General features: G+C 36.0%; 7 protein-coding genes and 2 long non-coding RNA genes across 12 annotated transcripts in view; 7 read left to right on the top strand and 2 right to left on the bottom strand.

Moving 5' to 3' along the window:
* Positions 1-6,139, top strand: part of LOC123566275 (ubiquilin-1-like) — a 55,717-nt gene extending 49,578 nt beyond the window's left edge. For both annotated transcript variants that reach the window (XM_045360221.2, XM_045360220.2), the window contains 2 exons: positions 1,193-1,277; positions 5,073-6,139. In XM_045360221.2, coding sequence (XP_045216156.1) covers positions 1,193-1,277; positions 5,073-5,134 — 147 coding nt within the window. In that variant the 3' untranslated portion in view covers positions 5,135-6,139. The remainder of the gene's footprint in view (positions 1-1,192; positions 1,278-5,072) is intronic.
* A 5,825-nt stretch (positions 6,140-11,964) lies between these two features.
* LOC123566276 (uncharacterized) lies at positions 11,965-26,807 on the bottom strand. Its single transcript, XM_045360222.2, has 3 exons — positions 26,648-26,807; positions 14,148-14,378; positions 11,965-13,177 (listed from the first exon to the last, which is right to left on the bottom strand). The coding sequence occupies exons 2-3, from the start codon at positions 14,363-14,365 to the stop codon at positions 12,988-12,990; spliced, it is 408 nt and encodes a 135-aa protein (XP_045216157.1). The 5' UTR covers positions 14,366-14,378; positions 26,648-26,807; the 3' UTR covers positions 11,965-12,987.
* On the top strand, positions 20,598-24,446 carry LOC123562107 (uncharacterized protein K02A2.6-like). The gene has a single exon (XM_045354758.1). The coding sequence runs from the start codon at positions 20,598-20,600 to the stop codon at positions 24,444-24,446; it is 3,849 nt and encodes a 1,282-aa protein (XP_045210693.1).
* Positions 26,808-60,500: 33,693 nt separating the features above from the next.
* LOC128559054 (uncharacterized) lies at positions 60,501-75,391 on the top strand. Its single transcript, XR_008372074.1, has 2 exons — positions 60,501-60,865; positions 74,116-75,391. It is a non-coding gene; the product is annotated as an uncharacterized LOC128559054 (long non-coding RNA).
* Positions 75,392-78,791: 3,400 nt separating this feature from the next.
* Positions 78,792-102,292, top strand: LOC123566277 (uncharacterized). 2 transcript variants are annotated; one of them, XM_045360225.2, is made up of 8 exons: positions 78,792-78,924; positions 79,793-79,878; positions 94,021-94,250; positions 95,586-95,880; positions 96,136-96,353; positions 99,227-101,376; positions 101,829-101,990; positions 102,209-102,292. In XM_045360225.2, the coding sequence occupies exons 3-6, from the start codon at positions 94,078-94,080 to the stop codon at positions 99,579-99,581; spliced, it is 1,041 nt and encodes a 346-aa protein (XP_045216160.2). In that variant the 5' UTR covers positions 78,792-78,924; positions 79,793-79,878; positions 94,021-94,077; the 3' UTR covers positions 99,582-101,376; positions 101,829-101,990; positions 102,209-102,292. The 2 variants fall into 2 exon arrangements, with proteins under 2 accessions (XP_045216160.2, XP_053406037.1); XM_053550062.1 differs by lacking the exons at positions 78,792-78,924; positions 79,793-79,878 and adding an exon at positions 88,802-93,843.
* Positions 102,293-103,212: 920 nt separating this feature from the next.
* Positions 103,213-183,813, bottom strand: LOC128559053 (uncharacterized). Its single transcript, XR_008372073.1, has 3 exons — positions 183,683-183,813; positions 180,528-180,670; positions 103,213-104,939 (listed from the first exon to the last, which is right to left on the bottom strand). It is a non-coding gene; the product is annotated as an uncharacterized LOC128559053 (long non-coding RNA).
* Positions 183,814-195,001: 11,188 nt separating this feature from the next.
* Positions 195,002-213,915, top strand: LOC123566278 (probable oligoribonuclease). Of its 2 annotated transcripts, none has more exons than XM_045360227.2 (6): positions 195,002-195,233; positions 198,208-198,291; positions 200,679-200,756; positions 201,229-201,449; positions 206,778-206,831; positions 208,539-213,915. In XM_045360227.2, exons 1-6 carry the CDS (start codon positions 195,204-195,206, stop codon positions 208,666-208,668), a joined length of 597 nt encoding a protein of 198 aa, XP_045216162.2. In that variant the 5' UTR covers positions 195,002-195,203; the 3' UTR covers positions 208,669-213,915. The 2 variants fall into 2 exon arrangements, with proteins under 2 accessions (XP_045216162.2, XP_045216161.2); XM_045360226.2 differs by having other exon boundaries at positions 195,007-195,219.
* Positions 213,916-221,989: 8,074 nt separating this feature from the next.
* LOC123566279 (lachesin-like) lies at positions 221,990-244,525 on the top strand. Its single transcript, XM_045360228.2, has 9 exons — positions 221,990-222,446; positions 228,295-228,437; positions 231,031-231,235; positions 232,224-232,343; positions 237,808-237,939; positions 238,294-238,448; positions 239,000-239,132; positions 240,044-240,211; positions 241,991-244,525. Exons 1-9 carry the CDS (start codon positions 222,401-222,403, stop codon positions 242,095-242,097), a joined length of 1,209 nt encoding a protein of 402 aa, XP_045216163.2. The 5' UTR covers positions 221,990-222,400; the 3' UTR covers positions 242,098-244,525.
* Positions 244,526-247,632: 3,107 nt separating this feature from the next.
* LOC123566280 (cyclic GMP-AMP synthase-like) lies at positions 247,633-251,440 on the top strand. Its single transcript, XM_045360229.2, has 2 exons — positions 247,633-247,858; positions 249,310-251,440. Exon 2 carries the CDS (start codon positions 249,323-249,325, stop codon positions 250,775-250,777), a length of 1,455 nt encoding a protein of 484 aa, XP_045216164.2. The 5' UTR covers positions 247,633-247,858; positions 249,310-249,322; the 3' UTR covers positions 250,778-251,440.
* The last annotated feature ends 36,918 nt before the right edge of the window (positions 251,441-288,358 follow it).

The raw sequence follows: 288,358 nt of genomic DNA, 5'->3' as shown, positions 1-288,358 counted from the left end.
TTCATATCAACGGGCAAACCAGACTGCAATGTTGGCAAAGCTTATAAACCAGCCTGCCATTTCAACTCGGCTCGTAAAATAGATGGCCTACAATCAGGAGTGTGAAGTTTGGGTTTTGTTTCTGGTAATGAGTAACTGAAAATGTACCAGGGTTATATATCTTTGCTAGTCAAGTCTATTGAAAAGAACAGGTCCATACTGGAAAGGAATCTAAGAAAACTGGTCACATTAACATTTTTATCTTTACCCCAAAACAGGGGCCTCCGTAACCGAGTGGTTAAGGCCGCTGACTTAGAATCACTTGCCCCTCACCGATGTGGTTTCGTGCCTCACCCGGGGCGTTGTATATTTTTCAAGTGAGCTGGCTTATGGAAGGTTGGTGGCTCTACCCAGGTACCCGCTCGTGATGAAATAATGCACGGAGGGGCACCAGGGGTCTTCCTCCACCATCAAAGTTGAAAAGTCACCATATGACCAATACTTGTGTCTGTGCGACGTTAAACCAAACAAAAACAAATTTGCCTTAAAACTATTGAAAAAAAGTATTATACCAAGCAAAACAAATAATCATTAAGGTTTGCATAGTCAAAACTTACCACTGCAATTTAAATCAAATTCAGAATTAAACTTTTAAACCAATTTTGCATTTCAGAACCATGTATGTTTACATGTAGCAGACTACTTCGTAAATTTATTGGACACATTTAACATTTAGCCTGCTAAATTTTTAAAATTGACTGGCTTATCATTCAATTTGGACAATACCATTTATTATTTGAAGGGGTGTTCCCTGAAAATTTACTGACTTAATAGCAAACTTGGTCTGCACTGGTCGCAAAGGCAGAATCACCTGCCACCAGCAGGCTAAGCAAACACTATAGTAATTAGAGATGTACATAATTAAATCTCAAGCCTTTCCTATGCTGAGGAACTCTTGAAAAGCAATACAAACAATAAGAAAAAAATAAAAGATTTACCTTTCAAGGAAAGTATTTGCTGTTTAAACATTTATTAATGCATGTTATATAGTACTATTATTTTCATGGGTTGGCAGAATTTGTGGCCCGGCCCTATTGCTATAATTTCATTTATTGTTAATATATACCTGTGATGTAGTTATATAATTACATGTTTTATATGCAATAAGATATGTTTAAACTAAGTGTAAAGAAATGTTTGCTGTATGTTTCAGAACCAACCACCAGAACAGAGATTTGCCACACAATTAGACCAGCTTGCTATGATGGGTTTTGTAGATAGGGAAGCAAATATTAGAGGTAATAGTGTAAAATATCTCACATATTTTCGTATAATCTTTATATCTTACACATTTCAGTAATTACACTTAGAAATTAAATTTAATTGACTTTATCTTACAAACTTTCTTTAATATTAAAAATGACACTAATTTTGAATGAATATTAAGGAAAAATTTAATGTTCTGGTCGAATACTTAATGAAAAAATAAAAAAAAATAAGATTTTCCCCGTGCTATTGATATGGATAATGATGGGGAATGAAATATTTTATTTATTAGATGATATGTCACAATTTGCTGTGATCTTCATGTGCATATTCAACGTTTGGTTGCCTGAAATTGCTGTTGAACATCATATACAAAAATTTCCTCAGAATTATTCTAATTTATACCACTGGCTAAACCAGATAATTATGTCTCCCCCAGGAGACATATTGTTTTTGCCCTGTCCGTCCGTCCGTCCTTCCGTCCGTATGTCACACTTCATTTCCGAGCAATAACTGGAGAACCATTTGACCTAGAACCTTCAAACTTCATAGGGTTGTAGGGCTGCTGGAGTAGACGACCCCTATTGTTTTTGGGGTCACTCCGTCAAAGGTCAAGGTCACAGGGGCCTGAACATTGAAAACCATTTCCGATCAATAACTAGAGAACCACTTGACCCAGAATGTTGAAACTTCATAGGATGATTGGTCATGAAAAGTAGATGACCCCTATTGATTTTGGGGTCACTCCGTCAAAGGTCAAGGTCACAGGGGCCTGAACATTGAAAACCATTTCCGATCAATAACTAGAGAACCACTTGACCCAGAATGTTGAAACTTCATAGGATGATTGGTCATGAAGAGTAGACGACCCCTATTGATTTTGGGGTCACTCCGTCAGAGGTCAAGGTCACAGGGGCCTGAACATTGAAAACCATTTCCCATCAATAACTAGAGAACCACTTGACCCAGAATGTTGAAACTTCATAGGATGATTGGTCATGAAGAGTAGATGACCCCTATTGATTTTGGGGTCACTCCGTCAAAGGTCAAGGTCACAGGGGCCTGAACATTGAAAACCATTTCCGATCAATAACTAGAGAACCACTTGACCCAGAATGTTGAAACTTCATAGGATGATTGGTCATGAAGAGTATATGACCCCTATTGATTTTGGGGTCACTCCGTCAAAGGTCAAGGTCACAGGGGCCTGAACATTGAAAACCATTTCCGATCAATAACTAGAGAACCACTTGACCCAGAATGTTGAAACTTCATAGGATGATTGGTCTTAAAGAGTAATTGACCCCTATTGATTTTGGGGTCACTCCATCAAAGGTCAAGGTCACAGGGGCCTGAACATGGAAAACCATTTCCGATCAATAACTAGAGAACCACTTGACCCAGAATGTAGAAACTTCATAGGATGATTGTACATGCAAAGTAGATGACCCCTATCTATTTTGGGGTCACTCCATTAAAGGTCAAGACCACAGGGGCCTGAACGTTGAAAACCTTGTCCGGTCAATAACTTGAGAACCACTTGACCCAGAATGTTGAAACTTAATATGATGATTGGTCATGCAGAGTAGATGACCCCTAACGATTTTGGGGTCACTCCGTCAAAGGTCAAGGTCACAGGGGCCCGAACATTGAAAACCATTTCCGGTCAGTAACTTGAGAACCACTTGACCCAGAATGATGAAACTTCATAGGATGATTGGTCATGCAGAGTAGATGACCCCTAATGATTTTAGGGTCACTCTGTTACAGGTCAAGGCCACAGGGGCCTGAACATGGAAAACCATTTCCAATCAATAACTTGAGAACCTCTCGACCCAAAATGTTGAAACTTCATAGGATGATTGTTCATGCAGAGTAAATGACCCCTATTGTTTTTGGGGCCACTCCGTTAAAGGTCAAGGTCACAGGGGCCTGAACATTGATAACCAGTTCTGATCAATAACTTGACAACCACTTGACCCAGAATGTTGAAACTTCATAGGATGATTGAACATGCAGAGTAGATGACCCCTATTGATTTTGTGGTCAGTCTGTTAATGGTCAAGGTCACAGTGGCCTGTTCATGTAAAATCATTTTTTGGAAATAACTTGAGAACCGCTTCACCTACAATGTTGAAACTTAATAGGATGATTGGACATGCAGAGTAGATGACCCCTATTTATTTTGAGGTCACTTGATCAAAGGTCAAGGTCACAGGAGCCTGAACAGTGACTTGAGAACCACTAAGCCAAGAGTGTTGAAATTTAGCGGGATGACTGGACATGCCAAGTAGATGATCCCTATTGCAGCCAACCATCAGTGTCGCTTTGATTTTTGCTCCTGACCCCTATTGACTTCTTGCCTATAGGACTTTGCATTGGGGGAGACATGCGCTTTTTTTACAAAAGCATTTTCTAGTTAGATTTTGGTTATAACTTTCTTGATGGGATAAATTGTTACCTATATCCAACACTTTATATATTTTCCTCTTCAGGAACTTACTGTACAAAATGACTTCTTTCTATTTCTTATAATTTACATAGTAAAACAGCACAAATAAGTGGAGGATATTTGGTTGTTTCAATGTAAGATCAAAATATGTTTTACTGGCAAGTGAACACCAGATGTGATATTTTCACGATCTAAGGCTCATTTGTTAGTGAAAGATATTTTGATCTACACATAAACAGATTTTAATTATTTTACACTTTCTTACTAGTGAAAAATGAATTTGATATTTTTGACTTTGAAAATACCAGATACACTTCACTCTTTATTTTCCAATAATTCACTGATAAACATGGAATACATATATGAGCGGCACCATGAGAAAACCAACATAGCGTTTGCGAGCAGCATGAATCCAGACCAGCCTGCGCATCCGCGCAGTCTGGTCAGGATCCATGCTGTTCGCTTACAAAGCCTATTGCAATTAGAGAAACCATTAGTGAGCAGCATGGATCCTGACAAGACTGTGCGTTAGCGCAGGCTGGTCTGGGTCCATGCTGCTCGCAAACGTACTATGTTGGTTTTCTCATGGTGAGGCTCATTTATATTTGACATTGTAGGAGTGAAATAAACCCATTACATAATTTTGATATTATACTTGTAAAATAAAGCTTTGATGTTGATCTTATTTTAAGTCTAGGAGATGTTGATCGAATTGACCTAATCTATTAATGATAGAAAAAAAAGAAGTAATTTTGATGTTTCAGCAGGAAATGTTAACATGTGATAAAAAGAATGTTACATTTGTGTCTTCCCACATTAAATTAATTGAACTCGTTGAATAAAATTGATAAAATGCTCAGCAGAGCCTCGAACAGTTCCCATTTGATCTTCACCAAACTTGAACAAAATGTGTTTGCCAATATGTCCTAGGCCAAGTTCAATTACTAGCCAAATCGCCTAAGGCACTTCAGAATAATGGCCCTTGAATTACCGAAAATCGACCCTTTAACTCTTGTCCGTACTCCAAGTCAAACAGTTTTCATCCGATCTTTACCAAACTTGAACCAAATATTTTTGACCATACCTCCTCGGCCAAGTCCATTAACTAGCCAAATCGCCCCAGGTACTTCAGCATTATGGCCCTTGAATTACCCAAAATCAACCTTTTTAAATTTTACTCTTCAAAGGTATATTTGTAGTGAGTAAACCGTATATAAAGACAAACTATTTAGATGATTAGGCAGTTGTGGGCGACATGCGCTTTTCTCAAAAGCAGCTCTAGTTTATATATCTTTTGTTTATTTATTTATCTTTTGTTTATTGATTTATTTATCTTTTGTTTATTTATATATCTTTTGTTTATTTTATATTTCAGCATTACTTGCAACATTCGGAGATGTGAATCAAGCCATAGAAAGATTATTACAACAAAGATGATGTAAATTATGAGCAAAGAACAAAAAAAAAATTTATTCAGAATTTTCTAATGTCAAATTATTGGACTTGTTGTAAAGAATGTTTTTTTTTTTTAGAGCTTCATACCTCTTTCTAATCATTGGTACTATTGTGAAATTAATAGTATGTCCCGGGTCAATGCTTCAGCTTATATCTTGCAACTGGTATGTTTTATTTCTGGAGAATGTGATAAAAAGAGTCTGCCGAGTCTGTAAGGCACACTGGATGTGTCTTAACATTATTTCATTCTGGAGACAATTTCGAGGGGTGAATGTGAAAGAGGTCCAAGTGCATATAAATAAAGAGATGCATTCACCTCTCGATGTGATGTACCTCGGTATATCTGGTTGATAAAATGATGTCACTACAATGACATGTAAGATACTGAAAATTATTTCTAAAACCCGTGTTTTAATTGGTATATAAATGATTCATGTTAACTACAGTACATAGGAATGGCATTTCTGAAGTACAGAAGTTGAGAAATTAGTGATGTTAGAAAGACTGCGATGTCATACGTATATGTAACCATCTACATCTAGGATTATCTTTATTTCAGAAAGCATTGAAAATGTGAAAATATTGAAAAACAAAGCATTACAAGTAATGCGCACAATATAGCTATACACGTTCAAGTGTACTTGTTAAATTAATCTCAGATTTAAAAGTACAGATAAAACTTGATATGAGCCATGCCATGAGAAAACCAACATAGTGGCTTTGCGACCAGCATGGATCCAGACCAGCCTGGTCAGGATCCATGCTGTTCGCTTTTAAAGCCTATTGGAATTGGAGAAACTGTTAGCGAACAGCATGGATCCTGACCAGACTGCGCGGATGCGCAGGCTGGTCTGGATCCATGCTGGTCGCAAAGCCACTATGTTGGTTTTCCCATGGCGCGGCTCATATCTCAAACTCACTTATCTCAAAATTCTGGCTGTTTCGTAGACATTTTCCGTCTGGAAAACACATTAAAAAAATACCATTTTTAGTCGAATTTCAATAATCTCTAAGGAAAAAGCTCAATCACTTGGAATACGAGATAGCAAATTTCAGCTGTATATTTATCCATAGCAAGTGATAGGATTAGATTAATGAACAGTTTTAGCAGTCCTTCAGGATTTATTGCATGTATGTATACATTTACACATACTAACTTTTACAAACATGGTAGCTGTAATTGTTCTGTGATGATCAAAAATAACTTTATGAAAATGAAACAGCATTTTTTATCTTTCACCAAACAGAAACAGGGTAATTCAAAAACATATTAAGCATCAGCTGTTTGGGGAATGTATCTTGCACACAATCATTTTGATGTTTGTACGTAAAATGTCTGAAATGGATACTTTGACCATGTTACTGAAGAAATCTACTGAATAAGTTATTGTTTAGCTTTGTTGTACAATAATATTATTTTTGGCCTTTCTATCCTGCTACATGTTAAATTTTCTGTCTTGAGTTGTATGATTGCATTCAGGCCAGTAATTCACTTCAGTGAACTGTGAAGGTCAGTACACAAAGCAAGAAATTTAAATTTTAAGATTTGCTTAGCTAATGCCTTCTCCCAAATTTCACTTCTAAGGATGATGTTAGGTGTACCTGTTTCAGTACTGGTAATTTAATGTACCATTTTCAGGTTTGTGGAGATGTAGCTACCAACTTTTTTGAACTGCTTAGTGCAATTTATTTGTTAAGCAATTAAGTTTTGCCTGTATAAAGATGTTTCAATATTACCCAGCAGCTATGTACATGTCCACAATATTTCAAGTGTTAATAAGGTTTTAACTTCTGTTTAAAATCTGTATGTTGTTAAGAACATGTTTATATATTTAAAGTATTGAAAAAAAAGTCTGTACTTGGCAATGAATAAAAATCTGTGTTTAAATATCAACCAAATTTTGGTGTTCTATTTTATTTTGCCCCCAAAAAGGTACCTGAATTTACCCTTGCGTGTTCGTTCAGATTTGTGTTCTGCATATCTCGGCGCCCATATTTCAAAAAGTATTTTACCTAGAGTCATCAAACATAATAGGATTATTATTCAGCAGGATTGTGAAGTTACGCACCTTGGGTTTTGTTTGGGATTTCATTCAGTAAGACCAGATTTGTGGCCCTTGATGTCAAAATTGTGCATAAAGGGCTTTAACATTTCTTTTGCATGTTTTTCAAAAAAGTATTTGATCTATAATTATGAGGATATACAGAAATATTATTAAGCATGTGAATCTGTACACATCTGGTTTTGTTTTGGGATTTCATTCATCTGGACAAGAGTTATGCATAAAGTTCCTAAACGTTTGTGTCAAATGTATCGTACAAAGTATTTGACCTAGTCATAAGACATGAGAGGATTGTTATATAGCATGCAAAGAACCTTTGGTTTGTTTTTGGAGTTTACTTGGCAATGCCAGATTTGTGGACATTGACTTGCTCAAAATATGCACGAATGGCAAAAAAAGTTTGTTGCACAGGTATTTTAAAATGTTCTTAACATAGAATCGGGAAACATTGGAAATATAATTATATATCACGCAGTCATAAATATGCATAAAGTGCCTAAAGTTTGTATCAAATGTATCTCGAAAAGTATTTGACCTATAGTCGTAAAACATGGGAGGATTGTTATATAGTACGAGGAGCATTTGAAAAGTAGTGGCATCACCATTTGCACATGCACACGCGTGTGGCATATCAATGGATAGAGTATTGATTTTCTTGTCCAACTGACCGGAAATGGCACTAAAAACACATTTTATTAGGGCATGTTCTAATCTCTGGCCTGGCCCGGCCTGGCCTGGCCTGGCCCGATGAGCTCTATTTTGTACTGGGCCGGGCCAGGCCAGGCCAGATTTTATTATACATAGACAAATGAATGGCATAAAATCTAAATATACAATTACAATAGCAGGCAGTATTAACCTGCATTGTTTACTTGCTGCATGTCAGCCAGTCCTCTGGAGAATCATTAATTAGTCGTCATTCATCTTATTTGAAATACAGATTTGCACTGAAGAAAATGGTGTAACTAAATGATAACTACCCATTTTTTCTGTAATTAAATTATTTATAGTCAACTTTAACACTTGGTTTTAAAACTAATGGCTAATTTCATTGATAAGTTTACCTGCTGCAATATAACTGAATATTTACATGCACTGAGAACACACATCTCTATGGGAATTGTAATTACAGGTTGTGTCCCTACTATCCTTAGCTGACCTTTTCACTGTTCAGTTGAACTTTTAAAGGCGGTCAATCACATTTAATCAACATTTAATGACATTTTTTACTTTTTGTATGTTCTGGTAGAGAATTATTTAAGGAACAAAAAGACCGATTACATAGAGTTAGATTCCTATTTGAAATGTATATTTTATTATTTTTATAAAATTTTGTAATTACTCCCCTTTAATATGAAAGTATATAAAAAGCTGGGTATTTCTTTTTATTTCGATACAATGTCTAGTTTTACATTTGCATTTGATAGACATATCAACTATTGAACAATCTGAACCAAAATGCAAGTTTTAAAGCTGTGTGTAGCTTCTGAATTCATTTATTTCCAACCTATCTTGGTTGCGCAACCAAGATAGGCAAAGGGAGGTAATAATAATTTTTCAAACTTGCGTTTCTAATGAATTCCATCTAAATACATAATTTTTAATGCAAATATTTTACAAATATATTACAAAATGTCTAATATTTATACATTTCCTTAGGCAAAGTATGTTTATCAAATTTATACTTATGATAAAATAACTCTATCTTGGTTGGGCAACCAGGATAGGAAAATGAAATTTTAAAATACCTCCAGTGAAAATCTAATTTGTATTAAGTGTTAAGTGAACATAAATGAGTGTAAATGATCAGATGCTAAAGTTTCGAACAAATCCGTTACATGGCCAAAATCTGATTATCCACCTTTAATGTGTTTGATGTTCAATCTATGGAAAAGTAATGAAAATAATATTCATTAATTATGGGACCTCTAACTCATTGTCAGGGTGTTGGCATTTTAGATTATTGATATTTTTCTTGCACAAAAAAATAATGGTGCATTGTGTTTATGTTATTTCTAAGTGATATATTTCATGCTAAAAGATGTTCTTGAGCCTGTTTCACAAGACTTTGTATGATTTTTTTCCACATACTTAGATCAATATAAAAACAATCTTACAAAAATATTCAGTATGTGTATAACCTAAACTACAAAATTTATATATCGCTTCCCCGCACCATACTATCCCAGGTTCTAGAACGGAGGTAGCATTATTTTAGAAATTGAAAGTTGTTGTCCGTTAGTATTGACAGGTGCCACTCTTTATTTTACATCATTTTTGTAACCGAAATTGACCAAAATAACATGCAAAGTTTACCAATGGCACAGTGGCGTAGTGATAAGTTCTCCGACTTTCACACATGTTACCGTGGGTTCGATTTCAATTCAGATTGTTTTCATTAAATCAATATAATGTCATTTTATTGATACTGGTTTTATTCTTACAACATTTTATGGTAATAACTTGTATGTAGAATAATGTCAAATACTTGTGTATTTCTTTCAATAAATGAACAATAAATCACGATAAGTGGTAATTTTCCTGCATTCTAAGTTTAGAGAGGAAATTTAAAAAAAATGATAATGAAAATGATCAAACAGGTGTTTCGAACTTACAGTCCCGAGATTGGTAGCTGAACGTTTATCAGCACAACTTTATCTGCATGTACGACCTGGCAGTAAAGAAATGTTTATATTTTATTTGATTTTCAATATTTATATTTTTATTTATGTTTGGGCACAATTTTTTTACAGAAGCTTACAAAATATATTCTTGAGTGCTAGTTCAATAATTTCAGACAGTACTAAATAATCCTCAATAGACAAAATAATAAAATTAGTTAGGTTATTCAATTTGGGGAAAACCAAACCACCAGTCAAGGGTCAATTGAGGTGGAGATCCCCTGATAATAGTCATAACAATTAATCAGGCATCACCTTTAGATTAGACATAATAGTTTTGTTAGCTACAGGCTTATTCCCAGGTGTATAATTTTACAGAGTGGGAGTTCAAAATGTATTTATACAATGTCTGAAATATCCAAATTTATTCCAAAAGTCAGATTTTAAAGTTGCTATAGAAATCACTTTCACGAAATTGAAATCTATGGCCTGACCTGGCCTGGCCTGGCCTGGCCCGGCTCAGTCGGAAATTGGGCTCATCGGGCCAGGCCAGGCCAGGCCAGGCCGGGCCAGGCCAGGCCAGAGATTAGAACATGCCTTTTATTAATATATCAATTTTTGCAAAGAGCAGAGGGCATATTATAAGATGCGCGGACTGCTTGGCATCAGCGCAACAGAAATTAAAGCCGACTTGGACAATGTGTACTGGGACAGTGCGCTGCCATACGAACTATTGCCCGATGGGTATCTCTTTAAAGAGTGGGAAACTAGCACCAAAGATGAGGCCCGTCACGGGCGCCCTCTGACTGCTGAGTCTGACAAAGACATTGATGTTGTGAAAGTAATAATCGAGAAAGATGCAAGATGCACAATGGAGCAGATAGGGGAAATGTCGGGCCTTAATTCGTCAGCGGCTTTTGATTTTAAAAGGAAGGCTAAACCCGCGTAAGGTTTGTGCACGCTGGATAAAGCATTTATTGACCAATGAGCAAAAGAGGGAGAAGGTAGAAAAAGCTTCCGCCCTACTCGTCAAATATAAAAACAAGGAATCTAAGCACATCAAAGAAATTGTTACAGGTGATGAGACGTGGCTGACTTTTTTGAGCCTGACAATAAAGAAAATAATAAAATGCGGATAGGTGAAAATAACGCTAGGCCCGTTATTGCTCGGCGAAGCAGAAGCGTCAGGCTGGTTATGTATGCCCTGTTCTTTGACTCCGATGGAATTGTGGCTCGAGTCCCTGTCCCTGAACACAGTAGTGCTACTGGTACACTTTACAAAGAAAATGTCCTCTCTGCTGTTCTCGACCACTTCACAGCAAAGCGCTCAAGGACAGAGGCGCGTGGTATCAAGCTGCTACATGACTACGCCCCGGTCCATCGTTCAGCCGTAGTTCAGAAATACCTCAAGGAGAATTATATTGAGGTTTTACCAAATCCACCGTATAGCCCCGACTTCTCCCCTTGCGATTTTTGGCTGAACCCATAATTAAATCATGCTTAAGGGGGTGCCGCTTTGAAACGCTCAGCGCAGTTGGAAGTGTTCTATACCAGTGTATAAACATTATACTAGTACCTAAAGAGCGCTTCCAAAATGCATTTTCCGGGTGGCTTTTGCGCCTGGAAGTGTATACAGTCGGGCGGAGAGTACTTTGAAGGTCTCACATAGTCACTTCTTGGAAAATGACTGAGGTATGGATAGCCTGCCACTGTTGCCACTACTTTATTAAATAATATATAGCAGAATCATGTAGCCGGACGTAAAGATTGTTCCAAACGTCAAACACAATTCCGTTGATTATTGTGTATCGTAACACAAGCAATTCTTTTAATGTCACAATGACACAGAAATATGTCGGAAATTAAGAAAATTAATCAGTTGAAAACTAGAAAACACATTTGTTTTGACAACAAAAAACTTGGTATAAAATCACTACACATACAAATTTACTCCGGTTTACTGTGACAGACGATAAAATTTGTTTTAAAGGGCCCATCTTCATTTCATCTCATTTTTGAGTAAAATAACTTTTGCATAAGCAACATACTGATTTCTTGTAAGACCACCAGCTGTCATATTTAAGCAGATAAATTATAAACACATTGACATAATAAGACGAACTGTGTCCATAATTATGATTTTTATTAAAATACAAATAACGAAGCGAATGTGTACAAGTACAAATAGCATCATAACTAAACTCTTCTAGGCATACATTAACTAAAAGCTACAGGGCGGTACGAATGTTCATTAAAATAAGCCCTATCCCGGCGTTCTCCTGTCCGGCATTTTTTTCATAGCAACATGGCAACGTACAACATACATAAAGTGGAGGTAAAATACACAGAATTTTGATTTATTTACACTTGTATACGGATTACATGAACATACTAACCCAGGAGACACTCCATTGGAAAGGAATGCCTTTATGCAAAACACGTATCTCATATTAATACAAGCTTCTAAAAGCTGCATCATGCATTAATTGAACATGTTTGTACCTCACTAAACTAATTACACAAATAACTTGAATACATACATCATACTTCTTTGGTATACAAATACAAAAATGAAACTCACAGTATACCTTTACAAAAATCAGAAAGGCGAACAACATACATAACATTGGTATGGAATATTCAGTTCAGGCAGTGCATGGAGAAACGTTATCGCGTTTGAAACGAAAACCACCAAAAAGCGACTGTAACCTACGAAATGCTGACATTAAAGGAACACACGGCGGACAAGCGTTTTAAAGATGAAAAAAGTATATCTTGTTCTTGCGAAACCTTGTACTTAACTTCATTGCTAAATATTGTTGAGTTACAATGTAAATTTACTGGTTTTGTCCGACATAAAACAAACATGCACTTAGCTCTTTTCACAAATTTTGAACTGTCAAGCCAGTCATTCTCAATGTAGAATACACTCCACCTGAAGTCCGATAACTAACTGTTTAGCCAAGGAACCTACCAATCCCTTTTCTTTACAATATAAAGGCATCTGATTACACGAACATCAATTAAAACTAGTCATACGAAACACCGTTTGTTGCAATCGACAAAGCTAAGTCACGTCTGTTTCGTTCGACCGTACCGTGCAATGGATACAAAATTCATTGACTGCACTCCACAAGAACACGAGAGTCTTTCATTTAAAGTAGACAAATGACAGGCAGGCGACAACAAATACAAGCGTGTTGTAAAGGTGATCTATGATAAATCCTGCCACGGGTCGTCTGCTGAATGCACAGTGTGGCACGTCAATAAGAGCCGCCAGGAGGGCCATGCCGAGGCCTACTTTCACAGCCAGTGTTAATGTCTTCACACCAAGATAAGGTCTACAAAAATAAAAACAAAATGTTTAGTATACCTGCACTTTTTCAGCAGACGACAACGTCTAGTCTGCAGTTTCCGGAGCTCTTCCTGAAGCATGCACTGAGCATATCGTAAAGGACTATACGTCAAGAAATTTCCAAAAGGTTTTGCCGGGACAGAAAAATACGCATTATGACTCTTAGTAATAAGCAGGTGACCGACGAAGTCTTATTTATAGTTTTATTAATGATTTTGTTGGGTTAATGTGACACCGAAAAAAATGTACGTCATGATGGTGTTTTCCACGCTTTCGTAGTGAAGGAAGACACCAGTCTGACCAGATGCCCATCCAAGCATTGTTTTTCAGACCAGTGCGGGCGCTTGGGTAGAGCCACCGACCTTCCGTTAGCCCACTGAATGGCTTTCCTCACAAAAAATCTACTCCCCAAGCGAGGTTTCGGACCTGCAGCGGTGAGAGTGATTCTAAATCAGCCACCATAACAACTCGGTCCATTAGTGTTTTAAATAAGGCCATTCTTTCTTTTTATAGCGTTTTAACAATGTAATTTTTGGCCTTTACAAAGTATATACCTTATCCTGCAATGTGCACGGCAAATGGCCTTACATTGCCTTATTTGCTACATCTCTTTCGCCTGGTCGATGCTCGTACCAGCATGAAGTCGGCCGCGCAGAGCTAAGCAGATTGGATTACAGTGCACGCTGGGCTACAGTGCCAGCTAACCGGATTCCATTCCTGTTTTGCTCAGCGCTCGGTTATTACCTGCTGAATATTTCCAGCAGTATCAAGGTGGGAATTTTTTATGTATTCCCATGTCAAGCAAATCAGAGACCGCTATATACATCTGAACAGAATCTGCTGGTTCGAACCCAGCCAGGACAGTTGAAATGAAGCGGGAATCATCAAGTTTTGTAATTCAAACCTATTCTGAATATTTCTTTCAATTTTCATAACAAAAACTACGTTTCACGTACCCAATGACGTAGTTGATTGCCATGATGAGCGCCACCTGTGACACGAGGCAGACGATAATTTCTGAGTGCAGGGATTCTTTCTGCATCTGAGCTATTTGTTCGTAAGTCTTCCCTGGGAATGAGGCTTTCATCCATGGTTTACCGAGGACCACCTTAGAGTACAGAATCATGCCAATAAGCTGCGCGGCAGCCATCCCTACAACTGCTCCCCAAACCATGACTGTGTTTATTCTATAAAATAACAAAAACAAACATGATCTTCAAAAAAAATAACGTTCACGCTATACTGATCATTAAATCCATGTTATTTTCAAAAGCTGCAGCCCCCCTCCTGTGTAGACAAGATACTGGAAAACTCCAGTGCCCGTTTGTACCAGAGTTTTATCTCTGTCTAAGCTTGAAACAAAACAAGAAGAGCATAAAGGCCCTATATCGTCACAAGAAAGGTAACAAATAAAATTTAGTATAATAATAATAATAACTGTAACTGAATTGGATGCATAGTCGGGACAAACCTAGTCTTTTCCGTGGTAATCAACATTCTATGGTACCAATGCGTGCAATTTTGAGACACGAAATACATTTTAACAACAAGAAGTACTATGACTGAAGCTTTAACAAACGCTAAGAATTATACCATTTAGTCATTCAAATATACGATAATGACACTAGCTAAGAATTTTCCAAATGACATGGCTATTTACCCCATATGACCAAGTTTCGAACGTGGCTTAGGTTTCATGCTGTTCAATAAGAAACTGTATCATTTAATAGTAGATTTACTCTGGTGATCTCGTTTTTTTTATCCCAGATGACTGAATTTCAAACAATGAAGCAATACACTGATAAGGTGTCATATAAATCAGATAGAAAATGACGTGTTCCCTCTAGAGTGTTGAGAAGGTATTCTACGATTGGATCTTGTAACCTAGTTTTTGACCCAAGATGACCCAGTTTCGTGCCCGACAGGCAAATACTATGACCAAATAAGAATCTACGCCTGGAACGTTAAGCAATGGTTTGATAGGATTATACCTACTGGCCTAGTTTTTCATATTTCATTCAGACAAATATTCTAAAAATGTGGACAGGATATATATGTATGTCAATTTTGAATAATACAAGGGTCATAACATTGCTGTTATGAAAGCATTTAGTAATAGTTAAGTGGCAGGGGCCAGTTTCGCATTTGGCCCGGGTACGTTTTTTAAAATAAAATAGACATATGTACTTTACAGGCATATATATTCAACTGGTTATTTATGATGTTTATAGAACTAAGGATTCCTGCGTACGAGTGGTTATTGTGTAAAATAAATATGTGCATGTATCGATTTTCCTAGCTCCATGTAGACGGCCGGGTCTAAAACTTTCTCAGCTGTGTAGAAAAAGCATTTGAAAAAGTTTTATTTAAACATATTTACAATCACCTTCATGACACAAATTTTCTAACCCCGGTGCAGTCTGGTTTCTTACCTGGCCACTCCACTGTCAGTCAGCTGACCCTTCTCTACAATACATTTTGCAAAGCTCTAGATAAAGGGCTTGAGGTTAGGGCTGTTTTTTTTTGACATCAGCAAAGCTTTTGACAAGGTTTGGCACAAAGGTCTTCTTGTAAAACTACAAAATGCAGGTATTACTGGATCTTTACTTGAATGGCTTTCTAACTATCTTTTCAATAGACGCCAACGGGTTATCCTTCCTGGAACCTCTTCTACTTGGAAAGATATCGGTGCTGGTGTCCCCCAAGGATCTATTCATGGGCCTCTTCTGTTCTTGATTTTTATTAATGACATTGTAGTTGACATTGGCAGTGAAATCAGCTTGTTTGCTGATGATACTAGCCTTTATATTATTGTTGACCAACCTGAACAGGCAACTCAGTTACTACAGACGGACATCCAGAAAATATCCAGATGGGCCGATACATTGTTAGTACAGTTCAACCCTGCAAAATCTGAATCTTTATTGTTTTCTCGCAAAGCAAATCAACATTTACATCTACCCCTCTTTATGGCAGGACTCCAGATTCCTGAGGTTTCCTATCATCAACATCTTGGTGTCACTCTGTCAAACGATTGTATATGGCATCATCATATCAACTACATAACAAGCAAGGCTTGGAAAAGGGTTCATGTTATGCGCAAGCTGAAAATTGTCTTAGATCGAAGATCTCTTGAAACGATATACCTTTCCTTTATACGACCGATTTTGGAATATGCAGATGTAATCTGGAACAACTGCACAGCATATGAAAAGGAACAACTTGACAAAATTGAAAATGAGTGTGCCAGAATCGTAACTGGAGCCACCAAGCTAGTATCACTGCATGACTTAAGACTAGAGGTGAATTGGAGGACGCTTGAAGATAGAAGGCGCGATCACAGAATTATCATGTTTTTTTCAAATGTGCAGAGGCACTTCTCCTTCGTATCTGATCAGTCTCGTCCCGCCAGTCGTTAATTCAGTTTCCAACTACAGCCTTCGCAATTCCGGTGATCTCCGCTCGGTGGCTTCTCGCACTTCACAATACTTCAATTCCTTTCTTCCTTTGACTGTGCGCGAATGGAACGATCTTTCGGATGACATCAAAAATGCACCGTCGCTTAGTGTGTTAAAGAGGCGTCTTAAGGCCGACCAGCGTCAAACTCCCTCTTATTATTACTGTGGAAGTAGAAAAGCACACATTCTTCATGCTAGACTTCGTATGAAATGCAGTGGTCTTAATTATCATTTGTTCTTACGTAATATTGTTAACTCTCCGCTTTGTCATTGCGGACAACCCGAGACCAGCTCACATTTTTTGCTTGAATGTAGACTGTATTACCTTCCTCGGCATGTAATGTTAATTTCTGTTGGTAATTTCACCCAGTCTATCACGGTTAACACCTTACTTTATGGTGATACTTCTCTGTCTGATACTGACAACAGACAAATCTTCACAGCTGTCCAACAATTTATCCTTGGAAGCCATAGGTTCGCTTGACTTGTGATCTGACCCCTATACTGTTTCACACTGTCATTATCTCCAGACAACAAGACTGTTAAGTATATAAAGCTAGGAGTGGTTTGGGGCAGCTGAACATTTTCTCTACATATTTTCTTCCTTCCCTTTTCATTCTAGAGAATATAGTTCTTCTATGTATTATTTCATACTTTAACCATTATGGTTACCTAATTTTGCTAAAATATTCTAAATACTAAAAAGGCGATGTACTAATACTTTTATTTCATCTTTACCTTCCATTTCTGAGCATTTTGTTGTTTTTCCTTTTTCTTTTTGGTTTTTCATTTTGCTTTTTTTCCTTTTCATGAATAACTAAGAATGTGTTACACATTAGTTTAACAGCCATCCATAGTATTGTAAATATTATCTTTCCGGAGGTTGACTCGATAAGTATTTCAATACTTCCGTCAATATCCTATTGCTTGTGTTGTTATGTCTGTCTGTATGTGTATGAATGTATCTTGTGTAACATTTGCAATAAAATATTCTTAAACTAAAACTTTACCGGACGTAACGGAAGTCAGACGAATTGGAAACGGTCGTCCATCCATCCAGCTTCGGCTCAAATTTGCGGAAAAAGTAAACGGTTATGCGATACTTTTCTTCCCATCATTATTTTCGTCTGGCCACATGCTTTAAAAATATGCATGTGTTTTAGGTCAGTCATTTGCAGATAATACGGTACAGGTCGCGCAAGGTGTGCATTTTGGGCCATTTTTGTCTCAAAATTTAGTGTCCTGAAACCTGCGTTTTACTCGTTTTTATCACAGAAGCAACAGAATCGACAGACTGAAAATGTCACATAATGAAGTGCTATGTCTATGCAAGACATTCGCTCAAAAATTGCCTTGATTTGTCGAAATTGGATTTTTTATGATTTTTTTTTTCGCACTGGTATCAGCGCACAGTTGTGGAGTTTTCAAATTTACTGTCCCTTGCTCCCATAATAGTATGTGTGAGAGTGTGTTACCAGGATATATCAGAGCTAGGGGTACATCGAGGGTATTTTTTTCTGGACTTACCGTCGAGGCCGGTAGGCCGAGACAGATATGTGCAGAGAAAAATACCGAGATGTACCCTAGCTCTGATATATCCTCGCAACACACGAGCATTACATATAATAACTGTTTTATCGCATAGTTTTATCATTAAAATTATATATTATTTTCATTTAAATTTGTTTATTATTATTTTTGGGCCATTATTTCAACTCTTTTGATACCCTTTCTGCGCCTCGCTGACTGAAACACTAAAACTTCTGTTTTAGAAAATGTGTTCCCCAGATAAAAGTATCCAACAGATTCCTGCATTGGTTTTAAATCTTTGCATTTCACTGGCCAAACATATTGTAAAACTTGTTGTTTTGTTTGTAAAAAAAATCAAATTGAGAAATCTCAGAATTTCATATATTTCATGTATTTCTGATTTTTTTTCGAGTTTTTGATATATTCTAGTTTATTTATTCTTTTACTTTATAAATGTAGGTGTTTGTGATAATTCTTTCTCTGTGAACTGTAAATTGGAGCTAAAATCATCTTTTCTTTGAAAGGAAAAAATTATACTCCCTCGATAGGACCCCGATAGAGAAAAAGTGTTGCGATATATATCGGAACAGTTTTACTGTGCTGATATATATCGCAACAGTTTTTTTCTAATGAAACTCTATAGAGATTTCTGTGTTGCTATATATCGTAACAGTTTTGTAAACTATCAGCACAGATTTTGTAGTATTAATGTGTGTTACCATGTTTAACATACTGCAAAGACCAAAGGAAATGCGATAATATATAATATTGTCCGTTATAGAACTTTTGTTACAGCTTATGACTTTGTGTACAAGTCTCATAATTATTGCTCAAGAAACTAGAGCCATCACTGAATGTGATTATACGCCGCTTTGATACAGGGAAGGGGGCTGTGTCCTAGTGACTCGGGTTTTACACTCTGCATGCCAGAATGATATGGTATAAAATCCAGCATGAAATAAAGCTAACTGACCTTTGACCTCCAATCGCGACCTTGACCTTGAACATGGTGACCTGTGTCGTGTGCTCTGCACGTGGTCTTGAAGAATACTAGTTTTAAACGTTTCGAAAATATGGAGCTGAAAAGAAATAAAGCTATGCTATTTGACCATTGGTCACCATGTGTGACACTGACCTTGGACCTAGTTATCTGCTGCGGACACGGAAAAAAGAATTTTAACCTTTAACCTCAAAGTGTGACATTGACCATAGACCTAATGACCTAAGTCGTGCGCTCTGCATAGCATCTTGATACGGTTGCTACTTTGATGATTGAGGAAAATGATCGTGCACGAAATAAAGTATTTCCCATTGACCTTGGATCTACCGTATATCTCGTCATATTATGATGGTATTGATTTGAAATTTCATTGAACGGTTTCGGAGATATGACTCCGGACGGACAAACATAGCCCCCGCCACACACCATATATTTCGCATCTTGGTACAAAATAAAGCAAATAAGACCTATGGCCATTCTGACTAATTTCATATATATATATATTCTTTATTATATAGTCTCATCTGTGTACAAACAATACATGCACATAAAATAATCAGAACATTAAAAACAACAGTACACAGTCATTCAAAACATTAGAATTATAAGAGACTTTGTTATATAACACTATGTCTAACATTTACATGTACATATAATTACGATAACGATAAAACCAAGATGTTGTTGCTAATCATAAGAATAAACCTGGTGTTACGTAAAATTATAACAATAGCTCACTGGTTGCTCCGCTAATCCGACTGACCCTGTGTTTCTTATTGCTGATCTTTAAAGAAATACGAGCATATACTGGTACATAACATCTCAGTTTTGATACAGGAAAAGCTTATTATAACTTTTGGTATACCATAGATAAGTGTAACGTACCTAGGATACAGTATGGGTCCATGAGCCATGTACACTTAAATATACTACAATTGTAATGTTTTCTCAGAATAAAAAATGCCAAAAAGTCATTTTGAAATTTTTTTTTGCTCCTGTGACAATGAGCCATTAATATAATGTAGTATCGCGTTATCATCATCGTAGTATCATGATTTCGCGTTTTCATCATCGTACTATCGAGTATCGCGTTTCAGATCAACACTATTGTAATGTATTAAGACTATTGGTCAGCAAGCTGCCCACTGCTATGATAAGCCCCGCCTACTGTACTGCCTCTCTGATACCAATATAATTATTATGTTGTTGAATTTTAGAATTAGAATAGATTTAGTAACTATCAAAGTGACTTGTGTCTTTCTAGTCTAATGACTATACAAGATTATATCCTATTAAGAACCCACAGAAACATTACATTTTTTTGCGACGAGCATGGAAATTAAAAATAGTGCCATAAAGGATTATAAATATTTATAATACAATTTCTTCAAGAATCAAGACTGATCTATTCTCTCGAGATGGCTACCAGAAGATTGGACTTGCCAACGCCAAAACCATTTAAAGTTTTGGGACAAAACACTAATTTATCAAGCACGTGGGACAACTACATGAAAAGATTTGAATATTATTTATCAGCAAGTGGAATTACAAAGGATGAACAAAAGAAAGCTTTGTTATTACACCTGGGAGGAGAAGAAATACAGGATATTTACGAAACTATGACTTGTGACAGGACAACATATCAAAACACTGTGGATGCTTTAACCCGATACTTCAATCCTAAGAAAAACATTGCGTATGAACGCCATATTTTCAGACAAGCATCACAAGAACAGCACGAAACAATAGACAATTTCATCATCAGATTGAAAAAGCTAGCAGTAACATGTGATTATCCAGACGGATCAGCCAATGATATGATCCGAGATCAAGTTGTTGAAAAGTGCCGATCGACAGAACTTAAGAAAAAATTCTTACGTGAGACAGATCTCACACTGGATAAAATACAATCAATTTCCCGTGCATTAGAATTGGCGGACTTACACGCGACCAAAATGGAAGAAATTAACAACGGTCACAGGAAAACCGAGAATTCCCAAGCAGCTTCTTACATGCCCGCGCAGGACGAATCAACATACAAAATCAGCAAAGCGCCGTATCATCATTATCAACATCAGCATCAACAGCAACAAAAGAAAACACGGAAACAGTACCAACCAAGGGCACGACCAACACAGCAACCTTCTAAATTCAAAACCTGTTATCGTTGTGGAGGCACAGGGCACAGTGGCCATGAGTGTATGAAATCGCGAAATATTGTGTGCCATAAATGCAAAAAGTTAGGTCATTACGCAAATATGTGTAAATCAAAGAAAGTAGAAGTGCGTTTAGTGGATGATGAATTCTCAGAGGATTACACATTTCAATTAAACACACAAAATAAGTCTCCTCATGTGAACGTAGAAATCGAAGGAATTGAATGTTCATTATTAATCGATTCTGGATCTAGTGTTAATTGTTTGGATCGCGCTACATATGAGAAAATAAGATCAGGTGATACAAAAATTTCAAGTGCTCAGTCAAAAATCTATCCTTATGCGCAATCAAAGCCAATCAAAACGATTGGAGTAGCAGAATTCAATGTGAAAATAGGTGGAAAAGTTGTAAAATTGAAATTCCACATAATTGATCGCGTATGCACACCATTACTTGGATTTAAAAGTGCAGTTGAGCTTGGATTATTAGAATTCAATGTCAGTAGTGTTATCGTAGAAGAAAATAGTGTGAAAGAAATAATTTCGGAATATGAAGATAGATTTCAAGGGCTAGGGAAACTGAAAGATTTCCAGCTTAAATTAAATATCAACAAGGATATTAAACCAGTAGCGCAACCTGCCAGACGTATTCCATTCAAAATGCGTGAACAAGTGAAACAACAAATAAAACAACTTCTGGATCAGGACGTCATAGAAAAAGTCGAAGGTGCCACACCATGGACATCACCATTACTTTGCGTGCCAAAACAAAATGGTCAGATTCGTCTTTGCGTAGATATGAGGGTCGCGAATACAGCTATCCAGCGAGAACGTTTCCCACTACCAAACATAGAAGAAACACTGGAAGAACTTAACGGAGCACGATACTACACAAAACTTGACTTAAATATGGGCTATCATCAAATAGAACTGGATGAAGAGTCGAGAGAAATTACAACGTTCGTTACAAACGAGGGACTATATAGATATCGTAGACTCATGTTCGGGATATCGTGCGCACCGGAAATATATCAACGCATTCTTCAGCAGACAATACAAGACATACCGAACTGTAAAAATATATCTGACGACATCCTAATATGGGGCGACACAAAGGCAGCACATGACAAAACATTGCGAGATGTTTTGCAACGTCTTAGAGACAAAACTTTGACTCTAAACAAAGATAAATGTGACTTTTGTAAGACAAGCATTGAATTCATGGGACATACACTGACATCAGAAGGTCTCAAGCCACAACAATCCAAGATCCAGGCTGTTTTGGACACAGAACCACCACAGAATGTGAAAGAAGTGAAATCCTTCTTAGGACTAGTGACATATTGTGCGAAATTTCTGCCAAATTACGCAACTGTATCTGAACCAATCAGAAAATTGACAAGGAAAAACATTAAATTCGAATGGGGACGCGAGCAGATGGAAAGTTTCCAAGAACTTAAGGACTTACTCACAAGTGCTAGTGTCATGGCATATTATAATCCAAACGCTGAAACGACAATCACGGTCGATGGATCACCTGTTGGATTAGGTGCTATACTTGCCCAAAAACAAAGTGATGGACACTTTAGACCTGTGGCATATGCTAGTAGAACATTGAATCAAACAGAAAGACGATATTCCCAGATAGAAATCGAAATGTTAGCATGTGTATGGGGTGTGGAAAGGTTTCGAACCTATGTCTATGGACAACCATTCAAACTACTTACAGATCACCGCCCATTGTTGAACATCTTTAAACCTACACACAAACCGCCAGCACGTCTAGAACGTCTACTAATGAGGCTACAATGCTACAATTTCACAGTAGAACATCAGCCAGGAATCTCCAATCCAGCCGACATTCTCTCAAGGTCAACATTCAATAAAGAAAATTGTGAAATCTCAAACATTACCGAGAAATACCTAGACTATGTATGTGAAAATTCAGTGCCAAAAGCCATGACCTTAGATCAAATTGATAAAGAATCATCTCAGGACAAATTCACACAGCAATTAATCAAGTGCATAAATCATGACAAATGGCCGAAAGCTGAAGAATTCAAAACATTCTTTAAAATTCGCAGAGAACTGTCTACTCATAACAATATCATATTACGTGGAAATAGGATAGTTATTCCACAAGCTATGAGAGGTCAAGTGTTAAAAATAGCACATGAAAGTCACCAGGGAATTGTAAAGACTAAACAAATGTTGAGAGAGAAAGTGTACTGGCCAGGAATTGACTCAGAAATAGAGGAATTAATTAGGACTTGCGAACAATGCCAGCTAAACTCCTTTCCTCCAAAACAACCAACAATCACACCTACGGAATTACCAGACCGCCCGTGGCAAACTGTAGGGATGGACCTTACAGGACCGTTCCCCGGGGGAGAACATATTCTTGTAGTCATTGACTACTACTCCAGATTTCCAGAAGCAGAAATCATCAAAAATACATCATCAAGAACAATAATAAATAAACTGATGCGTATTTTCGCAACACATGGACTACCGGAAACTATAAAAACTGACAATGCGCCAAATATGGTATCAGCTGAAATCACAGAATTTTTCAGACGAAATGGAATAAAACACCATCGCGTTACACCATACCATCCACAAGCTGCAGGACTTGTGGAAAACTTCAATAAAACTTTAGGAAAAAGCTTAAAAGCTGCAGTTTCAAGTAAGAAAAACTGGAGAATTGAAATTTACAAATTCCTGATGGATTATAGGACGACACCGCACGTAGCAACAGGAGCAGCTCCAGCTACACTGTTATTCAACAGAACAGTCAAAAATAAACTTCCTCACATTGAAAAACATAAAAATGACATAACAGTTAGACAAAGGGACAATAGACAAAAACAAAAAATGAAAAAGTATGCAGATAGGAGATGTAGCAAACAGAATGTAATATACAAGCTAGGACAGAAAGTGCTAGTTCGTAACAGAAAATTCGGAAAACTTTGTCAAAACTGGGAAAACAATAAATACACTGTTGTTGGTCAGAAGGGAAATACTTTGATTTTGAAATCTGTGTACAATGAATTGTTTAGAAGACACATTTCACAAGTCAGACCATTGTATGAGAGGAATAATTACAAATAAACTTGCAGTGAACTTTCTGGTATTTATGTTTCCACAGGTGTCACATGTGCAAAATAAACTGTATCAATATTCTGAGACTGTGTTTAACTTTAACAGCCATTAAGGTATCATTCAAATTGCAGGCATAAACATTAATCTCATTATTTCAGGACAGTTCCGTGAAACTTGTATCTAAATAAAATTTATTGCTTTTGAAATGTTCACAGTATCTGAATTAATGATTGTTTTATAACTTGCCTAAACATTAAGCATGATTTGAAATAATTACCTTGTTTTTATTTCAGCCAGATTCAACTTTCTGTGAACTTGATTAATTGATAACAGACATTTATTTCTTAGGAAAAGGCGGATGTAATGTATTAAGACTATTGGTCAGCAAGCTGCCCACTGCTATGATAAGCCCCGCCTACTGTACTGCCTCTCTGATACCAATATAATTATTATGTTGTTGAATTTTAGAATTAGAATAGATTTAGTAACTATCAAAGTGACTTGTGTCTTTCTAGTCTAATGACTATACAAGATTATATCCTATTAAGAACCCACAGAAACATTACAACTATAAAAGGCGATGACCCTAACAGAATTCCGTAATTTTGCCAGGGATTATCTCGTTCTGTCGCACTTAGTAGCTAAGACGACAGAACGATAAGAAACGACATTTTTGCACAGCAGTAAAAGCTGTCGTCTTTTCCTATTGTCCTATTGTCGTTTTTGCATAGATGACAGAACGAGACAACGATATAACAACAAAATATCGTTATTTCACTCCAACCCTGAAGAACCGATAAATAAAAAGGGTTTAGCCGTGGCGAAAATAACGCTTTTTGATGTTATTTTGCTGTTCGCCACAAAGACAGAACGAAGATGGCAGTCTTTAGGCTCCGTTTCGGTGCATACATAAGTGTCGTCCTTTCATTTTGTTAAAAAAAGCAAAGTATCGTTCCTTTTTATTGCAGGCCCGAAACAACGACAAAAAGAAAAAACATCAAATGATCGTTCTGTCGGTCTGGAGGTGTGACAGGAGACAATGAAATTGGCAGAAATTAGCCACCATACATTACTGCTTGTATTCACTTTGAAACATTTCCACATTTTCCCCCTTCTATCCTAACTTTTCAAGGGCAATCAAACAAAAAACTCAAAATAAACAACGTTTTAGAAATAGCAAAATAAAAATAGAAGTAAGTTTTAGATAAGTCAGCCACGGCAGTAACTAAAGTAGTAGTACAGGTTTTTCTCCCCATTAATCAGGCTTGCTGTAATTACTAGGTACAATCTACTTGTCAAATCTGTCTACAAGGAAATAACATATGTATTTACGCATGTTTCACCTAGTTTTTCATTAATCAGTCTTAAAATTACTCGGTACATTCTACATGTCTAGGATTTATATACCTGATCCTAAAGATATTCCAAAGAAAATGTTACTAATAGAGTCAGCAAACAATGGTACTGAGTATCAAAACGGTCGTCAGTAATTTGCTGATATTTAGCCATCAAAGCAAGGTACTGCAGTCCTTAATTGCTTTGAAAATACAAGATATCAATGGCGTAGTTGTGCAGAAGCTGTTTGTACAAGGACATAAGCCAAAAACTGAAATTGCTAAAATGTTCGAAGTGCCAAAAAAAAAAAAAAAAAAAAAACAACAAAAAACATTATCTGGATGGTTGAAAAAGGCAGACATAATTGAAGAGAGGTTTGCCAAATTCGACCCAAAACGTCTAAATATGAGACTAGTAACTAAACGTTTTATTCTGGAGCCTCGGTTAGCTCGAACTGCCGATGCCTCGAACAAATCTTCACGGGCCCTTGGAGTCCGAGCGAACGAAGTTTGACTGTATAATGCTCAACATTCATAGTGGGTTTCGCTTCATCATACCAATGCTCAAGATTTTAAATTTTGCTATCTTTTTATGAACGTGCACGTAAATATTTTGTAAAAACTGCAATATTGTAAATCGCTTATTTGATACACTTAATCAATCCCTCATATTATATCAGTCCGAATAGACGGACAGGTAAAAAAAAAAAACGCATGATTTGGTGTGTTTACGTTTAACATGATTGTGCGTTAAACTTCAACATCTTAATTTATAATGTAAACCGTTGCTAGGATAAACCATAAAATATACATAGATCTAAAGTATCAAACAGGCGTGAGAATTTGGTAAGAAAGCGAGCAAATTTCAAGTCTTACCTGATTAATAATTCCAAACTGATATTCAAAAATTAGAGCAAACTGAGGAAACTAGGTCACTGTTTAGGTACTTCTGCGTGTTGAAAAGTAATATTTGGTTTCACACACAAATATTTATCAATGAAATTTACCGCTCCGCCTGAGTATTTGCACTGATAGTGGCGCGTGGATGGGAAGTAACAATAAAAGGCCAAACAAACGTGTCCATTCGTTTCTTGAGCTCTCTATAAACCATTCAATATCATGTGATGCTAATATCGTTTTCTTAATTTTACGGCCTCAGCTCATTCAGTAAAAGTCGCAAGAATAGACATAAATGACTACAATTTACAAACGAGAGAATTTCGTTATAAGAAAAAATACAGCAAAACAAAACACTTATTTATCTGACAAATTGTACGGTGTTCCGTTTGGACAATCGTGACTTTTTATTTAATACTTAACCGCGATGCATGATGGTGAAAACGCGATGGCACGATGATGAAATCGCGATGGTACGATGGTGAAATGTCGATGTAATATCGCGTTTTCATCATCGTACCATCGTATCATCGTGCCACCGCGTTTTCATCATCGTACCATCGCGTTTTCACCATCGTGTCATCGCGTTTTCATCATCGTATACCATCGCATTTTCACCATCGTACCATCGCGTTATCACCATCGTACCATCGCATTTACACCATCGTACCATCGCCTTCCGGTGGTCATGCGCAGTGGTACAGTATATGTGTCAGTATAATACAGGCTTGATACAATTTCATTTTCACATCGCACTATGTACCTTCTACATCCTAACAAAAATAAGCTGAGTTTGAATAATACCTTGTGACTTACACCAAGCTCTTTATTTACTTTCATGTATACATAAAATACAAAGGACGTGGCCTTGAAGATTTTACAGTTTTAATGAACTGAGCACTGAACATTTTGTAAAACATTTTGCAAAACAGCAGAATCTAAATGGTAAATTTCTTCTCACAAAATACATTGAGATACATTCATCTATTGTTGACAAAAATACAAGTGTACGGGACTACGAATTTCTAACCGAAAGGCGATGGTACGATGGTGAAAACGCGATGGTACGATGGTGAAACCACGATGGTACGATGATGATAACGCGATGGCACGATGGTGAAAACGCGATGGTACGATGATGAAAACGCGATGGTACGATGGTGAAACCACGATGGTACGATGATGATAACGCGATGGCACGATGGTGAAAACGCGATGGTACGATGTTGAAACCACGATGGTACGATGATGATAACGCGATGGCACGATGGTGAAGACGCGATGGTACGATGGTGAAAACGCGATGGCACGATGGTAAGATGATGAAAACGCTTGTGCGATGGTGAAAACGCGATGGTACGATGATGATAACGCGATATTACATCGACATTTCACCATCGTACCATCGCACCATCGCGATTTCATCATCGTGCCATCGCGTTTTCACCATCGTACCATCGTTGTTTCATCATCGTGCCATCGCGCCATCGCGTTTTCGTCATCGTACCATCGTGCATCGCGGTATTTAAGTATTAAATAAAAAGTCACGATTGTCCAAACGGAACACCGTAAAATTTAAACCTAGTTTGTTATTTGTCTAAATAAAAAGAGTCAATATTCGCTCGTTTTATAAAACGCTGCTCACACGTCATTTTGTGACTTTTTAAGAATAGGTAGAGGTTGTATAAATGCACAATTCCATTCGTTGAAATTTTAGCATGTTACTAACAACCTATTCATCATATATGCGTAAGGAATTCTACAAATGAGCCGCGCCATGAGAAAACCAACATAGTGCGTTTGCGACCAGCATGGATCCAGACCAGCCTGCGCACCAGCGCAGTCTGGTCAGGATGCATGCTGTTCGCAAAAGGCACTATGTTGGTTTTCTCATGGCGCGGCTCAAATATACTTTTTAGATTTTGAATGATATTAGAAGTCTCAATTAGTATATAAAAGGAACCATTGATCAATGCCTTTGCAGAAGGCATGGTAACACCACTATAGGCCCAAAAGACAAAGTTCAAAGCTGATAGGAGAACTACTCAGTATCATAGAGTTGTCCACCTGTTCCGTCAGACATAAAGATGCAACTATAGCGTCAATCTGTAAAAGGACTGAACGTGGACCACGCTTGCCATTTATTATTAAAACCTTTAGCAATTTAGCAAACATGTGAGTAAATAGCATCCTCATAAATGTCATGTTTTGATATACCTAATCGCTGAGGCGTCTTATTTCAAAACTAATCCTGAAATAATAATGCATTTTCACAGTTTATGATGACGGAAGCAGTAAAGTTTCTTTAAACTCTTATTATAATCTCATAAGGGTTGCATGGGGTCAATCCCATCAAATGGGTGAGGGGAGTTTGCAATACTAAAATTAAAGTCACCTTTCTTATCTTTCTTATCATGTTTTGTGTGTATAACAAAAAGTCATTATTACATACATAGAGAGAGAGGGAGAGAGAGAGAAAGAGAGAGGGAGAGGGAGAGAGAGAGAGAGAGGGAGAGGGAGAGGGAGAGGGAGAGAGAGGGGGGAGGGGAGGGAGAGGGAGAGAGTTCATGAACAGTTGTAAGTTTGCAGTACATCTTCAATTTAGAATGTGCATTTATTTAAATAAAATCCAAACAAATCCAAACTTTTTACTGCATTTGAAAGCAATATTGTATCAAGCTAACTGAGATCATTATATACATTCGGGTACTTCAGTTGCGCACGAGCCTTTGAAGACTGTAACATAGGGAAGAGGAAAGATTGGAAACACCTGCTCTAACAGGATAATCATATATCAACATCAACAGGTATACTACAGCCTTTCATTACATCTTTCTCCACTGCAGCAGACAGGTAACACAAATCAAACGTACCACGAAAACAGCATGATGCTCGTAATGATAAAATAACAATTCTAATTAATTCTGTAAAAGCACACACAGCAATTAAATTGCGAAGATGATTATTGTATTGTAATTATCCACCAAAAAACAATACGCACCCAGTTTTACATATACATGTATGAATCTGTAGTAATTAGCAGCGTTTAGCTGGAAATTGTTATTAATTAAAATGCATCCTCCAACACACTTGAATGCATAGGCCTCCAGATCATTAGACAACAGAAAAAAGAGAAATGTTTAGGCATCAGGAGATTAATGCTATACATGTATATTTCTTAAATAAGCTTTGAAACTTAATTACTGGCGGACTATAATGTTATGGAAACACATTAGAATTTGTTGTGTTTACTATTTTTTACATTCAATATTGAAAAGCATTTGTAATGCTTTCTCAAGTTATAAATATCCATATTTTACTGTTCTTCCGTGGGTTAAAATTATTGGTAAAGACCGCGGAAAAGTTTTTATTGCCGCGGCGGCCCGGGTTCGATTCCAGACTCCGGGACATCTTTATTTATCTTTATTTGGCGTTTTTAAGATAGTTTAGGGAAAAACTCATATTCGGATGTTTGTAATTATGACCAAACTTCAAGTTTAAAGAAAGATCATTTTCAGCCAAAATCTGGAGGTCAGTGCCTTTAACAATACTCAACTTGAGTGCATTCGACAAGAAGTTTAAATACCTTGAATGTTTCATAACATTGGGATATTCGCAGCTGTTGTTTATGTGTACAAGTAATATATCAAAATAAGATGTTAACTCAATCATAAGTCACTGCTGCAGAACTTGACAAAGATTAGCATTATGACTGAGGTGCCAGAGCATGTAAATACTTCTTACGAACTTTGGGCCATGTATCCACGAGCATTAAAACCCCAACCCATGGACCTTATGCTAAAAAAGGCAAATAAAATTTATTTGCATTGCTGTACAACTTACGCAAAATTTAAACTAAAGCGATATTTACTGAAGTTACCAAATGGAGTATCTGTCCGCAGAACACACAAGTCTTTTCCCGCCGGGTGGATATAATTTTGTCCTACATTCGCTCCATCCACAAATTCCACATTAATTTGTGTCATACCACCTAATCTAAACCGTTTTCACATTCTTTCTTGTCCACGATCATAGAAAATTCATATAATAAAACTGTTACCTTTTTGATATCCAGAGTTTAAGCAGCAAGGTAGCGTGCACTTTTACTGAAATGATCATTTATTTGTGTTGTTCCGCAACATCAGTATAGCGTTACGAAAACAGAAGTCTCAGTCACACTACACCGTATAGCGTTAACGGACGTACAACGTATAACAAAATTTTCAATCCGTTCGTTTCCGTTCGTATGCGTTTCTTTTCCGTTTCTCATTCGGCGCCTGCGCTCCTTGTCCGGCGATGTTCGTTCCATCCGGCGGAAGGTTTTGAGCATGTTCAAAATTTAGAACGTACACCGCCGGACAAAGTTGTCCGTTAGATGTACGTTAGCAATGCGCTGAAATGCGTTTTGTTCATTACTCGTGCGTTCCCTATTCTGTACCTGTCCGGATCGCATCCGTTCTTGTCCGGTGGACCTGATTCACGGCCGGACTACTACCGGACATGCAACGGATGTAACATATGTTCAACGGACGATATTTGTCCGTTTCTCATGCGTTGCGTTTACGTTTTACACGGTACATGTCCGTTTCTAGTACGGTGATATCCGCTAATTGAACGTTGTTCGTCCTTTATATATGCGTTAATCTTGCGGTCATTGTGCGTTTAAAGCGCCCCATACACTGATCACGAGAGCAGCATGGGATGCCTTTCATCACCGGATAATTCAGTTTCTGCCGAAATTTTTCTATAAGTTTGCCATCCGTTAACGCTATACGGTGTAGTGTGACTGACACATTAGAGATTTTGATTTATTAATATTGCAAGTTTTTTTTTTAGTTTGAAACGAAAATTATTTAATGAATTAATAGCAACCCGTGAGTAAATTTATTAAAACGGCAAGGTTACTATCTTTCTTAAGATAAATATATGATATTGAAATGCTTGCAACGTTTAGTAATTCCAAATGAAGTCTTAAAATCAGCGTGTAATGTGTGGATTTCTTAGATCACGGGCAAATACCTAAAAGACTAGACTACTCAAAAACAAGCACACGGACATATACATTTCATTTTATCATACTGTAGCCCATTTATTTATTATACGACTGTGAGAAGTTTCATGAAAATCTACATTGCAGAACCATATCTGTTTGCGAAAATGTTTCCAAATTTGTGTTTTCCCATAGAAGCCAATTATCACGGAAAGCTTGTGTGCGGTCCAATATTTTTTTTTACTCAGTCTAGCAAAATAATCAAGAACATGACCATATCTTTTTTATTTGCCGAATGTTTTAAGTATATTCTGAAGTTTTGAAAAATCACTGTTTAATTTATTTCTACCATGGCAAGAACGTGCAGAACTACCTTAAAATGGTTTCGGATCAGTAATCAGAGGAGGTTAGGATACGGAGCCGTCAATGGAATCCGCAGTTCTATAACACAGTGCCTAAAAAACTGAGAATGCTATCAAAAATATATGAAACAACCAAGGTCCTAGAAGTAGGATGGGTGACTGGGGCAGTAGATACGATGGTGATTCAATAAATTCTGTCACTAATGATCCTCCGCTGCCATGGAAACCATATTGTATATAACGGCACGGACGTTTTATGTACTTGATAAAAGATGTTTACTAAACATATCTGTGAAATATCGATGAAATCCAGTTACAGTCGGTCAAGTTATTAATTGTTGAATTATACACATATACAGTAGACTAGTTGTATTTTAATGCTGAATAAAACGTGAAGAAAATAATGAAATCAGTGCGATATTTCATGAACTGTGTCGTATGCATGGTAGTTCTGTAGTGATCGCTTTCCTTTGGGTTTAAAAAATTCAAAATAGTTTTCAAGACATTAACCGTCCCGATATAGGTACGACATTGCAGTATCAAAATCTGTACTGCTGACTCCAAACCAGGCCAAAACAGTTTATTTATTCGTTTTGTTAAATCAAATAGGACAAAAACGTGTGGTGTTGCTCCTCTCAAAAATGAAAGTCAAACATTTGTAGATCCTATAGGTATAGCCAATATACACATGCGGTAATTTTAGTCAGTTTTCTCCCCGCTTCAGCCACTTAGTCTCGCCCAGTCATGCAAACAGCTGCTGACTCCTGCAAATTAGGCAGTCATGCCTAAGGTCAACATATCACAGGCCGGGGTGGAAAAGCTCCTTAAAAACCTAAATCATGGCAAAGCGTCTGGCCCAGATGAACTGTCACCTAGGTTATTAAAAGAATTGCACTTAGAAATATCCCCTGTCCTTACTCACATATTCCAAATCTCCCTCAATACTGGTATTGTCCCCAATGACTGGACCCAATGACTGGAAGCATGCAGTCATTGCCCCTGAATATAAAAAAGGTCAAAAGTGTAAACCCTCCAATTATCGCCCCATATCCCTCACAGGTATCGCCCCAAATCTAATGGAACACATTCTGGTCTCCAACACTATGTCCTTCTTAGATCAGTTTAATATCCTTAGCCCTTATCAACATGGTTTCAGGTCAAAGCACAGCTGCGAAACCCAGCTAGTTTCTCCCAAGAAGTCAATGACAACTTAGAACTAGGTCAACAAACAGATATCATAGTCATGGATTTCAGAAAAGCTTTCAATAAGGTAGATCATCATAAACTAGTCTATAAGTTACAAAGATTAGGTGTCAACCCACAGGTCCTATTCTGGGTCAAGTCCTTCCTTCAGGGTCGCACCCAGCAGGTTGTCGTTGAAGGTCCCAAGAAGTCAATGACAACTTAGAACTAGGTCAACAAACAGATATCATAGTCATGGATTTCAGAAAAGCTTTCAATAAGGTAGATCATCATAAACTAGTCTATAAGTTACAAAGATTAGGTGTCAACCCACAGGTCCTATTCTGGGTCAAGTCCTTCCTTCAGGGTCGCACCCAGCAGGTTGTCGTTGAAGGTCACAATTCAGACAATTTCTCCGTCCTCTCTGGTGTCCCTCAAGGCTCGGTCCTTGGGCCTTGCCCTTTCCTTCCCTACATAAATGATCTGCCTGAAAGTGTTAATGGCAAAGTGAGGCTGTTCGCAAATGATACGATAGTCTGTGTTACAGTCAAATCCAACAGTGATGCCCAAGCTCTACAGGAATACCTTTTAAGCCTCGAAACCTCTGATTGGTCCATGGAATTCAATCCAGACAAGTGTGAAGTCCTCAGAATCAATCGCAAAATAAACCCTGTAATCGCCCCCTATAAGCTGTATGACATCGATTTAAAATCGGCTGATTCTGCCAAAATATCTAGGTGTAACCATCAGCAAAGACCTATCATGGACCAATCATATCAACAACATAACATCCAAAGCAAGAAAATCCCTAAGATTCCTCAAACGAAATGTTAAAACCCCAAATAAAAGAGTCAAAGAGGTCGCATATAAAACTTAAGTTAAACCCCAGTTAGAGTACTGTTCCATCATATGGCATCCATGGCAAAAATATCTAACCCTCAATATAGAGCAAGTCCAAAGAGCAAGATATGTTTATAATAACTACAGTTACACCAGTAGTGTTTCCAAAATGTTAAATGAACTAAACTGGCAAACCCTAGAACAATGCCGTAAGATCAGTGCAGTAACAATGTTGTATAAGATCCAACAACACCTTGTTTTTGTTGACCATAGTCACCTTAGAAGAACTAGAAACCTGAACATAAAACTAGCATAACAAAAGGATGTACATAACACCAAGCCAGGTTTCTAGGTCCAAGGTCAAGGTCACAAGAGATCAAATATCTCAAATTTGTGTCAGCTCAAATAGTTCAAATTTATGCCAACTCCATTTCTTCTAAGCCACTTCAATGAATTGTATAAATGAATATCAACTATTAACCCCATCCAGACAGTATAGTGCATAAACCAGGTCACTAGGTACAAGGGTCAAGGTTACACTTAGAGGTCAAAGGTCACGATCACAACATTCTACTTTCCGTGTATCAAAGTTGCGTCTAGGGGTATCAATCACAGTTAGTGATAGCTCTAGTCACGGACCAAGTTTGATGAACCTACCAGACAATCGTTGTGTTGTAGCTACTGTGTTCAGTAAATGTTGCAGGTACTGAATAAATTTCTGTATTCAGGCATTGGTGCAGGTACTGAATAAATTGCTGTATTCAGGCATTGGTGCAGCTGCTGAATAAATTGCTGTATTCAGGGATTGGTGTAGCTGCTGAATAAATAAATTGCTGTATTCAGGCATTGGTGCAGCTGCTGAATAAATTGCTGAATTTAGGCAATGGTGCAGCTGCTGAATAAATTGATGTATTCAGGAATTGGTGCAGCTGCTGAATAAATTGCTGAATTTAGGCATTGGTGCAGCTGCTGAATAAATTGCTGAATTCAGGCATTGGTGCAGCTGCTGAATTAATTGTTGTATTTAGGCATTGGTGCAGCTGCTGAATAAATTGTTGTATTTAGGCATTGGTGCAGCTGCTGAATAAATTGATGTATTCAGGCAGTTGTAGGTACTGAATCAGAGTGATAGCCAAAAAGTGAGATGACGACGAAGCATGGGCAACCACAAAGTTACTTTAATTCACCGTAGCGAGTGACCTGAGTTCATCAACAGAAGTTACTCGTTTAATATAATGTAGACTGAGAGAAACAAGATTTACAGGAATGAAGAGATGCGGGATTATTCCAGAGAGTATTTATGTAAATTCCAAAATAAACAAACAAATTATTACCAAAACCTTTTCAAACCTTGAAACAAAAGCGAAACTCAAGATTTGCAGGTCATAGGAAACTTGCAAAAGGGATACACATATCAAGACAGTAGAATAAATAACAAAAGAATAACGTTTCTCTTTAACAAAATATTATAAAAGCCGAGTTAGCAGCTGCCAATGTTCTTTTGTATTCTTTCGATTCCAAGAAATCTTTCAAAAGGAATAGAACACGCACAAGCTCTTAAATTTTGAATTAAAGAAATAAAACAAAACAATAAAGAAAAATAATTAAACATGTTCATAATCAAAGTCAAAACAGACATTTAACGACAACAAGGCTAAGCCGGTATGTGCGACATTCCACATATAACATATCTAAGTAAATATCAATCAATCATGTTACAGATACATCTTAGCAAGGGAACATGAGTGAATATTGCTTCATCATTTGTCTCGATAGCTAGAAGCACCACTGTATAGATGATTGTTCTTTAACCATGTTAACTGACAAAGTTTGAAATTGAATAAATTCGACTAAACCCATAATATCATAAAGCATAGATATCAGTCAGTGCCTCTTATTTTCATTGCCGCTTACAAAACCAAAGTGCATGGTCAATTTCACTTTCAATGTATAAATAACGTGTTTTACATTTGTGAAATCATACCATTCAGTATCTGAAACGCCGTACAACACAAGGGAGACAACTCCGGAAGTGTTCTTGCAGTTTTCCACAGAAAACATGGTTTATCTATCGTTACTTGTTAGGGTTTCAGCCCGCGCTCGTTTGTTTTTAAGAAACGCTAGTCATTTTCCAATTATACTGTCCAGAAAATAGTCCGCTCGCGATATAATCATGCAGGACATAAAGCATATTATACTTTTGGAGAATTCTATTAACATCCGGAATAAATCCAGTATACTGTTCATCACAGTGGTTCATAAAGGACATTAAACCACTGACAAAAACCTTCTCCGCTAAGCAGGTCGGTGGCAGTCGACACAGCTGGCCCAGAAATTGTAGTTTCTTTAACTCAACGATATTTTCAATGGATCCCATGTTTAACATACAGAATGTTTACAAGTCTGGTGTCTGTGTTAACTTTTAAAAATTGTACATGTTTTATACAAAATCTGTGAGCTACTTCCAAATGATCTAAATCCGTTTTAGAATAGTTGTTCCGCACGTACCTGAGTAAAACTTACTTAGTGAATGGGGCACAACCCGTCTGTAATATTTTTCCATTACAGCTTCTTTTTGTTGTGGGCCTACTTTGCAAATGCGTGGCTCTTAGGCTGTGTTTTTGGTGCTCTATGCTTCTGAGAAATCTACCCTTACCTATTATCTTTTGTCCGGACACCAGCGGAAAGAATTCGCTCCGCGCGGCAAAATCAAACGGCCTCCAGTCGCTCTGACAGACATAATCCTATACATTTACGACCTTTCTTCATCTGACGGTCCCCTGTTAGAGTTCCTGCATATGCCCGGATGGTGCCAGTACGGCCACCGGATGATTTTGAAGGTTTCACCTGCCGCTGGACGGGCGCCGGAAGACGTTGCCCTATTATTCCTCCAATATCCGTCGTCCGACGGCTGTCCGCCATTTGCGACTGGGGCTTTACATAGCTTTATAACATAATAAGTCACTATATGGACAAGATTACTTGCAGAGCGGACACAGTGGTCAAATCGTAACACTGTCTGACTACGAAACCAGGGCTCTAGAGTTCGAGTCCCCGCTCCTCCAACTAAAAATTACTAGCATTGGGATACGCTAAAGAACCAGTGAAGCTTCTGGAATTGGAGCGTCTACTGTATCTTGCACTATCCTCCTGCTAACATTTACTAACGGTCTTCTGGAGGAGTTACTGGTGGCGACTGTAAATAAGCTCACATGCGAAAAAACAAACACGGACATATGACTGGCAACTGCGGCGTTCGACAGTGTGAAATTAATTGCAAATATAACGACATTGTCCATTATCTTGCCATAACTATGAAGATATAATTGACAAGTAAATATTTTCAACCCATGTAATCGTAAACTGTGTTCAACATCTGTATTTTGTGACCTTATGTAAAAGATTTTTATGACACACATCGTTCTAAATACATTTCAGTAATTTTAAAGCGGTGTATGTTAAATTAGGTGCAAGGTGTGTAACAATAACCGGTTTGGCCACCCTATTTTGACATATGCAATGAAAGGATTAGCGGCTATTGTTGCAATGTATACATTCTTACAACACCCGTAAATTGCGTGCAAAAATTGTATTCACCTACATGTATCTGTTCCGCGAATTTTGTTTGATCCGCGTGTCTTCACTCTGTGAACATCTGCATTCCCTTGCTTCTTCTTTCACTATTTTTGCATTTAAATAAGATTTAGAACATTTTTGCTCTAATCAGTTCATTTTCCATTACTTACCAACATAGTTACGCAAGCTCTTCTATGCAAAGTTCTACAGACATCATATCTTCCCTACATCATATTATATCCAATCTGTTCGTGAGCAAACAATTTTGATTATTAACCGGCACGTTAATATAATGTGTTTGTTTATCTAATCGTTTTTTTTTTTTGCTAACTTTCTATTTTAATAATCTTCTGTGTACTTTCTGGGAAGAAGATACAATTTATATCATTGCTCCATGTACTTTGATCTATGGAAATAATCTACATGCAACTGTAAAGATCCTCATTTTTTTTAAAAAACAAAAATGAAATTCCATGACGCGAAAAAAAAATATTGGCGGATTCAAATAGTGACGGTCCTCTGCGTTTTTTTGCTCTGTAGAGTTATTTTTTTCCCCTTATTTTCTTTGCAATGTTCTACTGAAATCACATGACGGATCTATGCATGACTTGTAGGTAGCATTTTCATAATGAAATAATAACATGACAGAATTTGTCATGGAAACTTAGACCATACAACAACACTACAATTTGGGTCTCATTTTTAGCTGATTCTGCAGTTTGTGTGTTTTGACTGAAAATATTTATCTTGCATCAAACATGACCCCCACTTTCTTTTTGATTTTTATTCAGCACTGACAATATTCTTCAAGAAAATATAAGTTACAGACATTTAAAATGGGTCCTTCTGTGTGCTGCAGCTGTTGGAACTGAAGGATGTGATCTGCGCTGCGCTGCGAGCCAGGAGAATCAAAATCCATGACATCAACCACAGAGGACAAGATACATATAATACGTCAGTTAAGGTGTCTCTATAAAATTGAAACTTGCCACTGCATAGGAAGAGTGATTGCTTTTTATGGATGCAACAAAGAGACCCGTGGTCAAACACTGGTCAGCACCCAGGGTGCAGCCTGTAGATGTTATTTTTACTATGCGTTTTTTTTTCTAATTCAACACTAAGACTGTTATTTTTTAGATGTTACCGACAGGCAAACCATAACTGAGACCATATATGTTTATTAAAACATTCAGAGGCAGACTTAAAACTTTAGCAAATAATGTCAAGGGCTAAACTGATGAAATCTGTATTAGCGGCATACATAACTCACCTTAAAGTCTTAACAAATAGTTGGGTCTGAACTGGTACAAGTGAGAAAATCAACAGTTTTCAATAAAACAAACAAAACGACAACCACCTCACTAGGGGAAAAACGATCTAAAACAAACTTAAGAACTGAATAAAACAAATGGCATGGATATAAAAATGACATGGACACGTCATATCTGGTTCCAACAATAATATAATAATATTACGGTTAAAGTGTTATCCTTGCGTAGCATGTGATGTCTAGTGAATTCATATGATATATGCAGTTTAGTTTAGAGCGAGGTGTTGATCACGTGACATTTCTATTGGTGAACTCGTGTTCATTCAGTAAGTAGCTGAAGAAGGACGAAGGTGTGTCAGTAGCAGGTACAAGGACGAAGACAAAACGAAGAAAAGGAAAGGTAAATAAATGAAATATGGTTAGGTCAATTAAGCAAAGCTTCAGTTTAACAGCGTTTAATGTTTAGAGTGTCTACTTTGTAAATTTGATGAGGTTTTTCAGGTAAATTTCATTTGCTCTTCTCTTCGTGACAAAATTCCCGCCTATTTTGTTGTCAACCTAAGAAGTCTTATTGGTTTGCTAGGCTTAGAACCAGTTTCCTGTATAATCCATTGTCATTTGCTAGGTCTGAATCAGGTAGTGCCAGACATAGTCCCAAGTTCCCAGCCCTTGACCAATCCACCCCAGTGTGGTATGGTTACCAATGTTTGCTACTTTGGGTTCAAAGGTCCATGTGGAGCTTGTCCCAGTCGTTTTGATATGCATGGAATTATGTCTTTTTAACTGAATTTTTATGCCCTCGAAGGGAGGCATATAGTTTTTGAACCGTCTGTCAGTCTGTCCGCAATTTTCGTGTCCGGTCCATATCTTTGTCATCGATGGATGGATTTTCAAATAACTTGGCATGAATGTGTACCACAGTAAAACGACGTGTCGCGCGCAAGACCCAGGTCCGTAGCTCAAAGGTCAAGGTCACACTTAGACGTTAAAGGATAGTGCATTGATGGGCGTGTCCGGTCCATATCTTTGTCATCCATGGATGGATTTTCAAATAACTTGGCATGAATGTGTACCACAGTAAGACGACGTGTCGCGCGCAAAACCCAGGTCCGTAGCTCAAAGGTCAAGGTCACACTTAGACGTTAAAGGATAGTGCATTGATGGGCGTGTCCGGTCCATATCTTTGTCATCCATGGATGGATTTTCAAATAACTTGGCATGAATGTGTACCACAGTAAGACGACGTGTCGCGCGCAATACCCAGGTCCATAGCTCAAAGGTCCTAAACTCTAACATCGGCCATAACTATTCATTCAAAGTGCCATCGGGGGCATGTGTCATCCTATGGAGACAGCTCTTGTTCAATGAAGAATTAGTGCTATTGTCCAAAGCCTTTTTCGTGTAAGCTGGTATCTCAGTTCCTACTGTCCAAAGCCTTTTTCGTGTAAGCTGGTATCTCAGTTCCTACTAATTGGAATGGATTGAAACTTCACACACTTCCCCTCTGTGATGATCTGACATGCTATGTTAAATTTCCATAACTCTACTCTGCATTTTTATAAAATTATTCCCCTTGTTCAACTTTGCAAGTTTTGGTCAAGCTAGGTTTAAGGTTTTGTATTTCATAAACCCAAGAATGGGAGTTGATTGAAATTTCTTATATCCTTTGCACAGGTTCCATAACTTTTCCATTGCATTTTTACAAATTATGCCTCTTGTTTGACAAGGCAATATTTGACTATGTTTTTGAATGAAAGCTAATATATTGGTACCAACGGGTGATGTGAATGAAGTGAAACTTCACACAGTTGTCAACTATGATGATCTGACAGGCTTTGCACAGGTTTCTGTTGACTACTTTCCATTTCTAAAAGATTTGCACCTTTTTAGAGTTAGTAATTTGAGGTTAAGTTTTTGTATGTACCCGGTAAACTGTTATCTCAATACCAAGTAATGGGAATCACTGTCTCCTGTCTCCTGTAATGATCTGACATGCTTCGCACAGGTTCCATATAACTCTACTTTGCATTTTTACAAAATTTGTACCTTTTTAGAGTTAGCAATTTGAGGTCAAGATTTTGTATGTACTCTGTAAACTGTTATCTCACTGTCTCCTGTCCATTGAAATGAACTGGCATGCTTTGCACAGTTTCCATAACTCTACTTAGCATTTTTACAAAATTTACAACATTTTTGAGTTAGTTAGCAATTTGAGGTTAAGTTTTTGTATTACCTACCTGGTAAACTGTTATCTCAATACCAAATTATTGTAATCATTGTCTCTTAATTGTCCACTGTAATGATCTGACAAGCTTTGCACAGGTTCCATAACTCTACTTTGCATTTTTACAAAATTTGCACCTTTTTAGAGTTAGAAATTTGAGGTCAAGATTTTGTATGTACTCGGTAAACTGTTATCTCTATACCAAGTAACGGGAATTACTGTCTCCTGTCCATTGAAATGAAGTGACATGCTTCGCACAGTTTCCATAACTCTGCATTTTTACAAAATTTACAACATTTTGGAGTTAGTTAGCAATTTGAGGTTAAGTTTTTGTATTACCTACCTGGTAAACTATTGATACCAAATTATGGTAATCACTGTCTCTTAATTGTCCACTGTAATGATCTGACATGCTTCACACAGGTTCTATAACTCTATTTTGCATTTTTACAAAATTTGCACCTTTCTAGAGTTAGCAATTTGAGGTCAAGACTTTGTGTGTACTCGGTAAACTGTTATCTCTATACCAAGTATTGGGAATCACTGTCTCCTGTCCATTGAAATGAACTGACATGCTTCGCACAGTTTCCATAGCTCTACTTTGCATTTTTACAAAATTTACAACTTTTTGGAGTTAGTTAGCAATTTGAGGTTAAGTTTTTGTATTACCTGCTTGGTAAACTGTTATCTCAATACCAAATTATGGTAATCACTGTCTCTTAATTGTCCACTGTAATGATCTGACATGCTTCGCACAGGTTCCATAACTCTGCTTTGAATTTTTACAAAATTTGCACCTCTTTAGAGTTAGCAATTTGAGGTTCAGTTTTTGTATGTACCCAGTAAACTGTTATCTCAATACCAAGTTATAGGAATCACTGTCATTTAATTGTCCACTGTGATGATCTGACATGCTTCGCACAGGTTCCATAACTCTACTTTGCAATTTTACAAAAGAATGTCCCTTTTCCAACTCAGTAGTTTTAGGTTAAGTTTTTATATGTATACAGTAAACACACTTGTACATGCATCTCTGTCTCTTTATTGTCCATTGCTCTGACATGCTTCGCACAGGTTCCATAACTCTACTTTGCATTTTTACAAAGTTTGCACCACTTTAGAGTAAATAATTTGAGATTAAGTTTTTGTATGTACCAGGTAAACCGTTATCTCAATAACAAATAATGGAATCACCGTCTCTCTTAATTGTCCACTGTAATGATCTGACATGCTTTGCACAGGTTCCATAACTCTACTTTGCATTTTTACAAAATTTGCACCTCTTTTAGAGTTAGCAATTTGGGGTTAAGTTTTTGTATGTACCTGGTAAACTGTTATCTCAATACCAAGTAATGGGAATCACTGTCTCTTCATTGTCCACTGTGATGATCTGACATGCTTCGCACAGGTTCCATAACTCTACTTTGCATTTTTTACAAAATTTGCAACTTTTTGGAGTTAGCAATTCGAGGTTAAGTTTTTGTATGTACCCAGTAAACTGTTACCTCAATACCAAATAATGGTAATCACTGTCTCTTTATTGTCCATTGCTCTGACATGCTTGACACAAGTTCCATAACTCTACTTTGCATTTTTAAAAAATTTGCACCTCATGGAGTTAGTTAGCAATTTGAGATTAAGTTTTCGTATGTACCCAGTAAATTGTTATTTCAATACCAAATAATGGTAATCACTGTCTCTTAATTGTCCAGGTAATGATATGACATGCTTCGCACAGGTTCCATAACTCTGCTTTGCATTTTTACAAATTTTACAAAAGTTAGTTAGCAATTTGAAGTTTACGTATGTACCAGGTAAACTGTTATCTCATGTACCCACTAATGTGAATGGATAGAAACTTCAGTCACTTGCCCACTATGCACAGGAGCCATAACTCTTATTTTGCATTTTTACAAAATCATGCTCCTTGCAACTTAGCACTTCTTGGTTACGTTTTGCATATGGTATGTGAGCTAAAACTCAGGACCAACTGTTGGTAATGGATAGAAACTTCACAAACTTGTCCACATTCAAATGATTTGACATTATACTTTGCACTAGTTTCAGTATTAAACTCTACTTTGCATTTTTACAAAATTGTGCCTCTTTTTTGACTTAGCAACTTAAAGTTTTTGTATGCGAGCTTGTAAAAATAAAGTGTTACTGTCCTTCAACAGCTCTTCTTTATATAGTATTTTAAAGGTCATTTAAGATCTGGCTTGTATTGGCCATAACTTTAACAAGTATCTAGTAATTTCTAAGATTTCAAAGGATTAAAACTTCTTGGATACATTACATACAATCTCAACTTAGTATTATAGTGATAGAGTTCAGTCAGTTTTTGCTGGATCTTTATAAAACTATATTACAGGCAAGTTATCAAGACAATATTCCTAGCTGAATATTTCAGCCATGGACATGTAATGGAAAATAGATTTACATTCTAAACAATTAACAGCTGAAATTTGAAGTTAACTTGAACCATTGTCTGCAAAAATGTTAAAAAAGTTTGTTTGGCACTAAAAAGCTTGTTCGGCTCTGAAACAATATCCCCTTAAATTTACATAGGAAAACAATTTGTTCTAAACCATTAGCATATAAAATTTACAATTAATTTGAACCAGTATTCTCTAAAATGTTCAGAAAAGCTTGTTTGGCTATGAACCAGTATCCTCTGAAAGTGACATGGGAAAATCAGTTTACATTCTGAACCATCAGCATCTAACATTTGCTAGCTATTTATTTGGACCAGTATTTTATAAAGTATTCACAAAATCTCGTTTGGCTGTAAACAGTATTATTCTCTGGAAGTTGCACAAGAAAAAAATATTCATTCTTATAAAAATCATCTTAAATTTGCAGTTAATTTGTACCAATGTTTTCAAAAATGTTCTGAAAAGCTTGTTTGGCTCTAAACCAGTATTGTTTGAAAGTTACATGTGAAAAAAACATTTTACATTCTGAACTATCAGCATTGTTTGCAGTTGATTTGGACCAGTGTTCTCTAAGCTTGTTTGGCTGTAAACCATATTTAATATTCTCAACAATTTACATGGGAAAATCATTTTACATTCTGAACAATCATCATCTAATTTGAAATGAATTTGAGAACTAGTATTCTCTAAATTTAAACTTTCACAATAGCTTGTTTGGCTCTAAACCAGTATCCTCGAAAAGCTATATGACAAGAAAAACAAAACATTTTACATTCAGAACTTAATCATCATAAAAAATGCAGTTAATTTTGACCAGTATTTTAAAAACAAATTCAGAAAAGCTTGTTTGGCTCTTAACCAGTATTGTCTGGAAATTTCATGTGAAAGAAACATTTTTACCAATGAACCACATCATCTAAAATTTGCAGTTGATTTGGACCAGTATTCTTAAAAATGTTCAGAAAATTTGTCTGGCTCTAAACCAGTATTCTCTGAAAGTTACATATGAAAAACATTTTACATTCTGAACCATCAGCATCGAAAATTTGCAGTGATTTGAACCAATATTCTCTTAAATGTTCAGAAAAGTTTACTTGGCTCTAAACCAGAATCCTCTGAAAATTTGCGTAGCTCCATTACCTGAACCAGTTTTGTCTAAAAAGCATTTGAGTTAATTGGGAACAGTACTATCTAAAATTGTGAGCTGATTGTTTGGCTCTACAGTAAATATCCAATAAAACAGTCATTGTCTTAATTGGGGAAATATTGTTAGGCTCTGAGCCAGTTAGGATCCCATAAAAAGTCAGGTTAGATGTGTAAGGTCATAGGTCAATAGAAATTATAAGCACTTACAAAGTTATTTTTTAAAAGCCATTGTATTAACTAGAACACATATTTTAGGCTTTTTATCAGTATGTATCTTGTAAAAAGCAAATTTTCTTAATTTGGGAGCAGATCATTATGCTCACTGCAACCATATACATTAAAAAGCAATTGATTTGGTATTAATACCTAATAAAATTAATAAAATTTTGCTCATAAGATGTACTTTGTAGACAAAACCACAACAAATTGAATGCCCTTGTTTTTTTTTGTTTTTGTTTTTGTTTTTAATAATATTTTCTAAAATATTCAAATGTAATCTCTAGGTAGGGGGCAGGCAGGCTTTTTGCATGATGTACACTTTCCAGTAACATTTTCTATTTTCTTAGGTTCTGGTGGAATTATAACATCTAGAATCTGCTAAGCCCAATCTACTTAAATCTGACTTGGAACTTCATGTTGAGTAAGTGACATCCTCCCCTTGCATCCTTCCCTTGCACTGCACTGTTCCCCAGCACGCATCCTACACTTTGCTTGTCTGTCTCTTCCTCATTCATAAAGGTCCAAGTCAAATTAAGTATAGTGTGCAGTCCAAATTGTATTCAAATAATCACACTGTTGGTATGTAAATAGTTTGTCTGCTCAAAGTATTTTAATTGTGTATCAACTATGTAAAAGATTCCGTAAATGTTAGGCATGTCATGTAAATTATTCAGGTCAGTAGCTTGTATGCCAAGGTCACACACAAGGGTACTTCTATATTACTTGACTTATTAAATTTTTGAACATTTCAGTGGATTACAATGAAACTTTACACAAATGTTAAGCATAATGAAAAGGTATATGGAGTGTTTGGTCTGTTCCTCAAGATGGGTGATTATGTGCGATAGCGAAAAGACTAGCTACAGTAACTGGTTCATTACATTGTATATTAAAGGACATTTCCAGGGCATTTATAATGGTGTGTGTAAGACATTACAGATCTGTCTTTCAGCTAATTTTACAGCTAGTACAGAGTAAAAGGAACACATGTCTTTTAGATTATATTATGCTGTTATTAATTTTAGGTGGTAAAATAAAAATTCATTACTTAAAATGTGACAAAAAATTTCCAGTTCCCAGGATGACTGGTTCAGTTTTTCTGAAAGTACTGTAAAACTGAATAAGGGATGTGTGAAGACTGGTTAGACTGGTTCATGTTTCTGCAACAGCAAAATTATCCATTTTAAAAGCAAGATGAAATTTGTTAGTTTGTAAGATGATACTGGTCCTATTTTAGGTGGTTATCTTTGTAGGGTCATATTAAGCAACTGTTGAAAAAAAGTATGGGTCATCTTTAAAAAATACTGAAAAAAGCTAAGGGTACACTGGCGTCTGGTTCCTGTATTGTATTAAAAGGTATTTTAATGGACAGTGTCATCATAGGATAAAGGCAACAGAAATACTGTTACTTATTACTATAGTGGTAACATTCCATGTGTTACACTTTCAGAGGATAGTTTCAGTCATTTCGAATACAAAGACTGGCTACTGTTTTATGAACCTTTCCAGGATATTTGCAATTTTGTAAAACAACTTAGGTAAATATTCTAGTTCAAATGTTTAGGCTATAATTGACTGTAAAGGGTGGATTGGGGAGGGTGGCAGGGGTGGGGGGGGGCAACAATGGCCTCAACCAAACTTACCTGCCATTGCATGACTGAAATACTGTTGAAAAACGGCGTTAAACCCAAAACAAACAAATCAACCAAACTTACAGAGATGTATCACTATAAACTAAACCTTGTAGATAGTATTTCTAAGGTTATATCCCTAAGATTAGGCTGAATTCAGAAAGATGACAGAAAAAAGTCTTTAATTTATGAAGTATCATTTTCATAAATAAGTTTAAAACTGGTAAATGGTCTTTGCATACATTTAATTAATGTGTTAAAATACATTGGTTTAATGTCTCAGACCCAGTGAAAAGGTCTTTAAGTTGATTGAAGTTTCTACTATATAACCAGTCAGTTTGGACCTCAGTATCTACGGAGTTATGGATCTTAAATAAATAAAAACTTCAGTTTTTTTTTTTCAGTCATCTTGCCAAGCAATTTACAGGAGAATATGTCATACTGTATTCACCATACCTTTCACTTAATCCAAACTTTATAAAAGATATCCCTATTATTGTCTTGGTAGAATTCGAAGCCAGTTAAGAATAGTATTTCTAGAGTTACTGCCTTTGAATTAGTCAAAATCAAGTTTTCTGTTAAATTAGTACTGTCTAATTTGCAAATATTAATTCTGCCAATTCACATAGTATCAGCTTTAGGATTCTTGTGGATTTAGCTCTTTATGTACTTGCTATAGATTAACATATTTGCTTATTTGCTGAATGTTTTAGGATTTCTTTTACAGACATTGCAAGATTTTTGATTTGTAGGACAAGAAATTTTTATTTTGGGAACTACAACCATCATTAGAAGTAAAATTAACAAACAATACAATATTACCTTTGTTTTGCAATTCTAAATTTAAACAACCCAAGTATATAAGATAGATTTAGCATGGCGGATTACAACCAATCAACAATGGATATATTTGTGATAAGCAGTACATGTATAGTGTTTGTAATAATACATTGTATCTTGACATTGGGGAGGGGCGGGGCACAAAAAGGGTGTAATGTAGGATAAGTTCCATGCTATATAATAAAGTTATTTCATGAACCACAATATCTTTCATGGTATTTCTGGAATGAATTTCATTACATAATGAGTAAAGCTGCTGTTAATTTGGTTTAGAAGAGTACAGTTATATTCTAGGATGTCCACTTTAAAGGTGTCGGCCACTGTAAAGGTGTCTCAGTATAAAAGTGTCAGCCACTGTAATAATTTAAGGAATCAGTTATTGTTGTTACACCATTATAAACATTTTTATTGGCAATATATTTCATCCAGTAGTATATACTACGTAGGGTAGATAACCCTACTTAAAGCATACAGCTTTTCTCCTAAGTGAAGACACTGAATTTATTGTAAGGTGTATGTAATACATGTATTTATGTTGAATGAAAGATGTCTGTCAATGTTCTTTAAAAACACAATATACTGTTCAGATACTACCTTATCATTTACTTTGTCAATGCTTGCAGCCAGGCTGGTTTATAAAAACCAAAACAAAGACTCTGGTTAAATAGAAAACTATTACTTTGCTTTTAGAAATAATTTCAATTTTTGGGGGATAGGTAGGGATGAGGAAAAAAACAAAAATGGCTTTTGGGTTTCAGAAAACTACCATACACCCTTTTTAAGGGGAATTTTTGGGCCGATTTTTTTTTTGGGACAAAATTTCAGAGAAGGGTGAAATAGCAAAAGGGGTTGTAAACGCCACTGTTTGATGTTTGTTTAGTCCTTTGATTTAAAAATTTTGTGATCATCACCCACGCTGACGAATACTGCTGAAAATATACGCCAAAAATTTCGGTTTTGGTTTTATAGAGACGGGCAGCTTCAGGGACGTGTGTATACTTTTTTTTCTAGCCACTGCAACTTACAGTCTGGGGATTTAACTACCATGCTTTAAACTTGCACTAAAAATGTAAAATTTAACCATTTAAGTTTATAAAAAACCCTTAACTTGTAAGTTAACGGCATGTCAAAGAATGACGAGGTTTTAATTTGAATGTTAGGGACCGTTTCAACCATTTTTTTTTTTTTTTTTGTATTGATTTTTCATCAATTAGTATTAGGTTTTGGACTGTGAAGTGGGTCTTTTCATTTCATAGGATAAAACTGCTACGGTCTTGGAATTTAAACTACCACTTTTAAAATTTATAATAATCTATTTTGTGTTTGGGAGGATAAGCAAAGAAATGCGGGGAAAGGGGTTTCAGAAAAACTACCATATCGAGACTTTAAGGGCTTTTGGCCGGACGGGTTTTGAGCAGTATTTTTTTCTGTCTCCACCACCCCATCAAAATATCCCTACTAACTTTTTTTTACCTTGAAAAGAAAGTGAAAAATTTTTATTTTTTTTGTTTTTTGTGCTTTTGGGGTTAAATCTCAGTCATTATCACTGTAATCTACAGTAGGTTTGGGATTGCAAAAAAAAAAAAAAAGAAAAAAAAAAAATTCTAATTTGAGTACGAAATTTTTTTTATAGTTCACTGCCTTTTTTTTTTAAAAAATTTTTTATCTAAATTTCAAAAAAGGGGGATACAGGGGAATAAAGGTTAAAATCAAACGAATTTTTTTAAAATGGCAACATGTAGGTAAAATTTTCTGACTTTTAGGTTTAAAATATAATATAAAATAAATTTTAAAACCGATTTTTTTCATTTGAATAACCGAAAAGTGTACTAAAAAATTTTAATTTTCCTGTAAAACAAGTAAATGAATGTTCAATGAATTTTCAATGAACTTTTTTATGAAAAACATGAATGAATTTTGTTTAAAAGACTTGTGAATGTTCAAATAATTTATGTTGTAAAATACATGATGAAGTTGAATGTTTTGTTTTGTTCGTACAAAGTACGTAAATAAATATAAAATTAAAAAATTGTTTTTTTAAAACAATGGAGGGACTATTAAATTTAAAAAAGTTGTAAAACAGTGGCAGGATTAGATTTTTTGTCAAAAAACAATTACTTCTAAAATTTTTTTTTAAATTTTTGTGTTACACACAGGGAAGGGGTTATTTTAACCTAAAATGGCAATTTGAATTTATTTGTAACATAAAGCACAAGGTTTTTAAGTGTTTATTTGTAACAAAAGCACAAGGTTTTTAAGTAAATTAAGGTCTTTAAGTGAATTTTTTTTGTAACAAAAAGCAGAAAGGGTCTTTAAGTGAATTAAGTCATTAAGTAATTTATTTTGAAACATAAAGCAAAAGGTCTTAAGTAATTGGTCTTAAGTAAATTTATTTTGTAAAAATGTGGCAAGGTTTTTAAGTAAATTTTAATTTTGTAACAAAAAAGCACAAGGTCTTTAAAGTGAATTAAGGTCTTTAAGTGAATTTTTTTGTAACATAATGGGGAAAGGGTCTTTACTTTGTGAATTTTTTCTGTAACAAAAAGCACAAGGTCTTAAATGTAAAGGTCTTTAAGGAATTTTATTTGAAACATAATTGGCAAGGTCTTTATTTTTTAAGTGAATTTATTTTGTAACATAAAGCAGAAAGGTTTTTTAAAGTGTTTTTAAATTTGTAACAAAAAAGCAGCAAGGTCTTTAAAGGGGAATTTTTTTGTAACAAAAAGACAAGGTCTTTCAAGTGAATTTATTTTGTAACAAAAAGCGCAAGGTTTTAAAGTAAATTTTTTGAAACATAAAGCAGCAAGCTTCAATGTTTTAGCATTGTTAAATCTTTGAAAGGGGGGTATAACTGTGTTGGGTTTTCATTTTTTGCCTAGCAAAAATTTACTAGCAAATCAGAAACAGTTAATCATTTTAAGTGTGGATTTTGCAAACTTGTTTTTTCAAAAATGGCTTAATAACTTTTTCCTTCATGAGTAGCTTTTAAATTAACGAAAAACTTAAAGATTAAATAATCCTCATAATAAAAAAAAACTTGCACTCAAAGGTCAAGGCATATTTAAAGTCAATTTTTTGTTTTTTTTTTTCTTGCATAAAATTAAATTTTTTTCAAGAAATACTGATTTAAAAGGAAAATTTTACACACATTAAATTGCGGTTATGGATTTTAGGGGACATGTACCCGGAAACGATTTCCTTTGCATCAGTTTTACCCATTCCTTTGAAAAAGGTTTTGGCCACTGATTTTCATTGAACTAATATGCCCGCATACTTTAAAAATTACTTTACTTTAAATGGTGAATATTAAATGAGGTAATGTTAAATTTACAAAGTATTTTTTAAAATCAAAAAATTTGAAAAAAAAGTTTATGAAAGATAATTTTAGAATTTGTTTTGGGTTTTTTTTGTTTGCATAAAATACTGAAAAAAAAGAATGACTTATCATTTGGGTTGATTTTGAAACAACTTAATTACCACGACATTTTATAAAAAGCACATTAAAAGATAGAGAAACAGGGCATTTACGAAAAATTTAAACATGCAAAAAGTTTTAAAAACAGAAATTTGTTCTTGGGCAATAGGGGTTAACATTTGAATTAAAAAAAATAAAAAACATAAAAATTAAATTAATTCTAAAGCAACCTTTAGCAAATTTAAAAGAAAAAAGTATTTGAAGAAACTTTGAAAATGTCGCTCATTATTTAATTTTGGGGAATAAGCTGCTGGCAGGGGTTTTTTTTTATGTTTGGGACTTTCTCTAATTGGGAAAAAACTACTGACATGTTATAAAAACCTCATTTCACTCCTTCCAATGCAAACAAACATAAAGATATTTAAACTCTCAAATTTTAGAATACTTTGCAAAAATGTTTTCCATACCTCAAATTTAGCTGTTCAAGTTAAAAGGAAAAGGCCCCTTTTTGGGGATCTAAGGACTCTTTTTAGTTAATAACAGCACAAATGCTTCCTATTAAATGTTTTTTTTCAATAAAAAATTTTTTGGGTTTAAAAGAATGCAAGCTATGGCCAACTTTGAATTGTTTTTTAAATTTCTTTAACCAAAAAAAACTATTTATTTGAATTCATATCACTTTTTGCTGGCAAAAGAGCTAAAATCACAAAGAACAGTAGGGGGATTAGCTTTTGCACTGTTGGATAAAAATTTATAACTAAAAAGCTCCAAAGGGTTATTTTTTCAGAAAAAATAGTTTAACAAATTGAGTCTGCTTTGATGAAAACATTAAGGACTGAGGCAGGGTTATTTTACTTTTGCGTCCCCACCCACTTTTTATTTACCCCTTACTAGCACCCATGGCGCCCCAAAAAGGGTTTTTCCAAAATTTGCTAGCCAAGGGTTTATTTTTCACTACACTTCCTACGTTGCTAAAGGGGTCGCATTCACCCACCAAGTTTTCAAACATCGTCTACTATCCCATGGCCACAAAGTGGGTTTTCCCCCAAACTACCCAAAGGGTGTTTAATAGCTATTTTTCCTTGTTGCTAAAGTGTCGCATTACACATGCCAAACTTTTAAAAAATATTAACCTAGCTAGCTTCCCATGGCCTATAATAAGGTTTTCCCTGTTTTTACCAAGTTTTTTTCTTTACCTATCAGCTTTTTTCCCTATGTTGCTAAGTGTTGCTATACACCCCCAAATTTTCATAACATCATCTAGTTTTCCCATGGCGCTACTAAAGTTTTTTCCCATATGCTAGCCAAGGGGGTTTTAGCTATCTTTACTTTGTTGCTAAGGTGTCGCATTACCCCCCACCAAGCTTTTATAATATACATCTAGCACTATCCCCGGCACACAAATAGTAGGTTTTCCCGTGAGCAAGCCAAGGGGTTTTCGTTACCATCAAATCTTTTCTATGTTCAAAACGTGTCCTATTACACCCAAAGCTTTTCTAATACATCAGCTACTACCCTGGCGAAACAATATAGGTCTTCCATGAGTTAACAGGGTTTTTCTTTACCTTCTGCTATCTTTCCACTTTTTGCTAAAGGTTCATTAAAACCCCACCAACTTTCATAACATTATCTACTTCCCAGGGCCTACTAATAGTGGTTTTCCATGATCTACCCATTGTTTTTTTTACCAACTACACATTCCTAGTTGCTAAAGTTCGCTTTTACCCCCCAAGCTTTCAGATACTCATCTAGCTACCCATGGCACTCTAAATAGGTTTCCCATGATGCTACCAAAGGTTTTTTTTACTATCTAGCATTTTTCCTTCTGTTCACGGGCATATTATAACCAGTAATCTCTTTCTTTAATCCAAGTTTTTCAGTCCTTTAAATAGTTTTCAAAAATTTCTACTATATTTGACAAATATTTTCAAACGTAATAGTTATTTGGTCATTAAAAATTTAAAGGGTATTAGTAAAAATTGAATTTTGAGGTTTGAATAATACAAAATCAATGGGGCAGTTTTACACTATGCAAAGGGGGGGGGGGAGATTTTTAAAAGCAAAGAGGGAAAATTTTTAGTTCTTAAAAAAAATGTCAGTAAAAATTTTTTTAAAAGTGAAAAATTAAAAAATTCTAGTCCAGAAAGCAATATACCATTTTTAAATTGAAAAGCCTGTCTTCATGAGTGTGCTATTGGTCAACTCAGGAGGGGATGTGGGGTGAGGAGGCAGTATCCATAATATTTGTGCACCTCTATTTTTTATTAAATTTTTATAAAAATTTTGTCAGATTTTTAAATATCAAAAACCAAGAAATAACGAGATAAACAAGAGTTAGCCCTTAATTGTTGAATAGAGTGAAGTGTAGGTTGCGGGGGGGGGGGTTCTTAGAATTTATACATCTTGTATTTTAATTAATGCTAAAATTCTATCCCGTCGGAAGGGAATAAAGTTTTGGGGTAGAAACACTTTTATTGTACTGAAGGCCACAATTTGTAAATTTTAAACGGAAATTGCTTTTAAAAATTTTGTGCAGGGCAGTACCACTCGGGTCCTTGGGATTTTTTAGGGTTTTGCAGAAAGAGTACTTTTAATTACTAAAAATTTGGGCAAGAATTAAACTAGTGAAATAAAATTTAGTTAAAATGTTTTTTTTTTTTTTTTTTCCAATTTTGGCACATTTTGTTTTTTACATAAATATAAGTTGCATTGTCTGTTTAAAAATATTTTGTTTGAAACACATTGACAAGATTTTATCCGGAAAAGTTTGTAGAAAAATTATAATAAGGTGGTAAAAAATTGTATGAGGGGCTTTGGGGTTTTAAGGGAAAAAAAACACATGGCACAGCCTTTAGCTTGCATTAATAAAAAGAAAAAAATTCAAGCTTAAGGTTACTTAAAGTCTTTATTTTGAATTAATTTTCTTAAGACACTTTTAAAGGGCCCAAAATTTACTTAATAAAAGAGGTACATGTATCATTGTAAAAAAATTGAGTACAGTTCAAAATTAGAACTGTGGCCATTTTTTTAACATCAAATTTTTTTTGTAACATATTTTTCCGGGAGCATACATACCTTCTTATTCACTGTAAACCAGCTTTTTAACTTGAATCTTCAGATAACTGCTGGAATTACAAATTTGAAAATTCTTTCCTCAGAGCAAATTTTTTTTTGCTGTTACATTTACCCTACTCAGAAATTATAACTTGTTTCCCACGCAATTTCCATCCTTTTAAAAAAGAAACACCTAAAAAAAACAAAGATCAACAACAATTGGGTATACATCATTGTCTATAAAAAAGTAAAATCTTTAAACTTTTTAAATGAAATTTTTTTTTTTTTTTTAAAAAATATTGGATTTAAAAACAGGAAAAAAAACCCTTGCAAACTGTTTAAGGAATCATTTTTATGAAGACAAAAAAATGGCAAAAAGGGAAGGGAATTGCTAAATTGAAAAATTGTTAAAAACTTGGGATTTTCTGTGACATCTGTTTATTAAAAAACATTGATAAATATCAAATAGGTAAAGCCACATGTATACAGCCTCGTGGAACTGCACCAGTTTTGATATATCATGATTTTCTTTTAAATCTTTTTATACCTAAAATTTTTTTCCCTAAACTCCCCGAGCAGTCTAGTTTTTCCTGTAAAAAATAGTCAAGGGAAAATTTGTAATCTGAGTCATAGACCTGGGGACAAGGTAAATCATAGAAAAACCCTTTTTAACCCTATGGGATCTTTTTTGCCTAACCTACTTGAAGCATTCAGAAACCTGAAAGAAATTAAATTTAGGAATACTAGGAAATGGTTTTTTTGGGTCCAATTGACCCTTAAAAATTATCTAAACCGCAATTGGACCATTTAGGTCCGGTGCTTATAAAACCTAAAATGGAACGTTTTTACAATCCGCGCCAAAGGGTTTTTGAAAAGGTTGTAATTGGGGTTAAAAAGATGGAATCAGGGGTAACTAGGTTAAAATCCGTTTTTACAGAACTGGGGGGGAAAAAGTTCTTTCTCCTAACCTCTAGGTCTTTTAAAATGTAATTCAAATATAAATTGGCTCAACCAAAAGTTTGTTACAATTCAATTTGAAAGCCCCTTAATTGAACACTATGAAAGTATTCTTTTCCCATTACCTATTGAAGCTGCGAAGGTTTTGGTTTTAAGAGATAAAATAGGAACTTGGTTATTTTTGGTTCAAAAAAACCCTTCGGGGCATGCCTGCAATCATCCATTGAAATTCCCTGTTATATACCTAAAAAGGGCCCTTTTGAGCAACGGTCTACAACCTGCACCAGAAGGGTTTTGAAAAAGGGTTTTTCCGTGGTTAAGAAAATGGGAATCAGGGTGGAAGCTGTCATAAATCCCTTTTTACAAAAATGGAGGGAGAAACTAGTTACTTTCCCTAACGTACTGAGATTTTTTAAAATGTAAAATTTCCCGTAGTAAGGCGTAACCGAAAATTTTTTTAAACCTGTCAATGAAAAAAGCCCTGTTAACCCAAAAGGGGGTTCTATGCCTTACCTACTTTAAGCATTCAAAGGTTTGGTTTTAATAATTAAATAGGAACTTGGTTATCTGGGGTTTAAAACAGATCCCTTAAATGGATCTAGCCGCAATTGGCCATTTTAGGGTTTCGGTGCTTTATATCTGCAAAAAGGGGCCCTGTTAGGCAAATGGCAACAATCCTTTCCGAAGGTTTAGATAAAGGGTTTTCCTGTGGGGAAGAAAAAGGGAACAGGGAGTAACAGGTCATAAGGCAAATTAATTTCAGAACTGGAAACCAGTTTTCTTTTTTTTCCCAACCTACATTAGGGCTTTTAAAAAAATTAAATTTAAAAATATAACTGGCATTTTAAGTCCCAAACCCGTTACAAAGTCGATTGGAAAGCCCTTTTATAACTCATAGGAAGGTATTCTATGCCTTACTACTTTAAACATGTGAAGTCTTGTTTTTAAGAGATTAAGTAGGAACTTGGTTATTTTTGGGGAAAAAAAATCCATTAAAAATGTTATCTGGCCCGCAATTTTTACCAAAGGTTTCCCGGGCTTTTATACCCAAAATGGAGCCGTGAAGCAAAGGTCTACAAAACCCATGCCGGGAAAGGGTTTAGATAAAGGTTGTTCCTGTGGTTTTAAAAAAAGAGGGAACAGGGGGTAAGCTGGGCAAAGGGCTAGTTATTTCGAACGAGCAAGAAACCAGTTTCTTTCTCCAACCCATGAGGTCTTTTTAAAAAATGTAATTTAAAGTAGTAACTGGCATCTGTTAGAAGTCCTTTACAACATTGGGGAAAGCCCTGTTATTAAATCTATAGGGAAAGGGATTTTATGCCTACCTACTTTAACGTCAGAAGGTCTGGTTTAAGAGATTAAGATTGGGAATTGGTTATCTTGGGTTTCAAACAGATCCCCTTAAATGTTGATCTAGCCTGCAATTGGACCATTGAGGATTCCGGTGCTTATTACGCAAAATGGAGCCTGGAAAACAACTGGTCTAAATCCATCCGGGAAGGGGGTTTAGATAAAAAGGTTTTTCCTGTGGTTACAAAGATGGGAATCGGGGGTAAGCAAAGGCATAAGTCTATTTTACAAACTGGGGCGGAAAACCAGTTACTTTCTCCTAACCGAAATGAGTCTTTTAAAAAAATTTAAATTTAAATAGTAACTGGGCACAAGTCCCAAAACGTTAAATTTTTGGGAAAAAACCCTTTTTAAAAAAAAATCTATAGGGGAGGTTTTTATGCCTTACCTACTTAAGCTGTCAGAAGGTCTGGTTTTAAGAGATTAAATAGGAAATTGGTTACTTGGTTCAAAACAATCCCTTAAAAGTTTATCTAGCCTCCTTGGTACCATGAGGATTCCCGGTGCTTATAATCCCAAAATGGACCGTGTTTGAGCAAATGGGTTAAAAAATCCATCGGAAGGGTTTAAAAAGGTTTTCCTGGGTTTTAAAAAAGATGGGGGAAACAGGGAGTAAGCTAGGAAAGGTCTAGTTTTTACAGAACGGGCGAGAAAACCCGTTACTTTCTCCTAACCTACATGGGTCTTTTAAAAAAGTAAATTTAAAAATAGTAACGGTCATTTAATTGAGAAAACTGTTAAAATGTCAATTGAAAACCCTTTTTATTAACCTGTAAAAAGGTATTCTAGCCTTACCTACTGAACATGCAAAGGTTTTTTTTTAAAATATAAAGATAGGAAATTGGTTATCTTGGGGTTTAAAACAATCCCCTTAACTGTTTATCACCGCAATAGGTACCAATTTAGGATTTCCGGTGCTTTTATATCCGCAAAATGGACCGTTTAAGCAAATGGCTACAATCCAAAGCCGAAGGGGTTTTGATAAGGTTTTTTCCCGTGGGGTTTGAAGAGGGAAACAGGGAGTAAGCTAGGGCATAAGTCTAGTTATACAAACTGGAGCGAGAACCATTCTTTCCCTAACCTCATAGTTTTTAAAAAAAAGTAATTCAAAGTATCGGTTTACTAAGCCAAAGCTTTTACAATGTCGTTTAGAAAGCCCTTGTTATTAACTCTATAGGAGAGGATTCTATCCTTACCTACTTAAGCATTTTAGAAGGGCTGGTTTAAAGATAAAAAAGGAAAGGTTACTTACTTTAAAACAGATCCCTTTAAAGTTGACTAGCCGCAATCGTGCCACAAGGATTCCGGGGCTTATATTATGCTAGAAGTTGTGTTGAGTAACCAGTCAAAAAATTTTGCAGTGACACTTTTTTAATAAAGGGGTTTTTCTGTAGGTTAGAGAATGGGAATTGGGGGATTAACAGGTCACAGCTCCAAACTAGCTATATAAGTAAGACGAGACATTCTTCCTTAACCAACCGAGGCCTTAATTTTTTTTTCTTTCAGGGGGAAAAATTTTCAAGGGAGAAAAAGGGTCATCTTGATCATAAAATTGGTCCAAGGAGAATTAAGCAAACCCTTTTTACACTATAGAGAAGCATTATCTGCAAACCTTAGTCGTCAGAAATTATTTTTAAGAAATTTTTAAAATTCCTTGGGGCCGGGTCTGGGGCATTGGCTGGCTTAAAAAAACAAAACCAAATTTTTTAAAATAATCAGTTAAAACTTTTATCAATCTTTGAACATCTACAAAATTTCAAATCAAAAAATGGGACACTTGGTCAAAAATAGAGATCTGACTTTGGTTTAAACAATTTTTCACCAAATTTTTTTTTTGATTTTTGTAAAAAACAAAAGCTTGATTTTTAAGTAATTTTATGTAGTAAAAGGGAAACTGCCTTCTAAAAAATTTGGGCAAGTGAGTAAAGGGACATTAAGGTTATAACCCGTGTCCCCGTCTTCCATCTTTTTCCCGTCCATTTTACAATTTCGGTCCATTCTGAAAATCTTGAAACCCCCGAAAATTTTGAAGAAAATTTATGGGCAGAGCGAATTTTGTATTGCCTGCTTCAAGTCAAAGTCACACTTTGGGTCAAAGGTCATTACTTTTTTATTGTGTCTGCTCTGTAATCTTGAAATGATTTAGAGATTATAAAAAAATTGGCACAAAAGTTCACCCCCATCAAGATTATGTGCAGAGCACGTTTTGGAAAGGTCCTTTAAAGGAAAGGGCACACTTTGGGGGCAAAGGTCATACTTTTGGGGTATTTGCTCCGCATTGCGGGGACACTTGTTTTTTTGCCGCTTCCAACTGTTTGGGGGATGTTGCTCAAAAAAATTGGGAAGGTTTCATTTTGTTACAGCGCCCAAAGGGCCCAACAACCCTAAACTTTTATCGAACCGCAAACGGGACCCGAGGAATCCGGATAAGGGTTTTTTTCCTGGGTATATTTAGATGGAATCAGGAATTTAGGGTTTTTTCTTTCAGGTCCATACCTTGCCCATGACAACTGACTGTTTGTTTCCTCCAACTTAACATCCAGGGTTTTTCTTTTTACGTCAAACCTGCCTAGGGGGAACGTAGAGGCAGGGGTTTTTATTTTTTCAGTTTCCAAAATCTACCAAAAAAGCAACTGTATTTCACTGAACATATAAAAGGGGGAATATTTCTTGCAGATTCCAAAGGCCCGACAGATCCCTTAACTTGACCAAGCTGCAAGTGAACCCCTCGAGGATTCCTGCCAATAACCGCAAGGTGGGGGCGGTGGGGGGAAATCTCTACAAATTTTGCGCCGGGGGGTTGCTAGATTTAAGTTGTTCCTTGTTGATGAGATGGGGAAACAGGGATTTTGAGGATTTTTTCTTTTTTTCAGGTACATGCCGCTAGGCAAATAATGTGTGTTAAACTTGGGCGAAAAACTTGGGGGAGGATTTTTATTATTTCAGATTTGAGACCTGTCGGAGGGGCGTTTTTTCTTTTTTCAGACTTTACCCGACAAGCTTAGCAGACTTTTTTTTTGTATATAGTCGCTTAGCTCACTTCTGCACTTATTTTTATTAAAGCAAGCTTTTTTTAGTAAACCCCTTTTGTTGCAGTTTTCCCGTTTGGTTATTTCTAAATTTTTGTCTGAGAGGGAGAGACATTCCTACGGCATCGTGATGTTCCCGCCCCCTCATAGTAATCGCCTGTCTGTTTACATTCACTTCATTTTGTAAGTATTTTTATACAGTATAACTTTAAGGGGTTATGCTTTGCCACAAATATCCCATTTAAAGGATTATCATATTTGCACTATAATTTTTTGCATTTTAACATGTACGTGAGGTGTTAAAATCCCTTAAAACAGCTGAAAATTTTTTTTTCTGTCCGTTTTTGATGAATTTTTTAAAATGTATATATTTAAACAACGAATGTAAACACTTAAATAACGGTCGAACCGAACATTATTGTACCCCCCGACAACCAAAATTTAAAGGGGGGGGGTAAACTGGTTTTAGGGTTTCTGTCGTCCGTCCTGTCTGTCCTCCGCTGTCCGAACGCTTCTTTTGGGGCTCCATCTCTCCTTAACCCCTTGACAGAATTTAATGAAACTTTTACACAAAATCATACCCAGTAGTTGTGCATGGGGCTGTTGGGTTTTTTTAAAAAAAATTTGCAGAGTTTTTGGGGCTTTGTTTTTTGTTTTTTAAAAATTATACAAGACACAATCTTGTGCGCACCCCTCTCCTATCCCCCTTTAACAATTTAATGAAAATTACACAATGATCATAACAACATTTGTGTGGGGTTTAGGGTTTTTTTCAGAAAAAAAAAATTTCAGGTTATGGACTTTGTTTTTTTGCACTGTACTATATACAAAGACACAAACTGTGCGCACCTCCCCTCATCCCTTGACACAATTCAATGAAACTTCACAAAAGTGATCATTATCAACAGTAGTTGTGCATGGGGCATGTTAGGTTCTTTCAGCGACAAAAATTGCAGAGTTATGGGACTTTGTTTCTTGTTAACATACTATGTCTGCATATGCAATCTTGTGCATGCCTAATCTACCAAACCCTTACACACAATTTAATGAAACTTCACACAAGTGATCAGTACCAACCCTAGTTGTGCATGGTGCATGTTACATTCTTTTAGATAAATATTCAGCATAACTTTGTTTTTTGTTACTTTACTGTATACATGCAGTCTATATACATACAGTCCACGTAATTATGCAATCTTGTGTGCGTCAAATTACAATGTACTGTGTCAGTGCATGTGGGGGGTACATTCATCACCTTTAGTGATAGCTCTAGTTTATACTGTTAAAAATATCTCTCTTTATACAGCATGATGACATGGCTTAAATAGAAATTATTGCACTGGAAAAGTCGTGAGTCATGCAGCAAGCAATGAGTCCAGTACCATCTCCTGCAGTAGTTGGACCTTCAAGCAAGTTCAGTACGACATCTGTTTTATCTATTCCATCTCATTGGTTATTGAAAACCTCTAGAACTGCATGGTCAAAGAGGTAAACATGAAGAGAAAAAGGATTATATGACTATCTATGGACTCCATGATAGATACCTATGGAGGCAGGCCAACTGACACAGAAACCTGCAACTGACTGGGACACTGATGGCATTGTATCCGATATTGAGGGATAATACAAACAATGGAATCTGGGAGAAATATGTAATTGGGCACTTAGATCCGATAGGTACATGCATGAACATTCTTTTGTCATTTTAACATTCTGTTGAGCAAATGATAGTCATAGTATCTTTCAGTTTTCACATGCAAATCAAATCTGTAAGAATCTTTTTTAAAGCAGAGGATGCAATCAAGCAAATATCAGACAAGGTATTTTTTTAGCTCATCTGTCACATAGTGACAGAGTGAGCTTTTATGATAGCCCTTCGTCCGCCATTCGTCCATCATTATCTGTCCACAATTTCTTTTGAACACGTTAGAGACCACATTTTGCAGTCAGCTTTAATCAAACTTGAACATAACTTGTATTGGCATAATATCTCAGTTCCTTTTTGAAAACTGGCCAGATTCTATCATGGGTTCCAGAGTTATGGCCCCTTAAAATTTGATATTTTTTTTTTGTGAACACGATAGAGACCACATTTTGCTATCTACTTTAATCAAACTGGCACATAACTTGTACTGGCATAATATCTTGGTTCCATTTGAAAACTGGCCAGATCCCATCATGGGTTCCAGAGTTATGGCTCCTTGAAGGGCCAAAATTTACAGATGTTCACCACACTCAGGCGACGTGCAGAGCGCATGTTTTGGATGACTGGCTTCAAGGTCAAGGTCACACTTAGGGGTCAAAGGTCATATATGACTATGCTTTGTGTATATTACTCTGCATTGCAGTGGTCTTGTTTCTATTTGGCATATCCCTTTTTGTTCTCTTACAATATCTTTTTTTGAATTACTTCCCTTTTTTTTTTACTAAAAAAGCTTATTTTGAAACTTTTTTATTATTGGCCGTAGGGAAAACCTGAGACCACTTTTCTGTGGTACAACATGGATGGTACATCCAATTTTTAGATGTATTTTGACATAACTTTACCTGGTAAGAATTTTTTTGTGGACTTAAAAAAAATTTTTTTGGTGGGGGGGAGGGATTTCTTTTTTGTTGTTCCTGTCCTTTGGGCTTCAACGGTCAAGTTTTTAGCTCACCTGAACAAGAAGTGCTCAAGGTGAGCTTTAGTGGTCACCCTGTGTTCGTCGTCAGTCGTCCGTCCGTCTGTCTTCAGCAATGACTATTAACACTCTAGAGGTCAGAATTTTGGCCCAATCTTAATGAAACTTAGATAGAATGTTACCCTCAATAAAACCTTGGACAAGCTTGATACTGTGTCATCTGGGGTCAAAAACTAGGTCACCAGGTCAAATCAAAGGAAAAGCTTGTTAACATTGTAGAGGCAATATTTATGATTATATCTTCATGAAACTTGGTCAGAATGTTAATCACGATGATTTTAAAGTCCAGTTTGAATTTGGGTCATGTAGGGTGAAAAACTAGGTCACCAGATCAAATCAAAGGAAAAGCTAGTTAACACTCTAGAGGCCACATTTATGACCATATCTTAATGAAACTTAGTCAGAATATTAATCTTGATGAGTTATAGCTCAAGTTCAATTCTGGGTCAGGTGGGATCAAAAACTAGGTCATTGGGTCAAATCAAAGGAAAAGCTAGTTAACACTCTAGAGGCCTCATTTTTAACTGTATCTTCATGAAACTTAGTCAGAATGTTAATCTTGATGATCTTTAGGTCCAGTTTGAATCTTGGTCATGTGGGATCAAAAACTAGGTCACCGGGTCAGATCAAGGGAAAAGCTAGTTAACACTTCAGAGGCCACATTTATGACCATATCATAATGAAACTATCTTGATGATCTTTAGATCAGTAGGTCAGGTGAGTGATACAGGGCCTTCATGGCCCTCTTGTTTAAGTTTTGCTCCCATCCTCTTATGTAACCCTTCAGGCGTATATTGCCCTGCTTGGCGGCGCTCTTGTTCATGAAATTTAGAACAAAGAAAACAAAAAAGAGTAATTTTGAGTATAATAATTGCCTTTGTTTGATGCTATATCGAAAATGTAGAAATTGGCCATGGCTTCATTATGCAGTCAAATCTCATCAACTTCCTTCAGAGTGTCTGAAATATTTGATTGAAATGTATCTTTCATTGTATAATTACATTATTTCTGGCAGCAAAGGTTTTTCTCAAGAAAGAAAAATATTTTAATTTCGTAATATTCTCACTTCAGATTAGATTTTATGTACATTGTAACCCCAAGTCATAATGCATAGATATGATTTTTTCGTAAGGAACGCCCCCACCTCCCTTTGATATTCATAGTCTCACAAGCTCTCTCCAAAATGGTGGATACTGCTATAACTGATATCTCTTACACATTTTTGCCAAAATTAAGTTCAAGAACTTGTCAGATCTTTTGTTCTTTATAAAGGTTTAAACTATTTCACACAATGTTATATTCACAATATTAAGATTTATGAGGAAGCAGCTTTGGGGTCTGTAAAATGTCAGTGCTGAACAACAATGTGAAAGTGAGAGGAGCAACCTGAAGTGCAGATAGAATATGCACATCATATGAAAAAATCACAAAGCGATGTGTTCCTGCAAAATGGGATAATATGTACATTTATAAAATGAATCTATATCTAAATCATTTTTCAACAGTCAGCATCTCAGATGATTGCAATTAATACACGTATGCATCGTACACATTTTAATAGATGTGCAATAAAAATTCATGTTCGTTAAAAGGTGCAAAATCATAATTTTGCAAGTTTTTGTTTCTTAGCAAGAGGGTCATATATCCTATATCGCTCACCTGTTAAAACTTGGTCTTGGAATCAAGATAAATATTCTTACCAAGTTTTATGAAGACAGGGTCATAAATATGGCCTATTGACAAGCATTTCATTTGATTAAAGTGGATGACCTAGTTTTTGATCCCACATGACCCAGTTTTGAACAGCATAGAAATCATCAAGATGAACATTCTGACCAAGTTTCATGAAGATAGGGTCATGAATATGGCGTCTAGTGTTTACTAGCTTTTCCTTTCATTTGACCAAGTGCCATAGTTTTTGACCCCATATGACCCAGTGTTGAACTTAGCATAGGAATCAAGATATACAAGTTTCATAAAGATAGGGTCTTAATTAAATGTGGCCGCTTAAGAGTGTTAACAGGTTTTTCCTTTCATTGGACCAGGTGACCTAGTTTTTGAATCCACATGACCCAGTTTCAAACTTGGCCTAGAAATCATCAAGATGAACATTCAAGATGGAGAAATCGTATATTCCTCATCAGTTGTCATTTGGCTTATCTTTGATAAAGGCATCCTGAAATAATATAAGAATACAGACCCTATCTTGTTAATTTGTTAAATTAAATAATGATGTAGTGATTTTACACAACAGAATTTTATAGGTTTTAACTTTAGCAATAACATGTTCAGTGTGAACTCTTAGTGGCTATTTTTTGAGTTGGCGATGTGTCCAGGACCGATATCGATGATGGTAAATAGCTCTTATATAAAAATTACAGAACCTCTAACTGACTGTATAATCTTAAAGCACAAGGAGTCTGAGTTTTCAACTCTGTTCCATCTATGATTATTAGCATAGTCGGGAATTCCTCTCTGAAATCCGTTGGCATGTTAGAAATTATGGTATCTCTATGTGGCCAAAGCTCTATCTGAGCCAACCTATAATACATGTGATCTATCCATGTGCTAAATATAACACTGACAAACTGCATGCTCAAAGAAAACCCACATTGCTAAATCTTTTAAGACCAAATCCATGCCTTTAAATGACTTAGTGTCAACAAAAGCACATTTTCATTTGTTAAACTAAGTAGGCTTCTTCTACTGGACTCGTACTTACCTGTACACTTTTCATCATACCAGGGAGAAGAAAAGTAAATGTGGAAATCTAATATATGTTATTCCAGTGTAATATTTAATCAGATTTTTCACATGTTCCTGTGTTTTGACAATTTCTGCAATGGAGAACTGATTTCGTTTTGCCATCTCCTCGTCCAATACTTAATCATTGCATCTTTTGTAGCAACTGATTTCTGGTCAAGTAATGTAGAGTGGGCAGAACAAGGCTTGGCATAAATACTACATATTTTAAATCTAAAAAATGATTTAACATTAACTTACCATATTTCTTTATCCTCAGTTTGTAGAACAATCTTTGAGTATTAAAGTGATGAAAATCTGGATCGATCCCTCTATGGTAACATGCAATATATACCAAATGAGATATACTGTCGAATTAAAAAATATATGTGGTCTTCTGGCAAGTGCACAGAACATCTGACTTCAGATATTTTAGAAGAATACGCTTTTTCCTTGTATGTAATAAGTGACCACATAACTTGTCCCAACTGCAACATCTTGCACATCAGTACAAATATGGGCAGTATCGTTTTTTTATTCCAAAATCTACCTTTATATTGATAGAAACGCATATTTTCTGGGCAAGCTGAATTGGACTGTTAACGATTTCCAGATTGAGGCATTGCCTTAATGTTTCATATTATTTCAATGCTTTTTAGCTCGACTATTTGAAGAATAAGTAGTGCTGTCCTACTCACCACGGCATCTGCGTCACACCTTGGTTAAGTTTTTCGTACCAGTCTACATTGTGACAGTCTTTTGAGATAAAGCTTTGTAACTTTCAACACTTGTTTACCATCACCATATCCAGTTATAGGCAAGAGTACATAACTCCATCAAGGATTTTGGCTGAATTATGGCCCCTTTTGGCTTAGAAATCTTGGTTAAGTTTTTCGTACCACTTCATATTTTGTGTAAAGTGTTTGACATATGTCTTTGAAATTTTATCACTTGTTCAGTATAATAGTCTATAGTCCAACTCCGTGACGTAATTACCACTTTCATTTCAGTCTGATATTACGTCCAACCCAGCCACGTCAGAACACAAGCGTAATCAGAGTGTTTAAAATATGAACATAAATTATAAGCTTCACAGAATAAAAAACGAAAGCAGTATTTCTATTTGCTTTAGGTAATACATTTATCTCATTAACAGAAATGTTATTTGACATGTTCTGCATAAAAAGCTATGGAAAAACAGCTATCAAATATACATGTATGAACGTACAGCATTTAGCACTAGGTAAAGTCGTACCCAATTTGTTCACCTATGTTTATTCCGGATGTTCGTGAAGGAATAAGCACATGAGAATATATATGAATAGATCTCTCCCAATATCTGTTCTGTTTTCAAATCTTGTAATTTAACTTAGATCGTAGTAAATGTACAAAATAATATTGCACTAATACATTTAGAATTAGCCTGAGACGTTATGCTTATCCGGTACCGGTACCTGACTATGAACGAAATGCGCCAATAGTGACTTAATAAAGCTGTGACGTCACCAATGGCAAAAAACAAATCGATAATGTAGGTCAGTGGGTGACTTTATTCAGCTGGCATGACATATCGTGTATTTCACAAGACAAGCACAAAAATAAATTTGCTATTCCAAATATTTTTCTTTTCGCGATTAAATCATCATTATGCTTGTAATCATGTCTGAAAGACTGAAGTACCTCGATTACACCAATTTTAAATAGTCGTTGCTTGAGACTCTGTAGACAGACCGTCAGGGGAGGGCACTAGGGTCACGGATTGGGACTAAATAGTCTATATCTGTAGGCAAGAGTACATAACTCTGTCAACTATTTTGGCTGAATGATTGCCCTTTTTGGACTTGGAAATTGGTTCTGTTTTCGTATAAGTCCAATTTTGTCAAAGCTATTTGACATTATGGCTTTTAAACTTCAAACACTTGCTTATCATCATGATTTCCATTTGTAGGCAAGAGTACATAACTAAGACAACACTATTTTGGCTGAATTATGGCCCTTTTTGGACTTTGAAATCAGTTTAGTTTTTCAAGTCAGCGTTTTGTCAAAACTACTTGACATTTGGCTATGAAACTTTGAACACCTGTTTATCAATATGATTTCCATTTGTAGGCAAGAGTACATAACTCTGTCAACTATTTTGGCAGAATTATGGCCCATTTTGGACTTGGAAATCAGTTAAAGTTTTCATACCAGTCCATATTTGTATAAACTGTTTGATATATGACTTTGAAACTTTGAACACTTCATTACCATTATGGTCACACATTGCCATTTAGTGCAAGACTTATCCAAATCCACAAATACAGGAACAACATTGTCTGTCTTATCTATTTTTTTTTCTTTTGTCTGAAAATCTATGGTAATATTTTGACCCCATTCTTTCATCATTTCCTCAAATAATCGAATGGGCTGTCATCCAACAGCTCTTGTTATATTGTGAAATCATTATTTGTGGGGGACTAAATTTTCATGGATTTTGTGGTCGAATCAATCCACGAAATTTTAAATCTCAACGAGGGGGGCCTCCGTGGCCGAGTGGTTAAGGTCGCTGACTTCAAATCACTTGCCCCTCATCGATGTGGGTTCGAGCCTCACTCGGGGCGTTGAATTCTTCATGTGAGGAAGCCATCCAGCTGGCTTACAGAAGGCCGGTGGTTCTACCCAGGTTCCCGCTCGTGATGAAATAATGCACGGAGGGGCACCTAGGGTCTTCCCCCACCGTTAAAGCTGGAAAGTCACCATATGACCTATCATGTGTCGGTGCGACGTTAAATCCAAAAAAAAAAAAAAAAAAAAAAAAAAATCCTAACAAACAGAAGTAATATTCCCATCAATTTTATGTTCAAAAATTGAAATCCACAAATTCATATCCCCACGAAATTGCCATTTTAACCAAACCCACGAAATTTCAGTCCCATGAATATTCGTGATTTCACAGTACTCTTTCTGGCAAGGGACAATGATTTGTAGGCAGGGGTCTTGGCCAATTTAACTTGTTTTCTAAAGATATAGGTCAACATGAATTGACAAAAATCACTGGTATGAATCAAAAGTTCTTTATTTCAGAGATCAGTTGTTGGATTTCATAGAAGAAGAATGTATCCTGATATAACACCTGTCTGTCAACTTGAAGACAATACAAATATAGGTAACGAAGGTAAGTTCAGTATCATTTAACAAGGATTTGGTTATTTAAAGTAGAAGTGCAACTGTATGATATTTATTTTAGTGTGATTGAAATACGCGCACTATTTTCAGTGGTGGTTTATTTAATGATGACTTTGCGTTCTTGGATTAAGTGTTGTTATATTTTCTGGTCCATTGAGATCATGGCGTCCATTCAGTATCTTTGTAATAGAATTATGCTTAGGCTGGTGCTAGGGGGCATAAGTGGTGTTGCACTTTCCATTACTTTTCCTGAACTGACTGACAGAGTCTATTATTTTGCTTGGTTCCAAGCTTCCAAAGGATTTTTTTTACAGATTTTAATTATTAACTATCACAGCAGCAAGTGGCGGTAGTAAAACGTCTCCACATAGTTTGATTCAGTATTGTTATATTTTCTGGTCCTTTGGGATCAGGGAGTCCATTTAATATCTTTGTGATAGAATTCTGCTGAAGCCGGTGCTATGGGGCGTGAGAGTGTGCACTTCCCCTTATGTCAGTGTGATCCGACCTTGCAAAATATATGATAGCCGAATACAAAATCCCAGGTCTAGCTACAGTTATGACCCTTTTATTATATACCTACACCTTTTTGATCTTTGTTTAATTGTTATTTAACAAAATTTTCAATGTTTATTGATGATAAAATGGAACTTAGTGCAGTTTTTAGCTCTCACCCTGGCGTCGGCCTCGGCATCGACGTCACACCTTGGTTAAAGTTTTGCATGCAAGTACATATGGCTATCATTTAAAGGTGCTGTAACTTTGAAACTTATTTTATCTTTTTCTAGGTCAATTACCAACCTCACTGGATCAAGTCCCATAACCTTGTCATGTATTTTGGGCAAATTGTGTCCCCTTTTGGACTTAGAAAATCCTGATTAAAGTTTTGTGTGCAGGTACATAATTATTACTATTATTTAAAAGCATATAGCTTGAAACTTGTTTTTCTTTTTCTGGGTCAATTACCAACCTCGATCACTAGGACAAGTCCCATAAATTTGACATGTATTTTGGGCAAATTGTGCCCCCTTTTGGACTTAGTAAATTCTGGTTAAAGTTTTGCATGCAAGTTACTATCACCAAAACTAATGCAGATATTGAAATGAAACTTCACATGTGTCTTCGGGGTTATAAAACTAGTTGATAGCATCAAGTCCCATAACTCCGACATGAATTTTGGCCAAATAATATGCCCCCTTTTGACATTGGAAGTCCCCGTTAAAGTTTTGAATTCAATTACATATAGGTTTTCTGTCTTAAAGGCATATAGATTTGAAACTTGCTTTTTCTTTTTCTAGATCAATAACCAACCTCACTGGGTCAAATCCCATAACTCTGACATATATTTTGGGCAAATTATGCCCCCTGTTGGACTAAGAAAATTCTGGTTAAAGTTTTGCGTGCAAGTTACCATCTGCAAAACAAAATGCAGATATTAAATTGAAACTTCACATGTGTCTTCGGGTTTATGAAACTAGATCTAGTTGATTGCATCAAGTCCCCTAACTCTGACATATATTTTAGGCAAATTATGCCCCCTTTTGGACTTGGAAAACTTCCGGTTAAAGTTTTGGTTGAAACTCTATTAATTTTTTAACATTAGATTAATATTCCTGCTTCTGTGACAACAATTTGAATAGTAGAGCACTGGCTGTCTTACGAACAGCTCTTGTTATATGTGCTATTTATAGAACTGTGTCAGGTCATATATATTAACGCTTATAGCCTGCTGGCGGCTTTGAAGTGATTCTGCCTTTGCGACTTGTGCAGACCAAGATCAACCTGCACATCTGGTCTGCACTGTTCACCATTTAGTAACTGTTTGGTAAGCACCCCTTTTAACATTTAATGGTGCTGTCCAAATTGAAAGAAAGATCTGTTCATTATAGAAATCTAGCAGGGTGAGGTTTGCGAGTTTGATCCTCAGGCTGGGCGCATGTTCTCCGTGACTGTTTGATAAACGACATTGTGTCTGAAATCATTAGTCCTCCACCTCTGATTCATATGGGGAAGTTGGCAGTTACTTGCAGAGAACAGGTTTGTACTGGTACAGAATCCAGGAACACTGCCCGCCATTACATGACTGAAATACTGTTGAAAAATGGCGTTAAACCCAAAACAACAAACTTTATTAATGATTTAAGGTATACAAGTTTACCAATTTCAAATATTTATTTATTACATTTTACAATATTTTTGAAGTGTACTTAAAACACGGGCCTAAAACACGGGCCTTAAACCATGTATCAATAATTATTGAAATTATTTCAGAAAATAATGATCAAGAAAAATAAGCAGAGGAAGTGGGGACAGATGATGGTGTGGAAAATAGAAATATCACTCAGTTAAGACCAGTAATTCGGCATCTGTTAGGCAGTTGCTGAGGCTCACCTTGGAGGAATGAGTCCTGAACTTACCAGATATGTCAGAGAAAAGCAGATCTCAGAAGCTGCAGAAGATGTACCCATTATTCATAAAACCAGAATTTGTGAGTATCTTAATTATTCATTTAAGTTAATCCATAGTGAATTTTGTCGAGCCAACTTGTGGAAGTGAAGACATAGTCTGGTGTATTTGCAGGTTGCGTGCATCCATCTGTGTGTGCGTCCGTCCTGATTTGTTTGTTGTGACCATAACCTTGACATGCATGGAGCAATTTGTTTATATCAATGGCATGAATGTTAACCCTCAGTGAGCCTAAGTGTTATGCACAAACCCCTGGTTCCTATCTCAAAGGTAAAGGTCACGGAGGTTAAAAGTCATGTCTGATCTTGACCGCTTGTCCGGAATTTAACTTTGACATACATGGAGCAATCTGAATTAAATTTGGCATGAATGTTAACCTCAGTGAGACGGAGAGTTGTGCACAAACCCCAGGTTAATTCCTATCTCAAAATTCAGGGTCACAGTTGGCAGGGTCAAAGGTCATTTCAGATCTTGACAGCTGGTGGGCTCAACATGTTGCCCATGAACATCTAGTTTTATTGTCGAACCTGATTGTGGTGAGCTAGACTTGTCCGTGTGTCCGTCTGTCCGATTTTGTTCGGACCATAACTTTGACATGCATAGACCAGTCTTGTTTGTATTTGGCATTAATGTTTACCTCAATGAGAAGGTATGTCGTGCGAAACCCCATGGTCCTAACTTAAAGGTCAAGGTCACAGTTGGAATTGAAGTTTGTCTGAAGCATTTTTTCTTCATGCACAGTGGGATTTGGAGTAACTTGGCATGAATGTTCACCATTATGAGACAGAGTGTAATGCGCAAGGACCAGCTCCCTAGGTATAAGGTCAAGGTAACAGACAGCTGGCAAGCTTGACATTCTGTCTGTGGACATACATTAATTTTTCATTTTATTAGCTCATCTGATTTTTTGAAAAAAAATGATGAGTTATTGTCATCACTTGAGCGGTTGTCGGCGTCGGCGTCGGCGTCGGCGTCAGCGTCTGCGTCGGCGTTGCCTGGTTAAGTTTTATGTTTAGGTCAGCTTTTCTCCTAAACTATCAAAGCTATTGCTTTGAAACTTGGAGTACTTGTTCACCATCATAAGCTGACCCTGTATAGCAAGAAACATAACTCCATCTTGCTTTTTGCAAGATTTATTGCCCCTTTTGGACTTAGAAAATCAGTTTTCTTGGTTAAGTTTTATGTTTAGGTCAGCTTTTATCCTAAACTATCAAAGCTATTGCTTTAAAACTTGCAACACTTGTTCACCATCATAAGTTGACCCTGTACAGCAAGAAACATAACTCCGTCCTGCTTTTTGCAAGATTTATGGCCCCTTTTGGACTTAGAAAATATCAGATTTCTTGGTAAAGTTTTATGTTTAGGTCAACCTTTTCTCTTAAACTATCAAAGCTATTGCTTTGAAACTTGCAACACTTGTTCACCATCATAAGCTGACCCCGACAGCAAGCAACATAACTCCATCCTGCTTTTTGCAATAATTATTGCCCCTTTTGGACTTAGAAAATCATTTTCTTGGTTGAGTATTATGTTTAAGTCAACTTTTCTCATAAACTATCAAAGCTATTGCTTTAAAACTTGCAACAGTTTTTCACCATCATAAGTGGACACTGTACATCAAGAAACATAACTCTATCCTGCTTTTTGCAAGAATGATGGCCCTTTTTAGACTTAGAAAATCATGGGTAGGACAATATTTCTATTAAAAAAAATCAGATGAGCGTCAGCACCCGCAAGGCGGTGCTCTTGTTAGTTTGACTATTCAAAGAATAGTCTAGCTATTCTACTCACCCTGGCATTGGCGTCACACCTTGGTTAAAGTTTTGCATGCCAGTACATTTGGCTATCATTTAAAGCTATATAGCTTTGAAACTTATTTTTAGCTTGACTATACAAAGTATAGAGAGCTATCCTACTCGACCCGGCGTCTTCGTCCTTCCGCGTCCGCACTTTGGTTAAAGTTTTGATGCACCTTCTCTTTATCTTTATTACTTGATTGATTTACTTCAAACTTAAAATAGTTGTTCTTCATCATCACCCACATCATTTGGCCCAAGGATTATAACTTGCATCAATATTTTATGAATTATCCCCCCTTTTTACTTAGAATTTCAGGTTAATGTTTTGGTGCACTTTCACTTTATCTCAGTTATTATTAAATGGATTTGATTCAGACTTAAAGTAGTTTTTCAACATCATCACTCACATCATATGACACATGGGCTATATCTCTTGTACCAGTATTTCATGAATTATCCCCCTTTTTACTTAGAATTTCAGGTTAAAGTTTTGATGCACTTTCTTTTTATCTTAATTTCTTACTAAATGGGCTTGATTCAAACTGAAAGTAGTTGTTCCACATCATCTCCAACTTCATATGTCACAAGGTCCATAACTCTGGTACCAGTATTTGATGAATTATCCTCCCTTTTACTTGTAATTTCAGGTTAAAGTTTTGATGCACTTTCACTCTATCTCAGTTATTACTAATTGGATTTGTTTCAAACTAAAAGTAGTTTTTCAACATCATCACTCACATCATATGACACAAGGGCCATAACTCTTGCACCAGTATTTCATGAATTATCCCCTCTTTTACTTACAATTTCAGGTTAATTTGATGCAATTTTGTTCTATCTCGGTTGTTACTGAATAGATTTGATTCAAACTTAAAATAGTTGTTCCACCTTATCACCCACATATGACACAAGGTCCATAACTCTGGCACCAATATTTAATGAATTAAACCTCCTTTTACTTGGAACTAAAAGTTAATTTTGATGCATTTTCACTATATCTAAGTTATTACAAAATGGATTTGATTAAAACTTGTAGCAGTTGTTCCACTTCATCAACCTTATCACATGACACAAGGTGCATCACTCTTGCACCAATATTTCATGAATTATGCCCCCTTTTTGCTTAGAATTATACTTATGTTTTGATACACTTGATCTTTATCCCTCTTATTACTTAATACTTTTGACTCAGATTCAAGCTATTATGCAATATCTTCATCCACATTGGAGTCATTTAACTCTTCAGTGACAACTCCAGCTTCATCAGATGTGCCAAGTTCCACTATCCAGCATCGAAATCGTTGTGCGCACTGTCTCCTGTGAAAGCTCTTGTTTCTTTTTCTAGGTCAATAACCAACCTCATTGGGTCAAGTCCTATAACTCTGACATGTATTTTGGGCAAATTATGCCCCCTTATGGACTTATAAAATTCTGGTTAAAGTTTTACATAATTCTGGTTAAAGTTTTACATGCAAGTTACTGTCTCCAAAACTAATACAGATATTGAATTGAAACTTCACATGTGTCTTCATAGACTAGTTATAAAACTAGTTGATTGCATCAAGTCCCATAACTCTGACATGTATTTTGGGTAAATTATGCCCCCTTTTGGACTTAGAAAACTTCTGGTTAAAGTTTTGGTTGAAACTCTATTAATACTTGATCAGATTAATATTCCTGCTTCTGTGACAATGATTCAAATAGTTGTGCACTGGCTGTCTTACAGACAACTCCTGTTAATTTAGAAAATCGGTATTGGTTGTTTTTTGTTTAAGTTCATTTGAAACATCATACATATCAGTTAAGACAAAGGACCATAAATCTTTTCTAACATATTGTCAAGCATCTGCAGACGAGCGATGGTGCTCTTGTTCTTTGATGTCAACCATACTTAATAAAAGAAAAAAATGCATATCTATAAAAGCCAAGACTCTTTCAGTAACCAGCCCTTTGAGAGCAGTATTATCTCCAAAATTATGATTTGAGAATTACATGCCTCTGAATAAATTTAATCTGTGATTATTACTGCAAGATTTGTATTTTTTGTGATAGTTTGCCACTCTTGTTACAGATTGATGACACTGGGCGGAATGTAGCTCAGGAGCATAAAGGCCTAGCAGATGAGACATTCTAGACACTGACTAGGAAAATAAGAGACAAAATGGCATTCCTTTTGTTCATCAAGGACAAAGTGTTGCTGAAGTGCTCCCCAGCTGGCTGAGCTGAGGTCATACTGTCATGGAGTCGTACTGTTTGGTGGATGAGGCATATCTAAGTAACCTAAATCGATCTTTGCTGTTTAACATAAGTTACAAGAACTTATCCATGACAACACTAAACAAAGCAATGAAGTCATACCAGTCATTCATAGATGCTGTGCCTGAGGAAAATATATTGTAGAACCAGAAATTTTTGCTATCTTCCCAGTAAGAGTCACAGAAATAAACATGTTGTGACAGGACTTTAGTGGTTCAATATTGAAATGAAAATGACAAAAGAATATTAAAAAAAATGAGGAAATCATTTTATGCTACTACATATAGAGAATAGAAAACGAAAAGGCCAACTTTCTTAGCTCACCTGTCACAGTGACAGGGCGAGCTTTTGTGATTGCCCGTCGTCCGTCCATCCGTCCAGTTAACTCTGTTCAGTTTTATTTCCGAGAGTATACCTATATAGCTCTGTTCAGTTTTATTTCCAGGAGTAAACATATAGCTCTGTTCAATTTTATTTTTGAGAGTATGCATTAATTTATTACATATAGCTCTGTTCAGTTTTATTTCCGAGAGTGTACATATAGCTCTGTTCAGTTTTATTTTTGAGTGTGTAAATATAGCTCTGTTCAATTTTATTTCCAAGAGTGTAAATAAACCTCTGTTCAGTTTTATTTCCGAGTGTGTAAATGTAGCTCTGTTCAGTTACATTTCAGAGAGTGTAAATATATCTCTGTTCATAGTTTTATATTTCTGAGAGTGTATACAGTTTTATGATGTGTGTGTGTTCAGTTGCAAGAAAGAAAATGTTCAGCATTTACTATTTTTCATGTGTGGCCGAGTTGTAATGGTCCATGACATTGGAACACTCGAGTACCCTTTCCTTCAGATGGATGCAGAATTCTTTCATGTGAGGAAGACAAAAGTTTGGTAGTTGTACCCAGGTCTTCTTTAAGCACCCATGTAAATTTGAAATGCCACTACTTTGTTGTTTTGCAGGTTGAAACTTTTAACATGTCAAATCAGTTGTACTTCATACTTGGTATACATACTTTATGCAGCTGTGATGAAAATATTGCATTGTTTTTGTGTGTTTTGTCTATTATGATTGCAGTAAGTAAACTTTAAACATTATTTGATAGTTTGTCTTATTTATTACTGTACTGTGAAATTTCGTGGTTTTGGTCCAAACGGCAATTTCGTGGGGATATGAATTCATGGATTACAACTTTTGAACATAAAGTGAATTGGAATTTTATATGTTCATTGGGATTAAATTTCATGGATTGGCTCAACCACGAAATCCATGAAAATTAGTCCCCCACGAATGTTAATGATTTCACAGTATTTGTATATCATATTTAAGTAACAAAGTCTTCGGATGTGAGCTTCATGTGCACCAGTCCATCTGTGTTACAACTTTGAATTCAGTCAAACCCCCCAGCTGTCCAACACAGTATCAGTATTGTTTTCCCCAAATCAAAACTTGAAAACTAGCCTTAACATTGGTCCTTTGCTACTTTTTATCCCACGACAAAAGGCGGAGAGGTATAGTTCTGGCATTCGTACGCCCGTCCGGAGCCATATCTAGGAAGTAGTTGTGAATATTTAAATAAAACTTCATATACATGTTCACCACTGAGGTTATGCGGTCCATCAAGTTTCAGACAGATTGCCCAAGTAACACCAGAGTTACGGCCCATAGAAGTTTCCAGTGTTAACTATAAAGGGTACTATAAATATCGCAATTTCTGTATCATAACTTCTGATATATTTAACCTAGAACTATCAAACTTGAACAGAATTTAGATCACCATAATGTGGTTGTGCACACACAATTTCGTTCGGATTTCTTTAGTGAGTTATTGCCCTTTAGTTTTATAAAAATTCACATATTTGTACATAACAAACTTACCATTTGGTAGAATTTCATTAAATTTCTTTCATTCTTTTCCATGAATATTTATTATAAACGTGAAGTTGTGTACCCACACCTGATCACCCCCTTGCCTTGGTCACACACCCTCCGGCACCCAACCCCCACCCAGCCCAAAAAAAAATTTTTTTTTTTTCAATTTAAGATTTTTTTCAAACAAATCCATATTTTAGTCACCTTTATGAGGTTATGCGGCCCACTGGAACCAGACCAGAAAGAAAATGCCTACTAACATGTTAAACTTGAACTGATTTTTTCTTAAAGCATGCAAAATGAAGATAGTCCTGTTTTGTTGTTGTTTTTTTCGATTTATGTCGCGGTTTATAGTAACCCTGAAAATGAGAATTTCTAAATTTATAAAAATCAGGGCTCTGGAAAATACCAGAAAGTGTCCTTCACTTTTGTACTTGCAAACTTTAAAGGCAAAAGAACAAGGTTTTATTCCAATCTAGTATTTCAAAATATTCATTTGATGTGTCTATAACCTAGACTTGCAAATGTGAGAAAATGATATTTATGGAGTAAAAAATGTGTTTATATTGTGCTGTACATCTTGAAAAGTGTACACCTCTAAGTTGTAAGGCACATTAGTTTGTATAAAAGGAAGACTGCATCTTTTTTAAAACAAACCACAGGTAGTCTGCAACTGGACAATTCTAGCCAACATGTTGACTACCTGCCATGATTTGATCAGTAGATCTATTTCTCCTATTTGAAATTATTAATACAGTCAGCTTTCAATTTAAATGATTCATTTAAATATTCAATAAATGAAAAAGACAAGGTAGCTAGTCCTCACAGAACTGGTACATCACATAAAGGGTTTAGGGTGGTCTGAGATGTAGCTCTTTCTATAGACTGTCCTTTAAGAAAGTGGTTACTATGTTATGTGCTGTAGCAGCTCGGTGGTTCATCTTGGGATCAAAGTTCATGATTTGGGGTATTTTTATTGCCTATACCTTAATGCTCTTCATTTTAAAGGAAAGTTCAAAGAGTTTTTAAAACTCATTTTCCTGAAATCAACTGCTGTCTGTTTTTGACTTTGCAAGAAAATTCAGTATCTAATCACAATGACAGTAAGAATGTTAAAAACTTTATGCTAAATGGAAATGAGATACTTCAAAATGTCTCTTCAAATTAAATGCACTTAGAAATTTGCTGTTTGGCAGAAACTAAAGTGAAAACTGGTCCCAAAAATTTAACTATTCTGTATAGCTAAATCTAGGTATGTATACTATAGCTACAATTAGTTATAAAACTGCAAAATATGTCAAAATCAAATGCAAAATGGTCATTATCGCATCAAAATGGTTTTAAAATGAAAGAAAATTACACGAGACCAAAATCTTTGCTATCGCAACAAATTCAGCAATTTTTTATGATAATTAAATCATTGAAGAATGTATCACTTGTGAAATCTTAATCACTGTTACTTATGACTAACTTAGTAATGATTTATCACACAAATTGGCAACATGTATTGGCTTAAACTGACCCTGTTTCAAATAATGTTTGTCACCTATCCATGGATGCTAAATAAGAAAACTTTACCTTCTATATTTTATATTGGATCATGAATGGACCCAATGATCTCAGAGAACCTGAAAATATAGTCTTAATTCAAAGTACAAAAATGTATGTCCAGTAGAACATTGCTACATGTGCCCTTTGTAATATAAGAGGTTTGAATCCATGTTACCAGAATAGGTTTGAATCAATGTTACCATAATAGGTTTGAATCCAGTGGAAAGCAGCATAATTATATCTAAACAGCATTGAAACCAGAACACTTCCTTTTGGAGACCCTCACTTGGTTTTCAGATGCCTTTCCACAAATTAAAATGCAAGAAGTCTGTTAAAAGCTATTTGAGTGATTTGGCCACAGTCATATAATCCTAGATTTATTGAAGGTAACTTACTGGATCTAAGTATATATGTCAAAAGTGCTTATTATCAGTCTCTTACCATAAAAAAATTATGACTGGCAGTCTGTCAAGCTGAAAGGTGATTTTCATTAATTTGTGCAATAACTGCTTAACCTTCTCCGGCTTTTCAAATACTGTGAAAAATGTCCCTTCTTTTGTAGTGAAATGTGTGAACTTACTGTAGAGCAGAATAGCTGCAGACAATGAAGTTTAGATGTAAAGAGATGCTGGGTTTGGTGTATGAGGGAAACATTGCATAAGGGAGTCTTGGAAAATGTTTCATAAGTAAGTATATTTTAAAGTTTTGTATTTAGAATCATTTTTCACTGATCCAGCTGCACTTGGAGAAAAAAGATTTTAAAAAAATCAAAGTTTTATATGAAATAAATTTTACAGTTGAAGGGAGGTAACTCAATTAAAAAAAAAGCACTAAAATTGCCTTACTCTGTTTTTTTTTTTTGTAAACCAGTTTGTAGCTTGTTTATTAGTGTCCATGTCAGCATTTGTGCCTACTTGTTATATGTAAGCTTGTGTCATGGGAAAGGATTAAACTTCATAATCTGACATGCACTACCGGTACTCCGGTTAAGTAACTGTTTTGAGTTTTAAGGTTGTATACCAATAAAAGAAATTGTTCTTTTCTTTATATAAAATTCAGCCACTTCAGATCCATGTTGACACTTTCTGGATTCTTACTCCATTAAAGACCTATTTTCCAGAAGACATTCATTCATTTGCTTCAAGAAAATGAAATCAGATAGGGATGTTGAATACTATGCAGTGAAATGCAAGTCATCTGAAATTGGGTAAGTGCTCTGCAGAATAAACACCCTACTTCTGTTTTCATGTAAACAACTACAAACATGAGAATATCAACATGAAAAGTGTCTTATTTATGTAAAATAGTCATTCCATGAGTTCAATATTGTCCATTTGGCCCCCGTTTATGCACAAATGGGCTAAAAATGGAACAATTAGGATCTGTTTATAAGGAACTTTTTTCGACTACACCATGGAAGCATCTTTTTGACCGAATTACTGCTATTTAGAGAAATGTTTACTTGAACATTAATTTCAATAACAAGTTATAGTTACACCAGTAAACAGTCAAACTAATTATTCATAACATATATTGATAGGCTTTGGTCTTTTCTATGAATTATTAGTCTTCTATAGCCTTTCACAGTTTTTTTCTGGTGAACAAATTTGCAGTACATGTGTGGAATTTTAAATTACCAAAATATTTTCAGTTGCAAGAAACATCAAGTCAGATTTGAAGGTCAGAGGCCACAAGTAATTTTCCATGTTTGGTCTAATATATTTTTGCAAGATTGGCTTCTAAATATTTCGTCATAGTAAGAAAACTTGTTGAATCTAATTCTAACCCTTATCCTGCTGGTGGCAAATGATTCTGCCTTTGCGTCCGTGCAGGCTGATTATGGTCTGCACTGTTTGCTATTCTGTCAGTAAAAATTAAGAACACACCTTTGGATAATAAGTGATACCGCTCAAATTGAATGATGGACCGGTCCATTTTAGGAATATAGCAAGGTTAAGGTTAGGATACGGTAAAAGATTTTAGGTGATTATAATGAAATTGTTTGGTAACTTTTCATATGAGCATTATTTCTATATATTTTCTGAACAGAATGAAAACAGCCTTTTCTTTTGTAGTGTGAAGTAACTGTGAAGCAGAATGGCTACAAACTATAGATATATAGACTTCAGAAATAAAGAGATGCAGGTCTTTATGCTACAAGGTATGTGAGGGAAGCTATTAGTGGATTATGGGTTTCATGGCAGTCATAGAAAACATTTATTAAGTAAATAGGTCATTTGTATCTAGAAACATACCACTAATCAAGCTGTATACAAGAGTTACAAATTTTACAGTCCAAGGGAGGTAACTCAATTAAAAAAGACCACCCAAATGCCCTTGGTCATTTGTATTTTGGTAAATGTACAGTTTTCTTACAGAAAAGTTTAAATAGACATTTAATTTCTGATTCAAATCACAGTTCTATATCTTTCTCAGTAACTTTTACTAAACATGAATATATAATGTGTCTAGAGAGCTGTCCTACTCTCACTGGCTTCTGTGTCCGCACCTTGGTTAAAGTTAAGATGCTATATTACCTTATCTCTGTTACTGCTAGATTGATTTGCTTCGAACTAAGAATAGACATTCCTCATCATCACCCACATCATGTGACTCAAGGTCCATAAGACTGGCACCATTTTTCATGAATTATGCCCCCGCTTTACTTAGAATTCAACTTTCACTATATCTTTGTTGTAACTTAATTGATTTGCTTCAAACCTGAAATAGTTTCTTTCACATCATCACTCACATCATGAGTAATAATAAAAATACAGGACACCAATACAGTCACATATCAAGAAAGGTAGCACATATTACAAAGTAAACGTAAAGTTCAGTCGACAAATGATATTTTTAATAAAAAGGCAGATTAAAAGATTTCATAAATCTTGACCTTTTCGACTTCATCCAAAATTGATTTGGGATAAATTTCTTACGTTGGACTGGCAACAGCATATCCAAAACGTTTGCCAACAGCATGCGCTCACAACAATCTTCTTGTTTGTACATTTTTTTTCCCCTATTTGTGCAAGTCCAAAATCGGAAAAAAAACTAAGGTTTTATGCAAGAATCACTATTTACATAAATGTGACATCTAGGCCAAAAATTAAAAATGGCGTCGAGTATTGAGTTTTAGATGTAATATTGACATCTTTATTGTCTGTCAATTGCATGAATAAACTTACTGGGGTTATCAAATATATTTTTATTGCAATATTACATTATGTTAACCCAGCCCTGAATTACAAGATTGGACATGGTGTAATGCCAGTATTATTCTCATTTTGTTCATGATAATTAAGTCCAAGACAAACTACTTGATAGCTTTTCCCATTTCCAACCCTACTGACCTCCCAGTGGCAATTGGTCAAAGGCATTTACTAGGTGATGTAATGCTGACCAATGTGTTGATTTAAAAATAGCATAAATGTGACTTCAGTGTGAAACTGTGAACTTCAAATTTTAGATCACGAAGTCATTGTTTCAAATCACATAAATTTACCTAAAGATATCAAGAATAAAATCAGTATATCCTATAATAATTACATTGAATATATTTTAATGTATCCGATCCACAAATAGGTATCATGATGATTTTGATACCTTGTGAGTGGTGGCCCGCATTTTTTGGTTTCATTTGAAAGAGTTGTGTCTACTGAACAAGAAATAATAAAATTAATAAAGACAACTATAATAAGATGCATGAATCTGACACTACAAAGGTATGTTATTTGAGTGTGAAATGATAAATCTTACGCTGTAATAAATGGGTTTCTGTTGAAGTATCTTTGAATACTATAAAGTGAGTTACCTTGATATCGGTTAGCTCGATAATTCGGCTAGCACGATGTGTTTTAGTCGGTCCCGACTTTTCTCTATATATCTTAGTGGTATTATTTATTATTACCTCGATATTATTAGCTCGATATTTTGTTTAGCTTGATGAGATTTTTAAGTCCCGTCAACTTACCTGTACTGTTCTTACACCTGGTTTCATCGATATCACAGCTTGTCAAAAATATCGATGTAATTTGCAAGGTGTGAATATCAATCTTTTGTTGTTTGGCGATGTATTAATTATAATCCGGTTAGTTTGTTTGTTTTTTGTGTGTGTGTGTTTTTTTTGTCATTTAATCTTTAATCAAATTTAAATGTAACCGTTTGCATTAAATTCACAATAATTAGTCTAAAACAGCGGGCCTTTTCCAATATAACAATATTTTGATTGAGTAACAATATGCGTATCTAACTGGCAAATTTTCAGATTATATTATTTCTTTTCCCTTTCAAACCCTTTAACGATACCATTACGTTGAACTTGGGATCCGTCGATGCAATATTATAAAAAAAATTGCAGTCCCTTGAATATCGAGGTAACGGTTTTTGACTGCATTTTTGTCATATAATTTATATATTCTTTTTCAGTAGACATTACATTTTCAAGTGATACCAAAAGTAAATGAGCTTAATAACCAGGTATCAATATTTGATATATATTAATAGCATTGTTATATTGAACTTGCTTTTTTATGGACTGGATACCTTACGTTTGAACAATCCTGATTATCTAGGTACTGTAACTGCACCAGACACATCCAGAAATCTTTGCTTGACATAACCATTCACCACGTGAGGATATTAAAACTGTTATTCTTACATGATCCAATTCATTTTCCTGTTACACAAAGAAGGCAGAAAACAGTGAATTATTATACAACAAATCACTGTTCTGACGTCATAATTATTACGTCATGGCGTCAAACGGCATAGCAACACGCTGGAAAAGAAACCAATTGAAAAGGGACAAATATTTAATGAATGTCATCAAGGATGTACTTAAAATCCTTGGTAAGGTGTTAGAATCGAAATAATATATCTCATTTAGTGATTTGCTCTTGAATAAATCCTTGTTTGTCGTTCAGATGCTTATTATTATATCACTCGGGCTGCGCCCTTTTGATACAATTCCTTTGCATCTGAACTCCAAACAATGATTTATTCAACGACAAATCACTGGATGAGGTATATTATTTCTTAAGCAAAGTTGAAAACTGACAAAGCTGCAGGACCAGATAACAAACCACTTGTTCTTAAAGAACTTCGAAATCAGTTGGATCCAGTTACAGAAGTTATTTTTCAAAAATCCTTAATTTGAAACATACTTTAAAATTGCCCAAAGAATTGAAATCCATGCAGAATTTTGGTTGCCATGGCAGCTGAAAGGAAACTCTTCAAAAATCTTCCTGTCAGAAACTGTTAGTGGATTTCAAAAGTATTTTATAGAAATGATCTCTAGGTGACCCTCTACCAAAATTGCCTAAACCATTCTGTTTGGGTAAAAAACATGGCCACCAGGGGGCGGGGCTTACTTTCCCTATATGGCTATATTATAAATTTCAAAAATCTTCTTCACTGGGCAGATTTACACTAAACTTCACAGAAATGATCCAATGGGTGGCCTCTGTCAGAATTGCCCAAAGAATTGAAATCCATGCAGAACGCTGGTTGCAATGGCAACTGAAAGGAAAAACCTTAAAAATCTTCTTGTCCAAAACCACAGTAGCTAGGGCTTCAATATTTGGTATGTGGCATTATCTAATGGTCCTCTAATAAATTAATTCAAATTATCCCCATAGGGTCAAATATGGGCCCGCCCTGGGGGTCATATGGTTTGCATAGACTTATATAGGAAAAACTTTGAAAATCTTCTTGTCCAAAACCACAGTGCTTAGGGCTTTGATGATGTGTATGTAACATCACCTAGTGGTCCTCTGCTTACATTATTCAAATTATCCCCCTAGGGTTAAATATGGCCCCGCCCTGGGGGTCACATGGTTTATATAGACTTATATAGGAAAAAACTTTGAAAATCTTCTTGTCCAAAACCACAGGGCCTAGGGGTTTGATATTTGGTATGTAGCGTCATCAAATAGTCCTCTACCAAGTTTGTTCAAATTATTTCCCTAGGGTCAAATATTGGACCGCCCAGGCCCGGGTCACATGGTTTATATAGACTTGCATAGGAAAAAAACTTTAAAAATCTTCTTGTCTGAAACCACAAGACCTAAGCCTTTGATATTTTTTATGTAGCATTGCTTTATGGTCCTCTACCAAGATTTTTCAAATCATATCCCCGGGTTGAAAAGAGACCCCACCCAGAGTGTCCAAAGTTTTACATAGACTTATTTAGGAAAAAAAAATAAAAAATCTTCTTGTCTGAAAGTTCAAGGCTAGGCCTTTGATATCTGGTATGTATCATTGTCTAGTTGATTTCTAATAAGATTTGCCCCTGGGGTGAAAAGAGGCCCTGCCCCGGGGGTCACTTGTTGTATGAGTTATATAGGAAAAAATACTTTGAAAATCATCAGATCATATTTCCTAGACTGTTAAATTATAATTGCCTGATGATCCCAAGTGATTAGGGGTCACCTGACTGTGACCTTGACCTACTGACCTACTTTCTGTTTTTTAAGATACAGCCTTGAAATTTAGATGACATGTACAGTTTTGCACACCAATCTTAAAACTGACTTTTAGTGACCATGAATGTGACCTATTGTCCTACTTCCTTGTTTTTAAGATACAGCATTGAAATTTGGATGACATGTACAGTTTTGCACACTGATCTTAAAACTGACTTACATTACAGTGACCATTAATGTGACCTACTGACCTACTTTCTTGTTTTTAGCTCACCTGAGCACAAAGTGCTCAAAGGTGAGCTTTTGTGATCGCCCTGTGTCCGTTGTCTGTCGTCCATCCGTCCGTCGTCAACAATTTTACTGTTAACACTCTAGAGGTCACATTTTTGGCCCAATCTTAATGAAACTTGGTCAGAATGTTACCCTCAATAAAATATTGAAAGAGTTTGAAATTGGATCATCTGGGGTCAAAAACTAGGTCACCAGGTCAAATCAAAGGAAAAGCTTGTTAACACTCTAGAGGTCACATTTTTAGGCCCAATCTTAATGAAACTTGGTCAGAATGTTACCCTTAATAAAATCTTGAACGAGTTCGATATTGGGTCATTTGGGGTCAAAAACTAGGTCACTAGGTCAAATCAAAGGAAAAGCTTGTTAACACTCTAGAGGTCATAATTTTGGCCCAATCTTAATGAAACTTGATCAGAGTGTTATCCTCAATAAAGTCTTGGATGAGTTCAATAGTGGGTCATCTGGGGTCAAAAACTAGGTCACCAGGTTAAATCAAAGGAAAAGCTTGTTAACACTGTTGAGGCCGTATTTATGACTGTATCTTCATGAAACTTGGTCAGAATGTTAATATTGATGATCTTTCAGACAAGTTTGAATGTGGGTCATGTCAGGTCAAAAACTAGGTCACCCGGTCAAATGAAAGGAAAAGCTAGTTAACACTTTAGAGGCCACATTTATGACCATATCTTAATGAAACTTGGTCAAAATGTTTATCTTGATGATCTTTAGGTCAAGTTTAAATCTGGGTAAGGTGGAATGAAAAACTAGGTCACTAGGTCAAATCAAAGGAAAGGCTTGTTAACACTCTAGAGGCCACATTTATGATTGTGTCTTCATGAAACTTAGTCAGAATGTTAAACTTGATGATCTTTAGGTCAAGTTCGAATCTGGGTCATGTCGGGTCAAAAACTAGGTCACCGGGTCAAATCAAAGGAATAGCTAGTTAACATTTTAGAGGCCACATTTATGACCATATCTTAATAAAACTTGGTCAGAATGTTAATCTTGATGATCCTTAGGTCAATAGGTCAGGTGAGCGATACAGGGCCTTCATGGCCCTCTTGTTAAGATACAGCCTTGAAATTTGGGTGACGTACAGTTTTGCACACTGATCTTAAAACTGACTTTAAATGACCATGAATTTGACCTTCTGACCTACTTTCTTAATATTTTAGCATCAGTTTCACATTTGATACATGTAGCTAATATTACTCAGGTGAGCGATCCAGATTTATTATGACCCTCTTGTTCACTAATCCTACTTACTGCACTTAAAGAAAAAGGAGGTTTCATTTAAAAAATCAAAATTTTATATAAAAATATTTTACAGTTGAAGAGAGGTAACTCAGTTTTAAAAAAGAACACAAAAATCCTCCATCTTTATTTTTGTAAACTAGTTTTTAGCTTGGGTAGCAGGGTACACTTAGATTCGAAAATTTTAGGCACGGACAGTCTTACATGTAGCGAGTCGCAATATTGCACTTCCCTCCCCGTACGAAAAACTAAGGCAGAATCCGCTCAGAATTAAAGCCTATTAAGGGCGTAATCCTGCTAAAATTGATATTCAAAGGCGGACTATAGGCGGACACGGATTATTCTAAAAATTACGCCTAACAGGAAGGCGGAATTTTTCTTAAATTCTGGTTAATGCTTTTCAAAAAAAAAGGTGCATTCTCATTAGGCAGAATTCTCAGATAAAATAAGGGGAAATTTTGAAATTAGAAAAAATGGCTTTACTGAGATAAGGCGGAATTTCGGAAGATGGTAATTGTATATCAATTGATTTGAAATAGGATCACCGTAAGGGTCCAGTGAGTTTATTACATCCAGATGTTGTCACTTCTGTTTAGAGAGAAAACACTTTCTGTAGGCATTTATACATGGGATGTTGTTAGTTAAGTAGACTAGACTAAGGAGTACATTATATATTTGTGGTAAGTTAGAATTTAAATAATTTACTTCTGTAATCCTTAAGAAATAGCAAATTAAAGTATAGAGAATTTAATGAACATCTTCCTGTTTTAACCAAATCACTATCTGTTAACTACTTACATTTTAAATGTACATGTATAATGTATAGCATTTACAAAGTAGCAAACATTTTAACCTTTAGCATGCTAGATAAATTGTCGTCTGCTGGAAATGTCGTCTGCTAAAATTGTAAAGTTCATTCAATTTGCTCCAAAATTGGAAGAAATATTATCAGAGTAGCAAACAGCTTGGAACCTGATCAGACGCCGATTTAATCGGCGTCTGATCTGGTTCCAAGCTGTTTGCAAAGGCTGTTAAATTCGCCTGCAGCAGGCTAAGGGTTAAATAAGATTTCAATTCTAAGTTAGTATTTAATTGTTATTATCTTAGTATCATAACAATTGCCATAATTATAGACATTTATCACAAAAGTATGGCACTGGCAACACACATTAATGATAATTTCAGTATAATAATCAGTAGTTCATGACATGTCCATGCTTATTTAGTGGAGGTTTAATTCTTTTTAAATCTTTCAAAAAATGTCTGTATTGTTGTGCATTTTCTTCAATAATTCTATCATTAAGCCACAGCTGATATATTTGTAAAATCGAAGCTCACAGTCTTATTAATTAATTGTATTTGGCAAAGCAAAATGAATCTAGTGAAATGTGAAAAGCTTTCAAAATTGCTCAAGATAAATACTAAGGGTACTTTTTTATGTTTTACATAAGGTGGATTTTATTCCGGTTAAGCTTTTCTGGGTATTTTTTTTCCGCCTAAGCAGAGAATATCCCTAGATGGAATTTTTTCTTGCTTAAACATTTTTACGCCAAATTAGGAGGTTTCCGCCTTACTAACAGGAAAAAATTTGCATATTTCGAGCCCTATTCTCCCTAAGGTCTCCCTAAGGCTGATATTACGCTTAATAGCAACATAAGATGGAAACCGCCTTATTTTTCTGGGCAGTTTCCGCCTAAAGTATGGGCGTACTTTTTCGTACGGGTTATGAGCAGAATCAGGGTGGCCATTTTATAAATTGCATGCATGTTTTGTGCTTTTAATTAGGCCTAAAAAAAAATTTTTTTTTGTTTCCGGTAACATGCTAAAAAAAATTAGGGTAGGTAGGTTGGAAAATTTTTTTTTTTGGAATTTTTTTTTTTATTAAGGGAGACTTTTCGGAAATTATTTTTGTGTCAAAAAATGAATACAAATAAGGGGGTTATGCCTTTAGAGCATCAGTAAGTTGGTTTCTAACATCACTGGCCATGTTTAAAGCATAACAAGTGCAGTTTGAAAAAATTATTCTCCAAGGCCATAAAAACATTCAGGGTCGGGCCAAAAATTTAGGGTAGGTCGGGATACCGGAAACAAACATTTTTTTTATGCCTTAATGGCAAGATCAGGATTCTCATACAAGAATAAAGAGTTATCAAAACGAAAGTTTTACACCATCCATGAAAAATAGCATGCCAAGATCATCAATTTTGCACTTTTTGAACAGCCTGCAATGATCCCGCTGCAAGAAAAATGCCCAATTTTATTGCATTTCGCAATTTAATAGTCCTTACTGAACTTCAGGATATAAACGGAATGGGGGCCCATCCAGCTTGTTTTTTCACAAAATAGCGAAAATGTTCCTGAGTATCAATCAACATGCACAGAACCCTTCCGTGATTTGAATTTTCCGCAAAAAGGTGTCTCATTGATTCATACAAAGCTACCAGCAGTTAGTTTTACAACTGACATCGGAATTTTACATTGTGTCAGCTGTATAAATTTTCTAAAGAATTAACAATCATTATCTCTCACCTTAATTTACAGACATCCAAAATCACGAAGTTCTAATTATAACAAATATTGACGGGGGTCAAAATTCAGCGTGTACCCTGCTACCTTAAGATTTTTCAGATAATGAACAAAACGGGGTTTTACTAGTTCTGAACTTTTATATGTCTTTCGCAAATTAAACCAAATAAAAATGTTTTCAATAGCATGAAAAGAAGTCTGTATGAGAGAGTCTAAACTTGCCAACCCCTAATGCGCAAATTTAGCCAAAATTTACAAATAGTCGCCACGAGACAAAGAACGTTAAATACATCCGTTTTTACCATTTTCTGGTATGATTTAACGTATTTTGTCATTAGGAATGATATAAGGGCAATTTTGCATCATTTTGCAAAAATAAAATGTCCCCACCCCCTACTTTATTTCATGGGGTCCCCACCGTCCGAACATCCCCCTGATTGACAAAATGCATAGCCGGTGGGCCAAATATGCGCTGTGGGTTAATAATGATAAAAATGCTGTTTTTACTGTACCAGAAACCTGTTACTTGAGCTAGAATCTAAATCTAAATCTAGAATCGTCACCGTAACATTTTTGAGCTGCTGTGCCGTCAGGTAGCGTTTTAAGTCCCCAGAAAGTTTAGAATATCGAAGAAGAGGTCTAAACTATATGAAACCGCACAAATTTAAGAGTTCTTTCGAGATTTAATTTTGGCAGATTTCCCTCAAGGTAGCAGGGTACACTTAGATTCCGGCTTGTAGATTAGGTCTGTCTGGGTGGGCAGGAGGGCATATGGATGGAATAATGAGTCTCATGTGAACCTTTTTGTCATTAATTTTTCTCAGCAACTACTTATCCAAACTGCAAGAAACTTGTACATGACCCCTATTGATTTTGGGGTCACTTGGTCAAAGATCAAGGTCACAGGGACCTGAACATTGAAAATGGTTTCCGCTCAATATCTGGACAAGTATTTCACTTAGCACCTTTACTCTTCATAGGTTTGTTGGTCTTTGATGTATACATGACCCCTATTGATTTCAGGGTCACTGGGTCAAAAATCAAGGTCACAGGGATCTAAATATTGAAAATTGTTTCTGCTCAGTATCTGGACAATTATTTTACCTAGGACCTTGAAACTTCATATGTATGTTGGTCTTGATATGTACATGAACCCTAATGATTTCAGGATCAAAGGTCAAGGTCACAGGGATATAAACATTGAAAATGTTGTTTTTCTTTCTTTGATTTATTTACGCCAATTTATGTCTTTAATTTTATTTTCTACCTGTCCATTTCTTTTTTGCCCTTTTTCCTTTAATAGTGCTTATCAATTTGGGGGTTTATTGTATGCATTTATTAGAACTTTAATCATTATGTCTCCCCCAGGAGACATATTGTTTTTGCCCTGTCTGTCCGTCCGTCTTTCCATCCTTCCGTCCGTCCGTCACACATCATTTCCGAGCAATAACTGGAGAACCATTTGACCTAGAACCTTCAAACTTCATAGGGTTGTAGGGCTGCTGGAGTAGACGACCCCTATTGTTTTTGGGGTCACTCCATCAAAGGTCAAGGTCACAGGGGCCTGAACATTGAAAACCATTTCCGATCAATAACTAGAGAACCACTTGACCCAGAATGTTGAAACTTCATAGGATGATTGGTCATGAAGAGTAGATGACCCCTATTGATTTTGGGGTCACTCCGTCAAAGGTTAAGGTCACAGGGGCCTGAACATTGAAAACCATTTCCAATCAATAACTAGAGAACCACTTAACCCAGAATGTTGAAACTTGATAGGATGATTGGTCATGAAGAGTAGATGACCCCTATTGATTTTGGGGTCACTTTGTCAAAGGTCAAGGTCACAGGGGCCTGAACATTGAAAACCATTTCTGATCAATAACTAGAGAACCACCTGACCCAGAATGTTGAAACTTGATAGGATGATTGGTCATAAAGAGTAGATGACCCTTATTGATTATGGGATTACTCCGTCAAAGGTCAAGGTCACAGGGACCTGAACATTGAAAACCATTTCTGATCAATAACTAGAGAACCACTTGACCCAGAATGTTGAAACTTCATAGGATGATTGTACATGCAAAGTAGATGACCGCTGTCGATTTTGGGGTCACTCCATTAAAGGTCAAGGTCACAGGGGCCTGAACATTGAAAACCATTTCCAGTCAGTAGCTTGAGAACCACTTGACCCAGAATGTTGAAACTTAATAGGATGATTGGTCATGCAGAGTAGATGACCCCTAACGATTTTGGGGTCACTCTGTGAAAGGTCAAAAGGTCACAGGGGCCCGGACATTGAAAACCATTTCTGGTCAGTAACTTGAGAACCACTTGACCTAGAATGATGAAACTTCATAGGATGATTGTTCTTGCAGAGTAAATGACCCTTATTGTTTTTGGGGTCATTCCGTTAATGGTCAAGGTCACAGGGGCCTGAACATTGATAACCAGTTCCGATCAATAACTTGAGAACCACTTGACCCAGAATGTTGAAACTTCATAGGATGATTGAACATGCAGAGTAGATGACCCCTATTGATTTTGGGGTCAGTCTATTAAAGGTCAAGGTCACAGTGACCTGTTCATGTAAAATCATTTTTTGGAAATAACTTGAGAACCACTTGACCTACAATGTTGAAACTTAATAGGATGATTGGACATGCAGAGTAGATGACCCCTATTTATTTTGAGGTCACTTGATCAAAGGTCAGGGTCACAGGAGCCTGAACAGTGACTTGAGAACCACTAGGCCACGAGTGTTGAAATTTAGCGGGATGACTGGACATGCCAAGTAGATGATCCCTATTGCAGCCAACCATCAGTGTCTCTTTGACTTTCGCTCCTGACCCCTATTGACTTCTTGCCTATAGCACTTTGCATTGGGGGAGACATGCGCTTTTTTGCAAAAGCATTTTCTAGTTATCCCCTTATTCAGAAAACCTGGTCAAAACACCATCAGGCGTTACCTGCTAATGTTACATAATAAATTTTATTGAAACCTAAAACAGTTCTGAAACAATGGCATTAATTCTTTTTGAATTATGACAAAATTTTAATGTTTTTTACTATATCTCTGTTGTGACTAAATAGACTCAAACCTTAAATGATTGTGCCACATCAACATCACACGACACAAGGACAAATATTTCATGAACTGTGCCCCTTTTTACTTTGAATTTCATGTAGAATTTTTTATGCACTTACACTCTTTTGTTATTAGCTCACCTGTCACATAGTGACAAGGTGAGCTTTTGTGATCACCCTTCGTCCGTCGTCCATCCGTGCGTGCATATGTCAACAATTTCTTGTCTGCACGATAGAGATTTCATTTATAATTTTATTTTAACCAAACTTGCACAAAACTTGTATCACCATAAGATCTCAGTTCCTTTCTTAAACTGGCCAGATCCCACTATGGGTACAAGAGTTATGGCCCCTGAAAGGGCCAAAATCAGCTATTTTGACATTGTCTGCACAATATCAGCTTCATTTATGATTTTAATTTAATCAAACCTGCACAAAACTTGTGTCACCATATGATCTCAGTTCCTTTCTTGAACTGGCCAGATCCCATAATGGGTTCCAGAGTTATGGCCCCTGAAAGGGCCAAAATTAGCTATTTTGACCTTGTCTGCACAATAGCAGCTTTATTTTTGATTTGATTTTAGCCCAACATGCACACAACTTGTATCACCACAAGATCTCAGTTTCTTTGTTGAGATTCCATCTTGGGTTGCAGAGTTATGGCCCCTTAAAGGTCCAAAATTTACTATTTTGGCTTTTGCAGCCATAATTATAGAGACTTCATTTATAGTTTGATTTGATACAAACTTCCGAAATATTTTCAACAAGAATAAATCTTGGATTCCATGACGAATCTGTCAGATCCAGTTGTAGGTTCCAGAGTTATTTTATATCTGATTACCTCCCCTGATTGTAATAAAAATTGATTTATATCAGTAAGTACTTATAGGACTTATTTGAACTTTCATTATTGTCATTAGTTGGACTCAGACAATTAGGGTAGATACATATGGACTGATTTTATGTCAAATTACCTCCCTTTATTTTAAATTAAAGTGGGTATATCTCCATAACTAATGAATATACTGATTTGAAATTTCATTTATGTCAACAGATGGACTTGGACAATCCGTGAAGATACATATTGACTGAATTTATGACAAATTACCTCCCGTTATTTTTTATCTAAATGAATATGCCTTAGCAGCTTCTAATGAGATTGGTTTGAAACGTTATTTATGTCTTCCATGGTAAGAAATAGTCATATTAGATAACTCTTGATTTAAACATTTATCAGTATGAATACTTTACTTGCATATTGTTGTATAGGCTTGCACTCCGTATCTTCTACATGCATATACCAATGCATGATTACCTCCCCTGATTTTAATAAAAATGGATTTATCTCGGTAAATATTTATAGAACTCATTTGAAATTTCTTTACTGTCTATAGTTGGACTGAGGCAATCAGGGTAGATAGCTATGGACTGATTTTATGTCAAATTACCTCCCTTCATTTCAAATTAAAATGAGTGTATCTCAGTAACCAATGAAGATACTGATTTGAAATGTCATTTGTGCCATCAAATAGACTCGGACAATGAGGGTAGATAACTTTTGTCTGAATTTATGACAAATTACCTCCCTTTATTTTATGTAAACAAATATATATTGGCAGCATCTAATGAGATTGGTTTTAAATGTTATGTTATTGAAGTCTTCCAGGGTAAGGAATAGACATGTTAGTACAAAAATGCAGCATTTGAGCCTAGGACCCTCAAACTTGGTATGGAAATTGGCCCTGACTAGGTCAAAAGGGACTGTTACATTAGAAAATGTTTATCCTGATGATATTTAATGTGTATGCCTATGTGCTCTATGTCAAAATTTGATCATATCATTTTGAGCAATGGTACTCAGGTGAGCGATACGGGGCCATCATGGCTCTCTTGTTACTAAACAGATTCAATCAAACTTAAAAATAGTTGTTGCACATCATCAGCCTCATCACAGACATATGGTGCTTTACTCAGTGGTGATCAGTATGCTTACTGTAAGGTATGCCAGTCCAATTTTGGAATCTGCAATGGGGGAAAGAATGATGTTGAGCGTCATTTAATGACTCCAGTGCATGTCTATAGTATGAAGTCATCTAAATCTACACCGTCAATTTCCTCTATGTTTACTGCTGTCCAAGACCTGCTGACAAAGAAAGTGACTAATGCAGAGGTTTTGTTCACTACATTTGTGGCCGAGCACGAGCTGTCATTTAATATTGCAGACCATTTCACTCGCTTAGTACCACTGATGTTCCCCGATTCCAGCATTGCCAAGAAATTCGTTTGTGGAAGACAGAAAACCGTAATATTATCAACCATTCTGTTGCTCCAGAAATGTGTAATAATGTGATTGATTTGTGTAAACATGAAAAGTTCAGTGTTCTCATTGATGAGAGTAATGACAAGGGAGATAAATGTGTCGCCATTCTGGTTAGAGTTCATGATTCGGTAGTGAAGCGTGTTGTCACCAGATTCTTAGCCATGCCGATCTGCAACATTGGTATGGGATCTAACGTCTTTGGCTGTCTGCAGACCGTGCTAGTGTAAGTATACTACAAGCATGCAATTGTTTTGGTGGAGACAGAAATTTTTAAACATCTTTGTTTGTTTTATTTTTAAGAATGTTTATTAACTATATAATTTTATTAATGCATTTCTCGTAATAATGTAAACTGGTAATAATGTAATTGTATCTATATGTTTTGCTTGTCTATTTTCAGAGACCGGGACATTCCGTGGCAGAATCTAAAAGGATATATGAGCACAACGCCAATGTTATGGTTGGGCAGCATAACTCTGTCCTGTCAAGGGTTCGTGAACAGCAACCAAACGTGTACGATCTGGGCTGTGTCTGTCACATAGCAAATACATGTGTTCAACATGCTCTGAAGAAGCTGACAACTGGGGTTGTAGACCTACTCATTGACACCTTTTACTACTTCCTCCACAGGTATGGTATAACAAGAGCTGTCCGTAAGACAGCCAAGCTCGAATATTCGAAATATTGTCCCAGAAGCAGGAAAATATTACCCAAAAAGGTTAAATATCAAAAGAGTTTTCAGTTCAGAAGGGGACATAATTTGACCAAAATGCATATCAGAGTTATGGGACTTGCTGCTATTAACTAGTTTTATAACCCTGAAGACACATGTGAAGTTTCAACTCAATATCTGCATTAGTTTTGGAGATAGTAACTTGCATGTAAAACTTTAACCAGAATTTTCTAAGTCCAAAAGGGGGCATAATTCACCCAAAATACATGCCAGAGTTATGGGACTTGACCCAGTGAGGTTGGTAATTGATTTAGAAAAAGAAAAAATTAGTTTCAAATCTGTATGCCTTTTAGTAATAGCTGTATGTACTTGCACGCAAAACTTTAACCAGGTTTTTCTAAGTCCAAAAGGGGGCATTATTTGCCCAAAATACATGTCAGAGTTATGGGACTTGACCCAGTGAGGTTGGTAATTGATTTAGAAAAAGAAAAAATAAGTTTCAAAACTATATGCCTTCAAATATTAGCTGTATGTACTTGCATGCAAAACTTTAACCAGAATTTTCTAAGTTCAAAAGGGGGCATAATTTGGCCAAAATGAAGGTCAGAGTTATGGGATATGTTGCTATCAACTAGTTTTATAACCCTGGAGACACATGGGAAGTTTTAATTCAATATCTGCATTAGTTTTGGAGATAGTAACTTGCATGTAAAACTTTAACCAGAATTTTCTAAGTCCAAAAGCGGGCATAATTTGCTCAAAATACATGTCAGAGTTATGGGACTTGACCAAGTGAGGTTGGTAATTGACCTAGAAAAAGAAAAAATAAGTTTCAAAGCTATATGCCTTTAAATGATAGCTGTATGTACTTGCATGCAAAAACTTAACCAAGGTGTGACGCCGACACCGACTTCGACGCAGACGCCAGGGTGAGTAGAATAACCAGTCTATTCTTTGAATAGTTGAGCTAAAAAGGAGTAACATAATGTTTTTAAAAACACAACTTTACATTACCGTAATTTTACATTACTGTCCCTGATCAAGATAAGATAACATGAGATTTATTTTGAGTCGGCAAGACGGCAACATATAAACGTAAGCTCTTATGAGCTTTTACAACTGACTATGAATAACAAAGGTAAACATAAGCAACATAAAAAGTAGAAAGAGCTTTTAGAGATGATAAATGCATGAATTGTTATCACTGAGTCATAAGTGGACTGTTACTCTTGGCATCATTGGCATTTTTTTTTTTTTGTTAAATCGGATGTATTTCCTTTATACTGTTTCAGTTCCAAGACAAAGGAAGAGTACCAGGGGTTTGTTGATTTTGTAGAGCTGGAAGATCCTGGAAAGCTCCTGAAACACTGTCCAACTAGATGGATATCCCTTCACAAGTGTGTGAAACAATCACTGGTGCACTGGCCAGCACTGAAATCTTACTTTGACAGCCAGCCAGAAGTTGAGAAGAAAGGGTCTCGTGTAAAACGATGTGCCTCCAAACTTCATGATGAAGTCCTCTACATGACCTACCTTTTCCTAGATTACATCTTAGAACCAATTATTGGCTTCAACACGACCTTCCAGGTAAGCAGTTACAAAGTAAACAATAAATAATTTTTTCGAACAAAAGCTTAAAACATAGCATTTGATATGTATTAATTTTAGTCCAAGTGGGTTAATACAATTAAATTAACTTACTAAATGGCTTGTTTTCATGAAGCCTGAAATGTTGCTTTATTTCCATCATAGCTTTATTAACAAACAGCAGTTCACTATAATAAGATCTAGATTATTATGCATAATGCTGACTATTTTGTTTAGTGCTTTTTGTTATTGTAGGCAAATGAGGCAATGGTGGGCTATCTGCATCCAGAGATGAAACGTTTCTTCAAAACCATGCTCAGCAAGTTTGTCAAGATAAGGGTCATTACCAGTGCTACCAATGTTACTAAGGTGGACTTCAAGAATCCTGACAACCTGGCTGTTGGTATGGGTGTTAGAGAGTACCTTAGCTCCAACCCTGACATTGACTCCAGAGCTGTTGAAACCTTCTTTAAGTAAGTGATTAAAACAAAGGATAAATGAAGCAGTATTATTATATTTTTACTTCTTTGGTAATAATTGATGGAGATAAATATCCAAATGAAATACAACTTTGGCACTGACTGCACATTTTCAGGAATGACATTATGTGAAGTATAATAATTGATACATTATTTTTACATTTGCATAATTGTATTTTTTTAACGTCTTTGGTAATATTTGATGCTGACAAATATCCAATTGAAATATAATATCTTCAGTATTAACTGTGTCAGGATTTGATGGTGGCCGGCGCGAGGCGTTACCAACGGTTAGGGAGGTAGTGTGCACCGCCTGACTATGGCTAATCTGGCTAATAATTTGACATGAAAAAGTTGTCATTTGACGTTCAGCTTTCAATATTCTGACATTTTACATTTTTACTATCAAAGCCTTTTTCTGACAGACTATAACTACACACTGAAGGAAAATACCTGATATAAATCTCTTCTTTTTTTCTTATTTCTTATGTTTACATGCTGGATCATTTTCATATCGAAAATGTTTCGCGCAAGAAGTCATTATCCATGACGAAATGAGCGAAGGGGGTTTGGTCCACAGGGGATTATGTCTTTTTGCCCTACGTAAAGTGCGCATGCACGAAAATTGTTTCCTGTTGCTAAGCAAATAGCTCTGTGTAAAAAGGTCTATTGTGCCAACAGAGAATATGTTTAAGAGTGCTAAGAGATAATACAATAAATAAATAAATAAATAAATAAATACAATAAACAGTGCAGGTGAGATGAGGCTGTAGTGTAATGGATGTGAAATGGACAGATTGTGAAAGGGATTCAGTGATATTATTGATATATATCATTAAATGATGTTATTTATGGTTGTCATATATGTAGGTATGTTGTGATTAGAAAGTTATTGCTATAATATAGTATATATGATGTTATTACTATAAGAAGTGATTGCTGTGAATGATGTTCTTCTTAAGAAGTGATAGCTATATGTATAATGTTTTGGTTAACATTATGAATTCCTAATATTAAAATTCCCAATGTTTCATTTTTCAAAAAGCCCCTTAAACCTTTCTTTGTTTCTAAACTATTGAGATTATGATGCATTTTCAGAGCTGTTCAAATACCCTGTTTACTACTGTTAAAGATATGGTTTGCTTACTTAAAAAAAGTAATGACACTACATAGATATGAAGAGAAGATTTTTCAGTACTGCCTGGTCTTATTATTGATGCTTACAAACATGACTTATAAACTTCCTTGTGGACACATTCTTCTTTTGGTGAAAGGAAACTATAACAGAATAAAATCTTTCATGGTTGCACAAAAAAAGATTAAGTCATTGACGTTGTGGTTGTATGTATAAATGATATATATCCTGATATTATTTGATTATTTTAATAAATACACTAAAGATAAAACTGTTGTATTTGGTTATAAACACTATTTATCTGTAAACTAACCATCAAAGTAAGGTAAAAAACCATCAGTTTTATAGTGTGCACCGCAAAAAACTGTGCCGCGAAAAACCTCCCAATGAGAGTCCAAATGTCCCACTTAGAAATTATGAAAACCCCTCTTGAGGGTCAAAAAAGGTTGGGAAGCATGACTCTTACAGAAATAGTCCATGAATTATGTCCTTTTTAAACTCAATCTTGACACACATTCATGAATTACGTCAAATTAGAATTCAGTTAATCTTGATACACATTCCCTCTATTCATTGTACCCCCCGACAACAAAGTTGTAAGGGGGGGGTATACTGGTTTCAGGTTGTCTGTCTGTCTGTCTGTCTGTCCGTCTGTCTGTCTGGCCGTCTGTCCGTAGACGTAATCTTGTGCACAACATCTCTCCTTATTCCCTTGACAGAATTTAATGAAACTTCACACAAGTGATCAGTACCAACAGTAGTTGTGCATGGGGCATGTTAGGTTCTTTTAGAAAAAAAATTTGCAGAGTTATGGGACTTTGTTTTTTTGTTACTATACTATATACATAGACACAATCTTGTGCGCACCATCTCTCCTCATCCTCTTGACACAATTTAATGAAACTTCACACAAGTGATCAGTAACAACAGTAGTTGTGCATGGGGCATGTTAGGTTCTTTCAGCGACAAAAATTGCAGAGTTATGGGACTTTGTTTTTTGTTAACATACTATGTACATACAGTCTGCATATGCAATCTTGTGCATGCCTAATCTACCAAACCCTTGCACACAATTTAATGAAACTTCACACAAGTGATCAGTACCAACCCTAGTTGTGCATGGTGCATGTGAGATTCTTTTAGATAAATATTCTGCATAGTTATGGGACTTTGTTTTTTGTTACTATACTGTATACATACAGTCTATATACATACAGTCCACATAATTATGCAATCATGTGTGCGTCAAATTGCAATGTACTGTGTCAGTGCATGCGGGGGTACATTCATCACCTTTAGTGATAGCTCTAGTGTTATTTCTAAATTAATTTGAATCAGACTTAAACTGTTGCCCAAGGTCTCCATCCACATTGGCGTTGTTAATCACTCCTGTGGCAGCTCCAGCTTCCTCCTATTTGTATATTCAGTGTCAGAACAGTCCAGCATGCTGTCCTCTGTGACAGCTCTTGTTTTTAATTCAAGGGAGCTCAGTTTAAAAAAAGAACACCAAAGAGCTCAGTTTAAAAGAAACCACTAAAGTGCCCTTGTGAGGTACAACCTTTTCAAATCAGTCTAGCAAAACACCAAGCACACAACCATATCTTTTTTATTTGCTGAATTTTCTAAATATATTCTGAAGTTTTGAAATATCAGGGTTTAATCAAATTCTACATTGTAGAAAAAAATTTGATCCAAACGTGCAGAACTACCTTAACAAGATAATTTGTTGCAGGCAGGACCGGCTAGGATCAATGTACTGTTGCAGGCAGGACCGGCTAGGATCAATGTACTGTTGCAGGCAAGACCGGCTAGGATCCATGTACTGTTGCAGGCAAGACCGGCTAGGATCAATGTACTGTTGCAGGCAGGACCGGCTAGGATCAATGTACTGTTGCAGGCAAGACCGGCTAGGATCAATGTACTGTTGCAGGCAGGACCGGCTAGGATCAATGTACAGTTGCAGGCAAGACCAGCTAGGATCAATGTACTGTTGCAGGCAGGACCAGCTAGGATCAATGTACTGTTGCAGGCAAGACCAGCTAGGATCAATGTACTGTTGGGAAGTTTTGGATTTAGTGCTGTTTTAGCTCACCTGAACTTTATATAGGGTGATCTATTAGTATAGGTGGATGGTTCGGCATCTGTTGTTCATTGTCTTCGTCCTTCACACTTCATCAACATTTTTACTGAAACATCTCCTCTGAAACTATTGGTCAGAATTATACCAAACTAGGTCAGTAGCATCCTGGCACAGACTTCTATCAAGTTTGTTCAAATAGTTCACCTTAGCCCTTTTATGGGGCCACCAGAGCTTAAAATTGAAAATTTTTAAAGAACATCTCATAAACCGCTTAATGGATCTTCATCAAACTTGGTCTGTAGCGTTATAATGAGAGTCTCTCCCAGTTTTGTTCAAATGGGACTGGTTGACCCTAAGATTTTAAGGAGCCACAATAGCTAAAAACAGAAATGCTTTTAAACGACTTTTTCTCATGAACTGCTTGATGGATCTTCATCAAACTTAATTTGTAGCATCATTATAAGGTCACTCAAATGTTCTTTGGGGAACTGAACATTAGCAAATTCCATCAGATGTTTATGCTATGTCAAAAATCATAACTTTCACAGACTGACGAACAAGCTTGATATGCAAATGACCATAAAGGGAGGAACTTTTGTTGAGACTATTTTTTACTGCAGTTATCACTCTTTGATAGTTTAGCTGACAGTGTATAGACTTTAGAAAAAAATGTGTCCAACTCCTTCCACAATATTGAAGGATATGTTTGAAGGTTTCAGAGATAAAGGACCTTGATATGAAGATGACCATAAATAATGGACCTTTCTCTATTGCTATTTTTTTTTTCTAGAATTATGGCCCTTTCTTAATGTCACAAAATAGGCCCAGGTGAAGAAGTTTGGTGGTTTCAACTCCATATACACTTTTTGAAGGAATGGATTCAAAATTACTCAGATGCACAACCTTATCTGATTATGACCATAAACGACTGACATGGAAACAATTGACCAGTTGCATCCAGTCAATCAGACAAATCGATAATCCAATCTGATACTGATTTTTGACACACCTCCATGCACCGCTTATTGCCACCATTTTCCTTCAATAAGCTGAATTGTCGATGTTCTTAGATACAAAGCAGTTTACCTTGAAAAAAAAAAAGCTATATTATGTAACATAAGTCTGTCAAATCATGATTAAAAGATGTCAGTGGGGACTGTGTTATATTAGACAGTCGGTATCAAGATCGTTTAGTGGGAGATATACAGTTTATGGAGCTGAAAAAAAACCTTGGAAATTGCAAAAGCATGCTGCTGTCCTCACAGTTAGCTGAACATTAGCAATGTTATTGGAAATTACCACATGCATGTTTGTTCAAAGGTGACGACAGTGTATTTCATATTTATAATCAGTTTCCTTAGACGAATGCAATATGTTTAAATTTAAATGTTCTAAACCTACAAACACATCAGACCAATCGAATATCTGACTTGGCAGATTACGTCAAATTCATGCGCTTCCTTCACCAAATATGGGAGTATAAGCTGTGTTTTAACATGGATCTAATTTGCAGACAAACTGACATTTATTTTATCCTAATACACTCAACAAAATTCCTAATTGGTCAGTTTATAGTGAATTAATTTACTATTTTGTTAACAATGCATGTATTCGCACGAAATTTCACATAATTAGCTGCAGTACCTATTCAAATGTCGATATGTGAAATTTCTTGTAAATACATGCATTATTAACAAAATAGTAATACAATATAAACTGACCAATTAAGAATTTTGTTAAGTGTAGATATGAACTTCTTCAGGGTGGCAGCTGATGAACTTTGTAGAAGATTGGTTTAAAAGGTAAATATGCATGCATTTTCAGAAACCCTGTTTAGTTTTGGTTCAGGAATCTGGTTCTGTACATTTTTTGTGTAACTGATATTCAATGCAAGTGACAGTTGATATGGCCTTTTTTTGTTTCTACATAAAATATGTTCATTTTTCATTTCCACTGATTGAGACTATACTTTTTGTAAAAGTTTCAGAAATGAACAGTTGCAAATTGGCACACTGAGCAAGGTGGTTGCTTTTGGAAGATATTTAGTCTGAAGAGTGAATTCATTTGTAAAGCTTCTGTGGCTGCGACACATTTTGGAAGTTGTCAGTTTGCCAAGAACAAGTTAGAACCATTATAGAATTCAGTTAGGCCACTGTTGAGAAATGGGGTTAAACCAGTGTCAAAGAAATATCAGATCAGATATTATTTAACCTGATAATTTATTTTGGAAATTAAACCTAAACATTTTTTGCAGCATTTTCCCTGAGGGTTGTTGGACTGAGAAGTATCCCGATCCTGTTCCAGCAGACACAGTCAGTTTTAACAAATACACATCTGCCAGGCAACAGCAAAAATGTCATATGGCTACAGACCCACTGAAGAGAAGAAGAAGACTTTTATCTTAAATTGTTGTTAGGTTAGTAACTAAAATCAAAAGAATTTCTCAAAATTTATTTCATGAAAAACATTTAAAAATAAATTGGTTTTATAATCATGTAATGTAAACGCAAATAAATATCTATGCAAAACAATTTAAAAATTGAACAGTTTAACAGTTATATTATAAATGCATTTTATAAATTAGTATTCTTTGTTATTTTATCTACTAATTAATTTATTTACTGTAATCAACAGAACCAAATTTATCAAACATCGAATGGATCTGCAGAAATACCAACATCGGAGCCAGCTTCAAGCAGTATTTAAATACATCAAAAGGTAGCTATACAATATTACTTAAAAACAAGAGGGCCAAGATGGCCCTAGGTCGCTCACCTAAGAAACACTCCATAACAGTGTAAAACATGTTTGACCTAGTGATTTCATGGAAACAAATATTCTGACCAATTTTCATTAAGATTGGACCAAAAAATTGGTCTCTTGCGATAAAACAAGCATTTTCTTATATATGACCTAGTTTTTGACCCTAGATGACCCATGTTTAAACTCGACCTAGATTTTATCAAGGCAATCATTCTGACCAAAATTCATGAAGATCAACTGAAAAATACAGCCTCTATCACATACAGAAGTTTTTTCTTTGATTTGACCAAGTGACCTAGTTTTTGACCTCAGATGACCCATATTCAAATTCGACCTAGATTTCATTTAGGCAATCAACCTGACCAAATTTCATAAATATCAACTGAAAAAAACAGTCTCTATCACATACACAAGATTTTTCTTTAATTTGACCTAGTGACCTAGTTTTTGACCTCAGATAACCCATATTCAAAACCGACCTAGTTTTCATCAAGGCAATCACTCTGACCAAATTTCATGAAGATCAATTGAAAAATACATCCTCTATTGCATACACAATGTTTTTCTTCGATTTGACCTAGTGACCTAGTTTTTGATCCCAGATCACCCATTTTCGAAATCAGCCTAGATTTTATCAAGGTAATCATTCTGGCTAAATTTCATGAAGATCAGTTGAAAAATACAGCCTCTATTGCATACACAAGGTTTTTCTTTGATTTGACCTAGTGACCTAGTTTTTGACCCCAGATGACCCATTTTCAAACTTGGTCTAAATTTCATCAAGGCAATCATTCTGACCAAAATTCATGAAGATCAATTGAAAAATACAGCCTCTATCGCATACACAAGGTTTTTACTGATATTACCTAGTGACCTAGTTTTTGAACCCAGATGACCCATTTTCGAACTCGGCCTAGATTTCATCAAAATAATCATTCTGACCAAAATTCATGAAGATCAATTGAAAAATACCACCTCTATCGCATACACAAGGTTTTTCTTTGATTTGACCTAGTGACCTAGTTTTTGACCCGAGATGACCCATTTTCGAACTCGGCCTAGATTTCATCAAGGTTATCATTCTGACCAATATTCATGAAGAAAAATTGAAAAATACAGCCTCTATCGCATACACAAGGTTTTTCTTTGATTTGACCTAGTGACCTAGTTTTTGACCCGAGATGACCCATTTTCGAACTCGGCCTAGATTTCATCAAGGTTATCATTCTGACCAATATTCATGAAGATTAATTGAAAAATACCACCTCTATCGCATACACAAGGTTTTTCTTTGATTTGACCTAGTGACCTAGTTTTTGACCCGAGATGACCCATTTTCGAACTCGGCTTAGATTTCATCAAGGTTATCATTCTGACCAATATTCATGAAGATTAAATGAAAAATACAGCCTCTATCGCATACACAAGGTTTTTCTTTGATTTGACCTAGTGACCTAGTTTTTGACCCGAGATGACCCATTTTCGAACTCGGCCTAGATTTCATCAAGGTTATCATTCTGACCAATATTCATGAAGATTAATTGAAAAATACAGCCTCTATCGCATACACAAGCTAAATGTTGACGGACGACAGACGACGGACGACGGACGCCGGACATCGAGCGATCAGAAAAACTCACCTGAGCATTGCTCAGGTGAGCTAACAAAATTACTGTAGACCACTCATTTTAACCCTTATTATGCTGGACTTGATTAATTCTGCCTTTGTGACCAGTGTAGATCATGATCAGCCTGCACATCCATGCAGTTTGATCAAGATTTGCATTGTTCGCCATTCAGTCAGTATCTCTTTAGTCAACACCCCTTTTAACAGTTAATGGTTGTCCAAACTGAAGATGGACAATTTCATTATAGAAATTTAGCAGGGTAAGGGTTAATAGTATTCCATCCATTGTAACTTTGTCTTTGAATAAATATGTCCTGTCTAGTATACAGAACAAATTCACAGAAATCTGCTGCTGTTATTAATTACTAAGCTGTCCCTGGATTTGATACCAGTACGGATGTGTGACTTCTATCCTTACATTTTCCCCAACTTTTTCTAAGCATAGTATTTGGGATTTACTTATGCCTTCTGATGTTGAGTCTGTTAGTCTCTTAGAATGGACACTAAATTTCAAGAATTCAAACGAAGGAATTGTCACAAGTTTTACTGTCTGGTGATGCCACAATATATGGAAAGTCTTGGTTTACAACAAAGCCATGCACATTGATGCTATTGTTTGTCTTTTTTCTATACGTATTGCATCCACCTTTTCACAGTAATTTCAATAACTTATTTTGGCACTTGTAAATAGTTTGGGGTAAGAATGCTATTGACCAATTTCTTTCTTATAGGAGCCTGTCTTATTATAAAGCATCCAAGAAGTGATGCAGTTATCCTTTGGCTCTTTCCTGGTGCCATATTAGATTATGTTACCCTAGTCTTTGGTGTTCTGTTCAAGTTTAACCGCATCAGCCAGAGAGACTTCCACATGCTTAACTGGAATACATGGAATGTTGTCTACTCTTGGATGATGTGGAATTTGTAGATTTGCATATGAAGTGGATTCTTGTGTTCAACTGGCTGCAAAAGTGGCAACTGAAAATATAAGAAAAAATTCGTAAGATTAAATGACTTTCTGGTTTTGCAGTTGTCTGCAATGAATGATTAAACAAGACTGTTTTGCATTTCAGAACTGTCATCACTGGATGCGCTGGCCTTAGTGGCAGACAATAAAATTCTACAGCAGCAGTCAGCCAAGCATGTGCTAAACAGTCCGATAAAAGTTATCTTTAGATATTACACAGGATTTTCATTTGTACAGTTCATAAATATTGGTGCCTTAGGAATATGCATGACCAATCAGTATCAAGGATCAGGGATATGAGATTAGAGATCAGCACTTGTGAAATAAAGGTTAAGCTTGGACTTTATACATCTGGCTAATCTTTTACACATTTCAAACCAAGATGCAGGTGCCCTTCTTCAAACATGGATTAAATATACATACTTTAGATTTGGTTCTGTTCCAGTCTGGCCATGAAGACTTCCCCACACTTTCATTATTCTGGATGGTACGGAAATTAAGATGGAAAAACCAGGTCCACTCAGTTCTCAAAGCCAGTGTTATTTAGACTATAAGTCAGTGACAACATTAAAGGGACTTGTGGGAATAAGCCTCAGAATATCATTTACCTTCCCTTCATATCCATGCTTTTCTCTGGATCAGTCTCAGATAAGGATATTACAGCTTCAAGTGGATTACTAGCTTTACTTCAGCATTTAATTAATAGTGGAAAATGGAAAAGGGTTTCATATTCAGGATGAAATAACAAGAGGGTCATGATGACCCTGGATCGCTCACCTGAGTAATATGAGCTACATGTTTCAAATGTCAAAATGATGATAAAATATTAAGAAAGTCAGTAGGTCACATTCATGGTCAATGAAATTCAGTTTTACGATTTGTGTGCAAAACTGTGTATGTCATCAAAATTTCAAGGCTGTATCTTAAAAAAAAACAAGAAAGTAGGTCAGTAGGTCAAGGTCACAGTCAAGTGACATCATGTTACAGGTAATTATAATTAAACGGTCTTGGAAATAGGATCAGATGATTTTTTAAGTATTTTTCCTATATAACTCACATAATAACTAAGTGACCCTGGGGGAGGCCTCTTTTAACCCCAGGGGCATAATTTGAAAAATTTTGGTAGAGGACTACTAGACAATGCATCATACCAAATATCAAAAGCCTAGGTCGTATAGTTTCAGACAAGAAGATTTTTAAAGCTTTTTCCTATATAAGTCTATACAAAACTTGGGAGCACCAGGGCAGGGCCTCTTTTCACCCAAGGGGTACAATTTGAAAAATTTTGGTTGAGGACCATAAGACAATGCTACAAACCAAATATCAAAGGTCTAAGTGTTGTGGTTTCAGACAAGAAGATTTTTAAACTTTATTTCCTATATAAGTCTATGTAAAACTTGGGACCCCAGGGGCGGGGCCGTATTTGATCCTAGGGGGATAATTTGAACAATCTTGGTAGAGGACCACTAGATGATGCTACATACCAAATATCAAAGCCCTAGGCCTTGTGGTTTTGTACAAGAAGATTTTCAAAGTTTTCCCTATATAAGTCTATATAAACCATGTGACCCCTGGGGCGGGGCCATATTTGAACCTAGGAGGATAATTTGAACAATCTTGGTAGAGGACCACTAGATGATTCTACATACCAAATATCAAAGCCCTAGGCCATGTGGTTTTGTACAAGAAGATTATCAAAGTTTTCCCTATATAAGCCTATATAGACCATGTGACCCCCGGGGCGGGGCCATATTTGACCCTGGGGGATAATTTGAACAATTTTGGTAGAGGACCACTAGATGATGCTACACACCAGATACCAAAGCTCTAGGCCCTGTGGTTTTGGACAAGAAGATTTTTAAAGTTTTTCATTTTGGTTGCCATGGCAACCAGAGTTCTGCATGGAATTCAATTCTTTAACCAAATTTGGAAGGAGCCACCCAAGGATCATTCCTGTGAAGTTTGGTGTAATTCTGCCTAGTGGTTTTCAAGAAGAAGATTTTTTTAGAAATTGTTGACGGACGACACACGACTGACGACGGACGACTGCTTTAGTTTACCAGGATAGTCGCCAATTTAGTTTGCTAAATGCATACTAATAACTACTCATTCCCTCGGTTACAGGTGGGATGTTTTTGTTATTTTTATTTATTTATTTATTCAGACATAGTTCTACCTATACTTAACAGCTACATCGTGTAAAATAAAATTGAAATTATGATTTTGTGTAACAAATACAGAGCTTGGTGCAGAGGTGCTGTTTTTGGGCCATATATGGACCTTGACCTTATTTATTTATTTATTTTGTTGGGTTTAACGTCGCACCGACACAATTTTAGGTCATATAGCGACTTTCCAGCTTTAATGGTGGAGGAAGACCCCAGGTGCCCCTCCTTACATAATTTCATCACGAGCGGGCACCTGGGTAGAACCAACGACCTTCCGTAAGCCAGCTGGATGGCTTCCTCACGTGAAGAATTCTATGCCTCAAATGAGGTTTCGAACCCACATCGATGAGGGGTAAATGGATTGAAGTCAACGACTCTAACCACTCGGCCACGGAGGCCCCGGACCTTGACCTTAGGTATAATTGGCTCAGCCCCTACACATACTTTGTTTGTATACTGGACAATGTTTATGTGAAGTAACAGTAAGATATAAGCAATAGTAACAAAGATATGACAGAAAAACAAAGGTTTCCGAAAAACTTTAACCTTAAAAATAACCTAAGTATTACAGCCTGGTGACCTTGACCTTGGGTATAATGGGCTCAGCTCCTACACATATATTGTTTGTATACTGAACAATGTTTATGTGAAGTTACAGTAAGATATAAGAGATAGTAACAAAGATATGACAGAACAAGAGATCACAGAGTGATCTTGGCACCCACCAATGTGCCATTTTTGTGTGTTCCAAATTTCAAGACTTATTGACTAGCTCAAGGTCAAATTTCATTTCCGTACACAACATTGTGCATGTGATCTAAATTTGAAAGCTGTAGCTTGAGAAATGTGAAAGTAGGTCACTAGATCAATTTCAAGGACAAAGTTTTGTACACAAAACTATGCATGTGCATCAAGTTTGAAGACTGTAGTTTGAGAAATTTGAAAGTAGGTCACTAGGTAAATCTTAAGGTCAGTTTATTTCGGAACACAAAACTATGCAAGTGGTCCAAATTTGAAGGCTGTAGCTTGAGAAATGTGAAAGTAGGTCACTAGGTCAAAATCAAGGTCAAATTTCACTTCAGAACACAAATCTATGCAAGTGGTCCAAATTTGAAGGCTGTAGCTTGAGAAATGTGAAAGTAGGTCACTGGGTCAAAATCAAGGTCAAATTTCATTTCGGAACACAAAATTATGCATGTGGTCGAAATTTGAAGCCTGTACCTTCAAAAATGTGAAAGTAGGTCACTAGGTCAATGTCAAGGTCAAAGTTTATTTCAGTGCACAAAACTATGCATGTGGTCCAAATTTGAAGGTTGTAGCTACAGAAATGTGAAAGTAGGTCACTAGGTCAAAATCAAGGTCAACTCATGTCAAGATTCATCTTGCCACTCAAAACCATACATGTGGTCCAAATTTGAATGTTGTAGGTTGTTGACAAGAAGTTTTTAAAAGCTTTTCCATATATATATATATATATATATATATATATATAGAGTCATGCTGATGCTCAAAATGGACTATAGATGGAATGAACAGAAATTCTTAGATGAACACAGAAGTTTAAACATTGATGACTCCTTGTTTCTGTTAGCCTCATTCTTTGTTACCTTTTTTGCTTATTGCAAAATATTTGTAAACATCCAACATTGCATGTGTATATTTAAACCACATTTCTTTGCATAGTGTGGACACAAACTAGATTATATTTTTATGAGTTTTAAATGTCAGATACCAATTATAGCCAATTAGTTCCTGATAAAAATAAAATCGAACTGCTAGTGTGAACACGGTATTATAGATGAAAAGAAGCTGCTTGTACTGCTGGTAAAAAAATAAATATACACATTGAGTACTGGAGTCAGTTTGAGAATACACTTACTTTAAAACCTTTTCTAAAAAGATAAAAGTTTGCAAGCAAGTACTCTTCTACACAATTACATTGCAAAAATCCTAAAAGATCATTGAAAGTAGACAAGGGCAGTGTCCTTAGTCTTGTTTTGGTTGTTACAATTTTGTATTTTTATTTAATACCTGTCAGTTTAGTAAACTTAGATTGCAGTGTTATTTAAAAGTGTGAATAAATGCTATATTATTCATTTGTGATATTGTAAAACATGTATTAGATGAAAATGTGAAATAAATTAAAAAAATTCATATTTAATTATTTTCTGTACTGATTATTTTTTAGCCATTTATAAGAAGTATGGAGAGCTGTCCTACCTGACACGGCGTCGGTGTCCTTTTGAATTATCCCCCTTTTTACTTAAAATTATGTCTCCCACCACACAGTAGTGTGGTCCCACTCATAATGATTTACTCCTGTCTGTTTGTGTGTGTCACAAAGCTTGTCTGCACTCTTAAGCCAAACATTTCACATCTGATCTTGACCAAACTTGAACAAGAAGTGTTTGACCATAAGTCCTTGGTCAAGTGTGATAATTAGCCAAATCGACCAAGGCCCTTCAGAATTATGGCCCTTGAATTACCGAAAATCAGCATTTTTAGCTCACCTGAGCCAAAGGTCAATGTCCGTCGTGCGGTGTCAGTCATCCCTCGTGTGTCCGTCAACATTTTCTAAAAAAATCTTCTTCTTGAAAACCGCTGGGCTGAATTAAACCAAACTTTCACAGGAATGATCCTTAGGTGGTCCCCTTTCAAAATTGTTAAAAGAATTTCATTCCATGCAGAACTCTGGCTGCCATGGCAACTGAAAGGAAAAACCTTAAAAATCTTCTTGTCCAAAACTGCAAGGCATGGAGCCTTGATATTTGGCAAGTGACATCGTCTAGTGGTCCTCTATGAAGATTGTTCAAATTGTGCCCCTGGGATGAAAAGAGGCCCAGGGGTCCAAAGTTTTACATAGACTTATATGGGAAAAAACTTAAAAAATCTTCTTGTCTGAAACTACAAAACCTAGGCCTTTGATATTTTGTATGTAGCCTTGCCTTGTGGTCCTCTATGAAGATTGTTCAAATTGTGCCCTTGGGGTGAAAAGAGGCCCGACTCCGGGGGTCCCAAGTTTTACATAGACATTTATAGGAGAATACTTTAAAAATCTTCTTGTCTGAAACTAAAAGGCCTAGGCTTTTGATATTTGGTATGTAGCATTGCCTAGTGGACCTCTAACAGAATTGTTCAAATTATGCCCCTGGGGTAACAAGTGAATGAAGTATTGCCATGCAATTCAAAGTCCCCTACTGGAAGGCACCTTACTGTTTCTCGTAACTGCAGTATAACAAAATGAATTGATATATGTCAATGATGTATAAACAATATTGTACTATATATACAATATGTTATAACAAAACACTTGGATTAAAATTTGCATACATGAAAAACCTATAGTTGCTTTCATATGTATTTATTTTGGCCATATATGAAAAAGTTATCATATAAGTTATCTATAGTAACAACAAAGGGAAATGAATAAAAAAAATTTAAAAAAAATCTATTTAATAGAAAAAAATATATTACAAGTCCACATAAAACTCTTTACCAGGTAGAGACAGGTCAAAATACATCTAAAAATTCAATGTAACATGCATGTTGTACCACAGAAAAGTGGTTTTTCCCTACGGCCAGTAATAAAAAAGTAACAATATAATCTATTTATAGTAACAACAAAGGGAGGTAGTTCTTAAAAAAAGGGTGCCTCATGGCAATGAACATTTGTGCCAAGTTACATCAAAATCTCTCCATGCATGGAGAAGAAATGCTCTGGACAAAGTCATTCTTAAATTTAACCTTTGACCTCTAAGTATGACCTTGACTTTAAACCTAGAGACCTGGTCCTTGCACACGACAATCCGTCTCATAGTGGTGAACATTTGTGCCAAGTTTCATCAAAATCCCTCCATGCATGAAGAAGAAATGCTCCAGACATAGTCATTTTTGTATCTGACCTTTGGCCTCTAAGTGTGACCTTGACCTTAGACTTAGGGCCCGAGTTTTGCGCATGACATGTTGTCTCATCCAGGGAAATATTTGTGCCAACTGATATTTAAATCATGCCTTGCACAACAAAGTTATAGACCGGACAGGTAAAAAATCCTATTGACCTTTGATCTCAAAGTGTGACCTTGACCTTTAAGCCAGGGTTCTGGGTGTTGCGCGTGACACGTCATCTCATCATGGGGAACATTTGTGCCAAGTAATATTAAAATCCCTTCATGGATGGCAGAGTTATGAACTGGACAGGAAAAAAGCCCTGTTGACATTTGACCTCCAATTGTGACCTTGACCTTTGAGCTAGGGGTCTGGGTCTTGCGCAAGACATATCGTCTCCTCATGGGAAACATTTGTGCCAAGTGATATTAAAATCATTTAATGAATGACAGAGTTATGGACCGGACACGAAGCAGACCCTGTTCATGCCATGTATACATTAGACTGCCAAGTGTGACCTTGACCTTTGAGCTAGAAGTCTGAAAGTGGAGCATGACACATTGTCTTATTATGAGGTACAGTTGTGCCAAGTAATATTAAAATCCCTTTATGGATGGGAGAGTTATGGACCGGACAGGAGAAAAGCCCTGTTGACCTTTGACCTCCAATTGTGACCTTGACCTTTGAGCTAGGGGTCCGGGTCTTGCGCATGACATGTCGTCTCATGGGGAACATTTGTGCCAAGTGATATTAAAATCCCTTAATGAATGACAGAGTTATGGACCGGACACGAAGCAAACCCTGTTCTTGCCATGCTAACATTTGACTGCTAAGTGTGACCTTGACCTTTGAGCTAGGGGTCTGAAAGTTGGGCATGACACATTGTCTTATTATGAGGTACATTTGTGCCAAGTAATATTAAAATCCCTTCATGGATGGGGGAGTTATGGACCAGACAGGAGAAAAGCCCTGTTGACCTTTGACCTCCAACTGTGACCTTGACCTTTGAGGTAGGGGTCCCGGTCTTGCTCATGACACGTTGTCTCATCATGGGGAACATTTGTGCCAAGTAATATTAAAATCCCTTCATGGATGACAGAGTTATGGACCGGACAAGAAATTGCGGACGGACGGCTGAAGGACGGACGGAATGACAGAATGACGGAAAAGCGCATTCCTATAGTCCCCGAAACTGGTTTTCAACCAGTAGGGGACTAAAAAGAGGCCCTGCCCTAGGGTCACTTGTTATACGAGTTATGTAGAAAAAAAATACTTAAAAAATTATCTGATAATATTTTCTAGACCTACTTTCTTGTTTTTAAAGATACAGCCTTGAAATTTGGATGACATGTACAGTTTTGCATACCGATCTTAAAACTGACTTTCAGTGACCATGAATTTGACCTACTGACCTACGTTCTAATATTTTAGCATCAGTTTGCCATTTGAAACCTGTGACTCCTATTACTCAGGTGAGCGATTCAGGGTCATCATGACCCTCTTATACTTTAGTCTGCACTCTAAGTCAAAAATTTCTCATTTGATCTCACTAAACTTTAACAAAATGTAGGTGACCATAAGTCCTCGGCTAAGTTTGATAAGCAGTCAAATTGGCCCAGGCACTTTGGAATTATGGCCTTTAATTACTGAAAATCCGATTTTTTTACTCTTGTTCAAACATTTCTTATCCGATCTTCACCTTTTTTGAAACAAAACGTGTTTAACCATAGGTCCTTGGCCAAGTTTGATAACTAGCCAAATCGGCTAAAGCATTTCACTATTATGGCCCTGGAATTACCCAAAATCAGCCCTTTTACTCTTCAAAGGTATAACTGTAGTGAGTAAAGGATATAAAGACTGACTTACTATTAAGATAAGGCAGTTGTGGGAGACATGCGCTTTTCTTAAAAGCAGCTCTAGTTTCAGGTTGAAGTTTTGATGCACTTACAATCTCAGTAATTACTAAATGGATTTGTTCCACCTATTCACCCAAATTATATGACACAAGGTCCATAACTCTGGTACCAATATTTAATGAATTATGCCCCTCTTACTTAGAAGTTTTCATGCACTTTCACTCTTATCTCAGTTACTACAAAATGGGTTTGATTCAAACTTTCATTAACTTCCTTTGTTATCCCTTTGTGTTATCCTTTGTTATGGATATAGTTTTGGCGTTGTCCGTCCGTCCTTCCATCCGTCTTTCCGTCCGTCCGGAGCCATATCTAGGAAATGGTTGGGAATATTTATTTAAAACTTCATACACATGTTCACCACTATGAGTTCTTGTGGCCCGTCGAGTTTCAGTCAGATTGCCCAAGTAACACCAGAGTTATGGCCCTTAGAAGTTTCTAGTGTTAACTATATAGGGTACTATAAATATGGCAATTTCTGCATCGTAACTTTTGATATATTTGACCTAGAACTATGAAACTTAAACAGAATTTAGGTCACCATAATGTGGTTGTGTACACACAATTTCATTCGAATTTATTTTTAAATTAAGAGTTATTGCCCTTTAATTGTATAAAAATCCACATATTTGTACATAACAAACTTACCATTTGGTAGAATTTCATTAAATTTCGTTCATTCTTTTCCATGAACATTTATTGTAAACATGTGAAGTTGTGTACCCACACCTGGTCACCCTCTTACCTTGATCACACACCTCCCCACTATCCCCCGACCACATTGGTCACACCCCCTACCCCTCCCAACCCCCCGTTCCCCCCCCCCCCCCCCCCCCAAATTTTTTTTATTTTTTTTCATTTCTTATTTTAGATTTTTTTCAAACCTTCCAAGTTGTACCATTCCCCCACCTCACTTCTCCATCCAGTCATGCCCACCACTGATCATGCATCCTCTGCCCCTTCCCCCACCCCAACTTCACCGTTTTACCCTTTTTTTTCTTTTTTTTTTTTAATTTTTAATTTTCAATCAACATTTATAATCAACATGTGAAATTTTGTTTCCTCTCCCATTCCCCTGCACCCCCTAAAAAAATGAATATACACATATATCTATATATATACATATATATATTTCCATTCCTTTTTTTTTTTTTTTTTAAATGTTCAAACCTTCAACATGTTAAGTTGTGACTGCACAAACCTTGCCCTCAGCCATGTTCAAGATAACTTACCTGTGTTCTCTTAAGGACATCTGTTCTTTTAAGTTCAAATGTACATGTTAAACAGCAACACCTGGTGCCAAACCACTCAAAGACAATATTTCATTCAAGTTAAACTTCAAGCTAACATTTCAATTAAGTCTTTTTGCCATTCCTCACCACAAACCCTTTCGGCAGGGGATACCAATTCATCGAATTTGCTTGTAATGCCTACATTTTCCAGGGCATCTTCTCCTTAAATATAAGCGATGCTTTCTTCAATGTTGAGGGGGAGTGCAGTACATATAAAGAATAGCTTAAAATTACCGTATAGCGAGTTAATTCTGCGGGTTTTTATTTCTGCCAAATCTGCGGATCGAGGCTGTCACACAGAAATAAAATCCGCACATTTAAACTATCAGAAGAATTTTTTGTCGCAGAAATAAACTTTGATATTTCACTTAATATATTGACCCGTTAACTTTCTCTCGTGAGTTTTTAGTCTGCTGTCAAGTTATTCACACCATATCGATTGTGGTTGACTGCTTTTGTTATTGTATCAATCTATTGTCCACGAATGAATGGTTACATGTTTCGGGCATGTAATCTTTACACGTGTATATCACAAAATACTAAAAGTTAAACAAACTGATTAATATGTGTTGTAACTGTTGTAAATGAATCAAATGGACTTTGTACTAGATTTTGCATTTGTATAATTATATTATATTTTGTAAATAAATAATAAGTTTTTCTACCAACCGCGTTACATTTTACGAAAAAGTTTTTTAAAATGAATTACCGGTACTAGACTGACAGTATTTTTTAAATCTGATTTGTTTGTCATGCATGGTAATGAAAAGAAATCATAAATCAGCTTTGCAAACTTCACTGTCCTACATTCTGGCCAAGATAATGTCTATAAGACATACCTGACGAGAACAATATGCAACTGAGTCGTTACTTACAGTAGATGCGTAAGCTATTTCCCATGCACATAATTTGCCTCTGGTTTATGCAAACCGCAGAAATTCCTGCTTTCTTGACGGTCGCAGAAATAAAAAATGCAGAAATAAACTAGACCAATTTTAAGACAAAACCGCATAATTTTTGGTTGCAGAAATAACCCGCTATATGGTACCCTATTTTTATTATCTCCCTGTATACAAGATTGTCTGGATAATATGAAAACTATTATAAAGGATCATTGACTTTACACTTAATAAATGAGCCGTGCCATGAGAAAACCAACATAGTGGGTTTGCGACCAGCATGGATCCAGACCAGCCTGCGCATCCGCGCAGTCTGGTCAGGATCCATGCTGTTCACTAACGGTTTCTATAATTGCATTAGGCTTTGAAAGCGAACAGCATGGATCTTGACCAGACTGCGCGGATGCGCAGGCTGGTCTGGATCCATGCTGGTCCCAAACCCACTATGTTGGTTTTCTCATGACGTGGCTCAAATGTATTATAGGTCTTTAAGAGGAAGTGAAATTACTTAGAGCCATAACTCATGACAATATTTTTCAGTTGCCATCTTTTTCAGATATTTTCTTCAGGGAATATCCATTGGGGTGCTATAATGGCTAGGTGCTCAGGTCACATAATTTCATAATGTTACTGAGTCATATTTTTATCTGCTGTCCATAGTCAGATATTAGACATTTGCGAATTAAGTCTATGTGGACTGTGGACACCTAAAACGATAGATTTTTCAAGCGGACCGTCTCAACCTAATTTGATTATATCATGCACGGTAGGAAAAAGAGTTTATAACGGCAATAGGGTTTGGGTTATTATAGCATCACTATGCGGTAGGTGATATAAATTCGGATGTGCCTGTTTTAAGCTCGACTTTTCGAAGAAAAAGTAGAACAACTGCACTCGCACCGGTTGGCGTCTGTGTCGGCGTCGCCGTTTGTTAAAGTATTTAATAGGTCAAATATCTATGTTACTATCAAAGTTATTGACTTGAAACTTAAAATAGTTATTTACTATTGAAGTAAGCACCAGGAAAAACAGTCCCAATAACTCTGGTTTGAATTTTGACAAAATTATGTCCCTTTCTAACTTAGATTTTTTGATAAGGTCAAATATCTGTTACTATCAAAGCTGTTGACTTGGAAACTTAAAATACTTATTTACTCTTAAAGGCTTCACTAGGAGAAACAATCCTCATAACTCTGATTTGAATTTTGATAGAATTATGCCACTTTTTAGCTTAGAATTTTTGTTTTAAGTTTTTGATAAAGTCAAATATCTCTGTTACTATCAAAGCTATAGACGAGCGCGCTGTGTTACGGAATATCTTGTTCCGTTTTTCTGTCCATCAGAGAGAAGTTATGCTACACTATCGCCAAAAGTATTAAAGCGAGCCATGCGCTCTGCACGTCGTCATAATGTGGTGACCATTTGTGCCATGTTTCTTTAAAATCCTTCAAGCAGTTCCAGAAGTTCACTCGAATCAAAGTTATATGACCTTTGACCCCTAAGTGTGACATTGACCTTGTAGCTAGCCATCCAAAACTTGCGCTCTGCACGTAGTCTTGATGTGGTGGACATTGTGCAATGTTTCTTTAAAATAGCTCAAACAGATCAAGGGTTACAGAGCGGACACGAAACAAAGTCATATGACCTTGACACCTACCGGTAAGTGTGACCTTGATCATTAAGCGAGCCACCTGATACAGGCACTCTGCACGTCGTCTTGATGTGGAGAACATTTGTCAAGTTTGTTTAAAATTCTTTAAGGGATTCACGATTTACAGAGCGGAGTCGACACAAAATTGCTAACGGACAGACGGACACACAGACAGACAGACGGCCAGATGAACACCTGTTGTATCCCAAAAAATGTCCCCTCGGGCGTTATAAAAACGAAGGAATGGAGACGCATGCTATTACGTTTTCTACAGTTTTCACAATGATTTACCTACTGCCCTACATTTTGATCCCAGCTGTCCCACTTTAGACTTTTTCATGCCGGCCGACGACGACGATTGAATACGGATATATTTCGATCAGACTAGATCATCTTTTTAACATTGACGCAGATGCGCAACTTTTAAGATTTAAAGAACATTTCAGGAAAGTGTTAATTTTTTTTGGGATATGTATAACAAAACATTTCTCTGGTGAACAGACTGACGGAAAGACAAATCCAAATCTTATCCTGTTTGGTGACATAATAAGCCAGACCTTACCATCATTATAGGAATGTTTTCTTACCAAACATAAATTAAAATTATCATGTCGAGACGGTCCCCTTGAAAAATCGATCGTCTTAGGTGTTCACAGTCCACGTAGACTTAATCCGCAAATGTCTATTTGTCTGCTGTTTAGACTGGTATATTTGCCTGCTGTTCACATCTATTGAAATTTAGCCTTTAAACACTTCTTATTACCATGTCTTATTTCTTGGACTTTTTTAGCTCATGACCTTAAAATGGCCATGGGGAGCTTTAAGAATGTTGAATAACTAAGATCCGTCTGTCATCCATTAGAACCCAACCTGGACCACAACCAAGGTTGATGTCCGGGGACTTTGTATTGCAAGTGTAACGTTTTAGTGGCATGTACTGGCATCCACACGGACAGACACACACAAATCCCGTCGGTGAAAAGCTAGCTCATCACCAAAGGTGATTTATTGCACCTATATACTGTCATTTTACTTCAATGACAATTGACAGGTTTACAAATTTGCATATTAATGGAATTACTTCCCTTTATGCATTCATTAATCGTTACATTACTTTCCCCTCCGAGAAATCTCGTCCCGAGATTTGGCCTAGGAAATGCATGGGTAAGGCAACTCCAGTCCGAAAGTTGACTTCATCCCACCGCTGGCCACCATTTGTAACGTTTTAGTACCATGTACTGGAATCCACATGGACAGACACACACAAATCCCGTTGGTGAAAAGCTAGCTCCTATATACTGTCATTTTACTTCAATGACAATTGACAGGTTTACAAATTTGCATATTCAATATATTCAATATATACAATATGCATTCATTACTCGTTACACAAGGCAACACCTCTTCACTTGTTTTAATAAATATATACTTAAAACTGCATCAAAAATGGTTTTTAAACTAAAATATAGCCATTAAAGTTCATCTTTGGTCCTTACTTCCACTCTCAATCATGCCTGAAACCAGAAGTTAAGGGCTGGCTTGGGAGGGATCACAGATTTTTAAGAATCAGCATTCTCTAAAATATTTAGTGCTTATATACCTATATTACAACAATTTTTTCATCCATTTAAAGCCTATATCCATATGAAAGAAAATATTTTTTTGAATTTAGTTTCAGTTTTTAATATACACACCCTTTGAAACAATTTTCATGATAGTAGCCTAGGTAGTTTCTCTTAAATTAATTGAAGATAAATACCTTCAGAAAAATTGTGTTAAATCAAAGAAGTATAAAATATTTTTAGAGCTGTTACAATTTTATTCGCTGCAAGTATATAAATTAAGATAAATACCTTCAGAAGAATTGTGTTAAATCAAAGAAGTATAAAATATTTTTATAGCTGTTACAATTTTATTCACTGCAAGTATATAAATTATTATTTTACAAAATTTTTTTAGAAAAAAAAGATAGTTATCACGTGCGCACGTGTTAATTAACACGTTCGCACGTGGAAGCTAACACGTGCGCACGTGATAAATAAAATATTCCCTATGTCCCCTCTATTCCACCATACAAACGCAGGTCGATCAAGGTACGAAATAAAATGTTGATTACATGTAACGTGAGTAAAAAAAAGAACAAGTTTATTTTTACTTCATTCTTTTATTGCAGTTTCTCTACTGACTTGTACTCAGGGGTTCCATTTATAAAGAAATAGCTGTCATTTTTAATATAAAAGGCTTCATTTTGTCCGTTTAAACTGAAATATATCTAATGTTGATAAAAAGGACCCTTCAGTTGAAAGCCTAAGAGTCTGTATGTATACTTTTGCTAATTTCAAGAGTCAAAATCCCTATTCCTGGGTCAAGTAGAATCCCTGCGTACAGTTGTTTTAACAACAAAATTTGGATGATTTTCGATGAAAATCTAGGAATTAATTTCTTATGGCCTTAACTAACCTAGTTCGTTATGGCTGTGATGTGCAGAAATTTGAGCCTAATTCACTTGCAACAACTATTTTTTTTTTTTTTATACAACTCAAAGGATCATTAATTTTCATTAAAAAAATAAAATATTAAAAAATCATACCTGATTAGCTTATTAGCCCTTACCGTGCTAAATTTCTATAATAAATTTGTCCATCTTTCAATTTGTACCATTAACTGTTGAAAGGGGTGATCACCAAAAATATACTGACCCTTACAGAAGAAAAAGGCCTGCTGCGTACTCTTGCTGTGTACATACAGCGTATATGATGCGTACATGATGTGTACTGAAATCAAGGGCTTTAAATAGTACGCAGGATATACACCGCACATACACTCATAGTACGTTTGTTGTACACTTTTGACATGCAAATGAGCTCTGCCGTGTACTACTTGCTGTGTACATGCTGTGGACTACATAGTACACAGGATGTACGCTGGAGGAATTTAGTATGTGGGAAATAGTACGCAGCATGTACGCGGCACATACACTTTTCACATGCAAATGAGCCTGCGGTGTACTTCCCCTGTGGCGTACATGCTGTGTACTCTTGCGGCGTACATGCTGTGTACTCCTGCGGCGTACATGCTGTGTACTCCTGGCCCGAGTCCTGCGGCGTACAAGCTGTGTACTCCTGCTGCATACATGCTGTGTACTCTTGTGGCGAAACTGCGGGGATAATGTAAATTCCTTACCCCACCAACTTTCGTATGCAAATGCTGATCATTTGGACAGAAAAAAACAGAAAAAAAAGATAAGTGTCATGCATCAATAAGTATTTACCCTTACCAGAATAATGTAGATTGATGTTATCAAATAAATTAGTATGCTTTTCTTCATCCACTTTTCAATGAAATAAATCAATTTTTGTAGCATGTAATTTGGTAAACATTTGAAGAAAATAGCGTAACTGCATCAAGGGGAAACAACTTTAATGCAACTAAATATAAGTGTTATGATTTATTATAGACGATGTGTGCGTAGTATGTATTTATTTTGATTAAGATCCATCTGAGAACAATCTAGGACTGGAATTATATAAGCATTTATACACTTTTACGTCACCAAAAAATTATGGATTGATTTTTTCCAATGGGGCGAGCGCAACTAGCCAAAAACGTTCTGAAACTAGAAAATGCTTTTGTAAAAAAGCGCATGTCTCCCCCAATGCAAAGTCCTATAGGCAAGAAGTCAATAGAGGTCAGGAGCGAAAGTCAAAGAGACACTGATGGTTGGCTGCAATAGGGATTACCTACTTGGCATGTCCAGTCATCCCGCTAAATTTCAACACTCTTGGCCTAGTGGTTCTCAAGTCACCGTTCAGGCTCCTGTGACCTTGACCTTTGATCAAGTGACCTCAAAATAAAAAGGGGTCATCTACTCTGCATGTCCAATCATCCTATTAAGTTTCAACATTGTAGGTCAAGTGGTTCTCAAGTTATTTCCAAAAAATGATTTTACATGAACAGGCCACTGTGACCTTGACCTTTAATAGACTGACCCCAAAATCAGTAGGGGTCATCTACTCTGCATGTTCAATCATCCTATGAAGTTTCAACATTCTGGGTCAAGTGGTTCTCAAGTTATTGATCGAACTGGTTATCAATGTTCAGGCCCCTGTGACCTTGACCTTTAACGAAGTGACCCCAAAAACAATAGGGGTCATTTACTCTGCATGAACAATCATCCTATGAAGTTTCAACATTCTGGGTCGAGAGGTTTTCAAGTTATTGATTGGAAATGGTTTTCCATGTTCAGGCCCCTGTGGCCTTGACCTTTAACAGAGTGACCCTAAAATCGTTAGGGGTCATCTACTCTGCATGAGCAATCATCCTATGAAGTTTCATCATTCTGGGTCAAGTGGTTCTCAAGTTACTGACCGGAAATGGTTTTCCATGTTCAGGCCCCTGTGACCTTGACCTTTCACAGAGTGACCCCAAAATCGTTAGAGGTCATCTACTCTGCATGACCAATCATCCTATTACGTTTCAACAATCTGGGTCAAGTGGTTCTCAAGTTACTGACCGGAAATGGTTTTCAATGGTCAGGCCCCTGTGACCTTGACCTTTAATGGAGTGACCCCAAAATCGATAGGGGTCATCTACTTTGCATGTACAATCATCCTATCAAGTTTCAACATTCTGGGTCAAGTGGTTCTCTAGTTATTGATCGGAAATGGTTTTCCATGTTCAGGCCCCTGTGACCTTGACCTTTGATGGAGTGACTCCAAAATCAATAGGGGTCATCTACTCTTTATGACCAATCATCCTATGAAGTTTCAACATTCTGGGTCAAGTGGTTCTCTAGCTATTGATCGGAAATGGTTTTCAATGTTCAGGCCCCTGTGACCTTGACCTTTGACGGAGTGACCCCAAAATCAATAGGGGTCATCTACTCTTCATGACAAATCATCCTATGAAGTCTCAACATTCTGGGTCAAGTGGTTCTCTAGTTATTGATCGGAAATGGTTTTCAATGTTCAGGCCCCCGTGACCTTGACCTTTGACGGAGTGACCCCAAAATCAATAGGGGTCATCTACTCTTCATGGCCAATCATGCTATGAAGTTTCAACATTCTGGGTCAAGTGGTTTTCTAGTTATTGATCAGAAATGGTTTTCAATGTTCAGGCCCCTGTGACCTTGACCTTTGACGGAGTGACCCCAAAAACAATAGGGGTCGTCTACTCCAGCAGCCCTACAAACCTATGAAGTTTGAAGGTTCTAGGTCAAATGGTTCTCCAGTTATTGCTCGGAAATGAAGTGTGACGGACAGACGGATGGACGGAAGGACGGACAGACGGATGGACGGAAGGACGGACGGACGGACAGGGCAAAAACAATATGTCTCCTAGGGGGAACAATAAATATACGAGTGGAAAATCCGATGAACAATTTTTTAATTTGGTGAGGCCTTAATGAGTTAACATAATGAGCATTAAAGCCTTTATAAAACATGATAGAATGGTGTTTTGCTTAAGAGTATTTAAATAACAGTGAGAGCTATTAATTCTTCTCATTCGGGCGCTGTTGAGGCATTATCTTGGTAATTATTTCATGTATTACAAAATGTAATGCAATGAAGTTCAAATAAGGCTTTTCAATTATCCAAGTTAGAAAGCTCCAGGATTAATTCAAAATGAAAAAGAATATATTTTCACACTGCATGCAAGGTGCAGCTCAGAAATCACTAAGATGTAAGCTTCACAAATGAACATTGCAAATAGTTTAGCAAATTTTCATTGTTCAGAATACCGGTAATCTGAACTATTCTATGCTATTAAGATAAAAGTTACTCGGAAATCAAGTTCTTGCTTCCAGAAAAAAAAAAATGTACAAATCCTTCCTGCATGAAGTGTACTTCAGACTTTTATCTAAAAAAATTCAAAGTATAAACACCAAAAGAAAATGAACAAGTCCCTCCCGCGTATATGAAGTTTACTTCAGACTTTAACTTATAAAAAAGCAACTAAGTATAAATGCCAAAAGAAATCGTACAAGTCTTTCCCGCGTATATGAAGTGTACTGCACAAATTTCAAAGTATCTGCGGTGTACATGCAGTGTACTATTTTCTTGTACAAGTCCCTCCTGCGTACATGCAGTGTACTCCTTAAATTTTCAGAGTCTGTGCTGCGTACTTGAAGTGTACTAGTGACCTCCTGCGTACATGCTGTGTACTCCTCAAAATAGTATGCGGCATGTACGCGGCATGCGATGTATGTAAAATGTACTCCTCTGGCGTACTACTGTGTTCGCGGCATATACACAGCAAATACGCAGCATGTACGCCACAGAGGCTTGCTTCTGTAAGGGGACTGAATAGCGAACAGTGTAGATCATGATCAGACTGCATGGATGTGCAGGCTGATCATGCTTCAACACTGGTCGTTAAGGCAGAACCAATCATGCCCAGAATGGTAAGGGTTAGTCAAACAGTCCTTAAAGAAATCAAATGGATGTTACGTTTGACCAATGATCCTGACCTAACTTACTTGAAAGTCAGTACTTCATATTTATCTGAGGTCATATCACTTCCTTGCAATAATGGATATTGATCTGACCTAGGTGTTTTTCAAACAAATAAATAGGGCTTTTATGATACCATTTAATTTTCAGTACTGGGCACTTTGCTCTTGGTGACTGTTACAAGTCCAAGGACTTTGCTACGGCCCTGAACAGAAGCATGGTAGATAGGGGCAACATCTGTCTTCTCAACAACAGTGAGAATTTTATTTTATGCTCAATTACGTTGAGATTTGCATTTTACAACTATCTTTAATCTCAGCACGGGAAACAGACGCGCGTAAACAGACATGACATCAGACGTACTGTGACGTTATAAAGACGCATACAACATAAAGTTCCATTTTATTTTATTTCTTGCTGCATAACGTTATGAAATTCTCTTTAGGTAAAATTATTTGAATGGAGAAATAAACTATAAAGAACAAAGTGCGACTACAATTTTCATCCTGTTTTAAGCAAATAATTTAAAATTCAATGTTATGACGGGGTGGAACTATATCTCTCACAGTGTGAAAATATAGATTTCATATTTTCACACTGTGAGTGATGAAATATGAAAATATTTAACTGATATACAGTATTTCATTAGTTAGCATAAAATAATATATTTTATTTTATTGTACCAAAGCAAAATATATATTATAAATTAATGTTAATAACAGTTATGGAGAAGCATATTAATAAAAACACATCTGAATTCAAGACCAAAAAACCTGTGTTTAGTTTTTTCATTAGGAGGGTTTGTTCAATGTATAGTGAATACATCTAGAAATGCAACACTACAGTCAATATTTTTAGCTCACCTGAGCCAAAGGCTCAGAGTGAGCTATTGTGATTGCTCACCGTCCGCCGTCCGGCCGTCCATTGCCCTTCCGTCTGTCCATACTTTCCTTTAAACACCATCTCCTCCTAAACCACCAAGCCAATTTTGATGAAACTTCACAGGGACGATCCTTAAATGGTCTTCTTTAAAAATTGTTCAAAGAATTGAATTCCGTACAGAACTCTGGTTGCCATGGCAACCGAAAGGAAAAACTTTAAAAAACTTGTCCAAAACCACAAGGCCTAGGGCTTTGAAATTTGGTATGTAGCATCATCTAGTGGGTCTCTACCAAGATTGTTCAAATTATCTCCCTAGGGTCAAATATGGCCCCACCCCAGGGGTCACATGATTTATATAGTCTTATATAGGGAAAAACTTCGAAAATCTTCTTGTCAAAAACAAAAGGGCCTAGGGCTTAGATATTTGGTATGTAGCATCATATAGTAGGCCACTATCTATATAATTCAAATGATCCCCCTATGTTGAAATACTGCCGCGACGAGGGGGTGAGGTCATGTGGTTTATATAGACTTGCATAGGAAAAAAAAACTTTAAAAATCTTTTTGTCTAAAACCACAAGACTTAGGCTTTTGATATCTGGTTTGTAGCATTGCCCTGTGCCCTCTATCAAGATTGTTCAAATTCCCCTGGGGTGAAAAGAGGCCCAGCCCTGGGGTCCCAAGTTTTACATAGACTTATATGGGAAAAAACTTTAAAAATCTTCTTGCCTGAAAGTTCAAGGCCTATGCCTTTGATATTTTGTTGGTATCATTGCCTAGTTGATCTCTAACAGGATTGTTCGAATTATGCACCTGGGGTGAAAAGAGGCCCCACCCCAGGGGTCACTTGATATATCAGTTATATAGGAAAAAATACTTAAGTGTTATCAGATCATATTTCCTAGACTGTTGAATTATATCTACCTTATGACCCCAAGTGATAAGGGGTCATCCGACTGTGACCTTGACCTACTGACCTACTTTCTTGTTTTTTAAGATACAGCCTTGAAATTTAGACGACGTGTACAGTTTTGGACATCGATCTTAAAATTGACTTTCAGTGACCTACTGACCTACTTTCTTGGTTTTTAAGATACAGCCTTGAAATTTGGATGACATGTACAGTTTTGCACACTGATCTTAAAACTGACTTTTAGTGACCATGAATATGACCTACTGACCTACTTTCTTGCTGTTGAAGCTTTAGCAAAGAAATTTGTTCAAGCAAGCAATTGAACTCAGGTGAGCAATATAGGGCCATCACGGCCCTCCTGGTGATAATTGACAAGAAACAATGCACTTACTTGATTTTGTTTTTGGTTTTGGATGATGGTCAGGTTTCTACATGATTTTATAATACTACTACACAAATTTCAAATACACACGTACAAGGAAAGGATAAAAAATTGAGGGGAAAACTTAGCGTTTCTAGATGTACTGAGCATAGAATGAAAAGATAACGGCCTAAAGAATACTGAAAAATATTTGCGGGGTTTGGGCCCATTATATCCAAAGTCAAGGTCACCAAGATGTTATACTTGGAATTATTTTCATGTTAATTTTTTTTCGAAAGCTTGTTTATAGACTTATCTTCAGCACTTTAAAAGATAATGACTTGAAATTAAATATATTTTCACCAACGGCATGTGTGGTTACATTTCTTATAACTCTAGATGTATTTTTGACAGATTTATGCCCCTTTCATACTTAAAGTTGTTTGGCAATCTTTGCTTTCTGGATATAACTTAAATACAATATGAGATAAATACTTGAAACTTCTTTACCATCACCATCTGCATGTGTGGTAGCAATCCCAATAATTTGTGTTCTTAACAGAATTATGGCCTATACAGTGTATTTTCATTTTGAGTAAAGGTCTCTTATTACAACATAATTATATTTACTTTTAACGGACAGCTCTTGTTGACTGAGGACCCCGTTTCAACAAAGCATGCCTCTTCTGCGCAATAATTATTCAAGGGCATTTGTCATCTACTGACACATTTATTGTTTTCTGATTGGGATTTTAAACTGAAAGTATATCAAATTGATACAGTGACTTTATGTGACATCATTCTGCAAAATTATGACTCAACTGTTTTGATTACGTAGAAATATTTCAAAAATATTTTACCACTGTCACCATGGCCACAAACTCCAGGGTAAAATGTCCAAAGCTCTTTCAGTAAAATGGTTTGAATGTGGAAATAACAGCCTAAAACATGTCTTTAAACTGCCTAAATGTCTTCATACTGTCTTTCAAAGAACACCAAGAATGGCAAATTCAACAGCCTCATTGCTGTCAATATGTTCTACCAGTGTGTTCCTTGGCCAGTCCTGGCAAATAATGTGCAGTAGGCAAATAAAGAAAAAGTTGTTAAAATCAAACAAAAATATGTTGAAAATTGCAAAATGAACAACGAATTTGTAGCCAAAAGCCAAAGTGGCATTTCATTAGCAATTGGCTACAATGGCTAATGGCAGAGTAGGCCTTGGTATTCATAAGCAATTTTTCTAATTCAGGGCAGCATTGAAGATAGCTGTTTCATTTGGTTAGGGAAGAGTTCACCTAGACCCGAGATGGAGCGCCGCTTCAGAACTCTCACATCTACATAGTCTCTGGCTCGATTCCTTGACTTAGCCATGATCGTTCTAGGGATGGAAGTTTGTGGGGTAGCAATTCTAGCGTGGTGTGCGATGTACGGGCTAAACAGATATGAGTGGACAATCAACAACCTACGCCACTTCAATCTTCCTGTCATGTCTGGCGAGTCAATGGTCGGTAAAACCTTGATAGTGAGTTGTGGTGCCTGGCTTAAGGGATGCCCAAAGCCAGCTGTTGCATCAAGGTAATTAAACATTGCTGGGTAACCTTATTCTGTTTTATACACCATTCAGATTGCAAAATTAGAAGACCTTTGATAATTTCTCCAGGAAATGACCAACATTTTGGAAATTTAAGCCTTGTACACATATTTTAGAAGTTTAATATTGAATTTAAAAAAAGAAAAATGTCACTAGCTGTTTTCTTTTGCATAAATAAATAATGATATTGAACTTTTAGGCTGTCTGTTTTAAACTTTGTATAATCTAGTTATGAAATATCTGATTTTAAGCAGTGGCAGCTTTATGGGGACAGTCATATACCGGTATATATAGGCATCTTTAATGTTCTATGTATTATAAAGCAAAAAAAATCAAAAAACAGATTTTCAGCAAAAAATGATTAAATTCAATAATTTTTAAAGAATCCATAGACTCAGCAAAACTGCAACATAAATACTAGAAAAAAAAATCTTAAATTGACTAGTTGCATTCAAAGAATAACTGACCAAGGTCTTTGCAAATTCCCGAACGAGAAATAAAGTGTCTATAATTTATTCCCTTCTTAGCTCACCTGAGTCAAAGGCTCATGGTGAGCTTTTGTGACCGCTCAGTGTCCGTCGTCTGTAGTGTGTCGTGTGTTGTCCTTCCGTCAACATTTTCTAAAAAAATCTTCTCCTTGAAAACCACTGGGCAGAATTACACCGAACTTCACACGAATGATCCTTAAAATTGTTCAAAGAAATTAATTCCATGTCAAACTCTGGTTGCCATGGCAACCCAAAGGAAAAAACTTTAAAAATCTTCTTGTCCGAAACCAAAAGGGGTAGAGCCTTGATATTAGGCATATGACATCATTTTATTGTCAAGATTGTTCAAATTGTGCCCCTGGTGTGAAAAGAGGCCCCTCCCCGGGGGTCACAAGATTTACATAGACTTATATAGTAAAAAACTTTAAAATCTTCTTGTCTAAAACCACATGACCTAGGCCTTTGATATTTTGTATGTAGCACTGCCTTGGGTCCTCTACCAAAATTGTTCAAATTATGCCCCTGCGGTGAAAAGAGGCCCTGCCCCGGGGAATCTCATGTTTTACATAGATTTATATAGGAAAAAAGACTAAAAATCTTCTTGCCTGAAACTGCAAGGCCTAGGTTTTTGATATTAAGTATGTTGCCTTTCCTAGTGTTTCTCTACCAAAATTGTTCAAACTATGTCCCTAGGGTGAAGAGAGGCCCTGCCCTGGGGGTACCAAGTTTAACATAGACTTATATAGGAAAAAAATTAAAGATCTTCTTGTCTAAAAGTTCAAGGCCTAGGCATTTGATATTTGGTGTGTAACATTGCCTGGTGGATATGTAACAAGTTTTTTTCAAATTATGCAACAGGGTTGAAAAGAGGCCCTGTCCCTGGGGTCACTTGTTATAATTATGAGTTATATAAGAAAAAATACTTCAAAAATTATCAGATTATATTTCCTAGACTGTATAATTATAAATACCTGATGACCCAAGCGATTATAGATCACTTGACTGTGACCTTGACCTACTGACCTACTGTCCTGTGTTTTAAGATACAGCCTTGAAATTTGGTAGACATGTACAGTTTTAACACCAATCTTAAAACTGTCTTTCAGTGACCATTAATGTGACCTTCTGACCTACTTTCTAATATTTTATCATCAGTTTGTCATTTGAAACATGTGGCTCATATTACTCAGGTGACTGATTCAGGGTCATCATGACCGTCTTGTTCAATTTATTCATTCAACAGACAAGTTGAGTAGTTGAGTGTTGCTGTCCTCCGACAACTCTTCAGAATGATGAATCAAATTCAATTTTTTTTGTGTCAAAATCAGCAAAAAAACCTGTCTGTGGATATTTAATACATATACTCCAAATAAGCTCAGAAAAAATAGATTTCTGAATGATTTCCATCATTTTCTTGCATTATTTTTCATAAAGCCTTCAGCTCTCGCATGTATGAACAGCAAGATGTTCTGCCGATACGGTTGAGAAGCCCGCTTTAAAGTTATTGAAAAACTGTATCACGTGACCGCTCCATGCACCGGAAGCGGTGAACAGCTGTAATCATTCGATGTTTTGCGCTGGCGAGAGAAGCATCGCGTTCACGTGTTTTGCTAAAATTCTTATTTTTCCGGTTGTTTTATTGGTTTCTATCGTAAGTATTTCCATTTATAAATATCTATTTGAGCTACTCGAGGACGTAGTATCCCGAGTGATATCATTTAGCTTGTAAATATGAGCTCAAGCGAGGACGTAGATCCCCGCCATGACCAAAGTCCCTCAGAATCCGAGAGGGAAGTTTCGGGCTGTGAAGATAAGGATATCCCGCCCGTGGGTGCTAATGTAGAAATTGGATGCGAGGTTGATGAACCCGTGTCAAAAAATAGCAAAAATAAAAATAAAGAGGTTGTTCAACCCACTCGTAGTGGTAAAAGTCAGAAAGGTGTTCAAAATCAGAAAGGTGTTCAAAAACAGAAAAAACCAAAATCCAAAACCCAAAGCAAACCCCCAAAGAAAAAATCTAAGAAAAGTAATATGATAGATTTAGATAATTTGTCCTTTGAGGACGTTGCAAATTTGAAGAAAAAATTAGGTCTGGGCTTGTCCACGGTATGCACCCAGAAAACTATGATGATGAAGTTTTTTTTTCAGCCAGATTATGACGATTTTGACAGTTATAATCAACCTAGACCAAATTTACGGGTACAAATAGATGCGGAGGATGTTTCAGACTCTGATTTGTCTTACAGGCAAAACCAAGATAATTTTGTACAAGATAAAAACATGTCACAAAATATGTTAAATGCAATGTTTGGGGGTGATTCAAAAGAAAACACTGATCCTTCTGATACTGAATGGTCCATGCCAAAACTAAAATCTGTGGTCAAGGGTGACCCAATTGTTTCATCGTTAGCCTCTTTAATCAATACTGCTTGTACCTCACAGTGTGATGTAGAGGATATGATGTTGAAATATAACGTCCCTCAAAATTGTGACAAGTTGTGTCCACCTTTGATAAATTCTGAAATTTGGAAAATTCTCGATAAGAAGCCCAAAAGTTATGATAGAATGCTAGTTGAGATACAAAATCTGGTTGCGACAGGACTGGTGTTACCTCTATTATAAAGTTGGTAGATTTACTGAAAGAGGTTATGTCGAAAAATGATGATGGAAAACGAACTGTATCTGATGCATTGACCTTATTTGGTCAGGTTCAGTATCACTTATCACTTCGTAGAAGGTATCTATTGAGACCAAATTTAAAGAAAAAATATAGAAATCTGTGCAGTCAGAGTACGCCTATCTCATTGCAATTGTTCGGAGACGACATAGCTAAAGAAATTAAAAATTGTGATGCTGGTATTTCTATTTCTTCTCGTATAGATCAGTTTAGTAGACCTTTTATTAGGGGTAGAGGCTCCTTCAGAGGAAACAGTGGTCGTCGTTTTCACCCTTATGGCGGCTATGCCTCTAACCAGCCACAGAGTACAGATACATACTACCAGCCGTGGCAGTCTAGAGCTATGTATAGGCGTGGTGCTAGAGGTCGGGGAAGGCCAAGTGCAACAGTAACATCCCCAAACGAACAGAATTGAACAGTTTACCTAAGGTAGGTAGACTAAAATTTTTTCTGAACACATGGGAAAAGTTTACAAATGATCCTTGGATTCTTCAAACAATAACAGGTTATGAAATAGAATTTATTCAAGAGCCAGTCCAGTATTTAGTTCCAAATGTGATTTCCTTTTCATTAACAGAGAAACAATTTATTTCAAATGAAATTAAAAATTTGGCTGAGAAAGGTGCAATTGTAAAATCAGAATGGGAACCAGGACAATATGTTTCTAATATTTTTGTTGTTCCAAAGCCAAATGGAAAGTTTAGGCCAATTATTAACTTGAAACATTTAAATAAATTCGTGGTATATGAGCATTTTAAACAAGAACATTTCAAAATTGTTTTGGATCTTGTGCAGAGAAATGATTATTTTACTTCAGTAGATTTAACTGATGCATATTTTACTGTTCCCATACACGATGATTTCCAAAAATATTTAAAATTTGAATGGGATGATATCCTATGGATGTTCACTGTACTCCCATTTGGTTTATCTTCAGCCCCTAGGGTTTTTACCAAAATATTAAAACCAATCTATGCTTGGCTGAGACATCAAGGTGTCAGGTGTTCATTTTATATAGATGACTCTTTGAATATGCATCAAATCTATGAAATGTGTCATGGTAACACATTGAAAATTTGTTCTACATTGACCTCTCTAGGGTTTGTTTTTGAATGAATCAAAATCTGTTCTTGTTCCTACACAGAGAATTGTCTTTTTTGGCTTTATTTTAGATTCAGTTCAATTTAAAGTCTTCTTAACAGAAGATAATGTTCAGAAAATCTTGATGAAAGCAAAAATTTTATTAAAAGGGGAAAAAGTTGTTGTACAAGATTTAGCATCCTTCATTGGCATGATCATTAATGCCTTTCATGCAGTTTTAGAAGCTCCTATGCACTATAGAGCCTTAGAGAGAGACAAACTTGTAGGTTTGGGTTCAGAGTTCAATTTCCAGAATAAAGTGTACCTTTCAGTTGTTGGAAAACAGGAGTTGCTTTGGTGGATAAATAACATACACCTCAAAAATGGAAAGCCAGTTAGGCCAGATAAAGTTTCTATACAATGTAGCACAGATGCCTCGAATTTAGGCTGGGGTTGTTATGATGTTTTTTCTGGTGAAGTCGCAAGTGGAAGATGGAATAGTGTTGAATGTGTAAAGCATATAAATTTTTTAGAATTATTAGCAATCTTCCATGCTTTGCAGTCTTTGTATTCCAATAAAAGGAATGTTCATATACTCTTCCAGTGTGATAATGTCACAGCAGTTACTTATATCAATGACATGGGTGGTATTGCATCAGAATCACTAGATAGACTTGCATGTCAGATTTGGATTTGGTGTCTAGAAAGAAGTATTTTTATTTCTGCAGTTCATGTCGCTTGTTCAAACAATTCTATGGAAGATTTCTATTCTAGAAACTTCTCAAATTCAACAGAATGGATGTTGAAAAAAGACATTTTTGTCCGTTTATGTAAACATTTCTTTCAACCTGATATAGATTTGTTTGCATCCAGATTGAATAAACAGTTGGGAACATTTGTCACATGGTTTCCTGAACCAGGAGTCTTTCATAACAATGCTTTTACTTTGTCTTGGAAAGAGTTTTCGCCCTACATTTTCCCACCTTTTAATTTGTTGGGAAAAGTGGTAAATAAAATCATACAAGATGAAGTAGATAAAGCAATTATTGTTTTTCCTCATTGGAAATCACAAGCTTATTTTCCTTTGATATTATCAACTTTGATTGATTATCCTGTCAGGCTACCAAGACATCAAGATTTGTTGCGACTGACACACAGTGGAGAGGTTCATCCTCTGGCAAAGCAGATCACCTTGATCGGTGCAGTCATATCAGGGAATCGCTGCAAAGTGCAAGAATTTCATCACAAGCTATTGGAATCATCCTCGAGGGCTGGCGAAAAGGAACCAGGAAACAGTATGATTTGGCCTTCAGATTCTGGTATATTTGGTGTCGTAAACAACATTGCAATCCATTTCAAACAACTGAAAGTAAGGTAGTAAATTATCTTTGTTTTCTTCTGAAAAGTGGTTCTTCTTACAGTAAAATCAACACACATAAAAGTATGTTACTGCAGACATTGCCTTTCTTTGGAAACTCCTGGTGTTCTTCAAGTATTCTGATACCCAGATTCATGAAGGGAGTATTTAATTTAAAACCACCTGGTTGTCGGTATAAATTCACATGGGATGTTTCAGTAGTGTTAAGATATCTTAAAAGCCTTTTTCCTTTAGAGGATTTAAATCTAAGAATGTTGACTTTTAAACTCACTGCACTTATTGCTTTGACAACAGCTCCCAGAGCTCAAACTTTGGTGTCCTTGAATTTAGATCATGTACATTTTGGTGACAGTAAGATTCAGTTCTTCTTTCCATATTTATTGAAAACTACAAGGTCAGGTAGACCTAATAATTTTGTATTGAAACTGGAACATTACCCAGATGAATCTTTGTGTGTTATGCATACTTTAACTTATTATGTAAAACAGACTGAAAATTTGAGAAATTCTAGACAACTCCTTGTTTCTTACGTGACTTATAAAGCCGTATCTACAAGTACTATAGCCAGATGGCTTAAGACAGTGCTTGAATTAGCAGGGATAAACAGTGATTTCTTTAAGGCACATTCCTTTCGTTCAGCTTCAGTGTCAGCAGCATATAGTACATGCTCTTTGCAAACTATTTTGAGTACTGCTGATTGGAGTAATGAGAAAAACTTTCATAAATTCTATTTTAGAAATGTTATTCCATCAGAATTATCTTTCGCTGAAGCAGTTTTGAGCAAAAAGTAGGTGTTGTGCCCTTTATATGTAGTGATTGATATATATTACTTGGAGTAAAAGTATACTTATTTCTCTTTGTTATTGTACTTTTGTTGACGATACTTTAAAGATGCTGTTCATACATGCGAGAGCTGAAGGCTTTATGAAAAATAATGTGCCCTCATCCAAGCGTTAGTGATGGATGAGGGGCATTATTTGAGTAAAGCCGGAGGCCGAGCATGTATGAACCCTCCCTTTTTTGCTCATATATATGTGTATATTATAATGGTAAAGTATGATTCCCAACCCTTGTATTCTTGTATTGCAATCGTCAACAAAAATTTGCTTTAAACTATGATTACAGCTGTTCACCGCTTCTGGTGCATGGAGCGGTCACGTGATACAGTTTTTCAATAACTTTAAAGCGCGCTTCTCAACCGTATCGGCAGAACATCTTGCTGTTCATACATGCTCAGACTCCGGCTTTACTCAAATAATGCCCCTCATCCATCACTAACGCTTGGATGAGGGCACATTTTTAGAACACTAAGTCAAAATTGTAGATGATCAAACAAAATAATTCATACTTATTTTTAATTTTTAATTCATACACATTTTACTTTTTTCACCAAATTGTACGTCCTCAGACTGGTCTTTGCTGACTGTGATAAATACCCAAGTGTAGGAATCTTGTGTAATGTAGGAATTGGTGGATGGCCTGAGTTTGTTTACAGCTCGACTATTCCAAGAATAAGGAGAGCTATACACTCTTGCGATGGTGTCGGCGTTTGTGGAATTCTTTAACGTTTTTTGCTTAAGTTCATATCTCTGTAACTACTAAAGAAATTCTACTGAAACTTCATACCTGTGTAGGTGTTTATATGTAAGATCACTGGCCAGTAGTCCCATATTAACTCTGACCTGCATTTTAGCTTTATTACACCCCATAAAAATTCAAATTAAAATCTTGTTAAATTTAATTTCTTGAAATCTTGAAATGGCAGAATTGAGATGTCCTTGATAAAACATTAAAGATATTTCAAGAACCCAAAAAGAAATGATCATATGCATGTACAGATTTCCCCATAATTAGGAAATGAGATAGGTTTCATTTGAACTTCAAATCCACTTCTTAGAATGCTGGAAAACTTTGAAAATTTTGAAAGTGCATGTATCTAGGCTTATGAAAATTTGAACTTCACAACACAGTTTTCCTTGAACCTGAAAGTAGAATATTTTCTATTCAAATTTGAAAAAAAGAAAATATGAATAGGCGTACAAAATATCCAGTATCCCGGACAAAATGTTGGATCCTGACTCTGTTTTATGGATTTTTTAAAAACAGAATTGCAAAAACGAACTTTTGATGCTTTAAACATGGTCAGTGAATTACTGATGCTCTAAAGACATACACCCCTCTATTTGTATTCATTTTTCTGACACAAAAATAATTTCTGAAAAGTCACACTTAGTAAGAGAAAAAAAAGAACCGTAATAGTGGAGAGTGCTGACAGTAAGACAGAACTCTCCCCTATTCAGCAATTATCCTTAAAATGAATGTACGTCTCAATAACAGACCTCCACTTTAAAAGGAAGATACACAAAGATATAAAAAAAAAAAAACCTACTACAGTCAAGTATGGAAGGTGTACAGACAATCCTTATTTTAATGGAATAGAAATATCAGAAAAAACTGCATGCACATATTAAAGTATAAAGAATTTTGTCAGAATTTTGTCAAAACAAGTATTAAAGGGACATAATTTGTCAAAATAAAAGGTCCAGCACATACTGGTTTGAATGCTAGGAAGTGTTAATGTGAAAGTAAAGTAAGATATAAGCAATAGTATTGAAAGGGGCATAATTTTGCAATAGATATGACAGAAAAAAAAGAATGCTGAAAAACTTAAAGAAAGCTCACGCTCTCCGAATAGTGGAGCTAAAAATTACTGACCTACCTATCCTAATTTCTTAAGCATGTGACTTTGTAGCAATCAATACGAGATCTCACATTGGTACAGGCACTTTTCAAACCTCAATATTTAAGCAAAGTGTCCAGTTTTATGTATTACAATGAAAATGAAGTATTTAGTTCTTGTTATTGTTTTGAATATGTATCATAGATAAGAACGGCTGATTAATTAAATTTCAGATGTACTCTCTCATACGTCACTTCCTTGGTCACAAGTTCAACCATGCCATTTCTATGGGACGATCCAACAACACCAGATGAAGTGTCTCAACTAGCAATTGACCTTGGCAATGCTGCAGTTCAAGGAAAGGCTACTGAAGAGACGAAAACTCAAACAAGAGGGCCATGAAGGCCCTGTATCGCTCACCTGACCTATTGACCTTAAGATCATCAAGATAGTTTCATTAAGATATGGTCATAAATGTGGCCTCTAAACTGTTAACTAACTTTTCCTTTGATTTGACCCAGTGACCTAGTTTTTGACTCCACATGACCCAGATTTGAACTTGACTTAAAGATCATCAAGATTAATATTCTGACTAAGTTTCATGAAGATACAGTCATAAATGTGGCCTCTAGAGTGTAAACAAGCTTTTCCTTTGATTTGACCTGGTGACCTAGTTTTTGACTTCACCTGACCCAGATTTGAACCTGATCTATAGATCATCAAGATTAACATTCTGACCAAGTTTCATTAAGAAAAGGTCATATATGTGGCCTCTAGAGTGTTAACTAGCTTTTCCTTTGATTTGACCTGGTGACCTAGTTTTTGACCCTACATGACCCAGATTCAAATGGACTTTCTGACCAAGTTTCATGAAGATACAGTCATAAATATGGCCTCTACAGTGTAAACAAGCTTTTCCTTTGATTTGACCTGGTGACCTAGTTTTTTAATATCAGGTTAAAGTTTTGATGCACTTTCACTTGTTCTGTTATTACTAAATGGATTTGATTCAAACTTAAAACAGTTATTCCTCATCTTCACCCATAAGGGCCATAACTCTTGAACCAATACTTTATGATTTATCCCCCTTCACTTAGATTTTCAATTTAAAGTTTTAATGCACTTTCACTCTATCTCTGTTATGACTGAATGGATATAATCTCTGTTATGACTGAATTGATTTAATTCAAACTTAAAATAGTTGCACATCTTAGGACACTAGGTGCTTAATTCTTGCACCAAATTTGTCAGGAACTGTGCTCACTTTACTTAGAACTACAGGTTCATTTTGATCCATTTTTAGCTCAACTATTTGAAGAATAGGGGAGCTATCTTACTCGCCCCGGGTTCGGTGTTAACGTGAGCATCACACAAATGTTGCGTACCACCCCAAATATTTTCAAAGTCCATTGAAATATTGCTTCCATATTTTGCATACTTGTTAACCATCATGACCCCAGTCTGTAAACAGGAGGAGGCAACTCTATCAAGCATTTTGACTGAATTATGGCCCCTTTTGAATTTAGAATATGCTTGTTGTATTCTAGGTATACTAGACCCAAATTTCATATTTGAAAACATGAAAAACAAGAGCTGTCTCCGTAGGATGACACATGCCCCCGATGGCACTTTGAATGAATAGTTATGGCCGATGTTAGGCCGAGTTTAGGACCTTTGACCTACGGAGCTGGGTCTTGCGCGTGACACATCGTCTTACCGTGTCACACATTCATGCATAGTTATTTTAAAATCCATGCATGAATGACAAAGATATGGACTGGACATGCCCATCAATGCACTATCATGAAAAATGATCTTTAACGTCTAAGTGTGACCTTGACCTTTGAGCTACGGACCTGGGTCTTGCATGTGACATGTCGTCTCACTGTGGTACACATTCATGCCAAGTTATTTGAAAATCCATCCATCGATGACAAAGATATGGACCGGATACGTCCATCAATGCACTATCCTTTAACATCTAAGTGTGACCTTGACCTTTGAGCTACGGACCTGGGTCTTGCGCACTGCACGTCGTCTTACTGTGGTACACATTCATGCCAAGTTATTTGAAAATCCATTCTTCGATGACAAAGATATGGACCGGACACGCCCATCAATGCACTATCCTTTAACGTCTAAGTGTGACCTTGACCTTTGAACTACGGACCTGGGTCTTGCGCACTGCACGTCATCTTACTGTGGTACACATTCATGCCAAGTTATTTGAAAATCCATCCATCGATGACAAAGATATGGACCAGACACGAAAATTGTGGACAGACCGACAGACTGACAGACCGAGACAGACAGACGGTTCAAAAACTATACGCCTCCCTTCGGGGGCATAAAAATACCAGTAGTTTATGTAAACATAGAATAAACAGATTTATGTGTATTAACACTGATGAATTTGGTTATTAATAGTACACACTGTATACATGTACAGCTGAAAGCAGTATAAATGTGTACTATCATTAAACAAGAGGACCATGATGGTCCTGAATCGCTCACCTCTTCCCACATGACCCAGTTTTGAGTATGACGTCGTTTTTTCTATTATTTGACATAGTGACCTAGTTTTTCAGCTCATGTGACCAAGTTTTGAAATTGACCTAGATATTATCAAGATAAAAATTCTGACCAATTTTCATGAAGATCCATTGAAAAATATGGTCTCTAGAGAGGTCAAAAGGTTTTTTTATTATTTGACCTACTGACCTAGTTTTTTAAGGCATGTGACCCAGTTTCAAACTTGACCTATATATCATCAAGAAAAACATTCAGACCAACTTTCATACAGATCCCATGAAAAATATGGCCTCTAGAGAGGTCACAACGTTTTTTCATTATTTGACCTACTGACCTACTTTTTGAAGGCACATGACCCACTTTCAAACTTGACCTAGATATCATCAAGATGAACACTCAGACCAACTTTCATACAGATCCCATGCAAAATATGGCCTCTAGAGTGGTCACAAGGTTTTTCTATTATTTGACCTACTGACCTAGTTTTTGAAGGCACGTGATCCACTTTCAAACTTGACCTAGATATCATCAAGGTGAACATTCTGACCAATTTTCATGAAGATCTCATGAAATATATGGCCTCTAGAGAGGTCACAAGGTTTTTCTATTTTTAGACCTACTGACCTAGTTTTTGACCATACGTGACCCAGTTTCAAACTTTATCTAGATATCATCAAGATGAACATTCAGACCAACTTTCATACAGATCCCATGGAAAATATGGCCTTTAGAGAGGTCACAAGGTTTTTCTATTATTTGACCTACTGACCTAGTTTTTGAAGGCACGTGACCCAGTTTCGAACTTGACCTAGATATCATCAAGGTGAACGTTCTGACCAACTTTCATGAAGATCTTATGAAATATATGGCCTCTAGAGAGGTCACAAGGTTTTTCTATTTTTAGACCTACTGACCTAGTTTTTGACGGCACGTGACCCAGTTTCGAACTTGACCTAGATATCATCAAGGTGAACATTCCGACCAATTTTCATGAAGATCTTGTGAAATATATGGCCTCTAGAGAGGTCACAAGGTTTTTCTATTTTTAGACCTACTGACCTAGTTTTTGATGGCACGTGACCCAGTTTCGAACTTGACCTAGATATCATCAAGGTGAACATTCCGACCAATTTTCATGAAGATCTTGTGAAATATATGGCCTCTAGAGAGGTCACAAGGTTTTTCTATTTTTAGACCTACTGACCTAGTTTTTGACGGCACGTGACCCAGTTTCGAACTTGACCGAGATATCATTAAGATGAACATTCTGACCAACTTTCATAAAGATCCCATGAAAAATGTGACCTCTAGAGTGGTCACAAGCAAAAAGTTTACGGACGGACGCACGCACGGACGCACGCACGGACGGACGACGGACGCCACATGATCACAAAAGCTCACCTTGTCACTTTGTGACAGGTGAGCTAAAAACTGGAAGTTTTTTTTATAAAATCAGCTGTTACTACATGACATTTGATTATGAATGTAGCTCAATATAGACAAGTTATTTATATATTTAGTGAAGTTGAATAGATTTGATGTGGATTATCTGCATTTGAAGTAAATAGCTTAATATAAAATATTTCAATAAAAGATGAGCAGAATACATCTTTAAAGTTTGCGTACCACCTCAAATATTTTCAAAGTCCATTGAGATATTGCTTTGATATTTTGCATTCTTGTTTACCATCATGACCCCAGTCTGTAACAAGAGCAGCGGAGGACAGCAACGCTCGACTATTCAACAGCCTTGTCAACTGAATGAATACAAAAGTCGAAAAAGGGGCATAATTTTCTAAAAATGGGAAAAAGGGTTACGGAACCTTCACAGAGCTTATCAGCTCATAAAGTGAACAAGTGCGTGAAGTTTCAATCCTTTCCCGTAAGTTGATAATGAAATACCAGCTTACATACAAAAACTTAACCAAAAACTGCTAAGTCGAAAAAGGGGCATAATTTTGAAAAAATTGCAAAGTAGAGTTATGGGACCTACACAGTGCATGTCAGATCATGACAGTGAACAAGTGTGTTAAGTTTCAATCCGTTCCCATTAGTGTGTCTGAGATACCAGCTTACATACAAAACCTTAACCAAGAATTTCTAAGTCGAAAAGGGGGCATAATTTCATAAACAAGAGCTGTCTCCATAGGATGACACATGCCCCCGATGGCACTTTAAATGAATAGTTATGGCCGATGTTCGAGTTTAGGACCTTTGACCTACGGAGCTGGGTCTTGCGCGCGACACGTCATCTTACTGTGTCACAAATTTATGCGTAGTTATTTTAAAATCCATGCATGAATGACAAAGATATGGACCGGAGACGCCCATCAATGCACTATCATGAAAAAAGACCTTTAACATCTAAGTGTGACCTTGACCTTTGAGCTACGGACCTGGGTCTTGCGCATGACATGTCGTCTTACTGTGGTACACATTCATGCCAAGTTATTTGAAAATCCATCCATCAATGACAAAGATATGGACCGGACACGCCCATCAATGCACTATCCCTTAATGTCTAAGTGTGACCTTGACCTTTGAGATACGGACCTGGGTCTTGCGCGCGACATGTCGTCTTACTGTGGTACACATTCATGCCAAGTTATTTGAAAATCCATCCATCGATGACAAAGATATGGACCGGACACGCCAATCAATGCACTATCCCTTAATGTCTAAGTGTGACCTTGACCTTTGAGCTACGGACCTGGGTCTTGCGCGGGACACATCGTCTTACTGTGGTACACATTCATGCCAAGTTATTTGAAAATCCATCCATTGATGACAAAGATATGGACCGGACACGCCCATCAATGCAATAACCTTTAATGTCTAAGTGTGACCTTGACCTTTGAGCTACGGCTTTGGTCTTGCGCGCGACACGTCGTCTTACTGTGGTACACATTCATGCCAAGTTATTTGAAAATCCATCCATCGATGTCAAAGATATGGACCGGACACGAAAAATGCGGACAGACCGACAGACCGACAGACTGACAGACCAACAGACCGACAGACAGACGGTTCAAAAACTATATGCCTCCCTTCGGGGGCATAAAAAGCAAAATAGAGTTATGGAACCTGTGCAATGTAGGTCAGTGTAAAGTTTCAATCCATTCCCACAAGTTGTTACTGAGATACCAGCTTACATACAAAACTTTAACCAAGAATTTCTAAGTCGAAAAGGGGACATAATTTTGTAAAAAAGCAAAATAGAGTTATGTAACCTGTGCAGTATAGGTCAGTTTATCACAGTGAATAAGTGTGTGAAGTTTCAATCCATTCCCACAAGTGGTTGCTGAGATACCAGCTTACATACGAAACCTTAACCAAATCGGGACGCCAAGGCGGACGCAGACACATGGGTGAGTCCAATTGCACTACTATTCTATTAATAGTCGAGCTAAAAAGGAGGAGGCAACTCTATCAAGCATTTTGACTGAATTATGGCCCCTTTTCAACTTAGAATATGCTTATTGTAATGTTAAAGTTTTACTCATAGCTTATACTATCAAGCACTGAGAATAGTCGGGCGCGCTGTCAACTGGCAGCTCTTGTCACTATATCTCTATATGAACAGATTTGATTGTTTAACATCATTACCCGCATCACATGACATGAGGTGCATAACTTTGGCACCAATTTTTCATGAATTTTACCCCCTTAGTTAGAATTTAAGGTTAATTTTGATACATTCACTATATCTCAAGTTATTACTAAATGCATTTAATTTACTCACTTCATATGGCATAAGGTTCATAACTCTTACACCAATATTTTATGAATTATGCCCCCTTTTTGTTAAGAATTATACTTATTTGGTGTTTTGATACACTTTATTTTTATATTTACCTTTCTTATTACTTAATATTTTTGACACAGACTCAAGCTATTGTGAAATATCTTCATCCACCATTGGAGTCATTAGACACTCCAGTGACAGCTCCAGTTTTATCAGGTGTGCACAGTTTCACTATCCACCATCGATATAGTCAAGTGCACTGTCTGCTGTTAAAGCTCTTGTTTAAACTAAGTTATACCCATAAAATCTAGGTCAATTTTCATTTCACTTTGGCCGAATATCTAGTTAAGGTCCCCTTTCTTCTTAGTTTGACCAAACAGAGCCCTGATTAGGGCATGAGTCTTCTGTGACATCTCTTGTTTATCTCAATATTCATTCTTGAATTAACACAGTTCATTGCGCTTAGTCCTAGTAATATACTTACACCTTGAATAACACAGTTCATTGCGCTTAGTCCTAGTAATATACTTACACCTTGAACAACACAGTTCATTGCACTTAGTCCTAGTAATATACTTACACCTTGAATATTAAATTTTCAGTACAGTAACTTGATGTAAAGCAAACCTAAAACATTTGAAGCATCAATTTTAAAATTAAGTAAAGAAAAATAAATACCTGATAAGAACCAAAACAACAACCACTCGAAAAAAAAGGTTCACAGTGTATTTCATGTCTGCTCTCTCATTATCTTGAGTTACACTACCAAATTCCACAGATCAGAGTTTCAGAAACAAGGGGACAAAGATGGTCCCTAACCAGAGTAACACACCATAATGTAAGCATGTTCTACCTTGTTATTTCATGGAGACAAGTATTCGATGAAAAATGTGGCCTCTTGAGTGTACTCAAGCATTTTCTTTGATTTTACCAACTGACCTAATTGTTTATCCCACATAAAATAGGTTCTAACTTCACTAGGATTCCATGTGTAAACAAGAATCATAACTCTTATCTTACCAATATTTTAATTTATCTCTCTTTTGATTTATCTGTCTTGAAAAGTAATAACTCTAAGCAACCCCAAACCTCCAAAGTTGGTATTTGAATACTTCAAGTTACCACAAGGTACCAGAGACAAAGAGCAGTTACTGGATTACTAGTTCCAAGTTATAACAGCCTTAAGTTTGTATTTTTGCACTTCTAACCAAAATGACAAGGGGTTACTAAAAGTTACCAAAGACATATAGTAGTTACCTGGTCACCAGTAATATAGCCCTTAGATTTCATTTTTGCATTTCTGACCAACGAGACCAGGGGTTACTAAAAGTTACCAAAGGTTACCAAAGACATATAGTAGTTACCTGGTCACCAGTAATATAGCCCTTAGATTTCATTTTTGCATTTCTGATGAAAGTGACCAGGGGTTACTAAAAGTTACCGAAGGTTACCAAAGACATATAGTAGTTACCAGGTCACCGGAAATACAGCCCTTAGTTTTCATTTTTGCACTTCTAATGAAAGTGACCAGGGGTTACTAAAAGTTACCAAAGACATATAGTAGTCACCAGGTCACCAGAAATATAGCCCTTAGTTTTCATTTTTGCATTTCTGATGAAAGTGACCAGGGGTTACTAAAAGTTACCAAATGTTAACAAAGACATATAGTAGTTACCAGGTCACCAGAAATATAGCCCTTAGATTTCATTTTTGCATTTCTGACCAAAGTGACCAGGTGTTACTGGAAGTTACCAAAGGTTACCAAAGACATATAGTAGTTACCAGGTCACCAGTAATATAGCCCTTAGTTTTTCACTTTTGCATTTCTGATGAAAGTGACCAGGGGTTACTGAAAGTTACCAAAGGTTACCAAAGATATATAGTAGTTACCTGGTCACCAGTTATATAGCCCTTAGTTTTCATTTTTGCATTTCTGATAAAAGTGACCAGGGGTTACTGGAAGTTACCAAAGGTTACCAAAGACATATAGTAGTTACCAGGTCACCAGTTATATAGCCCTTAGTTTTCATTTTTGCATTTCTGACCAAAGTGACCAGGGGTTACTGGAAGTTACCAAAGACATATAGTGAGTTACCAAGTCACCAGAAATCTAGTGCTTAGTTTTCATTTTTTGCATTTCTGACCAAAGTGACTAGGGGTTACTAAAAGTTACCAAAGACATATAGTAGTTACCAGGTCACTGGAAATATAGCCCTTAGATTTCATTTTTGCATTTCTGACCTAAGTGACCAGGGGTTACTTAAAGTTACCAAAGACATATAGTAGTTACCAGGTCACCAGAAATATATACCCCTTAGTTTTCATTTTTGCATTTCTGATGAAAGTGACCAGGGGTTACTAAAAGTTACCAAAGACATATAGAAGTTACCAGGTCACCAGTTATATGGCCCTTAGTTTTCATTTTTGCACTTCTGATTTAAGTGACCAGGGGTTACTAAAAGTTACCAAAGGTTACCAAAGACATATAGTAGTTACCTGGTCACCAGTAATATAGCCCTTAGTTTTCATTTTTGCATTTCTGATGAAAGTGACCAGGGGTTACTAAAAGTTACCAAAGATATATAGTGAGTTACCAGGTCACCAGAGATATAGCCCTCAGTTTTCATTTTTGCACTTCTGATGAAAGTGACCAGGGGTTATAAAAATGAAAACAACATAATACTTCAGATTTTGTTTTATCACTTGAAGTTAAATGTTGTTTTATCTGTAATTTAAAATAATATTTTTTAAATTATTATTGATTCATATTTAAGCTTATGTTGTTTGAAGATTTTTCTGTTTTAGCTCTTGTGGCCCCTTTGTGCAACTAATTTGGACCATTTAAACAGTATTGGTAGATATCCATCCCAGGAACAACCATGCCAAGTTTCATCAAAATCAGTTTAGTCCACTAAATCTTTTAAACACAATTGTTGATGGACAGATCAATGGTTGAAGGAAACGGGTAATCACAAAATCTCACCATGGGCATTTTGTGCTCTGGTTATCTAAAAGCTAGATTTGCATGAAATAGGTTTTTGAAGACTACAGTTATTGACAAAATTATTGTCCTTTTAACATGTTTTACTTTAAGCACAAGTTCGAATAGGCTATATATATTTATTTTGTGACAAATTAATTTCATAAAGTCAAATATGGCATACATGAGTTTTGGGTCTTGTGCCTAACCATTCAGTTTTAATGAGCCTATGTTATTACATATAAGAATATATTTTGAGGTTGTCAGGTTACTAGCTTGAATGTTTCTTATACATTTGCACATTAACCATTTGCAGTGAAGCTATGTAATTCAGAAGTGACAATTATAACTGTAATATATGTTTGATTGACTTGAGAACTCTTGATTATGCATTTTTTTAAATGATATATTGTCCAAAGCAAGACCTGTCCGTAAGATACTGCATAACAGCCTAAACATTGAATAATACTTAGGTGTTTGAGTTATTTTATTACTATTTATTTCAAATTTAAATGTCACTGTGGCAGTGATGGCAAATTGGGTGCAAAACTTCAACAAAATTTTCTTAGTCAAAGAAGCTATAATTTGAATTTAATTCAACAAGGAGTAATCTTACTTGGGAATGTATGTATGTTTGATGAGAATGATTGTTTGAAGTTTCAGCTACAGCTGAAACACAGCTTCATAGTTAGTGGCATGTAGTACTTTCACAGAAATTGTCGAGACCTACTTTCACATTTCTGTAGCTACAGCCTTCAAATTTGGACCACATGCATAGGTTTGCATACCGAAAGAAACTTTGACCTTGACATTGACCTAGTGACCTATTTTCACATTTTAGAAGGTACAGGCTTCAAATCTGGACCACATGCATAGTTTTGTGTTCCGAAATGGATTTTGACCTAGTGACCTACTTTAACATTTCTCTAGCTACAGCCATCAAATTTGGACCACATGCATAGTTTTGTGTACTGAAATGAACTTTGACCTTGAGATTGACCTAGCGACCTACTTCCACATGTCTGAAGCTACATGCTTCAAATTTGGACCACTTGCATAGTTTTGTGTTCTGAATTGAAATTTGACCTTGACATTGACCTAGTGAACTACTTTCACATTTTTGAAGGTACAGGCTTCAAATTTGGACTACATGCATAGTTTTGTGTTCTGAAATGGAATTTGACCTTGATTTTGACCTAGTGACCTACTTTTACATTTCTCAAGCTAAAGCCTTCAAATCTGAAGCACATGCATAGTTTTGTGTACCAAAATTATTTTTGACCTTGAAATTGATCTTGTGACCTATTTTCACATTTCTCAAGCTACAGCTTTTTAATTTGGACCACATGCATGGACCACATGCACAGTTTTGTGTACCGAAATGAACTTTGACCTTGATTTTGACCTTGAGCTAGTCTTGAAATTTGGACATTAAAAAATGGCTCAATGGTAGGCACCAAGATCACTCTGTGATTTCTTGTTTAAGATCATTGTTTTTTCTTCATGGCAATTTTTAGGTCTTTAAAAAACCAAGATTAATGTCAACTCGGTTTTTATTAGTTATATAATTTTAAATTAGATTGTTGGTTAGTGTGAAAATTACTGCTGCGTAACGAATATATCATTTTATCATGTTGTTTTTTTGTGTGTGTAAATAATGTGTATTCTTTTTTCACAGTAAGAAGAGGCTGGCATGTGAGTTTAAATTCAAATCAATTTTTAGACCTCTACCCAAAAATTCAACGAAAATTTCAACATTGGTATTTTTGCGAGGTTTTTGTGTCTTTTTTTTAAATTGAGTACATTTTTATATGCTTTTCAGTTTTAGGAACCTTGGATATTTTAGAAGGATTTCCGTGTTTCATTTAATAAAGTACCACGGAAAAAAACATGGAGTACTGCAATGGTTCCGGGCCTTTTCACCACAGAAAATATTTGAGGTTTTATACCACGGAAGTTGTCCAAATACTCCAAGGTTTATAACAATGAAAATATCCAAGGTTTAAAACCATGGAAGTTGTTCGAATACTCCAAGGTTTCTTATCATGGAAAATATCCAAGGTTTCTTGCCGTAAGTTGTCCGAATGTACATTTTAAAAGGTTATTTCACCAAGGTTTCCATGGTTTTATTCCGTTTTTTTCTTTGGTCTAAATCTTTCAAAATAAGGAGTCTGAATACTCCGTGTTTTGTTTTTTAATGCTGGTAAACCATGGAAAAAGTACAGCAACCACTGGGTACATTTAGTAGCAAGTGTGAGAGACAGAATGATTACGGTTCTTGATTCCATGAATGGAAGTGATGGAGACAGGTTCATTGACCTGTGGAGGTAGGTAGATTATGATAGTTTGGCAACAAACAACCAAACCCATGTCATTACTGTATGCTTCAATCAGCTGTATCAGAGTCGGTATTGAAAATGACAGACTAAAGAAAGATCAAAGAAGGTGAAAGCAACCCTACTTACATATGGAAATTCATCCATTGCTATCCATTTAAAAAAGATCAAAGTAAAAAATAAGAAAACATTTAATTAGAAAAAAAAAGCATACCAAGAACAGTAAAACTGTTGTACACATCATATTATGTGAATCAGGAATGATGATTATGTCAGAAGAAAATGAAAATTCTATAGACCAACAGGGATTTATTTTTAATACTACATTTACAACAATATCAAGGTGTGGTAATATTTTTGAATATCACCTGACCAGGTCACTAAGGAGAAGCTTTCTAAGAATTACTGATCAGGAAAACCAACAAGAAAAAAATTACTTTCAGTTTTAATTTTAGTCTTTTATTTTGTGAAATATCTCAGGATAAGTCTCAGGCTATAATATATACCGGTAATAAATAATTCAGTACTGCTCTGGTTATAGGGGATATTGTTTACCTGTCTGTTCTGTAACTCTTGAGCTGCTTGAAGGATTTCAAAAGTCACATGACTTTCTTTTGTGAGTATACTGAGGTGCATTGCATGCTCTTGTTTTTATTTGGCAGATCTCTTTTTTGTTCACTTACAATAATTTTTTTTAATTACTTCCATTTTATGTTACTATAAATAGCTTATTTTGTAACTTTTTTATTACTGGCCATAGAAAAAAGCGAGACCACTTTTCTGACATATCTGTACCTGGTAAAAATATTTTTTGTGGACTTATAATTTTTCTGGAATTTGTTGTTCCTGTCCTTTGGACACAGTCAAGTTCTTTACATTTTGTTCTCATTCTCCCTTGAAATAACCCATTGGGCGTATATTGCTCCACTTGCAGGCAGAGCTCTTGTTTATGTCCTTGCATTTCCCAAGCTGTTTTGCGGATTCTAATATTTTGTATGAATTGCAGAATATCCTTAAGAAAGGTCTATCAAGACTTACTTTAATGAGGTTAATTTAAGGCCTATATAATTTCAGCTCTGGCTTAAAAGCCTTAAAGCAAGGAAGTGGAACCATTTGAACAATTAGATATCCAAGCATGAATGCCTCTGAACAAGTTCAGTATCTATAAAGAATTTCAAGAGCAATTAAGGGTTCATCCCAGGATACTCCAGACCAAGTTTGGTGAAGATCTACACAGGCAATGCTACTTTTTGCTCCTTGGACCATTAAATGCAGGCAGTAATCTTACTTTGCACTCTTTTTTAATCGAAACATGGAAGGAATTAAAGGGTGAGATTTGGCACTGGAAAAGTAGTTTAAAATCCCCAGTAGTGTTTTTGCTACTGACTGTTATAGGGCAGTGCACTGCTGTAATCATTTTTCATGTATGTTTGTATAGTTTGATTTTGACGTTTTTTTTGAAGTTCAATTTATGGACTTGTCTGCTGATTAGGGATATCAGCATGATTTTCAATGCTTTATTTAGGTAAGAACCACTATCATACTAGATGATATTACCTAAATATCAGACCATTCATTTATTAAAAGTACAAAAACATCACTGATCTCAAAACCCAACTAAACCAATCTGTTACTTCAATGTTATTATTTTTGCATTTGTTTCTGTTTTGTTTTGTTTTGGTCAGGTTTAACAGTTTTCTGGTGACCTTGCAGCTTTTTGTGGTGGAGAACCAAACCTAGTAACCCTCCAGACATTGTTTCATCATGGGTGAGTACCTAGGTAGACCTACCAACCTTCCACAAGCCAGATGGATGGCTTCCTCACATGAAAAGTTTTACACCACAGGTGAGGCTCAAACCCGCATCAGTGATGGGAAAGAAATTTGAAGTCAACAGTCTTAACCACTTGGCAACGGAGGCCACCTGCATTCATTTTGTTAATGTGTACAGTGGCTAAGCCATTGTTTAATTACATACATTTACACATACACATACCTCTTTTTTGATGTTGAGTGCTGTATGGGTGACCAGCATTCTTTGAATGCAGCTTTTCCTGTTGGACATTTGTCCATCAGAAAATTTGGAGAGATAAACAAAGATCTAGCTCGCCCTGGCATATTGAGCTTAATGGACAAAAAGCTTTGATAGATAAAACAAAAGTTTAGGCTGCCCTGACATAGTGCTTATTGAAAGAAAGCTTCGAGAGATAAAGCAAAGGCTTAGGCTGCCCTGACAAGAGCTTACTGGATAGAAAGCTTCGAGAGATAAAGCAAAGGCTTAGGCTGCCCTGACAAGAGCTTACTGGATAGAAAGCTTCGAGAGATAAAGCAAAGGCTTAGGTTGCCCTGACAAGAGCTTAATGGATAGAAAGCTTCTAGAGATAAAGCAAAGGCTTAGGTTGCCCTGACAAGAGCTTAATGGATAGAAAGCTTCTAGAGATCAAGCAAAGGCATAGGTTGCCCTGACAAGAGCTTAATGGATAGAAAGCTTCTAGAGATAAAGCAAAGGCTTAGGTTTCCCTGACAAGAGTTTACTGGGTAGAAAGCTTCTAGAGATCAAGCAAAGGCATAGGCTGCCCTGACAAGAGCTTAATGGATAGAAAGCTTCTAGAGATAAAGCAAAGGCTTAGGTTGCCCTGACAAGAGTTTACTGGGTAGAAAGCTTCTAGAGATAAAGCAAAGGCTTAGGTTGCCCTGACAAGAGCTTACTGGGTAGAAAGCTTCTAGAGATAAAGCAAAGGCATAGGTTGCCCTGACAAGAGCTTACTGGATAGAAAGCTTCGAGAGATAAAGCAAAGGCTTAGGTTGCCGTGACAAGAGCTTACTGGATAGAAAGCTTCGAGAGATAAAGCAAATGCTTAGGTTGCACTGACAAGAGCTTACTGGATAGAAAGCTTCGAGAGATAAAGCAAAGGCTTAGGTTGCACTGACAAGAGCTTACTGGATAGAAAGCTTCGAGAGATAAAGCAAAGGCTTTGGTTGCCCTGACAAGAGTTTACTGGATAGAAAGCTTCGAAAGCAAAGGCATAGGTTGCCCTGACAAGAGCTTAGTGGATAGAAAGCTTCGAGAGATAAAGCAAAGGCTTAGGTTGCCCTGACAAGAGCATAATGTATAGAAAGCTTCGAGAGATAAAGCAAAGACTTAGGTTGCCCTGACAATAGCTTAATGGATAGAAAGCTTCTAGAGATAAAGCAAAGGCATAGGTTGCCCTGACAAGAGCTTAATGAATAGAAAGCTTCGAGAGATAAAGCAAAGGCTTATTTGTTTGTTTTGGGTTTAACGCCATTTTTCAACAGTATTTCAGTCATGTAATGGCGGGAAGCAAAGGCTTAGGTTGCCCTGACAAGAGCTTAATGGATAGAAAGCTTCGAGAGATAAAGCAAAGGCATAGGTTGCCCTGACAAGAGCTTAATGAATAGAAAGCTTCGAGAGATAAAGCAAAGGCATAGGTTGCCCTGACAAGAGCTTAATGGATAGAAAGCTTCGAGAGATAAAGCAAAGGCTTATTTGTTTGTTTTGGGTTTAACGCCATTTTTCAACAGTATTTCAGTCATGTAACGGCGGGAAGCAAAGGCTTAGGTTGCCCTGACAAGAGCTTAATGGATAGAAAGCTTCGAGAGATAAAGCAAAGGCATAGGTTGCCCTGACAAGAGCTTAATGGATAGAACAAGAGCTTACTGGATAGAAAGCTTCGAGAGATAATAGTATAGTAATGCTGGGAAATATTTTTCTACTTATGCAGAACCTTATTTCTAAAGTTTTTTTCATAACAAACTCACTGAATAACGCATTATACATATTGCACAGAAAGGTAAAAGTCTATTTAGTAATGTTTTATTTTTGACATTCTAACTGGTCATCTAGTACAGTTACCAAAGTACTTCCGTAGCCAAGTGCTTTTGTCATTATGTGAGTCATCTAGCCTGCTTGCGGAAGACCAGCAGTTCAACCAGGTCCCCACCTATGCCTGAAATAATGCCTAGACAGGCACACGAGTCTTTCTTAAAAATTACAGATAGAAAGTTGCCATATATTCTGCACCGTGTTGATGTGATATAAAACTTCAAACATGTATGTACAATGTAAGATTGTCTTCAAGAACAGGGTCATGAAGTTTTGTTTTCATTCTAGGGTTTATGTCCTACCGAAACAATTTAGGAATATGGCAATTTTTCAGCTTTGAGTAGTAAAGAAAGGCCCAGGCGCCCACCATTATAGGCATGGGCAGATGCCTGGATAGAACTAATAATCTTAGGTAAACCACTTGTATTGCTTACTCACCAGAAAGAATTTTATGCCACTTGAAGCGTTTCAGCCCAACAAAGGTGATAGCAAAGTGATTTGAAAGTCAACGTCCAGCTTTGAATGGTAATGGAAGGCTTTTTAGCTACTCAGTCATGCATTGCTCTGAGATGAATAAGAGCTGTTGTAGGACAGCAACGCTCGACTATTCAACAGCCTTGTCAACTGAATGAATACGAAGGCCTAAAAAGGGGCATAATTTTGTAACAAAAGGGCCATGAAGGCCCTGTATCACTCACCTGACCTACTGACCTAAAGATAATCAAGATTAACATTCTGAACAAGTTTCATTAAGATATGGTCATAAATGTGGCCTCTAGAGTGTTAACAAGCTTTTCCTTTGATTTGACCTAGTGACCTAGTTTTTGATCCCGCCTGACTCAAATTTAAACATGACCTATAAATCATCAAGATTAACATTCTGACCAAGTTTCATTAAGATATTGTCATAAATGTGGCCTCTACAGTGTTAACTAGCTTTTCCTTTTATTTGACCTGGGGACCTAGTTTTTTATCCTACATAACTCAGATTCAAACTGGACTTTGAGATCATCAAGATTAACATTCTGACCAAGTTTTATGAAGATACAGTCATAAATGTGGCCTCTAGAGTGTTAACAAGCTTTTGATTTGACCTGGTGACTTAGTTTTTGACTGCAGATGACCCAATATCAAACTTGTCCAAGATTTTATTGAGGGTAACATTTTTACCAAGTTTCATTAAGATTAGGCCAAAATTGTGACCTCTAGAATGTTAACAAGCTTTTCCTTTGATTTGACCTGGTGACCTAATTTTTGACCCCAGATGACCCAATAACAAATTCGTCCAAGATTTTATTAAGAGTACCATACTGACCAAATTTCATTAAGATTGGGCCAAAATTGTGACCTGTGGAGTGTTAACAAGCTTTTCCTTTGATTTGACCTGGTGACATAGTTTCATTAAGATTGGGCCAAAACTGTGACCTCTAGAGTGTTAACAGACAAATTGTTGACGACGACGGACAACTGACGATGAACAACGGACACAGGGTGATCACAAAAGCTCACCTTGAGCACTTTGTGCTCAGGTGAGCTAACAAGAGCTGTCTGATGACAGCGCGCTCGACTGTTCGAAGAATTGATTGAAGAATGGGGTCAAAATATTAACATAGATATTCAGACAAAAGAAAAAAAATAGATTAGACAAACAATGTTCCAGTATTTGTGGATTTCAATAAGTCTCGCACTAAATGGCAATGTGTGAACCAATTTCAAAGTCCAAAAAGGGCCATAATTCAGCCAAAATAGTTGTCAGAGTTATGTACTCTTGCCTACAGATGGAAATCATAATGATAAACAAGTGTTCAAAGTTTAAATGCTGTATGTCAAATAGTTTTGACAAAACATGGACTTGTATGAAAACAGAACAAATTTCCAAGTCCAAAAAGAGCTGTAATTGAGCCAAAATAGATGATAGAGTTATGTACTCTTCCCTACAGATAAAGACTATTATAATAAATAAGTGATAAAAGTTTCAAAGCCGTATGTTAAAACTTAACCAAGATTTCTATGTCAAAAAGGGCCATAATTCAGCCAAAATTCTTGACGGAGTTATGTGCTCTTGCCTATAACTGGACATGGTGATGGTAAACAAGTGTTGAAAGTTTCAAAGCTTTATCTCAAAAGACTTTGTCAAAATATGAACTGGTACGAAAAACTTAACCAAGATTTCAAAGTCAAAAGGGGCCATAATTCAGCCAAAATCCTTGATGGAGTTATGTACTCTTGCCTATAACTAGACACTGTGATGTTAAACAAGTGTTGAAAGTTTCAAAGCTTTATCTCAAAAGACTTTGCCAAAATATGAACTGGTACGAAAAACTTAACCATGATTTCTAAGTCAAAAGGGGCCATAATTCAGCCAAAATCCTTGATAGAGTTATGTGCTCTTGCCTACAACTGACCATGGTGATGGTAAACAAGTGTTGAAAGTTTCAAAGCTTTATCTCAAAAGACTTTGTCAAAAAGTGGACTGGTACGAAAAACTTAACCAAGGTGTGACGCCGACGCCGTGGTGAGTAGGATAGCTCTACTTATTCTTCGAATAGTCAAGCTAAAAATGGTAAACAGGCTTATGGAACCTTCACAGTGCTTATCAAGTGGACAAGTGTGAGAAGTTTTAATCCATTCCCCTGAGATACAAGCTTACATATAAGAACTTAACAACAAGAGGACCATGATGGTCCTGAATCGCTCACCTCTTCCCACATGATCCAGTTTTGAGTATGACGTCGTTTTTTCTATTATTTGACATAGTGACCTAGTTTTTGAGCTCATGTGACCCAGTTTTGAACTTGACCTAGATATTATCAAGATAAAAATTCTGACCAATTTTCATGAAGATCCATTGAAAAATATGGTCTCTAGAGGTCACAAGGTTTTTCTATTATTTGACCTATTGACCTAGTTTTCGAAGGTACGTGACCCTGTTTTGAATTTTACCTAGATATCATCAAGGTGAACATTCTCACTAATTTTCATGAAAATCTCATGAAAAATATGGCCTCTAGAGAGGTCACAAGGTTTTTCTATTTTTAAACCTACTGGCCTAGTTTTTGACCGCACATGACCCAGTCTCGAAACTGACCTAGATATCATCAAGGTGAACATTCAGATCAATTTTCATGAAGATCCATTGAAAAATATGGCCTCTAGAGAGGTCAAAAGATTTTTCTAATTTTAGACCTACTGACCTAGTTTTTGACTGCAGTTGACCCAGTTTCAAACCTGACCTAGATATCATGAAGATGAACATTCAGACCAACTTTCATACAGATCCCATTAAAAGTATGGCCTCTAGAGAGGTCACAAGGTTTTTTTATTATTTGACCTACTGACCTAGTTTTTTAAGGCACGTGACCCAGTTTCAAATTTGACCTAGATATCATCAAGGTGAACATTCTGACCAATTTTCATGAAGATCCATTCAAGGGTATGGCCTCTAGAGAGGTCACAAGGTTTTTCTATTTTAAGACCTACTGACCTAGTTTTTGATTGCAGTTGATCCAGTTTCAAACTTGACCTATATATCATCAAGATAAACATTCAGACCAACTTTCATACAGATCCCATGAAAAATATGGCCTCTAGAGAGGTCACAAGGTTTTTTCATTATTTGACCTACTGACCTACTTTTTGATGGCACATGACCCACTTTCAAACTTGACCTAGATATCATCAAGATGAACATTCTGACCAATTTTTATGGAGATCCATTCACAAGTATGGCCTCTAGAGAGGTCACAAGGTTTTTCTATTTTTAGACCTACTGACCTAGTTTTTGACCGCACATGACCCTGTTTCAAACTTGACCTAGATATCATCAAGATGAACATTCAGACCAACTTTCATACAGATCCCACGAAAAATATGACCTCTAGAGAGGTCACAAGGTTTTTCTATTATTTGACCTACTGACCTAGTTTTTGATGGCACATGACCCACTTTCGAACTTGACCTAGATATCATCAAGATGAACATTCAGACCAACTTTCATACAGATCCCATGAAAAATATGGCCTCTAGAGAGGTCACAACGTTTTTCTATTATTTGACCTACTGACCTAGTTTTTGACGGCACATGACCCACTTTTGAACTTGACCTACATATCATCAAGGTGAACATTCTGACAAATTTTCATGAAGATCTCATGAAATATATGGCCTCTAGAGAGGTCACAAGGTTTTTCTATTTTTAGACCTACTGACCTAGTTTTTGACCGCATGTGACCCAGTTTCAAACTTGACCTAGATATCATCAAGATGAACATTCAGACCAACTTTCATACAGATCCCATGAAAAATATGGGCTCTAGAGAGGTCACAAGGTTTTTCTATTATTTGACCTACTGACCTAGTTTTTGATGCCACGTGACCCAGTTTCGAACTTGACCTAGATATCATCAAGGTGAACATTCTGACCAATTTTCATGAAGATCTTGTGAAATATATGGCCTCTAGAGAGGTCACAAGGTTTTTCTATTTTTAGACCTACTGACCTAGTTTTTGAATGCACGTGACCCAGTTTCGAACTTGACCTAGATATCATCAAGGGGAACATTATGACCAATTTTCATAAAGATCCCATGAAAAATGTGACCTCTAGAGTGGTCACAAGCAAAAGTTTACACACGGACGGAAGGACGGACGGACGGACGACGGACGCTGCGCGATCACAAAAGCTCACCTTGTCACTTTGTGACAGGTGAGCTAAAAAACTGCAAAGTTGTAAAAGGGGAATAATTTTGAAAAGATTCAAAGTAGAGCTACCGCCTCGGTAGCCTAGTGGTAGTCTGCTTCGAGTGCGGGAGGTCGTGGGTTCGATCCCCGGCCGCGTCATACCAAAGACGTAAAAAATGGTACTAGCAGCTTCTTTGCTTGGCGCTCAGCATTAAGGGGATAGTGCTAGGACTGGTCAGCCCGGTGTCAGTATAATGTGACTGGGTGGGGTATCATGCCACATGTCTACAGCGTGATATTCCAGTGAGGCAGCAGTATAAAGTTGGGCATTGTGCTCACTGCTACAAGTAGACACCGTCGTTTATATGACTGAAAAATTGTTGAAAAAGACGTTAAACCCGAACACACACACACACTGAACCTTGTCACTGCATGTCATATCATGACAGTGAACAAGTGTGTGAAGTTTCAATCCTTTCCCATTAGTAAATACTGAGATACCAGCTTAAATACAAAAACTTAACCAAAAACGAAAAAGGGGCATAATTTTGAAAAAATGCAAAGTAGAGTTATGGGACCTGCATAGAGCATGTCATATCATGTATTATGGATTTTGAATGAAAATGTGATTAAACTAGAATATGCTCCCAATGCATAGTCGTATAATTATGCAAGAAGACAATTGGGGACAAGAGCAAAAGTCAAACAAAAGGGTCACCTACTCTGAAATTTCCCTATCTCCCTATTGAGTTGAAGGTTTTAGGTCAAATGGTTCTCAAGTTATAAACCAGATATGGATTTCCTTTTTCTTTTCCGCTGTGACCTTGACCTTTAATACAGGGGGACCCCCCAAAATCAATCGGGTAATCTACTCTGCATGTTTTGATCATCCTATGAAATTTCAACATTCTAGGTCAAGGGGTTTCTCAATTTTATTGATCGGAAATGGCTTTTCATGTTCGGGCCCCTGTAAACCTGACCTTTAACAGAGTGCCCCCCAAAATTCAATAGGGTTCATCTACTCTGCATGACAAATCATTTTATGACTTTAAAACTTTGGTCAAGGGGTTTCTCAAGTTACTGATTGGAAATGACTTTCCATGTTCAGCCCCTTGTGACCTTGACCTATAATAGAGTGACCCCAAAATCAATAGGGGTCATCTACTCTGCTGATTTCATCTTCTTAAGTTTCAACATTCTGGTCAAGTGATTTCTCAAGTTACAGACCGGAAATGGTTTTCCTTGTTCAGACCCGTGACCTTGACCTTTAATGCAGTGACCCCAAAATAAATAGGATTCATTTACTCTGCATGACCAATCATCCTCTGAAGTTCAAAGGGTTCTCAAGTTATTGACTGGAAATGGTTTTCCATGTTCAGGCCCCTGTGCCCTTGACCTTTGACAGAGTAACCCCAAAAGCAATGGGGGTTGTCTACTTTTACAAAGCCTGCCACCCTATGCATTTTTGAAGATTCTAGGTCAAATGGTTTTCCAGTTTTTAGAAATGAAGTGTGATGTATGGGTGGACTAAAGGGACGGACGGACAGGGCAAAAACAAGTTAGGGAGACATAATGAAACATATCCAGAACATTTAACTAAGAAATGAACACTTTTAAATTAGTTCTTCATGTATAGACTGTTTAATTTCACACTTCAAGTTACAGGCCATATTTTTTGCAGCTGAATATGTAACAACAGCACTGAAATGCCGAGCAACATATGCCTGATGGTATGGGCCTTTGACCACTAAGTGTGACCCTTTACCTTGAAGCCAGCCATCCTAAACATACGCTCTGCATGTCTTGATATGATGAACATTTGTGCCGAGTTTCTTTAAAATCCTTCAAGCATTTCAACAGTTACCAAACAAACTCATATGATCTATGACCTCTAAGTGTGACCTTAACCTTGAAGTCAGCCATCCAGAACATGTGCTCTGCAAGTCCTCTCGATGTAATGAAAGTTTGTGTCAAGTTTCTTTGAAATCTTTCAAGGGGTTCAAGAGTTACAGAGCTATGACCTTTGACCCCTAAATGTAAACCCCCGACATTTTAAGCCAGCCAACAAAACATGCACTTTTCATGTCGTCTTGATTGGTGAACATTTGTGCCAAGCTTTTTTTAACATCCTTCAAGCAGTTAAAGAGTTATCAGAGTGGACAATAAACAAACTCATATGACCTTTGACCCCCAAATGTAACCCCGATCATGAAGCCAGCCATCCAGAACATGTGCTCTGCACGTTGTCTTGATGTGATGAACATTTGTGCCATGTTTCTTAACAAGAGCTGTCACAGGAGACAGCCCACTTGACTATTTCGATGCAGGATAGTGAAACTGGGCACATCTGAGGAAACTGGAGCTGTCATTGGAGTGTTTAATGACTCCAATGGTGGATGAAGATATTGCACAATAGCTTAAGTCTGTGTCAAAAATATTAAGTAATAAGAGAAGTAAAAATAAAGTGTATTAAAGCACTATATAATTCTAAGCAAAATGGGGGCATAATTCATAAAATATTGGTGCAAGAGTTATGCATCTTGTGTAGTATGATGTGGGTGATGATGTGGAACAACTACTTCAAGTTTGAATCAAATCCATTTCATAATATCTGAGATAAAGTGAAAATGCATTAAAATTAACCTTAATTTCTAAGTAAAAGGGGGCATAATTCATGAAAACTGGTGCCAGAGTTATGCTTCTTGTGTCATATGATGTGGGTGATAAGGTGGAACAACTATTTAAAGTTTGAACCAAATCCATCTAGTAATAACTGAGATAGAGTGGAAGTGTATTAAAACTTTAACCTGAAATTCTAAGTAAAAAAGTGGGGATAATTCATGAAAGATTGGTACAAGAGTTATATCCCTTGCAGAGGCGTAGCTGGCCAGAAAATCACCATACGCACACGTGAATACGTTACATTTCTAGGGGGGTGGGGTCCGGAGCATGCTCCCCCTGAAAATTTTTGAATTCTGTATCCCATTAGGTGCATTCTGGAGTACTTGGAGGCAAAATTCTAGGTAAATAATTTTTAACAAGTTTCAAGAATTTTGTTACATCTAAGCATATTTCTGAGATAAAACATGGTATAGGTTTACATTAAAGGTATGATGTATTTCCTGTAAAATTTGGTCGGACCCTAATTACTAAGCTTTACTACAGGTATACCAAGAGGGGAAATTGTACGAATGGACATTGCTCCATTTAGCCATCAAAACATCTTTGTATACGGTGTTGAAACTGCACCGACATCCATTTTAAAAATCTCTCGGTTGTAACATCATTCGGATACTAATTGAAAACAACGATCAAACAAAAACTTTCAGGCATGAATTGTTTGTCTCTGTACTGTATACTAACAAACTTTGATAATGTGGCAGGTGAGTCCAATAAGTCCAGGGGTATTCAAAGATAATCCTTCATAGATCTAATGTGCAGCAAATATTGGATTTACCTGTATTGGAAAATAAACACTGTCGTCTGTATTGAGGTCAACTGCCACATTATCAAAGTTTATTAGTAGTTTATACTAAAGAAAACACACCATCATTATTCCGACACTGCGTAAATATCAGGTTAACCAAATAGTAATTTGAGTTTTTTTTTTTAAAAAACTCACTCTAACTTTTTGATATGCAGTGATTACTAGATCTAGTTTTTGTGCCTAACCCGGGTTAGGCATTGATTTCTGTTGCTTTTCTGTGCCACTTTATTTTTGTCATTTTTTAAACAGCGTACGCTCGTGCGTATTTGCGTATGCCTGGCTACGCCCCTGCCTTGTGTCATATGATGTGAGTAATGATGTTGAACAACTGTTTCAAGTTTGAATCAAATCCATTTAGTAATAAATGAGATATAGTGAAAGTGCATCAAAACTTTAACCTGAAGTTCTAAGAAAAAGGGAGTGGGGGAGGGGTGGGAATTCATTAAATATTGGTATCAGAGTTATGGGCCTTGTGTCATATGATGTGGGAGATGATGTGGAACAACTACTTTCAGTTTGAATTAAATCCATTTAGGAACAAGAGCTCGTCGAACACGAAATGCCCCCCTTGATGCATTCAGTAATTGCACAAGGAACAGAAATTATATGCTCACTGTAAACAAAAGTTCTACCATTCTGGTTTAATCTGACCTTGACCTTTAACCTATTAACCTAACAAGAGATTACAGATTGATCTTGGCGCCATCCACTGAGCCATTTTTGAATGTTCCAAATTTCAAGACTAGCTCAAGGTCAAAATCAAGGTCAAATTTCATTTAGGTATAAAACAATGTGTATGTGGTCCAAAATTGAAAGCGGTGGCTTGAGAAATGTGAAAGCAGGTCACTAGATCAATTTCAAGGGAAAGTTCATTTCGGTAGACAGAACTATGCGTGTGCTTCAAATTTGGAGGCTCTAGCTTTAGAAATGTGAAAGTAGGTCACTAGGTCAAAATCAAGGTCAAATTCCATTTTGGAACACAAAACTATGCAAGTGGTCCAAAATTTGAAGCCTGTACCTTCAGAAATGTGAAAGTAGGTCACTAGGTCAATCTCAAGATCAAAGTTCATTTCAGTACACAAAACTATGCTTGTGGTTCAAATTTGAAGGCTGTAGCTTGAGAAATGTGAAAGTAGGTCACTAGGTCAAATTCAAGGTCAAATTTTATTTTGGAACAAAAAACTATGCATGTGGTCCAAATTTGAAGCCTGTACCTTCAAAAATGTGAAAGTAGGTCACTAGGTCAATAACAAGGTCAAAGTTTTTTTACAGTACACAAACCTATGCATGTGATCCAAATTTGAAGGCTGTAGGTACAGAAATGTGAAAGTAGGTCACTAGGTCAAGATCAAGGTCAACTCATGTCAAGGTTCATCTTGCCACTCAAAACTATACATGTGGTCCAAATTTGAATGATGTAAGTTATGGACATAAAGATTCTAAGTTTTTCCCTGTATAAGTCTATATGAACCATATGACCTCTGGGGCGGGGCCATATTTGACCCGAGAGGGATAACTTGAACAAACTTGGTAGAGAACCACTAAATGATGCTACATTAGAAATTACCAAAGCCATAGTCTTTGTGGTTTGGACAAGAAGATTTTCAAAGTTTTTCCCTATATAAGTATATGTAAACCATGTGACCCCCAGGGCGAAGCCATATTTGACCCTAGGGGAATAATTTGAATAATCTTAGTAGAGGACCACTAGATGATGTCATATACAAAATATCAAAGCCCTGGGCCCTGTGGTTTTGGACAAGAGGTTTTTCAAAGTTTTTTCCTATATAAGTCTATATAAACCATGTGACCCTAGGGGTGGGGCCATATTTGACCCCAGGGAAATAATCTGAACAATCTTGGTAGAGGACCACTAGATTTTGCTACATACCAAATATCAAATCCCTAGTTCCTATGGTTTTGGACAAGAAGATCAGAAACCATTTAACTGTTCCTGGCCAATGTAACCTTGACCTTTGACCTAATGACCTCAAAATCAATAGGGGTCATCTGCTGGTCATGGCCAACCTAACTATCAATTTTCCTGACACTAGGCCCAAGCGTTCTTGAGTTATTGCCTGGAAACAATTTTACTGTTCCTGGTCACTGTGACCTTGACCTTTGATATACTGACCTCAAAATCAATAGGGGTCATTTGCTGGTCATTACCAACCTCCCTATCAACTTTCATGATCCTAGGCCCAAGTGTTCTTGAGTTATCATCCGGAAACCGTTTTACTGTTCAGGGTCACTGTGACCTTGACCTTTAACATACTGACCTCAAAATCAATAGGGGTCATCTGCTGGTCATTACAAACCTCCCTATCAACTTTCATGATCCTAGGCCCAAGCGTTCTTGAGTTATCATCCGGAAACCGTTTTACTGTTCAGGGTCACTGTGACCTTGACCTTTAACATACTGACCTCAAAATCAATAGGGGTCATCTGCTGGTCATTACCAAGCCCCCTATCAACTTTCATGATCCTAGGTCCAAGTGTTCTTGAGTTATCATCCGGAAACCGTTTTACTGTTCAGGGTCACTGTGACCTTGACCTTTAACATACTGACCTCAAAATCAATAGGGGTCATCTGCTGGTCATTACCAACCTCCCTATCAACTTTCATGATCCTAGGCCCAAGTGTTCTTGAGTTATCATCCGGAAACTGTTTTAATATTCAGGGTTACTGTGACCTTGACCTTTGACATACAGACCTCAAAATCAATAGGGGTCATCTGCTGGTGATGACCAACCGTCCTATCAACTTTCATGATCCTAGGCCCAAGCGTTCTTGAGTTATCATCTGGAAACGGATTGGTCTACATTCCGACCGACCGACTGACCGACATCTGCAAAACAATATACCCCTCCTTTTTCAAAGGGGGGCATAATAACTGAGATAGAGTGAAAGTGCATCAAAACTTTAACTTGAAATTCTAAGTAAAAAGGGGGGGGATAATTCATTAAATATTGGTGTGAGAGTTATGGCCCTTGTGCCACATGATGTGGGTGAAGATGAGGAATAACTATTTTAAGTTTAAAGCAAATCCGTTCAGTAATTACAGAGATAAGGAGAAACAAGAGCACCGCCTTGCGGGTGCTGACGCTCATCTGATTTTTTTTGTATAATAGAAATATTGTCCTACCCATGATTTTCTAAGTCTAAAAAGGGCCATCACTCTTGCAAAAAGCAGGATAGAGTTATGTTTCTTGATGTACAGTGTCCACTTATGATGGTGAAAACTGTTGCAAGTTTTAAAGCAATAGCTTTGATAGTTTATGAGAAAAGTTGACTTAAACATAATATTCAACCAAGAAAATGATTTTTCTAAGTCCAAAAGGGGCAATAATTATTGCAAAAAGCAGGATCGAGTTATGTTGCTTGCTGTACAGGGTCAGCTTATGATGGTGAACAAGAGTTGCAAGTTTTAAAGCAATAGCTTTGATAGTTTAAGAGAAAAAGTTGAGCTAAACATAAAACTTAACCAAGAAATCTGATATTTTCTAAGTCCAAAAGGGGCCATAAATTTTGCAAAAAGCAGGATGGAGTTATGTTTCTTGCTGTACAGGGTCAGCTTATGATGGTGAACAAGTGTTGCAAGTTTTAAAGGAATAGCTTTGATAGTTTAGGATAAAAGCTGACCTAAACATAAAACTTAACCAAGAAAACTGATTTTCTAAGTCCAAAAGGGGCAATAATTCTTGCAAAAAGCAAGATGGAGTTATGTTTCTTGATGTACAGGGTCTGCTTATGATGGTGAACAAGTATTCCAAGTTTCAAAGCAAAAGCTTTGATAGTTTAGGAGAAAAGTTGACCTAAACATAAAACTTAACCAAGAAATCTGATATTTTCTAAGTACAAAAGGGGCCATAAATCTGCAAAAAGCAAGATGGAGTTATGTTTCTTGCTATACAGGGTCAGCTTATGATGGTGAACAAGTATTCCAAGTTTCAAAGCAATAGCTTTGATAGTTTAGGAGAAAAGCTGACCTAAACATAAAACTTAACCAGGCAACGCCGATGCAGACGCCGACGCCGACGCCAACAACCGCTCAAGTGATGACAATAACTCATCATTTTTTTTCAAAAAATCAGATGAGCTAAAAAGAGAAAGTGTACAAAAACTTTAACCCAGGTGGGGCTGTGGAATAACACAGATGCCGACGCCGGGGAGAGTATAAATGAGCTAAAAATCCCTAAGCAGTTCAAGTAGCTGAGCTAAAACGAAACAATCTGATATGACATTTGACCCCGAAGTGTGACCTTGACCTAGAAACCAGCCATCCGAAACATGTGTTTTGCATGTCATCTTGATGTGGTAAACATTTGTGTAAAGTTTTTTCGAAATCCTTCAAGGGGTTCAAGAGTTACAGAGCAGACACAAAACTGCTAAAAGAAGGATGGATGGATTGATGGTCAAGGGGATCATAATATAATTACGTCCCTTTGGGCGTATAAAAAATATTCACACTGATCATTTGAAATTTTACCAAATTGATAATTTATTCGATTAGAACCGTTTTCATGATAATTATCTCCTGATACTATCTCACCAGATAATGAACTGATGTGATGGTTAAATCTGAGTAAGTTTTTTTTATTCATTTTGTAAAGAAATACAATTCCTCCGAATGGGTGCCAGGTACATTTATAGCCCAAATCATCAAGTTCTTAAAATTTTCTACGTGCAAGGCCCCCTTAAATGGCTGAAAGAGGGGAGGATCCATTTCAAGACCCTGTTGGTGCAATAAAAAAAATTATACCATCATTCTATATTGTAACCAGATGCTTTTGTCTCAGTAACACATAGATTTTCACCAGACAACTTCTTACGGTTATTATTCTAAAAAGATTATCCTTTAAAGATGGTCAATCACAGTTGAACAACATTTTAGGACATTTTTCAGTTTTCATATATTGTGTAAGCTGAGATTCCTAGTTTTGGACAGCTTTCTGAAAATTGTACAAACAATATCATGTTCAGGTGTATATTCTATTCAGTTTAGTTATTATAAACATTTTCAGAATGAAAGGTGTGTCTAAGTCTATTGGCAGAAATTACTTCTAGGAAATCAAAATGGATAGATGAAGTGAATGCTTTAAGATGATCAATCACATTTAAGCAACATTTTATGACAGTTTTTAATTTTAAGTGTATTCTGATGAGATTTATTCAATGAACAAAAAGACCCATTACATAGAGTTACATCCCTACCTAAAATGTATATTTAATTACTTTTAATGAAACTTTGTAATTATCTCCCTTTAATATTAAAGTATTTAAGAAGTGGACTATATCCTTAGATTTCAATATAATTTCTAGTTTTACATTTGCATTTCATAAATATCGGGATATTTTTCAATTACCTGAAACAAAAGGCAAGTTTTAAAACAGCATGTAGCTTAGGAATTCATCTATTTTCAATCTTATCTTGGTTGTGCAACTGAGATAGACAAAGGGAGGTAATAATAATTTTATAAACTTGGATTTCTATTGAATTTGGCAAAACTTATACTCTTTGATGCAGGTTTTTGACAAATCTAATACAAAAGTGCTGATATTGATATCATTCCATACACAAAATATATTTATTCAATCTATACTTGTGCTAAAATAATGATAATCTTGGTTAGGCAACCATATTTAAAAAAAAAACTTCCAGTGAAAATCTAACATGTATAAGAACTCAGTGAACACAAATAAATGTAAATGATTAGTTGTTAAGGTTTTGAACAAATTCATCAGTTGACCAAAATCTGATTAACTACATTTAAACTGTATAAGTTTCATTACTCTTTATAAATGGGCAAGAATCCACCAGGAGTTTAAGCAAGAATCAAGTAAATAATAGTTTTGATATGATTGTGCTGGTGACCTTGTTTATGGTCCCGTATGACCCAGTAATGAAAGAAATCATGATAACATAAGTGGAGGACCAATGCTTTCGGAGACACAAATTGAATGTCTTTTGTCAAATCATCATGGAGAATATCAAACTCACTACCATATGATCCATATATCTGTGCTTTCCAAGTTCATACTGGAGTTTTCCAAACTGGCAACAAAATTTTAATGTTTTAGCAGAAAGAAAACCTTGTCCCCAAAATCACATCTGAAATATGTCATTATTGTCATTATTTCAGTAACTTCTCTCTCTGTGGAAAAGCAAAAGTGTGATTAGTTCATCACTGGCAGGTTTTAACAATATCGCTCACCTGAGTACCAATTTGCTTTAACAAAAAACAAAAAGAAACAAGAGCTGTCGGGGGACAGCAACGCTCGACTATTCAACAGCCTTGTCGACTGAATGAATACGAAAGTTGAAAAAGGGGCATAAATTAAAAAAAGCAAAATAGGGTTATGGAACCTGCATAGTGCTTATCAGCTCATGACAGTGGACAAGTGTGTGAAGTTTCAATCCATTCCCATTAGAGGGTACTGAGATACCAGCTTACATATAAGAATTTAACCCAAAACTCTTAAGTTTAAAAAGGTGCATAATTTTCTAAAATGCAAAGTTGAGTTATTGACCCTTTGCACTGCATGTCATATCATGACAGTGAACAAGTGTGTGAAGTTTCAATCCTTTCCCATTAGTGGATACTGAGATACCAGCTTACATACAAAACCTTAACCAAAAAATTCTAAGTCGAAAAAGGGGCATAATTTTGTAAAAAAGCAAAATAGAGTTATGGAACCTGCTTTGTGCATGTCAGATCATGACAGTGAACAAGTGTGTGAAGTTTCAATCCATTCCAATTAGTGAGTACTGAGATACCAGCTTACATACAAAACCTTAACCAAAAAATTCTAAGTCGAAAAAGGGGCATAATTTTGTAAAAAAGCAAAATAGAGTTATGGACCTGTGCAATGTAAGTCAGTTTATCACAGTGAATAAGTGTGTGAAGTTTCAATCCATTCCCACAAGTGGTTACTGAGATACCAGCTTACATACAAAACCTTAACCAAAAATTTCTAAGTCAAAAAAGGGGCATAATTTTGTAAAAAAGCAAAATAGAGTTATGGGACCTGTGCAATGTAAGTCAGTTTATCACTGTGAATAAGTGTGTGAAGTTTCAATCCATTCCCACATGTGGTTGCTGAGATACCAGCTTACATACAAAACTTAACCAAATTGGGACGCGGACGCGGACGCAGACGCCGACGCCGACACCGACGCCGACGCATGGGCGAGTCCAATAGCTCTACTATTCTATGAATAGTCGAGCTAAAAATTGTTACAAGGTACAGATATGTCAAAATACACCTAAAAATTGGAGGTAACCATCCATGATGTACCACAGAAAAGTGGTCTCGGTTTTTCCCTACGGCCAATAATAAAAAAGTTACTAAATAAGCTATCTATAGTAACATAAAAGGGAAGTAAAAAAATACTGTAAGCGAACAAAAGAAGGAATATTCTGCCAAATAAAAACAAGAGCACTGCAATGCTATGCAAATGCAGAACAAAATACACACAAAACAAAGTCATATGACATTTGACCCCTAAGTGTGACCTGGACCTTGAAGTCACCCATCCAAAACATGCGCTCTGCACGTAGTTTCGATGAGGTGAACATTTAAGTCGGGTTTCTTTGAAATCCTTCAAGGGTTCAAGACTTACAGAGCGGATTAGGGAAATTGCTAACCAACAGACAGACAGACGGACACCGAGGCGATAACATAAAACTTCCCTTCAGGCGTATAAAAAGGAATCGAGATCTTATGATGATACAAAGTGTGTGCAAGTCTGGGTAAAATCAAATTATAAATGAAGCTGCTATTGTGCAGACAAGGTCAAAATAGCTGATTTTGGGCATTTCAGGGGCCATAACTCTGGAACCCATAAAGGGATCTGGCCAGTTCAAAAAAGAAAACAAGATCTTATGGTGATACAAGTTGTGTGCAAGTTTGGTAAAAATCAAATCATAAATAAAGCTGATATTGTGAAGACAAGGTCAAAATAGCTAATTTTGGCCCTTTCAGGGACCATAACTCTGGAACCCATCATAGGATCTGACCAGTTCAAGAAAGGAACCAAGATCTTATGGTGATACAAGTTGTAAGCAAATTTGGTTAAAATAAAATCATAAATGAAACCACTATTGTGCAAACAAGAAATTGTTGATGGATGGACGGACGGACTGACGACGGACAAAGGGTGATCACAAAAGCCCACCTTGTCACTATGTGACAGGACAGCTAAAAAGTGAATATACTGAAAAGGCTTCATACTCTATAATATGTAATGCACTGTTTTGCTATAATGTGAAAATGTACAAAAACATCTTTGTGAAAAAAAAATGAACAGGTCACACAAATGGCTGAAATGTAAAACAGCTGATGAGTACCAGAGCATTGCTTTGAGGAAACAGAACTTTAGAAATTGATCAAGAGGTGTCCCCATCATAACCACTTTGAGATGTATAAAATTTAAATGTGGTCTCAAAAGCTAACCCTACACAAGTTGCTTAGATGTATTTTATGCCCAGAAATTGATCCTGAAGGGTACCTTTTAATATTTCATATCTTTTCCAAAATCAATAATTTACAAATCATTTTCCCCATTTTACCATTACCAGAAAAACAATAACTTGACAAAAATGGGCCTTAGCAGAACTTTCAAGATGACTGATCTTTTCAAATGTTATTTATGACCTTGTGCATGGAATTCCAGTCATTGATTACTCTGTAACAGAATATAAGAGTCTTCCACTGGCTGAAGGTGCTGATTGAAATATATGGCTTGAGGGTAATTGTTTAGGCAGTAACAAGGTTCTGCCGAGTTACCACGAAAAGAGCCGAGTTACCATGAAACACTTACTTGAGAGCCAGATATTTCTATCCCCACCTTCAACTAGTAATAGATTCTTTTTCTTGCATGCCATATTCTTCAATCAATAGAACAAATAGAATGTTTTTCTTTTACATCTAATATCTTACATTCATTAATAAGTTACGGCACATAAGACAACTTACATCTTGGGGTGTAAGAAGTTTTTCTAGCACTTGTAAAAATGGAAAAATCCTGTTAGGCACACAAGAAGTTTACCTTATCTTTCTCATAACATTTGTGCCCACTGTTTCATGAAAACCCTTAAAGGGGTTTAGGAGATACTGAGTGGACACAAAATAGAAGGCTAAAACCTTTGACCTTGATTTGTGACCTTGACCTTGAGCTGACATGGCTGACTCATAAGTTCTGCACATCGTCTTGATGAGGTGATCATAATAAATAAATTATTGACCGAAGTTTCATGAAAATCCTTCAGGTGGTTTAGGACAATCAGAGCAGACAAAAAATGGAAGGCTCAAACATTTGACCTAAAGTTGTGACCTTGACCTAACATGGCTGACACACAAGTTCTGCACATCATCTTGATGTGGTGATCATTTGACCCATGTTTCATGAAAATCCTTCAAGGAGTTACAGAGCAGAAACAAAGTGTTACAGATGGATTGATGGAAGGATGGATGGACGGACAGATGGAGACCATTCCTATTATCACCCACCACTTGAGGTGGGGGATTAAATATCAACCCCTGAAAGTCTCATCCCAAGCCCCTGGGAAATATTGACCCCGCTGGAAGGTTATCCCCTACCCTCCAAATGATGTTCTGGTTTCTAAGAAGCTAAGTTATCAGTCAAAATAGCAATTACTCTACCTGAATGTCTGTCATTCTATCTGTCCGTCTGTCTGTTAGTTTGTTTACTGACTTATATGACTTGAATCATTTGTGCAATATCTTTAATGTGTGGAGAAAGTTTTCCAATGTGTCAATTAACTCTATAAACATTGTCATAACTACTGTCAGTAAGCTTGTCTTGTCTTATATGTTAATGCTAACTACTCTTTCATAATATGAATAAGTGATTTATCTGACATTTTAGAATTTTGTTCCTACAGTAGAATATGTTCCTTTTTGATTTACCAAGCAAAATAGTTTCTGAAGCATCACCATTCATTATGATAAAGGTAATTCTTTTTTATTTATCCCCAGCAAGTTGCTGGTACCCATCTACAGTTAAGTGGACTGCAATCATGATAAAGTACCTTGCCTAAGGTTACACTGCAATGGGAGTAGCAAGGAATCGCACCTAGAGCCTACGCTCCAAAGGAAAGCGACCTACTCTCTCGACCAATGCATCTGTGTTTGCCAGGCATGTGTCAATGGTCATATATAAGCAACTCAACATCAAAAGCACAGTCAAACTCTTCAGCAAGACATGCTTTTGAACAACTCAACATTGGAAGCTGTCAAACCCTTCAGCAAGACAGGCTCTACAACACTGAGTCATGAAAGTGACCAGAATGAAAATTGTCCTTTTCCCACCACTTTAACTGCTTTCTATTGGGATGTGCATGTTTATGCCTCCCGCCTCTTATTTGAGCTACAAAATGACATCTTTGCTTTATAAATCAAAATGGAACATATCTTCTGTGGATTATCAACTATATTTTAAATACTGAAAAAAATGCACAGGTATCAGTATGAACAAGGAGAAGTTAGCATCAAAAGCATAACAATAGTCCCCATTCAAAATGTCAATTCTAAATGTTTGGCAATTTTAGTTAAAGCAGGAATTAGTGAAGAATAATCTTTGGAAACAACAAATAGTTGAATATACAATAAAAAAAAGACTTAATTTATCATTAAATAAAATGTTTAAGCATAAATGCTTAAGAAAAGAAAATATAAAGGAAAAAACCTGCTTAAATATTTATAAAATTGATTCTTCTGAAAAGTGAGGTATTGGTGGGTCTGTCAATATGTATGGTCACCATGGATAATTATATACTATTTCACAGATATGAAACATTGTAAGTCTATGTGACGTCACATACATGTCTTTTATGAAATCTGTCCCTATCCCTTTGAGGTCTCAATTTTTGACAAATTAACACTGGCTTCAGAAACCATGAAAACATTGTGTAAAATAACTTCATATTAGAGCAAGATGATTTTTAAGTTCACTCCTTTCATGTTCATGTTTATTAAATGAAAAGTTAGAATCAATTCAAACGTTCTTAGTAGAGGATCACCCAAGAAATGCAGCATTAAAGTTTAAGCATGATGAAATTACCAATCAAAATCATTTTGGGAATGTCACCAAAACACATATCATCGGGGAAATAGCATTGCAAATTATTTGAATTTAAAAAAAAAAAGGATTCCAACACATAATTGAAAATAATAACTTTTCTTTTCACACCTTTTTGTAACATTTTCAGTTAAAACAAATCTATACAGACATTTAAAAAGAGAGTTACACTATGTGTCACAAATTAAATCTACTTAAAGACCGTGCCAGCTAGTGTGTCACAAATTAAATCTACTTAAAGACCAAGCCAGCTAGTGTGTCACAAATTAAATCTACTTAAAGACCATGCCAGCTAGTGTGTCACAAATTAAATCTACTTAAAGACCATGCCAGCTAGTGTGTCACAAATTAAATCTACTTAAAGACCCAGCCAGTGTGTCACAAATCAAATCCACTTAAAGACCCAGCCAGTGTGTTACAAATTAAATCCACTTAAGTACCCTGCCACTAAATACCCTACCAATGTGTTACAAACTAAATCTGCTTAAACTAACCATGCCAGTGTGTCACAAATTAAATCCACTTAAAGACCCTGCCAGTGTGTTACAAATTAAATCCATGCCATCGAGTCCACTTAAAAACCTTGCCACTAAATCAGTGTTTTAAAAGTAATTCATTTAACAAAACAATTTAACCATGCTACTGTTTTACAATATAACTGAGTTAAGAGTCCATCCACTGTGTTTCATAACATTCTTCTTACAAAGTACTTCATTCAACATTAATTCACTGTGTTTAAACCTTCATCCACTATGTTAATTGTTTACAGAATAATTCATTTTACATTCATTCACCATACTTTACTGAACACCTTTGGGTTTTACAGCATGATTTAAACATTCTAATGAAATATTTTTCATTTGAAGAGAGATTTTCATTTGAAGAGAATAATCAGTTAAAATTTATATCAGAATAAAAGTTTTAGATATAAATCTCAAAATTCATGTTTCCATTATAGTAAAAATATTCAATAGCTGACCTTTATTCTACCATTTCATCCTTTTTTCTGGAAATCTAATCCAGAAATACATGCAAGTGTATCCTTTTTTTTCAGTTATTTTTCCTTCAGTGTTTTTTTCTTCTTTCAGTAATTATGATTAAAAGAACTGGTAATATGATTTTTAACTTTGGCACAAAAACAAATTGTCATTAGATTTCCTGTTTCATTATACATAAACCATGTTCGAGAAGTCCAATAATTTTGATAGGCTGGTCAAAGCACAGAAAGCATAAAGCTGTTTTAATTAAAGCATGGCCTGGCCAAAACTGCCATAAGAATGCAGTGAAACAGAAATTTTCTGAAACCAGCTGCCAGTATTTCTTTCTTATCTTACCATATCCCTAACATATGATTATTTCAAGTAAAAATGCAAGAAGTGATAGTTTAAAATTTCAATCTTGACTTTAATGAATTTTTTTCTTCCATTTTTCCTGGTCCTAAAAGGCAGTAATAAGTAACTACCTGAACGTACTTGAGATTGGGCCCAACCAAGAATGCTACAGAATAAATTTATAAATTTGGTGAAGATCCATCAAGCATTAAAGGTATTTCAATTCTGTTTTTAAAGGTGGTATGATCAGATTTTGGTTAACACATGTATGGATTTGTTTCAAAACTTTTAACAGTTAATCATATACACTTATAATACGTGTTCAATGAGATCTTGTTTCATGTAAGATTTTCTTTGGAAGTATTTTTAAAATTTGATTTTCCTATCCTGGTTGCCCAACCAAAATAGCATTATTTTAGCATAAGTATAAATTGAATAAATATATTTTGCCTAGGGAATGATATCAAAGTAAGCACTTTTGTATTAGAATTGTCAAAGATCTGCATCAAAAAGTATCCATTTTGCCAAAATATATTAGAAATCCAAGTTTATAAAATCATTATTACGTCCCTTTACCTATCCTGGCTGAGCAGCCAAGACAAATTGAAAAGTAGATGAATTCCTAAGCTACATGCTGTTTTAAAAATTACATTTTGTTTCAGGTTGTTGAAATATCCCAATATTTATCAAATGCAAATATAAAACTAGAGCTATCACTAAAGGTGATGAATGTACCCCCCACATGCACTGACATAGTACATTGCAATTTGACGCACACAAGATTGCATAATTATGTGGACTGTATGTATATAGACTGTATGTATACAGTATAGTAACAAAAAACAAAGTCCCATAACTATGCAGAATATTTATCTAAAAGAATGTAACATGCACCATGCACAACTAGGTTTGGTACTGATCACTTGTGTGAAGTTTCATTAAATTGTGCATAAGGGTTTGGTAGATTAGCCACGCACAAGACTGCATATGCAGACTGTATGTACATAGTATGTTAACAAGAAACAAAGTCCCATAACTCTGCAATTTTTGTCGCTGAAAGAACCTAACATGCCCCATGCACAACTACTGTTGTTACTGATCACTTGTGTGAAGTTTCATTAAATTGTGTCAAGGGGATGAGGAGAGATGGTGCGCACAAGATTGTGTCTATGTATATAGTATAGTAACAAAAAAACAAAGTCCCATAACTCTGCAAATTTTTTTTCTGAAAGAACCTCACATGCCCCATGCACAACTACTGTTGGTACTGATCACTTGTTTGAAGTTTCATTAAATTGTGTCAAGGGGATGAGGAGAGATGGTGCGCACAAGATTGTGTCTATGTATATAGTATAGTAACAAAAAAACAAAGTCCCATAACTCTGCAAATTTTTTTTCTAAAAGAACCTAACATGCCCCATGCACAACTACTGTTGGTACTGATCACTTGTGTGAAGTTTCATTAAATTCTGTCAAGGGGATAAGGAGAGATGGTGCGCACAAGATTGCGTCTACTGACAGACGGACAGACAGACAGACAACCTGAAACCAGTATACACCCCCCCCCCCCTTACAACTTTGTTGTCGGGGGGTACAACTAGAAGATAGTGCAATCTACAGAAATAGCCCACTTTTTAAATAGTTTTATATTACAGTGAGGTTATTACAAAATTTTAATAAAATGTACGTTTCCAGCAGTGATCTAACTCTATGTAATAGGTCTTTTTGCTCCTTAAATTAATCTCTAACTAACAGAATGTACAAAAACTGAAAAGTGTCATAATTACTGTCCAAACTGAATTGACTACCTTTTTTTGTTCTGGCAGTCCCTAAAATGGGTTATGCGAAATAAACTGAAGTAAGACGATCCATCGAGAGAGAGACTATACAAGAATGCTACAGACCAAGTTTTCTGAAGATCCATCAAGTGTTTTGTTTAAGGCTTAAATTAGCTGACCTATTTGAACAAATTAGAGAGGGCTTGAAAGCCTTCATATAATAGATGCTTGTTAATGTCATCAGATTACTGTTTTATATACGTTGATCTACTGACTTCCAAAATAATAGAGGTAATCTCCTGACCTCTAAGGGGCCTGAGTGCACAACTTGAATTTTGAAATCAATAGTTCAATCTTTTTAAATTTTTATTTATTTTTTTTTTTTTTTTTGGTGGGGGGTTGGCACATGATATCTTCATCAGCTAGAGGATACCAGCTCCCACCTCAAAATTGGAAGTAACATGCATGTTATACTACAGAAAAGTTGTCTCGATTTTTCCCTACGACTAGTAATGAAAGAGTTACAATATAAACTATTTATAGTAACAACAAAGGGAAGTAATTCTAAAGAAGGGACCTGCGCATAACATTCTGTCTCATGTTGGTGTACAATTGTGCCAAGTTACATAAAAATCCCTTCATGCATGAAGAAGAAATACTCTGGACAAAGTCATGCTTGTATATGAACTTCGGCTTCTAAGTGTGACCTTGACCTTAGACCTAAGGACCTGGTTCTTGCGCATGACACTCCATCTCATGGTGGTGACATTTGTGCCAATTTATATCAAAATCCCTCCAATCATGAAAAAGAAATGCTCCGGACAAAGTCATTCTTGTATTTGATCTTTGACCTCTAAGTGTGACCTTGATCTTAGACCTAGTTTTCATTCTTGTATCTTTGGCCTCAAAGTGTAACCTTGACCTTAGACTTAGGGATCTGGTTCTTGCGCGTGACACTCCGTCTCATCATGGTGAACAATTTGGCCAAGTTACATCAAAATCAAACCACGCATGAAGAAGATATGCTCCAGACAAAGTCATTCTTAAATTTGACCTTTGACCTCTAAGTGTGACCTTGACCTTAGACCTAGGGACCTGGTTCTTGCGCATGACACTCTGCCTCATAATGGTGAACCATTGTGCCAAGTTTCATCAAAACCCCTCTATGCATGAAGAACGTATGCTCCGGACAAAGTAATTCTTGAATTTGACCTTTGACCTTTAAGTGTGACCTTGACCTTAGACCTAGGGACCTGGTTCTTGCGCATGACACTCCATCTCATGATGGTGAAAAGTTGTGCCAAGATTCATCAAAATCCCTCCATGCATGAAGAAGACATGCTCCGGACAAAGTCTGTGGACGCCGCCCGCCAAACTGCCCACCCGCCAAACTACTAAGGGCCAAAACTCTGGTGTTACTTGGGCAATCTGACTGAAACTTGACAGGCCACATTTCCCTATAGTGCTGATCATGTACCTATACAGTTTTATTTGAATATTCCAAACCACTTCCTAGATATGACTCCAGATGGATGGATGAATGATGCCAAAACTGTATCCCTCTGCATTTGGCAGGGGATAAAAACTTAAACCAGTGCCAATGGGGTGAGCAGTATAGCTCTCCATATTCTTCGTACAGTAGAGCTGAAAATGCTGATAACTTGTTTTGCGCAAATTATCTAAGCCATCAATATGTGCATAGCTTTCATTTTTTGAATAAGAAAGGCTCAATTTAACTCTCTCATGACCGAAAATGTTCAAAATAAATACACTTTGTCTTAATTTCATACAGAATGAATCCAATTTCAGTGTCCAAGCAAAAATGTTTTGCAAAGAACTTAAACTTTTATAAAAAAAAAAAAATCGCAGTAAAATGATGAAATTTAAATCTAGCCAAGTAAATTGACAAGAAGTTTACCACATCTTTGTAAATCTCATGAAGCTTCCTTATGTGTTTTGTAATAAAGTACAAGTGCAGAGATGAAGAGATAGGTAAGAAACACTTTATTGATCAGAAAACATTAATTCAAGAAGTACAAATTACCAAAAATAAGGTAAAGCGTTTAATAGGGATTATGGCAATTAATGTTTTAGTTGTTTCTGACTGGTCAGTAATGTATACAAAAATAAGATTTTTTTTCCAAAACTAAACCCTTTTAATCCTTGCATTTACAGTATTTTATCACATATCTGCTACAGTTGATGTATACTGTAAGAAGTTTCATGGAACAGTTTTCTCCTGCCATGACAATGGTGAACACAGGAGGAAATATCATCCATGGGAAAATTCTCAAATAAAGTATAATATCATTATTTATTTTTTGGCCATTTTGTGGTGAACTAAGGCAGCTAAGGCAGTTTTTGAAGAAAATGGGATTATACATGTTTCAAGTTATGGAAGACCATACATGTAGTTGAGTTATATTGTTGAGGAACATTAGCTTGTTACTTCCCTTAAAAGGTTATATGATAAAGCACAAGGATAACCAAATATTACATTGGTCCCTCTCAGTTGGATTCCTCTGACTTTTTTGTTATAACCTTTATCCAAGATGTTGCAGTTGGTCAAAATAAATATGCCTTTTATGTGTAGGTTTCTAAATAAGAATGATTATTCAAACTATACTTAGCAGAAGGCCACTAAAAATAAAACCTGTCAATCATTTTCCAATCCAATGAAATTTAGTAAAGATATTGCTTTTGAAAATTACAAAGAAGTCAACGATAAAAACAGAAGCAGGACCAATCTACTTCTTGGACGTAATCAGGGGAAGTAACTGACTAATGTTCCCCCATTACTACAGAATATATCTTTGACTTGTTATTACATCATGGTTATTTTAATGTTTTAAATTCTACAAGTTGTTTGTGATGAAGAGTCAAATCTAAATCCACAGGAATATGAGAAACTCTTGGTACATTTCTATGGTTTAGGACAAAATAATTAAATGGGATAATTTCTGTAACATCTCATGGCTCTATCTGAAAGACAAGTGATCTTTTCTTCGTTCCAATACCCACATGACCATTATTTTAAGAACAGGTTCTGACACCGGAGCAATACAAAATTAATAGCTCACCCTGCTAAATTTCTATAATAATGAACTTGTCCCTCTTTAAATTTGGACAGTACTTTTAGCTGTTAAAAGGGGTGCTTACCAAAAAGATACTGAGTGAATGGCGAATAGTGCAGATCTTGATCAGACTGCATGGATGTACAGGCTGATCATGATCTACACAGATCACAAAGGCAGAATCAATTTTGTCCAGCATGATAAGGGTTTAATAACTTATTTATGTCGGTTCAAAAGCCGCCTCCGTCTAACTAATGACAATAATGAAATTTCAAATCAGGTCTATTTATAAGTACTTTAACTGATATAAATTCATTTTGATTAAAATCAGGTGAGGTAATCAGATATGAAATAACTCCGGACCCTATGATTGGTTCTGACAGATTCTTCATGGAATCCAAGATTTATTGTTGTTGAAGATATTTTGCAAGTTTGTATCAAATCAAACCATAAATGAAGTCTTTATATGGCTGCAAAAGCCAAAATAGCAAATTTTGGACCTTTAAGGGGCCAAAACTCTGGAACATATGATGGGATCTGGCCAGTTTTCGAAAGGAAGCGAGATATTATGCCAATACAAGTTGTGTGCAAGTTTAATTAAAGTTGATGACAAACTGTTGTCTCTATCGTGTTCACAAGCCAAAAATAGGAAATTTTGGCCCTTTAAGGGGCCATAACTCTGGAACCCATGATGGGATCTGGCCAGTTTTCGAATGGAACCGAGATATTATGCCAATACAAGTTGTGTGCAAGTTTTATTAAAGCTGATTGCAAAATGTGGTCTCTATCGTGTTCACAAGCAAAAAATAGCAAATTTTGGCCCTTTAAGGGGCCATAACTCTGAAACCCATGATGGGATCTGGCCAGTTTTCAAAAGGAACCGAGACATTATGCCAGTACAAGTTGTATGCAAGTTTGATTAAAGTTGAATGCAAAATGTGGTCTCTATCGTGTTCACAAGCCAAAAATAGTAAATTTTGGCCCTTTAAGAGGCCATTACTCTGGAACCCATAATGGGATCTGGCCAGTTTTCGAAAGCAACCGAGATATTATGCCAATACAAGTTGTATGCAAGTTTGATTAAAACTGTGGTCTCTATTGTGTTCACAAGAAATTGTGAACGGACAACAGACGGACGACGGAGGAGGGTGATCACAAAAGCTCACCTTGTCACTATGTGACAGGTGAGCTAAACAAGAGCTGTCGGAGGACAGCAACGCTCGACTATTCAACAGCCTTGTCAATTGAATGAATACAAGTTGAAAAAGGGGCATAATTTTGTAAAATGCAAAGTAGAGGTATTGAACCTCTGTACTGCATGTCATATCATGACAGTGAACAAGTGTGTGAAGTTTCAATCCTTTCCAATTTGTGGATACTGAGATACCAGCTTACATACAAAAACTTAACAAAAAGTGCTAAGTCAAAGGGCATAATTTTGTAAAAATGCCAAGTAGAGTTATGGGACCTTCACAGTGCATGTTAGATCATGACAGTGAACAAGTGTGTGAAGTTTCAATCCATTCCAATTAGTGGATACTGAGATATCAGATTACATACAAAAATTTAACCAAAAACTGCTAAGTCGAAAAAGGGGCATAATTTTGAAAAAAAAGAGAGTAGAGTTATGGGACTTGCTTAGTGCATGTCAAATCATGATAGTGAACAAGTATGTGAAGTTTCAATCCATTCCCATTAGTAACTACTGAGATACCAGCTTACATACAAAACCTTAACCAAAAATTTCTAAGTCGAAAAAGGGGCATAATTTTGTAAAAAAGCAAAATAGAGTTATGGAACCTGTGCAATGTAGATCAGTTCATCACAGTGAATAAGTGTGTGAAGTTTCAATCCATTCCCACAAGTGGTTACTGTGTTACCAGCTTACATACAAAACCTTAACCAAAAATTTCTAAGTCGAAAAAGGGGCATAATTTTGTAAAAAAGCAAAATAGAGTTATGGAACCTGTGCAATGTAAGTCAGTTTGTCACAGTCAATAAGTGTGTGAAGTTTCAATCCATTCCCACAAGTGGTTACTGAGATACCAGCTTACATACAAAACCTTAACCAAAATCGGGACGCGGACGCGGACGCAGACGCCGACGCCGACGCCGACGCCGACGCATGGGCGAGTGCAATAGCTCACTATTCTATGAATAGTCGAGCTAAAAATAAGTTTCAAATATATATGCCTTTAAGTAATAGCTGTATGTACTTGCATGCAAATCCTTAACTAGGATTTTCTAAGTCCAAAAGGGTGCATAATTTAGCAAAAATGCAGGTCAGAGTTATAGGACTTGATGCTATCAGCTAGTTTTTTAAACCCGAAGACATAATGTGAAATTTCAATTCAATATATGCATTAGTTTTGGAGATAGTAACTTGCATGTAAAACTTTAACCAGGATTTTTTAAGTACAAAAGCGGGCATAATTTGCCAAAAATACATGTCAGAGTTATGGAACTTGACCCAGTGAGGTTGGTAATTGACCTAGAAAAAGAAGAAATAAGTTTCAAAGCTATATGCCTTTAAATGATAGCTGTATGTACCTGCATGCAAAACTTTAACCAAGGTGTGATGCTGACGCCGACGCCAGGGTGAGTAGAATAGCTAGACTATTCTCGAATAGTCGAGCTAAAAATGAAGGTTTTACCATGTTTTTATTTCACACCGTGTAACATATCCTACAGAACTAAACTGATCTTACTGGATATATTCTATTAAAATATATCTAGTTTATTTTTCTTTTTATAAGAGTAAGGTCAGTAATTTGGTTGAAAATGCGCTTCCGTGGTGTAGTCAAAAGAAGTCCAAAGTAAACAGATCTTAATTTTCCCACATTTTGCGCAAATTCATTTAGAATGAGTACTTAAATCTCACTTTTTCACTGTGAACACCATATCCTTAGGACTACCTGCACATTTTTATGCAATCTCACCAGGCATACAATATGTTTTTGACAATACAGAAAATGACGTCAGACGACCTTCAACTTTTTCTGGAAGCAAAGAAAATGAAGCTTAACTTGGAAACGATAGTCGCATTTGCATTGGTTTATAGTCAGGGGTCACCCCGTCTAAATGTATGGGCATGGACTTCCTTAATTTTTTTAATTTTTTTTGCTAATGCATGAAGAGCCAATTTTCAGCAAATTCTAATGATTTGAAAATACATGGGCTTTAGCAGGACATGTCCACACAAAAATATTTGAACTCAGAATAAAGACAAATCCCACAGGAGTCCCTAACGGAGCAAGGGTATATGGAGATTTCTGGAACTTTGTCAAATCGTTCAAAAGGTCCTTTTAGATGTTGTCTGAAAGTATCATTATATGCCTCAGATGTAAGATATTTCCGCATTTGAGAGCTGCAGACCTAGACATTTTAGAAATTTTTTTAAAAGAATTTCATGTAATAAATATTGATTCAACGGAAACGTGAAAGGGCCATCAGACGCTAATATGTTTTACTAAGTTAGTGTCGCGGAAAGGATATATTAAAACTGGTAGGTTATGACCAAAAGACTACTTACTTCATTCCAATGTATATCACAAAATATTTTTCTGCATTTCCATTATCTTCTTTATGATACTGTGTTACTGTGTCACAGTACTATTACTTCATGCTTAAATCATTCCTACACAAACTTACTACCTACATTACAACATACCCTTACTGAATAACTTATTGGTCAATAGTCAAAACTATCACACCCATGGCTGAAAGGGCCAAGGGCACATAGTTTTGACTCCTGCCTGGCAAGCCATTCAGTAAGTCTTTTATTACATGACATCAGCAACTTTCATAGTTTCTTCTCTAACTTTTGCTCAACAAAATTAATCCTACACAACAGAGCCGTCGATAGCACAAATTATCAACCTGTACTGATATAGGGATAGACTAAGTTTGATGAAAATCTATCCAAGTTTGATGAAAATCTATCAAGCAGTTCATGAGAGTTGTTACATGTTATTTCTAATTTTAGCTAAAGTGGTCCCTAAAAAGGGCAGAGTGCACCCATTGAATATTTTTTTATTGTTTCATGTTATTTCTAATTTTAGCTAAAGTGGTCCTTAAAAAGGGCAGAGTGCACCCATTGAATATTTTTTTAAAGGACCTTATGGTACTACATACCAACTTTCAGAAATATCCATCAAGCGGTCCATTGGCTAAGTTGTTTAAAGGTTTTCCTATTTTTAGCTCTAACAGCCCCTTAAAGGTTCCATGTGCCTCAATTTGAACAAACCTGGGAGAAGACCCAGCTAATACACTGCAGAAAATGAAGTTTGATGAAGATCCATCTTGTGGTTACGGAGAAGTCTTTAATAGATTCCTATGTTTTTACCACTAACTATTTAAGGCTGACAGTGTATATCAAGTTCACTGCAATCTACATACCTTAGCTTTTCTTCTGTCTGTGCATGGGCTCTAACAAACGAAACATACACAATGTCACACAACTCTGTCTGCCACTGCTTTACCATCTTTGTCAGAATATGTAACTTGAACAAAGCCACCAATTAACAACATTCTGTCCACGCCTAAAAACAGAGGTAATAATGTTGGCTCTCTTTGTTACATCTAACAAGCTCAGTCAGACATTGCGAATATTTGACAGAACATTCATATGAGGGTATTATCATCTAGTGTGTTTTATTCATTGGGGATAACTCCTGATGGTAATACAGTAAAACACCGCTCGCTCGAGGTCGCAAGGGGTTGAACAAAATGCTCAAGTTATCCATGGTTTCGAGCGACCCGAGCATAGACCAACATAAGAAGAAAATTGAATTTTGTTTTACCAACTGTCATCGGGACCATTTGCAGAGTAAAGGGTGATGCGTAATAATAGCATACTTGTGACATTTAAAAAAAAAAACGTATTACAAACGTTATCTATGACCGCCATATGAACACATCCCAGTCTCTAAATTGTTTTTTGTACTTTTAGCATGTGTAAATGTCGAGTTCTGCTCAACCCGGGGCTAGAGGGCGTGGAGAGTAGCATGCATTTCAACTACCGTCCATGAACAGGCTCAATCAAACCGAGCCTGCAACATTTTCGTTTTTGTTGTGTCGAGTGATCTGTGGAGTTTCCACTTTTTCTATTTTAAGTAATCAGTAATTGATCGATATTTGATCAATAGAATATTTTTCAACCTTTTATCAATAATTAATCTCATTAATCAGATCGAATATACCAACAAACAAACATTTAGGATAGTCATGGAATAGACCACGCAATTCTCACGGCGTGTGAAAATTTTTTAATTAACTAATACACTCTAACCACTGAAGGTGTGAAAAATTTTGACACCTCTGCTCGAGTTTGCCAGAAGCAACAAATAGTAAATTAATACACAGGGACCAGGTGTCATGCTCGAGCGATTGAGTTATCGATGCTCGACCCAGCCATGGTAATTTCACATAGAAAATAGAAGGAAATAGAAGGAAATGAATTGCTTGAGCCCGGGTACTCGATTCATCGATGCTTGAGCGAGTGGTGTTTCACTGTACATGTATTGCATGAAAATTATGTCCAGACAAATTCAATGATCATCCATGAAAGGCATATCTGATTTCAATCAGTAAAAGCTAGATGTGTGTCCATTAGACACTGGTGCCCCCTCTTCCTAACTTAGCCAAGGACCATATATCATTCTCTTTTCTGACCAAGTGAAATCCAAAACAGAACCCCAGGTGCTCTACTTCACATGCTATATGTAACACATGAATCTAAGTGAAACATTTTTTAAGATATCTACAAAACAAACTTTTATGCACTTGATGTGTATTTTTCACTAAGTCAAGGACCACAACTCTGGTCTGGCCGAGTAACAACCAAAACAGAACCCCAGGTGCACGGTTTCCTTCGCATGCTATGTAACAATCCATACTTTATTTTATCACTCTAAGTCAAAACATTTTTGAGATGCAGGCAACACAAAATTTTATGCCCTTTTAATGGTGCAGCTGTGTGATATCACAATTAAAACCGCAACTGCACAACTTAACATGCTGAATGAATACCCTGTGAAATTTCATGACACTAGCTCAAATAAGTGCCCCAATTTGAATGCAATTTGGAATGGACCCTATATTATGATGCTACAGACCAAGTTTGATGAAGATCCTTCTAACGGTTTATGACAAGAAGTCATATAAGAGTATTTCTAATTTTGGCTCTAGTGGCCCCTAAAAGGGGCCAAGTGCCGCCATTGAACAAATGTGAGGCAGAACCTTATAACAGGCTGGTAACATTGCCCGATCGAGCTTACGATATAAAAAGTGATATTTCTTGAAAAATAATGATGATATTTCTTTCAAATTTGGTCCATTTATTATGCATAACATATGATGCTTATCAAGATAGAAGTCACTTTGTTGCCTTCAGTTTTGTTAGAATTACTTCCCTTTTCAGATTTTTATGATGCATAATTTTTGAAGTCCAAAAAAGTTTTGTTTTAATGCAATGTTTAAAACAGAAAAGGTTCAGTGGCTTTCTATTGCTGCAAACATGTGCGCCAATACCTTTGTTCTATATATTTAGGGTTAATACTTCGTTTCTAGTGCAGATGTATGAGCAATTTTTTTTAGAAATAACAATTTTCTATAATGTTGTAATGAAAGCAGAGTAAAATGTACACATTCATGTACTAGCGCAATAATTTGGAGCATTAGAAAGCCATTGAACCCTTTTTTGTTTTAAACTTAGCATTAGAACATATTTTTTTGGACATCAAAGATTATGTGTCATAAAAATCTGAAAAGGAGAAATAATTCTACCAAAACTGAAGGCAACCAAGTTATTTTTATTCTAATTTGTATCAGTTGTTATGCTTAATAAATGGACCAAGTTTGAAAGAAATAACTTCATTAGTTTTCAAGAAATATTACTTTTTATGTCGTAAGCCTGATCGGGCAATGTTACCAGCCTGTTATAATGATGCCATAGACCAAGTTTGATGAAGATCCTTTATGTGGTTCATGGGAAAAAGTTATTCAAAGTTATTTCAAAATTTAGTTTTGGGGCCCCTAAAAGGGGCAAAGTGCTCTCATTTGACCAAAATTGGGAGAGAGCCTTATAATGATGCTACAGACCAAGTTTGATGAATATCTATCAAGTGGTTCATAAGAAAAAGTTCTTTAAAGGTTTTTTCTATTTTTAGCTCTTGCGGCCCCTAAAAAAAGGCCAAGGAAACCATTTGAACAAACTTGATAGAGATCCATGCCAGGATTCTACTGACCAAATTTGGTGTAAGTCTGACCTGCAGTTTCTGAGGAGATGTTTGGAGCAATAGAAAGCCACTGAACCCTTTTCTGTTGCATTAAAACATAATTTTTAATATCTTAATATGCATCATATGTTATGCTTAATAAATGGACCAAGTTTGAAAGAAATATCTTCATTATTTTTCATGAAGTTTTTATGTCGAAAGCCCGATCGGGCATTGTTACCAGCCTGATATTTGATTCAAAGCAAAACTGAAAGAGTTCAACTTCACCTTTTGTCCTAAATTACACAGTGTTACATGGTAAGTAAGCCAACTCACCTCACATAGACATCTATTTACTACTTGAAACAAAGCCCAAAACGCCATCTTTCTTTGTCCAGGACGTAAACAGTGTAAAATGGCGGCAACCTTGCAATATTGTCACGTGATCTGCTCGATTATTGTAAAACATGGATTAAACAAGATACACGAGATAATTTGAGTGAACAGTCGCATACACAATCTGCGTTTAGGCCACTCCAAATTGATCTCTAGTTCTTTAGAAAGTTTAAAAAAAAAAATGATGGAGTGAGCGGGCGAAATCTTTACTTTCTTTATCTAAGTTCTGACCTTTTCAGTGGCGGGTTATTTTCCTGGAGCGATCGGATATTTTTTTATCCTTGACTATTTTGATTATTTTTTATCCTTGACTATTTAGATGTCATGTTCAGGGCTGTTTCCAAATAATGCTAACATCAAAGTGGGGAATCAAGGGAGATAACACTCCTTCAAGTCCTTGCAAACGGGGAAAACATTCAAGTTGAAAAACTATGGCACAGGGAGGTCTGTGCCTCTCTTATTTTTATTTATTTATTTTTTTTTTGCCAAAATATGAATGAAAATTGAGAAAAACGAACTGAGGCACTCCTACTTTGTTTTCTTTTGTGTTGAAGTATTGTCTTCCCATTTATGATATTTATCGAACAAGCTATGGATCCGTTCCATTTATTGTACTTGTTTGCAGAAAGTCGATTGATACAGGATGCAAAATTGGCAGGTTCCATCCTGTATGGATTTTGATGCAGTCACAGTAAATTTCGTTTGAGGATACGATAACTTTTTCGGGGAGGTAGACGAAAAGAAACATTCTTGTTTCAGCATTATAAAAGGAAAATAGAATGACCTCAGTTAATTAGCTTGTAGGCAGTCGTAATGTAATCAGAGTCTAAAAGGAGACCAAATTTGCTTCAGATCAAAGATTTCGTAGAATTTTTATTTTATTACGCTGGTTGCGCTGGCAATATATTTTCTTTATCTTCCATATCTATAAATCCCAGTCAAACTTCACTTTAAAACAAAAAATGTGTTGACTTAAATTCCTGCAAATTTGTGCTAGAATCTAAATATACATTCATCAAAAAGTTTTATTACTGATAAGCTTCCATTAATAAGTAACGGATTTTCATGTTTATTTTCTACATGCATATAAAGGCATATTTAATACTTACATAAACTCGTAGAGCTCGTGGATATCGGGAACACAAATGAAACAAGAGCTGTCTGATTACAGCGCGCTCGACTATTCGAAGAATTGATTGAAGAATGGGGTCAAAATATTTCCACAGATATTCAGACAAAAGAAATAAATAGATTAGACAAACAATGTTCCGTATTTCTTTGATTTCGATAAGTCTTGCACTAAATGGCAATGTATGAACCAATTTCAAAGTCCAAAAAGGGCCATAATTCAGTCAAAATAGTTATGTACTCTTGCCTACAGATGGAAATCATAATGATAAACAAGTGTTCAAAGTTTAAAAGCCATATGTCAAATAGTTTTGACAAAACGTGGACTTGTATGAAAACAGAACCAATTTCAAAGCCCAAAAAGGGCCATAATTCAGCCAAAATAGATGACAGAGTTATGTACTCTTTCCTACAGATAGAGACTATTATACTAAACATGTGATAAAACTTTCAAAGCCATATGTCAAACACTTTACAAAAAATATGAACTGGTACGGAAAACTTAACCAAGATTTCTAAGTCAAAAAAGGACCATAATTCAGTCAAAATCCTTGATGGAGTTATGTACTCTTGCCTATAACTGGATATGGTGATGGTAAACAGGTGTTGAAAGCTTTATCTCAAAAGACTTTGTCAAAATATGAACTGGTACGAAATATTAACCCAGATTTCTAAGTCAAAAAGGGCCATAATTCAGCCAAAATCCTTAATGGAGTTATGTGCTCTTGCCTATAACTGGTGGTGATGGTAAACAAGTGTTGAAAGTTTCAAAGCTTTATCTCAAAAGACTTTGTCAAAATACGATCTGGTACGAAAAACTTAACCAAGATTTCTAAGTCGAAAGGGCAATAATTCAGCCAAAATCCTCGATGGAGTTATGTACTCTTGCCTATAACTGGCCATGGTGATGGTAAACAAGTGTTGAAAGTTTCAAAGCTTTATCTTAAAAGACTTTGTCAAAATATGAACTGGTACGAAAAACTTAACCATGATTTCTAAGTCAAAAGGGGTCATAATTCAGCCAAAATCCTTGATGGAGTTATGTGCTCTTGCCTATAACTAGCCATGGTGGTGGTAAACAAATGTTGAAATTTTCAAAGCTTTATCTCAAAAGACTTTGTCAAAATGTGGACTGGTACGAAAAACTTAACCAAGGTGTGACGCCGACACCGACGCCGACGCCGTGGTGAGTAGGATAGCTCTACTTATTCTTCGAATAGTCGAGCTAAAAATTATAGACATTTGAAACAGTAAAAGTCATAATTATACACGGGCTATTTTCTGTGAGGCAGCAAAAAACGAAATACGTGCCTATATCAAAGGGCGAGTTGCGCTTAAAATTACAGCAAAACGAATCTTAAATGAACTGTACAATATGCTTGGTCATTGTAAGGAGTCATTTTTGACTGTCTGCAGGTGGGTAAAGCCAGCTAGTTGAGTGGGGATTTCAGGAGGAACATAACACACTATTCTGATGGCTAATATAATTACGAATGTATCGTGTCAATATAATCTTACATTCTGTCACTTATATATTTTAAAGATAAAGTCTTTTGTTTATATTTATATTCGTAGCTTTATAATCACGTTCTCTTGAAGACCAATAGGAAATATTTCTGATTTACTGGCACTTATTAAGATCACATATTCCACCTGCTTCAAAATTGTAGGACCACTCCTTTTTATATTATTTATATTTTCCTTTTCCCCCTCGCCAGTTTGTGAAGGTGGGGATAATCGTCTAAAATATAAGATCTACGATGCATATAATCTTAAAATGAGCATTTTATGTGATTTGAAGGGCAGTGCATGCAAGATGCATGTCTTCAAAGCTTCAGATTTTTACGGTCCCGGACTTTCAGATTCTCCAATCTTCATAGTCGTCGCACTTTTCACACCCAGTTGGAATAATACAGAATTTTAAGACACTGTTTCCAAAGGAGATATAGCGGATGAGACGAAAGAAGAAAGTGCACTAAGTATTATTATTACAAATTTGTATCTGTACGATTCCGAGTATACCTAATGAAGCACTGAATGTTGTCCTGAGATACAATTTATTTTCTGTGTTTTATAATTCTTTTACTATATGTATGTGTTTGCTTTCAAATCACTGTCAATTGTATGTACTTAATATGCCATGCCCCACCCATTACATCATCGAAAAAGCCCGATTGAAAACGTGCGTTTAACTCCGAAAGAGTTTTATAACTACAATGTATGTGTTGCAGCCGTATTACAGACGGATGAGACTATTTTAAAATGCTAATTTAAACGATTTTCAGTTATTATAAAATTATATACAAACTCTTTCATTATTTCGTCCTTCACGGAAATAAAAGGACCATTTTTCACCGTAGGAAATCAAATAAATATCCATCACAAATTGATTAACTGTTTTCAACGTATTCCTTGAAATTACTTTCCGAAATCAATTTTCTGCTGCTAATTCAACGAATTCGTTGACATTGCTCGACAATCAAACATATATTTATGATCTGTCTCTTTTTATGTGTAGTCTACAGGAACGATTGGCACATGTTTCTTATACAGAGAAAAAAATTCATATGTTTCAGTATTACTTTCATAGGGTTCCTTTGTGTGTGTGTGTGTGTGTGTGTGTGTGTGTGCGTGCGTGCGTGCGTGCGTGCGTGCGTGCGTGTTTTGTTGTTGTTTTTTTTTCGTGGTCGAGTGGTCAGTGTTCCTGACTTGCAATCACTGTAACCTTTCACTGGGAGGCATGGGTTGGGCCTTGCTACCAATCAAATCTGTTTATGTTAGAAAGTTTACACTTTCTTACAAAGGATTTGAGTTTAGTTCTTCGGTTTAAATGGTTTGGTTAACTGAAAAGAGAAAAGTTGACCTAAACACAAAACTTAACTAACAAGGGGCATAACTCTTGCAAAAAGCAGGATGGAGTTAGGTTTCTTGCTATTCAGCGTCAGCTTTTGATGGTGAGCACGTGTTGCAAGTTTTGAAGCAATAACTTTGATAGTTTAGGGGAAAAGCTGGCCTAAACACAAAACTTAACCAGACAACGCCAACACCAACGCCGACGCCGATCAATTCATGACAATAACTCGTCATTTCTTTTAAAAATCAGATGGGCTTAAAACTAAAATTATCATATACTTTTATTAAATAATTTGTCATATTTGGCTTGAGCCCGTTTCAACTGTTTCATAAATTGTTAAATATAATTTTCCCCGGAATCCGAAGATATTACTTTGAGCCCGACTAGCTACAGTGCTAAATGAAGTGAGAAAGTTGTCAATTCCTTAAAGAGAGCCTGTGTCGACAGGTTGTGTACGCAGACCGCCTTGACATAATTGTTAGGTGTTGAGAAACGGCGTAAACACAACACAATTAATAGTTATCGCATTCATAAGTACATTAATTTATTCATTTCCGTACACTTTTGACTTCATGTCGTTTTGACTGTGCCTTCTTCGACCAACTTTAAAGTCAGAATTAGCCGTGAATAATGATTTCTTGTTTTGTGGTTTTACGCCCGTTTTCGTCAATATTTTTTTTACATTATGTGCACTAAACTCTTTTTCTACAATAACTTACAACTGTCCCATTGCATAGTATTAGTCACGGATAGAGTGGCCAAACCTATAATCGCTCGATTGACGGGCGAACGCTCCAACCCTTGTGTCACTAAGTTCGGTCCAACATGGGGTTGGGGGCGGGGGTAATCAGAAAAGAGACTATTTTCTCAGGGATAGTTGTATTTGAAGTTTCAAAACTGGAATTATTTTAAAATCTGAACTGCAACGTTTGTTAACAAAAATGGTTCAAAATGTACATTTACAAAGGATGAAAGTTAATATTGTGTGAATGGTTGTATATACCGATGTTGAAATAACTTGTAGCTCGGCCGGATCGTATTTTTGTTTTAACTGTGTTAAAAGATGTGCTGTATTGTTTAATATGTGAAAGAAAGAACAAGCAAATATGATTAAAATTTAAAACATTTAGGTAGCAGTTAACTGTTGAAACGCGAAATTTCATTGGTGTCACTACCCTCTCGTTTATTCATGATAATTATTTACCGTTTTTTTTATTTTATAGTGCTGTTTTAAAACAGATTGAGCGGTCATGTTTAAAGGGACCCGGGTTCTAAATTTTGCGTAAAAGTTTGGAAACGGCACCGATCTTTTATATTTTATACTTCAGTTCATTTATTTCTATAACATATTGTAACTCCGGTGGTCCACTCCATACATATCACCCGGTTTTGTTTGAAGCTAAAAAGGTTGAAATGACATAGATTTAGCGGCTATATCCAGCTATGTTATTCATGTTATTTAAATTTAAATTGTTGTACACATACAGTTGTAGAATTTATTCATACATAATTTGCTCATTATATATACAGAAGTTAGACAGACACTTTTATACAGTAATCGATTAGATAATGAAAAAGCTGCCGGGCTGCTGTGAAATGACGCAGATTATCAGGGTAAAAAAGTAAGCATAATTTTATTTATTCTGGTTTTAATATAATTTGTTTTCGATAAAACTAAGCTGTTGATGGATATCTTATAGGTATATATATATATATATATATACATATATACATATACACTGAAAATAGCCATGTTGTTGGGTGTATAGTGAGATTCATTCCGTACTGTTGGGTCTCTACCTGCTTATTGGGTCTATTTTCTTTGTTATATGCAAGTTATTGGGTCTTCAGAAAACAAAAGAAAGACCCAATATATATATAAAAGGGAGGATGGAATGTCTCAAAGGTGATATAACTACCGGAAGAACGTAAAATGGTCGGGGCCTGATTTTTGCGTCTTGATACCACTCAACATGTCTACTAAATACACTAAACAAAATTCCTAATCGGTCAGTTTATATTGTATTACTATTTTCCGGGCTGTCGGAAGTTTACAACAAAATTCAAAATCGGTCACTTCAATGAATTGTACTTGGGTTAAATTTTGCCAAAAGAGCGCGGATCATTGCGGATGGTAGAATCCCACCGATTGAAGGTTCTTGTAAACGGAAATAAGCACAAGGGAGGAAGTGTTACACGAAGGATGGAGTTCTTCTGATAACCTGTCATGTTTTCTTCTGATAACTGTTACGGAGTTCCTGGAAAACGTTACAGAGTTCTTCTGATATCTGTATGACAAAACAAGGAATCGGTCGGCAAAATGGTAATTATCAATCTTTAAAAAGAGAGAATGGGGTGTAAAACTAAAGTTTGATGATCAAGGTTGCCTAATGTTTTGTGCTATGCGTCAGGAAAAAAAACTATTAAGTCTAATAATCAGCGCCATTTCCTTGAAATCAAGACATTTTGAGTAAAATATCGAAATCGTTTGCTTATTCATACATTTTAATCTATTCATTCACGTTCTTCATCCTCACCACACGCAATAGCCTAATTTTAGTGCAAAGCTGCAAACATAAACCACTATCTAACAATTTTGTGCCCGATTTTCAAATGTTACGGAGTTCAGGTGATAACTCTGAAGATGTCACAGAGTTCTTATGATAACTTTTGTTACTGCCAGGGTGTTTTTCGGCGACGCCGTCTAAATTCGTTTTCGTTACCTATGCCACGTGACTTCAGTTAGCAAATCAAACTACTTGATAACGCATTATAGATAACTTATCAAAATGGAAGATTTATGCAACACTCTGCCTGATTGGACGAGAGTTTCAGTTTCTTTCACTCTGTTGATTGTGCTACGCTGAGTGAAATGAAGACAAAGCGTTTATCCTAAACGACGCTGTTCACACTTTTAAAGCTAACTTTGGCTCAGTATATTTAGCAAGAATATTGATATATCTCAAAATGATAAGTAAGTTTGATAAATATGATAAAAACCTGTTCAAATACCAACATATATCAAATTAAAGAAAGAGCTGAATACGGTCTGCGTATCACATGAATAAGGGTGTGATAAGAGTCTTTTATGTATAGAAGTGCTTTTTAAAAGATTTTCCTTGTTACAATTGTCGTCTGTATATGAAAAGGTTTCTTGCTTTTGTGACTTATTCAGATTGCATATTAAAATGAGTACTTGTTTGCTTTGATATATTTGTTATAAATTATTTAACTGATTTATTATATATGAATATCTTTCTTTAGTATGGTATGCAAATATTGAACTCAGTTGAAATCTGTTTTATTATATATATGCTATATAATGACTGAATCTCATTACACTGAAATGAAGGTACGCTGCATACAGTTTATCTATGTGATATAACTACGGTCAAACTTTGCTTATGAAACAGAAATATTGAAATAATTACAATTGCATGTTTTGCTTGACCTTCACTTTTTTATAGGTGTGACGTCATTGTCCAAAGATTCATGAATAGCGAATATGCATATGTTAAAGTGGGATCAGTTGGCCTATTTTAGAAATAAATAAAAATAATAAATAAAAAATCCTTTAATTGATTTTTTTCATGTATTCTAATCAAACTTGATTTGTAGCATCTTTATTAGGCCCGCAGCCAACTTTGTTCAGCTGGGACATTTAACCCCTTTTAGGGGCTGCTAGAGCTAAAACTAGAAATGCCTTTATACAGCGTCTCATGAACAGCTTGGTGGATCTTTGTCATACTTGGTCTGGAGCATCATTATAAGGTCCTCTTCCAAATGTATTTATATAGGAACTTGGGCCCTATTAGGGACCACTATAGCTGAAAGTAGATATGCCTTTCTTCGCATTAACCACTAAAATGTAATGGATTTTTATCAAACTCGATGTGTAACAATATCGTAATGTCTCTTGCTATTTTGTTACAAATGGGGATAGGGATCAATTTAGCTGAAAATATAAACACGTTTAATGACCTCTTCTCATGAACCGCTTCATGAATCTTCATCAAACCACTGCTGTAATTATTCGTCTAAGGATAAACAAAACAAAATTGCAACCCTACGAAACCTTTGCGAAAAATTAAAAGAGAACCATTTAAATTGTTAAAGTGCGGTGTTTAGTTTTGCAAAATGTTAGATGAAAGATGAATGTTAGATGAAAAATTCATAAACTTCTTTACTTATTACAATTCGCCGACCATCATTTTTAAAGATATTTCTTGTTTGAGCTATGTTAATATACTTTTTAGCTAATTTTATTATTTAGAAAGGGTGTTAATCATGTTCTAATGTAAAATATTTATCCAAAGCACAGTATTGTGGTTATATGATGTATGGTTTGTGTGTTTTTGAGTTCCAGTGATAACGTTTCTAGTGTTATATTTTTAATTCTACATTGTAACTAGATGTTACTTTTAAAGGGACTGAGTACGCTCATAATGATGATCTAGCTAACTATTCCTCTTACTTTACAATATTTCCAACTAAACTCAAAATGCATTTCTATTCATCTTATAGCATTTTTGCAAACGCAAAGGTCGTTTCTGGTGAAGGATTGATATAGATAGCACCTTAAAATTCACATTAATATGCATTATGATATTCTTTAAGACAAACAGTATATGCATGTATGAGGATGAAAAGCCCCTTTTTGGTACGCAGTATTCAGCGCATTGAAAATTATATGCAATCAGTAAGATGCTATGACAATACCAATTTTAAAAGTTTTATCGCAGAATTTACGCCAGTCACATTTAAATTCACCCTCTGGGTGCTGTGTAATGTCGCATTGTGACTGTATTCTTTCAGCGTCAACTTTTAAAATTCTACTATATAAAGGATTAGAAGAATTATAATGGTAAAGTTATAATTATGTTACTGATAATATATAGCATTACTATCATCATTATTACATTCTTTATGAAAATCTATTGATATGAATACAACTGTATACATAGAATGCGAAAGCGTTCGGATTAAGGTCAAATATTTTGGGTCTATAAATTAATGAAAGTGGTCATGCGATAATTAACAAAATCGCATACACATAATTATCCTTGATAAATTATATGTATATTGTCATATACATTTGAAGCTATAATTTTGGTGTGTTTTAGTATAATTTCTTGTCGCCGTTTACGTATTAATTAGTTATTGTACGATTTTTGTTGATTGTGGAGTATAATCTACTGTCGCGTGCATGGCAAATTATGGTCCCTAATCAACAAATATCATACAATAACAATTTTAATTTAGAATCATTTTCTTCTTGTCATTATATGGTCACGCATGGTTTAATTTTGCCACACGGCCTCAATGTTGTAAATTCAGCATTTAGATGTACCCTAAATTAAAGATAAAGGATTTGATTTTAATTCAATGATTAATTCACTAAACCGTTGTTCACTAACATTGGCACATCCACTGGAATAAACAATACAATTTACTGCATTTGTTACCTATTCGTATTTTACTATATATATGTCATTATACTGCACATAGTTTTAAACTTTACAAAATACTCATATCATACATTATATAACCACAATACTGTGACGTGGATAAACATATTACATTAGAACATGATTAACACCCTTTCTAAATAGTAAAATTAGCTAAAAAGTATCTTAACATAGCTCAAGAAATACCTTGGCAGTAACAAAAGTTATCATAAGAACTGTGACATCTTCAGAGTTATCACCTGAACTCCGTAACATTTGAAAAATCGGGCATAAGATTGTTAGATAGTGGTTTATGTTTGCAGCTTTGCACTAAAATTAGGCTATTGCGTGTGGTGAGGATGAAGAACGTGAATGAGTAGATTAATATGTATGAATAAGCAAACGATTTCGACATTTTACTCAAAATGTCTTGATTTCAAAGAAGTGGCGCTGATTATTAGACTTTACAGTTTTTTTCTAACGCATAGCACAAAACATTAGGCAACTTAGATCATCAGACTTTAGTTTTACACCCCATTCTCTCTTTCTAAAGATTGATAATTACCATTTCGTCGACCGATTCCTTGTTTTGTCATACAGATATCAGAAGAACCCTGCAACGTTTTCCAGGAACTCCGTAACAGTTATCAGAAGAAAACATGACAGGTTATCAGAAGAACTCCATCCTTCGTGTAACACTTCCTCCCCCGTGAGAAGGTTAAAGATGGAAATAACCGTGAAAGTAACAGCTACAAACTTCTTTTGAAATTGCAAAAATAATTACACACGTGTCGTAAATGTGTCCCAGCTAGCAACATTCCGACAGCTCGATCGCGTTGCTCATGTGTCAATTTCACCTTGATATGTGTTTTTCTAGTTCGTCAATTATGTCAAAAGTGTAAATGAACACGTGCATGTTCGTTGTTCGTTTACATGCCCTGCACGTGCAAAATATAGAATATTGGTCAAAACGCCTAATGTGGTTACTTTGGCCATGAGTCGCCAAAAATAAATTAATAATTAGCTGCAGTACCTATTTTAAATGTCTGTATGTGAGATTTCGTGTGAATACATGCATTGTTAACAAAATTGTAATACAATATAAACAGACCGATTAGGAATTTTGCTGAGTGTACACTTCTATTCCGTGTGAATACATGCATTGTTAACAAAATAGTAATACAATATATAAACAGACCGATTAGGAATTTTGCTGAGTGTACACTTCTATTTCTGTTTAAAGTATGCACAGTAATACCCATCAAGATTCATAGTTCTTGGTCAAATATGTCACAAATCATGAAGCAAAAATTACAATATTTATAGTACATATATAGTTGACACTAGAAACTACTAAGGGTCATAATTCTAATCTGACGGAAATTGACTTGCCGCATCCATATAGTGGTTAACTTGTATGTGAAGTTTTATCTAAATATTCCAAACCAGTTCCGAGATATAGCTCCGGAATGACGGAAAGCGCAGAGGATTATAAGACCAGGCAAGTATGTTACTGGATACCTGCTGTTTATTTGCCATGTTTACTAAATATTCATTGTCGAGCTACAGTGAATGTAATTTAGTCACCTAAAATATCTCATTATTTTAGGTATTTGTTTATTTGAAGTGCAATACCTCTTTGAACATATATTTTGAACATCAATATTAAATACCTTCCTAGTAAAGTAAAATAGCCATTTGCATTAATTAAGACGACACTATAATTATCCGTAATTATATTAGCCTTCCGTCCGTGAGTTTTCGGTGGTTTCCGTACAATCGGAATCGGTTGTTTGGGTCGGTCCGGGTTGGGCCGGGTTTTATTAATAACCGACGGAAAAACGGATTTGCACGGATTTTAGACATAATTTACACCGAGCGTTCAAATTATGCAGATTATCCGGTCTACTTGTAAATTATTCTTTTCATCTAAATTATCTACCTCAAAAATCGTCCCAAAAACTTTACAGAGAAGTATGTCTTCTGAAGCTAAAAGACGGAGGCGTTTACAAAATAAAAACGAAAGACTGGTATGGGTAGACTTGGAGGTAATCTATACACGGTAATCTTAGTCATAAAGCGCTCATTAAGAAATTATGTGGCAAACTAAAACTACATTAACTTCCACATGCATGGAGCATATTTAGTATTTGGCAGATTTTTTTCTGAAACAGGAAACGAATGGAAAACAGGTAGTCCAACTAATTTGACGTGATCCTAGAAAATACTGAGATATTTTTTCATAGGCAGTGGCTACGATTACGGTACCGTAATCCTAGCCTCCGGTTCTAGGATTACGGAAGTTCCGTATTCCTAGACAAACCTGTGAGGATAGGCTAGGATTACGGAAGTATTTTAAGAGGCATAAAGTATATGTTAGGACACGCATAAATGATGTTGTAAACTTACTTATTTCACTTAATTTTTCATGCCTGCCTTATTATTTCGTGTTTTCAATCCGCCGTTTTGGGTTAGTATAATCTTAATGGCGGCGCGTGGATATATATTAGAAATATGAGTGTCAAAGTTAGATTTAAAAAAAAATCTAGTTATATTTAAAAAAAAATCTATAGATTCTACATTGAATTTTATGATTTATAACCATATTGTATGTTATTAAAGACCATTTGTGTTGACTTGATGATGGTATATACGAAACATAGATAATTCTATATTTCCGCGCACCGCCATTAAGGTTATACTAACCCAAAACGGCCGATCGATAGCACGAAATATTTAGTGAAATGAGTAAATTTACAATGTCATTTATGGATTTCCTAACATAACTTTGATGCCTCTTAAATACTTCCGTAATCCTAGCCTATTCTCATAGAGTTGTCTATGCGAAGAAGTTCGCAGTCTAGGGAACCGATTCCGGTTCTCTAGCCACTGCCTTTTTCATATGGGCAATATCCTCACTCGCGTCAAACAGTGAAACACTCGAAAGACCAAAATAGTTGAAGCAACTTCCGATGAAATTTTCATCGCTGCCTACGCTTTACATGATATAGGTTTAGAGAAGCTTACTGTCTCTGAGTGGCTGCTTTTTAATGGGAGGGGAGGGGGGATATTTGGAGGGATCCTATTGGGAGGAAGGGGAGGGGGGTATTTTGAGGTAAACGAGGTGTGGAAGGGGGAGAGGTGGGTAAAATGTCTCCGGGAGGGGGTGGGGGTGGTGGATATTTTCTGGAATAGCCCATTTCTGACTTTTGCAGCCACAGTTTGACCGTCACAATTAATATAAATCAAACTGTATATGTTAGATTAGTTCAACTAGATATAGGTTTAAATGCCGATTATTTCACGAATTAGCCATAAATTCAAATAATACTTAATGTAATATTATTATGTATCGAAAGGGGATTCAATTCCTCATTGATCTATGTAAAAATGATCAAATAATATCCAAAATTACGAGGTGATTTAAACCTATGTATGTACTGTACACGATTAAAGTTCACCGTGTACCTTACGCCAATATGCGCAAGCGATAAAACCAATAACTTTACACGACCGTGTACTGTGAATTATCCTCCATTATTTTAGTCCTTCAAATTTTTTACGTTTAGATTGCCCCATCACAAATATAAAACAATGTGAAGGTCGAATTATTTTTACTAGGAAAACAGGTAGTCTATCAGTCTCACAGGAATTATGATGCACCAAAATTGTGGCCTTATCTCATTTGGCTTATCAGGATGACTTATTTTAAGATCTGATATTTTATAGTTGTCATTCCTCTAAGCCTTACCCATATCTGCATTTTACTGTTAGGAAAACGATGACATTAAATTAAAAAAAGTCATAAAATACTGGTCAGACTTACTTGCTCCGAATACATTAAAATTTATTTTCAAGTAGAAACTTCAAATGGGTTGAATATAAATCATAATTTCAAATAAGAGACTTAAATCTTTGTAAATATGATGTGAACGGGGGCGAGGAGATATCTACCCTGATACCGGTTTCAATACACAGCTAGTCAAAATAATTTGATGTTTAGCTTGTTTTATATTTGTGAAGGGGCAGTCTAAACATGTTTCATATTTGTGACAGGGCAATCTAAACGAACTTCAAAGGACCAAAATAATGGAGGATAAACATGTAATGTTACTAGTTTTATTGCTTGCACATAGCATGTGTAGACGCAGTAAATGTTAATTGTGTACAGTATGTCATACAAAGGTTTAAATCACCAGAAAATTTGTAATTTTGGAAATTATTTGATAAATTTTTATATAAATCAATGAGAAATTGAACCAATCCCCTTTTAATACCTGTAAGTTTTATTTGAATTTATGGCCAATTCGTGACATAATCGGCATTGCAAAGAGTCAGCAGTGATGAAAATTTCATTGGAAATTTCCTTCACTATTTTGGTCTTTCGTGTGTTTGACGCGAGTGGAGGTATTGCCGAAATGAAAAATTTATCTCAATATTTCCTAGGGTCACGTCAAATTTGTTGGACTTAATAGTATAATACACAGCGGACTGCCAATGACACTACATTGCAGAAACAAAACACAAAATATACATTCAAAAAATGTCAGCGAGGCAATTTTATGCTTTAATGTCACATAAATTCATTATCATAGATGTAATCATTACAAATACATTGTACATGTACCAGAAAAGGTTCCCAACATATTTTATTGTGGATTTTCTAACAGAAATAATGCAGAATAAGTTTTGACCTAACAGGACAGCAACAGTCAAAAGTTATCAAGCTGTCCTGAAACGTCCTATTATTTGGACTACAAACCAGTGTCTTACACGACCCCAAGGTCCCCTTTTCAAAGTTCAAGAGCACACTTAGGGTCAGAGGTCATTTTAAATCTTGTCTGAGCCATAAAATGAAATTCTTTTAGCGACATGTGCAAGGCAAATTATTGTGAAATTGGTATTTCCGTAAACTTGACCTGAAATTTTTTTCTGTTTCTTACGCATCTGTGCGAACAAAATAAAGGTTAACCAAATAAAAGTTTGCATGCATGGAGGGCAGGATTAAGTCCAGATGGTATTTCATTTGTTTGCAGATGTCAGGACTAGATGTTGAAAAAGAACATATCCTGGAAATGGCATGTCTCGTCACTGATGCAGATTTGAACATTATTGCTGAGGTATGAATTCCTCTTTTTACTTCTTGTATAAGTTAGATTTAATGAAAATATAAAATTGGTTATATTTATATTATATGATATGCATCATTGTACACTAAATCACTTATTAATATTTTACATAGTTACTGAAAAATTAAGATTCATAATTTAAAAGTAAAGCAGAGCAAACAAATATGTTTTTGTGTTTGATTCATATAAACCAATTTCATAATGCATATATACAGCACCTTTTATTAAGTGCTAAGGTCTAGATTGATGAGTTTAGCTTAAAACAGAATTGTCAAGTCAGACAGTTTTTAGCTCATCTGATTTTTTGAAAAAAAATGATGAGTTATTGTCATCACTTGAGCGGTTGTTGGCGTCGGCGTCTGCGTCGGCGTTGCCTGGTTAAGTTTTATGTTTAGGTCAGCTTTTCTCCTAAACTATCAAAGCTATTGCTTTGAAACTTGGAATACTTGTTCACCATCATAAGCTGACCCTGTATAGCAAGAAACATAACTCCATCTTGCTTTTTGCAAGATTTATGGCCCCTTTTGTACTTAGAAAATATCAGATTTCTTGGTTAAGTTTTATGTTTAGGTCAACTTTTCTCCTAAACTATCAAAGCTTTTGCTTTGAAACATGGAATACATGTTCACTATCATAAGCAGACCCTGTACATCAAGAAACATAACTCCATCTTGCTTTTTGCAAGAATTATTGCCCCTTTTGGACTTAGAAAATCAGTTTTCTTGGTTAAGTTTTATGTTTAGGTCAGCTTTTATCCTAAACTATCAAAGCTATTCCTTTAAAACTTGCAACACTTGTTCACCATCATAAGCTGACCCTGTACAGCAAGAAACATAACTCCATCCTGCTTTTTGCAAGATTTATGGCCCCTTTTGGACTTAGAAAATATCAGATTTCTTGGTTAAGTTTTATGTTTAGCTCAACTTTTTCTCTTAAACTATCAAAGCTATTGCTTTAAAACTTGCAACTCTTGTTCACCATCATAAGCTGACCCTGTACAGCAAGCAACATAACTCCATCCTGCTTTTTGCAATAATTATTGCCCCTTTTGGACTTAGAAAAATCATTTTCTTGGTTGAATATTATGTTTAAGTCAACTTTTCTCATAAACTATCAAAGCTATTGCTTTAAAACTTGCAACAGTTTTTCACCATCATAAGTGGACACTGTACATCAAGAAACATAACTCTATCCTGCTTTTTGCAAGAGTGATGGCCCTTTTTAGACTTAGAAAATCATGGGTAGGACAATATTTCTATTATACAAAAAAAATCAGATGAGCGTCAGCACCCGCAAGGCGGTGCTCTTGTTTTAAAGAAATGGTGATCTTGTGGATAAGGTGTTGGATGCTATTTGGCAATTTCTAAAAGGCAGAAACTAGACCCAGGGATGGGGATCCTCCCTTGCTAAGAGGATAAAGTGGTTGATGTAGAATCAATTACTTGTCAGTGCTGTGGGTTCATAACCTTGCATGATGAGTGCAGGAATTTTTCATGTAAGGAAGGTATCAAACTGAGGTAAAGAATGTTGGTGGTTCTACTCAGGTACCCATTGGTGTCTGAAATTTATGCCCTAAGGGGCACCTTGGTCGTCTAAAGCTTCTATATGACTTATAATTGTGTTGGGTGTGATGTTGATAAACTAAAAGAAGACTAAAGGCAGAGTGATTAATGTTGCTTACTTAAGATCACTTTTCCCTTACCACTGTTGGTTCAAAACCTCACCAGGGGTGTAGGATGCTTTCATGTGAGGAAGCTATCCTGCTGAATATCATTGTTATAACTAGGTACCTGCGGGTGCCTGAAATACAGCCCAAAGGGGCTGCTGGGTTCTTCCTTTGCTGTTAACTGGAAAGACACAATATACATGTATGTGCAATTTAACTGTATTGAATGTGATTTTAAACCCAACAAAACAAAGAAACAAGTGTGATTTAGATAAGCTTGGAACTTTCATCCAAGTGGGTAAGTATAAATTTAGTTTTAAAATAACTTTAATTAGTAAAAAATTAAATAATTGCAGGGTTTTCCCTAGCCCCCAAAAAGGTGGTCAATTTACCACTTTTCGAGGTCCATGTCCCCCTTTTCTTAGCAAAGAGGGGCTTGAGTTTTCCCCAAAAAACAATTTTCCAAATTAATTAAAAGTTAATTTCAATCAATTTAAACTATTAAAGCCCAAAAGAGTATCAAAGTATTCAAGCAAATCGAAACATGTCCTCCAAAATAGTGTCTTTTTTCCAGAAAAATAAATTTGGGGGGACATGATGTCCTTCAAAATGAATTTCCTAGGGAAAACCCTGAATTGAGTTGATTGAAAATATAAATGAATAGTAATAACAGTAGATAGACTAACCAAAATAATTGTTATTATACATGCAGACAGAGGATTTGGTAATTCACCAGCCAGACAGTGTTTTGGACAACATGGGAGACTGGTGTAAACAACACCATGGGGAGGTAGGTTTTGTTGTTTTTGCATAAATGAGTTACAAGATTCCAATATATTATGTATGTTTATGGGTACCAGGAGAAATTTGCCATTAGTAGTCCACAACATATAGTAACTTCAGTATGAAATTCGCAAAGCAACATAATGATATGAATTATGTCAATATTGATTAAAGATTTCACAAGTCACTTCATGACTTTTTGTGAAAGAAATTGCAATTTAACAATTTCTATTTAGCAATTTCTTGTATTTTTTTAATTTGAAAATTTATTCTTTTATTTAAATCAAGAAAATTTTATCAGACTCTACCTGCTCTGTAGCCTTACAATGTACCTAGTATGTTCGTTGTGGTTGGTTAAATACTTGTAATCTATAACACAGGAAAGGGGCCTGTATAGGACCCTTATAGATTGAGTCGCATAGCTGGACTGCCTGTTTTGTACTTGTATAAAATGCCAGTCTGTCTGTTGTTTGTTTCAGTCAGGTTTAACAGAAGCTGTGAGAAAAAGTAAAATATCTCTATCTGATGCTGAAGATAGAATGCTGCAATTTGTTCAAGAACATACTGTAAAAAGGAAAGCCCCTTTAGCTGGAAACTCCATACATGCCGATAGAATGTTCCTAGTAAAATATATGCCTCGTTTTATTGACCATCTACACTACAGACTAGTGGATGTCAGCACCATCAAAGAGCTATCCAGGTAGTTTATCTTACATGCTTTTAATGACCTAAAGTTGGTCAGTCAGTTTTGAATTTTAGTCTGTTTTGGTCTTTTTGCCGATTTTTATGTCATACCAATGCAATTCAAGTCATATGATGCCTTGCCAGCTGTAATGGTGAGGAAGATGCCGCAGGTGCCCCATTCGAGGGTTATTTCATGTACAGGCAAGCACCCGTGTAGAACCAGCAATACAGCCCGCCCGCTTAGCTCAATAGGTAAGAGCGTTGGTCTACGGATCTCGGGGTCGCGAGTTCGATCCTCGGGCGGGGCGTATGTTCTCCGTGACTATTTGATAAACGACATTGTGTCTGATATCATTAGTCCTCCACCTCTGATTCATGTGGGGAAGTTGGCAGTTACTTGTGGAGAACAGGTTTGTACTGGTACAGAATCCAGGAACACTGGTTAGGTTAACTGCCCGCCGTTACATGACTGAAATACTGTTGAAAAACGGCGTTAAACCCAAAACAAACAAACAAACAAAAGAACCAGCAATACAACAACCTTCCACAAATATGCTTGTTGACTTACTCAGATGGCATGTTCCCTAACGTAGTTAGTGGCAAGTGATTCCAAGACAATGACATAAACCACTGGGCTATTGAGGTCACATTTAAGGGCTGTTATGAATTTATTGTATAAATACATATCTTTTGTAATATAAGCCTGCTTTAAATTAATTAATTAAAATTAATATGCTTTCTTCTTGTTTTAAATCTAGAGAACTATTAATAAATTACTCCCTATGATTCTCTAGTCCAAGCAAACAGGACTAGGGAGTTATGGTATGGTGAATAGAAGAGTAGAGAACAGAAAATTCATTCCATTGTCAATTACTTAGGAGCCAAACACAAAACCAGCAGAAAAATTTTGTTAAATGGGAGGCAACTGTACAATCTGTAATTGTTTGTATTTGTAACAAATTATTTCCCTTGGTTCATAAAAAAAGTGCAAAATTACACTTTTATAGGTAAAGCTTGAAAAAGTATGTGACTAGAGCTATAAAAAAGGTCTGACTCTACAGTCTGCAGTATTCAGCAGTGAATTTTAATGGTTAGAAAATCATAAGTTAAAAGCTTTTGGCAAGAAGGCTCTAAATAAAACCTACTGTATTTTATAGGTATCATATCAATATCAGATTTATATATGGGGAATATTTTGTAGATTTATTTCTATAGCAGTTTGTATTGATTTTCTTTGCTGATGTAAACATATCTGTTGGCAAATAAATAACTTTATTACATTACAGTGAAACTGTAAACGTCATTATTACATTATTACATACTTCTGTTTCATCACAATGAAACTTTAAATGTCAGTACTTTGCAGTTGTCATGCGTAAATGTCATAACGGTGTAAGATGCCATTTTAACAGGTGTCATTGTGTTAAAAGGCTCATATACATTAATATTTTCAATTCTACTCCAGCTGAAGAACAAATATTTATCATTATGTCTCCATCATGTAGTGGGGGAGGCATATTGATTTTGTGCTACTGTTTGTCTGTCACAAAGGTTGCCACACAACACCCCAAACACCACTGGATTGATTTACACCAAACTTCACAACTGTGATTGTATCGTCATAATTTTCCAGTCTGATTATTTTTAGCAGAGATGTGGCTTTTGATTCATCAAATTTTATAATGTTTCAGCTGCTTCTCTGATATAACTGGGATGATTTCCACCAAACCTTACAGGAGTAATCAGTGCCAAGCGTCACTGTGCATATTGTCGTAATTTTCCAGTTTTATGATATTCAGCAGAGTTATACCTTGATTCGTCAAAATTATGATAAATTAGTCACTTCTCATATTATTTGGGGGATTTCAACGAAACCTTACAGGAGTGATCAGTGCCATTCATCATTCTGCATATTGTCGACGTGTTCAGCTAATGTGATTTTCAGTGGAGTTATGACCCTTGATATGTTGTATTTTACCTTGTCTGGGCAACTGCTCCAATAACACCAAACTGCACAGAAGTGATCATTCCTAAGCCTAGTTGTGCATATCATGGGCATGTTCCGGTTCAGTGTTTCTCAGCAGAGTTAAGGTCCTTGATTTTGTCCAATTAATGATGTTTTAGCCACTTTTCCTATATAATAGGGCAAATTTCCACCATACCTTACATGAGGGATCAGTGCTAAGTCTTATTATGCATATTTTCGGCATGTTCCCATTCAATGATTTTCAGGGGTGTACCACCTTTTATTTGTCAAGTTTTATGGTATGTTGGCAACTTCTCTTACCACTTTAGGTAGATTTCCACCAAACCTTACAGGAGTTATCAGTACAAAGCCTTGTTATACATATCTCAGGCATGTTCAAGTTCAGAGATTTTCAGCAGAGTAATGGCCCTTGATTTGTCATATTTTACAGTGTTAAAACTACTTGCTGTATAAAGTTAGGCTGAATTTCACCAAACCTCACAAGTCATTAGTGTGAAGCGTAGTTGCGCGTATTATTGTCATGTTCTGATTAAATGATTTTCAGAGGAGTCATGACCCTTGATTTGTCAAATTCTTTGATCTGTGCTACTTCTGTACCACTGGTTGGAATTCTACCAAACATCACAGAAGTTGCTGCTGTCTAGCCTAGATGTCTATTTCAATGGAATGTTACAGTTTAGTGATTTTCCCTGGAGTTATGGTCCTTATCTGTGGCATTTTACAATTTCTGCATGTTATGTGACAGGAGACATGTTTTTCTTGAAAAAAACCAAAAAAAAAAACCCCTCTAGTTTATAGGTGTAATATATACTATATACTAGATTTGTATCCAGAAATATGCACATATCACTAATATTTCCACTGCAGAACTTGTGCCTAGTATTTAAAACAACCCTAAGAATCTATTTTATTTTATGACTCATAAATTCCGCTTATTTTGTTTGTTAATAACTGGTCACATTGATGTCCATAGAATGTGATAATTCAATGCAAAAAGTGATAGTCTTGAAATCAAACTTGAACAAGCAACCAATCTTCAAAACAAACACAACACTATACTAAATATAGATCTGTCAAACTCCAGCAAACCAAATCTGGTTTCTATAAATGTGTAATCCAATTAGCAGCCTCTTTGAAGTTTGATAAAATTGTGTATTGACTGTCTGACTGTGATATTAACCACACTACTTATTTTTATGCTCCCCGAAGGGCGAGCATATAGTTGCCGCTTTGTCCGTCCGTCCTTCCGTCACACTTTTGTCTGGAGTATAACTTGGAAATTATTACCAGTAATGGCATTTCATTGAAACTACACATAATCATAGAGGCCATTGAGACAAAGTGTAATGTCAAAGAGTCATAACCCTACCTTACCTAGTTTTTGAATTACCTCCCTTTATTATACAAAATAAAGCTTGTCCAGAGCATTACTTGAAAAGGATTAATGGCATTTCATTGAAACTTCACAAAATGATAGAGGCCATTGACGGGGAGTGCAGTGTCAAAGAACCATAACTTTACTTAACCTAGTTTTTGAATTATCTTCCTTTATTATACATAATAAGTCTTGTCTGGAGCATTTTTTGAAAAAAATTAATGTCATTTCATTGAAACTTCACAAAATGATAGAGACCATTGACGGGAAGTGCAGTGTCAAAGAACCATAACTCAACATTACCTAGTTTTTGAGTTATCTCCCTTTATTATACAAAATAAGGCTTGTCTGGAGCATTACTTGAAAAGTATTAATGGCATTTCATTGAAACTTCACAAAATGATATAGGCCATTGATGGGAAGTGCAATGTCAAAGAACCATAACTCTAACTTACCTAGTTTTTGAATTATCTCCCTTTATTCAATTTTCTTCTTTTTATTTTATCCATTTTTTAGCTCCACTATTCGGAGTATAGGTGTGCTATTCTACTCGCCCCAGTGTCGGCGTCAGCGTTGGCGTGAGCTTTCTTGGTTAAAGTTTTTCGGCAACCTTTGTTTTTCTTTGTTACTATTGCTTATATCTTACTGTCACTTCATATTAACATTGTTCAGCATGCAAACAAAGTATGTGCAGGGGCTGGGCCCATTATACCCAAGGTCAAGGTCACCAAGGTGTTATACTTAGGTTATTTTTAAGGTTAAAGTTTTTCGGCAACCTTTGTTTTCCTGTCATATCTTTGTTACTATTGCTTATATCTTACTGTAATTTCACATAAACATTGTCCAGCATACAAAGTATGTGCTGGGGCTGGGCCCATTATACCCAAGGTCAAGGTCACCAAGTTGTTATACTTGGAATTATTTTCATGTTAATTTTTTTCGACAGCTTTGTTTATAGACATTTCTTTGGTACTTTAAAAGATAATGACTTGAAATGAAAAGTATATCTTTATAATCATCATCTGCGTGTGTGGTTACAATCCCCATAACTCTGATTGTATTTTTGACAGAATTATGCCCCTTTCAGTTTCAGTTTTTTGGCAATCTTCGCTTTCTGGATATAACCTTAGTAGTATATAAGACTTGGTGTATCTTCCTTTTAAAGTATAGGTCTCTTATTGAGACATAAATTCATTTTACTGTCAAATCGCCGAATAGTGGAGCACACTGTCTTACAGACAGCTCTTGTTTTGGTTTCTAATATGTTATTCCCCATTTTGAGACAAGCACATGCATCAGGGAGCATCATTCGGTTTTACCGATTCCTTGTTAAGTGTAGTCATAAAATAAAACACTTACTGTATGATAGTTGTCATAGGGTGAAAAAAAATGTGCAGTCAGACAGCCTGGGGCCTCAAAATACCGTTCTGATACTCTACCCACTGAGCTAGCTGGCAGCCTACACATTTTCTCCCCGTTTTGATATTCAAGTCCTAAGTAGTGACATATTTCCCCACCACTTTGAAATTCGTCCTCAAATTTCAGGAGGTATTTTATAAATCTAGCAATTACAGGCATCTAAGACTAACCAGTGTAATGCCGTCACGGTCCCATGTTGGGCGTCAGATGTTACAGGGTGAGAAAAAAAAATGTGCAGACAGACCAGGACTCGAACCTGGGGCCTAGGGATACCGTTCTGATGCTCTAATGACTGAGCTAGCCAGTCGTCTGCATATTTTCTCCCCATTTTAACATTCAAGACCTTTACCGTGACATAATATCGGTGAATATCCAAGTCTATGGACCTGACCAAAGTGATATGCACCCATGATACAATAACTGTTTAATAATTTATATTTAACATATACAAAATGTATATATTTTCTGATCAAAGTTTGATAATTATGGAATCATAAAACTGCAAAGCATTTATAAAAAGGATTCTGATAATGAATTTTTATGATAGAATTTTTATTTTGTAGAAGATGGTACACGAGAGAATTTTCAAATGCACCAAAGAAGAAGTTGACACACAGGTATAGCCATCTTTTTTAATGTAACAAGTATTTTCAGACTGTTCAAACAATTTTTGGCTTGGTCTGAAATATTTTTTGCAATGTTAAAATATGACTATGTGTGAAGATTTCCACAAGTATATAGCTTTCAGAATGTAAAGATGCAATTTGCTTCCAAAAATATATTAAAGGATTACTTATCTTCTGGTATTAATACATGTTTAAACCCTGCCTGATAACACATTGGATGAACACATACCCGCCATCCTTAATTTTTTATGCTTCCATTTTTGAAGACGAGAGGCATATGAGGTTTGAACACTCCGTCCAATTGGAACAGTTTCCTTCCAATTGACATGTGCATTCATACACATCATCAGCATGAAGTGGACATGTGCATATTAACTGGATATGGCCCTTTTTGGACTTTGAAGTGTAACAACTGCATTGAAATGTTATCAGCATGAAGTGGACATGAACTAAACAACTCTATTTTGTATTTTTACAAAGTTATGCCCTGTTCTGGATTATTTTTTTAGCTCATCTGATTTTTTTTTAAAAAAAAATGATGAGTTATTGTCATCGCGTGATTGTCGTTGGCATCTGTGTCGGCATTGCCTGGTTAAGTTCTATGTTTAGGTCAGCTTTTCTCCTAAACTATCAAAGCTATTGCTTTAAAACTTGCAACACTTGTTCAACATCAATAGCTGACTCTATACAGCAAGAAACATAGCTCCATTCTGCTTTTGGCAAGAATTATGGCCTTTTTGGACTTTGAAAATCAGATTTCTTGGTTAAGTTTTGTATTTAGGTCAGATTTTCTCCTAAACTATCAAAGCTATTGCTTTAAAACTTGCCACACTTGTTCACCACCAAAAGCTGACTATGTACAGCAAGAAACATAACTCCATCCTGCTTTTTGCAAGAATTATGGCCCCTTTTGGACTTTGAAAATCAGATTTCTTGGTTAAGTTTTGTGTTTAGGTCAGCTTTTCTCCTAAACTATCAAAGCTATTGCTATAAAACTTGCAACACTTGTTCACCATCAAAAGCTGACTCTGTACAGCAAGAAACATAACTCCATCCTATTTTTTGCAAGAATTATGGGCCCATTTGGACTTAGAAAATATCAGAATTCTTGGTTAAATTTTGCGTTTGTCAACTTTTCTCCTTAACGGTCAAAGCTATTGCTTTAAAACTTAGAGCAGTTATTCGCCATTAAAAGCTGACTCTGCACAGCAAGTATCATAACTCTACATTGCTTTTTGCAAGAATTATAGCCCCTTTTGGACTTAGAAAATCATAGGTAGGACAATATTTCTATTATACAGAGACAAAAAAATCAGATAAGTGTCTGCACCCGCAAGGCGGTGCTCTTGTTTAAACAATCTGTTCTTTCATTAAGCATCATTAGAGGGGAAAGTTCTTTGACCTTTTGTGCTTGTTTATATCTTTATATTTATTATTTTAAGCTATTTTTAGTGACAAGGCTTTTGAATAGTTAAGCCCTTGTTATACTTCCCATTCAGTTTCTTGCCCTCGACAACAAAATATATGTATATTTTAATGTCCTGTTCCAGTCTACTTCCAAATGGGCATAATGTGAGCATGGTTAGGAGCAGCTATTGTTAGATTATGAAACTCTCCTGTTCCTAATTCTCTTGTACGTAATATATTCCTTTAATTACAGTCCATTTTGATAACAATTTAATGTCATCTTTTTTGCAGAGCTCTAGACGATATCAAAGAAAGTATAGAGGAACTTCAGTACTACAGGTACAATATATTTAAACCAATAGAGGATGCCGATCAGGATAGGTCTGAACAAGAGAAGGGAGACAATGGGACACAGGTCTGATCCTGGACAATAGGTCTGTGTAACTAACATTTAAAAATGTCTGTACAGACAGTATGCTGCTAAGCCAGCAACCACCGAGGAACAAAATGATTGTATATGGCACTGCTTCATCCTAAATGAGAAATGTAACAGTTTAAATATAACAGGGGTATATGGATTTTCATATTCATTATTCTGGAGAAATCAGAGTGGAATATATAAAAGTCTGTTTGTATTAGAAGTGGTTCATGCAGCATGTTAATCTGGTGACTTGGAGTACCGGGTAGTGTGGACTCACAGGAAACAGCATGTGTATATTTGACAATTCAGTTGTCCCCATTATACTTGAAAAAATGTTTGAATTAAAACTGCCTGTGAAATACTACAATCCTTGTCAGCCTTGATAGAATTTTGTCAAAATTAAAAAAGGATATTTTGTTACTAGATTAAGTGATAAAAAGATTTATAAAATAATGGCTATAGTTCAGACTGTTTTTAAAGAAAACCTTAAATTGTATTTGAATAAGCCTTGCATTCAACTGCAAAGGCATAAAAATAAATGGACTTACACTGTCACAGAGCTAAAAGGTCTACCCTTATTTTTTAGCTCACCTGTCACATAGTGACAAGGTGAGCTTTTGTGATCACCCTTCGTCCGTTGTCAGTCTATGCGTGTGTCCGTGCGTGCGTCAACAATTTCTTGTCTGCACGATAGTGGTTTCATTTATGATTTTGTTTTAATCAAACTTGTACACAACTTGTATCACCATAAGATTTTGGTTCCTTTCTTGAACTGGCCAGATCCCATTATGGGGTCCAGTTATGGCCCCCGAAAGAGCAAAACTTAGCTATTTTGACCTTGTCTGCACAATAGCAGCTTTATTTATGATTTGATTTTTACCAAACTTGCACACAACTTGTATCACCTTAAGATCTTGGTTCCTTTCTTGAACCGGCTAGATCCCATAAAGGGTTTCAGAGTTATGGCCCCGGAAAGGGCCAATTAGCTATTTTGACCTTGTCTGCACAATAGCAGCTTCATTTATGATTTGATTTTAACCAAACTTGCACACAACTTGTGTCACCATAAGATCTCGGTTCCTTTCTTGAACCGGCTAGATCCCATAAAGGGTTTCAGAGTTATGGCCCCTGAAAGGGCCAATTAGCTATTTTGACCTTGTCTGCACAATAGCAGCTTCATTTATGATTTGATTTTAACCAAACTTGCACACAACTTGTATCACCACAAGATCTTGGTTCCTTTCTTGAACTGGCTATATTCCTGTATGGGTTCCAGAGTTATGGCCCCTTAAAGGTCCAAAATTTGCTGTTTTGGCTTTTGCAGCCATATAGAGACTTCATTTATGGTTTGATTTGATACAAACTTCCAAAATATCTTCAACAACAATAAATCTTGGATTCCATGTCGAATCTGTCAGATCCAATCCTAGGTTCCAGAGTTATTTTATATCTTGATTACCTCTCCTGATTGTAATCAAAATGGATTTATATCAGTAAGTACTTATAGGACTTATTTGAAATTTCATTATTGTCATTAGTTGGACTGAGTCAATCGGGGTAGATAACTATGGACTGATTTTATGTCAAATTACCTCCCTTTATTTCAAATTAAAATGGGTATATATCCGTAACTAATGAAGATACTGATCAGAAATTTCATTTATGTCAACAGATGGACTTGGACAATCAGTGAAGATACAAATTGACTGAATTTATGACAAATTACCTCACTTTATTTTTTATCTAAATGAATACACCTTAGCAGCTTCTAATGGTTTGAAATGTTATTTATGTCTTCCATGGTAAGAAATAGTCATATTAGATAACTCTTGATTGAACATTTATCAATATGAATAATTTACTAATATATTGCTGTATAGGCTTGTACTTTGTATCTTCTACATGCATATACCAATGCATGATTACCTCCCCTCATTTTAATAAAAATGGATTTATCTAGGTAAATATTTATAAAACTCATTTGAAATTTCATTATTGTCTTTAGTTTGACTGAGACAATCAGGGTAGATAGCTATGGACTGATTTTATGTCAATTTACCTCCCTTTGTTTCAAATTAAAATGGGTGTATCTCAGTAACCAATGAATATAATGATTTGAAATGTCATTTGTGCCATCAGATGGACTCGTACAATCAGGGTAGATAACTTTTGACTGAATTTATGACAAATTACCTTCCTTTATTTTATGTAAACAAATATATCTCAGCAGCATCTAATGAGATTGGTTTTAAATGTTATTTAAGTCTCCAAGGGTGAGGAAAGTCATGTTAGTACAAAAATGCAGCATTTGAGCCTGGGACCCTCAAACTTGGTATGGAAATTGGCCCTGACTAGGTCAAAAGGGACTGTTACAAGAAAATGTTTATCCTGATGATATTTAATCATAAATATGTATGCGTATGTGCTCTATGTCAAAACTTGATCATATCATTTTGAGCAATGGTACTAAGGTGAGCGATATAGGGCCATCATGGCCCTCTTGTTTCGATTTTCCTCATTTTGAGCGATATAGGGCCATCATGGCCCGCTTGTTTCCATTTTCCTCATTTTATAAACAACATAATATCATTTCACAGCATTTATGTTAAATTAATCTCTCAAAAGTAAGAAAAAAAGTAAGATAAAGGGGACAGTTCACTTAAGCCTCAAAATGGCCTTAAATCTCTGAATGAGGAATTGTAAATTTCCTTCCATTAATAACTGCTTGCAATATTTGCAATATATTTATTATTGAAAAAAAAAAAAAAGTCAGATTTAAAGAAAAATGCTTCAAAATTATGGGTATGGAAAACTTTCAATTTTGATAGATATTTTATTATAGCTGCACTCATACTGAAACTGTTAAACATTTTCAGTATGAGCACAGGTGTTGTCCACAATCAAAAAGTGATAAGAATTTCTGTAGGAGAAGTTGGACCTATGGTCAAATTTTTGTTGTTGTCTCTTACATTGCTTGCTTCTAAAAGCTTCCCCATATGTCCCAAATCTGGACAGAAAGTGTATTTTCTTAACAAATCTATGATTTCAGCAATATTTGGTGATATTTTTTTGAAGAAACAATAATTTTTTTTCGAAAAAATTAATTCATTATAGAGGAAAGACATTCTGTTAGGAAACAATGCATTAATTTTTCAACCATTTAAAGACTAAAGTGAACCCTTTTTTTGTCGAGCCCGCTTGCGGAAGCGAAGACATAGTTGTCCAAATGGCTGTTCGGTGTATTTGTCTGCGTGCGTCCGTCCGTCAGTGCGTGCATGCATGTGTCCGTCTGGACCATAACTTTGACACGCATAGAGCAATCTTGTTTATATTTGGCATGAATGTTAACCTCAGTGAGACGGAGTGTCATGCATAAACCCCAGGTTCCTATCTCAAAGGTCAAGGTCACAGTTGGAGGTCAAAGTTCATGTCAGATCTTGCGGGCCCATAACTTTGACATACATTGAGGAATCTTTTTAGCTCATCTGATTTTTTGAAAAAAAATGATGAGTTATTGTCATCACTTGAGCGGTTGTCGGCGTCGGCGTCGGCGTTGCCTGGTTAAGTTTTATGTTTAGGTCAGCTTTTCTCCTAAACTATCAAAGCTATTGCTTTGAAACTTGGAATACTTGTTCACCATCATAAGCTGACCCTGTATAGCAAGAAACATAACTCCATCTTGCTTTTTGCAAGATTTATGGCCCCTTTTGTACTTATAAAATATCAGATTTCTTGGTTAAGTTTTATGTTTAGGTCAACTTTTCTCCTAAACTATCAAAGCTATTGCTTTGAAACTTGGAATACTTGTTCACCATCATAAGCAGACCCTGTACATCAAGAACCATAACTCCATCTTGCTTTTTGCAAGAATTATTGCCCCTTTTGGACTTAGAAAATCAGTTTTCTTGGTTAAGTTTTATGTTTAGGTCAGCTTTTATCCTAAACTATCAAAGCTGTTGCTTTAAAACTTGCAACACTTGTTCACCATCATCAGCTGACCCTGTACAGCAAGAAACATAACTCCATCCTGCTTTTTGCAAGATTTATGGCCCCTTTTTGACTTAGAAAATATCAGATTTCTTGGTTAAGTTTTATGTTTAGGTCAACTTTTTCTCTTAAACTATCAAAGCTATTGCTTTGAAACTTGCAACACTTGTTCACCATCATAAGCTGACCCTGTATAGCAAGCAACATAACTTCATCCTGCTTTTTGCAATAATTATTGCCCCTTTTGGACTTAGAAAATCATTTTCTTGGTTGAGTATTATGTTTAAGTCGACTTTTCTCATAAACTATCAAAGCTATTGCTTTAAAACTTGCAACAGTTTTTCACCATCATAAGTGGACACTGTACATCAAGAAACATAATTCTATCCTGCTTTTTGCAAGAATGATGGCCCTTTTTAGACTTAGAAAATCGTGGGTAGGACAATATTTCTATTACACAAAAAAAATCAGATGAGCGTCAGCACCCGCAAGGCGGTGCTCTTGTTTATATTTGGCATAAATGTTTAACTCAGTGAGAGGGAATGTCATGTGCAAACCCCAGGTCCCTATCTCAGAGGTCAAGGTCACAGGGGTCAAAGGTCATTTTAGAGCTTGTCCAGGCCATAACTTTGATAAGTATGGAGCAGTCTTTTTTGTCTTTGGCGTAAATGTTCACCACTATGAAACCAAGTGTTGTGTGCAAACCTTGGGTCCCTATCTCAAAGGTCAAGGTCACACTTTGGGGTCAAAGGTAATTTTAGAGCTTGTCCGGGCTGTAACTTTGCCATGCATAAAGCAGTCATTTTTTATTTGGCATAAATGTTTGTCTCAATGAGACAGAGTGTCATGTGCAACTCCAAGACCCCTACCTCAAAGATCAAGGTCATACTTAGAGGTCAAAGGTTAAAACTTGGTGCTGTTAGTCCTTTTGACAACTGGCGGGCTCGACATGTTGCCCGTGGGCATCTAGTTTTATATGCCTGTTTTAAAAAAAAGGATTTTTATATGATGTTGCGTTTGTCTGTCCATCTGTTGGTCTGTCTTATTTTTCGTGTCCAGAGCAAAACTGTTTGAGGTATTGACTTTAAAGTTGGTATATAGGTAGGTAGAGATTAGACTATGTGCAGAGCGCATAAAGTAGGCCATTAGGTCAAAGGTCAAGGTAGAAAATGTCCCTCATATTTAATGTCTGGAGCATAACCTTATAACTATTATATATATATATATTATATAATTATATAATACATAATAATTATACAATACTATTGTATTGACTTAGACTTGGCATTTAGGTAGGTTGTGATGAGATGATGTGTGGTGTGGTCCCTATTCAGATTGTGTTCAATCTAAGTAGTCCATGCAGAATTCTGGTTGCCATGGTAACCTAAAGGAAATTTCTAAAAATCTTCTCAGGAACTGCTGGCCCTATTTTGAAGTAATTTCACAGAAATGTTTCTTGGAGGACTCTCTTCCAAATTCCTTAAAAATTTCCTGTTTTGTTTAAAAACATGGCTGCCAGGAGGCGGAGCTAGTTTTTCCCTGTATGCTATATGTCCTCTTCTATTGAACTCCCAGCCCAATTTCACTATATGGCTTTGTGGAAAGTCTTCTCCGATGGCTTGATTTCAAAACAATTTCTCAGTAATGTTCCTTAGGTGACCCTCTACCTAACTCCTTAAAATAATTTTGTTACATTTAAAAGCATGGCTGTCAGGGTGAAGGGCTTGTTATCTCTATATTGCTTTATGGAAAGGTTTAAACATTTTCTCCTCTGAAACCGCTGGTTCAATTTCTAAATGTTCCCTGTTTGACCTTTTCCAGATTTTCATGTTGTCCCCTCTAACCTATTCTTTTTTAACTCGACTATTCAAAGAATAAGTAGAGCTATCCTACTCACCACGGCGTCGGCGTCGGCGTCACACCCTGGTTAAGTTTTTCGTACCAGTCCACATTTTGACAAAGTCTTTTGAGATAAAGCTTTGAAACTTTCAACACTTGTTTACCATCACCATGTCCAGTTATAGGCAAGAGTACATAACTCTGTCAAGCATTTTGACTGAATTATGGCCCCTTTTGACTTAGAAATCTTGGTTAAGTTTTTCGTACCAGTTCATATTTTGACAAAGTCTTTTGAGATAAAGCTTTGAAACTTTCAACACTTGTTTACCATCACCATGTCCAGTTATAGGCAAGAGTACATAACTCTGTCAAGCATTTTGACTGAATTATGGCCCCTTTTGACTTAGAAATCTTGGTTAAGTTTTTCGTACCAGTTCATATTTTGACAAAGTCTTTTGAGATAAAGCTTTGAAACTTTCAACACTTGTTTACCATCACCATGTCCAGTTGTGGGCAAGAGTACATAACTCCATCAAGCATTTTGACTGAATTATGGCCCCTTTTTGACTTAGAAATCTTGGTTAAGTTTTTCGTACCAGTCCACATTTTGACAAAGTCTTTTGAGATAAAGCTTTGAAACTTTAAACACTTGTTTACCATCACAATATCCAGTTGTAGGCAAGAGTACATAACTCCATCAAAGCATTTTGACTGAATTATGGCCCCTTTTGACTTAGAAATCTTGGTTAAGTTTTTCGTACCAGTTTATATTTTGTGTAAAGTGGTTGACATATGGCTTTGAAACTTTTATATCTTGTTCAGTATAATAGTCTCTATCAATAGGCAAGAGTACGTAACTCTCTCCTCTTTTTTGGCTGAATTATGGCCCTTTTTGTACTTGGAAACTGGTTCTGTTTGTATATGTCCATGTTTTGTCAAGACTATTTGACATATGTCTTTTAAACTTTAAACACTTGTTTATCATTATGATTTCCATCTCTAGGCAAGAGTACATAACTCTGACAACTATTTTGACTGAATTATGGCCCTTTTTGGACTTTCAAATTTGTTCAGTTTTTCTTACAAGTCAGCGTTTTGTCAAAACTATTTGAACTGTGGCTTTGAAACTTTTAACACTAGTTTATCAACATGATTTCCATCTGTAGGCAAGAGTACATAACTCTGTCAACTATTTTGACTGAATTATGGCCCCTTTTGGACTTGGAAATTAGTTAAATTTTTCATATAAGTCCATGTTTTGCCTAACATATAACTTAACATATTTGCCATCATGGTCACACATTGCCATTTAGTGCAAGACTAATCGAAATCAACAAATACAGGAACATTTTTTGTTTAATCCATTTTTTTGTTTAGTCTGAAAATCTATGGAAATATTTTGACCCCATTCTTCAATCAATTCTTCGAATAGTCGAGCGCGCTGTCATCCGACAGCTCTTGTTTAGCTCACCTGAGCACAAAGTGCTCAAGGTGAGCTTTTGTGATCGCCCTGTGTCCATTGTCCGTCGTCGTCAGTCGTCCGTCGTCAACATTTTGACTGTTAACACTCTAACCTCCATAAAATCTTGGACGAGTTCGATATTGGTTCATCTGGGTTCAAAAACTAGGTCACCAGGTCAAATCAAAGGAAAAGCTTGTTAACACTCTAGAGGTCACAATTTTGATTCAATCTGAATGAAACTTGGTCAGAATGTTACCCACAATAAAGTCTTGAACGAGTTCGATATTGGGTCATCTAGGGTCAAAAACTAGGTCACCAGGTCAAATCAAAGGAAAAGCTTGTTAACACTGTAGAGGTCACAATTTTTGCCCAATCTTTATGAAACTTGGCCAGAATGTTGCCCTCAATAAAATCTTGGATGAGTTCGATATTGGGTTATCTGGGATCAAAAACTAGGTCACCAGTTCAAATCAAAGGAAAAGCTTGTTAACACTCTAGAGGTCACAATTTTGACACAATCTTATTCTTAATGAAACTTGGTCAGAAAGTTACTCTCAATAAAATCTTGGACAAGTTTGATATTGGGTCATCTGGGGTTAAAAACTAGGTCACTAGGTCAAATCAAAGGAAAAGCTTGTTATCACTCTAGAGGTCACAATTTTGGCCCAATCTTAATGAAACTTGGTCAGAATGTTACCCTTAATAAAATCTTGGACGAGTTCGATATTGGGTGATCTGGGGTCAAAAACTAGGTCACCAGGTCAAATCAAAGGAAAAGCTTGTTAACACTCTAGAGGTCACAATTTTTGCCCAATCTTAATGAAACTTGGCCAGATTGTTGCCCTCAATAAAAGCTTGGATGAATTCGATATTGGGTTATCTGGGGTCAAAAACTAGGTCACCAGGTCAAATCAAAGGAAAAGCTTGTTAACACTCTAGAGGTCACAATTTTGACCCAATCTTATTCTTAATGAAACTTGGTCAGAAAGTTACTCTCAATAAAATCTTGGACAAGTTTGTTATTGGGTCATCTGGAGTTAAAAACTAGGTCACTAGGTCAAATCAGAGGAAAAGCTTGTTATCACTCTAGAGGTCACAATTTTGGCCCAGTCTTAATGAAACTTGGTCAGAATGTTACCCTGAATAAAATCTTGGATGAGTTTGATATTGGGTCATCTTGGATCAAAAACTAGGTCACCAGGTCAAATCAAAGGAAAATCTAGTTAACACTCTAGAGGCCACATTTATGACCATATCTTAATGAAACTTGGTCAGAATGTTAATCTTCATGATCTATAGGTCAAGTTCAAATCTGGGTCAGGTGGAATAAAAAACTAGGTCACCAGGTCAAATCAAAGGAAAAGCTTGTTAACACTCTAGAGGCCACATTTATGACTGTATCTTCATGAAACTTAGTCAGAATGTTAATCTTGATGATCTTTAGGTCAAGTTTAAATCTGGGTCATGTGGGGTCAAAAACTAGGTCCCTGGATCAAATCAAAGAAAAAGTTAGTTAACACTTTAGAGGCCACATTTATGACCATATCTTAATGAAACTAATTTGATGATCTTTAGGTCAATAGGTCAGGTGAGCGATTCAGGGCCTTCATGGCCCTCTTGTTAGTCATATCTTGAAGCAAGACAAATATTCACCATGTGCAAACTGATGTTGTTCAAGTCAACTTGTCTGACAAAACTGTTTTTATTTCTTCAAAAGTTGCCCTGTTCCAAAAATAATGTGTTAAAATAAATTGTATTTTTTTTCAATAAAAAATTCTATAATTAACAAAATTTCTGTTTTGGCAGTTTGCCAACCATCAACATTTGCATTTGTTTACCTTTATATATCCCAAGAAATACCATTAAAGTTTTACATCTTATTTCGGAATGGGGTCCTGTTGATACACAGCTAGTATCAAGGATTAAAAACATTGTTAATAGAAACTGCATAATTGTACAGATTACTTCAGAATTAAGATCTTGTAATTTAATGAATATCACAGAAGAAATTTTATTACTATAGTTCTGGATTTTAATAAAACATGTATCTGATTTTTCCTTCTGTATGATGTCATTTCTGTTCATATGTTAAAGATGAACACTCACTTCTACTTCTTAAATCTTGTGTGATTGAAAACTGTTTAATTAACTAAAGAACCCTTTGGTTTTCTTCCTTCAGACTCCATAGAATGATTGCATTTTGTTAGTAGGTAACCCCTATTACATTATGTATCAAAGGTCAAGGTCAAATTGACCATGAGACTTAAAAAAGTTTCTTCTCAGTAACTAAGAACACTTGTGTCTACTGTTTTTAAACGTCATAGAATTATTTCCTTTAATTAACGGATGTTTTTTCATGTTTTTTGGGTCAGCAGGTCAAAGGTCAGGATCGTCAATATCTGGAGAATGTTTGAACGTAATAGTCGTCAAATTTCATAGGATGACAATCTGTGGGCAGAAAATGACCTTTGTTGATTTTGGTGTCAGTAGCTCTAGTGTCAAGGTCGCATTGACCTTGAGGTTGAAAACGGTTCCTCACAGTTATTTGAGGTCACTTGGGCCTGTATGGCCTTCAATCTTCACAGGATGATAGCTTGTACGTAATAGTTTATTCCTGTTATTTTTTATAGTCATAAGGTCAAGATCACAGCATACAAAGCGTATCAAGCGCTGGTCATGATAAAGTCAAAGTTTGAAGACTTGTGCTGGAAAGTTTTAAAAATTGCTCACGGTTTCCCCCTTCAGAGATTTCATACCAATAAACTTGTCATACATGTTATCAGAATTATGCAATTAAGAGTATGGGATTGTTACAAATACGTGGGAGGTCATCCTAGAAGCAGTAAAGTTTTATAGTGCAGTATGGTGGCGTTTCTATTCCATTCACATGCAGACTGCCTGTAACTGTGATTGAATTCTATATCATAGAGATGCACGCATTGTTGGGATGCGGTCCTCGACAGTTGAACAAATACCGTTTGTTTGTTTGTAAGCTTATTTATAGCCGCCACCTCTAACACATATGGGCGACTCCTCCAGAAGACTGTTAGTTATGTTAGTGGGAGGGTATTGGATGGTACAGAAGACGCTCCAATTCTAGACGCTTCCCTGGTTCTTTAGCGTGTCCGGTTTAAAGGACCAATACACAGAACTCTTATTTCAGTGTTAGTATTTTTCTAGTTGGAAGAGCGGGGGCTCGAACACACGACCCCTGGTTTCGTAATCAGAAAATGTTTCTACTTGACCGCCGCATCCGCTCTACAATGCCGTATTTGTTGGTACTCCATAAGACAGGACTTGTCCTGCCGGATTATTTGCTTTCTCTCAACTTGGTGTAACTGATGACTTAAACATGCACTTCGACAACCGGACTTCCTGTTGTTTTCTTTAGTTTTAAGTTTTAATGTTTCTTTGACTCTTCATGGTTTTGTAAGTGATCTTCTGTCGCTTTCAAGGGAATATTTGTGCACAGTTGTATTTCCAGTCAGTGTCCATTGTTAGCACTTTTGATTTGTTTCAGTTAGTATAATAAACGCGTCTTTTTGTAATAAATTGTTTTTGTTGGGTTTAACGTCACCGACACAATTATTGGTCATACGGCGACTCTCCAGCTTTCATGGTGGAAGAAGACCCCAGGTGCGCTTCCTGGTAGAACCACCGACCTTCCTTACGCCAGCCGGATGTCTTCCTCACATGAAGAATTCAACGTTCCGAGTGAGGGTCGAACCTACAACGATGAGGGACTGATTTGAAATCAGCGACCTTAACCACTCGGCAACGGAGGCCCCACTTCTTGTAATAAAGTTGTAAAGACAGAGTTTTTAACCAAGAGGAGAAGGGACAATGCCTGTGATTTGGGGAAAAATAGCTCGGTATTTGGGCAAAGGGGAATAAAAAAACCTGATATAAAGTCAATTTTTGGGGAAAACGCATGTTTTTTTAAAAGATTTTTCTGTGGTTAACTCCCTACCAACTTATGTATACGGGATCTATTTTCTGTGAGAGAAACCCCTACTCCTTAACCCAGACTTTGAGCTAATGAAGAATAAATTCGAGTGGGGTCACACAAGATGTTTTGCAATACGAATTGAGCAACTCGCAAGGAGCTTCTAAAACTTTAAAACAGATTTTTACCAGAATGAGGTTCGCTCTTGTCTCGGGATAAAGTTTCGCAGTGGTTTTCTATTGTCAATTTTGATGGGTGCACGAAAAAACCAGAAAACTGAATCAGAGTTTTCTAATACTGCAGTCTAAATGAATTTGAGGATTTTCCTTGCAACAGTAAAATTTTGCTTTCCCTTTTTGACTGTTGAGCTACTGATTGATTCGCCTTTCCGTACACATGTTTTTCTAAATTGAGCAATTAATTGGAAAAGTATTGACTTTCGTCAAAAGCGATTTTTTTGGGTCGCATTCATTGCATTTTAAGACCGGTGCACGACCAAAACTGTTGTTTTTTCAATGAGATAATGAATTATTAAATTTGCTAAAATTATTGTCCCTTGTTCTTGGTTCTACTGTGATTCAGTTTCCGAAATATTTTTTAACAAGAAACTTATAAATTGAAAGTTACACGCAAACATTTTGTTTACTTTAATGATTAAGACCGTGCTATTAATTTTTTTACGTAGACGCATTCAAATATAATTTGTCCCTTGTCTCATCAGAAAGGCATGAACAAATATATAAATTAAACGTCAAATTTTAAAGTTCCACGTAATATTGCGTATCAATATGACGTGCCTAATAATTATGACGGCAGCGCATTCACATATACATGTGCACTTCTTACATTTAAAAGTGCACCGACATATATTAAATTATCCTATATTTACAAGTTCCCACGTATATCAACGTAGTAATATACGCGCATGTCATGTATGCATGTACTTACATAACGTGTACGTATTTTAAACTGTAGACGTTGACGTGTGTAATCACGGCTGCACGCATGATTTTATACGTGTACGTATATTTTTGAAATGTGCGTACACGCAGAGCAGACTTTCGACCCAAATGTTACACCATAAATTTCTAAGATCTAATTACTACAAATATATAAATTTCTGGGATCAAATTTAATGCGTCATCGTTCTGGAGGCTTATTTATGAATCATGCACCTCATTATCAAACTAAATTGGTCTTGTCCGCTAAAATTGTCTGCAGCTAATCAATTAGTATGAGAAATATAGATTAGTATGAGAAATAAGATACGCAGCAGTTTCAACTTGAGAGCCTTTTGAACTTTAAGGAAAAGTTTATGCAACGCCCCCAATTTAGAACAACAAGTGTTGTCACGATAAACGTTACCGGATGCCTGCTGTTTGCATTGTATATGTGACAATATATATCTTAATTTTGTGATTACCCTGCGATTAGAGGGAAGAAGATAATTATTACTTATATTCGCTGCGTTAAAATTTTTCAATATATATTTCTGATTAATTATCCTAACTTTAACTATGTTTCAAACGTCATTATGTAAACTTGATTTTTCAAATAAAAAGTATATCTGAAGTTTAATTCGCCTTTCCGCCCACTTTCATAATTGTTCGAGTCTGGATCAGTTTTTACGGCGTGTTGGTGAGAGTGAATGCATCTCCTGAGACGCGTAGCGTCAAGTGTGTGGTATGTACGGGAGGGTCTGTCCTCTCTTTTAAACGGGTCCAGGAAATTTTAGAATTATAGGTATAAAATATTGGCCTCTGGTTCAAATACAACAACCTCACTACAGACATGATTTTAGTAGAATACCGAAATACTCTTGGGTAATAAGAGAGCGATTACCTCTTCATCCATGGGGGTGGGGCTTCATGAAAGTTTTGAAATAGACACGAAGTGTTGGCCTCTTGTGCATTTTTTGGTCTAAGCATCAATAAGTATATGCCACTTTTCGGCTGGCTATCGGGGGTGGGCTAGGACACCCAGTTCTCGCCCTGGATCCAGGCCTGTAAAACAATGGTAGTGCAATTTATCATGTATAACAAGAACAAAATAGCCAAATTTTGCAAAAAGCTACGCGCATGATAATTGAAATGATCGTGCTGTCGTTTCTATATTGTGCAGAAACATTTTAGGGAATGTAATCAACTGTGTCGGACAAAAGAATAATCCATTAAGCATAGTACCAATAGCAATAAACATCAAATATTCTACGAGTGGCATATGGACTGACTCTGATAGTCTGTACATGGATTTCTATTTTTAGAATATTGGGAAACAAACAAACATGTGAACTATACTCAGTAGATATATTATACAGTATGTATGTCAGTGAGTAACGGGAAAATATTTCTGGAATCAACAAGTCTGATTTAAGTTTTGAGTATTTTAATCATTATATTGTCATCCAGGAAACAAAAGGATTGTTAAAAGAATGAGATTTGTGATTAAACCGCACTTTCAATATAATTGTTTTTATTAGAAAGTTATTTTTAACCAAAATGAGATTACTACTGACTGCATGTATACTGGTATGGAATATTGTGGGTAAGTTTTTAATTGTTTACTGTTTATATAAGTGCTCTAAAAAATCAAAACATGCTTAATATAGACCTTACATATTTTGTAATTAATTACCGTAATCCCTAACCCATGCGCACGATGTATCGGACGTATGTTTTTAGTCTAGCCTTACTCATTTGGGCTTATCGGAATGACTTATTTTCTATGGTCTGATAATTTATTGTTGTCACCCCTCGGGACAGCGACAGTCAAAAGTTATCACGCTGTCCCGAAACGTCCTATTATTTTGACTATTTTTAGTCTAGCTGAAAACAGAATTTGGCTCCTTTAATAATAGCATAAATTAAAAGTTCATAAAGTGAATTTGGAAAAACAAAAACAAAAAAACATCCGATATAATTATTTTAAATCCATCATTCATCCATCAAACTTGAAATGCTATCTCAAATTGGCTAATTTATCTGTTCAACCTTTTCATTTATTCGGGTTCTCAAACTTGCCCCTTGCTATCAGCTCCGGAATGGTACGGGTACCAGTCTCCGTTTCTAGGTCATTTATATACAGTGTCAAATATACTGTACGAATGGTCTGGCAGGGCTAATTTACCTCATATTAGGCTAATCAGGCCAGTTCGAATTGTAAATAGTCCAGAAGCCTAATTAAATGAAATAACAGTTGGCTCGAGGCAGATAAAATTAAAAGCTAGTTTACGTTACTTCCGTCAAAAATAAATTGATATTGATGTTTTTTATATAAAACATGTACAGAAATATTGACGTATTGCGGAAACAGCTATATTATATATGACAAACAGACCGATACTGAAGAATAAGAACATATTAAATAGTGATTAAAAACATATTGAATAAGACATAATTTAGGCACACCCGCACTTGACACGTTGATGTGTTGCAAATACTCGCAGCAGAGTTCCCAAGATATATATATAAGTGAAAGCAGCCGGAAATAGTATGACATTTAAGGTGAACTACATTCAAATTTATTTATTTCTGCATTTAATATCTTCTTTGACCTTTTAAAAAATTCAAACCAGCGATCCGGACGAGGGACCCATTGGTTCTTATACATGTTGTCATGTCCAGAAGAGGAGTCCATGATATATCCTTTACATACTGACATGCCCAGGCATTCGGTTCCTTCGAACTGTGTGTTTCGTGAGAAGTTCGTTGGTAATGCTACATATTTACTGTCTGGTCGAGGGGTTTCATGTCCAAACAAGGATTCTATTTGTTGGTACTGCTACATTTTTCTATGTCCAGACTAGGGTTTTTGATATATTGCATATTTACGTGTCCGGACGAGGGTTCCATTCGTTCTGTTACATATTGAAATGTAAACGTATTGGTTCCGTTTGTACTGTTACATATTTACACGTTCGGGCGAGTGTTACATATAAACATGTCCAGGCGAGGGTTTCATTGTTACAGTGGCATATTTACATATTATATTTACATGTTCGCGCGTGGATTCCGTTACTACTGCTACTTCTTTACATGTCCGGACGAGGGTTCCGTTTGTAGTTTTACACAATCACACGTGCAGACGAAGGCTTAATTGGTACTGCTACATCTTTATCTATGTCCGGACGAGGGTTTCATCTTTACATGTCCGGACGAGGGTTCCATCTTTACATGTCTGAACGAGAGTTTCATCTTTACATGTCCGGACGAGGGTTTCTTCTTTACATGTCCTGACGAGGGTTCCATCTTTACTTGTCCGGACGAGGGTTCCATCTTTATATGTCCGAACGAGGGTTCCACTTTTACATGTCCAGACGATGGTTCAAGTTTAACATGTCCGGACGAAGGTTCCATGTTTACATGTCCAGACAAGGGTTCCATCATTACATGTCTGAACGAGGGTTTCATATTTACATGTCCGGACGAGGGTTCCATCTTTATATGTCCGGGCGAGGATGCCATCTTCATATGTCCGAACGAGCGTTCCACCTTTACATGTCAAGACGAAGGTTCCAATTTAACATGTCTGGACGAGTGATGCCGACGAGTGTTTCATCTTTACACGAGCGTCCATCTTTACATATCCAGACGAAGAATCCATCTTTATATGTCCGAACAAGGGTTCCAGCTTTACATGTCCAGACGAGCGTTCATCTTTACATGTTTGAACGAGGGTTCCATTGTTACATGCCCAGACAAGGGTTCAGTTTTCATATATTCGAACGCGGGTTCAACCTTTACTTGTCCGGATGAGTGTTCCGTCTTTACATATCCGGAAGAGGGTTCCATCTTAACATGTCCGGACAAGTGTTCAATTTTTACATGTCCAGACGAAGGTTCCATTTTAACATGTCCGGACGAGGGTTCCATTTTTACATGTCCAGACAAAGGTTCCATATTTACATGTCCGGACGAGGGTTACTTTTTACAGGTCTGAACGAGGGATCTATCTTTACATGTCCAGACGAGGGTTCATCTTAACATGTCCAGACGAGGGTTCCACCTTTACATGTCCGGACGAGGGTTTCATCTTTATATGTCCAGATGATGGTTCAGTCTTTATATATCCGAACGAGGGCTCCACCTTTACATATCCGGACGAACGTTCCATCTTTACATGTCCAGACGATGTATATAAAAATTGTAAAAGAAATTACGAAATATAAAGTTACGAACAGCTTGCCTGTCGGTTAGACCTACTTGACAGATTCTTACCGTCAAATTAACACCTCAATTTATTATTTTTTTCATATTGTATCATGCTTTAGATAAACCAATTATGGTCGGGCTAGTTTTTTTATTGTGTCATTACTTAAACACAATTTTATAAATTATGCTTTTCGTAGGTATTGTTGTCATTGAATATTCTAGAGCATTTTGTGGCATTTTTTTCTATTCTACTTTAGAATTGCTTTATTGTATTACTTGAAAATTTTGGCAATTTTCTTGCAAATTGACAACAGTGACGTCAACATTGCAGCGGATATAAGGAAAATCAAAGTGAACGCAAATGTTCCGAAAGAAACTATTAAGGATGTAATTGTCTTTTCTAAAACACCGACGACGGAATTATTTCCACTAAACAAGATCCAATTTCTGATGTGTAAACATTGATTTCTTGTAAGGGAGGGGATTATTTGTAATGATGATAATGCATTTCTATGCAAACAATCAATCCACGTTATGAATATGAATATGCCATGATCTAAGTTAATAGAAATATGACTCAGATGTCCTGGGTCAGGGAATGCTGCGCTGTAATGTAGCTTTTAGTGAAATCGAAAGCTGAATTACGCAATTTCCTGAAACTGTCAGAAACATTCTAAAAGCTTGTAATGAATGCGATTTTTTATTTCTTAAATCGGAAACAATGACAAAATTAAAAAAGAAAATATTAAAACTTCAAGGAATTATCTCCAGTTTTAGCCTAAAGCACGGAGATCTTTCTATCGGCCCTCAGACTGCGGACTAAGCTAGTATTTGCAGGGGTTTACTTTGCAATATCCCAAGAGCGCATTAAATTGATAACAAAGCCCAAGAGATGTATCGGGATACACAAATGCATTTATATCAGTGATTACATTAAAGACACATACAATAGATGACTTGAATTTGAGAGAAAAATAACCCCATGGGAGACATATTAATATGATGCCACTACACGTTAGTATATAGTCCTAGCACTTGATGCGTTTGCAGAAAATGGAAGAATTGTAGTGCGGCAGACGTTTTACGAGCCTGCTTCTCCTCTTCTCTTCATGAAATCATATCTCGCAGAATACTATAGACATAATACGCTTCTTCACATAAACTCACGTAGAAAACAGTAGACATATTACGCTTCTCCACACAAAATTGCGTAAAATACTGTTGTTGTATTACGCTTCTCCACATGAAATCACGTAGAATACTATAGACGTATTACGCTTCTCCACATAGAATTAGGTATAATACTATAGACATATTACGCTTCTCCACATGAAATCACGTAGAATACTATAGACGTATTACGCTTCTCGACATAGAATTAGGTATAATACTATAGACATATTACGCTTCTCCACATAGAATCACGTAGAATACTATAGACGTATTACGCTTCTCCACATAGAATTACGTATAATACTATATAGACATTATTACGCTTCTCCACATAGAATCACGTAGAATACTATAGACGTATTACGTTTCTCCACATAGAATCACGTAGAATACTATAGACATATTACGCTTCTCCACATAATTCACGTAGAATACAATAGACATATTACGCTTCTCCACACAAAATTGCGTAGACTATATTACGCTTCTCCATATAAAATTACGTAGAATACTATTCATGTATGACGCTACTCCACACGAAAACACGCGGAATACGAACGTAATACACTACAATACGTGGCATCATATAGATATGACGTATTACGCTACTCTACCTGACATCACACGTGGACTAATGTTCGGAGGGGCACTTTGATTGACCTCCATCATTAAAGCATTGAGATAATGTTCGGAGGGGCGCTTTGAGTGATCATCAACCATTAACGCATTGAAATAACATTTGGAGGGGCGCTTGGGTGATCATCCATCATTAACGCATTGAAATAACATTTGGAGGGGCGCTTGGGTGATCATCAACCATTAACGCATTGAAATAACATTTGGAGGGGCGCTTTGAGTGATCATCAACCATTAACGCATTGAAATAACATTTGGAGGGGCGCTTGGGGGATCATCCATCATTAACGCATTGAAATAACATTTGGAGGGGCGCTTGGGTGATCATCAACCATTAACGCATTGAAATAACATTTGGAGGGGCGCTTGAGTGATCATCAACCATTAACGCATTGAAATAACATTTGGAGGGGCGCTTGGGGGATCATCCATCATTAACGCATGAAATAACATTTGGAGGGCGCTTGGGGATCATCCACCATTAACGCATTGAAATAACATTTGGAGGGGCGCTTGGGTGATCATCCACCATTAACGCATTGAAATAACATTTGGAGGGGCGCTTGGTGATCATCCACCATTAACGCATTGAATAACATTTGGAGGGCGCTTGGATGATCATCAACCATTAACGCATTGAAATAACATTTGGAGGGCGCTTGGATGATCATCAACCATTAACGCATTGAAATAACATTTGGAGGGGCGCTTGGGGGATCATCCATCATTAACGCATTGAAATAACATTTGGAGGGGCGCTTGGGGGATCATCAACCATTAACGCATTGAAATAACATTTGGAGGGGCGCTTGGGGGATCATCAACCATTAACGCATTGAAATAACATTTGGAGGGGCGCTTGGGGGATCATCCATCATTAACGCATTGAAATAACATTTGGAGGGGCGCTTGGGGATCATCATCATTAACGCATTGAAATAACATTTGGAGGGGCGCTTGGGGGATCATCAACCATTAACGCATTGAAATAACATTTGGAGGGGCGCTTGGGTGATCATCCATCATTAACGCATTGAAATAACATTTGGAGGGGCGCTTGGGTGATCATCCATCATTAACGCATTGAAATAACATTTGGAGGGGCGCTTGGATGATCAACTACCATTAACGCATTGAAATAACATTTGGAGGGGCGCTTGGGGGATCATTTATCATTAACGCATTGAAATAACATTTGGAGGGGCGCTTGGGGGATCATCAACCATTAACGCATTGAAATAACATTTGGAGGGGCGCTTGGGGGATCATCAACCATTAACGCATTGAAATAACATTTGGAGGGGCGCTTGGGTGATCCTTCGCCACTAAAGCTGGAAATGTCCCTATATATATTGTTCCCTATTTGAACACTAACACTTACAAGTTTACTGTGAAAGACAACTTCATATATAGATAAGACTTTTTGATTGCAGTGTCTCAGCTTGCAAAGGCAGGCGACCCGGTGATGGAAACAACCAAACATATCCAAATCAGTCTCATCCAAGGCAAAACTGCCATTCTTCCATGTATGATCAGTTTCAGAGACGTAGATGATGACGACAAAAGAAAGTATTCGGTAACAACATTTTTCTATTTGTTTGTTTATTCGTTGTTGATCAGGCACTGCTATTGATTTTTCCATAGACTTCCTTATGAAAAATGGTTGTCATATAGGCCTACCCCAAAATTGAGAGCTGACAATTAAAATGTGATTCTTTAAATAAGGTAACATGTCAGACATTGAAATTTTTTATATAGGCTTAACCGATCCAATTTTTAGTTCACCTGAGCCAAAGGCTCATGGTGAGCTTTTGTGACAGCTCAATGTGCGTCGTCAGTCTTCCGTCGTCAGTCGTGCGTCGTCCGTCGTGCGTTCGTCAACATTTTCTAAAAAAATCTTCTTGAAAACCACTGGGAAGAATTACACCAAACTTCACAGGAATGATCCTTGGGTGGTCCCCTTTCAAAATTGTTCATGGAATTTAATTCCATATATAGAATTCTGGTTGCCATGGCAACCGAAAGGAAAAACTTTAAAAATCTTCTTGTCCAAATCCGCAAGGCGTAAAGCCTTGATATTTAGCATATGACATCATCTTATGGTCCTCTATCAAGATTGTTCAAATTATGCCCCTGGGCATGAAAAGAGGCCCCGCCCCAGGGGTCACAAGTTTTACATAGACTTATATAGTAAAAAACTTTAAAAATCTTCTTGTCTAAAACCACATGACCTAGGCCTTTGATATTTTGTATGTAGCAATGCCTTGTGGTTCTCTACCAAAATTGTTCAACTTATGCCCCTGGGGTGAAAAGAGGCCCTGCCCCGGGGGGTGGGGGGTCTCATGTTTTACATAGACTTATATAGGAAAAAAAACTTTAAAAATCTTCTTGTCGAAAACCACATGACCTAGGCCTTTGATATTTTGTATGTAGCATTGCCTTGTGGTCCTCTACCAGAATTGTTCAAATTATATCCCTGGGGTGAAAAGAGGCCCTGCCCCGTGGGGTCTCATATTTTACGTAGACTTATATAGGAAAAAAACTTTAAAAATCTTCTTGCTTGAAACTGCAAGGCCTAGGCTTTTGATATTAAGTATGTTGCCTTTCCTAGTGTTTCTCTACCAAAATTGTTCAAATTATGTCCCTAGGGTAAAAAGAGGCCCTGCCCTGGGGGTACCAAGTTTTACATAGACATATAGGGAAAAAAAGATATTCTTGTCTAAAAGTTCAAGGCCTAGGCATTTGATATTTGGTGTGTAACATTGCCTGGTGGATCTCTAACAAGTATTTTAAATTATGCCCCTGGGGTGAAAAGAGGCCTCACCCCGGGGGTCACATGTTATAATTATGAGTTATATAAGAAAAAATACCTCAAAAAGTATCAGGTTATATTTCCTAGACTGTTTAATTATAATTACCTGATGACCCAAACGATTAGGGATCACTTGACTGTGACCTTGACCTACTGACTTACTTTCTTGTTTTTTAAGTTACAGCCTTGAAATTTGGATGACATGTACAGTTTTGCACACCAGTCTTAAATCTGTCTTTCAGTGACCATGAATGTGACCTACTGACCTACTTTCTAATATTTTAGCATCAGTTTGTCATTTGAAACATGTGGCTCACATTACTCAGGTGAGCGATTCAGGGTCATCAGGACCCTCTTGTTTACAATTTCTCTTCAAACACAACTACCCCCTTTGTTGAATAGCAGGTATAGATATAGTGGCCAAATGCCCACTGACACCTAAAAAGTGACAATTACGCATTTCAAAATCTGGTTGCTATCCCCATTGACGATAGTTTTGGATATCATGTCATTATCATCAACTGTCTTACAAGTTAATCTCAGCAACCAGTGACTATTACAATTCTTTACAGCATGGCTTGACACGCACAAAAGTGTATGCCCCTGTAAAGGGTTAGACGTTTGGAAGACAGACAGACAGACAGACAGACAGACAGACAGAGACAATTATATTTGCAAGAAATAAATACATGTTACGAGAAATATATGTCTATGTTACAGGGCTCAAGATAAGATTCGTATTAGCGTAAATTACGCTTTGATGATCCCCAATGTGTAACACCATATAAATATGTTATAAAACTGATTTCTGTTGTTTTTTTTACATTACAAATTTTCAGGAGTAAAATTACTCCTAGTCAATTTCAGATTTTACCATTTTACCCATTCACAAAAATTATGATTAGTAAATACTCATAGGCCAAAAAAAATATCTGGAGCACTGTATGTAAGCTGATGCATGGACTAATTCTAGAAATATATAACACACATCTACATACATTAATGACAAACGTTTCACAGCAAGTGCAATGAATTATAGAAAGTAATAACTTTTCTGTTCGGTCTCATTAATGGGCAATAATTAACTTCTAGGATTTCTTAAAATGCACAAACGCAGATTTAGTATTGTATTGATGTTGGGAAAAAAATCATGAAAACTTGATTTCCGGCGAATAAAGTGCAATGAATTATAGAAAGTAATAACTTTTCTGTTCGGTCTCATTAATGGGCAATAATTCACTTCTAGGATTTCTTAAAATGCACAAACGCAGATTTAGTATTGTATTGATGTTGGGAAAAAAATCATGAAAACTTGATTTCCGGCGAATAATCCGCATTTTCTCCATTCGTTTTCAAGGTTATATGGACTGACAGAAGAGGCCGCACGATTAGTATCAACGAGAGGGTAATGACAAACCACCGAAAGTTTGAGATCTCCCATCCCTACCCTAATGAATGGAACTTGAAAGTAATCCGCGTACGCAACACAGACAGTGGGGAATACAAATGCCAAGTGAACACGGATCCTGTCCAGACCAAAGTTGTCGTTCTGATTGTACAAGGTTTGTGGCTTTTGCTATTCTTTTATATAGATCACGAGAGTAAACAAACAGTTTCTTGAGGCCGTTTTTAAAGACGTTTGTTTTCAGGTTCAAGTTGTTTTCAAACGTATTTTACTTATTAGTACTTTGCCAATGTTTTCGTATCAATACGTTTACTTGTTCTCGCAAGTGACTGGCAATTTGTTCCCCGAAAGAGTTGTTCCCAAAACGGAACAAAGAGACAGGGCAAACATCTTTAAAACGGACTTTGTTACTAAGATCAGTTGCCTACTGGCTTAGGGAATGAACCTCCCATATCTCGGTTTGACGACCGAAGTTTTCCCTGTTTAGCTGGTCGGACTTCTAGATACTAGATAAATGAGTCTCACAATGAGAAAACCAACATTGTGCATTTGCGACCAGCTTGGATCCAGATCAGCGTGCGCATCCGCGCAGTCTGGTCAGGATTCATGTTGTTCGCTTTCAAAGCCTATTGCAATTAGAGAAACCGTTAGCGAACAGCATTGATCCTGACCAGACTGCGCGAATGCGTACGCTGGTCTGGATCCATGCTGGTCGCAAATGCACAATGTTGGTTTTCTCATGGTGCGGCTCAACTACATTTTCTTAATGAGCGCGGCAGTGATAAAGAATATGGCGTGAAAGGCTATAATTTTAAAATAAAGCCCTGAACAGATGGAGACCAAAACGAATTTTACATGATTTATTAAAACGTGCTATTTCTGAAAGAAGAGTAATTTATCACTAAGTTTCCATATGAATAAGGGACTGGGTAAAATTTATTCTGTTAACTGTAGACTCGGGGACAAGGCTCTGAACTATACATACTTTGACATGTTTGACGAGAGTTAAATTTAACGCCCGATATAATAAAATGCCTAAGTTGAACGATTTATCAAGACGTTTGCATGAACCCATGAGATGTGCACCAGGAAAGCAACATTTTCTGTATCACAAAATTCTGATTACTTTATTGTATTTCTTATAGTTCCGCCGAGAATATACAGCTCGGAGAGCGTAGAGGTGAAGGAGACGGAACGGCTGGTTATATACTGTAATGTTACTGGTGATCCCCCGCCCACAGTACGGTGGTACAAGGAAAACGAAAGTAAGTGATGTTATTGTGTAATCTTTTGGATAATAGGAGACAAAATTTCTTCTGTAATGCAACATAAAAATGATACGATTGCATTGCTTGTTTCATGCAAGATGCAATTAAATACTGTATTCTAATTTTACATACTTGTATAAAACATTTTTTCTTTTTATTTCTTGTCTTCAAAGTTCAGTAGATCCGTATTCTTTATCAGTAAAAAAAATTGTGAAATTTAAAGATATATTTCGTTGTTATATATTCAAGAATTCACTGAAAATATGTAAAAAGAATGAGATAGGGCATGTTTGGCGCCAAATTGTAGTTCGACGTGACGTGTTTTATTCAGGCACGATGAAGGTTACACGTCCAATGGGCTCAGTTTAGAATAAGAATAAACTTGCGCGTAATGATCGATTGCAAATTACATATAACACCGTTCTGTTATTTAATTTAATGTTTTTGATATAAAATTGTAGATCAAATATGGTGCGCCTGTATGGCGCCAAGTCATAAATTTGATATGACCTAAATATTGCCTGCTTTAATGACAATCAGCAAGATGTTATTATGAGACTAGCAAATATAACTTTGTCTCTATCCCTCTTATCAAGTTATCAATATCTGATGTAAATAAGTCATAAACATGTTCTTTATATTCTTCTCGTCATAAAACGGAAATCCTGATATTTTCTCTAAATCTCAGGACAGATTCCTCTCTTCGCTTTATGTATTTTCTGTTCTGCAAGATGATCTGTAAGCATAAGGGCAACTGCTGTATAAAACAAGCATTACTTGTAGCGATGTAATGGCCGAGACAAGCGGTCACGAAAGCTGTAGGTCACGAGTTCGAACTGGTTATATACTGTAATGTTACTGGTGATCCCCCGCCCACAGTACGGTGGTACAAGGAAAACGAAAGTAAGTGATGTTATTGCGAAATTCTAACACGATCCGCAGCATGTTGCTATATAAACATATAGCGAAATCGCCTATACATGAATCTACGATAAAATATAGCTCTTCCATTCCGCCCTACGATTGAAACACGACTGAGATTCTACTCTGCTTCCGTTATATACCGACTAAATACTCGACTTTTTCAGTGTTATGTAGTAGTAATAAAAAGTACATCAAATTTTCTGAAACAAACAATATCTAACTGATGAATTTATTGTTATATTTTACCGTAAGAATATGTTTCAGCCCGGTAAGTTTCAACTTCAACACCAGTGCATCTATATCTGGTCGTGTGTGTAGTTTACAATTTCTGCGTTGTAGGCACCACAAATGTCAACTAGATTCTACTTTGACAGTAAATAAATTATAATTAATTTCCAATCTTCCAGACTCAAGTTTTTACGTGTTTATATGCCGCCGCAATGTTCTGGCGTGTATGTTTCAGTGCCATCATGTAGGTGACGTGTACTATTTTTAGAAACTGCATATTAAACCTTGAATTAAGTATTTACCTCTGATTTCTATATCCGACCTTTGATGTTATTGAAAATAACATTTTCACGGCAATAACTACTTAATACTTTAATTAAAATTTACTGAATATCGGAAAATTCCGTTTGATGCAACGCTTTCCATTCGTGGGGAGGTTTTTATAATAGCATATGGCCAGCCGAATGACAATCGCGCTAAAATGTAGTGCTGTAAAATGCGAAGAATTTACGTGGTTAGAATCGAAATAATAAATATGTTCCAATAATTTTATCAGTTAATAAAATATGGGCAGTCGTTCGGATGCGAATATTAAATCACTCGTGCTACGCACACGTGATTTAATTATTACGCATCCGGACTCCTGCCCATATTTTATTAACTGATCAAAATATAGGCACATATTTATTATTTCTTAAATCTTTTGGATAATAGGAGACAAAATTTCTTCTGTAATGCAAAATAAAAATGATACGATTGCATTGCTTGTTTCATGTAAGATGCAAGTAAATACTGTATTCTAATTTTACATACTTGCATAAAACATTTTTCTTTTTATTCTTGTCTTCAAAGTTCGGTAGATCCGTATTCCTTATCAGCAAAAAGGGGGGGGGGGTCCCAGTTAGGTGTCTGCGCAAAATGTTTTTTGATTTTATTTATACTTTTTGGTAATATACCTACATGTATTAAGTTTCATTAACAAGTGTCACTGTTATCAGTTTTGACTTACTTTTATAGATATTCACATTTAAAGTGGGTGGGGTAATCTGACATGTGACCGGCCAGGAACACAGTTTCTGTTATTTTTTAAAAAATGGTTCGAAGTTTTTACCTGAAACTTTCATGATAAAATAATTAAGCAATGGACATTCACACAACATGTTGCATTTTAAATTGTACTGAATACTTTTATCATCACAGAGCCACAAAGTGCTCTAATCAAATTTACTGATTTCCAATGGACGAACTTTACCAAAAAGCTAAAACATTTTTCATTAGTTGAGATATTAAGGTGTTATTTTCAGCAGATATTGTAAACTAAATAAACATTAAAATGACAGTATATCAGTACACTCTGATTAAAATTGGAAGAGTGGTACACTCTCAAACTGGGAAAAAGTGGGTGGGGTAAATAAATATTCGAAGCAACACTACACAAATTGTGCAGTTGTTAAAAAATGGCGTCAGATTGTCTATTACTATCTTAATTTTATTAAATACAGCATTGATTGATAAATTTTAACAACAAAAAAATCCCACTTTATACATGTGTGTCATGGAAAAAGCATGGACCTTGAACATGACATGTAGACAAACCAAATTAACCCTGAAAGCTCAAAGTATTTAACAAAAGGTTTTGCCTGAGGCAGTATATTTTGAGAAAAGCTATTGTTTAAATTAACATTAAATTTTCTTCATTGATTTTTCCATGGCACACATGTATAAAGTCTTGTTAAAGAGAAATAAATTTGTTAAAATTTATCAACCAAGTCTGTATTTAGTAAAACTATAATGTGTCTGTAGGACAGAGGGTGTGCCCCCCCCCCCCCCCCCCCCACCCCCCGCCACCACCGACTGGTACATTTGTCACAAATAACGGGAAACAATTCAAATGTCTGCAGTCTTAATTGGGGTATAGCCTCAAAAAATATGAAAAGGATTCATTATTCTATACCATATACTTTTTGAGCTATGAGCATCACAAACGAAAAATCCTCTATTTTGGCTATTTCAAGGGCCATAACTCTGTAATGAATGCTAAAATTCTCAAGAAGGATGCCATGTGTGCAAAGGTCACATTATGATAAAGACTCAAGCAAGGTTTCATGAATTTACATTTAAATATTTCTGAGTAGGGCACCGAGAATGCTTCTGAGTAAGGCACATAATTAGGTAAAAATGTGCATTTTTTTACTATTTCAGGGGCCATAACTCTGGAAATAGGGGCAGACCCAGATCAAAAATAGTAGGTGCGCAAGTTCATATCATGATAAACACTCATCAATTTATATCAAGTACTTTTTGAGCTAGGCGTGTCACAAGGTGAAAACGTGCAATTTTGACTATTTCAGGGGCCATAACTCTAGAAATAGGGCGCGGACCAAGATTAAAAATAGGAGATGCGCAAGTTCATATCATGATTAAGACTAATGCAAGGTTTCATGAATCTATATCAAGTACTTTTTGAGCTAGGCGTGTCACAATCTGAAAATGTGCATTTTTACTATTTCAAGGGCCATAACTCTAGAAATAGAGGGCGGAACCAGACGAAAAATAGAGGTGTGCAAGTTTCATATCATTATAAAGACTCTTGCAAGATTTCATCAATTATATCAAATACTTTTTGAGCTAGGCGTGTCACAAGGTGAAAATGTGCATTTTTGACTATTTCAGGGGCCATAACTCTAGAAATAGGCGCGGACCCAGACGAAAAATAGAAGGTGCGCAAGTTCATATCATGATAAAGACTCTTGCAAGTTTCATCAATTTATATTAAATACTTTTTGAGCTAGCGCGTCACGATCTTCGGACGGACGCATGGACGGACGGACAGATGGACGCACGGACAAGAGCAAATCTATATGCCCCCACCACTTATGGGGGACACAATTAAGATAGTAATAGACAATCTGAGGCCATTTCGTTACAACTGCACAATTTTTGTAGTGTTGCTTCGAATATTTATGTTCAATGTACACCTGAAAGATTTTGAAAAATACATTTAAAACCTGGGACAACTCCAAAGTGCATATTTATAATAGTCATAGAAGTGTGAGATAATTAGATTTGTCACCCAAAATATCAAACAGAATCTATTATTTTTGACACTTTTTATCGAATTAACACTAAGGGGGTCCACTGATATGAATGTTAATGGCGATACAGTACACAAAAAAGAAGTAAGTGGTCGCGAAAAAAAAAATTCCTGTAATGGCAATAAAAAGTCATCAGCTTTTTTGCTTGCAATCATATTTTCCCTAATTTTACTTTGAATTTTTTTTTATTTCATGCACAAAGTTCAGTAGATGTAGTCTTTTCATAAAAAAAAAATGTGAATTTAAAATTTTTCTTTGAAACGTTAGAAAATAAAAACAGAATAATAATTTGGGCCATTTTTTCGCTGAGTTTTTTGGCAGTTTGTCTGGTGTTTGATGAATAATTTTATCTTGCACAACATAACACCGTCTGTTATTTTTTAATTTTTATATATAAAATTGTTCAAAAAGGTCGTTAGCAGACAATAAAATGGATATGACTAATTTTGCTGCTGTTAATGAAATAGCAATTTTATATAGAATACAAATATAACTATTTAGTGTTCAAACCCCCTTAAAGACCATACGGTCAGTCTAACTTTTAATTCATTTCAAAAGGAAAATCCTGAACCAATCTCAGACAGACCCCTCTCGTTGATTTTTTTCTAACAAGTATTTAAGCTAAGGCAATGCTGTATAAAACAACAAAATAATCCAGATACAATACAAAGGAAAGTCATAAAAATTTATTTAAATTATTATTTATCCTAGAAACTAAATGTATTTTTGAAAAAAAAGAGTTTTTTTGTAATACAGCAATAGTTCACAAAAAAATGGTAAAAGCTAATGCAAGCCCTAAGACAAACGCATAATGCAATTCTTTATAAAAAGGAGTAATGAAATGCTAAATTTAAATCCATTATTTTCTCCAGTGAATTGTTTTTAATAAATGCATTTTACTTTTGCAAGTAATTATATCACAACACCCTGGTAATGGCCGAACAACGTCAAGAGCAAATCAGTAGGTCACTATTCGAATCTCAACACTACCAATTTTTTCTCCTTGAGAAGTATTAATATTCGTGCTCGTTTTAATCTGTTTATTTTCCCACGCCGCAAATGTGTACCCTGCGAATTCAATTTCGTCAAAAGTGATCTTGTTCATAACACAAACACTCGTTTCGTCTTGCTTTATCGGATCAAGTGCTAAATTCGGAAATTCGCGAAACAATAGATACGATAGAAGAACAAATGTTCTGAAATCCTGATTTTAGATTTACCACAGTACAGCGGAGAGGTTCTTGTGATTGAAAAAGCACTGCGCAATGATTCTGGTATTTATAAATGTGAGGCAGAAAATGGAATAGAACCTTCAGACTCGGAAGATATTACTGTCGACGTTTTATGTAAGTTTATGCTCTCTCACTACGTTTCAAGGGGGCGTCCCGAACTGAGTGCGATGTCACTGGCTTAAAAACTCTCCCGTCCCACAATCGAGTTTAGCCACGTTCACCAAGGGAACTGTCTGGCTTGTTAAGGGCCATTAGTTCTACCTACCAAAGGATCCATCCATGCCTTGGTGTTTGACGTATATACGTTATGTGATTGAAAACAGAATGCGCATGGGTGGAATAATGTTGTTTCGCTCAGGATTATGTGCAATTAATTTAGTTGCATACTGTTTGATACCGTTGTTCTAAAAATATAACTTCGGGTTAAATCGTAAAATCAAGTTTATCTTATCCTCACATTACTTACAGATGCACCAACGGTACAATTGTCTACCAATCGAATCAGCCAGTATCGGTATAAATCCATTGTTCTAGACTGTAATGTAATAGCAAACCCGAAAGAAAAGGTCAGCTGGTATAAAAACGGGAAACCTCTTTATACAAACTGGAAATATAAGATTGAGGTGAGATTTTTTAACTATCACATGTAGTAGGTAACACAGTTTCTGTAAAAAGTATTCTCCATAAAACTGTCGATATATAAAACTACAGTTTAGAGAGAAAAACGTTGTTGTAATCATTTAAAAAGTTTGAAATATGTATTCAAAGACACTTGATATTCATATGTAGATTTTACTTAGGTACGTGTACTCCTTTTCCTACTTCATACAATGTTATCCTGTCGTTATTTTATATGATGCAAATTGGCAAAGTATAGTATAGTTGCCTTTAAACTGATGTGCCAAGATACATGAGGGAGATCGCACATTTCATTAACTATCATGAACAGACTCAGTATTTGTATCAAAGAGTTCCGCTTAAGCCAGGTGGACTAAAGGTGTGTTTCATATTTCATTACCTCTCACGAAAAGACGCCATCAAGTCGAACTGGCTATTATTTTGCTTAGCGGCGTTCTCTGCTTCCTCAAAAATATATTCTTATAGATTTTATAAAAATTTGATACTGTCGTCTGGCGTTTTTTTCAGCGATAGTTTATCTGTTGTTCTGTTGCAGGAATTTGGTCAGTCGGACGGAAGTCGGACACACACTTTGGAAATAGGGTACCTAGAGAGGTTGGATTTTGGTGATTATGTCTGCATGGCTATAAACTCAGCAGGGACCGCATCTGAAGTTGTTACTGTGGCGGGTATTTATATCCCTTATTAGTGACGTCAGCATATATTTTGTTGAATGATAAGACCGCTTGTCATTTTGGAATCATTTAGGTTATGTGGTGACTTATCCATCTTTTGACGCTGGAAGAAGACCCCAGATGCCCCACTGGGCATTATATCAGGCATGGGAGGGTACCTGGGTAGAGCCACTGACTTCTGTAAGCCAGCTGGATGGTTTCCAAATATAAAGCATTCTACACCCCAGCGTGGTTTAGAACCCACATCAGTAGGAGTAATTGATTGTAAATAAGCGGCCGTAACCACGCTGTCACGGAGGCCCCTGCATATACGGTTCTTATATTTGTTAAAAGAGTTAAAATGATTGTTTTAAATCATACATTCTTATTTTCACGACTTTAAGAGTTTTTCCCCCGTCTCTCTGTTTTGGAACGAGTTCGTTAATACTATTTATTTTTCTATTTAAACTTGAAAGCTGAGGTTCCACCACAATCGAAAAATTCGCTATATTCGCAGATCTTTGTACAGAAAAAAAGTGCGAACTCGAAGAATGAAAACCTGTTTCTTATATCCAAGTTTAAACTTGAAAACAATTCAAGTCTATAATGTGTAGTTAAGAATAAGACTACTTTTGTATATCAGATAACAGTATACTCTCTTTGACATTTTCGTAATTGTATTTCTGATAAACAGCTATCTGAGAAAAGCTTTCACTTATCAAATTTTCCCTGTCAGTTTTGAAATAGAACATCCATGCTGTAGGGTTGTAAGATCTAAATGTACTTCACAAATTTTAGATGAACAAGACGGAGACGGTGAAACATTCGTCTTCAATGTATTTTAACATTTTTAAGCACGAGTATGTATCCGAGGGCTTTTAAATACTATTGGACAAACAAGTATTTCAAAATGTTCATATTTACAGAAATAACAACAAGTACAGCAGTTACAAAAACTGAAGACCCAAGAACAACATTGAAACCGGGCAAACCAACTGCAGTAACTACACCAGACTTTGAGAAAATTTCTTCCAGTAGAATATCGTTGTCGTCATCGACATCTGACAGTGTCAGTTACATTCCAGACAAATCAGGTGAGCTCGGGTGTACATAGTCAATGGCTTAAAGACGCATCACAAGATAATTGTATTCTTTTGTATTTCCATGATGGTAATTTTACATGTTTTGCATGAAAAAATCGAGACATACAAGTATCTATTTATAATTTGACAGTAACACACAGTAGGCCAAGAGAATGTGTTTAATGTGTACACATTTTATTGAATGGATATAGCAGTATGTGCAGCATTTAATGGATTAAGTTCGCTTTAGACCACCCTTTGTTTCTATGGTATGAGATAGTTATTTATCTATGTTTTTAAAACTATACTGAAAATAGAATGACTGAATAAGTTTACTGATGAAGTTATGAATATCAGTAATTCAGAGGGGCCTAAATTGTCCACCTGTGACCTTTTATCACAGCAGTATTATATCAGTATTATTGGAATGATTTTCACGAAGTTCATGTGGAAGGTAAAAGTAATTCATTAGGTTGTGGTGGGTCTTTAACCTATTTATCACCGTGTCCAATCGTTACTATAAGAAACCGGATCAGTAATATATGAAATCGGATCAATTCGAGAATTTTTTGATTTTACGAAAGACAATTGAATTCTTACTATTATTTAGATATTTCTGTCAAAGAAAAAATACAACGCAAGATGTGCTCCCGACATTGCGGAACACTCTTTGCTGTTCATGTTGCAGCAAGTCTAACCATTTTTCTCAATCGTTTCGGAACATCAGGCAGAAATAGCAGGTAAGCAATGCCGTGGCTCAGAAAAAAGGAACGTTCTCCGAAAAATACAGCATTACCGGTCCTGTGATATCCCTTTTACATTCCTGTAACATGTTTGTGCCATATATGATGGATTAAATTTCTTGGAAGATAAATGTAAGGCATCTGATGACCGAACTAATCGATAAACACAGGATCAGCGAATGCAAAATACAGTAACATGGGAACGACTGACTTCTTCTTTGTCCGTTTTCATCTATTTTCAAGGGAAACATACCTACATTCACTTAACTGCCTTCCAGTTCAAACAGCACTAGATTGTTTTGTTTTCAGTTAATCTTTTCAGAAATTGCTGTTACTTCATCCTGCCAAAACCCCGTGTATTAATATAGATGTAAGGACAGGAACTCGGTCGCATTGGGGTCAAAATATGCCGACTTGTTTTAAACAGAAAAATGCATGCATGAACTAAAGCCTGTTTTCTGTGTATTTGTTTAAAAAAAGAGAAGAAATACCGTGCTGTTTAGACTGGCATGCTTGCTGGAGAAATCTGGCACTCCTACGTTACTGCATTTTGCGGTTGCTGAATCCTTTAGCTCTCATGTTACAGGTCCGGTTTCTGAATATAACGATACTGACAAAATTACTCTTGTTTTCTTTCTATCGAAAAGTATATAGCTACAATCGCATATCCAGAATTGTCTTTTAGTTGGATCGCAATTTATTGCATATCTTAATATACATAATATACAGTGGTGTATAATACAAACGTATGAAAACAGCAAATGATTTGCTTTTTGATTTTGTTTGGTCTAACGTCGCACCGACACAATTATAGGTCATACAGCGGCTTTCAATCTTTGATGATGGAGGAAGACCCCAGGTGCCCCTCCGTGCATTATTTCATCACGAGCGGATATATAGCAACATTATAACTAGTCCTTCCCGCTGCGTCTGGGTATTTTAAAGCTTGTCACCGCGTCCACCAAATTGTACTTTCTGCTTGTCAATATAATGACTAAGGTGTTTTTTTTTTGCGTTTTTCTACTTTATTTGTATTAATTCATTTCAGAGCAGAAAGATAACGTAGTTGTAGTGCCTGACAGTTCTTCCAGAGCCTCTTTTTGCGGGAACATACAGCTGTCTGTTAGCATTGTGTTGATATTTATTTTTCTATGACGCTTCAAGTGATGTACGACTGGTGATATCGCAAAAAACGGGTCATTCCGTAAGGAATCCGAAAAGTTACGGAGGACCCGAGTATGTGCCAAATGTCTTTGTTGTTGAACTGTGTTAAACATTGAAATCCACTTTACGTCTGAATTGTTCGCATTGTTGTATACAGTTTTGTATATCATTTGGCAATTTAACCCAGTTAATTTAGCGGAAATATGTTACATACATTATAAGAATTTCCCTCCCCTAAAAACAGAAACACTTGCGAATAGATTCTCATTTTCATCGCGCTCTAAGCTGCATTATTTTGAATGATATTTACTTGATGTACGGAAGTCAAAATACGTTTTAACTTTGTGAACATTCGTCTGTTTAGGAATTATGTTAACGTAGTCTGCACAACTTCATTCATGTCGACAAAAGATTTTTTTATTTTTCTTATCTTTCTAATTCTTCAGTTTTAATTATTAAACCATTATCTGTATTTTGAATAAATGACAATCTGTTAAGTTCGGGATTTTAACATTATACCTCAAAATTTCGGAAAGGGTAAAATGGTGAAGAAGAGGAATACTGTAATTTTAGAATCTTTTTCAGTCAGGAATGCGTATTTCTTTATCGGCGGAATTGAACATTTCTGTTTTCCTTACCACATCATCTCAGTTACATTATTATTATGTTATGGTGAAGAACATAGCTTGGTAATATTTGTGTAATTGCATGCTAACCGGGAAAATAATTGGTTTTCATGTGTTCTGCGCAACACCCTAGTTACATCTGTATGCCCCCGGTGTCGAAGACCCGTGGGCATATAATAGTGTTTAACTGTCCATCCGTCCGTTCGTCCTTCACACTTCCTTGTGTTCTCAACTTCTTCTAAAGTTTTTATCCAATTGAAATGAAACTTTGTATATATCATCGACATTAGGTGAACATACGCATATTGTCAGGAATATCTTATCTCATTATTATACTAGTATTTAGTTATCTCCCTTTTTGGACTAAACCGTGTCACAACTACATCTGTACCGTGTACAGTCAGACACGTCCTACAGTTATATATACTTGATATCCATCATCAATATGAAGTATACATGCACATATTGTTGGGAATTTCATGTCAGATGTTTTTTTTTTGTTTCAAGCTCACCCTCTTTTATACTTTATTCTATCAAATATTTTCATGGGTAGGACATGCGTGTTATACAATTTTTGACATATTTCTTGTTGTCTGCGAAAAATGTATTTGCACGTGTCGAAATGTGGAGTGTAATAATAGTTTTACTAATAAAAGAAAATTCTACAGTGATCCCAGTGCAAAAACCCCACATTATGTGTTTGTTTTTAATCATGAATGTATCCTGATTAAACAATGTCTGAACAAAGGTGGACTACTAAAATTTCTTCACTGCGGTTCAAGTCTGTTATATTTACCTCCCTTACGTTTATTCATTATTCACATACTTTATTACTTCATAAATAGACATTCTGGGGGTTGTTGCAAAAGTGACTTAACGCTGTTTTAGTCTGCTGGATACCTTTATAATATAATTCAGCATTTATATGTCTATATTCATTGTCGCTATTACGTGCATTATGTTATATTCTCTTGTTAGTTTGCATTTTGTGGACAGACCCCGCCGTTTATTTTTCAAACTTGACAACGGATTAGATAAATATAGCATAAATACTCATGGTCGAGCCCCAGATACCAGACCAGAACGAAAATGCTATTAGAATAAACATACTCTACCTCTATGTAAAAAGAGAGAGATACCGCCGTGAAATCACCCCCCCCCAAAAAAAACCCCCAAAAAACAACAACAACAACAAAAAAAAACAACTTAAAAACACGCTGATAAAGCACTTGACAAAACACACTTTTCTCTTCAGCCGTTTAGCTGTCCGTCTTTCATAGCAGAGGAATTCCGAGAAAAAACCTTAATAAGTTAGGTTACTTTTTCCTGAAAGCTATGTGTAGATGGGGGCGAAACGTGAAAACAAACAAAAACTGAAGAAAGTTGTCTTAAAATGATTCAGAACAGGGAATCATATATTGGTTCTCTTTTATTCTACCTTTTTATCAAGAAACGCACTTCACATATTTGTAGTTAATAAATACCTTTCAGCGTACACGTTTAGTTGAAACAATAATTGAAACACTCTTTCTTATCAGTCAGAATATCTGTTGGTTTAAACACATTTTTTCCAAACAATACACATAATTATATTTATATACTAACATTACTAGTACAGTTGATGGAAAGGATTAAAACGAAAGACAAGTCTTAAAGAGTAAAAGAGTTCTTCTCCTAGAATATCTGTTGTCTTCTTTACCGAATGTAAAATGAAAAGTCGAGGTAAACTTGAAATAAACAAAGTTTCTTTGCGATTAGTTGGACAGGCACACGACTCAAGACAAAAAAAACAAGTTTTTTTTCAGTTTTTAGTTGAGGAAGTAAGAATGGGCTAGTACCTTTCCCCGTTCATTACCATGCCTCTATACTATACATAGGGTTAGAGTATGACATTTATACACTGCCAGTTTTAAAGGTAATATTTCTTTTATTTCTGTTGTACCAGTGGGGCAAACGAAGCAGGCTTGAAATATTCACTGATTACTATATAATTATTACAATATCTTCCGCATTATTTTTTCTTATTCGTTTTGATGAACTTGGCTTACTTTAACAATGTTCTTTCAATATATTGCAGTCATAATAAAACCACGTTATGAAATATGTAGACGCGTTCGCGAGTCAAGATTTAAAATACACGTGTATATTGTATTATTTAACGAATAATATGCAAATTTTAGAAGCATTATCTGATTTATTATATTTTATGTATTTCAAATTATCTACTTCTCAGTTTATCTTTCTTTAGTTCCTTGGGGGTAAGTCGTGGTTTACATCGACGTCTGCACGTCCGTCTGCTCGCGCGTACGTCACCGTGGCTCAACTGTACTAGTCCCAAAGTAGATAGTTTATATTGTGCAAATTTGAAAGTGTGTGCATTAACAATACTATGCACTAGGTTCAAATTACAACGCACTTAAAATATGTATAAGTGAACAAAGTATTAATGTGTCCTACCACCAAAAAATGAAAGCTATTATAATAACCCTTTTATGTTTGGTAAAGTTAAATACATTCGACGACGATTTTTCCACAATTAAAGTAAATATTTAATGATTATTTTCAATGAAAGACAGGCATTTGATATCTTAAGTATAAATATTTTTTCAAATCAGTTGGTGTATGGATAGGTTGAAATATGGAGGAGGTATGCATGTCCTTTAACTCTGTTTCTGTTGTAAAACACGTGGTTGCCATGGCAACAAATATCCCAAAACTATAACAAAAAGTACGATCATGCAATAACTTTAAAAGTGTAAAATATTTTGTTATGACATTTTCTACTTATATGGCAACATCATAACATGGAAGAGATGCACATTCTTTTCTTTTGTTGCTCTGTGAAAAATGTGGTTGCTACAGCAACAAATAGTCCAAACTTTGTGTGACATGGGAAACCAATGATCCTCTGATAACATTGAAATACTCCTATGCACAACGTACACTGCCTTGCTGTAACTAATGTGCATTATAACTGATAATAGCTAAAACTCGAACACATACCAATATGGGACGTTTATTGCTAGGTAACAGTATTATTGTTTTTGTCTTGCTTTAAAATGGCGTTTATTTATGTACATATTTTATTTAACGATTTTTCAACATGTACACATTATATGAATAAATAAATTATTTCAAAATGTTATTTTGTTATGTTATGATAGAATCACAAGGCTACTCATGAAGATATTTGCAACTGGTGTCCAGTCTGTAAACGATGGTTCGATCTTACATGTTATTTTTTATTTTCATATCTTTTATAACTGTGATCAACATGCACAAGGCATTACAGTGTCATTTTTTTAGCTGGAAAAGGAAAACAATTTTATTTCTTTTACATCGTGTATTTGCACACTCTAGTACGAACATATAGACGTTTTTAAATCTAAGTCTTTACAGATCAATGACAAAATATGAAACAATATTCATATCTTGAAAGCTATAATTCCAGTTTAGTAGGATTACGATCTGTCGTAGCATGAAAGATAGCGCATGTCCCTAAATTGAAATAAAATGTAACTGATGGTCACTCCCACCAGGAACCAGTTCCCACCAAGTTACAGACAAATACTTATATTCTGTAATCTGTATCTTGAAAAGTAAATTGAATGTTCTGATCAAGCCACTGCGTAAGAGCAATCAGTTTTACGGAGTCGGAAAACAGGTACGTGTAACACGAAATACTTTATATATTGTTTGTTTTGAGTTTAACGCCGTTTTTCTTGAACAATATTTCAGTTATGTAACGGCGGACAGTTAACCTAACCAGTTTTCCTGGATTGTGTACCAGTACAAACTTGTTCTCCGCAAGTAACTGCCACAAAACGTCACGGAGAAATACGCCTCGCCCGGGAATCGAACTTAGATCTGCGCTCTACCTACTGAGCTAAGCGGGCGGGCTTGTGTATTGTTTCTCCAATGACAGCTAGTTTATTGCATTTTCAAACTTTACCTCAAATGTTGGCTATCAATGACTTCGTTTGGATTTTTCAACGATGAATTGACTTTTTATTGTTATTCTAAATAAGGGGTATAGGCGTTTAAATCGTCGAAGCATGATTATCAGATATAAAAGGTGTAAACAAACATTTTAACGTGAAATCGTTAAAAGAAATTGAGGATGAAGAGATTGAATCAAGCTCTGTTAAGTGTAAAGCTTAAACATTATAGTCCTAGTCTAGCTGGGACAAATGTGACAATTAAAAAGAAATCAGCAGTGGTGATATTTGATCCATTCGCTGAGATGAAGTTACGTTATGTACAGTGTCATGTTGACGTACAAGCGACAAATTTGACATCGAAGATAATATTTTATGTATATGGTCCCTCTTTTTTTGTTGTATTTTCTGTCAGTTTAATATACAAGGATTGGTAAATTAAATTTGCTTTATGTGACTTCATTGCATTTGTTGTTGTTTTTGCTGGGTTTAGAGTACAAACGACACAATTTATGTCATTTGGCAACTTTTCCGCCCTCCGGGCATTATTTCATCATAGGCGGGCATCTGGATAGAACCTCCGACCTTTCGTAAGCCAGCTTGATGAAGAGCGAGATTTCGAACTGGCATATAAGAACTAAATTAATTTGTGGGTCTTTTTTTAAGAAAGACAAATCAGATTTTCCTCCATCACGCTTCAGTAATAATGTTAAGCTACAAGGCAAACATGGCAATTCACATAATGTACAGTAAAAACGTTTGTAAATGTAAATCACACAGTCCTGAGGCCTTAAGACTTAAATATTTAATTTGTTTCACCATCGATTAAAGATAAATAGACAGTCGAAGTTATATGACTATAAATAGTGTTATAAATGTTAACTTGTTTATGGTGTGTGGCGAAGTTTGCAAATAAGTACGTCGAGGTTTAAACTGATTAGTGCCACAGTAACTAGTCATTTATAGGGAAATTAGAGAAAATCAGAAAATGATTGTCACAAAAAATAAATGAACCGGAGAAAAATGTCTATTTATAGAAATTTGTACGATCGATGCCCCTCCTATATATAAAATATACACGAGGTTGGGATACCAGGATAGTTGGGATTTTCCATTTATTTTTAAGTCAAAGTAACTGCTGTACGTGATAAGGAAAATATGGTCGACAGGATTCGGCCTGGTGTGGAGGTAGGTACTTTAATGTGCGTTTAATGTTAACTTAGACAAATGTTATATCAAAGAAGTTTATTTTTATAGCTCTTTGGTTATATTTAAGGCATTTGAGCAGATATTATCTATTTCAAATTATGTGAAACAAAACTGTTAAACAATTGTTTCTGGCACGTTATCATTACAATTTATCTGTACCTTAACGTCGGTAACTGTTGAATTGAATATTACTTTAACGTCGGTAATTATTGAATTGAATATTACTTTAACGTCGGTAATTATTGAATTGAATATTACTTTAAAGTCGGTAACTGTTGTATATGTTTAGTTGAAGGTATTAATAAAGTTTACAATCTGATATGAAATTCGGACATGTCAAATGTGAGGTCAACAAAAATATTAATACGCGGTGGATATTTGTTTGTTCTATCGAGTGAACACGAACGGATGGCGTTATGTGTGAAAAATATGACTTTTGGATGCAATCCTGCAATGGGTCTTTTCAGAAATGCCAGTCCTTAAAGATTCGATTATCTCCTTTAAAGACATGAAAAACCTTAAGGGTTGTATGGGGCCAGAAACTGGAAAACTCTACTTATATTAATTAATTAATATATGTCAACTTCTCTGAAAAACCTTATATTCCCAAGTGTTTTTTAATGCAAAAGACATGAATTGTATACTGATTGTACATGTATATATTTAAAAGGATAATTAAGGTTCCCTATACTAATAAACAAAATGAAAAGGGATAATTTATGTATCTATTCCTACTGTGTATCTTTTCAAGTTTTGGGCGTCTGTAATAACTACATATATTTAGAACACTATGATCTCCTGAGTTAGGGGCGTTGAGATTTTTGGAAGACATGTGCTTTTATTAAAGCATTCATTTACATAGTAATTGTTAATTCTCACCAAGAAAATGTTTTCAGTAAATAAATCTGAAAATATGAGAACAAAATACATCTGCAAACGTAGAAAATTCTATTCGTTTGATGTAGTTAGGAATTACAGAATACAAAATAAATAAAATTTAGCTTTTAAGTGAGTTTTCGGCAACACTGATAAAAAGCAAATTATAGAAAACCAGTGTTTTCTGTTAACATGGTGATGTGTAGAAACATCACACAGTCTCCAACTTGTGTTTAGTAATTGTTGATATTTTGTAGACGTCTCTAAAAAATTTTTTATATTGCTATAATGATTTACATTAGAATGAATATACCGTAAAGAAATCAAGGTTCATGATCGGATTGCAAACAGCCGTTGCAAAACTGTTTTTAAAATGCTTTTCCATGATCAAATGAAAATATCGAATGTATAACTCGCGTACGTGACGGTCTTATCTGTTTTAAATTAGTAAACCTTGCTGTGTCAAATAAATCATTTACAGTAGTGGCCAGTGAAGATGTTTTATATTTAAATCATATAGATAATGCATATAATAAAAAAAGCATTAATTTCAGATTCGCTTTTGAAATGACATGGATATTTTGCTGTTGTATTAAAAAAGCAAACGAAGAGATAATAGACCAAAATGAAGTGGTTATCCTCAGTGACGTATTCGAAGGTTCCAACCAAACCAACACTACCCAACAAGCTGAAAATGCTACAGATGATAAGCTTGCTGGAGAAACTGTTGTTATTGAGCAGAATGAGCAGTTGAAGGATTTTCTGAATAATTTATTTGCTGATATCAAGCTTAAAATACAGGAAGAAGAACTTAACGATATTACATTATCTGTGGAGAAAACTGTTTTACATTTACTTGAAAAGCTCAAAAGAGTTCAACCCGTCTTAAAATCTAGTGAAATTGTGCGTACCGGAAGTTGTTATGATGGAACGAAAATTCTGAAACCAGACGAATTTGATTTTCTAGCGGTTATAGACTGCTTTTCAATAGCTGATGCGGTAACTACAGAAAAATGTGCAACCGAAGGCTTTGCTCATGCAAGATGCATAGAAAAACGAGCAAGTTGGTCACCTTTTATTGAACAAGGTAGCGACTTTTCAGTGGTGGCATGCAGGAAATCTAAATCATTGCGAGAAATATTCAGAGAACATTTTCATTCAGTCATTCTAGCTGAAATATCTAAGACATTTACTCTAACAATGCACACAGGATCACTTATTCTACGCGGATATTCTGTACCAATAAATGGACCCCAATGCAGCATCCAAGTCTTATGGCAGTCAAACAGCAGAAGCTCGGAACCTCTTGAAATAGATGTGGATTTAAGTCCTGCTATCAAATGTAGTTGTATTACCGCTATTTTAAACAGCTCTGATGTGATAAATGAGGAAGTATTTAATGATATTGTACAACTGAACCAGTTCTTTTATCTTATACCGCGACCACATCCAGTTTGTAATACATGTCTCAAAATGGTATTTCCTCAATCAGATCAACATTTGGTAAAGAGCTTGAATGCATCACATAAAAAAGCTTTCATGATACTTAAATATCTCTCCCGCGAAATGTTGAAACACAACTTCCGTCTAAAGAAGATATTCAATTCATTCGCATTGAAGATGGCAATTTTTCATCATAGTTTTAACTGTAATGAAATATACGACAGTGTAGGTGAGTGTTTATTGTCAATAGCAAGTTATGTGCAGGAACAGTTGGCTAGAGATCCACCTACGATGCGTAGTATATTTACCGTAAGCCGAAACGTCTGGAAGAACGTAGACTTAACAAAGCACGAATTGTCTGTCGCACGTGACATACTGAAAAGTGTGATTAATGTTTTTGAAAATATAAAGCGTGGGCAATTTGGAACATCTGATTTTAATAGACTTAAAGAGGAGCTACTAAACGCTTGTTCTTATTCTATATCCTTAGGGACAAATCATTTAGCTAAAAAAGTCAATATTAAACGTGGCGCAAAAATGTCTGACGAGAGAAGTTTATTTAGCGATCAAACAATGTAATATCTAAACAGAGTTTAGTCACATTTTTGTGATACTCCCTACAATTATATTTAATTATATACATACATTTTGTTGTTAAGCATAGTGTGTTTAAAGTCGTACATATACGCATATGTACATGAGGTTTTCAAGCACAACGTGTTTAAATCCTATCAGGTTGACTCAGTAGATAAAGTACAAGACGCTGGACCGAGAGGTCGTGAGTTAGGTCCGCTGGTGAGGCGAATATTATCTATCAATGTGTGATTGTAGAGAATATGTCTGAAGTCATTTGTCGTCAGTGTCTTAGCACTGGTACAGAATACAGGAATTCTGTACAGGAACACTGGTAAAGTAATGGACGGAACAGTACTTCCGAAAACAGCTGGTGAACCAATATTCTAACGAAACAAACAATCAGATAAGGAGTTAAACATCAAAACAAAGTGTTCCATCTCTTTCTTCTGTTAACACGATAAATACAAGTTCTGACAGATATAATACTAGATTTGATATTTAAGAAACGTTTTGTGACATTTTTTACCATTCGTTATATTATATATTTATTTCCGGAACAAAATGACCCATTTCAGAGAGCTAGATCTCTATCAGATGGATGTTTTATAGTAATTGGTTTGTGTAATTACCTCCCTTTAACGCGAAAATAAAATGGTTTCAAACTTATGTTCTTGAATTTTTAGTACCAGCATCTTACAGGCTATGTTATAAGAAAGTTCGTCAATTATTGTCCCGATGAACAACAAATTTACGACTTCACCTGGATCGATTTAATACGTCTCGGTTCCGATATAAATAAACAAAATATAGCAGAAACACAATGAATTCTTAAATATATTTCATAGTAAGCCATAAACAAGAGGGTCATGATGACCCCGGACCGCTCACCTCGGTTATATAAGCTACATGTTTCAAATGTCAAACTGATGCTAAAATATTAAGAAAGTAGTACTTCCAAGGATCGAGTAGAATGGGTTTTTCCGCGTGAGCTGATCTGTAGATGTAAGGAAAGTTTGTGCTTCCTACTATCGATTGACAAAACACCACTGTCGAATGACATCCAAGTACATCAGAATAAGAATGTACATTATGATCATGTAAAATGACAACATAAAAATGAAAAGTTTCCACTAAAAATTACAAGAAACTCATATGGGAAAATTAAACTCCTAGTCACCATAAAAGTCAAAAACAAAATTGGCTATTGGTTAGCCAGGTAAATCATGGCAATCCTCAGTCTACTCTGTTATTTTCAATTTACCGTCTTTCAATCATATTGATAAAGCATACCAACGAATATCAAGGGCTTATATACAGGACTTTCAGAGAAAAATTAACTGTAAATCATTGCTAGAACATTTCTATGGCAACGGAATAATCGCTTAGAAAAATTTAATATAATTTCTATTGTCAAACGCTCAAACAGAATCTCGCTATTCAAGATGTGTTTGATACCATTAAACACATACAAAAAAATATTGATTTTTTATGTTCTGCCTTATTATTAAGCCCTCACTGCTCATTGTCGTCTAAGATAAATCTGCATCACATCCCATTTGTTGGTCTGTACTGTCCCCTTGGTTGGTAATGACTTGCTGGTCGTCTGGCGACGATATAGTTTTTAGGTCACACTACACTAAATAGTATTCCCTATATATTCTATATAAAACTGACATTTTTTAAAGAGCTACCTAACATAGCTAGACCCATTTCAGAGAACACATCCTTACCTCATTATAAAGAGTTATGATAAAACTGATATATAATGAAGAGAAAAGTAGGTGTATCTTCTAAGAGATTTCTCTTGCCACATTTGCTTACTGTAAAATCACATCAAAATCACACTGCTGTGACCTGGAAGTACTACTCATACTAAAATTGAGTTTCACTTCACCAAATTCAACCTTCTCTCCCATTTTTTTATCTACCAAAATGTCAAAAATACATCCACAATGACATTTAAACATTAAAGACAGTTTTAATTTAGATCTCTGTGGCCATTCCAAGTGAAAAAGTAGTGTTCAAAAATCTGTCCGCCATTACGCGATTTCTTCTGAAATTCGTTGCAAAACGTCCGCCTGGAGTTGTGGGTTCTCAAGAAGAGCCCAAACATTGCGAGAGTCACACGCTTCCAAATATTCCGCTTGCCGGACTTCGTATAGCACTTTTTTTCAAAACGGACGTAATATAAAACAATCTGTAGTCACTTAGGACCGTCATTGCACATGCGCAACTGCACTGCAGAAGTCCCCGTTACAGAGCCACACGAGTCCTTGCCATCTGTCGTTTAGCTTCTTCTCGATAAACGAAATACACACCGACCAACCATTTGCGCATAGTATTTTGCAGAACGATTTGAGCCCAAGTCATGGTGAATGTTTGTTGTAATATAGTTGTATATGCGTAGTATAGTTTAATGAACAAGCTGTTCTGTAGGTAGAACCAGTTCTGGAGATACCGATATATAGTGCACGGCGGTAATCGATTGACAGCTGACCGCCGGAACATTCGTGTAGTTGGCATATTGATTGTATGTGTCCATCATTATAAGTATGATTGCCTGGAGGCATGTACTCTTTGATGCATTTATTGTCCGAGTCTCGTGTTTCCGTTAACTGTGTGCTACGTAATTCGATCTCGATCTAATGTTCATTCCATCGACTGTACGTTGCAGTGTCCAGAAGACTGGTTTACATGTTAGCTGCTGCTCCAAATTCTGTAGGTGCAGTTTGTCGAAATTTCTTCTAAAAAAATTAATGGAAAACGTCCTCCTGGAGTTGTAGGCTCTCAAGAACAGCCTGACATTGTGTGGGTCACAAACCTTCAAATATTCTGCTATGCGGAAGTGAGGGTTAGCCTTTTAGTCCAGCATTTCCTTCAAACCGGAGCTCGTTATATAAAACAATCGGTATTCACTCTGGGCCGTCCATTGCACCTTCGCACATGTACTTCCGGCCCCTAGTTCCCGTAAGGAGCCACACGTGTCCTGGTCATCTGTCGTTTAGATTCTTCTAATTAAACGAAATTTACAGCGACATCAGCCATGCCGTCAAACATTTGCTTATAGTGTAACGATTTGAGCCCAAGGGCGTGATATAGTTTATTGAAGAAACTGTTTGTAGGTAGATTCAATTATGGATATATTCTTTGTTTACTGTCCGATGATTATTTGTATGCATCTCATGTTTCCGTTAAATGTGTGGTGCGTAATTCGAACTCGATTTAATGTTCATTCACTCGACTGTACGTTGCAGTATGTCGACAATTTCTTCTAAAATTCGTTGGAGTTGTGGGCTCTCAAGAACAGCGTAACCTTGTGTGAGTCTCACACTTCCAAATATTCCGCTGTACGGAAGTGAGAGACTGTTTCGTCAAGCACTTCTCGAATATAATTGATTGTGTTTCTATTAACTGTGTGTGACGTAATTCGAACTCAGTCGAATGTTCATTCACTCGACTGTACGTTGCGATGTCCGAAAGCGGGTATAACCTCTGTAAAAGACCGGCGTCAATGTTAGCTGCTGCTCCCTGTTTTGTAGGTGCAGCCGGTCGACAATTTCTTCTAAAATCCGTCGGAAAACGTCCTCCTGGAGTTGTGGGTTCTCTAAAAACAGCCTAAACTTGTGTAAGTCACACACTTCAAAAAATTCCGCTATGCGGAGGTGAGAGTTAGTTTCGTCCAGCACTTTTAATTATATGGATTAAGCATGCCAATGAATATTAAGACCTTATATACAGGACTTTCAGAGAAAAATTAACTATTATTAAAAACATTGCTAGAACATAACATTTAATGGCAACGGAATAATTACTTTGCAAATATAATTTCTGTTATCAAATGCTCAAACAGAATCTCGCTATTCAAGATCTGTGTGATACCATTAATATTTGTTTTTTATATGTTCTGCCTTATTATCAAGTCATCACTGTTCATTGTCGTCTATGTTCATTGCCGTCTATGAGATAAATCTATATCAGATCCCAGTTGTTGGTCGGTACTGTTTTTGTCTCCTTGGTTGGAAATGGCCTGCTGGTCGTCTGGTGACGATGTAGTTTATACCCAATTTTCGTCAATTTCTCGTAAGATTCATAGGAAAACGTTTTAGTACTCTGCTATGCGAAAGTGAGTTAGTTCGTCCAGCACTTCTTTCAAACAGGACGTTGTAATATTAAGCAATCGGTAGCCACTTTGGACCGATGTTTGAATGTTTGTTCATATATAGTTGTAGACGCGAGGTATAGTTTAATAAACAAACAGTTCTGTAGGTAGAATCAATTCTGGAGATCCCGATATGTAGGGCACGGCTGTAATCGACTGACAGCTGACCGCTGGAATATTTGTGTATCTGGTAGATTGATCGTATATAATGTCAGTATAAGTACGATTGCCTGGAGGTATGTACTCTTAGATGTATTTATTGTTCGAAGACTTGTATGCCTATCGTATTTCCGTTAACTGTGTGCTGCGTAATTCGAACTCATCTAATATTCATTCACTCGACTGAACGTTGCAGTGTGCAAAAGCGGGTATAATCTCTGTAAAAGACCGGCTTCCATGTTAGCTGCTGCTCCCTGTTTTGTAGATGCAGTCGGTCGGCAATATCTTCATAAATTCGTCGTAAACGTACTCCTGGAGTTGTGGCCTAACCTTGTATTGGTCATACGCTTTCGAATATTTCCCGTAAGGAGCCACACGAGTCCTTGCCCATCTGTCCTTTAGCTTCTTTTCGATAAACGAAATACACAACGGCGTCAGCAATGCCGTGTGCCATTTGCGTATAGTGTTTTGCAGAACAGAACAATTTGAGACCAACTCATGGTTAATGTTTGTTGTAATACAGTGGTAGACGCGCGGTATAGTTAAATAAACAAACTGTTCTGTAGGTAGAATCAATTCTGGAGATACCGATATGTAGGGCACGGCTGCAATCGATTGACAGCTGACCGCCAGAATATTTGTGTATTTGGCAGATTGATCGTATGTAGTGACTATCTGTGTAAGTATGATTGCCTGGAGATGTACTATTTGATGTAATTGTCCGATGATTTGTACGCATATCGTATTTCCATTAACTGTGTGTTGCAAACTTCGCACTCGATCTAATGTTCATTCACTCGACTGAACGTTGCAGTGTGCAAAAGCGGGTATAAGCTCTGTAAAAGACCGGCTTCCATGTTAGCTGCTGCTCCCTGTTTTGTAGATGCAGTCGGTCGGCAATATCTTCATAAATTCGTCGTAAACGTACTCCTGGAGTTGTGGCCTAACCTTGTATTGGTCATACGCTTTCGAATATTTCCCGTAAGGAGCCACACGAGTCCTTGCCCATCTGTCCTTTAGCTTCTTTTCGATAAACGAAATACACAACGGCGTCAGCAATGCCGTGTGCCATTTGCGTATAGTGTTTTGCAGAACAGAACAATTTGAGACCAACTCATGGTTAATGTTTGTTGTAATACAGTGGTAGACGCGCGGTATAGTTAAATAAACAAACTGTTCTGTAGGTAGAATCAATTCTGGAGATACCGATATGTAGGGCACGGCTGCAATCGATTGACAGCTGACCGCCAGAATATTTGTGTATTTGGTAGATTGATCGTATGTAGTGTCCGTCTGTATAAGTATGATTGCCTGGAGATGTACTATTTGATGTATTTGTCCGATGATTTGTACGCATATCGTATTTCCATTCACTGTGTTTTGCAAACTTCGCACTCGATCTAATGTTCATTCACTCGACTGAACGTTGCAGTGTGCAAAAGCGGGTATAAGCTCTGTAAAAGACCGGCTTCCATGTTAGCTGCTGCTTCCTGTTTTGTAGATGCAGTCGGTCGGCAATATCTTCATAAATTCGTCGTAAACGTACTCCTGGAGTTGTGGCCTAACCTTGTATTGGTCATACGCTTTCGAATATTTCCCGTAAGGAGCCACACGAGTCCTTGCCCATCTGTCCTTTAGCTTCTTTTCGATAAACGAAATACACAACGGCGTCAGCAATGCCGTGTGCCATTTGCGTATAGTGTTTTGCAGAACAGAACAATTTGAGACCAACTCATGGTTAATGTTTGTTGTAATACAGTGGTAGACGCGCGGTATAGTTTAATAAACAAACTGTTCTGTAGGTAGAATCAATTCTGGAGATACCGATATGTAGGGCACGGCTGCAATCGATTGACAGCTGACCGCCAGAATATTAGCTGCTGCTCCCTGGTCTGTAGATGCAGTTGTCTCTCTGCTTAGTAAATAGGTAGATTACCATTGTTCCTTCCGTTAACACCCTTTTTAGCCAGCCAGGAATGCTTCTTAAACCCCTTTATTTTACAGCAACAGAATGTAGCAATACCAGCTGAAAAAGCCATACCTCAGATGTAATAGACATCGGGCCAGTCTGTTTCTATTGGGTGTCCCCGTTTCAGTTCATGCAGAGAGTCAATGAAATGTTCCATAGCAATGTGTTGGCCTTGGAGAGTTTCTTGGGAAATTTAACTGAAGTTAGGTGGGGAAAAGCCGTAGTAAACTGTTTCTAGACATTTTGGAACGAAATGTTATAATTGTCGTCTAAGATGTTGTTGGTCTATACTGTTTTGGTCCCCTTGGTTGTGCGATTTTCGTCAGTTTCTTCTAAACTTCATTGGAAAATGCCCTTCTGGAGTTCTGGGCTCTTAAGAGGAGCCCTAAACATCGTTTCCCAAGGCCGTTTCAACCTTTGTATGGGTCACACGCTTCCAATTATTCTGCTGGCCGGAAATGAGAGTTAGTTTCTTCCAGCACTTCTTTCAAACCGGCCGTCGTAATATAAACAATCGGTAGTCATATTTTGACCGTCATCGCACATGCGCCACTGCACTTCCGAAGTTTTGCAATAGATGGAATAGGGTTAGCTCCCCGTTCCTGTAAGGAGCCACACGGGTCCTTACCCATCAGGATTATGTGTGTTCTAGATTTATTTCCATTCACTGCATTTTTTTTTCATATTTTAATACAATGTCCAATTTCAAAAACTAGAACCTTCTAAAAAAAATGCTTGAAAAAATATGCTTGTATTTTTTTTCGTTTAAGTTTAAAGGCACTGGCTTCCAGATCCTAAGACAAAAGAAAGAGAAAATATTTTAAACATCAAGAAATCAATGCTATATTTCTTAAGAAAGCTTTGAAACTTAATTACTGACAGACTATATGTTATGGGAAATTAGTTGTTTTACTATTTTTAACACTGAAATTTGAAAAGTGTACATTACTCAAAACTGTCATAATTCTAAATGCCAATATTTAACAAAACATATTCTTCCATGGCGGTATTAGTAGACAGCGAAAATAATTTATTGCCGCCGCAGTCCGGGTTCGATTCCCGACGCGGGCATCTTTTTTTTTCTTGATTTTGCATTTTTAAGATAGTTTAGAAACAAAAAAAAACCCTCTCATATTCTAATGTTCATAATATGAACTTCAATTTTAAAGAATGATCATTGTTAGCTAAAATCCAGCAATCAGTGCCTTTTACTTTTTTTCCAGTTGATATATTTTTGCTTTTGATATAATTATAAAGAAGACATAATAAATTAGTAGAGTATAGTTACATGTATATTGGGTTTTTGTTGACACTTTTCTGCAAAACACTATAATAGATGCAAAAATAACAAACTGACCTTTATCCTAGAGTACTGTTTTGATAGTAAGAGAAGTCCTGTCGAATGACTTGAAAAAAAATACAGCGATATTATATACCCACTTCTAAGGAAGTGTCAAGCGCCACAATTGAGGAAGTGTAAAAAAAAACTGAGTAACTAATTGCAATTAGTACCCATATAGTGGTACTCGACAATTAGTAATCACGTTCTCAAAAGACTTCATCCGACATTTGGAGTAAAAATTAAGGACCAATAATTAAGTATACAAAGGGTGATGTTTTCTTCTAATTAAGCAGGAAAACAATTATATTTATCCTTTCCGTGTTAAGCAATGTAATAAGAACTTAATTTTATTTACATGAACTTAAAATCTTTCTTTTCATGAGAGATGTAATTGATATAATTTCTTTCTGTAGAAAAAAACACACTCTCATAATCTTGTTTTTAAGTAAATAAACACTTTTTTCTGTGAAAAGGCGACGCAAAACAAAAAAATCTAGGTTAATTGATAAGCACATCACTATAGGAAAAAAATGTTGTTTTTCTCACAAAGTGCACATATAAACATATAATGCCTCTACAAAAATTGGTCCTATAAGTGTTATATATCGGTTAATTGACTGACATACTTGAGCAAAAATATTATTTTATTTTAAAGAGAAATATTTTTATTGTTCATTATTTGTTGTTTGTGTCAGAATTCATTAATTTTGCTTCTATAAATGATGTATTCGACTGATCTGTATGATGTATTCGATTGAGAGACAAATTGTTGTATTGTGCAGAGAGAGGCACAGCTGCCTAAGCACAACAAGTTGAGAATCCAGAAAAGCAAAAAGGCCAAAGAGGTTATACTACTGGTTACGGGTAAACTAGATAAAAACTAAACAGTGCATTAAGTTATTTATACAGCAGACCCTACAATTGTTTACTGCGAAGATCTGAGGTTTGCTTTATCACAGAGTTATGTCGCTTCATTGACTTTACCAACTTTGATGTAGCTTTTGTATGTCAGCATATATTTAACTACTAGTAACCACTTTTAAGAATGAACTGAAACTTCACACACTTGTTCACTGTGATGATCCAACATGTTGTGCACATGTTCTATGATTCTGTTTTCCTTTTTCATCAACGTCAAAAAATCATCCACAATGACAGTTAAACAAAACACACAACCCCCATCCCACTCTTGAATTTAGACCTCTGATGCTATCCCGTGTGAAGTCTTCAAACTGAAAACATACAGCAGTGAATGCATGGATGTGTATATTATCAAAGAACACACAGAATACATTGACAGATTAGCGTATGGCTAACGTAGAAGAAACAGACAGCTGGGCATCGCTGTTTGTCAACGTGCATAAAACATAATCTTGCCCTAGCATTCATTGAACTTTTATTCAGTTCTACACAATTTTCAGATCATCTGGAAGGATTTGTATACAATAATGTATTACCATGGCGAAGCGCGACAGTACGATGGTGAAAACACGACAGTGCGATGGCGAAGCACGACAGTACGATGGTGACAGTCCATCGTACTGTCGCGCTTCGCCATCGTACTGTCGCGTTTCACCATCGTAGTGTCGCGCTTCACCATCGTAGTGTCAACATCGTACTGTCGCTCTTCGCCATCGCACTGTCGCACTTCACCATCGTAGTGTCACCATCGTACTGTCGCGCTTCGCCATCGTACTGTCGCGCTTCACCATCGTACTTTCGCGCAACTTTTCTCTGTTTACTTAAGGGCCGACTTTAATGTATAGAATTGTACGGTCAGACGAAGGGACGTGCTTTGGATTTACTTACTAATAATCTTGTTTAACATAAATCTACATTTTTATTTGATACGTTTCTTCAATTAAAACTTTAGGGTCAGTGGTAAAAAGACAGGGTCGGTCGGATAAGCGGAAACAAACAACTGTATTCTAGACATAACTAACACTTTTGCATAAAATTTACACAAACGCTTTATTAGCAAAATTTATACAGCAGTGTATTTTTATTAGTGTTAGCTGACAATATATACTTTAAACGTTTCATGACTTGAAATATATGAGCTGATTAAACAACATTTTCTTACTAAACAATTAATTACATGTAAATACATTATCATTTATTTTTCCGCAGAGAGGTTAATTTTGAATACAATGTTATTTTGTTCATTAATAACACTCGTTTTTATTATCCCTCAAGTAAACAATGTAAAATAGCCATAGACCAACGGAGCCTATTTTGGAATAGTACATTTCAAACAATATTAAGGTATAATATTTTTTTAATATCATCATACCAGATGATTTTCATTTGAATAACATCAGGTCTGGTGATATTCATTTCAATAATACCCGTGCCGAAAAGCGTTCCAATTATTTGATCATTGGACAGACTCCGACAGAGTTGACAATACTATACAATACAGAGTTTAATTAAAGTCGGCCCTTAATTAAACATAGAAAAGATAGTGAAACGCGACGGTACGATGGCGAAGCGCGGCAGTACGATGGTGACACTACGATGGTGAAGCGCGACAGTGCGATGGCGAAGCGCGACAGTACGATGGTGAAGAGCGACAGTACGAAGCGAACGCGACAGTACGATGGTTAAGCGCGACAGTGCGACGGCGAAGCGCGACAGTATGATGGTGACACTACGATGGTGAAGCGCGACAGTGCGATGGCGAAGCGCGACAGTACGATGGTGAAGCGCGACAGTACGACGGTGAAGCGCGACGGTGCGATGGCGAAGCACGATAGTACGGTGGTGAAGCGCGACAGTGCGACGGCGAAGCGCGACACTACGATGGTGAAGCGCGCCAGTACGATGGCGAAGCGCGACACTACGACGGACTGTCACCATCGTACTGTCGCGCTTCGCCATCGTACTGTCGCACTTCGCCATCGCACTGTCGTGTTGTCACCATCGTACTGTCGCGCTTCGCCATCGTACTGTCGCGCTTCGCCATCGTACCGTCGTACCATCGCGTTCACAGGGAGCAAGCACTGGCCGTAACCGAACACCGTATGAAAGTCTCGGCAATATGCGCATGTCCACTTCATATTATTGACGCAAAGTGCCAATTAAACTACATGTATATGGAAAAAGTTTTAATGGTTCAAATGTAATTACAATATTGTAAAGTCCACAAAGGGGGCATAAGTCAGTGATTAAGGCGAATGCCGACTACATGCTGATAATGTACTCCAAAGTTCATTTGAATTGGATGAAAACTGAAGGAATTAATTACCCATCACACTTCAATAATGCAGCTTTGAAACACAGCAATTCCCTTAGAGGTGAAACTTTTAAGGAAACGTTTCTCGCCATATTTTTTTTTTAATCTAAAGTTATAAGTATTTCTTGCACCATCAATTTAAGAAAGATATTCAACCGAAGTGAATAACAACCGAAGTGCAATTTTAATAACAAAAATAAAATATCCAGGGCATTATTCTGACCATTAAATGTATTGAATGCAAGGATGCGTTGACATTGAAATATAGCAGCCTCAAACTTGGGGATGCAGGCTTTATCCCATGTCAGTCAGTACATACACTAACATCAAGAGCAAAACATGTATAATTAGTAAGGGTGTACTTTGAATAGAGTGGATAAATATATTTTATGTTATTTGAATACAAACCCGTACGACAGTTTGCAAGGAAAAACAAAACATTTGTAAATTCTTCAGTGACATTTCGCTGGTCGCAGTAGAAAATATCGCAAATGTCGCGCAAAGGTCAGACGGTTTTGATTTAGCTTATTTTTTGTTTGAGAAGAATGTCACAAGATGCACAAAGAAAGTTCATATGAATATCTGGGCAGTTGGAAATAAGTCGACATTTGAGAGCACCTTATAATACATGAAGTAAATTGTCAAAGGTTACGTTTGCAAAAAAAATATTAGGACATTTTGTCTTTTTTTCTGATGTACGGGCTTTCATTGAGACGATATCGTCCGACGGTCAATCACAAATAATTCTCTTAGACTTCACCATTAGTTTAAATTCGAAGATTAGCTCCGACCTGTATTGTGTTGTGTCTTCATTGATGAATGGACTCTTTATCGCCAGACTTTAATGACATCCTCTCTACTCAAAGACAACAACCTGTTTATAGAATGTAAATTGTCGAGTGAGCACCGCTTTTTAGTTTTATTCCTATCCACATTTCAGTTTAGTGGAAAAATAGTCATCAATCTATATTACCTGTAGTCAAAGGATACACCAGTCATGCATTTAACAGCCATTATTTTTTTCTATGATTTTCTCATTGTGCTTTTTAATCGACCTGGCGGTCTGACCTATGCAAATAGTGGTAATATCATAAAACGAAGAAAATAAGTAGAGCAATATAATTGTTAATTCCGTTCCCACGACTAAAATTCAACGCTACATTGGTTACAATGTCAGGTAGATGGCCGTGGAATAAGAAAACAGGTTTGCCGAATATACTACATAACCTGCACAATAATGCAGTGGACCGCCCACCAGGTCGTTTAAAACACACAATATCATTCTAGATATTTGTGTTATCATTTATAAAGGCAGCAGAGACTTCTATTTCTTTTCCGTCAATGGCTTTATTAACATAATTTACCTTGTGAAATCATGTACATTTTAAATGTCAGCATAGAAAACATAACAGTATCCTAGGGAATTTCTACATATTGTTACGTTCGAATCACTGACACTGATGAAGGCTTTACTCAAATCCATGTTTAGCATTTAGAGGTAAAGAGTGCATAGTTTTCAAGAGACGAAATGTACCTAGTCATCTAAGCTTACAGTAAAGTTTTAGTGAACTTGTCTCAATTTTTCCCCAACTTTTTTTTTCGGCTCAAATAATTGTTTTCAGAAAATGTTCTTTCTACCATTTTTTGTGCACTTTTATACAGTTAAGGACAAATTAGTCTAAAATAAGAAGTGCTTGCTTAAAATTTGTATTTTCAATTAGTGTTTTAGAATGAATTGCATGATCTATGCGAGACATATTTCACTAATTTACCAGCTGTTTTGGTTTACTTACTTTGCGAGACAGCTAAAATCTGTGCATCAACTGCGGAGCTGGTATCAGGACTTTCTGGTAGGTATTTAAACGCTACTATGTCTGTTGTACTGTTCCGATTTGTCAACCTGGAATTTCAGCATACCGACCGAATATGAAACGTTGGAGTTCAACTTTGGAAAAGTTTATTTTGGGTTGCTTTGTCAGCATGTACATACTTTCCTGCTAATTTGGCTGTCGCTGCTAACATCGTGTTTAATTTGTCCTGAATGAAGACTTTTAACATTTGAGCTATGTAGGACCACATTCGTAACAGATCGCATTTGTAACAGATTTCGTACGTATGCGATCGCATTCGTAACAGGTAAAATGTGTTACGAATGTGTTTGTCCAACATGGGGGTTGACATGAGAAGCACATATGTATCATGTTGAGTTTTATACTGCAAATGTTCAATCAGTCGGTTGCCATCGCAACATCATTAAATGACTGCCATAAGCACCATCACAAGTTCGTCGTCATCGACGTCATAAATTATTTGAGCCGCATCATGAGAAAATGGGCCTTCGGGAATCTTCGAGGCTTTGCAACCATTGTGGGCCCAAATCAGGCCCAGATCAGCCTGCACATCCACGCAGTCTGATCACGGGAACACACCGTTGGCTGTTATTTCAAAGAAGGCTTATTCTACCTGAGTATGGAATTTTCTAACCCTAATTCAGATTTATAAATGCACAGGTCAGTCTGAATATAGACTTTCCGGAAATTTACGAAAATGTCCGAATGCCAATTTTCCCGTGACGTGGCTCAATTCTTATTATCATTTCTGCATCCACTGCCACTACCACTATAATATGATTACAACTTCAGCTACTTCTACTGTTACCTCGACTAGCTGAAATGTAGACCTACAGGCTCAGGTCACTGGTTCGAACCCGGTGGCGTCAACATGTGTAGCTATCTTTCGTTATCCAGAGCTGTTTCAAGTTGGGTGACAAACAGGAAGTTGCTATGTCGTGGGACAAATTATATATAACTTGTCATGGACGGAGTCGTTAGCCTTAAGTCTAGGAGCCGATCTTGTGCTGCGGACTAATGTCTATGAGATTTTAAGAAATTACACTTTATTTTTTATTACCCTCACCCCACTGAGCCCGCCTCAGAGGTAATAGGCCTTCTTTTATTATAATCCCGCCGTGAAATAGCGTTCGTGCAGTTATATATAGGTTCTTGTCCTTGGTATAACTTGCCCATGCATAATTAGATTTCAAATTATTTGGTACAAATGATCAGCATGGATAGAAGGTTTGTTGCGATCATGATCCAAGTTGCTATATCCAAGATCAAGGTCACAGCTTTTAACTAAGATTTGTTTTGTTATTTTGTTGTAATATATACGTTTGTGTCCAGATCATAACTCGCCTTAGTCAGATTTCCAAATACTTTGGTACAAATAACCACCATTTAGTGACAATCTGTAGTGATCATATTACATTTATTACTGCTAACGTCTCAAAGTTTGGCACCCTGTAGAATGGTTTTGATGAATATTATGTTTGTTTTTTGGATTCAGAGCGCCTGTTTTCAACAGTATTTAGGTAATACAGTTTAGGGCAGTTATAATCTTACCATTGATCCTACAACGGACCAGTCCAAGATGATGATGATGATTATGAAGATGATGATGATGATGATGATAATGATAATAAAAATGTCAATAATATTAAAATCAGTACTTGTAACAGTATCTTTGTTAGTAACAGACAACTTCCCAGCTTGAAACAGCACCGATAGGCGAAAATCGCAACAGATACGAGTAGCTTTCACCCGGTCTCGAACGTTCGTCTCTTGACACTCTAGCCGATGGTTAGTTCTTCCCATTAATTTCAATTGAAATTATACCCTGGCTCATATACGAGTTTACGTACGTTCGTTTACGGGTCTGGTAAAACGCACCGATACACATAAAGTCTTAACTGGGTGGATGAGAAACACAATATCTCTGGAAATTCCGGCCCGAATGCAGACACCAGGCCTGGCAAGAAAGCTCTCTTATTAAATATAATCCAACAGAGTTCACGTCAGGGTTTTAAATGGGACATATTTCATTTGATGTATCATTGTCGTCAGTTTAAGTTTTTTTTTAATTTTTGATGTTTAAAGCAATGCGAATTGACAAAGATAAACAAAACGAAAACGAAAAACCTATCTTGCAGCGAACCCGCGGACGCCGACGACATCAGGATCAGAACAATAGCCATGAGCAGTCTAAGAATAGTCAAGCTAGTCACTATTTTAAAGTATACATAAATGTATATATACCCGGTGTTCTACGGAAACAAGCTTTTACAAGACTTCTGTGTTAGCTGAGAATGCCTTGATCTTGATTTTAGTGCATTTTATTTGTTGTTGAAGCGATACAACCAGCGATTTACCGATTATAAAAGTTGAACAGGGATTGCATGTGGTGTGCATCTTCCCCTTTAATCATACATATTCATATGCATTTAGTAATAATGAAATCTTACAAACCAAAACCGATATGGGAAATTTATAAGTGATATGTACATGTAGTACCATGGTACTATGAACAGACTAGTCATGACAACTGTATTCTTGCCAAGTTTAATTGCCAGATAACAAACCTGTACCAAGATATTAACCTGACCGGAAATATCCCTCTAATCAGGGTCGTCATGACCCAATATCGCTCACATGAGTAATACTACATTATACATGTTATTAAATCTGCGATATTTGCCATTTCAGGGGCCCTAACTCTAAGACAAATAGTGTGATGTGGCTACTCTTCGAGGAAAAAAAAGCAAGATTTTAATGATATAATATTTCAATGCAAGTTTGGTCAAAATCAAATAACAAATGTGATCTCTGTCATGTTTACAATGCTAAAGTCAGCAAATTTTGTCATTTTAAGGGCCATAACTCCAGGACAAATGGTGCTATATAGCTGGTTTTCGCAAGGAACTGAGATGTTATAGATATATAACTTCTATACAAGTTTGGTCAAAATGAAATAATAAATATGGTCTCTCTCTATTGTCTTCACAAGACTAAAATAAGCAAATTTTGCCATTTCAGCCATAACTCCGAGACGAATGGCGCGATATGGCCGTTATTAAAGGAAGTGAGATCGTTCATAAGTTTAATAAAAATTAAATAACAAATGTAGTCTCCATTGTGTTGACAAGTATAAAACCAGTATTGTTTTGCCAATTCAGGGGCCGTATTTCCAAGTCAAATGATGCAATGCGGTTGTTTTAGAAAGGAACCGAGATCTTATAGATATATAAGTTGTGTGCAAGTTTAGTCAAAATAAACAAAAAATATGGTCTCTATCGCGTTCACAAGGCTAAAATCAGTAATTATTGCCATCTCTGGGACTATAACTCTAAGACGAATAAGGTGATATGGTTGGTTTTTGAAAGGAACCGAGATATCATAGGTATATATAAGTTTGTGCAAGTTTTGTCAAAATCAAATAATAAATGTTGTCTCTATCGTATTCACAAGAAAAATGTGAACGGACGGACGGTCGGACGACGGACGACGTACAAAAGATGATCACAACAGCTTACTTTGTCACTTCGTACAAGTGAGCTAAAACATGTTACAAATGTGTTTCAGATGTAAAAATGCACTTTTTTGTTCATTTTTCCGATTGAAAATGACATGTGACAAATGTGATCAGATGTCACATCAAAAATCGGCATCGATCACATTTGTCTCAAAAATTGTTACAAATGTGCTTGATTTCTGTTACATATGCGATCTCATTCGTAACACCTGTTACAAATGCGATCTGTTACGAATGTGGTCCTACAGAGCTATAATTCAGCTTCATCAAGACTAAGACTGGCCGGAGAATGTAATATTCTAAGATTCTTTCACTAGTGGTAGGTGCAAATGGGAATATCCGGCCCGAGGGTATCTGTCTTTGGTGGTAACGAGGCTCTGCTTTTCCAGCACTGTGAAATTACCAGAAATCCCAGTCTGGTATGCAAGAAATTGAATAATCAGTATTTCATGATTGGTTGAGCAGTCTATTTTTCTAGGAACTTATAAATCATTATGTGATATTTTTTTTTCTTTCAGATATCTCTGGTGTTGACACACTCTTACTCATAATGCATGTGATCAATCTAAATATCTGTGCTTAACAGGCACTGAACGAATTTTACGATATAAAGTCACGAACCGTAACATTAAAAAATATCAGTTTATTTAAACGTGCATACACTGTTCAAATTATACAATTATACAAATCCATCATGTTTTCAGAGAGGCACGTATAAACGAGTGTCTAATATAATTTCATTCCTATAAGTTCTAGCTATTAGACTTCTTAATCTTGTAACGTTTCATACCAGAACATGAAAGGACACATGTAATGCAGACTTCTGGTATCTGCAAACCCAATGATGTCATTATTTACAATAAAAATACTTTGTACATGAGAATGCATTCATTTCAAACTTCAAAATAATCGTAAAAAAATCAAAGAGATTCTTTTTTTTCCGGTGCACAGGTAAACTGCAATGATAGGCTGTTAATAATGTGTCACGGACTAAACCTTTTTGAATAAGTTGTAAAACTGATTTCCAATCAACATCGTAAAAAAATCGTATAGATCACTTTTCTGCCATATTCTCGTTCCAGTTCAAATCGTTAGGGTCTCCCTCTGGTAAAAATGCCACCTTTTCTAAAGACCTGAAATAAATCTATCACCTATATTCATAACAGAAAAAAAAAAATCCACGTACACTCCTAAGAAATTTATCAGAAAGAAAATATCGTGTACGAAAAACAAATTAATAGCGGTACTTCTTTGATAACTTTGATAACGCGAATGATATGGCTTCCTGTTTAAATTTTTGTCATGGTACGGGACAACCGTTTCAATGAACTTTTCAACATACAGCAAACATGTGTAGCAAATACTGTAAAATACTGTACACATAGAAAGAGTTTCAGTCTTGAAAAAAAATCTCTTCCTGAATTTGTATAAATTACCAATAAATCAGAACATTAATGAGCCGCGCCATGAGAAAACCAACATAGTGACTTTGCGGCCAGCATGGATCCAGACCAGCCTGCGCATCCGTGCTGTTCGCTTTCAAAGCCTGTTGCAATTAGAGAAACCGTTAGCGAACAACATGGATCCCGACCAGACCGCGCGGATGCGCAGGCTGGTCTGGTTCAATGCTGGTAGCAAATGCACTATGTTGGTTTTCTCATGGTGCGGCTCAATTATACACTATTCCCAGGCAAACGATTATCTTATTCATAGTAACCACTTTTTTTGAACTAGTGATCTCTGACCCTAAAGAAAAGACAGTAGTGCTGACTACACAATATATAAAAGCTTTCTTGCAATATTTATGTTATCCGTGTATCGGTTACCGGGAATTATTCTAGTTTGTCCAGATAAAAGGTGTTGCACCGTCACTTCCGGTTAATCAAACGTGCAATTCTGTTAAAACAATTACGTAGCTAGTGTTCTATAGAATTAAGGTCTAATTCTTCTAAGAAACTTAATCGGAACAATACAATGTCATGGCCGTATGGTATGAGGCAACATTATTTTATCTAAAGAAAACTACATACAATGTTAATAGCTTACACAAGATAATAATAAAAAAAAACCCAACGTCTGAGGGCTGAAATTATCACTATCGAGTAATGGTACTTCTGCACATTTGAAACACCGGAAGTGATGGCGTAACTAAAATGCACCCTAAAATGCAGACAATGTGTGGGAAGTAAATTCACCTTATTTCTTTAACGAAAATACCACGAAAACGTCAACTGTATATAGAACAGCCATGATAACTGAGCAAAAATGACGCTGAGATAAAGAAAAAAAATGTTTCGGTGTAATTTGCCTGTTTAATAAAAGCATGCCCAAAACCCTTACTATATTCCTGACCAGTACTTAAGGAGGTAGGTTACCTTGTTACCAGGGTAAATTCAAAGTACTTGAACAGCAGCAATATTTTGTATTTCGTGTAATATGATGTTTTAACTGCTATAATCTCAATTTCGATTATCTCTGTCCCTTCAAGTTCAATTTTTATCAAGGTTTGAAGAACATGACCCTCCCAATGTATTTTATATTGAAAGAAGAAGGAAAATACGAATATTTAACACTTTTCAGTGTATTTTGGTTTCATTGATATCCGTAGAAGTCTGCATAATTGATAATATTACTAATATGCACGTTAGCTTTCTAATATAAGCTTAAAATGTATATGTCGCGGGGCTCGTGTTTCCATGGTAACGCATTTTCTCTCATTTTTAGACAATTCTATATAAAAACGGGTTTTTCGACGGCTTCAGTGCCATTCTGTTAATGACCAATATGGAATATTTGGGTAATATTATTAGCAAAATACCAAGCCCTTTACATGGTACCCTATTTTTCTTAAATTTTTAAGTAACCATGGCAACAGAGATGTTTAAAATAGCTTATATCTTGCTTTTTTGTCGTAATTTCTTATAAAAAATATTGAATAAAATTATCTTTCTTGTTAATGTAGCTTTAAAACTTATTATTTTAACGTAAGTAATATTTTCGTGTTATTTGCATTTATTCAAACAAATTTTACAGCTTAAAATACTTACAGCAGTGCCCTTCGTCTGACATTTTTCAAGGAAGATCGGTCTGCATGCTGCTATTATTCTCATGGATATTGTTAAAATGAAAATAAAAAGCCGAAGCTGTGTTCCTTAAATAGACCAGTGTCAACGCTTTTGAGTTTTACATTTAGATATATAGGTCACGGGCTTCGTTTCCATGGTAACATCGATTAAATTCAAGAAATCACAATTTTCTACTGAAATTTGAACAATTTTTGAGCTTAGTTTTAGTATAATAGTGACAATTTATCAACGGAAACTGAAAAATAGGTATAACAAATCAAACTGTCCAATTTTTATTTGAAAATGGTCGTAATAAGTAACTTTCACCCAACTATATTCCCAAAAATATTGGTTACCATCATCCATTTTCTTACATTCCGCTAAACATTTCAATATAACTACATAAAAGAAGCAAAATATTGATTATTATTCAGAGCGAAAGACTCCTAAAAGATATTTCAGCAAATAATGTCTTTTTAAAAATAATTCAAATAAAGAAAATGCACAGAATTACGCACTTTCAAAATAAAAGCCATTAATTTTGCGCGGTAACTGACACGTAATGTCATGACGTCAATGACGTCATTTTAAGTCAACAATGTTTTGAAGCGTTTCTGCGGAAATTTATTCATTATTTCTGCATTATAACACCATGAAGCGTTAGATCGGAGGCAGGTTCATGATTACTTTTCAGAAGAATGGATATACAAACACATTTAGTTTGTCGTAAACGTCGTCGTAAATTGTCACGTTAGCTTCCGGTTGGGCATGCGCACATACAAATATCAAGGTAACCTACCTCCTTAAGTGTTGTTTTAAATTACAAAATTAGTAAAAACTGTCCTACATGGACGAATGACATAAGAAGAACTGTCCACGGGGAGAAAATAACTCGCCTGGGAATTGAACTCACGTTCTCGATCACCATCGGTATTTTTCTTTCCCAATTACTTGGCTGACTGGTCAAGCCATGGAGCAGAAAAAGATGTCACAGTCCTCAATAGAACGACCACTGCTCATCTTTAGGTAAGCAGTAAAGACATTTACAGAGGTGTTTAAAAACTCATCCTTCGACAAACAGAAAAAGTACTAAATAAAAATTTGAGAAGTGCTTGTAATATGTTATATCATTACTATATAATACAATATTCAGAGTTAAACCATTTCCTTACCCTGTCCTGCCGCTCTCCTTGCCATGAAAATGTGAACGTGTACTCTCTAACAAGAGTTTAATGTCGCTATCTGCTAGTGATTTGTCTAACAGCAGCGGAACTCTCGTATCTTCTTTCGAACACTCTGACTCCGATACAAGTTCGTACTGTGGCGACACCTGCATAGAATAATACCAGAACAATGTGTACGCCGAGACGTGTTCAGACACATGTCCTATTCTGCGGTGAGGGAAGCGCATGCACTCGGGAAGCGGACTCAAGTTTTACTAATACCGTTTGTTGACTGTATGCAACAAATCATACAAGTCATATTCTAGCAAGGCATTAGTAGTTTAAGAAAAATTTAAATATCAAATTTCGTTTGGAGTGGAATTGAAATTGAAAAACAGAACATTTGATTCCAGCAAAATTAATTTTGATACGTAGATAACATAATTTTTATTTTTTCAACTTTGTGTTAAGTTCTCTAAGTTCTTAAACTTAAGCTATTCATGCTAGATAATATCTCTACAAACGGTCAAGTGATTGCAATTTGGTACATATCTGTATTCTGTTCTTTAAATCTATTTGTAAATACAATGTACTAAACTTATACGTTTTGTTTCAAAGGTCAAATATATTTTAAACCTTACCATTCCTTGAGATTTACGTTTCCGTAGCAACAGCCACATACTTGTATCTGACGACAGATCCAGATCATCTAAAGCAATTATTGCTTCACCGATCGATTTGACACGACGAACGAACCTTGACTCTTTGCATAGGCGGATTCTTAAAAGTTTTTCATTGGTCCGACCATTTTGTTGTTCTAAGTAGACAACCTCATTTAGTTCAACTGTCGGTGAGTTGCAGTGTATCCTCCGTGACATCACCTTCTGCTTCGAACTATTTCCAAGTAGCGAAAGTTTAACAAATATTTTACAATTCCTTGCCCTAAGCAATACTACAGTAAGAAGCAATACCCTAAGTTGACGTGTATTTTTGAAATATTGCAAACCCAATTTAATACGACACGTTTCGTCATGACTTGTGCAGTATGCTGCTGGAGCTTTAGTTTCTTCAGCTTCGATATTTCGGTCTTCCTGAGTGTGGTAACTAATCAAATTATCAAAGGATTGTTTTCGTGGTATCCCTAGTGTAGGTTGCTCCTTAGCTTTGCTTGAAACTAGGCTGCTTTTATCACTTTTTGTGCTGTTACAGCGTTTCTGCAAGCCAGGGGACGTTTTGTCATACATACATGCTTCCAAATTACCAGTGCTGACATCAATATAAGAACGCCAATGCACTGGATACAACGTAGAGCTAGTACAGAGATTGTTGATTTGGTCTGGATAAGATCCCGTCTGATTGTTCAGGCACATTGTTTCTTTAGTGTCATCCTCATCAAATCTGCTTTCATCGGCTGCTTTTAAATCATCAAGAGCACCGTATAAACTAGCATATACATCAGAAACAGATGAATGACTTTTATTATAATCTCCACCAATAGTATTCTGACAGACATCTCGTAGCCTCTTAAGATGTGGAAAGTCCTGTCCAAACACTATTCTGCCAGGCGCACTTTTATATCCAGCTGAACTTTGTATCCTACCCGATTTTTCTTTGTTATCTGAAAATGTTTGTGCTCTAAAACGTGGCGATGGAACTGCAATAAACATGTTTCCAATATTACCCACCCATTGTTTTGCCCTGGCTATAGGGGACTTTAGAGTGTCCCTGTCTATATCCTTCGCATCCGCCATGATCACAGCTTATAAATCAGTCTTACATAGCTTATGTTAAAGACACTACAACGAACAGTTGTTTATAATCGACATCTAAAAATGTGCTAATTAATTCCAAAATGGATACTGACGATATCATATTAACACCTGTAAAGTACCTGTTGTCCGCCACACTATGTGACATCGTAGTGTATTACATAGGAATCGGTTATACATACGCTCTTCTGTTTAAATGCTTATCAATAAAATGAATTGTAGTTTACTCTTCATTAATGTTGAATTTTTTAAGACCAGGAAAATCTTTACCCGGTGATATTAACATTGATTTTCCGGTGTAAACCAAAGAGCCCTCTCAATGTTGTTTCATTACGAGCCTTAGATTACACATATGGTCATTAAAACAGTAATTTGGCAAGAGATTCATCCTCAATTCTTGACGTACATGTAATATCAAACTTGTTCGTGTTGATACATAGAATATTTCATTGAGACCGTAAGTAGCTGCCAAGTGAATGTGTGGACCGCTGCATCATTTAGTCGCTGGTATCGGCGTTACAAAACTGAGTTTGGAGACGTTTATCAAAATGCGACTGTGCCATTGGTTAATTTCAAGACTGGGCTCAGAAAGAACCAATCAGATGCTTGAATTTTGAGACTTGTTTGCAAACTCAGTTTTATAATCTTGGGGTCCAGAAGAAGAGGTATAATCACAAAATTAAAACCAAATTCCGCATTTTACGGAATAAAGACATATCTAAGACTTATACAGGGTTTGTTATTCAGCATTCTTTGTGTATTTCTATCACATTTTATATATGATTGTAGTGTTTTCAGTAGAAACACAATTTACCAAAATTAAAATATTTCGCACCATGTGAGAATTTTTAACATTATTTCAATTAGTCGCAGCTTTCTGATGCTATCTATTAAACTTAGGTTTTCACAATGACACTATTTATAGGAATCACAGTAGAGCATATCTATTGGGGCTATCAGATATTAGCGGAAGAAGAAATCCTAGCATTTTTATAATTTTAGTAAGCCAGTTGCTGTTCTTTTTTATATTGTTGATCTATACTTTACATTTTGGAAGCATTTAATGAGAGATTTAACACTTTTAAAAATGAAAATAAATCTTTATAACACGTATTCACATCCACTTAATGTTGGATGATGTTCCTTTGTGCTGACATGTCTCACAAGAACTCTTTCTTAGAAGATACATGATACGTACTTTTCTTGTTGTATAAAAGATAAAATGTAAGGGTAGATTTTCCGGAAGCACAAAGCACCCCAAACACAGCCATAGAGAAATGCATCGCAAAATAGGCCCACAACAAAAAAGAAGCTGTATCGGAAACATAGTGTAGACGGGTCGCTTAAAAAATCCAACAATAAGTACATTATAAATATATGCAAAATATAGAAAAATGGGGGTGGGATGGCAAGGGGTAGATAAAAGGGTCGAATGTAGGGGGAAGGTCGAGCAAGGATGATTATTCAACAGGGAAAGCCACGTTCCTTAAACGCAGTATTCCTACAACGTCGCAGACAGGCACATACAAAACGTACACACACACACACACACACGCACACACGCGCGCGCGCACACGCACACAAACACACACGCACACACACACCCATACACATACATAAGCAGGAAAAACAACGGTAGGGCACCGCCTTAGGACCACCGGCGGTCAAAATTATGGTGGGCACGATAACTCAGTTGCTCACACACTCACACAATACCAAGATTATAAAAATAAATATGGGACTATTTTTTACACGTCCAGAATATTAGTGTGATGCGGTCACATAGAAAACGAAGGAAAACTCAAACGACGCGATGTTGAAACTTGGTAGTTGATTTACAGCTATAGCCAGTTGCTAAAGCACTGGAAAAACATAAGGTGAGTAATATTTTTTAAATTGGACTGCCTGTGCGACAGATGCCAGAAGATTGTTTATTTTGTATTAAACATATAGCAAATCTATTAAGGTAGTTCTGCAAGTTTGATAAACTGGAAGTCGTGGCGTAACGTCATTTATTGGGATAAAATAAAATAAACCCTAGAGCCGACATATGGAAATCAAGATCCTGTATGAATTTTTCTACATAATATTACCAAAAATATCATAATATTACTACAAAAACACAACATATAACGATATAATCACATAACATAACTATGTTTGCACAGCATGTAAAGATTTCGGTACATAATATAATAAAAAACAAACATGATAATAGATTTTCATGACTACAAAAGACAGTGCCGGCGTTCCATAGACCTGCGTATAAATGTTATCCCGTATGTAAATTCGAGACAGGGGATTAATTACAAAAATGTTGAGAAGTGAAATATCTCAAAATAATGCCTTCAAAATCGTTTGTTTTGTGTGGATATCTCAAATTAAGAGTAAATATATTTCTGTAAATATTATACTTTATTTTGTATATGATTTTTATCGTTCTTGTATGACTTACGACAATATAAATTGTATACACCAATCATGATAGCCGGCCAGTACGACCGATTTAGAGCCACTACTGATGGAAACACATGTTAACTGAAAATCTAAAGACATGATCAATATTTAAACTATCACATGACAACAACAAAATAACAAAGATAAACAACAACAATATAATAAGGAATGCAAAATCACAATGAAAGAATATGAGTAATGGAAGTTCAGTTTAATCATTTTTGTCTTTTAGTGGAAGCAAGACTAAGCGATCCAATTTCAGGCGGCGGCGGTGACGGCGTCAACAATTGGAAATAACTCAAAAACCGCTATGTACATTTCTTTTAAAACTTGCAGAATGATTTAAAAACTACATTTATACCCCTTTGGTGAGTACTGGCCCCCTAGTTACATTGACCTTGAAGAAATTAGCATTTTTAAGATATTTTTGACGCCTTTGAAAATTCACAAAGATGACAATTTCTAAAAAACCGTTTCATATATTGCGTTGAAACCTTGTAGGTTGGTTCAAAAACTCATTTTACATCCCCATGGTGAGTCATGGCTCCCTAATGACATTGACCTTAAAGAAATTAGGATTTTAAAAAATGACGCCTTTCAAAATTCACAAAAAATGACAATTTCTGAAAAACCGTTACATATATTGCTTTGAAACCTTGTAGGATGGTTCAAATACTCATTTTACACCCCCATGGTGATTCCTGGCTCCCTAATGACCTTGACTTTGAAGAAAGTTTGATTTTTTAAAAATATTTTTTGACGCCTTTGAAAATTCACAAAAATAACAATTTTTCCAAAACTTGTTACAGATATAGCTTTGAAACTTTGGAAGATGGTTTTAAAACTCGTTTTGCACCTATTTCATGAGTCAAAGCCTTGTTAATGTTCTGTTCAATATATACAGCAGAAATTATAACAACATGATCGAGGGCCTCTCCTTTAAAAAGCAGACTACATGTTATTTAAGAATACTGTCGTTATGTGATATGATGTAATGTTTTGGAACTTTTCTTCTGTCTTGCTCTGATTTTTTTTAAATAAGGTCTAAACAGAAACAAATCTGGTTTAATCCGTATCATCTCAAGCAGCTTCGTTTGTAGAGATGGTACCTACACAGAACAATTTAAGGGAGGGGGGCAACTCTGGAATGACCAATAAGCTGAAGCCAACTCAAAAGGAATGGTTAATTGTGACAAAGAGAAATTAAACAGAGTCAGGCTTAGATTTGTGTAATACTCTTTGTCATCAATATAATTGATACTGAACATGAAAACTTTTCTCTTGGATTACATCTAACATTTACTTACAAGTTGTTCTCAGGTCCTGTCAGAAAGTTTAGTTAGTTGCATCAAAATTAAAAATGTACAGTGTTATATAACCTAATGAAACTGTATAAAATAGATGTATCACAAAACTTTACCTTAATTCCTACTACATGAAAAATATCAATATACAATATATATAAATGAACTGGATCTTCGGTCTTTTGGCTTCGAGCCAGTTAGATACCTCTTATAACTATATATTGATCTAATACAGATACTAAACAGAGGGAATATGCAAATAAGGTACAATATACAAATTTAAGTAAAAGAAGTGTATGTAAGGTCTATGTGAGCATTTAAAATTACGTCGATCAATAAAATGACTTGGACATAGTAATTAATTAATCAAATTGAATATGGTATCAAGTGTTCTTACAATCAGTATTAACCAAACTAATTTCAACATGTTATAGACAAAAATGTGTTGACAATCCTTTACAATTTTTGCCGTCGGAAAACTCACGCTACTACTAATTTTGATACAAACACAGTGGAGGAAACATCTTTTGAAATAGAATTATTTTTTACTAATGTATAGCTTTTAGTTTATGTTGTTTATAAATGGCTTCTTATTTCTTTATAATTGAATTCATTAGTATCTTTTAGCTTGACATGAACGCTGGCACCAGACCAGAATGAAAATGTCATCGTAAATGTTACACCGTACCCCTAGGTATAGTATGATATTTTAGTACGATAAACATGGTCATGAAAGATGACATACTAGCAGATTTCTTTTTTTTTCTGAGGCCCCTGCCTTCTACAAGTAAATCGTGTGAACATATTATAAAATATAAACATATTTTATCGAGAAAAGACAGTAGGTAAGTCAATAATTTTTAAGGTCTGTTTTACCAAGATGATGTGACCAGTTTGTTTGCCCAGAACATAAGCTGAAACTGAAACTGATTAATTTGATTAAACGCCTATTTCTATACAATGACATGTTCAATGGCGTTGTACATTTAATTTAACAAGCCTTAAAAATGTAAATGATGAAATGTAAAAACTATCTACCTACTGTTATCGCATTTAAAACTATTATCAAAAATTTAAAACAATGCCATAAAGTCTCTAAAATGCAGTGTCTTAAGATTTTGTTTGAAGTGCCAATGATGAAATGAAAATTGCAATCTTTTGCTCTACTCAGACCAATTTCCACCAGAAAGGACATTTTGCTTTCTTTTTGTATACGTTGAAGGATTTCTTTTATATCGGCGGCCTTATGAGAAGAGAAATGACAGGGATGGGAAAGAGGATGAGATATTTCCATGTTATCGTTATAACAATGTTGTTGAAAGGGGATTTGGTTCATTTCCGTTCCTTTTTATATTATATGTTATGTTCACTCAAACAGAGACCACTTAGAGCTGCGTATATAAAGGCCTCAACAATGACATTAGATGACTAAATACTGGTTTGAGGGGATCGTTTCGGCGCAAAATACAGCAGAAATTGACCACCAAAACATGTTCCAGATTACAGATGAGGTCTTCTTTAGACGTATGCCGTCGGCATTCTTCAAATCCGCCGGCAATGTTGTATATACTATCATTTGAACATATGCGCAAGCAATATATCCACATGGTTTTATTTACCCTCAAGTCCTTCAGGACGCTGCGAATTACAGCAGTAACAAGGATTCAACCCATTTTTGGACGTCTGAAAAATGCTTAAAATTACGATTTTCAATAGATTTTGACGTTCTTCGCAGTAATATAAAGCATAAACTGCTAAAACTAATTTTATTTTGTATGTAATAGAGGCTTCATCAATGACCTTAGGAGACCAAATCGTGTCTCATGTGTATCGTTTCGGCGCAGAATACAGCAGCATCTAAGCACCAAAATATGTTTCAATTTTGTGATGAGGCGTTTTTTCGACGTATGCCGTCGGCATCCTGAAAATCCGCCGTCAGTGCATATGTACTTTTATTTGGACATAATCTAGAAAATATCCCATAGTTTGATTCATCCTCAATCCTCTGGACGCTGTGTATTACAGCAGTAAGAAGGATTCGAGCCCATTTCGGACACCTAAAAATTGCTTAAAATCAAGATTTTCAATATATTTCACTGTTCTTCGTCGGCACATTTTGCATAAATTGCTGTAACTAAATTCACTTCATATGTTATGAAAGTCTCAACGATGACCTATGTTGCCAAAATATTGGCTTAAGGGCAACGTTTCGACGCAGAATACAGCAGTAACTGAGCACCAAAACGTGTTTCGATTTCGTGATTAGGTCTTCTTTGGACGTATGCCGTCGGCATCCTGAAACACCGTCGGCATTGAAATATATATTATCATTTGGACATACATAGCAGCAATATATCCACATGTATTTATTTATCCTCTAGTCCACCTTGGCGCTGTGATTTACAGCAGTGATAAGGATTCGAGCCCATTTTTGGACAACTGAAAAATGCTTTAAATTACGATTTTCAACACATTTCACTGTTCGACGACGGCACATATGCATAAATTGCTAAAACAAAAATCATTTTATATCTCATAAAGGCCCTAATGATGACTTAGGATGACCAAATATTGCCTTAAGAGCATCGTTTCGGCGCAGAAAACAGCAGTAACTGACCACCAAAGCATGCTCCAATTTCGTGATGTGGTATTTTTTTGACGTATGCCGTCGGTATAATTAATATCCGTCGGCAATGAAATATATACTTTTGTTTGGACATACATACCAGCAATATATCCACCTGGTTTGATTCATCCTCAAGTCCTCCTGGACGCAGAGAATAACAGCAGTAACAAGGATTCGAGCCCATTTCCGTACACCTATAAAATGCTTTAAATTCAGATTTTCCGGACATTTCACTGTTCTTTGTCGGAACATTATGCATAAAGTGCTGAAACTAATTTCATTTCGTATCTTATAAAGACCCCAACAATGACCTAAGATGACCAATATTGGCTTAAGGGCGTCGTTTCGGTGCAGAATAAAGCATTAACTGAGTTTGAAAACATGCTCTAATTTCGCGATGAGACCTTCTTTGGACGTATGCCGTCGGCATCCTGAATATCCATCAGCTATGTTATATGTACTATTATTTTTACATATACACCAGCGATATATCCACATGTTTTATTTCATCCCAAAGTCCCACTGGGCGTTGTGAATTACAGCAGTAATAAAGATTTGAGCTCATTGTGGACATCAAAAATCTTTAAAAAAAAATGGATGCCATTGGTATCCTGAACATCCGCCGACAATTTTATATGTAGTACTTTTTAAACTAACATACCAACAATATATCATACAGTCACGTGATCAATACGAGCGGACGTGAAATTTGCGCTCTCAAGAAAAAGTATAAAACTGTGGATTTAAATGGATATAAAGACAATTTTATGAGGAAACTAGTTTACTTTAGGACTATATATTGTGTTGTGATAGGATTATGACAAAAAGAGACATAAAGGGAGTAGTGGAAGCGAATCGGATGAGATATTGAATCCTAAAAAGGTAACAAAGAAACGAGGCCCGTCAGAGGGTAATACAGACACTTTAAACGTAAGTGAAATATTAAATGAAACTCATGCTGTTTTGTTCGATTCCCCTCATGGACAGGCTGATACTGGGGACAATATAACTGAATCGAATAGTGCAAAAGACTTACATAATAGAAAAATGGCTTCATACAGTGACACTGTAAGGAAGAGTCCAACCTTACCGCCATCCTCAAAACAAATGACAAGTAAAGATTTATTGAAATCTGATACTGCGGAAAATACTAAGTAGGACTTGTTATTAGAAACTGTACTGGATATTAAGAAAAGCCAAGAAAGTATGAAGCGTATGTTTGAGTCTAAATTAGACAAGCTCCGTTCCGATCTTATGGAAAATATCGATACAAAAGTACGGGCCTTACGTGATGAGTTGTCAATGGATATCGCCAGGGAGAGTAATCGGTTGGAGCAAGTGACGAAAACTGTTCAGGCTATGCAATCACGTATGAACACAATAGAACAGACGACAAGTTCACGCCAGACGGAGGGCGTTCAGTCACGTGATGTGACGGATCACCGCCAACAGCGACCACCTAGTCCAATAGATGACCTAGATACTACGATAACGGCAAGCGGATTAAAATACACTGAAGGAGAGGATTTAATGACCATAGCGGAGGAACTTATAACAGCTTTAGGCAATGACGTTTCATCAAATGTGCTTATAACCGGTGTAACCCGACTCCCAACGCGATTTGTAAATCGCCCACCATTACTCAAAAAAAAGCTTTCAGAACGTTGAAGAGAAAGTGCTTGTGTTAGGAACAAATGGACACTTAAAGACACAGATAAAATAAAAAATGTCTACATTAAGAGCTACATGTCGCGCATTGAAAGACTTATTGAAATGAATGCACGCGCTATATTGAAGGAGTTACCTCAAGGTAACGCATTAAGGGTGAACGCAAATGGACGTATCATACATCGTGCACAGCAACAAGATAGACATACATAGGAAGGACCCCGTCTCAATGGAACGATTAAACTAGCTCATATTAATGTATGTGGGTGGACAAAGGAGAATTGTGAGCTCAGAACTAGAATTATTGAATCAGTAAATGCAGACATCGTATCAATCTGTGAAACGCATTTAAGTGGAAGCGATGGTGTAAATATACCAAATTACACATGGTTTGGATTCAACAGAATCGAATTGCATAGAAACGCCCCGAAAGCATCAGGAGGAGTAGGTCTTCTCGTGAAAAACTCTATTTGTGAAGAATACGAAACATGCGTTGTTGATAAGTCATATGATGGAATATTAGTTATGAAATTTGTAAATAGATCATGTGATTATGAATTTGTCGTCTGCACCTGTTATCTGCCACCCGAAAACTCAACAAGAGGAAGAGATTCCGAGGGATTTTATTCGCATTTGTTAGCACAAATATATTTGAACAGTGACAGTGACGCATTATTTCTACTGGGTGACTTTAACTCGCGCATAGGTTCATTTTCGGATATAATCAGTGGAATAGACTCAGTGCCAAACAGACACGTACTAGATTAATCAGTCAATCAACATGGTCATGAATTTTTAGAATTCCTTTGTGAGTCTAAATTTTGTGTACTCAATAGTAGATTCAATATTACAGACGACAATTTCACATCAATATCACGTAAGGGGAAATCAGTGGTTGACTATATATGCGTGCCTCATGACGTTCTAAAAATATGCACGAACTTTAGTGTAAATACGGTACAGTCTATTGTTGATAAACACGGATTACACGGATAACTGGGTGAAAGATCACGGTTGCCAGACCATTGTATGATATTAACGGAATTTACTGTAACAAATACACGGAATAATTGTGATAACGACTATGGCGATGATAGTAGTGCCACACGATTCAATCTGAATAGGATACCCCCGGACTTTATGGGTAGTGAACTTTCTAGAACAGCATTAATGGATATAATTACACGAATTGAAATTTGCCGGGAGACTCAGTGTGAAGTTGATAATATTTACGAAACATTTTGTGATGCAGTTATAACGGAAATGAATAATACAGTACCGAAATACAGTTGCTCAAAACGCACAAGCAAGCGATTTAAGAACAAAATACCGTTCTGGGATGAAAATTTGTCACAATTGTGGAAAAATCTAACAATTAAAGAACGGGCGTTTCTAAAGTGCAAGGAGACAAGACCTGTGCGTAATGCACTAAGAATGGAATATATTAATGCCAGGACTTTATTTGACAAAACACTGAGGCGAGCTGAACGCCAGTACCGTGAAGCAATCGCGCTAGATATAGTGGATATGTCGTCAAATAATCCTAATGACTTTTGGGATAAAATCCGCAAACTAGGACCTAGACCGGATAAATTTATACCGATCGAAATTATAGAAAATGGAGATATAGTGTCAGACAAAACTCGGGTATTTGAAAGGTGGAAATGCGACTTTGAAAAATTGTATAATGGTGAAAGCGACTCTGACTTTGATGAAGAATTTTTCAATCAGAAAAAAATTCATAAGCAATTAATTGAGTTAGAGATGTTAGACCCGTTATATACACCAAATACACAACTGAACTGTAATATCACAATCGAAGAGATATCCGCTATAGTAACAGTTCCCAAAAACCATACAGGAGCGGCGCCGTGTTTTGATACCGGCAATGGTTAAAGCCAAAAATGATGGAAAGTCAGCATACTTATCGTATGACAAACTGTTCATAAACAATAAAATGTACACGGTGGAGAATATAGCCACTTCCGGCTACAGCTAGGAAGTTTCTGAGAAGCAGTTATCGTTTCTATTATGGAACGTACAAGGTATAAATTCGAAACTAAACGATGGTGACTTTATTAACTTTGTAAATGATTTTGACATTTTGCTATTTGTAGAATCATGGAATTCTAACAAAACTAATATTAAAATTGAAGATTTTGATAATTTTAACTGCCCTCGTCCAAAGTCAAATAAAAGGGCTAAACGTGAAAGTGGGGGAGTTATTGTATACTATAAAAAATGCTATAAAAATTATTTAGAGCTTATTAGTTTAGATGCCAGAGGTATAATTTGGTTTAAACTTGATAAGCATTTTACTTGTGCCAAATATGATTCTTATTTTTGTGTGAGCTATATACCGCCTGAAAATTCAGCTTTGTATAGAAATAATAATTCTACACTATACGAATTTGACTTTTTTGAGCATATTAATACTGAAATACGTAATTACAGTGACCGTGGGGTTGTTTACTGGGTAGGTGACCTAAATTCTCGCACAGGTGAATTAGTCGATTATATACCTAACATTAACCTTGACCGTTATGTTGATATACCACAGTCTGATGCGCAGACGATCAATTTGCCTGTGAGACGTAATCAAGATCAACAGGTCAACAATTTTGGGATCAACCTGTTAAATATTTGTAAAGAAAATGACATGTGTATAATAAATGGCCGTCATGATGACGGAAGGTGTACTTTTCATTCTACTTTAAAAAATAAACCAGTTTCTAGTTTAGTTGACTATATTATTACGGGATATGAGGGTTATCAAGATATAACAGATTTTTGTGTTCTTGATATAACAGAGTTCTCGGATCATTGTCCTATTGTATTTGCATTGAATTATTGTATTGATTTACCACAAAATGATTCTGTGGAATATGATAAGATTTTTTGGGATATATCCAAAAAAGACTCTTTTCTAGAAGAAGTAAATAGCAATATTTTATTATTTGACAGTATTAATAGCAAATTGTTATCGGGAGAATATGATATAGATCGTGTATGAACGAGTTTTCTAATTTAGTTCATGACATTTTTATAATTGTTTTGCCAGGACAGTAAATAGTCGTCCGAAATTTAAAAAGAAAAAATCTCCTTGGTTTGATGAAAATTGTAGAGCGGCAAAGCATAACTTTTTGCAGCCAAACGGCGATATATGTTTGATAGGTGTGATGAAAATAAATTACACTTTTTAAACGCGAAGCGGGTTTTTAATGAAATAAAACGTAAAGCCAAGTCAAGCTTTTATTATAAAGAGAAAATTAAATTGTCAGAGATGAGCAAGACGTCTCCACGTAAATTTTGGAAGTATATTAAGAAATTTAAAACCAATAGTACTACTGCTAATAACGTGAATCTGGAAGAATTTGTCACTCATTTTTCGAATATTTCTAATGAATTTCAGGCCGATTTAATTAAATGATCACAATGTGTCACGTGATGAAACTATAAATATTGATCAATTAGATAGATCAATAACTGTAGAAGAAATAGAAAAACAATTTCTACGTTAAACCGTTATAAGAGCAGTGATTATGAAAATAATGTATCTGATTTTTTCATTGATACAAAATCGTTTATATCACCTTATTTTTGTAGTATGTTTAATCATATATTGAGAACTGTGTTTACCCAAAGTCATGGGTAAAGGGAGTTATTGTACCCATTTTTAAGAAGGGTGATACGAGTAACCCCTCTAATTATAGAGGAATCACATTAGTAAATGTCATTGGGAAATCTTCTCACTTTTATTTAGAAATCGGATAAATAAATGGTGTGAATCAGAAATGTTTTTACTGATACCCAATTTGGTTTTCGTGACGGGCGTTCTACAGCTGATGCTATTTTTCTTTTACATACTATTATTCAAAAGTTTTATCAAAACGTTCTAAGCTGTGGTGCATTTTCATCGATTATCAGAGAGCCTTTGATACCGTTAATCGTGATGCATTGTAGGTAAGTTACTCGAAACTGGTATCAGCTGTAAATTGCCAATATATTAATATATAATGAACGTTAATCGCCTCGTGCAATTCTGGAAGACAATGTTAAACAGAGAATTTCTCCCTTTTTTTTCAAAAGAGTGAGAAAGATATAATCACGTTGAGATCTATTTTAAAAAGAAGATTTTAAAGGTCTTTTTCCTACTGACCACCGACCAAACGTGTAAACCCAATGTTGAAAGGGTTGAGAATTGCTAAAAACATTTTAGTTTGAAAGCAAACAGTGACTTATCAAATTTGAGAAAAACTTGATAGGGATATTTCTTATTGAGTAAATTGTAGCGGCATGTAATATGTCGGAGTAATAAAATGTTCGGTGATAATTTGAGCTTATATAATATTTTCATTGCAAAAGTAAATGATATTGTAAACCAAACTGCTCATTTTTACATTTTGATAGTAGAACCTTTCCAGATGTTGGTCGGGTGGGGATCTATATATTCATTACAAATAATGGTGATACTCTTAGATTTCAAATATATTTGGGGCATTCATCAATAACAGTACTGGGGTGGGAAGGTTTTTTATCACTGTAAAAACAATAATATATGAAAAATTTAAAAAATGATCCCTATGAAAATGATAATGATCTCTGCAAAATTGCCAAGTTGGGATAAATAAATTTAGATTATCATTGTTTGTAATATAGGTGATGATGTAAGTAAGATTATTCCTTATAAGTAAATTCTCGTAATTGGAAAATATTATATTGGTATAAATATAAAAGAAACTTTTTTGTATTTGAGATTTAAAAAGCCATACGACTAATTTCAGTTAAGTTGTCTTATAAATTAATTGAATTGGTGTTAGGTATTGGAAAAGACTGTGTAATATGTGTTATACAGTGAAAAAATTCATTTAGCTATGATTGAGTTACATATGCGTAGAGAAAATGTAAAATATTCGTGTGTACAGAATTTTCCTATTCAAAGTCCCAGGGTAATATTAAGATGTATTCATAGAAATTGGTTCTGTTTCAAGGGGAGAAAAATTGGTAATATCTTCTCCAATTTATGTTTTGTCTGGTTTTTGTGTTTAGGAAAATGTGCGATTGCAATAAATTTAATATGAATTGGTATAAACATTAGCAAATTCCGCTTATACTATATTCGTTGATGCAATTAATTCCAAAGTTTAGTTTTGCACGTTATTCTTTGGCATGGACAACACGCTATAACCTAGCCCCGGAGGGAAACATATTTGTACAAAATGGACCTACTGAAAGTGAGCAAGATTCCAAAATTGGGGTGTATTTAGTAAATAGGTTTATAGTTTTTATAAATAAGAGTTAGTACTTGAACCATTATTTGCGGGAATTGATTAGAGCGTTGTCAAATACATTTTTTGCTAAGTATTCAGGCATAAAGTTGGTTTATGTCTAGTGTTTGGATCATTCATGCCTGCGACAAACAATTGAAAGCTAAAGCACTGCGGCAATGAGCTCATTGTTAATGTAACAAAGGGAGCAAGTCCCAATTGATATCATGTCAATTTATTTGATGCATATGTTCTATCAATTCTTAATTATGGTTGTGAGGGTATGGGGTAGTATTTCAGGCGGACAATTTAGAAATGTACAAAGAAAGTATTGTAAATGGGTTTCTTAATTGAAAATGTCGACAAATACCTTATCATTGTACTCTGAAGTGGGCAGATTTCCACTATATATTTCAAGCAAGTAAGAATTATTAAATATTTCATAAAGTTATACCAAAAAAAAAGCAGTAATTGTATACTAGATTACATTGTTAAAAGCCCGAGATTGGAGATAGATTCTAACCCAAAAGCTGTAAATTGGTTGTCCAAAAGTTAAAATCATTTGCAAAGTGCGGGATTAAACGAGGTATGGATGTATCCAGAATCTTAAACTTAAATGTATTTATCCAGTGCTACATAATCGTTTAAGGATATATATTCACATTGGAACTCTAGTGTATAGTCTTTGCTCTTCGTTACATTGTTAAAACATATTAAGACAGAATTTAGCAGGTCTGGATACTAAAAATTGTAGATAGTTTGAAATTAAGAAAACACATTGGTAAACTCGATTATCGTACATAATTTATCTATAGAAACGGAAGACACAAAATATTGATTTGAAGTGAACGAAAATGTTGTATCTGTAACAAAAATGACATCGAAGATGAATACCACTTTATATTGATTTGCTCTTTGTTATGATACAATAAGAAAACAGTATATATCTTTAAATTTTTTTTGTAAGACACCCTAGCGTGTATTAAATCATTAGAATTGCTTAATTCAGAAAAAGGAAGTCAGTGTTAAAAAATTAGCTGTGTATTGTAATAAAGCCTTCAAAATGAGATCGAATGCATTGAATGCCGGGTAATATTTCTTACCATCCTAGTTTTATGTATTAGCTATCATGTATTATAGTTATATAGATTTTGTTACATGTGATGTATTGCACTCTCACAAATTTACTAGTATATGTTTATTATACTAGGTATTACCATTTTTTTTTTGTTTTTCATGCATGTATATATTGTTGTATATGAAGATGAGCTGTATATGCTTAATTCAAATAAAATGTATGTTCTGTTCTGTTCTGTTCTGTTCTGTAAAATGGTCAATATGATTAAATGTATTTATAATGTTGTTCAATCTTGTGTTAAGTTGTCAAGTACTATGGAGTTGTCAAAATTCTTTGAAGTTACAATCGGTCTTAAACAGGGAGAACCTTTGTCTCCCCTTTTATTTATACTATTTATAAATGATGTTATTGGAAATTTGGATATTAAATTTGTAACTGATAGGATCTTGATTTGCTAACAATGTATATGATATTATTTGCGATGATATGGTCTTGTTCCTATGATCCGAAAAAACCTGCAGGGACAAATTGATAGTATTTACCAGTATCAGAAAATGGGGCTTGAAATTAACGCTAGAAACTAAAATATGTGTATTTGAAAAGCGTAAACAAAACGTTTACCCTGACTTTATCCTAAATGGAGAAAAAATTGAAATAGTGGATAATTTTACTTACTTAGGTGTAAAATTTTTCATTTCATGGTAATATGTCAGGAGCTATAAAATCCCTCATGATCAAGCGCTTGAGCTTATCAAAAATTCTTTTATCATTGTTCGATTTAAAGTAAATTTTTTATATTAAAACCAAAAATCTCATTGTTTTACAAAATGGTGGTAACCAATATTACTGTATGGTGCTGAAGTGTGGGGAATCTATAATTATACTAGTTTCAAATATGTTGATAAACTACATATAAGATTTTGCAAATTTTATCCTTGGGGTCAAAAATCAAACTC

Source organism: Mercenaria mercenaria, chromosome 8 (assembly GCF_021730395.1).
Source record: "Mercenaria mercenaria strain notata chromosome 8, MADL_Memer_1, whole genome shotgun sequence".
NCBI lineage: Eukaryota > Metazoa > Mollusca > Bivalvia > Venerida > Veneridae > Mercenaria > Mercenaria mercenaria.
Note: the sequence above shows the minus strand (reverse complement) of the source record. Positions and strands in the feature narration are given on the sequence as shown.

Bases quoted from the DNA above. Each gene is read 5' to 3' on its own strand.
- LOC123566278 (XM_045360226.2), top strand. From the start codon at position 195,061: ATGCAGATTATCCGGTCTACTTGTAAATTATTCTTTTCATCTAAATTA. The intron at 195,220-198,207 runs GTAATCTATACA...ATTTGTTTGCAG, and splicing joins TGGTATGGGTAGACTTGGAG to ATGTCAGGACTAGATGTTGA. The intron at 206,832-208,538 runs GTATAGCCATCT...TCTTTTTTGCAG, and splicing joins AAGAAGAAGTTGACACACAG to AGCTCTAGACGATATCAAAG.
- LOC123562107 (XM_045354758.1), top strand. From the start codon at position 20,598: ATGGCTACCAGAAGATTGGACTTGCCAACGCCAAAACCATTTAAAGTT.
- LOC123566277 (XM_045360225.2), top strand. From the start codon at position 94,078: ATGGTTGGGCAGCATAACTCTGTCCTGTCAAGGGTTCGTGAACAGCAA. The intron at 94,251-95,585 runs GTATGGTATAAC...ATACTGTTTCAG, and splicing joins TTTTACTACTTCCTCCACAG to TTCCAAGACAAAGGAAGAGT. The intron at 96,354-99,226 runs GTAAGTGATTAA...AATTTGTTGCAG, and splicing joins GCTGTTGAAACCTTCTTTAA to GCAGGACCGGCTAGGATCAA.
- LOC123566280 (XM_045360229.2), top strand. From the start codon at position 249,323: ATGACATGGATATTTTGCTGTTGTATTAAAAAAGCAAACGAAGAGATA.
- LOC123566276 (XM_045360222.2), bottom strand. From the start codon at position 14,365: ATGGTTTGGGGAGCAGTTGTAGGGATGGCTGCCGCGCAGCTTATTGGC. The intron at 13,178-14,147 runs GTACGTGAAACG...TTATTTTTGTAG, and splicing joins GCAATCAACTACGTCATTGG to ACCTTATCTTGGTGTGAAGA.
- LOC123566279 (XM_045360228.2), top strand. From the start codon at position 222,401: ATGAGATTACTACTGACTGCATGTATACTGGTATGGAATATTGTGG. The intron at 238,449-238,999 runs GTGAGATTTTTT...GTTCTGTTGCAG, and splicing joins ACTGGAAATATAAGATTGAG to GAATTTGGTCAGTCGGACGG. The intron at 240,212-241,990 runs GTGAGCTCGGGT...AATTCATTTCAG, and splicing joins TTACATTCCAGACAAATCAG to AGCAGAAAGATAACGTAGTT.